Source organism: Scomber scombrus, chromosome 21 (assembly GCF_963691925.1).
Source record: "Scomber scombrus chromosome 21, fScoSco1.1, whole genome shotgun sequence".
NCBI lineage: Eukaryota > Metazoa > Chordata > Actinopteri > Scombriformes > Scombridae > Scomber > Scomber scombrus.
In genome coordinates, this window is record NC_084990.1 from 11129052 (window position 1) to 11386318 (window position 257267).

Below are 257267 nucleotides of genomic sequence, written 5' to 3' on the forward strand. Positions count from 1 at the left end.
CACAGGCGCTCTTCTGCGCACAACTGAAAACATGTTGAGGCAAAAGAGGAATCATGTTTTCTGCCAGGTGGAACTATGAAACATAGGAAAACACCATTGTTTGTTTACTTTCTTGTTCCTGGAAGTCAGCCCCTGGCACCTCCAATGACATCACACAAGTCGTACAAGACAGCAAGCTATAATTGATATATAAGAATAGCTTAATTTGACATAATGACATCTTGTTAAACAAAAATATTGTGTAGTTTAAACCTGGTATAACTTTATGTAGAGATGGCCCATAATATGTGCAAAGAACAAAAGCAAATAACCAAAACTGCAGCATATTCCATATTCTTCTTGACTATTTTCTCTCTTCTTCCCATTGACACTTGCCCCTAATACAGTACCTAAACCACAGTGCCCCTAATCAAGACCTTTTCATCTCCATCTTTTTCTCTCTGTGTTTCTCTTCTGCATCTCCATTGTGAAGTATCCAATAAAGGCAAACATTTCTAAAAAGAGATAAGGTGCAATACAAATAAAAAATATATATATGTTAATCAAACCTCAAACTGGAATTCTGCAAAAGAAATTATAATAATAGTTTAAAAAAAAAAAAAAACAGTTCTTTGAATTCTATCTAGTCTTGTAACTTTAAATTGTGATGGATGGTGGCTGACCTTGGGAAAAACTTTGGACAGGCAACTGTCTGCCTGTCTGCTGCTGGATAGCCAGGTCAGTGAGTCGCTAGACCCTGAGGGAGCCATAAATACTGTGTGTGATTTCACTTCCTGTATGCCCTGCCCTGGGCACAGCTGTCCATCTCTGGACAATTTCTCTGCCTTAAGGGAGGACTGACTGGCTCCGCGGACCTTGTACACACGCTGTCCCATCTGTTTGGGACTGTCTTTCATTCACCCACTGGAAAAGAAAACCAGGCGACTTGGCTTATTTTGAGTTTAAAATATAAACTGAGTCACAGGGTTTTATTTAACTGGACATGGTCAATTCTGTTTTAGTTATACTTAAATCAGTCAAAAATATTCAATAGGTTAAGAGGACATGTTACAAAGTACCAGTGCTAATACCAACACTGAGTTTTAGTATCGATACCAAATAAAAAGCCTTGGAAGGACTTGCTTTCATGATCAAAAAATGCAAAAATCCTTCGTACCGGATGGACTCAAAATAAAACACAAAATATATTGCATGTTCTCCATCATCCATCTACTGTATATAACAGTTCCAAATCATGGGATGTGAGAGGAGAGATTCTGGAAGCGGCAGTGAGAATACACGAGGCTGACAGCCAGTGAGAAGGAAACAAGACTTCCCCCTAGCTATGGCTTCCTGACTTGTTTATTTGCTAACTGGGTGGGGGTGGGGGGGTGGTGTTGAGTAGGGGGGAGAGGGTGAACATATGGTTTGCTAAAACATGAACTTGTAGTTGGGAGGCCAAGGCACCCTAAGGGATGGAGCTGACGGGCTTTGGTCCCTGTCTCCCTCAATTCCTCCCGCTTGGACAGCCAGAGCTGAACAGCCGTCCTCCAGGAGCAGCTCAGTGCAGCCTCTCGCTCCGCTCTCTCTCCCTGCTGCCTACCCACGTCCATCCTCAGTCAAACCCAGAGATGGCGGCGGAGGGGGAGGTGAGGGGCCGCTGGCTTTGGGGTGTATGCGGGGTGGGGTCGGGGGGCTTGGTTGCAGCTGGGAAACTGACTGACACCATGCTCTTGTGCTTGGTCCCCAGAGTGCGGTGCTGCGTTAAGCCCTGTTGCTGAGGGAATAAAAGCCCTGGTCCCAGCAAGAGGGCATGCTGGTACCGTGGTCCCAACGCATAAGGACATTTGCTGTGCTTTAGCGTTCAGATTTTGTACACATTTGTTGGGTAACGGATCTTCTGCGCTCTGGGAATTCGTCAGAACTCGATGGGAAATTGCTGAGTGAGATCAGGAGCTTTTATTTTAAGAGTTTAGGGTTGTCAGTGACCTACCAGCTACAACAGCTATCTTACACAGATCACTGCACTGAGATAGACAGTTATACACACACACACACACTCATACACACACCCTCAAGGTCTATGTGTTTACGGACACACTCACTCCCTGGGATCAAGGCACTAATGTACACACATGGTCTCACACACCCTGCGTTGATGAACAAACATATGCACACACTCACATACACTCCCTGTGGGTCAGTGACTTAATATGCACATACTTACACACACACACTGGGTCAGTTGTTGATAGACGTATACATGCACACACACACACACACCCTGAAGGTCAGCGTCGTGATGGACAGCAGTCCTGATGTGCTCTGACAGAATCGGCTGCTTCCTTTCATTTCCACTTGCTTTTCCCCCATCAGGTGACACCCACAGGTGCCTTGGCAAAAAAGACCCCACCTCCTGCGGGTGTGTTTGCGGGCAGCTGGTGAAAACGGGAGATGGAGACAGAGACTGTGACGATGAGCGAAAGCAGGCAACTGAAGCACCAGCTGCTTCCTGTCAATGACCCACAGCACAGGCGTTGGTGTGAGCTCCACCTCTCTTCATACACACACACAAACAGATATTTGAATGATAAACAGTGAACGTTAGGCATCAGTTGCTTTTCATTCCAAATAAATGCCTCTGACGGACTGATAGTAACAAGCCCCTCTCCCCTACTGATTCAATGCCACAAACTTGCATCAATATCTGGTTGAGACTCACAGAAGGGCGTAGATATTTGCAGAGAAAAATGTAACTAGTCATAGTTCCAGTCATGACTGAACTTTGACATCTGCCCTTTTCAGATATCAACCCAGCTCACTTTGAAGGCTGTATTTTCACCTTGGAATATGGCCAGTGTTCATCTATCCCCCATCTGTATAATTGTGTGTGTTCATTTATGTGTGAAGCAGAAAATGTCTCACTGTGTGCTCCCAGCACTGTTCCCTGTCTGACATACTCTGGGGGCAGTTCACCTCAGAAAAGGACACTTGTCTATCTTGTCAAGACGTTTGGATGTGTGTCTGACATCTTAAAAGACATTAATAACCTTTCAAAGGAATAGTTTGACATTTTAGGGAAATACGCTTAATCCATTTCTTGCAGAGATGAGAAGATTGATACCACTCTCATGTTTGTCGATTAAGCATGAAGGTGCAGCAGGTCATTAGCTTAACTTAGCATAAGCACTGGAAACAGGGAGAAACAGCTTGTCTGCCTCTTACCAAAGGTAACAAAATCTGCCTACCAGCACCTTTAACACGCACTGATTTAAGTTGCGGACACATGGGCTTCTTTACATACTACAGTTGGGGGTACACAGATTCATTCCATGTGTGCACTAACAAGATATTGACCTCATGACAAGAGGAAAAGTTTGTTTGTTTGATGTATCTGATAGAGAAAGAAAATAGTGTGTGTGTGTGACCGCTTAATGAGAGAACCAAGAATAGGGAATACAGTACATATACATATATATACAAAACAAGTGGTCAGTTCTCTTTTCTGACACATACACAGTGGGTGCTCTTTAGTCAAAAGTAATGTTTAAGTCATGAAATGGAAGAAAAAAAGATCAGAAATGGGAATTATCAGGAATTCTCCTTTTCATTCCAGAGGCTGGAGGGGTGTGTCGGTGTCTGTGTTTGATTGTGTTTGATTGCATGCAGAGAGGGGGAGAGGGGAGAGACTGGAGAAAAGGGGAGGCCAAAAGGTTAGAGAAAGGTTAAAGAATTAATGTGGTAGTTTTCGTGTGGAATCCCGAAGTTTCACAGCAAACATTGCTTAGATTGCCAGCTAGATAATCTGCAAGAGGACATGTTTATGAGTAAAGGAGAACTTTTACTTTTAAGTTTGCAGTTCTGAAGCTGCTCGTTAATCAAGTAAGGGTCGAATTAGTGATGTAAATGGATTGTAGACCACTGCTTGCCAACCCAGCTCAACACAGTAACTTTATCTGGACTGCTTCCCACCTGGAAATAAGAGGCAGAAACCAGATAGTGCTCTAGGCTACCCGGGAATGCTCAGACTTCCTCTGGCATCACTGGATAGTCACCAAACTCCATGAATATAACCCAGGTGCTACAATCCTACTCATAGACTATGGGCTGGTAGCCTATTCCGGAGGACCACATTACTCTATTAGACCTGCAACAATTTTTATTTTTGTCATATCCTTTTGCTGGATTACTGTGGAGTGATTACTGCTGTTTGGACACTAATTGAGGGAAAAGATACAGGCAAGCAATTTATTTTGTTTAAAGCTAGAAATGAAAAAAAGGAAAATCTACTGTATGGTTTGAAAAGAACATTTTTAAGAAAGAAACACTGGCAGACACTTGTGAGGAACGAAAGTAGAGAATACACTTAAGGTTTAAGTTAATACTTTATTTTTTTTTTATTATTTTTGCCTTACAATTGAAGTAATAAATTACTTAGAATTTTAATACAGTTTCTGGGTATGTTTATTATTTCAGAGGTTAAAATACATATAGCCTACATACATTATACTGTGTTAAAGGGTTAATATACACAATTCTTTGCTTTATGGCGATCTCATAATATTCAGTTATATCTGGGAGGTATTAGGTTTCTAGAACAACCCAAGATAAATAGCATTAAGTTAATCATACCATACCAAAGTTAATTGGGATAAAGAACTCAGGGCCACATCTACATATATAGAGGGTAGATGGAATTAAGAAGAACCAAACCGAGACAAGACCATTGTCATTCAATTAGCAAAGAGGCCAATCAAGTGTGAGAGAATGTGATGAGCAATCAGCCATTAGTTTCAAGCCTCTGTTTCAAGCATGTGTCAAGCAAACACTGAAGCTCTGCTTGATTTAAACTGGTGTCTAACTGGTGAAAAATTTGCTCAAGTATACATCAGCATAAGTGTATATAAATTATATTATTACAATAATGATGTAAGAACGTTATTAGCATGCTAAAGAATACGATTAAGATTATAATGATAATTTGAGGTCATAAAACACACTAGGTGCTAAAGAAAACTGAAGGAAATCACCAAAGGCAGGAGGTTGTTTTGTCACTGTGGCTGTGTGTTAGTAAAGCTGGCAATGGCTGCTGGAGTTGTTCTCTTTTGAAAACGAGGGGAAAGACGTAAAGACGGGAGGGGGTGGTGAATAATTGATAGTGGCTGAGAGCGATATGAGTTTAGTTAATGTGCCCAGCAGCGCAGGCGAAGAGAAGAGCTGTTAGCTATTCGACCTCAGGCCTAAAACTGAAATGACTAAAACCCTGGGTTAGTGGTTGCTATTTAGTGATCCATCTTTCTATCTGTATATCTCTTCACACCAAAAAATACATCTTGTTGGATAGTGCACATTCTGAAAATATATTTTAATTGTTTGGTTGCATGGGTTTGGTTGTGTGTGTGTGTGTGTGTGTGTGTGTGTGTGTGTGTTGTGTGTGTGTGTGTGTGTGTGTGTGTGTGTGTGTGTGTGTGTGTGTGTGTGTGTGTGTGTGTGTGTGTGTGTGTGTGTGTGTGTGTTTGTGTGTGTGTGTGTGTGTTTGGAGGCATCTGCACAGCTGGATCTCCCTGGTAGCGGTGTTGTTCTCCCCTTCAGGTTCCTTTCTCTGAGTGGTAATAGAGTGCTCCTGTCAGCCTCCCCAGATGCCGCTCCATAAGGACCCACAACTCTCTCGACTCGCCAGGAGAGTTCTGTGTTCACACTGCAAGTCTCAGCATCCTCAAATTCATACTTTTCCTACTGAAAAACTTTCTGGAAGAGTGTGATTGCTGTCTGTTAAATGAAAAACAATAGGGTTGCAACAAATAATTATTTACATCATGGATTAATCTGTCGATTATTTTCTGTATTAATTGATTTAGTTGTTTGGCCTATAAAATGCCAGAAAATGGTGAAAAATGTCAGTCACAATTTCACAAAGTTTAAGATGCAGCCTAAAGTGTTTTTTTTTTGGTCCCGACCAACAGTCCACAATCCAAAGATATTGAGTTTACTACAATAAAGGGCAAAGGAAATCAGAAAATATTCACATTTAAAAAGCTAAGACCAGAATTTCTTCATAGTTTTTCTTAATAAATGACAATTCAGTAATAATCAAAATAGTTATTGATTGACTTTCTGTTGATCTTCTAATCTATTAATCAACTAAACATTTCAGCTCTAAAAAAATATTACCAGCAAGGTTATTAGTAGAAAAAAAACAAATACAAACAAAAGAAATAAAAAAAGACATTAAAAAAAAAAAAAAAGGAAATAGGCACGGCTGAATCAAGCTCCTGCATAATATCCTCTTTCATACACTACTACTCAGTGAGAACATAAGTATTTGTCACAGATTTGCAGTTATTTCATTCTTAAGGGACCATGTACAATATTAAACAAATATTAACATTTGATGTATTATAGCAGTTATCTTACAGCTAATTTTCATCTGTAGTCCCTTGGCAGTGCAGGCTGTGTAATCAATAGTCCAGTATATTGTGCTTTCCAAATAAATCAGATATATGTCAGAAATAATGATGCTATGTGTCTGAGTTAGTTGATTGTTTGTAACAAAGTCTAGACGGACACTTCCACAAAGTGCTAAGCTAAACTAAAGCTAAAGTCATCTTATAAAAAAAAACATCAAACAGATTCAAATGAAATGGTCCAGCGCCCACTGAACGGTGGAAGAGAGAGAGGGAAGTCTTTTCTCATGGAACGGATATACTTCCATTTTATTCAGTGTATCAATCCACACTGAATCCGAACTAGTCTCATGGAGACTCCCACATTTTTTTACGTTTGGAGTCTGTTTCTGTTGCTCTTAGTGAAGTGTAGTCTGAGAAGGCAGCTGTTTAAATCATATATATCCTGTTGTATGTGTTTTCAACTTCTATCAATCAATACAAATTGATGGATTTTTTGTTGATTTTTTCCTGTGTAGTTGACCAGTACTATATTGGTTCAGTAAATGTCTGCAGTCAGTCAGCCTGGTGAAGGCAGTTCGTCCTCCCAGGCTGCTGTCCTCTGAACTCCGGGGCAGCTGCAGCTTTCAGGCGGCTGCTTCTGTGGACAGAGACGCTGAATACGAATCGAGTGAGAAGTGTGGAGGCCGCAGAGAAGCTGAGGGTGTGGACAGACTGTTGCGCTTACATGATGCGATTTTTTCCCCCACTCATGATCAAGTGTGAGAGGAACAGAAGTGACGAAAGGATGGGTCATTTCTTTGGGTGTTTATTTAAAATATTAACAATCTTTCTCCAGAATGACACTCTCTTTAATTTGATTCAAAGGCAAAATATCACATTTTACTCAATTTGGCTCCTTAAACCTGAATATTCCCTCTTCCTCCAACTAACTAGCTTTTATGTTCAAACATATTTCCCAATGTTGTACAGTACCACACATAGTATGCACTTACTCATTTCAGTGCTCCACCAAAGCCTCTGTCTATCACATGAAATATTTAATCACAATTTTATGTCAGCACAATTCAATCATAAACACAACATTTGATTTATCTGGAAACCTTTCAATAAAAAGTTGAACAAAAATTCAGTCTCTACTTTTTAATGTGCATTTATCATGTGGACCCAAAGGTGAGTGGAAGGAGGCTAAATGGCTAAATTATTGTAAGAATACCAGACATTGTTCCCTCATCTCTCATACCAGCATTTTCTCTCAAAACCACAACAGACTTGTGGATCTGACAATTAAGAGGCTGAGGGAAGTGGCAGCACTGATGGAGTCAGTCCTCACTTAGCACACTTACACGTAAAAGGAGAAATTGACACCTTCTCCCAAGTGTCTCTGTAGTTGCAGAGAAACAGTCTCTTTCTCTCAAGGAAAAAAACCTGACATCATCTCCCATGTGTCCCATGTACGCTTTAAGAAGAGGAGGATCTTTCTCTTTCGCTAGCCCCTCTTCTTTCTCTTCTCCCTCCTCCATGTCACAGTGAACTCCTGTCATTCCTCCTGATTTACCAGACATCCTCTTTCCCCTGCTGTCACATTTGGTACAGATGGTTAAGCTCTATGGAGTGGCCTGTCAGTCTCCATTTGGCCGCCTCGATGTGACAGCGGGACTGATGGCTCGTGAAGGGGCCCCGACTTTCCCAGCACACGGACACTGACATTTCTCAAGGGGGCCTAGCATGCGCGCTTCCCACCCAGCCAGAGAAGGGAAATGAAGAACCTGGAGTTGACCCAAAGCCCTCCATAGGTTAAGAGAGAAAGGGATGAAGAGAGGAGGGAGAAAGAAGGATTGAGAGGAGATTGAGAGGGATGTAAGTGAGAGGATGGGATTCAATGGTAGCATAAGAGGACATAAAGAGGAAGGAGAAAGAGATAGAGAGTGTGTGGGAGACAAAGGGATAAAGGACAGGTAGAGTGGGAGAGTTAAAGAGGAAACTAAAGTGTCAGAGGAGACATATGTCAGTCATTGCCTGTGGATGTGATCTTACAGCTCATGTCAGTAACCTATCCAGTACGCTACCAGTGCACTAAACACCTCCTTCTAAAGAAAGGTCGCTTCAAATGCCAACAAAACCAGGCTGTTGTTTGCGATGCAGGTGAAGTGAAGTGGAAGAAAGAGGAAAGAACCCCCCCCCCCCACCTCCACCCACACCAAAGACAGACTTCTACCTGAATAACCTGGCTGACGTTAACACTCACATGTGCTGTATTAGGGCTCATGCAGGTGCAAAGAACAAAGAGGTGCACACACATGATCACACAAATTCACAGGTCCAACACTGATCGTCGCACACATAAAGACCGACATGCTCCCATACTTCCTATAAGGTTAGGACACATTTTCCGTAAATGTAACGCACTGTAAATCACAAAGACAAATGTAGAGGGCAAAAAATGGTCTGTTAGTAACTGCATGTTTCAGAACAGCAAAAGAGAGAATAAGAGGCTTGCTTGTGTGAAATATGTCATATAAACGGTTTCTCTGCAGCATATAGTTTAAGTGTTTCTCTTATGTTTTGAATTCGTCACTTAACCTGCATCAAAATTAAAGGTCTATACTGTATTATTAATAGAGAAGATACAGAAATGTAAACCTCACCAAAAGTCAGCTCTCACGTTAGTTATCTCTGCTACGAATCAAATTCTTATCAGCAGTTTCTTTAACCGCAGTTATAAAATATTTTTCTCCAATTGAAGAATTACATTTGCATAATCAAATATAAATTGATCAAATATAATTAGGTTTTCAAATATAACAGTACTTTCAGTTCCAGTTTGGTTAGGGTTTTTTTTTTTTTTTGCAGGGCGGATATTAGAGGAAAAGCCTTATGCCTCTCCTGGATAACCAAAAAACTAAACAAAACAATGCTTCATTTAAACAGGATCAAAAAACAAATATAGTCTTCAACAATCAGCAACAGAATATTGTTGAGTTTGCAGAACTTCAGCCAGTTATAAACTCAGAAAATGTATCAAATGGAAACAATTGTTCACTTTTCAATGCAAGATTTAGATTTGAAAGCAATATAAAACAAACACGGAGCTATTTTTGAAAAGGCTTTCATCATACAGAAATTAACCCAAACAAATGTCATCTCCACCCTCCGTTATAACAAGAAGCCATCACTAACCTAACCTTTTCCAATACTGTGTAGGTTGTTATATTGCATCCTGGCTGCAAGGTAGAGACCACATTTGACAATCCAGAGGGAGGGAGGGAGGAGGGGGAAGGGGGAGTGGGGGCTGCTGTATTGTAGTGCCTCCGGGCAATGCTCCCAGTCAATATATATCTCCACACTCGCTCCTGCGCTCCCATTTGAGCGGGACGCGCTGCCCTCTCAGTGCCGCTGCAGAGGGGTGACAGCCAGCCACACCGGGACGCTCTCTAGGTATGGATGAATACATTTCTTCTCCTCTTTTAATTAAGTAGCTCATAGCATGCAAGTAGATTAGTTTATTAAGTTATAGATAGCAATATTCTAACAGGAGATTAAAATAAGGCCTGATGTGCATGGTGCTTTTTCTTGCATTGAGATCATTGCATTTTGAAACTGCTCATTTGCAGTTTTTGTAACATAAAAGGTTTCAATGTGAACTTTAATTGTAGTTTTGTTGTAAATTATTTCATTTTGAGATCAAATTTGGACACGATTATAGTTATGAAGCAATTTTTTTTTTAAATTCTAAGCTGCTTTGTGACTAATTGAAGACATTTGTAGCATTAAAAATGCAATTCAATTGCACATTCCATTTACTCAAATGAAGAATTGTGGAACATTGTAATCATTTATCATCAGATTCAGATGTTGATTTGCTGACAAACTTGCATGCCAGGCAGACAGTAAATCATTTTATGGCATGTTTTAATAATAATATATTATTATTATATGTTATAATATATTTAATAATATTTTTGGCAAAAATGATTTGATTGCACTATTAAATTAGGGCTAATTATACTGAAAAAGAACCATGAGGAAGTAATGACCAGGTGATGATAACTGACAATAAAACTGTTATTCTGTAATTGTCTTTTTTTCTTTTCCAGGACTTTTTTCTTCTCAGAGAGAATCAAGCAACTAATCATCCATAAAACCATCTAAGGTAAAGATTTTAACATAAAGTATATAGTATTATATATATGTATATATATATATATATATATATATATATATATATATATATATATATATATATATATATATATATATATATATATATATATATATATATATATATATATATGCACATATTAAAACCTATGCACTTTAAAACTGTTTACTTTTCAGCACTTATGTGCATTTACTGACTGTATAAATAGCCCATCCCAGGCTGTCAGTGATGTGGTTGTTGTTGCGTGTAACTTGTCAAAGCTTTTAGTGTGGTGAACCTCCTTAATTTCAGCAATAGATGTTCAAGCGGTTAGGCTTGTTTGATCATCAGCCCTAAAAGCTTAAAACAAGACCGCAGGGTTTGGATATGGGGCAGAGGGGGGGCCACAGTGCACAGTCAGTGCAGAGGCAGGCAGATAGCAGTTGCCAGAAGAGGAAAAAAAATCCACTGTAAAAATGATTTTTATTGATTGGCTTGTAGCAGCAGCTGTTAGGCTCCATTATGAGCTCAAAGCCCAGGTCAGAGCCCCAGGGCGGACAAGTGAGCCAATCAAATGGTCAGGCACTAACGGGCCAATTCTGAGGGTCCAATTGGGAGAGCAGTTGGCAACAGCCTGCCATCTTGTGTTAGCCTCACCATGTCTTTCATCATCATTCTTCCTGCTGTGGGTTTCACAGATGAGGTTGTCCGCTGTCTCTTAACATAACAGGCCATCCATCACCTGTTTTTGCCTCACTGGCCTTTATTTCAAAACTTTGTCATGAGCAGTCTGGGTTATACACAGAAAATTAGTTGGTGAAGTTTATTTTCCCTCAGCATCACGCAGACTTTTATCTTTGAATGACCTGAGGAAAAAGACAAAATAAAAAGCCTCAAAGCAGAGTGTTTTAAATTGAGGAGCACACTCCTTCATCTTCATCTTCATGCACCGCAGGGTTCACCCAACGGCTTGGCTTAAAGTGCAATAAGGATAAAAAGTTTTTGTGATTCAACCAAAGAAGAAAAGCATTTACTGTTGGAAATTTTTATTTTATTTAAGGGATTAGCAGGGATGGATATTAATTAAACATATGGCATGGAAGTCTTGTAATTTTAGAAGATGAAGAGGAATAGAAATAAAAAGACAGAACACAAGGTGCTGCTTGTAAAGTGATGAGGGAGAAGATTTTAGGACAGTGAATCATTGTGAGCAAATCCAAAGGTATTGTAGTGTAAAAACTATTTGCATTACATTTTATATATTGGAGAAATGTGGTTAGAAAAAGAAAAATAGCATCAATTATATGATGGATAAAAACTCAAAAGATTAATTTGTGCTGAGAGGTTTTTTGGTCTCACTTGCAAGACATTCAATTACAATATCAGTCACCCTTTTGTCATTCAGCATTTAAAATCTAACCTCTCATAATCCATGCTTTCAACCTTTGTGAAGTTATGAGCCAACTCCAAACACAGAGGTAGTAAGACTACATGAGACGAGTACAGGAAAGCAGTTGAACTTATGCACCATGTCCTGACCCAGATCCCAGTCCTGGCACTAATGACGCCCTATAGGCATGAGGCCAGGCTCTCATTAGGAACCAGGCCTCAAACCCCCAACTCCTCTCCCTTCCATACCCGCTGTACGCAACCTTCAGCCTGGTCGTGATGTGCCTTTAGCCGGCCTCCGAGGGTCTGGCCCCAAACTCAAGCAGCAGGCCTTTGAGTGTTGTGAGGCGTCCTGCACAGGTGCAGAGTCCCCTGTGATGGCCGGTTTGCCCCCCAGCCCTGGGCCCTACTAGCGCTTGGTACTGCACTGGAACTAATGAGTAGTGGCAGGTACAGTGAGAACAGGGCAACGTGGGCCTCCCTGCAGTTAGTTTAGTGGCAACCCTACACACATGTGCATAATGATATATACCACCCTTCAGTGCACACACAACTTCAATCAGATATTTGGACTTTCTACAGAGCTGTTTCTGCAAACTTTCTTTGTTTTTCATGACGAACGAATTCTGAGGTGAAAATGATGAATATTGGTGAAATATTGAATCTCTTATCTGTTGTTCCTGAGTTGATTTTTTCAAGAATATCTCCTTCATTCATACAAAATTGTCTTGTGTGTTCACAGGTTCTACCCCACTTTTATCAAGAGAATGCTCTTTTTCATCCCTATTTACCTGCAAAGCTGAAGAAAAGCTCAGAGCGAATGAAATGAACCCTGGCACAAAAGATAGAAAATCTAAAAATCTACCTTGAATTGTTGTAATTTAAATACAATCACAAAATCTTTATACATATAAAGAGATATACTTTATAACTCCATCATGTCCAAGGACGACGCTTGTAAAGTGACTTCTGCCAGCAAGCACAAGGAGCGCAAGCCCAAGAAGCCTCACTATATTCCACGGCCATGGGGCAAACCCTACAACTACAAGTGCTTCCAGTGCCCCTTTACCTGCATGGAGAAGTCCCACCTGTACAACCATATGAAGTACAGCCTGTGCAAGAACTCCCTGTCTCTGCTCATAGAATCAGACTGGCCCTATAAAAAGGGCAACATCCTGCATCCAGACCAGCTCCGACCCTTTCAGCAGGGACACGGCATCCACGCTGCTGGCAAAGATGAGCTGGAGCAGGTAACACGGACTGAGGAGAGACAGATGCAGCAAAGGAGTGTCGAGGAGGAAGGTGATGACAGGGAAAGCCAGGGCCCGGAAGACGAGGAGGAGGGAGGACGAGGGGAGCGAGCGGAGGTTGCAGGGCTGACGAAAGAGAGCACCAGAGGAGATACTGCAGAGTGCGCCACCAAGAAAACCAAAGCACCAGAATCAGAGCTTCTGATGGCCGACATGCTCTCCCTTGAAGACCAGCTTTTACGAGCACGCTCAGTGGAGGTAGAGGCCCAGCTGAAGCATTATAAACTATCCAAGACATGTCTAACAGCTCCTGAGCTGCTGTCAGAGCAGTGGCGGCTTCTAGCGTCCAGCCATACTAAGGCTAAAGCAGAAAGTGCTCAATCCAGAGTGAGTAGTTCAATCCCCTGTTACCCTCCTCCGCCAAACCTGGTGGATTACCAGGATCCCACTGGACTCAACCTGTCATTACTTGGGGTAGGCTATCCCATCAGCCCCAGCCTCTTCTCCTACATGAACTCAGCTATTCCCTCCACTGCCACAGGTCTCACAGCTCAGACCCATGCACAGCTCGCCCAGTTGCCCTTCCTCGCATCTGCCGCTCAGCTGATGCACCCAGCTTCCAGCACCCATGCAGACAGAACTCTCATCCCCTCTCGGCTCTACTACCCCTTTCTGTGCGAGCACACGTTTGGACCGACTTCCAGTCAGAATGATGCCAGCAAAGCGCTCAAGACATCCCCAAACAGTTTAGAAAACAACCCCTTGACAAGCTTCCAGTCCAAAGTCAATCTGTGGAAAGTGCCTGCTTTGCGGCCAGGGACCACTGCTGTCTTCCCTGCTGGTTGGGTGTCACCTCAGAGAGAATCTCCAGACCAGGCCTACAGGCAGGGGGATAAACTGCAAGCTACAGCTAAGGAAGGTAAAGTGAGCTGGGGCCTCAAGAGGACAGGAGCCCCACTGGGGAACCATGAGACACCTGTGGAGAAGAAGCCAGCTATGGTCTTCACTTCGGACCTTCTGAAGAATATTCAGAGTGCATCTACTCTTAATATGGCATCAGATAAACTTCTCTACCATGGCAGGTAAGATTTTCCTCATTTTGTCATTTCCTTCTTTTTAATGTAATTTGCATTATTGGTGGTAAAATGAGTTAAAGGAGGGGCGGTGGAGGTATTAAAATACATGTTCACCTGTTAAAGGTATTTCTTTTCTTTTTTTTTGGAGTTTGAAAATCCCTAAATTCCTCCTATCTTTAGTTCACAGGATGTTCAGCTTCAGACCCGGCCGTCTGAATTGTGGTACAACGATCCTCTCACTAGTCCGAACAGTGAAACATCCTCTCTTTCTACTTCTGCGGGACCCAATAGCCAGGACATGCCAATTGCCCGCACAATAGGGGAGGGAGCTTCAGAGTCAGTGGCTGCTCTCCTTGGTGACCTCTCCAAGGCCTTGCAGGAGTATCAGGAGGCTGAGCGCAAAATCTCCCACCTGGAGAAGGAGGACATTCCCGCCCAGCGCCAACTCTGGGAACACCTGAGCAAAATCCGAAGCGAGCTCTCCCACATCCACCAGGCGCTGGAGCGGACGGCTCGCCAAAGCGACGGGCCACTTGACCTTTCAGTCAAAAGAGACTCAACAGATTCAGTCGGTGATCAAGGCCTGAGAGAGGATGGCAGTCTCAAAGGCAACACGACAGAGACAGAGGAGGAGGACGAGGAGCTAGAGGAGAGGAGAGAGGACGAGGAGGATGAGAGCGAGAGGAAGGTGATGAAGGCTTCCCTGGAGAGTCGAAAGCAGTCACTGGACATGCTGATCAGGATGAATCAGGCAGGTGCGTCTGTGGTGAACGCAGAGATTCTCTCTCCAGGTGGTCTTGGCATGAGGCCCAGTCCGGCTGAGGCCTTATGGCCGAGCAGAACCACTAAGTGTGAGGCAGACTCCAGCGTCCTGCTCTGCCCTGACGGCCGATCAGTGGTATTCACCGAAATCCCCTCCTCTGCCAAAACTCCCAAAAGACCCCCATCCATACAGCGGCTGGAAGCACAGTGCCCTCCAAGTCCTTTGACAGTGACAGACAACTAAACCTCTGTTCCTCTGACTGTAACATAACTGAGTCTACATGACTGATCAAATGCAGTTGTCTATAAAATTACTGGCATGCCTTTGATTTTCACTGGCTGAAACAGGACTGCCACTGTAATTCTCAGTTTAACTTCACAAAAACCTCAAATATTTTGCACCTTATAGAACAAACAGAGAATGAATAACAAAATATTGAGAGAAAAGTCTCACAAATGCACTATGGACACTGATTGTTACAACAAGACCCTCCCAAAAATATCTTTAAATGTAACATCAACACTTATTTCTATTACAAATAATTAGACCAATTAAGTCCTTTAAAATCATGTTGAGAGACAATCTTTTGAATGGGTGTGTAAATAATGTAATTTTTGAAATAAATGTAAGTAAAATGTTTTAAAGGGTAAATGGTTTTATATGGATGTCATGTCGGGCTTGATTTCACTTGATGAAAATAAAATGTATAATACACACTGTATCTCTTGGAATAAATTGAGTAAAAAACAAAGTGTTTCTTTCTTTTTATTCAAGTGGGACAATAAGGGGGAGAACGAGAGGAGTAAACATCCATATATCAGAGGAATACAAAACACACATGATAAGAAAACATTTGATTGGAGAGGGTGTGAGAGTAAATTCTATCATCACTATCATTATAATTTAAAGTTTAAAATGAGAGACAAACAGATTCATAGTGGCTGTACTAAAGGTGAAGCAGCTCCTTAAGCTAAATGGCGATCAGTGGGATCACCTGTGTCTGGCTCCTTAATCCAGGAATCCCCAACAAAGGTCAGGGCCCCAGGGCCGAGCTCCACATTGACTTAACAGAGGAGTACCTGTCTGCCCCCAAGGAGGACATCCAACGCAGGGCTGCCCCGCATCCTGTGGCCCCTTCACCACCCTCACACTCCAGACACGGCAGCAAAGGTCAGCTGCCAAAACTAGAAGAGCCTCAGTGGATGTTCAGTCTGAAGAGGTAAAAATGCCTGTCTTTTTTTAAAACTTTTTTCAATTAATATTTGATACTGGCTAAATTGAGTTATTACTGAAATAACATTTGCAATTTTCTGAACTACACTTATATCATTCTCTATGAAGATTAAGCTGTTTTCTAAACCATTATTTGCAATTTTTATTCAATTTATAAAGACTTCATGCATTAATATATAATATCAATAAATGTTAAACATATCAAATTGAATATATATATATATATATATATATATATATATATATATATATATATATATATATATATATATATGTATATATATATATATATATACATATATATATATTAAATTTGAATGTATATATATATATATATATATACATACATATATATATATACATACATATATATATATATATATATATACATACATATATATATACATACATATATATATATATATATATATATATATATATATATATATATATATATATACAAGTTAAACACAGTTTTTCAGTTTTCTAACTGAAAAACGCTGTAAAAATGCCACTGGCTATCAATGACATAGATTGCTCAGTTTCATGGTAGTAATGAGTTAAGTCATGGACCCCAGTTTTGGAGTTCCTCTGAAAAGCTAAAATAAGTGTTCGCTCAAAATCTTTTATTGGCTTAGGGTTTTCTGATACATGCCAATCTGAATGCTCTGGACAATGAAAAAATTCTCTCTCTGCTGTAGTTTTATGAGTTCAAGACCCAAGCTGATAGCTCCCTCATGTGGTTAAAAGATTTAAAGCCACAGTATGGCACAAGTGCTCTAATGCACTACTAGAGTGACAGACAAAAAAATCATGTAAAATGAAACTGGTAGTTACAGAAGCGCATTGCATTCACTTGAATTTTTTTTTTTTTAAAGCTTTGTTTTTCTGAGATTTTTTTTCTTTTTCTGTTTTTCTGAGGGGTTTTTTCTGTTATTAGTATAGTTAGTAATATTTTTCCACTGTTTCTTGTAGTGATTTTTTCTGTTTTTCTGAGTAATTATGTACATTTAAAAAAATTACTCAGAGTGAATGCAATACGCTTCTGTAGGTAGTGATGACCTTTGAGTTTCAGACTGAACTATTTTCAGCAGTGTGACTACAATGAGCACATACAGCTGAACATCCTTCCTCAAAAAGACACAATCCTGTATATAGACAAACTCTGAGAACTTGATGATAGCTAAATAGGAAGTAAATAGTGCAGTAGCATAAATTGATGCAGTGTAAGAGGAACATAAAGGGGTAAGTTCCCATATTTTCTAATATGTATGTGCTTCATGATCAAAAAATACTTAAGTTAATTTAAATATTTGGATCAAATAATGTTACACAGTTAGGTCGGAACAAAGTATTGTAGTTTCTTTTAAATCAAATAAAACTCATTTCTACAGACTAGCTTTTATGTGATGTCGTTTGTTTGTTTGTCTGGTTGTTTATTGCTGCTGTCTTTTATTTCATTTTATTTACTGTACTGCTTTTGCTTTGTCTGTCAAAGCACTTTGTAAACTTTGTTTTTTAAGGTGCTATATAAATACAGTTATTATTATTATTATTATTATTATTATTATTATTATTATTATTATTATTATTATTATTATTATTATTATTATTATTATTATTATTATTATTGTTCTTGATATTAAAATTTCTCATTTCAAAAACTACTCAAGAAAGGATGCAATTACGAGAAGAAGTCACTTATTTATCAAAACAAAAATAGTTAGAATTGATTCCTTCCAATCTTTTCCCTGTCTACTTACATTTACATTGTTACATTCATTACATCAAAGATATCAAAAGTATTGTGTTTTTCAATAATTAAAGCCTTTAACATAGTTTTCCGCCTACAAGTAAAAATTCAGAACAGCTTTGTCAACTTCCCAATAATGCACAGCCTTTTCTATGTTAGCATATTTTCAGATTCCTTTGCCAGACTTCAGTGCAGTGAGTGTGTGCAAAGCAGCTGTCAAGCAAAGATGGTGCGAGCAGTCTTGTTCCTGCTTCTGCTCAACACCTCAGCCTGCTGTGGTTTTGGCTTTAAAGGCTGCTCTCAGAACTTCCCCAATACTGAGACCCTGTGGTGCTTCGACCACAACATCGTCAACCTCTCTGATGTTATTAGCATGATCCCAGATAATATCACAACGATCAACCTGTCCAAGAACAACATCGCCGTAATCCCACCTGGATCATTTAGTCACCTGCTCGGGGTCAAACAACTGGACCTGAGTCAGAACAAACTGGTCTCTCTAAAAGGAGGAGAATTCAGAGGTCTGGACGTCCTGCACTTTCTCAATCTCACCTGCAACAACATCTCACACATCCACTCTCATGCATTTGATGGACTTGCTAGGCTACAATCCCTCCTCTTGACCCATAACCTACTTGTAACAATCCCTCAGGGTATCTTTAATTTCCTTCCCCTGATTCAAAAAATCGGCCTTTCTCTGAACACGCTCAAGACTTTCAGCTGTGAAGAGTCTGGCGGCTCCTTCACTCTAAGGTGGCTCGATCTTTTAGCAAACAACATCCAGAAGGTAAACGTGAGCTGTTTCCCTGCCCTTGAGTACATCAGGTTGTCCAACAACACCGAGCTGGAGCTTCAGGCAGACGTTTTTGCCTTCAACCCAAAACTGAGGAGTCTGCTTCTCCAGGGAGTTAAAGCAGATGTGCTAGGGGAACTTTCTGAGGAGACAAAAAAGAATCTCTCTTGGGTGTCATTTTCATTGTTTGTGGAGAGATCTCCATTTACCATCTGTGGATTGATGAAAGGAATGGATCAGCTGACGAGACTAGAGGTACAAGATCTTTTTGTAATGCAGCATTTCTTTCTTTAAGCAGCAGTTGCTTTATTTTGTGATGTTTTCAATATGTTTTAAATTTCATGTGAATTTAAATTGATGTAGGTTGACTTGAAAGGATCCAAGTTACTTCATCCTAACTCCAGCCTCCTGGACTGTGCCACTCCACAAGTTATGTTCATTTTGCATGCAAAACTTGGGAATGTTGCCCAGGTGCCGTTGGGTAAGGGGAACACAAGCAGACTCTATCTCACCAATTGCGGTCTGAAGGAAATATCTCGCACTACATTTGAGGGTTACAAACGACTGAAAACACTGCAGATAAATCAAAACAAGGTCATCATTCACAAGGATACTTTTCAAGGCATGTCCCACCTCACCTTTGTGAGCTTTGACAGGTGCAAAATACGGGACATCGACCCCAACTGGTTCCTACCTCTGAAGACTCTGACTCGCCTGTCTCTCCTGAAAAATGAAATCACTGAGTTGACCCCAATGGTATTCAGTGTCCTCACCAAACTTGAGCAGCTCTACCTGCAGTTCAATCTGCTAAAATATATCACCAAGAAGCCTTTCAGTAAGCTGCGGAGGCTGGATAAGCTCAACCTCAGTTTGAACATAATTGATTTCATTGAAGAAGGCTCCTTCCAAGATCTAACGAGGCTCAGGTACTGAGAATCCTCTCCTTTTCTGGTTATCTTTTCTCAACTTTTCTCTGTGTTCATTTATTAACACATCTGTCTGTCCATTAGATACCTGGACTTAAGTGGGAACCGCATCAAGAGGCTTACACCATCCATTCTGTCTGGCTTGATGAATTTGAGGAAATTTGTTCTGTACAACAACCGCCTCCATTTTAAATCATATGAATCTCCTTTCATCAACCTTAATTCTCTGGAGGTATATTACCTTTGTTCAATCAGTTATTAATACTTCTTGAACAATAGGAAAAGGCAGACTTTTTAAAAATGTTTTAATCAGTCTTCTATGTTCATTTTGTAGTATGTGGAGTTGAACTACCAGGGACCTGGAGGACGAGGCATTGGTAGTATTGGACCACATTTCTTTAAAGGTCAGCGTAATCTTACTTCACTGGCCATCGGACACAGCATCATGGTTGACTTCCATCGTGACACCTTTGCTCCTCTGGTCAATTTGAAGTACCTGTACATAGCAGGGGTGCTAATGAAAACAACCAACCTGAGCACAGTGCTCTCCCCTTTGAAAAAGCTGTGGAAGCTGACTCTTTACAGGGCAGACCTGGATACTCTGCCTGTTGACCTGCTGCCTCCAGATAATTCACTGGAGGTCCTCAAAGTCCAGTCAAACCACCTCCGCACTGTGGACAAAATGATGCTGGATGCTCTGCCAAGGTAGGGAAGTTACTGAAATATCTAGCAAGCAGGTCTTAAATGATAGGTTGACTAATTTTCATCATGTATGACTGTCTAATGTAACTTCTCTGTTAGCTTTAGTTTTGAGAAGCTTCACATTTTACTACAGGTTATCATGGAGCACAGACCAAAAATCATGAAACTTCCTCTTTATATTATTTCATTCAAGTCAGACTGTATTGTTAGTTTCCCATTATTGAAAACAATGGTCATTATTGTTTCTGAAGGAAAAAATGTTTTTCTTCTTAATATGAGCAATATGGTCCCAAAAGCACACATTTTCTGCCAAGTTAAAACAGTTTTGGTTATTTCAAGAGATTTTCTGTAATTCTGTTTTCCGTCTGTGATTCAAACTGGAATAAGGTGCTCTTCATTTTTTTAGCACTGCCAATCATTTAGTGAAATAAAGTGAGTAAACTATTATCTTAGTTCTTACTCCTTTTTCTTCTTAAATTTTGACTGTTGCTTATTTATTTCACAAGTGTTAATACATAGCCAGGTTTTAAGGGCTTTTGTTATTTCCCTGTTAGACTGTAGTGAGAAGCTGCAGCACAGGGGTCATTTTCTCTTAATTACACGTGTTAGTGAATTTGTGGTATTAACAATCATAAATGATGAGGTAAAAAATTATAATAATAGGTCCAGCTAATTAGGTCCAGGTTGAAAAACAGTGAACATATCCTTAAATCTCTTCCCAGAGATATGGTTTCTAGGGGCCCACAGTATTACCAGTGATAGATGTTGATATAGAGAGTGATATCTGAAAAACTTTGATTATACATGTGACTCGGTGTGTTTCCAGATTGCGTGTTTTGGACATTACAGAAAATCCACTTACCTGTACCTGTGACAATGCCTGGTTCAAGACCTGGGCTGTCAAAAATGTTCATACACAGGTAGGACAAGCTGCAAACACTGTGGCATGTATTCACTGTTATTATTAGAGTAAAACACCTGTAACTTCCATATATTTAATAGTTCAAATGGTTCAGTTGTCTTGTTCTTCATGTGTTACAGGTGTCCTACCTGTATGACCTCCAATGTGACAATGACAGGAGATCTTCCTATCTGTGGCAGTTCGATGATAAAGCGTGCTCCTACGAAAACATTTCCTTCAATCTCTTTGTCACCTTCTCTGTAATGGATGTGTTATTTGTGTTTGTATGTCTGACTTGGCACATACAAGGTCCTGCCCTCCGCTACCTGCTGCTCATCCTCAGGGCAAAGGTGCGTGGGCGTAAGGGGGCAGCAGGGGCCAAATTCCAGTATGATGCATTTATTTCTTATAGCTCCAATGATGAAGCCTGGGTGATAAGGCAACTGGTGCCAAATCTAGAGAAGCCAGCCTCTGGTGCACCAGGGCTCAGGCTGTGTCTCCATCACAGAGACTTCCGCCCGGGTACTTCTATCCTGGAGAACATCGAAGCTGCCATCTACAACTCTCGCCACACCATTTGTGTAGTGACACGTCATTTCCTGCGAAGTGAGTGGTGCAATGTGGAGTTTCAGCTGGCCAGCCTGAGGCTTCTGTGTGATGGCAGTGATGTCCTGCTGCTGGTGTTCTTAGAGGAGATACCTGAACACTGTCTGTCTCCTTACACACGCCTACGCAAGATCGTACGCAAGAAAACCTACCTGCTGTGGCCTGAGAAACCACAAGAACAGGATGCCTTCTGGGTTAGACTGATAGATGCCTTGAAAGACAATGAGGATGAGAATGAGGAAGGAAGAGGAGGAGAGGGTGAGTTAGCACAGCTAATCGGCTAGATCAAATGCTAACTATTTGAAAATACTCCCATATTTAACTTTTTATGGCCTGTTAAGTGCTGTGTGTTCCATTTCAGTGACCTTAATTTACAGGATGTTAAATAAATGACAAGAAATTACTAAAAAAATAACTAAGGTAAAAGGAAACTGTTGTAGTGGAATAACTTGTTAATAACAAGAAAATCAACCAATAGCCAAATAAAACTGTCATCTCAATTTGTTGTAATTGGGTAACACATTCAAGCAACTGTTTCCAAATAAAAAGTCACTGTGCCCGAGTAAATTTCCACATCCTGTAAAATTTAATAGGAATTGCTTGTGGTATATGTGATTGGTTTCCACATTAAAATGAGTATTATTAATTAGTAATATTTGAAGACAGACTAAATATCAAATGTGATGTCCTTACCCCCCTATGGCCTGTGTAGTTAGCATGGTTTCTTTCCAGTCCGTTTTTATGTAAATACAGACACAATAAATACCAAGAACATATCTTCCAACTTTAAATGCTTTAACTTCTTGCCTGTGAGTCTCACCTAATTCTTTGCATTAACATATCTGTTATGAGACTGCTATTAAATTATTGTATTAAGTTCAGTTTTCATTTAGTGATCATTTTAGGAAATGCTGTCTACGCTATGATAAAATACAGTACAGTGAGCAATAAGAACTTGATGTCAATGCTCATTTGTTCTGTTCCTTATGGCAGATAGTGTAATAATTACTACATGTACTGTCTACAATCATCAACTGGCACAGAGACCTAAACTCTTACTTCCATGTACAGAGAAATGCTGTTACCTAATCCAGTTTTTTTCACACCACTGGCTGTAGTGATGACATAATATATAATAAACTTCACTTGAGTATGTTTTGTTTCTGTCTAGTTTTTGCTGCTACACTTACTGATGGAACAAAGTCAGGAATGCCCCTATATACTTGCTGATACTGGTGTCCATTATCACCATAGATATTTACTGCAATTTTGCAAGGACACCGCAGTTTGCTGACACTGATTTTTGAAGAAAAAAAAAAGAGCTACTGCTACAAGATTTCCAAACACTTCATTTATTTGACGTTATACATTCAAATGAAAATAAAAAATATTCATATATATTTTATATAGAGCTAGTGAGCAAGGTACAAGTTTAAAACAAAAACACAGAAGTCTTCCGTGTGGCATACGTATATACAAGGCGTGGTTTGAATACTATACAGTGTGTTTCCATAGCTGCACAGGTTTCATGGATGTTTATATTCTTCACTCAGTTGAGGCACGACTAGATTTCAGTGAGAGGTCGAGGGATTGGGCCAAGTGCTTCAAGACTGCCGCTTACAGTAAAACATTTCAATCTCAACACCTAAACAGTAGGACTTGCAAAGCAAAGCTTATTAGTGTTAAGAGTTTCACACTAAGCATAAAGTAGGAAAATGAGGCAACATGATCATTCTGCAATTCAAATTATACTGTACAGTCATGCAAAGTCCTAAATAGTTTTTTTGAGATGATACTCTCACACATCAAGTCAAAACTGAGCAAACACAAATCCAGGTTTTAAGAAACTTAAAAATAATAATCCAGTAATCACTAACAAGTCACGGCTGTTCACTAAGTTTGACAGAAGTCATGATGTTTGGTTGCACTGCAATAATTGACTTGAAGTCACTACACCAATTTGAGACAAAAAAAAAAAAAGAAGCTTCCTCAAGTAGTCAAGTGATAAGTGCAATCCCACCCTGCTTTTCCCCCTTCACACACAGACACTCCACTTTATAAAACTCTCATACATAAGCAAGTTAAGCATCACATTGTTTTCCACTATCAATCAAACCCTAGTTATAGTACAGCAGATGCCCCACACAATCAATAGCAAACCATACTCTTACATATATCCAGTAGTTATGTACAACAGAACAGGTGCACCATTAAACACATTAAAAACTATTAGATATAGAAATTGTAACAATAATAAAATACAGCAGATACTTAATCCATATTGGGAAATATATATTATTCATACTGTGTATTGCTGTCTGTTTTGGCGTTTTGGAGGATCAATAAAAAACAAAATGCTGCCATGTATCCCTCTCACAGCTTATTTGACACATCTCCACCTTAGACAGATTATATACCTGTGTTTTTAAAGAAACTTAGACAAGATTCATTCAGTAAAACTTTTTTTCCATGAAATAAAAAGAATATCAAATAAAAATATGACAACTTATCAGAGGCATGAAAGCAGCAGGTCCAGTTTTAGAATTGACCTTTTTTTCCCCCATTTCCTAAGAGAGTCATCAGCTGCTGCTGGCACAGCCATGGCAATCAGGTCAAAAACCAAGGCCAGGAATAACAAAAGAAACATAAGATTCTTGAGATTTAAATCTTTTTGGAATCTTTCGCCTCAAAAAGCTTCATGCACTCCTGCACAGTTAGTCCCTCTTTCAGGCTCTGTTAAAGGAAAGAAAACAGATGATACGGGCAACATGTGGGTAGAGAGGAGCTTTAAAAACATCAACAAAAAACACAAACAACCCACCACAAACTTGACAGTATTGATCTGTTATGGTTTTACACTAAGCAGCTGTCCATCACAGACATATTCCTGCTCTTGACAACATACAGTACTTTAATTCAGGTCAAATTATAAGACGTACAGGAAGAAGTGGTTAGGCTGGAATATCATGCAACTTGGCCACACCAGCATGACTGCTGAGTGTGAACAATAATGAATGATCAAACAACAAATAAACATGTGAAGACTCACAAACAGAAAAAGACAACAATTATAGAATAGGTTTTTTACACTGACAGAACAAAACGATGTAGGAACACATGAGATTGAATATATGAGTTGCATAAGAAAAGTTAGCTCTCATTCTTTTATGTCACCATCTGAGTTCAACATTGATATTTAAACTCCTACTGCAGACCCAAACAAGATATAGGCTAAGATGTGCCTGTCAGCTGGTGGCCAGGGTCTGCCCAAATACCAACACTTGTTGTTCTGAGCACTGAAGTGTGTTCACATGCTGCCAGGTATTACCTACATATGAAAAGTGCCAACATGATGCACACTTCTTCTTATAATGCTTTGAAGCAGTACTCAGAGCTAAGTTTATCCTGCAATCCAGGCTGGTTTACTACTGAAGAGCATTAGGGACACGTGAAAAATGCATTTGAGTTCTGACTTCAACTCAGGATTCTGAGGCTGTGTCCAAAATCCCTACCTTATTCACTCATTCACTAATGCCTTTATGGTAAACACTAAATAGTTTACCGTTAGTTTTTGGACACTACCTAACCATCGTCATTTTGTGTCATCACCATCAGCTGTCAAGTTGCACCACAATAGTTTTCGCATCTTTAAAATGTGGAACATTGCATTGTGGGATTATTAGCAGAAAGTAGTGTGCATGCTAAATCTGGAGCAAAGTGTGTGTGACAGTAAATATGAATGGGCCCACTGCTCAACTAGGTCTATTTTGAGAGAACAGTTTCATTAGATGCTGCCAACATTTTTCAGCTTACAGTTTGGGTGAGGCATGTAATGAGTAGGGTTTTTGCAAGATGTAGTAATTCTAAGCTACTGTTTGCAAACCATCTCCTAAGAACTGTTAATGCTAACAACCACCTGAAATATTTAACAGAGCTCTTAGAGGTGCAGGTTGGGGCAAAAGGAAAGGTTGTGAGGAGAGGGGAGGGGACATCATGCAAGGACGAGCATGCTTTGCTCTACAAAATGCTATACCTACAGCACATCTTGGGGTGGGGTTTGGGGGGGGGGAGAGTCACCCCACATTGGGAGTGTCAGCTATCCCATGAGACCTGTTCAATGACAGACTGATGGACAAAACAGACAGTTGACAAACTTACAGGACAAGAGGACTTTCAATAAATCTTACTGACCAACCAACTTGACACATTTCTATGTGGTGGCTGAATTACAACAATGATAAAATCAGCACTACAAAAGCTGGAAACGTCACATCCCACAACAAACTAAAATTCCGTATGTATTTTTGAATTTGAGACTAAATGTCTATAATTAAAGAGAAAAAACAATGAATGACATTTACCTTTGACCTTAGTCCTCTTGATAGCCTGGATTGTTCTTTTTTCAGGAAATCTGGATTACTTTTTGATTTCATGATGTCTAAAAACGCACAACAAAGGTATGTCATTATTATCATTGACCTTAATTAGCACACTAGCAACACAAGTAGAAATTTAAAGCCCTTGAACAGATACATATCCAAACTAAATGCTACACTGATTACACTTAAAAGATGTTAAAGTGAAATATACTTGCAACACAACAGTCCATTATGGCTCTGTATTTTTAACATTTCTTCGAACAAATGTCAAAAATTCAATTGTTATAACTTTTATAATCCAATAAGCAATAGATTCTGTATTTGTGTGGCATTTCCCCTGTACTGAAGCTACAAACACACAAAAAAGTTAATCCTGAATGGCTGCATTACTGACAAAACTATTCGGAAATCTAAACATCATTTGGGTAATTAGTGGATCTATGATAAGAAAACGTTTTCTACTAACCGTATCCAGATGTAACTGTTCCATCAACAGACCTCTCGCCTAATGCTTCTGTGGCGATAAGCAGCTTCTCCTTCAGTTTGCTGATGTCGCAGTCAGCCTTTGCTTTCACAATGCTGAGCTCTGTATAGATATCTTTGTATTTGTCTGTGGCATATTTCTTGTCCTGTTGAAATGAAAAATGATACGATACTGTTTTTAGAATTTAACTAAGAAAAATAAATGGAATTATTGGCAGCTTCTTATTATTGGCTCGGCTTACCCTCAAAGCAGATTGCAGTTCGTCTTTCAAAGAGTGGATTTCCTGTTTAAGATACTGGATCTCCGACTCCTTAATTCGAAGCAGCACCTACAAGATGAAGAGAAATATTTAATAGCAAGTCCTTAGTGTGTGTGTGTGTGTGTGTGTGTGTGTGTGTGTGTGTGTGTGTGTGTGTGTGTGTGTGTGTGTGTGTGTGTGTGTGTGTGTCTATGCGCCCTCCTGTTTACACATACCTCCAGTTCATAAACATCTTTGCCGTGGGTAAGTGGTGACAATGCAGTTTCACCACTGAAACAAGAGCGCATCCGAGTGATCTCTGTAGTCAGCCTGTTATTTAATTCCTGTTGGGAATAATGAAGTTGTTTATGCACCTATGGACAGAAAAGTGTTTTTACGTGCATGTGTTTGTATGTGGATTCTGACCTGGTTGTGAGCGTTCAGCTCCTGATTCTCTCTCTGACACTGTCTGAGGGCCTGCCTCTCTGCCTCCAGTGCCTGGGCCAGGTGAGCGTTCTCCAGACATTTCTGAGAGTACTGCTCTGACAACACCTCCAGTTCCCTGTGGATGGACTGAAGCTCCTCCCTAAACAATCAGATCATTACAACATTAACTTGAATTCTCATCTATCAATGCATTGCAGTTTTTAACCTTAGAAAAGAGTGGACTGATGCATCATGTGATGGAGACCTTCCCACGTTTAAAAAAAAAGGTTCCTCCAGTTTATGAGCCACGTAAAAGCTTTTTGGTGGGCTTCTTTTTTACAACACAGAGCTACCAACTGCATAGACAATTTGGGCATTCATCTAAGCCAAAAATATTAACTTTTACCATAAATATGTCCTCAGCATCAGGGCTCATGGTTAAACCTTAATAGTGTTTTAGGTTTAACAGTAAAGCTTCACACTTCTACATGCTATAATCTTTTACTTTTTTTTTAGATCAAGGATAAGTCGAATGAACATATTCACTCCATGCCAGGAAATTCTGTGCTTCTCATTCTCAAAGTTAAACAGTCTTGGTGTTCTTGTTTTAAAAAAAACATACTCATATTGTAATCGAAGTTCATCAATATCAGAGTTCAGTCCACTCAGCTGGGAGCGCTGGGTCTTCTCCAGCTCCTCCTTGTGTGCATTCTTCATCGCTTCAATAGCTGGATCAAAGATAGATCATATTAAGGTAAACTGGTTGTGCTTAAACTAGAGAAATTATGGGGTGTAATACAAACAGTTTCTTTACCAGCAATTGTAGCAGCAGTCTCCTCAGCCAATAGCCTCTCTCGCTCTTCCATAAGTTTGGAAATCTCCCTCTGATGCTGCCTCTGGAGGTCTTCAATCAGCTTCTGGTGTGTTTCTTCCATTGCTGTAAAGCCACGTTCACACGTGGCCTAGAGGAAGACGTCACAAAATAAATTCAGCACCTTTTTACCTAGATTTTTTACCTTCTATCTTGTGACTCTAAATTCAGTACAATATCTACCATTATCAGACTACACTAAATCGTGTCATGCAAAATCATTGATAGAAGCCATGCCAGCTTTTCATGATATGAAGCCCAGCTATGTTAGTAAGAGAGCAAGATAAAGCAGTGAAATTCTATTACAGCAAGGCAGCACTATTGTCAGTAATAAACTGTACATCATCCTGTTACTGAATCTGGGAAATGGTTTATCTACTGATGCCCATATGAAAAGGCAATGTTGGAGATACAGTGACACATTGTAGTTGTGTACAGTTATAATTTTACACGTTATTTGAATGTACTTAATTGACAACACCCTACTACAGATTGCTTTGCTTCATTGTGTAAAAAGCTTCTAGGATGTCCCAAACCGATCCAAAGGTTCAGCATTTTTTATGGGTCGGTATCATCTATATAAATCCTGATTCCTTTTCAAGCTTGTGTTTGCTCTGTACACCCAATCAGTCATAAATACCATATTGAGCTCAGTTTAAACACCTAAACATCTGCTAACCCAGTGTTGTGAGTCAGTCAACAACAGAGCACACAGCAAGCAGCAGTTTGAATTAATGATCTGTCAGTGTGTGTCAGTAGGCAATACAGTAAACTCATCAGGTGCACAATGTTTCTGAAATGCTGTTGTTGGTTGAAAATTGCAATTGAACTGCAGTATTCTGGAAAGATTAACAACTCTGTGACTGCCTACACAAACTTCCTGCCACAACAAATCCACATTGGCCCATCATTCCATGGATAATACACAAACATTATTCAAAATATCATACACAAAACTCAAACAGACACAGCCTAGATGTTGTTAATGTAGAGGTTATCAGATATGAAACATGTTTAAATTGCTTTTATAATTTTTTATCTAGGATTATTGTGGATTAAGTGTGCACTGTGCCACACTCTGTGGGGCTGTGCTTATGCACAGTGGCTGTTTGAGCTACATGTTCACAATAAAAATGCTAACAGGCTGCAATTTAGAACCTTTTCCAGATATTCGATCTGAGACACTGGACAACTTGAATTTGTAGCTCGCTGATGATTCTAGATGAAAAGCCATCCATGTAGTCACCAAGGTTATTAAAATTAATTATTAGTTACTGTACCAACGGTCATGGAAATCCATCCAATAGTTGAGAGATTTCACTCAAAACCACAAGTGTGAACATCATAGTGGCACTAGAGGGAACCAACACAGTAATTAGGATTCAGTCTGAAAGCTACGAATGTCTACCAAATTTTGTGCCAATACCTCTCGCAGATGTAGATACAGTGCAGTTCACAGAACAATTGATCAATTTGACCTGCTGGTGGCACCAAGAGAAATGTCAGGATCAAGAAAGTCAGTAGTCTTCATTGTCTGGGAACCAGGAGTCATAATCACATATAATATCAAAATCCAATAGTTGAGATATTAGTCTGGACCAAAGTCATGTCTGTTGCTATCCGTAAAGCTACATTGCTAGAATGGCTAACCATAAATGTTGGGCTTGGCATAGGCAAAATTGGGACATCTCTCAAAGCTACATTTACATTCACAATTTGCACGCAATCTGATTATCCAGTAAAGTTGTTGATTTAATGTGCAAATAAGCTCAAATCACACCATTTCCCAATTCCAAGTCCTCTGTGTATATTAGTAGGTGGGACAACAATCAACTACTTATTCAGCTATTTCACTATTCATCTACTACTCTCACAAAGATATTCACTAAGACAAAATTAAAGAGCAAAAACCTTAAGACTTTCAAAGTCTCTCTGGTATTTCTCTCTCAGGCTGGTCACATCTCCTTCTAGGTGCTTGTTCTCCAGTTCGTCCCTCATGGTGTTCATCTGAGTTTCCAGCTCCTGGATCCTGTCCTTCAGAACCACCATGGAGTCTACCTCTGACATGTTCTGTGCATCTTCCCCCTTCCCCTGCTCCTCCTCTTCCATCGGTGTTGTGGCCTCATCACAGGGAGGCAAGTGGGAAACCTCAGTGCCATTTTTGTAATGTTGGTGCTCTTGGATACATTGAATGTTTTCCATATACTGGGAATGCAACTTTTCAATCTCCTCTTGGTGGACATACTGAAGCTCACAGACCCTCTGTTCAAACTGCTCCTCTAGTTTTCTCACATGGCTATTGTGTCGCTCCTCCATGGTGTCCATGTCCACCAGCAGGACCTCTAGCTTTCGTTGGCTATCAGCTGTGGTCTCCATGAGGGCCAACTCTGTTGAGGCACGCCCCTGCTCTGCCTGGCTTAACTCTTGCTTGTGCCGCTGCTTCAGCTCTTCCTTCTCCTTCTGGAAATGTTCCTCCAGGAGGGTCAGCTGCTCCTGTTGCTGGGAGAGCTGGTTTACACGTTTGCTGATTTCACTCTTAAGTGTTTGGTTCTCATTCTGGAGAGTGGTCACTGTTTGTGTGAAGTTCTTGCGCTCCTCCTGTAATGATGCTTTGTATTTGTCTTGGATTGCACTGACGCTGTGGGCATGCTGCTGGACAAGGGCATCCATGTTCTGACCTGCCTGTTTACACCAGCCCAAGTCTTGTTCATGAATGGTGCGTAACCTGCATGCCACATAAGCTACTTGAGCCTGGATGAGGGCTTCACGCATACAAAGAGAGGTACTTGTGAAGGCATGTGAAGTTTGGTGCCCTAAAAGAGCATGGATCATTTTAGCCAATTCAGGATGGTTAACACCACTTTCTATCTCTTGAGAATACTTATGGAGGATTGCTGCCTGTCTTTGAAGTTCACCAGCCAGACTGTCATGTGCATTTTGAAGCGACTCAATGGAGTCAACAGCACAATAGGGCATTTCTTCAGCCAAGTGTCTGTCTATGATTTCCTCAGCCAGGTCCTTAGCATCTTCCATTTCAATCTGCTCCATGTAAGGAGCAAGTTCAGGGGGATGAATATCAGCTAACTTTTGTTTACTAAAGCCAAAGTTATTTTTAACTTCTTTTATTACATTTTTCAAATCTGGCCTTTTGGAAGCTTCAATAATCGCTTTCAAAACCATTTCCCTTTGATACACATTGTTGCGGGCTTCAGCCAACTCCCTTTTTAGTAGCCTGAATTTCTCTTCATAGGAAACTTTAAGGTTTTGAACAGAATAAGCTAGTTCGGCTTTAATGAAGGTATTCAAGATAACTGTGGCATCAACATCTGCATCTGCTGGAACACTGCCCTCTTTTGATTTAGCAACATCTGAGTGTTCACACTGTGTCCCAGCTTTCTCCAGGTCTTTCCAAAATGCACTCTCTAACATCAACTTCCTGGTCAAGACGTCAGCATAGGCTATGGACAAGCAATCTTTGTCACTTCTTTTAATGTTGTCTATGTCTCCCCGTATTTCAGAGAGAGATTGCAGGAGGTCAGAATTTGAAGTCTGTATTAACAAAGCCATTTTGTTCAAAATGACTGCCTCAAAAGACAGAGTTTTGGCAAAGAGATGCATTGCCTCTTTATCTAGCATCTCTTGGTTTTGATTTGGAGGGACAACTGGTAATTGCTCTTCCAAAGTCTTTTGTCCTTGACGGATATACAGTGATGCATTGAACAACTCATTTTCTATCTCTGACAATGAATGAAGCTGTGAATCGGTGGTATCATGAGAGCCACCAAGAATAGCCCTGACTTTCACTCGACTATTTTCCACGCACACCAGGGCCCTGGCATAATGCTTATTGGCATCACTAATCTCAACCCCACTTTCACAACTTAACTCTTTCTCTGAGCAGGGCTCTTTTTCCGTTGTCTTCCTGCCATCAATCTTGGACATATCTTCAGTTTGGGTGGATTGTTGCTCTTCTAGATTCTGTGTGAGGTTTCTTAGCTTTTCCTCAGTGGCTAGCAGTTTGGTTTCTAGGGCATGTATAATGGAGATAAACTTCTCTGGGTCATTAGTATGTGGGAATGCAATATCAGAAGATATATTTTGTTCAGTTACAAGGATGTCTTCAATTACATCCTGGTTAACTTTTTGTCTTGTGTCTACATAGGTAATGCTGACATTGCTAACATCAGGGTCTTCTACGCTGTTGTATTTTTGGCACTGAATGCTGGAAAAACGTATCCTTGGTCTCTTAGCTTGAGACTCTTTATCATCTAGGGAGTTGTCTGTCTTAGATGTATTGTCAAAGGCAAGTATGTTTGCTGACAGGGAGGCTGATGTTTTAACCCTTCCCTTCTTGCTTTGTCCTGGCATTTGCTGCCTTTCCATGCGTAGATCAGCATAGCCCAGCTGCAGAGCATTGAGGTGTTGCTCTAGCTCTGCAATGCGGTCCTCTGCTACCACAAGCTTGGCTTGTAGATCCTTTTCAGCACTACAGGGCTCAGCAATATCTAAAAGATTTTGACTCATTTGACAAAGAAGTTCCTCTTTAGCTTGCAATTTCTGTTCTGTTTCCTCCAAGCTGTTTCCAAGTGCAGTCATTTTAACAAGTGCCTCTTTCAAGTCCTCTTCCTTGCGTTCCACCAGCCTCTCATACATCTCCTTAGTCTGCCGGATCTCTTCCTCTTTCTCTCTAAGGAAATGGCTCATTTTCTGAAACTCTTGGGTAGCCCTCTCGTATGAGTGTTCCAGGGTGTAGTAATCAGCTTCTTCTGTTTCCAGACGTCTGTGGAGCTTGTTCACCTCGCGGTCTGCCTCTGAAATCTGGTTTAGAAGCTCCTGACAGCGGCAAGTGAGGTGTCCTTTCTCTTCTTCTAGCCTACGCACACTCTCCCTTAGTGTCTCAACCATGTCAGTCTTCTGACTCAGCTCCCCTTGCAACTTGATTATTTCTTCTCTGTATTCTTTTCCTCCTGATGCCTGCTTTCCTCTTAACAGGGCCTCCACCTGCTTCTCAGCCTCCAACAGTCTGTCTTCCATCTCTTTTCGTGCAGCTTCAGCATCAGCAAGTCTTTTGCACAGATTTAGTCTTTCTCTCTCATGACTCTCTTGCATGCTATGCTGCTCCTTCCTCAGGCGCTCCTCCTTCAGTGCTTGGCCTTCTTCTGTAGCACTTAGTCGAGCAGTCACCTCTTGCAACCTTTCCTGCAGCCTCTGTATTTCTCTCATGTGGTCTCTTTGCAGGGCCTGCTGGCGCTCCAGGTGCCTAAGGGCCTGGTTCCTTTCCAGAAGGCTAGCCTCTACTTCACGGAGTCTATCTTCACTGTCCTTTAGCTGGGCTCGTAGGGTGGCCTCACTGCGTCCATATTCATCTTCTTGTTCTTTTGAACGTTCTTGCTCCAGCTTGAGCTCATTGCGCATACGGGCCACCGCCTGTTCACTAGCTAAGATTTCAGCCATTGCACAAGCCAATTTAGCTTGCAGTGCCTGAATATCAGTCTCGTGACGGTCTACAGCATCCTGGGCTTCAGTGTAACTTCTTTTTAGCGTCCGAATCTGCTGGTGAGTAACATCCTGCTTGCGCTTTTGGGACTCCAGTTCGACCTGCAAATCTTGGTTCAGCTTGTGCAAACGTTGCCATGGCATTCTGTGCGGTGAGGAAGGGGGGGATGTTGCACTCTTGAAAAAGATTGATGAGACAGTTTCATTAATGACATCACCTTACCTTCCCTCCCATATACAGAGAACCACATCTCCGGAGATACCAGGAAAATAAGTTTCTCCTTTCTTGATATCAATCTCTCTTTTGTTAAGAATTTTTCTTTCCCAAGCTTCCACTGTGCTTTTTCAGGTGATCAATGAAACGTATAAATGAATATACACCCTACAACGAACAAAAAAACTTAATTGGGTGATCAATATAGTGATTTAAAAAAAAAAAATCAAGTAAATGTCAAATAAAATTGATGTTAAACAATAAAATAACTATTCTGGTGTTGTGATAATTTTACTCTGTAACTTAAAAGTGCACAATGTAAAAAAGCAATTAGTTCAAGTATGCAATTCTGAAACACCAAAAAGCATGCAGAACTCAAGCTTGGAAAGGACATACAAACACACAGATGAACAGGGAGAAAAAGCACAGCACAAGGCTTCTTGATCAAGTTTCTTACCTTGAGTATAACTGTTAAAAACAATTATTTTCCCAGGAGATGTGAAATTCCATGACAAAAGTTAGTGAAAACTCATGCTAAGACCACCACAACCATGCATATCAGTTTCAGAAAATAACGCACCCACACCTGTTAGTAGATTTCATTACGGTAGCCACACATAAATCTGACAATCAAGAGGCAGTAGACTGTATAATAAAAATACAATCTACATTGCTCTGTGGGGTAGGGCTTTTGGAACAAATTTTGTGAGAACAGTAAAAAAAATTAAAACTAATCGAACATTGAAATTACTATTCAAATTTGTATTTTAATTTATTTTTATTTTTTATAAATGTGTAGGCTAATATAATCATAACGAAATTCTTTTGTCATGTCTGATAAACAATAAAGTTTTCTGAGTCTGACTGAATCGCAATCCCACATTCAATGTGTGTTAACATTAACCTCTAACTTTGAATATCAAAAATGCCAGAAAGCAATGCACCAGCAGAGATCACCATTGCTGAACATTTTAGAAGTGACGTTTGGAAATTTTGGGGATTTCTGTCAACAAATGGAAAAAATTTAACTAAAACGAGATAGCCTGCAGTAATGGGTTTGGACACAGGGTTCCTACTCATGCTATCATTTGGGTTTATAGTGCATCCCGACCAGGATAACACGTACACATATTGATGTAAACAAGCGCATACTGATGTGGATTTATTTATATTTCAGTTAAATTTGTAGTTTAATTACTATGACCCTGTATGATGAAAGCATAATTATTATTTATATTTTAGTAATTGTTTTTCATTTCGCTTAATTATAACTTAGCAAGAAAGCGATCACCTACCAATTGGTAATGGTGGAATGCCCTCTAGTGGACAGAATATACAACAACCACATGCTAATAGTGGCAATGGCAATGCATAAGGCTGCTTATACAGTCTATAGGTACATGGTAAATATTGATAATAGGCTAAAATTGAGCATTCAAATATAATCGAATTTAAAAAATAATAAGGAACACAGTTCAAAAGGGATTATAGAGGAAGACTGACAGTACTACTGTGGGGTACAGTTAAAAGAAATAGTGCAGCATGCGTTTGACCAGTATATTTATACTATCTTGCTGAATACAATTTTGAAATTCTCAAGATCAGTGTAATTTTAAAACATGAATCCTGAAAGATGGATGGTGAGTATGGTACCTGCAATACATAGCCCTCTCTGGCACTTTGTTCTCTCCCGAGAGCATCTTCTAGCTGCTCTTTTAAACAGTTGTTCTGTTTCTGAAGTCGGTCCAGCTCCTTCTGCTTTTGTCCCAACTAAACAGAAAGGAAAGGGAAAAAAAGGATAAATGGCAGACGATGCTCTGCTACCATAAATATGATGTGATCACATTGAGAAAACACACCTCTTTGTCTAGTAGCGCTGCAAGCTCATGTGCAGGCAATCGGTCAGAGTTACCAGAGTTTCCTACAGCTGTGGTGATGGGCACTTGCTTCTCCTCTCTTAACGGTGTTGTCTCCACCTGATGCCATCGCTGCTCAATCTCTTCCTGGACAGCTGGGGTTCTCTTGTCCTTCTTGTCTTTACTAGCAGTATGCACAGCTTCAGGGTGGTCTACCTCCATCTTTCCCTGCTCTTGGCATTTAGGTATTGATGGCTGTACTGGTGATGTAGTGTTTAATGTGGACGTCAAGGTAACAGTAACCGTATTTGGCATGTGGGTTGCACTGGTTGGGCTGTGTGGAAGGATAACTCTCCTTATATTCTCCTTTTCTGTTTCTTCTGTCATAGAAGGTGGGTGAGCACTTGATAAAGAGGATGTTTGGAGGGAGGAGGTAGAGACAGGAGAGGACGCTAATGAGGAAGGGGAAGAGGAGGGTGAGCAGTAGGAGGAGGTTGTGGAGAACGATGAGCTGAGGTCAACTGTGTCTGCCCGTTCTTTCACAGGCTTTTCTGTCTGTTCCATTTTGAACTCAGTCCAGTCAAAGGTCTTTGAGCGGCCCTCTCGTCTACGCTCGCGAACTCTGCTTTTTCGTTGCTCAGAGGGAGGGGTGGAAGCATTGTTGCCAGCTGGCTGTCTGTTGACATCAATCTTGGGTGATTCAGGACTGGGGCTTGACTCAGGGGTGGCCTGTAGACACGGCTCTAGCGTGACTTGAGCTTTTATCTTCTCCTCTGGGAGGGATCTGAAGAAGATGTGAACAAAAAACACAATTAAAATTAAACGGGGTGTCTACAAATTTACATTTCCAGGCGCTCAAGCTACAATACATAAAGCTTTGCAGGACAAAGAATGAACACATTGTGGCAGTGCTGCATCATTTAACTGTGCATTTAAAAGCATGATCAAATTCAACAGAGTGCATGAAAATCAAAACATTAACATCAAAACATTTAAAAAAGGCACACTACACATTAAGCTGGATAGTAGCTTTGGTGTTCACACTCATGATCTAACATAAGCCTTATGGCAGATGCCTGCCTTTAGCTGCTATGTTAATGCCATTTATACAGTGGCTTAATGTGAAGAATGTTTGCAGTAAACTGCAGAGCATTTTTTAAAAATGACCTAGACTGGCAAATCTATTTTCATCACGTTGTGTTGAGGTGTCAGGAAGTGTGAGTAAGGGGAAAATGAGAAGGGACAGAGCTCAAGAATGAGAAAGAGGTGTCTGTGAGGCGTCTATGCACAAATGCCAAAAATATCACACATTCTCCCATTGGAGAGAGCTGCCTAAGAGACACACCGGCAGAGTAAAGTGTGTCACTCAGTATCACATGTGATGGGCCATCTGAAAGGAAATACTCAACTAAAAAAACACTAAAATTAATGCTTAGGAATAATAATAATAATAAAAAAATCTTAGGTTAGGACAGGTTGGGACAGGTAGATTAATCTAGTTTGTTGATGTGATTGCAGTGTGTGTCTCTACAGTGGCACAACTGACAAGGAGACATTACTCAACAATCACATGACATAGGGCAGGACGACAAACACGCTGGGGCTGACATTGCTGAGCAATTACATCACTGTTCGAGGAGGGAGAGATATTCAACACACAAGCTTTCCAACCTGGGCTTCAGAACGGATAGTTTCAGAGAGATGTTTTTCCTGGAAGCAGGGTGAAAATACCGGTCAAGCGAGGAAGAGAAAGAGGAAAGAGAGGATGAGGAGGAGGAGGAGGAGGAGAGAGGGATTAAGATTAAATAAGTGAGAAAAGCAGGTATTATATCTGCTAGTGGTCAAGTGGTGATTACATTACCGGGTGACATCAGGGGCAATGATGGGTCGCACATTCTTCATGATGGCCTGAATCCAGTTACGACGGATTCCAGAGGTCATGGCTGACAGGGTGCATGCTCCATCTTTATACTGCAAACACACAAGCACGATAAAATACCCTTTTATTAAAAAAAAAAAAGAATGAAAATCTAAGCACAGGTTTCTGTCTGTTGTCAGGTAGCTATTCACTATGTTGTTTTACCAGCAGTGGAGTAATGGTTGAATGAACAGTGAAGAGAGGCAACACATGCTTTGCCTTACTTCTCCTTTGCTGTCGAGCTACACAGAGTTGAGGTTTTGAATGCATGTTTGAGGGCAGGACATTAAAACGGCCAACTAACACTGAGCTAATGGGAAGCAAAAGAATGTTTTTTTAGGCTGTTTTCACACCCACAATTTTAAAACCAAATAGGCTAGTAACATAAGTAACAGAGGGTTTCTTGTTTTAGGCATTAAACATTACAATACATTCAATGTACTGTACAATCAAATCTACATATCACTCTCATTGCTGCCATTGTAGCTGGATTTAAATATGAATTGAAGGTGGAAGTAACACATATTACAAATGCAATATTGTACATAATTACACAATATTACATTTAGTTGGCATTGCCTTCTTCTATCCCTAGATTGTGAAAAATATCAACTTTTAGAAAAATGGTTTTATAACTCAGCTTTGTGTGAGCAATAAATTTAACTTAAACCTCACAGTGACCTCTAGTGGCACTTAAGTGATTTCTAAGATGCCACAGATCTGCATTAAAGCCTCTGAAGACAAAGTAATGGCTTTCAAGGGACCAGGTACTTCATTCCTGACGTCAGGATTTCAACTGGCGTTCAACTCTACACTGCAGCTATGCTAATGACAGAACAACAGCCCCTTCCTGTCTGACCACGGAGCAGAGAGAGTAGATATAAATACTGGAGTTATTAATTTCTCGACACCAAACCCATGTTGTTCTCAGCCAAAGAGATAATGATCCCCTCTACAACTCTATTTCTGACATCCTCAACAAAATAGCCGGGGAAGCTGCCTCAGGCAAATGTAAACCAAAGTAATGACATTGTAGCCACTGTTCTCCTCATTTACACTGGATCTGTATTGTACGTTTATGCAATACAGTTTGTGTGGCAGGAGCAGTGCTGAAAAGGTTTAATAGTAAAATACTTTTATTATCAATTAATATATTGTTTTCTCAATTAATCGATTCACAGTTTGGTGTATAAAGTGTCCGGAAATGGTGAGAAATATGGCTGTCTCCCAAAGCTCAAGATGCAACCTCAAAATCTGTCCCTACCAACAGACCACAACCCAGTCAGTTAACTATCGTAGAAACCAAAAGAAACCTGAAGATAATCACACTCTAGAGACTGAAACAAGAACATTTTAGTATTTTGTCTTTCAGAATGACTCAAAATGAATAATCAATTATCAAAACAGTTGGCAATTAATTTCCTATTGTTCGACTGATCACTGCAGCTCTATGTTTATGTATTTAAAAACAGGAGTGTTATTGAACAATTATGGACAAGGTCAAGCCTTTCGAATGCAAGAGGTTAGGTAAACATATTGTGCTTTGTGGGATGAAGGGCGCATGGGTTCAGAGAGACAAGCGAGGCTGGTAACAGCTGTAGCAGATTTAGACCACTATGAGGTCAGCCTTTCACAGAGAGATGACAAGTCAAGTGACATCCTTCATGACAGACAAAGAATCAGTTCAAAAAGAGAAATGGCAAAACATGATACCTAAAGCATCACCACATGGTGTCTAAAGCTGTTTATAGACTGGCGGGAGACAACCGAGCTACACTGGGTAGACAATGAGGTTCATCCTTACTGGTGATTAATGATGCAGGAGGATCAATCATGTGACAGTGACAGCACTTTATGCTTTATTCATCTCAGACCTTTTATTTATAAACAGGACTATCAGTTAATATCTCCACTTGTCCATCCTTTAGTCTTTCTGCTTATTCATCGTAGCTGCTGTGTTTATGTACCTGTAGTCATCTGTAATGAAATGTATTTGACTGCTATGACAATAAAGTCTACCAACCAACCATCCATCATGAAGAATCAACACTCACCAGGATTTGAAAGCCATAATTCCTCTGGACTGGGAACTCTTTGACATCATAACATGTGGAAAGGTCAATCTCACCATCCAGTTCTGAAGCCTGAAGAAAAAAAAAGGAACAACAAAACAAAAACAAATATAAGAAGAAAAAAAAATCTTTGTTACTAGCCCATTCATTAATATCTAAAATCCTTTCAATCCCTTTAAAGACAAATCTTACCTCTTCAGCTATTGAATCCTTGTAGTACTTTAGACTTTGATCTGTGAGGACAAACCAGTGTTTCTTCCACTAAGATGAAAAAAGAAAATTGGATTTCACCAGTCTATACATAAAATATGATGTTACTTCAGTAAACAAAACAGGGAGATGGTCTACTGTTAAAAACAAATTACCACTGCATCTTGATACAGCTTGGTCATCCATCCTTTTTTGAAGTTCAGCAGATCTGGCTGCAGGGAAGAGAAATCAGAGTGATATGATGCAACTGTATCAACTGATTACAAATCAATTAGAAGTGACTTTCAATTTGAAATTAAGCACATGAATAAAAAAAGGGGCAAAAACACAAGAAATCAGAATAGCAGCAAACATTTGTACTAATTTGTCACCATAATACAAGTCCTCATCACTTATGAATGATGTAATCAGAATATAAAATTGACTTCTCCCTATACACAGTTACATTTATGTTCATTTGTTTACATTTACAGTAGGTCACCACCTTGGCTCAAGAAGTATAACTGCTGATACACAACTCCAGCTAAAGAGACGGAGTGGCGGGAGCTGGATCTTCCCTGTGAAACACAAACTGCTGTACATTGAAACCAAGCTCTGGGGCTGTTTATAGAGTTAAGTAAATCATTTGTCCAAAAACCTGGTTTCTGCTCACTCAACAATACCTTGTTTTTGATGAGCTTCATCCGATATGGAGTCATCGTCTGGCAGAGGGTCATTCTGATGGCTAACTGCCTTCCCTTTATATGTTGACAATATCTGACAAGTTTCTTTCCGTCTGCCCCAGGGACATACACACAACTGCGACTGGCTTCTGGGCTGGCTATTTATAATATCAGTAGCAGTGACAGCAGTGGTGTGTCCCTATGTGTGTGTGTTTGAGTGGGTGGGGGTTCTGGCAGCTGCAGCTCAGCCAGAGAAAACAACCACACACTGACTGGATCACCCCTACAGCGCCCTCTGAACAGAACCCAGATCAGTAGCAGACCGGAGGATACCTGTGCAATTTTAATCATTTTGAGGGCTGCTTTTTTACTTTTGTAAATTATTGTCACAGTAGAATAAGAACATGAGTGCAGTAATGTGTAAGTGTGGAGTGAACTGAAATTATGTATACCAATTTGAAAAACTTCACCTTTCATGAAATCTGATTTTTTTTTTTTTTTTTTTCATTTGGGTTATTTATGTCTTGGCCAGTGCATAGTGTTGTTCTCCTGAGCAGTGGACATAATGCAAAGTATGTGCATATTATTTTTGTTATCTCTCATGTTATATTTTTATCTTGCATACAGCAAATGTTGTCAACATCCTTACATCATTGCTGAAGGACATATCAATCATTTCAGATACTGCGTCACAAAAACGGTCTGGGATCATCCACACGAAATGTCTTGTCCTTGACCATACACTCTCCCTGATATGGAAAACACACCTGCCAAGTCATTTAAATGTCCCATGAAACTATGGAATGAAAAATGCCTTTTACATTTTATATTGTGTACCTAAATGTAGTTTTTTTAATCACAGTCTGTTGTATGTAAACGCACTTTTGAACCCTTGTGTCAGAGTTATACCCCTTTTTGGCACATGGGTGGTGCGGATAGGGTGTAAAAAAAGAAAAAAAGAAAAGAGAAGACGCTAACCCGCATTCTTGGGTTCAGTCCACTACAGCTCTGCTTCTGCATTGGCCTGATGCTATATCGAACACAATTTTCACAGTTGGGAAGGTGGGGAGCGATCACATAGTTGTTGCTGCACTAGCAGTACTTAGGGGTTATTTGGGTGGTAATGCTAAACTTAAATCAATGTGAATCTCAAACGTTATTTTTATGGGACCTTGAAATTATTTTTTTAAACACTGCTTATGACCCTGTACTGTACAGTACTCACAGTCATTGAGGACTCAGTGACTCTGCGGTCCAGTGACTTAGCTCTTCTTAAATTGGCAAAATTGGAGCTGGACACATCAGGGACTGAACGGTCCTTTCCTGCATCCAGTGACAACTCCTATGAACAAAAAGTATAAGGAATTATTCCCTGTTATCAGTGGGGTAAAGCTGTCCAACTCTCATTATGTAGTAAATACACACATCAGATCAGATAAGATTAAACAAAAAGAACAGCATACATGTTTGTTAGAAAGATAGCGTCTCTCGCTGCGGCCTTGTCTCTGGATTAGCGTGATGTTGGAGGTCAGCTCATTGGAGCTGCTGGTGTCCATACGCTCCACAGGTTGACCCTCCTCAAATCGGCCGATGACTTGAGAACGCCTAAGAAACACAAACAAACCATTCTTTTCAAAGACGTACTCAATACGCAGTACATATTTCACTCAACATAAATTCTTGGGACAGTTTGCAGCATACCAAAAACATAGTAGTAAAATAACTTGGTTGTTCTTTAAAAAACAAACAAAAACACAATAATGCAGCGTATCATCCTCCAATGGTGGCAAAATAATTTAGCATAAAAACAGGATCATAGCATGATATGAAAGCAAATTTGAGCCAAAATCAATGTCCAGAAGTAGTTTCAGTTATTGTTTGCACAGTGCATGCTGCCATTATTGCACAGCAATCACATACACTATGTAGTTTGACTGTGGACATCATTCTAGACTCAAAGCTCCTTTCATAGATAAAGATATGCAGTTTAAGGTAGAATCCCCATAGAGGTCAATTCAGAGTTACACCAGAGAATAAAAGAGTAGTGTTATATGAGATTAAACTAGAAGAAAAGGAAAATGACTAGGATGGTGGATTAAACAAATTGCAAGAAATAGCAGCAATGGCAACACGGGTGGCGTTACCTTAAGGCACTGCTCTTATTGTTAATGTGCGTTTATGTGCATGTGTGTGTGTGTTGTATGAGAGAGGAGGAGAAACTAAACGGCACCTACAACCACAACAACCAGTATGTATGCACAGTAAACCAAGTGTGTGTCTATTGAACAGTGTGTCAGTGTGCTCCCAGGCAGTGCAGAGATGAAATGATAGAAAGCAGGAATCAGCGGTGACCAGCAGGGAACAGCATTGGGACAGGGGTGGAGGGGTTGGTTGAGCATTAGATCTGAGAAGCTCTGTTCAGAAGCCCCTGGAAAAGATCACAACAACAAAACCAACTAGCAAAGGTAGCAAGAGCACGAGGTAGAGACCAATAGAAAAGAAAGTAACACATGCACTTCAATCCCCACAAAACCACTGGTAACTGATAAGCTGCTGTAGGCAACAATGGCAAAAGATGCTCAAGAGACATGAGTGCCTTAAGGACTGCAGCCACAGGGTGGTGCTAAGAAAATAATGCTGAATGTTTTAAGCAATGCATGACTTTCCCTTAATACAGTATTTAGCATGCTATCTCTACATTTCAAGACTATAACAAGTGCTACAACCAGTGGTTCATTATTGATTATTAATCATGTTTCCCTGTCATCATTATCACAAGTGAATCAGATTTATGTTTCTGCTATGTGATTCATTTTCAGCATTGATATGATCAATCAAGAAGCAGTTACAAGAAACATAAAAAGTCTCTTTACAGTATTTTTGCTGTGTCCTATGCATGACTATTATCCCTGTCCTCTTACCTGCGCTCCTCCCCAAACAGCCGAGCCACCTCCTCTCTGCCAGGACTGCGTGTGCGTGCCCTCAGCTCTTGATGCTTTTTGTCTGAACGGAAAGCTTCGCGGTAGCTCAGCTTGCGAGCCCGTGGCACGTCAGACAGCGCTGCGTATTCCCTGCCAGACCGGCCCGGTCTGCCTCCTCCTCCACTGACACTACTGGTACTACCTCCACCACCGCCGCGGCCCTCCCAGGCTGGTGTACTACTGCTGGGTTCAGAGTCCAGCGAGCTCTGGGAGGAGCTGATGGTGGAGTAGCTGGGGGAAATTAGGGCACCTGGAGAGGGGAGAGGATCTTGGGAGGATTGATAAGGGGAAGTTTGGGGTTCTGACTCAGAGTTGTACCTGGGACTGGGAGCTCCTAATGAGGAGGAAGATAATGAAGAGGACAGGGGTAGATGCTGAGGCGGCTGGGAATGCTGTGCAGGCTGTGGAGAGGGCTCCGACTTGGTCTTCTCCAGGGAAAAGTAACCGCTCTCCACTCGTACCTTGCGTCCAGTGCTCATGGTGCCACCATCTGGATTCCAAAAAAAAAAAAAATCAACAATAAACAATAAACTCATAGCTAGTTGCAATTTACATTAGAGTGAGTAAGATAATAGTGGACATGTCATGTGACAAGGCCTCTAACCATTTTTCTAAATGACCTAATTTTCCTAATTTCACAGTGAAACAACAACATTCAGTATGTACAAGATGTTGAAGAACTTGCATGTACTCTAATATTTACCATCTTGAGTAGTGATACTGGAGTCTGGTTGGCTCTGGCTCAGCTGGCTGAGACAGGAGGCACTGCGGCTGCAGGGGATGGTGGCCCTGCTCCAGCGGCTCTCCTCCTGCCACAGAGTGGCGCGGCTCATCGGGACACGCTCAGCACTGGCGATGCTGCTGGGCAGGCACGGGATGCTGCCTCCGCTGCTGCTGCTGGTCACTGTCACCTTGGCGGGGCCAGGCTCCTGGGTAGGGGTTCGGATTGGAAGGAGTGGATGGGAAGAGGAAAGTACATGATTGGGGGTAAGGTCACACAGAGACTACAAAAAGGAATCCAAAAAGGAAAGAGATTAAAATAATAATTAAACATTGAAGAGTAATACTTTCTTTTCCTTCCAAAATCCATCACTTCTTGGTGTACATGTGCTGCATTGTGTGCAATGGTGTCCATTCATGTTTTCTTTTTCATTTTTATGTGTTTGTGTAAATTCTATATTTAGGTGCCAAAGCAAAAGAAAATTGTTTTCATCATTGGTAAAATGATTGGTAAAATAAAATGAGAAAAGAGGAGAATGAGGAGGATGAGATTGGATGTGATGAAAATCATATTGAAATCATATTGATAAAGATCATCTTCATCTGATTAATGAACACAAAGTACAGATTTTTTTTAAATGGAATACTCATTGTTGTTGCATTTAAGTTTGATGTCACCAGTAAATCATACTGGAAGCCCCCTCATAATTAGCAGACCCAGAAGGTCATGAGAAGATAAGGAAGATTTTAAAAGCGAAGCAGCCCTCAAACATCAACTCAGCCAACCAACTTCAATCACCACAAACATGCAGCTGTGTTAAGATTCACTCTCTCAGTGTCACAGAGAGCAAAAAGCAGGTCATTTTTATTAACCCATCACCTGGATTGATTGGTGTTGAAATACATATAATTTATTAGGGCAGGGGTTTCTAAGCCTGAGATTTTTAAAAGGTGAAGCAGGACAAAACGTTTGGCCAAGCTGAACTCACTGGGTGTCCAATCATGTCTTCAGTGGAAAAACACTGGCTTGGAGTGACTCCACCCTGCCAATCACAAAAAGCCTTTAATGTTAATATATGCTATGTAGTGCTCATTATAATTGATACAGGTAGACCTCAGCCTCATAATGATTATATGAGTAGTTTCTGTATTATTTTAACTGTGTTTCATTCTCATTTAATCTAAAAGCATGCAGAATTATGTAAAGGGTGCTACTATTAGATGTAAAACTTAGATAAGAGACAACACAAGAATCTAAAAGTACGAATTTCTTTCAGATTCCATTCAGTTTTAATATAAGACACAGCACTTATCACTGATTCTTATTACAGTACATCTTTTTCCTTTTGTTCTTAAGGTCAGGTATTTTAATTTAGGAGCACTACCCAGAAGGGAAACATATGTTACTGTGCCCAGGTATTTACAAATGGTTTCCTTGAATATGTCACTTCAGTAAAAGTGGGAGGAAAGCCTTCAGATGGTGCTGACATAATTAAGTGTGAAAAAATGTGAGCCTTAACGCAGGCAATGACGATCTATATCTGAGCTTCATGCCACAACAACTGACCAGCCCATGAAACAATGAGAAAAACCAACATGAGAAAAGCAGTGAAAGGATTAACACTCTCACACGTTATCAACTCTAATTATATTACTTGGTCTATATGACTTGGTCTTGACTGTTATTTCAAGCTACCGCATGCCCATTCAACACACATGCAAGGAAAAGATGAATTCTTGCTTTACAGTAGCATCTAGGTTCTCTAATAGTATTGTTGTTAAAAGCACAAATCTGTAACCGACTGAGATGAAATGAAATCATTTGTATGACATTTACATGGTTGAATGTTGTTAGATATTTAGACCAGGAAGTGTTCAAATACAATGGCTGAACTTGCAGTCTTGCAGCCTTACTAAACAGTCTTCTGGAAAAAATCTCTGGGTGGCAGCTTAGTACTTCATTACTATTTTAATCACTATAACTAAGCATATTAGCTGCGATGCGATGAAAAGAAATAGATGAAAACCTGAAGTATAATTCAATGTGGGAGGAAAGTATTGTTGGTGAATGCAGAAAATCAGACAACAATGACGGAGGTCCCATGAGACACAAGTGTCATCACTGTGTCACCATTGTCCCTCTGCAAATTACTCTGCTTGTATAAGCTCAGCAAGGTCAGTCTGATTCAGGGCGCCGTCATTAGAGGAAGCAGACAATGAACTTCAGAGAATTTCGTGCGCAACCACCATAAATTTGGCCTCACAATATAAATGAGGTAGGAAAGGGGGGAACCTGTATACAATAATGCCTATTATTATTGTTATTATCATAATTATTATTATTATCATTGTTATTAAAGTGACTTACCTTTACACAGTCATGTTACTTTACTACTATCTACCAGGGAGAAATCTGACTACAGCACACATAAAGCTTAGACTGACATGAAAACTGCATTTTGATTCCCTGCAGGCATTTTATGTCTAATGGATGTCACCTGGATGGCTTGAAAGATTCTTCTCACTTTGCTCTTAGACTATTGAATGCTACCATGTTTTGGTTCTCTAGTTGCTACAATTTGTGTAGATATACTTGATATCTTTTTATCCATCTGCCTCATTCTCTCTAGGGGAAATTCTCTGTCTGATCTTTCAGAATCTGTGATATTTCAGTTTTTAGTTTAGGGCAGGGATTTAGACTCAGCCAGTGTTTTGGTCAAGGACACTTTGACAGATACTTACCGGGCGCTTTAGCTGGAACTCAGCCAAACAAAAAAAATTTGGACCAAGCCCACAAGGTAAATGACCGAACAGGCAGGACTCGAGGCAAAAGCCTGGAGTAGGTGAGACAGCAACTGCTGGACTTGACAATGAAACAGAGTGCACCAGCAGTTTCAGCGAGGATCAGGGTCACATTGCTGAAAAATACTGCTGAATGTTATTTCAGCGAGCAGTTGTCTTCACTGTTTGCTCCGGAATATTTTGATTGCAAACAAATGTCTGCCGCCTGCTGACCAGGTGACACATATATTACAGTAGTCAGTCTGTAACAGCGCATCTATAAAAACCGAAGTACATTCTTACAAGCAAAATTCTGCCGATATAAATGCCTGACTGACAAGGCCATGAGGTGTTATCACTGTAATTCTTTTGTTTCTGCATATCAATGAGCAAAACAATAAAAGACAAATATGTGGCATGCAAACTATTTTACTATGCAATTTAGCGAGACTGCCACATCATGTGAGGCAGGAATGCAAATATATGAGATAGCATGACTACCATATTTGAGCATAAACTGTTGTGCACGCTGCTGCCAGAGAAACAATGCATCTCTCTCGCTTCGTGTGAGGAGAAAACAGCTGGTGTAGTTTGAGTGGAATGAGAATCTTCCGTACTGCATTGTTCCATCTCATTTAATCACCTCAACCAAATAATCTCAAAACGCTGCACTTGAAGGATCATCCTGTCCTTGTTCCCTCCTATACGCACAGGCAATCAGTTACACTCATCACACAAAAGAAAAAAAAGACATCGTAGAAAAAACATCACCCTTAAAAAAGAGAAAAAGACCTTTCTGTGAATTGTGTTGCTTTCTACTCTTCACTTCATTTTGCAAGCAAGGTAAAAGCACTTAATGGTGAGCGAGAATAGGTACATTACCTGTTGAGTGGGTGGATCAACCTTGCGTTTTTTCTTCTGGTTCTGCTTGTTGGTTCTGGGATACACCGTCAGAGCCTCCTGCCATCTAGAAATAGTGAAACAATCTAAGTGTTTTTTCACCTTTTTTAACATTAAATGCAGTCTGTAAAAACCCTGCACCAATTGTGGATCAATATATCACTAGGATAAAAGGTCTCTGCAGCAAAAAAAAAACACCCAAATACTTGCCAGGACAAACATTACCTTAAACAATCTGAACAGTGAGACAAAGCGGTGACAGAAGAGACTCTTTGGTCATTGTCTCATTGGATTATCTCTGACAATTTATTTTTGCCTACTGAAAGATTAACATGTTTACATGAAACATGTTTAATGAGGACACTTATCCCATCAGCAACTACATTAGAGCAGATTTAGTTAAGCACCATGTTTGAAAAGCAGTAATACATAATTCACTACACAGCTCATTCACAGACCTTTAAAAACAAACAAAAAAAACCCCACACAAAACAATACTGCCAGATCCACTTACAAACCAGGGTGATATCCTCATGTAACTGTATCATGTGATATGAAACTTCATGCAACATCGAAACCGCTTCTGTTACTATTCAAATCATCAAGTCATTTGCCAAGGTACATTATAACCAAACACTTCTCTACTCCACAACTTTCTAAAGAGTGAAAAGCTTTGGTGTGAAGAGTCATACTATAAAAACTCCACAATTACAAATATGTGAACTATTTATACATGAATGAATACACACAGCACTGTTTTCATAATGTTCCATAATGAGACAAAGGGTACAGTATAAACACATTTACAACTGCTATGTAAACAATAATTAATGCTGGTAAAGCCCTTGTGAAACACCGACAACCTTGCCTGGGTTAATGTGTCTGTGATGGCTCAGAACTAACACATGGAAGCCAGATGATAGGAGAGAGGAGGAGTATAGTGATAGAAGCAGGTAGCATAACGGAGAGTGGGTTGCTGTGAGTCATAGTTCCCTAAGAATAGCCATAAAATGTATGCTACAGCCAGGGAGGGGAGGGCAGTGCAGAAACACACTTTTAATGTGCAGCAGTGCAGGAGAGGCGCAGGAGAATAAAACTGAATTATGAAGCTTAGAGCCTGTGCATTGTGTATCTGTGTCCAGGCATAGGGGGGGTTTGTGAATACACACAAAAGGGGCAGGGAGTCAGGAGGGGGACAGTTCAAGAATGTGCACCGTCACTGCAGTGTGGATTACAACTCTGTGATAAGCAGAACCCAAAAGAGACAGCAGAGGGCAGAGCAGTTGCACAGAAATCCTAACCATTGTCCAAGTCTCTGTCATCCCTAACCCCTCAACCCAAAAGACACAGCAACAAAAAAAACCCACCTGAAGCCACAGTGTAGACATGAAGGCAAGTTGTCGGTGTGCAATTCCTACGTTAAAAGTCTGTCCTAAAACAATAGCCAGGTGCCCAAATAAACACTGACATGTTTTACTTGCTGTGATAATTCCTCCTGCTCACACTGACCATTTGAAGATCCCTTCATAATGCTCTTTTGAATGGTAGTGATGGGAAAAAATATCTTCACAGTCCTCCTTGACTGGCGCCTGACTGTTGTTTTAAGACAGAATTGAAAAATAGTGGACTTATCCTTTAACTGATCCCTTATTATTTCTTACCCGTTTATGATTTCTTTACACTCAGCCCGGATGAAGTGCTCTTTGTCAGGGGTCAGGATACACAGCGAGTTCTTCTGACCAGTCCTGGACTCTCCATCGATGACATCGGAGCACTGATTCATATTGATTGTACCCTGGGGCAGAGTGCTGGGCTGCAGGACCCAACAGAGGGACACAGAAAAGGTGTTAAGTGGGGTACTGAGCAGATGTGATCACATATCCCTCCACATGGTCTTTCTGTCTTTTCACACAGCCACCACCCCCTCTCCCCCGGCATCAATTTTCATGCCAAGATTGGCACACCACACACTGATATGACAATCTGTGCACAGGAAAATGTTCTGTTGGAGCTCACTGTGATATTTTTGTTTCTTGTGATAAACACTGCCATATTTAAAATAACAGTCTCATAACTACGTCACATATGCAGGTTTTACTTCAATAGCTCTATTTTTATAAGAAAGTATCACTCTAGCAATGATTAGGTCATTTTAGATGGGAAAATTGAGCAGTTGTTCACAACTCTAGTGGACTCAGCATGAGATTATTGTATTTAGTTAATACTTGCCACCCAATCCAGAAAAGTCCATAATCAACACATTATTAATAAAGTACTTTTAGTAGCTTTAGCATTGAGTTCATTTTTGATAATAAAAATTGTGGTGTCAAGAAAGGATTCAGTTGCATACAAGACCAGTGACAATTAAGACATTAAGATCATACAAAATCACACTGTTTATCATATAAACTAGACATTTTGGCCTTGCAGGACCTGCGAAAAGGACTACCCGTTCCATTTATAAACAGTGCGAGTTCATGAGTTCATTGGAGCAGGCTTGAGTTTAATCTGTCTGATGCCTAGCTGCGAGGTGTAAACCCAAGTATGCATGCTGACATGGATGCCATCTGTCTGCCATAAATAACGTGACCACAGGACTTTCAGAATAATACTACTTTGCGTACAAAGACTTAAAGTTTCGCATGCAGGTTTATGTAAGCAAACACAATGGCTTTGTGTGTAAGGCATGGCTCATTTACGATAAATAGCGACATGCTAGTTCAACTTGCAAGAGATAAGACAATCTATTAATAGTACACTTCACTGCATCTTAGAACAATAGAAGAATTTTCGCACACATATATTATGTTAATTAAATATTACTAGTTAAAAAAACTGACTTTTGCATAGTCTGACCTCCAAATGACTTACTTGAGCAATGGGAGAAGCCTTGATAATCTTATGTTGACTGAGGGATTTATATTTGCTCAATGGAGTAATGAGTACTGCATAACTAAGCACACTGGGCACGGGATGCTGTTTGAACAGCTTTTGGGTCCTACCTTCATAGCACTAAACATACAGGCAGAATTATAGACACTGTCACAAGTGGTTGCAAGCTAAAAGTACCAGGTAGCCACAGATGATAAATTACAGCCCTACGCAAATCAGAATATTTATTAGGAAATAGAGCTGGAAACTAAATTAAAAGGTATCATGTTGAAGTTAGCTAGTGACAAAATAAATAAGGGCCCGAATTGTGCAGCGTAACTATAGCCTGTCAGTGACAGAGCAATTTAATACTATGGATGGCCTCTGATGTGGACAGAGAAGTCAATAGTCAACAGTGTGTGGTAATCCCACCCTTGGGGTGGTTAAGAGGCCCTGTTTACTCCGTCACTGTTAAACGTCACTTTCATTCTGAACTCTTTCACCATTGCCTATATTGTAAAAGATAGCAGTGTCAACATTTAGCACAGTGAATTGGAACAAAGAGAATAACAGGCAGATGTATCAGGCTAAAAACCAGAGACCTGGACATCTAGACAGCATGGTATGACACGTAGAATGACCCTTGCAACTTCTCTTCTACCATGGTAAAAAGTGAGTTGGTTATGTTTTGGTTCTACTTATTATGCCAGTGGCTTTAAAAATTGTCCATCACCAAAGGGCTCTTGACACCAAGGTGAGAGGCCAGGGCAACAGCCGGGCTTGACAGACAGACGGACAAATAGACCTTGGGACAGCTGGGCGAGGGCCCAGGCCTGCTTCAGACTAGAAGGAGAGGGTGGCGTCAGCTTGACCTGAGAGCCCTGTCATTCTCAGACTTGAGGAGAGGAATGAGGTTTGGAGACGGAGAGTAGGAACAGTGGAGGGTGAGAGAAGGGAGATTAAGTCTCAAGCTGGTGGTCAAGGGGAACAGCAGTGCAGCAGCGAGAGAGAGAGCGAGAGAGAAAAAAAACAGGGTTTTGTGGACTATGACTTTTGACTGCTTGGCCATCTGTCTGTATAAACAAATCTAGGGTGCACCACACATGTGGGCATGTCCTTGAGCAAGAGTCAGAAGAGGATAAAGAGCAAAATATTTCAAATTCTGAGAACAGTTTACTAGCAGCTTAAGCACCCAGTTTTATAATCACAGCATCAGATTCTCTAGTACACAGAAAATAAATCAGACTGACAACAGCTCTGATTAAAAACCTATTTTCATAATGCTGCTCCACCTCTGACAGAGATTGGAGTGCTTTTATGAAGTAGGTTGTGCTCATGTGGGAGTACAGTATATGATTTGCAGAGGGGTTGTGTGGCAGGCAGCACGGGACTCCTCTCACACGTGTGCACCCTCCCCAACCCCGGCACTGTGTCAGCTGAGCACCGATACACGCCCCTTACTTTGGGCCAGCCACTGCAGCTCTCGCCCCCAGACCCAGGCCCCCCGAACCCACACCTCGCTGTCACCTAGCCTAGACCCAGTCCCCTCTCCCTTGGCCACTGCTCTCCACAATGGAGCCTTTGTGAAGCAGCACCAGTTCACACAATGTGGGATTGTCAGCCGCCACAGTCCACAGAGCCACTCCTCCCCTTAACCCTCAACAAGGAAATGACTGAGAGACAAGAGGCCCAAACAAGTGTCCTTTTGTGATCAGTGCATGGAAATTATGAAGCCAGCATAAACTTATTCTTGTCTCTGAAGTTGTTCAGACAATAGTATGAATGCTGTCTCGATGGGAGTCATTGAGCAGTCTCAAGGGGAGACGGGGGACAAATCAGAAAAAGATTTGATTTCTCTAGGACAGTCTGTGATGACTGCAGGTGGGCATTTAGTATCAACATCGATATTTGAAATATATTTGTGATAAGATTATAAAAAGGTAGCAGCCAGATGTACCATATTAGCTTTCTTATAGTCTTAACAGAAATATTGTGCTACTATAGCAAACAGTTAACTAAAATATTGAACACTGGTGTCCCATTTTATTATACTGTATTAGTCAGCATGTGGTACAAGTGTTGTACAAATGGAAAACCTAAAAGATAAACAGCTGCTTTACATAAAGACAGTTCTATGGAGCAGCTTTATAAGTTTGTCAGTTTACCGACTCAGTCAATCAATCTTTATTTATATAGTGCCAAATCACAACAAAAGGCACTATCGCAAGGCACTAGTCACATAGAGCAGGTTTAGACTGTACTCTTTAATTTAACAACTCAACTCAGTGAGAACAGAAACTACAGCTGATAAAGATAATCAATAACATCATGGAAAGGATAGTCTATGAATTATCAGGAAACAGTGACGACTGCTTGTTATAATTTTACACCACTCAAGGAGATGCTTAAGGGGATGTGTGAAAATTTCTTTACCAAACATTTTGCTTAAAAAATGACTGATTTTCTAAATAGTTTTGTCAATCAACCAACTGATTAATCAACTTATCGTTGCAGATCTATATATATCATGAAAAGTTCTTTTCAAGTTCAACATTGCATTAAAATGCATTTCGACAACATAGTTTAGACTTATCTCTCATATCTTCTCCATGTCTTGTGATCTCTGTCCAGATGTTGTGTAGCCTTAGAACAGTGTTCATTAGGAATTAACTCCTGCTAATTGCTAATTAGTATGCTCCACGCAAGCATGCCTTTCCACCCCTGGCGTCTTTCGCTCTTGGCCATTCCGCGGCTTAACAAAACATCCCCATTCTCCCTTATGACACAGCGGGAGAAATATTTGCTTCTCTTGGCAGCTGGCTGATGGTCCACTTTCATTTTTGGTTGTGAAGCACATTCTCTTCCTCTGCCATCAACATTTTGGGTTTGACAGACTCATTTCTAGTCATGGTAAGCAAGAGTGCAGTTCAACTGACTCAGCTAAGAGGAATACTGAAGAATGAAATGGCATTCAACTGTCTGATTGAGTCACACGTTGCAAACATCTTTTTCAGTACATTCACCTAATTTTGCATGCTTTTCTTATGAGTATGAAGATGCCAGACATGTTGCTCATTGACTATTTAGTCATGAACACCTGTAACTTGATTATAAACATCTGTTATTAGATAATGGGTGCCAGTTTGTCTGGTGACAAATCCAAATGTTACTTCACTCATTCAGGTACGTCTTTTGCTAGGCATGTAACAGCAGGATCCTCAAGCACCGTTTCCAAGTTCTTTACCCTGAAACTAAATCCGTTTGACTTTGTTAATAAAAAGACGTGGCAGCCCAAGAAGAGCTGATGAACTGGCACTGCACCATCCTGACTCACAAACCTGGGCCTAGAATCAGGTCTCTTCAGGGTCCAACATCCCGTGTTCATTACTGATAACAGCAATTATGTAATAAATCTTTCCTTAGCAACTTAGGACAACAGGGGTAAACACACATTTTTTGTGCCAACAACTGGCTGGGGGGGGGGGGTGTCCTCAGGTGCCAGACGGATGGAGTCACCACTCTTACTATAGAGGACTATCAAACACACCATCTCTCTGTCTCTCTCTCCCACTTAAATCCACAATAATCACATAGCCACACACAGATATACATAGCAATCAGGCCATGAACTTAAGCTGACAGATCGGTCATGAACAAGATTACAATAATCACTGTCCCAGAGTCCTTGTGGTCCTACAGTTTTACTGTGATATCGCAACAACTTTAAACTAGTGCAATCGCATGATATTTACCTCAGCTATAATACAGACCCTAACCCCTGCTTTTAAATAAACATATAACCCTATAAAAATCTGACTAAACCATATGGTGGATATCTGACATCTCTGTTGCAGGGCCAAGTACAATCTTACAGACATTCTCAAATACACCTCACTGTACTGGTATGCAATCAAGACAGTCAGACAAATACAGGAGTATAGGCATTTGCTCTGCTTGGTTACGCAGCAACAGCACTACAGTGAAGGCTAACTGCAAGAACATAACGTTCAGAGAAAAATGAATAATCACACACACACACACACAAAACACATCACACATACAGTATTTCTACCAGGTATTTTCAGAGAGGACTGTGGGTGGTCGCAGTATTGCTCCTCTTATGGAGAATGGTGAGAAGATGTGGGTGGTTTAATGCCGCGTTAGAAAGCCAGCAGTCGACAGAGCTCAGGAGGCGGAGGAGGAGGAGGAAGAAGAGGAGAGAGAGTTGGAGGATGAAGAGCATTTTCTGAGCTAGTATAGCAGGATTGTTCTCAAACGGTAGCTAAGATTGTGCTGCCAATCAGATGGACGAGAGCTACATAAACCATATCCTTTGCCGCCCACTGTGGCAGCTAAAATTATTGAGTGCATGTAGACAAATAATTTATCTATAAAGTGCTGGAATCTATGCTTTGACAATAGGGCTTATGCAATGTCTGTAATAATAATTACTGCATCATGAATTGAGTCAGAGTGTGAGAAATCTCTTGGTCTATGTCTGGGTGGTGACAGAAGAGATGGGCAGGCTGCACAAACAGGTGCTACAATCTAGTTGTGTCATGTTGTGTTGCCTGTTCAGACTCAGACTGTCTAAGCAGAATTATTATAAGTGTGTGTGTGTATGCTTCCCCAGACTGATAACTTTCTCCTTTGCTATGCAACTCCCTCATCTACTTCATTAAAGCTTGTTCTTCTTGTATGCATCCTTGTCAGTGCCTAACAATGTAAACAGTGTGTACTCTTCTTTCTTCAACTTGTTTTCTTTACTCCTTCCCATCTGTGACGAATGAAATCTACAGGGTGCCATGTCTGCTTGCTCTGCTTGTCAGTTCAGTCTGTATCTTTCACTCTAGATTTTACAGGCAGTGTTCATCTTTGTATGCACAATGAGTGGATTTATTGTTATCTGCTATGTAGCCAATCTCTTAATCAGTGACATGACAAACATAAAAAGGAATGAGCTCGAGAAAGTAAGATTTAAGTGTGTGCCGGTAAGCAGGGAGATGACATATGAAGATATTTTTTACACCGCTCTGTCAGGTTAGTTAACCATGGAGGTAGGAAAGTATTGTTTATTTAAATTCCTTGGTGGCTTAGCACTGAATGTACAAATGCATGTCACAGTGATGCCATAGGGGGCCTTAAAAAAACATAACAAAACAAAACATATCCATCCTAAGTATGCACCAGCAGAAACTCATTGAAACTACTGTTCTTCCAAGACCAATGATGATCGCAACTGCAAGTCCTGTCATTGGACTGGTTTTATTTTCCAACTTTAACCATTGTTGTTCTTGAAGTACCCTAATGCTCTCTCAAAAGCAGTGCCACTTACTGACTTGTAGAGTAGTAAATCCTAAAGTTGCAGTCCTAAGATCAGCGTTTTGTCTCCATTGCAGAAGAAAAACAAACCAGTTCCAAGATCACAAGCTGCTCCAAAACAGCAGTGTCTGGATTACTGCAGCGTCCCATACGTTGCTCTGACACAGCACTTTGGAAAGTAGGCCAAGGTGAATAGGAACCCATTATATGCTGTGGCTGCTGTTAAGTCATAAAGTTCTGTTTAAAGCCATTCTTGTCAAAAATATGTGTGTAAATATCATTCACTCCAGTAAAACCAATTATCAAGAAGCTAGTTTCTGCAACTGAGTCAACACTATGTGGAGAAATTATATAAAGACCTGTAGTCCACCTTCAAATAACTCTTTGATAATGCCTGCAAATCTGCCAAAGCCTTGCTAAGTCAACGCAAATTAGCCCATCAGGCAGAAGAGAAAGGAAAATGGGGGAGGGATAGGAAAATGTTGCTTTGGGAATTCAGCTAATACCTCAATTTTGGAGCTGGTGGTTTTTCCACAGGGCTGAAGAGCAGCTTCCTACAGGCTCAGGTTTGCTAGTTAGCAGTTAACCTGCTATTCTAAAGAGTGCTGACAAAAGGTAACTTTAGTGGCTAACAGACAACTCATTAGTATAAAACTTTTGGGGCATGAAATTATTTTCCGAAAATTAATTTCTAAATTTCGTTGTGTTCTAGGACTGGCTAACAAGCAAAATTGAACTTTTAAAAACTATTAACAATACAATATTCAAGTTTTTGTGCCAATAACCAAATAATGTTTCTTTCCATACCTAACTTTGCTAAGTATGAGTAGTTTTTCTAAAAAGGTTTTATCATTGCAAAAAATAAACCAAACATCTTGTATGCTTACGATGTCAATACAAAACAGCCAAACTAGAACTTTTCTCCACATTCTTAATAAGTCATTAAATATTGTTTTAACAAAATTATGGTTTAACCATATAGTATCTTATCAAACAATGATTTAAAGGAGACTAAAAAGTTGGGTTATGCTCCAGCAGAAATGAAAAATTACATATATTTCCAAACGCAGTCCTCCCTGAATCCAGCGTTGAAAAGATGTGGGACAAGGGGATTCTGAAGCTATTCTATCATCAAACAAGAACTTCTAAAAAAACATACTGACAGCTTGAGAATATTACCAAGGCTTGCTAAATGACTGTTTTTTATTGTTTTCAGTCATTTGTGCTACATAGAAATATAACGCCAGTACTCAAAAAGTATTGAATTAAGCTTCAAAACTGGTTCAGTGAAGTCTGTGGAAAAATGCAGTATACAAACAATCAGATGCAACTGAGAAGACCCACATACTCTTATTCAGATATGTTAATATTTTAGCATATCTCAGATCATCTGTTTGTCAAAGATGTGGAAGTATTAGCTGAACACAATATGTTGTCAAAATTGATGAAGACAGACTAGATGGCTTGGTTGTATTTCAGTTAGTTCTGATTCTTCTGTTGATATCTGCAGGAGTTGACAGCTATCTTGTGCTTTTCATAATTGCTTTGTTTTTCATTTCATTTAAAATTGTTTATAGCTTTTTTCATTTAATAGTTCATATGGCACAGGACTGCAGTTGATGTCATTAGAGGGGGCATTTTCTGGCGCTTTTGCATTAAAGCTAAGCACAGAGGGGAGAGCACTAAGCTGATTAGGTGCTGAGGTTGGAGATGTTCCAGTCCATGGCTGCTGGAAATGGGAAATTTGGTCCAGGTCCTGAAGAAGCTGGAGTGGGTTATTAAAGAGCGAGTGGCTCACCCAACAACAATTAGCTGCAAGCCAACATACTTAAGTTGCATGTTATGTGGATTTTACAAGCAAACCCTACCCATGAAATGAGGCCCATAAAGATGATTAAGTGTTTCTACAGGGCAATACATTTACTTGCATATCAATTATTTTATCTAAATATTTCTACCATAAAATAGCCTCACTATTGTACTCAAGTCAAACGTTACCAACTCCAAGACTGCACTTTCATTCTTTCTAATAATATCTGGCTTTAGACCCCTGACCTTAACAGGTGGTTGGATTGGCAGGTTGCCAAACTGAGGTAAAAGGTTAAAGGTCATCCAGTACACCTGCACCTGTTGCAACTCTGAAAGACATTCAGCTGCAGCTGTGACTACTGCAGGCCATCACAAGACGGCAGCCTAATTAATAGACACCCGCTCTCAGGCCAGGTTACAACTGGACTTGATCCAGCTGAGAAGTCTTACTACAGTGATGTAACTAATCAACTCTGCCAGCTGTCCCACAATCTAAAAACCAGGCAAAATCTAGTAAAGCCAAGTGGTAATGTGTGTTTTAAATAAATAATCAGAGCCATACTGAAATATAAATGACACGTATTTCCTGGATATGCTAGTTGGGTACAGTGGTGTACATGTGTACATAATTCTCCAGAGCTGCATTTCACTTTCCAAGTTGGAAATACCTCTCAGTGTCCCTACAGCCCAAACCATCACACATGCAGACACCTACCCCGCTGTTTTATTAGTGCCTGTCTCAGAGCTGGCTAACCCCTCACCCTGATGCTTTAAATGAAACCTTTGTCAGTGTCCTGGTCTAGTGTTTAGAACAAACTGAGCGAGCAGTCCGTCAGGCCATGTTTGGCTTTATAGACAAGGGAGGGCTTGGGGAGGGGGGGGGGGGGGGGGTTTACACAATACTACTGGCTGCTCTCTCCAACACAAATGATTTATTGGCCAGAGAGAACTGGAATGAAAGACAGAGATACGAGAGAGTGGCAGAATAAGAGAAAGTGAGGAGGTAAAAGGATGGGAAAGTGAATAAGGCTGAGTAATGGGAAAGTAAAAGTGAGGACCATGCAAGCTGGAGTGGACACTGGTATAGCCAAAGCCTCCTGGAGCCAGCCTTTCTCTGGATAATGAATGGCTGGAAATCATTAAAAAGAACAAGAAAATGAAGGAAGGCATAAAGAGAAGGGTGGTAAAAAGACATTGTGAAAAAAGAGCCTCAAAAGGACTCCTCACCATGGCGCAACAGTGGGCTGCCATCAAGAATTTAACTCATTGCCACATGGCAATCATATTCACCAAGAGAAATTTAAAAGAGGCCAAGTTCACCATTAGCTGGAATCCCACATCAATAGAAATGTGACGCCTTATTAGAAATCACTACCCCTTTGCTGTGAGCAGTATAGGACTATTTCACTCAAGGTGCTGATGGACTTTGTGTCCCGTGTTAAATGATCCTGTCCACTGGCAGTGAACAATATAATAACAGAGCAGAACAACAGAAGAACTGTTTCCAAGTGCTTGATGCCTACATTAGTGGAATCTTGATTTTATAGCCAATGACTATGTTGTAAAAGGTGTAAATGCATTTGTTTTCTTTTTGTCAACAAATCTCCAAACCATCAATGAACTCCCTACCTAGTAGTAGGCTATTGTACGTGTATCTAAAGTTTAATATAGCTTATTTCCCTGTGCCATAGACGTCCATTGTTGTCCTAAAACAATTAAAAACACATCAATAAGCCACAGTGCAGCATTTGCTGACATGTTCAGTCATCCGCGAAGACAGTGGCTACTGTAGCATGTTTAAAAATGGCTCCAAAGATCAAAATAGCAATAAGATTGTAACCGATAATGAATATGTATGGGAATACAGTTATGTTTACAGGGCTTCGCTGGCCTGTTGTGCTGCAAAACACAACCACTTGACTTTGTACTGAAGTTCCTTGAGAAATGTATAATGTAGTAGAGAGGTTTTGTCATGTACCACATTAAGCTAATGAAGCTCTGTAAAAGGATCTATGCTTCTTACATGCTCAGTGGTGTAGTATAAGGATCCCCTGTCCTGATAGCTACTATCTTATAGCTGTTGTTACTCTTTCAGTCAGAGTCATTTCTAAACAAGTTACTGTTGCCACTGTCTTCAAGTTAAGAGGGAATGTGTAACCCAGTGGAGAGGTGTGGCTCACTGAAGTGATTTTAGTCGGTTTTAGAAAACAATGGAGGTCTGTGGCACAGAGAAATATGACATATCAGAATATGGATACATGTGCAATACTTATAAGAAGGATGAATTTGTTTTTGGTTTGGTACTATACATTAGATTTGTTGACAATGAGAAAATCCTTTAAAGGACAGACAAGGGACTTGTTATTGGCTAACTGACATAGACAATTGTTTTGCTCAGTCAGTCACAGAGGGGCAGCTTAGTCATTTCTTCTATGAGTTTGAGTTAGCCTCCTGGAGAACAATGCTGTTTTATTGACTGTAATTTGAATTTAATAAGTATAATTTGAAAGCAATTATTTTGACTCATTAAGCCTTTTGGCTATGAAATACAGTCCAGAAATGTGCAATCGGGGAGGGGGACCAAAGGGCAAGGGGGTGAGAAAACATGAAAAATGTCCCCTGTCCTTCACATCTGATCTTTGAGAGATTAAAACAAGGACAAAAACCACGATTAAGTTTAGTTTCAAATCAACTGGATCATGTTTCTTCGCTGTTATCCATGTGTGTCTGAACACTAATGAAAACCACAGCTTTAAATTATACATTTAAACATAATAAAAGTTACCAAAGTGCCATGTAGGATAGTGGTTCATACCAAGGCCAAGCTCTGCCTGTATTGTAGATCAGCCTTAAGTGATTGAGTTTAATGTTAAGGCAGCAGACTTGGTCCTGAGCCAGACAGGGTTACCGTACATCTGACTAAAGGAATGGAAATACTCAAACAGTGAGCAAGTGGAGGAGATAAGATTTTTATCTTAGCCATATCCGGGATGATGTATTGACTAAAGCCACAGCAAAAACTAAAAAGAGCACAGCTAAAAAGGCAGGAAAGTCAAGCCAAGAGGCCAACAGAGCAGTAACCAGATTGGTCATTCATCAAGTAAAAATACAACCTAGCCCATCTTTCATCATGACAACTTTAATTGTATTCAACTTAATAATACTCTGCTGGTAATGATAAGCTCCTGCATACTCAATGCTCAGCACACATATTTGAGAGTGACATGCATGTTGGGTCACTTAGGAGACAGCAGGGACCGTGGTTAGCCATTAATGTTTATTGGTGAGAACCCGATGTACAAATCCCTTCAAGAATTACTCTGGCCTAATTAGTGTAGACATAATAGTTTGTGTTGTGTGACGTTAGTAATCATAGGGTCATACAGTGTTAGGTGGACTCCTTGACTGAAGTCTGACGGGGAGACTGGGACAATAACATGTGGTGGTTTATCAGATCAAGACCATGCCAAGTTTTTTTTTTTTTTCCTAAACAGAACTAAGGGTCCACAGCTACTGTGTCACACAGCTGCTGCTACTGTGTCGCACAGCAGCTGTGTGACTTTAGCACACAGACGCTAGGGCTACATGCTAATGTCAGCATGCTAACATGCTGATGTGGGAGTGGCCTGCTTGCATGTGTTTGGTCATTAATCAAAAATTTGACAAATCACCAAGTTATCACAATTTATCCTGAGGGTGGCATGTACATATATTTGAACCAAACTTCATGACAACTATTTCTGCAGTTGTGAAAACATTAACCAGAAATGTTAACTTGCAAGTGGTGTAGGAGAAATATCTGGGGAAGTTACTGGAATTCAATGTCTGTGACACATGTGACAATTTCATGGCAGACCAATTGGCCTTGCCATGCCTAGAACCGTGCTGCTAGCGTGGCTAAAAATCCACAAAAATTCAACATTTCTGTGCATGAAAACAGCTTTGGGGTGTGGGGCTGCCATTAGGTTGAGTGGCAGTTACAATGTTGTAGTAGACCCTGATGATTACAAGCTGTATGAATGGCTGTTCCCATGGTTTTGTGGCTTTGTGCAATGGGAACAGTGACCCCACTGTAATCCATGGCTGTTTACATTCCAACAGATCAGTTCCTACTGGATCCATGGGGAAGGGAGGGCATAGGTTAAGGAAGACTCTCACGCACCATATCTCTACAAAATCAACACATGCCTCACCTAGGACCCACACTTGGTAAACAAGCCCAAATGATAACAAGCCACATCCATCCAAAATGGAAGGTCACACTGTTTTCTCAAGAGATGTGACCAACATCAAATTTTATTCTTACCCTTTTTGCTCTCAATATATGTGCGTCTCGCCTGGACACACCTTTCAATCCTAAATCATCCATCTCTCCATCTTGTACTGTAACAGAATCTAGCAAGAACATCAGGCACCCTTTACTTTCTTCTCCTATATTTTTTCCATGGTTTCCTGCAAGTGCATGACTGGAGTTATCTCGCGAGGCAGCTGGACTCACAACATCACAAGAACACGCGATCATTTATTTTTTTCTTTTCCAAACAGTTTCCACGGACGATTTCTCCGATTGTTCTGCGTATGAAACCATCTGGGGCTTCAGGTTACGACTGGAGCTCCCCTATAAGTATCCCTAATTTAATGGGGTGGGGTGGTAAGCCTCCACTTATTCCCTCCATAGAGTGCCTGGGGGCAACAACACAACTTAGAAACCCTGCCTACTCATCCACCCCCTAGAAAGCTCTCCTCATCCCCAAACCAACACAAAAGCCCCTCAATATTGGTTAAAAATAGAACTCAATTTTACATTTCACAGAGTAGAGAAGGGAGAAGGTTCATGCATGTTTCAGCATGTCATGGGGGTCTTACGAATCTGAGCTGCTAACACTGGTTGAGGTGGTATATGCTCATGTCTGAAAGATTCAGGGAAGTGGCAGGAGAGTGGTGTGCCTCAAGTTAGAAGAATGCGTGTGGGAAATGGAGGGAAGTCTCTCAAAACTGAGTTCTTGGACAGCGCTAGAGGGCAGGGGTCCACTATTTGAATTCCAGTAAACACAGGAAATTAATTGAGCTAAGATGAAATGAGAATGACTTCAACAGTTGAAACGTCATGAGAACATCATGTTCCTGTTGGAATAACAAGGGATATGGCTTCGACACAGTCTAAAGGCAAGTGTCTCTGAATGGGCCTTTTGTGGACTGCAACTCAATAGGTAGCCTCCTTTTATTTGCAGGTATAGTGTGCTCTGATAATTTGGACTAAAATACATTAACTGACCAGCATGAGAATACTAAGTGCAACTCTTTCACAAGAACTTTCAAATAAAGTGAGAAATATTGTACACAATCCACCCTCAACAGTAATAAAAGGACATCAATGCCTCCTTAGTCTAAGGATGTAAAAAGTAAGGCTATGATTCAGTGTGAACTCAGAGACCAGAACAGACATTGAGATATTGCAAAGAAATTCAACCTAAGTCATATGATGAAGGGTGTGTACGCAACTGTCTGCATGTGTCAGTAAGAATAGGTTACAATTAGGTCAAAGCACGGTCAGTGGGAGCTAGGTGTTGCATGGAGTATTTGGAACAGCATAGCGAAGCAGTTATTAGAGTGTGGGTGTTGATCATTTTAACTCGCACTTGTGGAGCTGGAGAGTTCTTTACACCCACAGACCTGCCCTCACCACTAGATGATAATGGATTTTTTTTGTGTGTGGGTGTTTCTCACATAACTCAAACAGCTTGAATTGCTTAATCATACAGCTGGGCATATGTGACCTTTGTTCATTTGTCTGTTTTGACCCCTCCGTGATTGTACAACCACTTTCTCTCATCGGTGCTAAGTCAAGTCGAGACTACTAAAGCTGAAGTCAGTTTAAAACGGACGTTTCTCAAACCTTGCAACACCTGTTCCTGACATGGCTTCTGCAGTCAAGCACCCTCGGTCCCAGGTGCATTCTCACACACACACACACACACACACACACAGAAACATGTGCAACTCAGCAAAAACGATTACTCTGCCCAATCCTGCCTTGCACATTTGTTTCGATGCTGTGTCTGATGTTTTTTCAACAGCTACTGTAGAAAGGCTTGCTCGCCTGAGCCCAAAGACAATCTCAGCCCACACACTCGTGCTTTGCTTCCAGAGAGTTCTGTCCTGTGTCCATACAGTCAGGACAGAGACAGTGAGAGCTCTCCACAAAACAGAGAATAACTCTGTCCCATGTTACACATGCCATGGTCAACTGTTGCTGGACAAAGGGACAAAACATGTTGCCTTGGCAACACTCTGAAACCCTGAAATAACTGTGTTGGGTTGCTCTGGGGATGTCCAGCTTTTACGTTCAACTACAGGAGACATTTTTGAAAGGATTTGAAAGGTGTTTGTAAGTGAATGTTTATTGTCTCCATAATTCCAGGTTATATTCAGTGAACCACCTTAGATACAAAATATTACACAATTCCCTTTCTTTGGAGGCCTGTGCCAAAAACAATCCAGTAAAGCTGCAGTAACACATTAGCCTTGCATGGCATCACACGTTCTATGCAGGCCAACGTTTTCAGCTATTTACCCTCTCTATCCCTCCAGTCAGTGACAGAACACATTTCCTCTTTATCATGCTCTCACTTCAGCCAAACTTTTCTTTCTTTTTGCAACTTGTTCCTTGCACACAACAGCTCTTCAAAGCCACCGCTGCTCTTAGCATAAAATTCTGGCAGCGGTGTGTCGTGATGGGTGTTCACCGTAGGTGGGCAACCCCAAATCGATGGCTCACAGAACTGTGATATCCCGGGCCTTTGCTAACCCATTCCTTTCCCCCCAGAGCCATGCCACATCCTGCAGGTTGGGACCGCAGATCATCTGGGTTTCGTTACAGCCAAGACAAGAGCCATAAAACTAGGCCGAGAGGAAAACAGAGGGGCACCCCCTCATCTACAACCCCAACTAGCGCTCTCAAATTGGGGCTCTGATGTGGTCTGAAGCAACATTATACTGGCAAAAGCTGGCAGTCTTTAGATTTGGCCTGATGTCATTCACAATACAGTTTTTAAACAGACCTAATCTTAAACCGATCTTAGTGTCAATCTTTTTCATCTGAAATATTTTTGCACCTAACATTTTAACTCTATGCATAATATTTCATAAAATACATAGTAATGTATCCAATTCCAAAACTATACCCATCATCCAGTATGTCCGGTTCTCCTGCTGTATAACACTGGAGCAATAAAGTGTAGATTAAAAACTGCACCTCTTTACAAAAATGAACTGTTTCGACAAAACACTTGGCTTTAGTAACATACTCAAACTGCTCCTGTGTTAATGACATTTATTTTCGCGCAACACTGATGTTTGGGCCCTAAGTATTTTTTACATAATTTCTCATATGGTCTTTAAAAATGAAAAACACATCAGCTGCAATGTATGAAATCGTAATGCCACTTATAGATTCTACAAGTTGTTAACATAAAATAGCCCTATGTTAATGTGAACTCTTTGTCCACAAAAGACGAGTGGCAGCTATGTATGCCAATTAGCAAACTTAGTGCAGCTGTTTATTCAACACAAACCAATTATTCTAATGCGCATGGTGCGACAAGTGAGCTTCTATATTTAGTGTCACTTGATATTTCCAGCTACGGACCCTTACTACCCCCCTCTCCTTTTGATCCTTCATTCAGAAAGGAGATGAAAAGATGAAGAGTGACATCCAGAGAGAACGGTGAATGGAGGGAAGACATCCGCCTCGTTCCTTTGTCTCTTCCTGTAAACACATCACCCATCCTTCTTCTGGTGTCATCATCCTCCACCAGTGCCTCGCATAACACAATTTATTGGACTCCAGTTTGAACAAGACATACAAAATAAAATTGTGGCGAGGAAAAAAGATCTACCATGCTGTTGGATACACTATGCGAATGGTAAGCCACTCAACATGCAGCAGATTCCTCTAGGAAGAATGCAATCAACCTGAAAAGGTACGGACAAGAACAAAAATCCCCACTGCATCCTAGCTCCTGGTGCTTCTATAACGTAAAACTTCTCACCATATCTCTCCTCTATCAGAGAATACTAAATATAGAATGAATGGGTCAAAAGCACTAAAGCATGTGCTGCATCAACTACTGCTGCCTTTATCTCACTTCAAAGCACATCCCACGTTTTGAAAAAAAAAAGCTGTTGAGCAGAACTGGTTTGGGTCAATCAATGTTCAGTGCACATGCTACAGTGCATATGGTGCCAGCAAACTATATAACAATAAAACAAGTGACCTATAAAACCATGAGCTTGAGAGTCTACATATTCATGCTGTAATTATTGCATATTGTACCACTGGCACCAATAAACACCACTATAAAGACATCTTCATCTTCCTGGAATTGAGTAGTTTTTCCAGTTTTTCTTTTAGAACAGGAAGTTGCCATGGGGCTCTTGCACAATACGCATGTCAGCCACTTAAACAAACACACATAGCTCGGCACATGACTTTTAGTATCAACACCATGTGGTGTCACTTCATTCCTTTTAACACCACTGTGCTAGTTAGCTTGGTGCTTAGCACATTGACAAAATACCCTGGTGTATGCAGGAAAGCATTAGTGTTAACAGTGTGGTGACTGCCAGGCAGAGCGCCCATCTCACTCTGCAGGTTTGCCTTAGACAAATATGCTTGTAAGAAAATAACATTTGTTAACTCTAATGATTGAAGTCTGTAAATGAATAAATTAGTCCTTCTTCCTTGTTTTTATGTATCATTAAGAGCAAAGCTTTCATGATGAACAAGCATGAACCTGGCCTTACAGCTAGTGTAAAAATTAGCTAACACTTTACAGAAATGGGATGTACTATTAAACTGATCAACGGTGATCCCTGTTGAAAATAAAAGGGTTAACTTCCCCAGTTTTATATTTCATCATATTTCAATAAGAAGCTTCCCTGTTTAACTATCGGTTCCTGTTATTGTGCTAACTTTCTGTTGCTGTTATTTTGTGGTAATGCAAACTTTAAAATGTCATCAGTTTCAAATGAAAACTCTTCAAGTAGTTCAGGAGGTATGTTACTTCCCTTTCATTAATGCATAGTCGCATTAACAGTAGGTTATCACAGAGAAAGAAAAGCTTAGAAGAATAAATCATAACATGCTGAAATAATTAACAAATTATAATAATTTATAATAATACAGAAACTCAAGAGCAAGAGAGGGGTGAGTATAACAGGACTATGTTGTACCAATGATGCTGAATTTACCATGCAAGCCATTATAGTACAGGTGTACAGTTTATTTGCTTGGATAGACCACAACATGTAGTTTTGACACCAGGCCATTACCTGAAAATGAGCTATTTAAAACGTTTTATCATAAGAAGTGCAACAGGGAAAAAGCTTTAACTCACCATTTCGTCCAGAGCATAGCGAAGTAAGCCATGTTCGTAAAGAATGAAGAACCTCCTCTGCCATTTCTACATGAACAACAGAGACAACCTTGAGTTACTTACAGTATATGGTGGCAGGAATATCATGTAGGAGTTACAGCAACACATTACAACAGCTTTTTATAAAAAAGGATGAAGAAACATGAAAAAATGTGCAAAATTTAGCCAAACTTTGGAAGCATTTTAAGCATACATTTGCAAATTTTATATGCTACTACTCTTATACTATTCAGTGTAAAAAAGACCAGGCCCACACACTCTTGCACACAAACAGAGACAGTAAATACACAAGGGCAAGCAAGCCTTTGGGAAACAGTTGCCATGCAGTTGCAACAAGGTTCTTGGCATAATTTCATATGATGATATACCACATGACAGAGCTTTCAAGCAAGCTGACATCTGTTAATCCCGTGCTTTAGTTAGTCAATCAATCATCCAGTTTTCGAATTGTTTTCTTTATAAATGCATGAGGAAAAAAAGCCTAAAAAGACAGAAAAAATCTTGTTTATGTACCAACTGAATGTGGGTGCAGTGACAACAAAAGCTAAGTGAGTAAAACCTTTTCACAGCTGCATTCGAGATTGCACTTCTGATATCGTCATCCATGACCAGATCTCTTACAGGATATACATGTCAAAAGCACACAACTGTAAACTGATATCTGGCAGTATCATGTAAGTGCACAATGTTAATAGACCCCTGCCTACAGAGGACGATTAAGCTGTTGCTGAAACTACAAGGTCAGATTAAACATGCAAGGGAATCATTTTATCTCTTGGTTAGAATGATATTCCTGTCCTGACAAATTATATGGTGACATTCTCCATTGATTTCTTTCCTCAATGGTTCGATGAGCTCTCCACTGTTAAATTTCTGAGGCTCCGATTCCAACAGAGTCCAATCCATAAAATATTGAGAAGTGCTTTGTAACCTAAAAAGGCTTTGGAAGGTCTCAACAGGGGTGTTGATAACCCTCACTGGCCATGTTACAGCAGCACCACATTCACATCCAAAGATGACATTAAAAAGATATTTGGCTTACAAGGAGCTTTATAGTGTCCCAAGCCCAGGATTAATTCTGCAGTGCTGCTGAGTCACGGACACGTAACCTTTTTGACCAAAGTGGTCCAAAAAACACAACTCATCTAACAAGTAAGCTCTTTTTCTGTTATTTATTTGTTGGTCAGTCCAAACCTGCACATTACTGATGATGTCAAAGCAGCAGCAGTGTGTTGACAATAGCTGAGTTGAAGGATCCAGAGGTGCTTTTCCCCAAAAACCCATATGGAAGCCATCAGTGTAGCTGTGAGAACTCAGACTTTCCTTCTCCTCCCCCACAACCTCCTTACTCCTCTTTGAGATGCACCACCACAGCATAATCTAGGAGCTGATAAAACGGTGCAACAGAGCAGGCTCCCATTACATGATGCTAAGGGAGCAGGATTCATGAAATAAAGTCAATTTTAAGGCTCATTATTGCCTGAGAACCAGGCGTCTTCTGATAGATGGCCAAGACTCCCACAGGACGCTGCTGAAGCCATGAACAGGAGCCACAATAACCAGACCTCCTGTTTGTCAAATGTCATAAGTGAATGCATAACAAAATTAAAGGAAGGGCTATGCAAGCACACCACCATTGTCAACTTATCTGACACCCTCTGAGCTGCCTTGATATATTAAATTTACCCATCTTGTTCTCTATGCAGGTAATCCTAAGAAATACACTTCATTAACTCTTTAACTGAAGCTACAGTTGTGAATGTGATCAATTTCAAGTCAAGCAAGGGTACACACTTATGAAACCACTTACCCGGGATCTGTGTAAAGGATTGTCAAAATTTGTTCCCTCGGGTGCAAGCAGCAACCATCCTCCGTATATAGGTTTTGCCTGGTGAGGAAAAAACACAATTACAGTGTTGAAAGCAAATATTTAAACAGGGACATTAACACATCGATTAACAGTCCAATTATGCACTTATGTCTGCAGGCTAGTCCCTAGCTTAGTCTACAAACTGTGACCCAATATCAAAAGGGTACATTTTAGTTTAACTCCAGGGATGTGTATATTGGTTAAATTCACTAGCTGCCTTGAGTTGACTGCAGGCTACATTCTCCAGCTGGCTGTATTCCACAGCACCATGCTGTCCTGGAAAAAAAAAAAGGGAAAGGCTAACACACATGATTTTCCCTCTGATCCTCTAAGTGGGTGGACTGGTGGGTAAAGGGGGTAGGGGGGGGGGGCAGCAAGAAACAGAAGTTAGCAAGAAAAACAGTGGATGAAAACAGGAGAGAGAAGCAGTAAAGAGCCTGGGAGCTTTCGTGGCTACACATTTGCAATTCAAACTGAGACATGCAAGTTGGCCTGGCAGTCTTTCTTAAATAGTTCTAGTGCGTACTTGAACTCTAGCCACACTAGTAGTCAGCAATTATTTTGAGCCAAAAAAGCTCTGCATAACCGCTGCAGGGCTTTGTGTAAATAAATATGTTTAGACTCAGATCTTACCTACGCCTAAAAAGCCTAACAAATTAACTACCTTGTCTAATTCAGTTTTATAGACTCCCAAGTCTATGGAGCAGTAGCCTGTAAATCAAGTTGAAACATCCAACATTTACAGCTGCCTGTCACCTCCGTGTCCCTTTATCAGTGTTGTTGATTACAGTCATAACTTCATCCCATGTAAAGCCAAGTATAATCCACCGTAAAATCCTCCTTCACCTTGATTACAGGGGGTACAGCACATTTCTCAGGCGAGTGACACAAACAAAATGACATAACAGAAATATTCTGTCATACGTCCCAAACATAATCTTGGACAGTCAAAGAGTTTGTGAAGACTTGCAAGAAGGCAATGTAACCCTACTTCTAAAAAACTATTTGCCTAAGAAGGAAGAGCAATAAGCATTGAGAGGGATTCAAGAGTGATACTGGCTGCATCCATGCCTGTGGAAAATTTGTTTAAAGCCCAAGGAGAAACACTGAGACCAAGCATGGTTAAGAAAAAACGTCCCATCTCTCCTCACATGACCTGACAGCAGCCCGAACGGCAAGCCCTCCTGAGAGAGAGAAATAGACAGATGAATCTAGGTCATTTTTACCCTTCAATGGTTTCATGGTTAAACAGAGTCATTTGCGTACGTTCGTCCTGCAGAATCCCCCAACCTCTTACTGTATTCCCTCTCATCATAAATGACAAGGTGATACTGCACTGATGGTGGGACGAGGGGCTCCGAGTGGTGGGTTAGTAAGGGGGGAGAGCACAAGGACTGACAAAAGGTCTGGTTGGAAAAAAAATTTCAGGGAATGGGACTCAGGATGTTTTTGTAGTAGTCATTGAACACCATGACTGACCTGGTTTTAAACTGTCTCCAATAACAATGTATGATAACCTTTGACTAAGTGCAATCATGAAAGGATAAGGTTGAAAGCCAGTGGGTCAGAAATTCCACTGGGAAAGTTAAAAAAAAAACAACAACAAAAAACCCTCAAGGCTATTTTCCATCCCAACAGGGCAGCCTACTTAGTCATGATGGAGGATATCACAGGAAAACTTGTACAATTTAGCAAAGTCCTCGAGCATCATGACCCCCACTAACAATGTCATTGATATAACTGCCAATCTGGATACAGGCTGACTTTTAACTAGTGTTGTTAAACAGCTTCCCCATAAGGAATGATCACTGTATAGGCCAACTAAGTTCACTACTGCCACATTCACAACCCGCCAATATCAACAACACAGTCCGGCAGGAAGTATTATTGGAATATCTCCATTCGTGATGATTATATGGAGCACAACACTGTGATTTGGACATCCTCCAAGTCCCCCATCATTAGTGCATTTAGGAGTGAAATTGTGTTGGTTAGTTTGGGCATTTGGGAGACACTGCAGTGTGTCAAAATAAAAAGTATAAAAGGTAAAATGTCAAAGGGGAGGTAATTTTAGGAACTTTTGAAACGTGTCACATGAATAACTTGCAACCCAAATGATTCACCAGAAGCAGTAGAGGGCAGGCTACTGTGCTGGAAGGCATGGGCCTGGGTGGAGGCCTATATCTGCATGAATTAAGGTCAATATGCGCCCTTGGGCTAGAGACTAATTATGTCCAATTAACCCAACCTTTGCACTTCACGGTCTATTGACACACGACAACCCGTTTGAAATGTGCACATCAAACGAAAAGCTAGAAAACAGCATTTCCCTTCTCATGATTAGATTACACAGACAAAATCACGTGAAAACATTATCAATTCGATGTTTTAAAAAGTAGGTTTGTATTTTATGTATTGTCAATTGTTTACCTGATTTAAGTCTTCGTCGTTGAGCAAATGTGATTCCCGGGGCTTAAAGCAGTTCTGACATTTACTTTTGTTGAAAATGTTGGCTTGAAATTTCCGACAGGGGTTCTCTTTGAATGACATGGTTGATGTGGAAAACTTGATGAAATGTCCAGAAAGAAGTCCTTAATTGTTCGAGAGACACGACCGATCCGTTCTCGGAGCAAAACGAGGGGACAGTGAGTCAACTTAGTACAGGTGGCGAGATATGCCAACTTTATTGAACAAACCTGATGTCCAATAAACAGGCTGCAGCGTGTTGTTCACCTGTAATATCTTTACCTGAGGCGGTGAGTAACCCCTCTTTAAGTGATATCTATCATGGTCATCTTGCTCGAGGGGTTGCCTCTCGCAGCTTAACGTCGACCTGCGAACTTTTTGTTAATGAATTCGAGCTGAGAAGTTGTCCAATAAGTCGTCAAAAGCCAAGTGTCCTGCTTTAATGACGTTGTACAGCCAGGTGTGGACGTTTCACAGGTGACATTCCGGGCCTCCAGTTCTCTGCAAAGGTCCCGTCAGCCTCCATCGGGCGGAACGGCACAACCGACGGAGGGAGTCCACTTTGGCCCCTCTCGCTCTCTCTCGCTCTCTCTCTCCTCTTTCTCTCTCGTTTTCCTATCTAACAAGTAATACCGCACTCATTGCCGTTAAATGCATATCACGTTAATACTATCACGCTTCAAGGCAAAACATTATCCAACTTAAGCAACGCCATCGACTCAGCTGTCACGCCGTTGGGTCCATAGTGTCGGGTCCCGTCCGTCGTAGCACCCTTCCAGCTGGCACTGAAACGCAGTCTGCGGTTGATGTTTTCGTGAAAATCTTCGCCTGGGCCGGACATCCAGTCTGGAGGTGCTCAGGAGAGAGCGGAGCAGTGAGTGGCAGCGGCGTGGACCAATCAAGCGCAGCGACACGCCCACAGTGGGGGCTGTGTCTTTAACTGACCAATAGAAAGCCTTGAAAAATCTCCCGTACTTTAGATCAAGCTGGGTGGCCTTTAAAGAGCCCATGATAACAAATACAAACTTCCATGCAAAATCGTGATATTATATCAGTATTGGCCTGAGCTAATATTTTTCATTCCAAAATGAAAAGACAGACAGTGGGCTACATTTATTCAGCTTATTATGTTTATTAGTAGAGGTTATTTCTTTAGCTGAAACTTGTTTTTCTTACTGGTGTGCTAATCACCAAAGTCCACAACAACAGGACGAGGAACCAAAGGAAGAAAGGTAGCTGTCTATCGAAATATTTGTTATTCTTGGCAATTCAGCACATTTCTTTTCAGCATTTAAAAAAGGGTAGTTAAACTGCTGTTAACAAAACACATGCCATGACTTTCCAAATGGAAATGATTCAAGCCGGAGCTTCTATAAAGATGACATCATTCTAACACTTTGATTATGCTCCAAAAGTAAACAGACTTTACCACTGACCTACAATTGAAGGAAAGCATGAACGTAATATATTTCATGATGATTTCATTTGCTTTAATTATCCTACTCTTCTGGAACTGCAATGGATGTTATTTCTACTCCACTACTACTACTACTACTCAACAGCAATTTGAAATATACATGTAAATATAAAGATGCCTCAGATATACTGCCTTCATAAAGTCTGGCAGGTGTTAATTTTAAACATGGTGAGTGAATTGTTTCCAGGCTCAAGAGCACCATCTGTTGGTCTGACATCTTCAATGGGTGGGTCCAAGTCTTACATATACAGTCTATGGTCCAAGTTTAGATTTTATTTTATTTTTTTAAGTAAATTGTACAAATATGTCAGAGCCAAATAAGATTATTGGTTGATTTTACAAAATTATATCACGCTCAGCATTTTACTTGTCAGTCTTACTAAAACTAATCTCCTAGACTCACATAAGAAAATCAAATTACCATATTTGTTTCATTAGACTGGGTAGCATTATGACATTATACAAATAGAACTGACAGGGGAGTGTGGAAACACTGAAGGACTTTGGTTGTCCCTTTCTTTCATTCTTCCTTGAAGCTGAGCATCTAAAGCCTACTATCTCCTGAATTTGACAGGAGGACAGGAAAGTTGTATAATTACAGTTTCCGCTGCTTCATATTCACAATGTGATGTCTAACAGTAGTCATTCCTGATTGTGACTGAAATGTGTTAAAGAAATGCACCCAGAGAGAATAATAATCATGAAAGCATCTCTGCAGAGAACAGATAACCAGATCAAGAGTGTCTGTCAACATGCACAGGTTCTTTGAGGTCGACATGAAAATGAAAAATTAGATTTTTTCAATTCATCTTTCCTCCTGTAAGATTCTCATGGGAAATCGACTAAAATCTTCACATTATGCAGAGAAATATGTCCTCAAAACACATACCACAACACACATACACAATCTCATTCATACTGCCAATGAAAAGTCGCTAATTTACTCAAATTTTAAGAAGTGCAAGAGTTTATTTAGGGCGCTTGAGGTGTTGTGCTGGGACAGCGATGTCAGTGTAACATACAGTAAAGCTGAGCAAAGGTGATACATAAAACAAAATGAAGTGTGAAATCATCTTAATTATTCCTTTACAGTCCAATAAAGCACCTTGCAGTGAAAATGTATTTAGTGACATAAAAATCCAAATTCTCAAAGATGTCTCAGTTTTGTGCTTAAACATGTTTCTATAACAAGGAGGCAACCAAAGTAAGTATCAGCTAATTAAGAAAAGTATAGTATCATATAGTAACAATGACACACTCACTGCATCAATGACAGGTTATACACATTTCATGTACTCAATTGCTGCACTATGCATCAAGTATCATGGGAGTACATATATTCAAAAAAGGGTAACATTAATGGTCTATAAAGGCTTTTATGTCGAGCAATCTAACTTTGACCTGTTTCACACCCATTTTAGACATGAGTGTCACAGACATTTATAACTTGCAACACCCTAAATACTCTCAACCTGTGTATTAAAGTCTTTATTTTAAAGTAGGCATGCAGAAACGTACACCGATGCTTATTGAGGCTTATGGAAATCTTTATTTTATGATCCTTAAGTCTGATTTAACATTTTCTCATGTTGATAAATTACTATGATTTAGGTTTGAGATGCAAATGTTGTGGATGCTTAATCCAGACTATACCTTGCTCATCATCTTGTAGTTGCCAACCACAGATATTTAAGACATTGGTTGTCCTTAAAAGCTTTGCCACTGAATATAATCTAAGGTTTTGCACAATCATTCCTAAACAGTACAGTATAGGAGCATTTTGTTGATCCGGCGCCCCCATTAGTAGAATGAAAACATACCAGGAGTACAAAGATCACTTGGTTTAGGTTAGGTTAGGTTGAAGGAAGGTTAAAGACTTATACATGTCACAGAAGTCAACATAAACATGATGGTCTGAAACACAATGCAAAGCCTCAAAGAAGAAACATTACTTTTTGCCCTTTCTTCCATACTTTTCACTTCATGGTCAATAAATGCCACACTACATGTTGGATTTATGGTGAATGGGCGAATAAATTGAATACAGCTGAATCGTCCAATATGAACATAATTCCTGGGGAGACAGGGCTGACATAGGAAAGAAAAAATTATAATGCCTGCCTATTACCGAAGCCAAGACTAAAGCAAGACTAAGCCGACTGCTCGTTTTCATGTCTGCTTTTAGGTATTATAAATGCAATCATCATTCATAACAATAGTCTACCATGACTTATAGGGGAACATAGTGCTGAGTCCCTGTAAGAGCTAGTTTGTCCTGTTCTTAGGCAAACGATTTCTAATTTGTGTGTCAAATACAAAGAAATAAATATAAGGAGTCATCAGATTTTGACACATACTGCATTTTAACAATGAACAGAAACATGCATGAGGCAGCATTTAAAAGAGATTTGCTTTCTTCTTCATGTCATTACGTTTCCAAAGCGGAAGTCTGTCAAATTCTGGTATATCCATGCCAAAGATGTCGTAGAAGGAATCTGGGGACAGATGACACTACAGAGGAGAGCAGGAGAAAATGAAAGATTAAAGTTTCTGTGGAAAGTCTGCACAAAATCTCAATGATAGATACAGTGTTGGGTGGTTAGTAGCCCATTAGATAAAGACTGAGTTTATTCAACAAAGCGCACATTTTCTCCCCACCACCAGTATTCAAGCACAGACAAAAAAAGGGTTAATTTTTCATGTAACAAAAACAAAAACAAAAAAGAGAAGAAGATGAAATTGTGTCACATTGGAAGACTGCTTTTACTGTACCTCTAGTCTTGTTCTGTCAACTTCCTTGGGAAGCTTCACTCGTCCTCTGTTACTGATTGTCAGCATTTCATATGGGTAGACCTTGACACAACAAAGCCTGGTTGAGAATGCTTTATAAGTTGATGATTACAGATACTATACAACCTACACATGATTATTTGCTTATACTACATTTGTGCCTTACCAGATATTGCAATTATAGATGAAGTTACAATATATGCATCCCACAGTATTGTGTGAATTCAGCACTAAACTACACTGGGTTGAACTAAAGTATGCTTTTGTTAATCTTATGTGCATGAAGCCATTAAAGGTGATTATATGTGCCATCGACACAGCTGTGATTATATTCAGAACATGCCAAGTATTTGCACTGAAAACTCTCCTCTAGCACACATGCAGCTTTGCGTAGAATTAAACATAAATATACAAACTTGCTTTTGGCTCCAACAAATTAGGCATAGACACTCCTCTCTCCAGGCGTATTAATGGATGTTGACCATCATAGAAGAGCTACAGAATGAAGCAAACACATGCAATGGGAAAACGTCTCAGCAAGATGAATCACTTAGCAGCTAGAAGCCAGATAGTTCAAATACTGCAAGCAAATTTGTAAGATGTGTGGTTAAAGAGTCAGTTATGTCTTCTGTTATTACATACATTAATGAAGCAAAGGTGCAAATTTGGAATAAAACCGAGTCGATTGTATTCCTCTTAAAACATGCTGATGCATACAGTGAGCTTCAGAAACAGTCCTTCAGAAATGCAGCAAAACCAAATGGTAAAAAAAAGACATGAACAGGGATTCAAGATCACATAAAAACACAGCCAGTTCCTCTCACATACCTTATAATCTGAAAGGCAGGGGAAAAGGGAAAAGACAAGCAACACACAATTAGTTTTTCAAGTATTGGGATGATTGGGATGATTAATAGCATTTATGAAAGAATAGGAAGGGGAGTCTGAATACTTACCTCTGAATCTGTCACCATTGTACTGGGAGAAATCAGCTGACCTTTGCTTAATGAGAAGCAAACATATATGGCTTCAGTACCTAAAAGTCTAGACACAGCACTATAGTCTAGCTTTATTGATTTCTCTGGGGAAATGTTACCTGTGTTTATTCTAAATCTACTTAAATAGATTGGTAAAATAGATGGTTGCTAGATATGTGTACTTGGACTAAATTCAGTCCAATGAATCAATGAAATGGCCTTATACAATAATTCTAAAGAGAGACTTAGGTATCAGTTATGTTGCTCTTACCGGATTGAGGCCACTGCGGCCATATCCAGGCAAAGAGGATGTTTGGGATGTGGAGGAATTTGGATCATCTGTGTGAAAGTGAAACAGCAGAAAGAAGAGCTGATCATAGGAAGATTTACAGTCTGACTTGGCTCTTTGCCCAAATCAGATCAGACTTAATGAGTAAAAAATTACTTGCCAGGTGCTTTTTTTAGCCTTTCGCTAATTGTTCTGCAAAACTAAATTCTCAGTACTACTCTATTTTTATCTTTACACTTTTGATAAAGCTTTTTTTTTTTTTACATTTACATACTTAACAACAATTGATTGGGATAAACTAGGTTACCGTTCAGGGTGTTTACCTCTAGCTTATAGTAAATGCCTTATACAATATACTGGCTATACTGCATTGCTGCGTGACCTTACGTGACATTTATAGTGAGGCATTGGAGAGTCAAATCCAGCTCAAAGACACAAATAGTCTTTGGCTACAATAATTAAATCAAAGTTTAAAAAAATAAGCCATCTGACAACAAAAACACCAAGATGTACCAATGATAGCATCAATAATGTACAATTGGCTGGAACTGAGACACAACATAAAGTATCTTTTTTGCTCATAATTTTGCCTTTAGCTTAAAGTGAGTGCAGCATATTTATAATTATGTTTTACTGACTTTACCAAAAAAGTAATGTGCTACAAAACCTGACAATGAAACTAAATCAGTGTTGTAAGACTGCGCTACATTTCACATCCGTTGAAACAACACATCTGAGATAACAATCAATAACTTTAAAAAATAATATTTAACCTCAGAGCAGCTTTAATGGAAACTTTAGGTTATGTTTTTAAGGTTATGTGAAAGATGTATAAGTCATACTATACCTTGCTTTTTGTAAATCGGAGGCCTTCTGTACATGTTGAAACCCTGTTCTGCAGACATAAAAGAATGCAGGGTCAGCAGATATTTGAAATATTACACAGTAGCTGCACTTAAGATAAAAATGCCTTAGAATTAATGGACAAGGAGTACAAGGCAACATCACAGATGTTATTTTAGTAAGAGGACATGATTACTCAAATTTCTCTAAAAAAGACAAAGAATACAAGGCAATGCAGACTATAAAGTGGTGCCAGAATGAATTAATAGCATAATAAAGTGTCTATATACACATAATTTACTTACTCAAAAAAAAAATTGGATTTAGTGTCATGTTACTCTTTAGATTTACAGCAAGTGCAATAAGCTTTTCTTAAATATCCTATGTTTAATTTGATTTCATGTAATTGCTGCATCTCTTAAATCAACTGAGTTTCATCATTGTGATCATTTTAAGAATTTAATGCTTCAATTCAGTTGAAGAATAGCAACTAACTAAATAAATTTACGCACTGATCACTTCTGTATACAGAAATCAAGTCCCTGCAGGTTCTAAGTCTGTTGCGAGTGATCTTCAATTCCCACTCAAAACGCATGCCAGCTATTTGTGGTTCAAAGCCTGTCATATCTCATCCCTTACACATGATAAATCAGGCTTTAGAAAATCACAGAACCTTCATTCCTGCTATAAATAGACACAGCTTACAGGGATGTGTGAGTAAAGAAGAGGCAGAGAGGTATTTATTTATCTAATCCATCAAGTTATAAATACCTACTTAGATATAGAGTTACCACAGATTCTGAGGCTGTTAAAAGGTTTTACTTTTTTCCGTGAAAGGATTTGATTTAGTGAGCTGTGGGCAAGGTGAGGGAGAAAATGTGGTGAGGTAGAATATGCAAAATAGGAAAGAAAAAAGAATGGAAAAGAGCAGTGAAAAAACATTGAAGGAAGTAAACAAATATTTGTTGGTTTGATACATACAGTACAGTAAACTGTTGTTTTTTAAAGCTATAAAATGAACAGTCTCACTAAACTTTGACCACTAGATGGCTCAGTTTTTCCAAGAAAAAAAGAGAATGTATTCCTGTTTTAAGCCATCCAGCTCTGCTTGTGTCATTGACCTTTGAACTTTTTGTTGGTAGTACTTTAGAAAAACTAGAAATTCTAAAACCCCTTGCACAAAGGAAGTATTAAAGATAAGCAAGTGACAAAATGCCAGAAAGGGAGAAGAGGTGCTTACAAGGGTGGCAGAGGAGTGGGAGCTTACCTTTGGTGGGAGGGAGAAAGTGGTGACATAAGGGGGAAGTGGGGCAGGTGTCTTTGTTGCCAGAGAATAAAGGAGGGGAAAGCATCAAGCCTGCTCATTATTCCAGGGAAGAAGAGGTCAAATGGGAGGAGTGCAGGGACAGAGTTGTAGAGTCAAACGTGGTGAAACAGAGGAAAGGTCAGCAGAGGGGGATCAGTGTCATTACAATGGTGATAAGAAGATAGAGAGGATTTTACTCTTCTTACCTGGCCGATGGAAGTGTTGCGGTGATCTGGACGGAGTTGGAGTGTAACTATGACGATTGTACGGTGCATAACCTTCGCTTGTAGATTTTGGTATGCACTTTTGCAATTCAAAGCTCTCCTTGAAAGCAGTGACACACAAAAGACGTCATAAAAAAAGTGTTTGTGATGATTGTGCTAGAATTACATACATGTGATTTTACAAGGTCTGAGCACATCAACCTGTTCTAACACTGTGGACAACAGTTGACTTAAAAATACTTACCTCTGTGCTTTCAGATATGTTTCCAGGTGACTAAAAAAAACAAAAAAGCAATCAATACATTAACTGAATCATTCATTCTTGTTCATTTGAAAGAAAAACAACATATTGCGATTTTCAGGTGAAAACCTCCAATCTCATCAAATGTGAAGATAAACAACCATATTCCAACCACTGCGAATCTCCAGGTTTATTCAGAGAGATTTTTAAGATTTTTAAGATTTTATATAAAAAGAAGACATATAATATTCTTAATGCTACAATCCTTCATTTAAAACATGAAAAATCACACCTGGAGATATGAGGTTTTCACTTGAGGACAAACATGAAACAGGAACAAAGGGATTTAATTGTATAAACTTTTGGTTATAATCTCAAGGCTTAATTAATTAAGTAGTTTTAATGAATTAACTCCACATTAATACTTTATGGGAGCATCAGTAAAATTCTTAAACACGTTCAATGTAAGTAGGGAGTAGTATCCAATATATCTGCCATGACTTATTGTGGAAATTCAAACTTTAAACACTATTCGTCCAAAACATACTAAGAGACGCATTCATATGTTCAATTTTCGCAATGAATGTATTTTTGGCCAAACACAGTTAAATATCGAGGAAACAAAACAACACTTCACTTGCTTTAAATCAAGCCAAGAAAAAAAAATCCACCAAAATAATGGCACACAAAACATGTCACTGAATATAACGCAGAGCACTGAATGACTTTACCTCTGCAGAGCTCTGCCTGTCCTCTCTGTTGCCTTTGTTGTCCAAAGCAGAGGAGTTGTCGCTCTCAGTCTTATAGGATATCATATCAGGATGCTCTATTTCATATATAGCCTTGACTCTGGGAATTGCTGCTAAGTCTCGGTAATCAATGATCTCATTATCTACTTTTGCCTGGGACCAGCAGAGGGAGGAGAAGGGAGGATGGGGGAGGATGGGAGTGAGGTGGATGGAAACACAGAGGGAGCAGACAGCACGATTAAGTCAAGTGGAAGGTCAAAGGTCACTTATTACATCACTTCAGGGAGGAATGAAACTTTAATCCCACAACACCACATTAGGCTGAGTTTGGCACAAAAGATTGTATTAGCCTGTAAAATTATTATCTATGACATCATTCACTGTTTAAATAGCTTTGGTTTTTTGAGGTGTTATGATGGGGGTAAAGTATATTCTGTACCATAAACAAATAGGGTGATCATATATCCTAAAAGACTGGGCAGAGGATGCAAAACGACATTGACAGGAATGGGCTTTCAAAAAGATACCAATTCAAATTGCATTTTTAATGCATTCAAATTGAAGAAGCAAATAAATCTAAATTTCTATTCAATGTGTGGTTGATTTTTAGTATATTAATGATTGAGTGGATATATTTTAAATGGTATAGGCTCATCATTAGTCAACCACAATTGAAATAACATTGTTCTCTCACAAGAAAAATAAAACTAGTTCCGATCAGTCAAGGTAAAGTTGAAAAATGTCTTTACAGAGAAATGTAAGATTCTTTAAACGGGGTTTTTCCACATTAGCTATTCACCTAAATGTGTGTATTCAATTACTGTCAAAATAGAGAGACACTTTGCCGACGTGATTCCCCTGTATGAATAATGGATAGATGAAATGTAAATCAACCCACAGTGAATTGTGCACCAGGGAAGATGCTGAGCAAATGTTGTGATCACAACTTACACAGATAGCGCGACCGGGGCTTCCTGGAGTGCACGAGCCCGGTCGGGAAGAGGAGCTCTCAGATGAGGATCTAGTGGGCTAAGGAGGGAAAACTGTGTTAGTCAGATGTTTTCACTGAGAAACAGCAGTTTCTACTTCTGCAGGTGTTGGCAGACAGCTTTACTTTTTACTACAAACACAACATTTGCATCACATCTGGACCAGTTTACAGCAGTGTACAGGCCTGGCACTATGCAGTTTATACAACAGCAAAACTATTCTTATTTATTTTTTGTTTACTTTTTCATTGAATGCACCTAACAGTGATATGATATCAATCAAACAATTGTATGTACAGAACCACCCTACACTACACTGGTGTATATCATATTGTGCAGATACTAGTAGATGACACAGTCAAGCATGCAGCATTGTGCTATAGCTAATTTATTTTTTAAATGTGATAATCATTACATATGATATACACTGTGCGGGTGTTCTACTAATTAAAATCTCCTTTTATCCATGCTGTGATGAAAAAACTAAATTTCCTTGGAAGGAATCGTACTCGTGCTGTATCAACATGTGATTGTGTCCTCTTTTGGCCTCTTAGAAGTAGCACACATGATGTAATTGGCCAGCCTGGTGAGCAAAGTGTTGGTGTTGCATGTGAAAGAAGCGAGTGCAGTTAATCTCAAACCGTGAGATTACAGCCTGCTCATTCTAGAAAACCATCAAACTGCAGACCTGCTCACAATATTAACCTTTAGTTTTTGTTGGGGGTAAAAGTAATCAAGACAAGGCGTTTTGGGTCTGCCGACCTGGGAAGAAGGAGAGTGTGTAAAGAAATGACATTGCTCAGCTAACAGTCTTTATCGTGTAGGACAGCAATTTACACAAAGATCACAGTCACATCAGCTGAATATTTATATTATTTCCAAAAGTAAAACCATGTTGACATCGCCTTGATACAAATTTGAGTTTTTTTTAAATGTACAGGAAAGCTGCTTCTTACACATATTTAGACAAATAATACACTTAGAAACAAAGTTGAGCACTGAATTAAGGATTGTTTCTGTGTGGTCTTACCCTGTAACTGTCCTCAGTTCTGCTGCTGTCCCTGCATTCTGGGTGCCACACTGACGAACCTGTGAAAGCAGGAACAGTTACCTTCTGCAGCCTTTATGGTAAAATGTCAAAATGTAAACAGAAAACATTTACATCACTGAACATTTAGATATTTTCACATTAACAAAAACCCCAAATCCATAAGATGACTATGAGTAGATGATAGAGTGACACTGTCAAACTAACCTTGCAGATACATTTCTTCTCCCTCTGTGAATATTTTTTCACATCTGCTACATCTGGCACAGCCGGGGTGATAGTGTTTTTCCCCCGCCTGTAGCAGACATTGAGAAAAGCAAAAGCTTCAGATTGAAAGCATAAACATGTGAATTGCATACAATCTGCATATTTGAATTCATATCACAGTTTGTCAAGTTAGGCCTTATATCAGTACCAAGAGCATAATATTTACATATGATACTCAAAGCATAGAGAGTAACAAGATGCATGTGCATAGTTCATCAATGGCCCTCAGAGACTTTGATTAGATTTATCTGCACATTCACAAGACAGCATTAAACTTAATAAAGCAAACAAAAAGATGAGAATAGATTTAAATTGCTATAGGAAAATGAACTCTTTAGTTGCTGTGACAACATGTGCTGGGCAGTATAAGCATGATTCCTCTTACATTTGTTACATTTCAAACGAATTTAAAAGACAACTTTTGATAAAGACATATATATCCCTAAATACATACACAAAAACTCACAAAGACATTCCTCACCTCAAGGACTTTCCCTGTTATGAACTTCTGACATGCTTCACATTGTACACCGAAATGAATCTGGTAGTCCCTCTCACAGTATGGAACACCATCCCTGAAAAGGTCAAAACAAACAAAACATGAAGAGACACATATTCACATCTAGTATACTGTATGTAAGTTGTGACTGATAATCATTCAAACCTTTCTCATTAAGAATATATTAAAAATAATATAATGTGTGTTTGTCATCACTGAATCCCTGAAAAAGCAGTTGACATGTGTTCCTAATATCTTTAACTGGTTTAAAATAAGGGGAAGGTAAAGAAAGGATCACGACTGAGAAATCAGTATGAAAGAGGTATTTGTACTTACTTGCTGATGTATTCACCACTCAGCATTCTTCTGCAGGCTTTGCACTTGAAGCAGCCGAGGTGCCACTGGCTACCCAGGGCTAACAGAGCCTGGCCGTTCTTGATCTCTCTACCGCAGCCATTGCAGCCTGAATACACACACACACACACACACACACACGTGTCAAAGGTCATCACTGTACATTTGTAAAGCCTTCTAGTTAAAAAAAAGTTTTAAGCTGTACTTCTCAAAGAGTTACAACAGATCTGAGACTACAATAGATACAGTAACATGCATACAATCTGAATGTCACACAACAAATGTCATTCACTTCCTTTTTCTTAAGTTCATTTTTCCACCTAAGCATAAAAAGAGCTGCACAGAATTTAATTAGATGCACAAGCGTGTCTCTCTGTACATGTGCGAACATAGATTGTATCAAATGAAGGGCTCAAGTTAGAATACACTCGGGGGGAAAAAAACACTAAATTGTATCAATCTAGTTTCACATAGATGAAGCTACCTCATTTGTTCTTCCAAATTTGTTGTTTGTACATTTATATGAGTATTACAAGTGAAAAGCCTTCTGAAATCACAGAACTAGAGTCTTTTTGTAGCTGTGCTGTTTCTTCCAACTATAGACCTGTATAGAGGTCCTCTTAATCCTGAGACTTTGTGAGTCTGGATTTTCTGTTTATCCCTGTTGCATCTATAGTTGTGCAGTGGGAAAGGTCAACTTGAAGTTGAGAGTAGAGTGCTACTGTATCTCTTAGTCTGTACTGAGTCCTTGACCTGGCAGGATCCCAGGAGGATGACCGGATTTATAAGGTTATGTCAATTCACAGTATTCAGGGGGGAAACAATCCTGTGTGTGTGTGAAGGTTAGAATGCAGTTAGGGAACTTTTTTAGTCTACATTCAAGGTGACATCATGCACATGTTCAGGATGTGAAAACATCTCCTCAAAACACAAGACAGGAGATTTACAAGCATAAGGGCATAATCAGATGCCTAAAACACATTAAATAATCAATCTGAGAGTGTTTCTACAGGATCCACAGAGGCCCAACTTACTCTCTTGTTTGTGGGTTATTGTGTGTCATCTGCAGAAAACAGTGGATTTTTCATTTTCACATGATCGATATGCATTCATTGAAAGGAGGCTGACAAATGCGCTGACAACTTTGAATGATCCTACAGCACAGGAAAACACTAAATATACAGGCAGCTGGCACAGCTGGCCTGGGTTGAGAGCATAATCCTCTGATTACCTCTGGGTGGATTCCAGTTCTTTGATCTCATTAATCAATGTTTTTGATAAGAAGACTAAATCAAATTACTTTTAGTGTGAATGGGTTGCTGATGCTCCTGATCCCACTGATAATCTACAGCAAAAATCTGCAGTTTCGGTATCTGAAAAGTCTTTGCTGTTTTCTGCTTTGTGATGAATTTAAACACCACAGACCACCACACCAGGTGTCAGTACACAAAACTTTCATTTGTGATCTACCACTCATCTCAGACCTGCAAGCTCCCAGGACTACCAGCTCCAAGGCACAATCTGTAGAGAGAAAGCTATACAAAAATACACTTACAATTAGAACAGCTTATGTCGTTAGTTGGAGTCGGAGACAAGGGTCTAATACAGCGCTGACAGAGGCAGTCTTTACCACTGAAGGTAACGCAATCCCCAGCTGGAAAGGGTTGTCTGGGAAACATAAGAAGAGAGAAAATCATTTCAATTGATGTAAAAGTCGTAACCCTGCCATCAGGATATGTTGTCATACCTACGTCTACAGGTATGCGTACAGTGTCTGTGTGTACATATTTTTACAATTACTTGCAAATGGTGCACACAAAACAGGCCGGGTGGTAGGTCTTCCCCAAGACTGTGACCACTTCTCCCTCCACAAATTCCCCACAGTTGTTGCAGAGCGTGCCATGAAGCCTCTGGAAGTCCACCGGACAGAGGTAGTCGCCGTTCCTCATGAAGAAGCCCGACTGACCCAAGTCACAGCCACACACTGCACACAGACACGCAGGCAGAAAGAGACAAAGATGACAAGGTAATTGAACAAACGTGTGATAATTTACTAGACCATGCAGACTTCTCTTACACATTCTGATTACACAGTATCTTCTTTTTGGTGAACAAGACATTGATTGCACTTCCTCGCATATACGAGTTCACAATAGGTTTGAATTGTCTCCTTTTCACAGGCTGTTGTCAGAATAAACAGCAAACACATCAGTCATTTCAACAGGATGGAAATAAATGCCATATGGGCTGTCTGACCTGACTTTGCTACCAGGATTTCTGTATTTGTGTGCCTTTGACGTTGTGTGCGTGTCTGTCCACATGTTTGTGTTTGTGTGTGTGTGTGTGTGTGTGTGTGTGTGTGTGTGTGTGTGTGTGTGTGTGTGTGTGTGTGTGTGTGTGTGTGTGTGTGTATTCTGATCGGCCCAGTGACAACTTACTGACAGGGAGGTAGTGCTTTCTTTCAGCTTGTCATTTGATACCATTTCCGACACTGTACCTCTGAACCTGTCACTGTCATGCCACAACAGAATGCACCAAGATGCCAAGGACAGATTAATGCTGGTCTATTTCATCTCCTGTGAGTCACCCAAGATACGCATTATTTAAAAGAATGCTATTTTAAGTTTGAGTGAAGCACATGCAAACATGTTTTTACATTTTGTCTAAGTATAGACATGTTATGACCTACAAATGATATTGTTCATTTTTCCTTGACTTATTATTGTTACTATTGTTATCCTTGAGGCAATATTTATTCCCTTCCTTTCTGTATCATAAGGTTTTATTTACTCCGGTTGAAATTTCTTAGATCACTGAAACAAAAAGAGCAGTCACTACTTCTTTGCTAATCTTCCCTTTGGTGGCTTATTTTAATACTAATTTATTCACTTCAAAGTGAAACACTCTGTGGTCAATTCTGACTCGCTGAAGCAAACAGGCCCATTCGATTCTGTGGGTTTTCCCATTGTTAAAATGCTGCAAGCTTCTCTGCTCTGAAAGTGCCTTTGTTTTCTCTGTGCTGTAAACATGGTTGCAAAGCGATGAAAGGGCAACAACATGAGAAGCTTGTCAGAGTTGATTAGTGAGGACAATAGCCTGCTGGGGAAATATGTTTTCCACGAAGCAGAGTAACTGCAGTGGATGACAATCTGACAAACCAGGACGTTTTAACAACAGTCCATTGTAGATACAGGATATTTTGTAATACATTCTATTTGATTGCACCCTCAGTCTGACTAACCCAAATGAGTTATTCTGTTTATTGGATTGCTTTCAAATTTCTCACAACTAATACATCTCTGAGCTCAGTTGATAAAGTACAAAGTCTGTTCTGATTGAAGTGCGAATACAAGACACTCCACATATTTTTAATATCAACATATTAATGGTGCTCACCCTTGCAGGTAAAGCACTTAATGTGGAAGTGGCTGGTCTGGACTCGCAGCACCTCTCCTTTGCATGGTTCCCCACATCTGAAGCACTGGATGAGCCGCTTCCCTTCCGGTGGACACGGGTGGCATTCATCCTGAGTCTGTAGCACTACAGGACAGGGAGTAATAAAACAATCAGGTCAGTCTCGAATCATTTGTCAAACTAATATGCCATATAAAATGTGAGTTACAAGTGCCTGAAAAAAAATCACTTTAGTGGTTTGGTCTTTCAATTTGGTTATTTATGCATTTTTTAAAATAGAACTCTGGGGCAATAGTCATATGTAACCTCATGTAATTGTCTGATAGTAATTTGCTAATTCTGATTCTACACAGGAGTTTAAAAGTCTAGGTCCATGAAGCAAAGGCATGAAATGTTTGCATTTTTACTTGCTCATATCAACAGATATATGCTTTGCTGGTAGATTTACACACACACACACACTTTATTTTCCGATACATGAGGTTGGAAAACTTGAAACAGTAGCATAGTCTTCTCAGAGTAAACAACTCTCTCACTCTCTAATCCATCCAGTAGGTTTATCCTGCTTCTGCCAGAGCAGTTCATTACAATACAGTAGTCACTCAGAATGGTCCTTTCAGTCCTTACATAACAGAACGTAATGAGCAGACATGCTTTGGCTTTTGGCACAGAAACACACACACACATGTAAACACACACACACACACACACACACACACGCAGTTATAGTAATCTTTAAAGGTTTTGGTCTATTGGAAACTTTTAAAAAAACAGACACAGGTTGAACTCAGCAACTACAACACTATCAATAGGAATACTCTAAATAAACATTTGGCCCATGGGTACCAAACAGTGGGCCAGATGCAAGAACCACTCGTACGCACAGATTCGTTCTTAAACCATGCGTACGAGTGATTAACGAGGATTTGCCGCATTCACCAATTTTCTCGTATTTTGGATTTTCTCTTAGGTACGAACAAAATTTACGAGTGATGCAGACCTGTCGTGGGGGGGGGGGGGGGGGGGGGGGGTTGACATCATATACTATAAGCAAGATATGTTAATCACTTAATGAACACATAACACCTCCACACGGGTACCCTCATCTCCAACTTCTTCTGCCGGCTTGCTCTGCGTTGTCATCCCGGGTGTTAGCAGGTCTGTGCTGACAGCAGTCCGGCAGCAGGTGTAACATCAGCAGTTGAGCTTCAGAATCAACTGACTTGGATTTTCTTTTTAACATCACTGTATGCTGACTACCACTTAACAGAGAAATGAATAATGTCGATCCGCAGGCTGAGCGATTATTATATTGTCAGTATTTTAGAGACCCCTGAGTAATGGGTGTGAACTATAGGGGATGTAGAGAAGGGGGGGGGGGTTAAATAGTACATTACATAGTAATGTCAAAATCATGATGACATTACTATGTAAAATTATTAGGCTATTTAGTATAAAGAAGTAGGCTATTTAACAATTTAGGTAGATATATCAGTCATTTGAATTGACAATTGAAACTATGATATAATGCAAGCGTAGGCTACAATATAATATTAGCGGCCGAAACTACAAAGCGACTTGTCCACAGTTACTTTTCCACAGTTACTTTTCCACAGTTACTTTTCCACAATATAAACTGACTATTTATTAATAACTGTTATTCATTTAATTGAAATATTGCTTATAGAAGTAATAGTTTAACTCCCTGGCTGATGACATCCCCTGTCTTAATTCATGTTCAGTCACTTTTGTTTTTATTTCTGTGATGCTGCGCGCAACAGCTGAGACAGCGTTCACAGGACGGGTCATTTTCCTCATTCTTTGTCTTTCTCAGGACCTTTAATTCCACCGCTTACACACTAAATAATAATATGTGTTTCTGTTGATCTCTTTCTGAGAGCGGGACCTCAGTCTGAGAGCTCGTAAAATTCTTATTCTTAGTCTTTAGTGCCATTTTCATGAATGGAGCTTCTCCACAACCTGATAGATGTCTGACCTTATATGGTATTTTTGGGGGCGTCATTCATGTTAATTTACTATTCTCGGGAACGCGCGTTCATTTAGAACAGGTGGGATTAATCATGTTTACGAAGGTCATTTACGACTGTTTCCTGGTGATACGAGTGTTTGGTGAATCCGACGTGGCACACTCGTAAATTCCACCTCACGAGAAAAGTACGACAGATTTAAGAAGAAAAATACGAACATATTCTTGCATCTGGCCCAGTGTGTCATACTGTAGTATGTGGTTTGGGAGAAAAAATCTCAGCTTCATTCCTTCTCTCTCTATCTCATTCATGTTAAATGACAGGCAGGAGCAGTGGACGCCTGTGCAATCTAATCACAGCTCACTTGAAAAGTCCTGAATGTGATTAGCAGAGGAGAGAGAGGAAAGAATGTGGCACGTTGAGAGCACCCTGTCTCCCAGTGTACTGACACCCAGCATAGAAATAGGCGAACAGACACATGAGCTTTATCTTTTCTTTTTTCACATGCAGTCCAGCTCACACTAATCTTTCTTTTTATGTTACTCTCTCATGTTCAAACGCAGGTTATAATCAGCTGTGATCTTTTGGGAGTAAACACCTGTCATGCCTTTCAGAAAAAGCAAAATCCCAAATTCACGTATGAGTATTTTAAGAGCTACACTAGAAATATATTGTTCCTCAAATAGTTTCATCTGCTCTGACATGGATTAGTTGTGTGTGAACTTATTCAACCCAAACAGACAGATTTCCACACTCTCACAACTGAACATGGAGATATATTCTGAACTTGAAGCTTATTCCTGTTTAAAATCCCAGACTCAGCCTCGTGAATCCTTAGAAAATTGAGTCAAGTACCATTGGTATGTGGCCCCATGTCTGCCCCACAACAGGAGAGATTCATCACTATAGTAACAAACATGTAGTCAAACAAGATTACGAGACCATGCTTCCCAAAGGCCAACATAAATATCCCTGTAACTGATTAAACCCTTTTTGAGACAGTAGCTAAACCAGTGTGTGCATCATTTAAGTGTCTATTTGATGCTAAACTCAAACTATAGGCCAGCTGCAGAAATTCATACAGTAAGAGGGCGCAATTAAATAAAAAAAGAGTAGTAATCCTCCACCTTGATGAACTAGAATGCTCTAATAAAGTCTAATAGCAATATGTCTAAAAAAAAACATACAAACAGCTTTCAAACAGCTTTGTGATTTTTGCACTTTAATCCTAAAATAGCAGTAAAAACCTTTTAGATTTTTTAAAATCTCAAATAGATAAACAAGCAGTTGAGGTCATGTTGACTGACACATCAGTTGCATCATACTATGATGCATTAAATAAAAGTGTAATAAGTATTTTGGCTGGAGTTCATAAAAACAGCTGATGACATAGCAAGAGAGAGAATTATAATGCAGGCTTAGTTTTAATCATCACATAAAATCTGATCTGTGCAATCTGATCTAAGCATTACCTCTGACATACTTAACAAAATCCTGCACATGGGACGCCAACAGTTAGTGAAAAACTCAGCCAAACTGGCCTTTGTCCTAGAGCGCTTTGGATATTTGTTAATGACAAAGCTGTGATGCCAACACACATGCCTGCAACCCATTTGTCACGGGGACGTTCACACACACTGCTACAGTTTTGAAATGTTTGAAAATTAATCAACTGACTTATGTGTGTATGCAAAGTCTGTAACATTGCAACCAATATAAAGTATATTTTTACTTTTTTGCTCTTATGGGAATGGTAAAACTGATGTGTGCAGTCCTCAGACGGAAAGTCCACTTCCACTCTTTCTCGATCTCTCCCAGAATGTGAAGCTGATATGGTGTCAAGTATTAGCAAATGGTAGATTTAGAAAGACAGCAAATGGAGAGAAACTTGAGACCAACAGCTAATCACTCAACCCACTATCTCCAGCTATGAAAACCTGCGTCTGTGTGTACATGCATGTCTATGAGTGTGTAAGGGGGTGAGGGAGTATCTATTTTAAGGATCCATATATTTTTTAATGTACATGTTTAATAGATCCTACAATGATGAGATGCAGAAATGTAAGGTATGCTTCAATACCTTGCTAGATGTTATTGGGAAAGGGGAAAGATGACTAGCTTTGAGTTAGAATTACTAACGCTACTTTAAAAAAGAAAAAAAGCTCTGTAATTGTGAGATATGAGGTGGGGGTAAAAGCCCAAATAAAACTGCAACTCAGTAAGCCTTCTTTCATTATCAGTGCAGTTTCAGGAGTTTCTTGTGTTCATCAGACAGTATCAGAATGGCAAGAGGCAGGAGGCTTTTATCTCAACAGCCGCCAGTTTTGTGAAATGAGTGAGAGCATTTTTTCCACAACGTGATGTCACTTATTACTGCTGTGCAAGAGAAAATAACTTCACTCTGACTAAGAGTCACTCCAGCAGTTAAGTCACAATAGGACATCTATGTGTCCTTTGTTGCTGCAAAATAGAAGAATCGAGGCGAAAGAGGGTTTAAATCACATGTATTGCTAAAATCACATGTTGGTCTTACTCAACAACAATGCTCTACGATTAGCTGTAACAGCTGCCCTTGCACTTTTCCCCACTTGGCAACTACAGTTTTTATCTCCAAATTAGTTTTTTATATTTGGGAAAGTTGTAAGAATAAATACTCTCTGCCAATCTGTCCAAACGGATCAAAATTATAAAAAGTACAACCTAAAATAAAATCATTTTGTGTTCAGAATGCACACACCAGAGCGTTCACACGGCAAAATATCAACCAAGCCCATAAAATTAATAATAACACGTATAACACAAGAATATTACAATTATATTAGGAGCAGAAAATCATCAGCAATACTGACATTAAAAAAACTCAAATTAAAATTAAAAAAAAGAAAAATTAGAAATTCTATTTCCCCAATGAAGCTGTAAGACTGTCTGATTTGATGACAAAATGTAAACTTAACAAGTGCTAACAAATCACTAGTATGTGAAGAATATCGCAAAATGCACAAGCAGCCACACTTCTCTTCTATCTGCCCCTGTACCCCCCAAACACACACACACACACACACACACACAGAGAGAGATAAAGAGAGAGAGATAGAGCGAGAGAGAGAGAGAGAGAGAGAGAGAGAGAGAGAGAGAGAGAGAGAGAGAGAGAGAGAGAGAGAGAGAGAGCGAGAGAGAGAGAGAGACACGCATACACACGCACTTAAAAGTGTATACCTTTCTCTTTCATGACAGTTGGTATCTGCACTTCTGTGGGAGAGAGCTCACTGCAGCGGATCAGAGTGAGGAGAGGAACTAACTGGACTGCTGGTCCAAGAAAAAGGGGTGGTCCAAAAACAAAGGGCAGCAGTGTGTGTGTGTTTGTGTTCTCAAAGAGGACAGGAGGTGTAAGGGCTCTTGTGCTTCTGAACCATGAGCTCATCCATATACTATTAGGGAGAGTATCTGTTTTGTACTTTTTTGATTGCAGTGTACTTAAAACAGTTAAAAGTACAATTTGTACAATATTTAAACTTATCAGATATAGTAATGTTTGCATTGCTGTTTTAGAAAATTAAAGTGTTTTCTTCGTTTTTAGAGAAATCCAACTACTATAGCCAGTTTATTGACAATGCATTTAAAGGGCCAGTAATGACAATTCTGTCCTGTATTGTACACACAATGTTCATAAACCTTTATGTATTTGTTAAGGTTTGATGGGACTTCTGTTCAGCAACGCTGATTTAGAGATTACATCACATGCTACTGATATAACTGCTTTTGAACCTTCACTTCCTGGTATTTTGTGGCTAATCCTTCTTTTTTTGGAACTATCAAGCTGAATATATGCATAATGTCTCTGATGAAACATTGTTTTTTTATTCTGCATAGTATGCAGCATTTTCTGCATTTGACAGTTCAGTCATAAATGAGCTTTGATATCAGTTAAATGTAGAAACGAAGCAGCATATTGACAAAACTTTGCTGAAAACTGCCAGTATTCCAATTGGCTGCTGTAAACAGAGGTGTGTCAAGTCTGCCAGATACTTTTGAACTTTGTGTGGGGATTGCAGAGGCAATTGTAACTGTGTCAAAGGGTTAAATCAAGTCTGATGGTGACAGCAGAGTTGTGGATTACTCATGTCGGGGCATCAGTTGTGTCCATATTGCATTCTGTCTAACCAAATACTTCAAAATGTACTTTAACAAGGACATGAATTACTGTGCTGCGGTGAAATAACAATGCTAGGTGATTATTAGGATTGAAACATTTGGTATACATATGCACAAAGTTCTGCTTTAATAGCTTGAAGATTAGTGTAGTAGTAAGTTCTCATAACTACATGAAATAGGTTTAAAGCTTGGTAACAACAAAATAATGTTTAACAAACCTCAGTTTCTTCATCTTATACAGTATATATATATATATACAGGATGTTGCAGATTGTGAAATTTTGAATTGAATCAAATTACATTAATGGGTTTTTCCATCTAAAAAACACTTTTATTGGCCAAATTGTAGCACGGAATGACAGGTCAATGACAATATCACCCCTGGCTACCACATAAGAAATTAAACTGATCATTACATGACATACCTGCAGGTATGCCGGCCAACTTTTCACACAGGATGTATTCACTGGGGTCGAGGAAAGGAAGCTGCTCCATCATGGACTGTTTAGGAATAAGGTAGAGAACCTCTGCAACTTCTCCATCTTCAATTATTGACATGCGCCTGACAGAGTTCTTCCTCTTGACCCGGTCCAAAACGACCATTTCATTGTTGTGACTGGAGCCGCAGATCCTGCCGAGGCTGTTGAGGGTGAGAATGTTGGACATGGTCATGCTGCTGAGACTCTCACACGCCAAACAGTTCCGACTGCAGATTGACTCCAAGTGACAAAACCATGAAGGAAACGTCAGGATGTTTAAGCCCTCTGTTGAACGTCAGGTATTAAGTTGCTCTCTAAGACTTTGTGACTGACTCAGCGTGTGTGTGTGTGTGTGTGTGTGTGTGTGTGTGTGTGTGTGTGTGTGTGTGTGTGTGTGTGTGTTGTGTGTGTGTGTGTGTTGTCCATCAGGCAGTCAAAGACTAACTCCTACCACACGCCCTTAAGAAGATTAAGAGAGGTATATTTTTAGGGTTTATCTTCATGGTAAACAGAGGATCTGAGCTCTAGAAAGTCTTTATCAGGTAAACCTTGTTCCCTCCATTCCAGTGATTCCGACTTTACAAATCATCATTCATCACAAGAAATGCAGCCTTCTAGTAATCTAGTGATAGGGGGGCTTTTGCAGATTGTGTCCTGTACCCTTGTACTCTTTCATCCAGTTATATGTGCTTTTAAAATCATATTATTTAAACCTTTAGTACATGTCGAACATGTTTGTGCAAGTTGGGCATTTTCTTCCAGATCTTTTTCGTTGGATTATGACTGAATACAAGGAAAAACTGAACACAAAATAATTGCTTTTCAAAAAAGTATTGGATTGCATGCAACATAATACATGTGAATGATTGTTTTGGGATTTGTTTCTCAGTAATCTACTGCGTTATTTAGAATTGACCACTATTTTAAATGCTTAGCTTTAAGACAGGAGACCTTCCACATTTAACCTGGCACTCGGTCAGGGACAAAGGTTGGCACCCAGAACCTGGATCTTTAGGGTAATCGTTGTACAAAAGTATTTGTGGAGTGCAGGATAACATCAAGGGCTGATAAATCCATCTAGATCGATTCAGGTACTCTTTAATTTGCATTTCATTTCATTTCAATGCTAACATATATTCAGACGTTTATAGTATGTTTATTCAATGGGAAAATGGGTGGAAACTGATCTGATCTGTCTTATCATCACAATGTTAGCTGCGACCCTCTTGTTTTATTCTTCTTTCACAAATAAAAAAAACTTGTTTTCACCTGTGGGAACAAACAAATGAAAATTTAAGCTTGACTCACTAATGTTAAATCTTGCGCCCGTCTTATCACTATGATGTAAATCATCCCAGACTAGAAATAGTTCAAGAATAGTGACATTTTTAATTGAATATGTGCCTCTGCATTTGCTGATGTCTTTCATTGATATATATTAAAGAAGGAAGCAATTTTAAAAAACAAAACAGTACTGCTAATAAATGACTAAAATAACAAGATTCATTGGCTCAAATCATTATTAATGGCTTTTAGCAATGTGAAAACAAGTCATTATATTTCCATAGAAACAGACTTAAATTGTGTTTCACTTAATTGCAAAGCTGCCATATTTGCCTGTAGCTATTTAGCTGAAGGCTTCATTCTTGCAAATTGTATGGATGGTGTGAGAGATGTAATATGAAGTACAGATACCACGACAATTCCCTCTAAATGCCAACACTGACTTACAAAGGTGTTTCAGATATGTTAACATCCAGTTACTGAGAACTTATTTAACTAAAATAAATGGTTGAATATTTAAAGCCCAACTAAAAGCCATAGACGCACAATAATGGAGGCTTAACAATTCCACACTTGCTACATAAATTGTAGTCTATCCATTGCCAACAAATGTGTGAGAGGCTCCATCTGCTGGCTGGAATGTGCCTGACATGTGGTGAGTATTTAGTATGTAGTAAAATGTCCCTTTTATTGAATGTCAAATTTAAATTTCATCAGCTGATGTTTTATGCTTCTCAACCTTGAATGATATGCTACAATTTGTACTGTATTGATTTGACATGTTGAAAATAGAGAACATGATTAGTATCTAAAAGCATATCTCTTCCTTTTGTGTTTGATGTTGAAAATATTATTTCTCGGTGTTGTGGTTGGATATCTGATAGACAAATCACAAAGATGTCACAGCCAGAAACAGTTAGCAGCATTTTATTGCTCCAGTTTTGGCAATATAAAACAAATCAAATTCCCTTATTCAACCATATAATGAAATGTCTAGCCTCAAACATACAGATGTCAACTCTTCACTCTTTCATTAGAAAAATAAAATATAGAAAACAGACATTACATTTCTGTGGCATGCTATTAGGACATACCAATTATTCAGTAACGTCAGTAAGATCCTCACAGTCAGTTATGGCAGTACAGTTGATAGCTGAGTAAGTAATGTGTTTCAGCTCAACAAATGATGTGATGGTTAGACTTTGTGGAATCCTACTTACTGGCATCATTAGAAAATCCTGCAATATTCACATTTAATATAAAGTACAGATACTGTTTGGGTGTAAATACTGCTTAACGGATTCGTTTTGAATTATTTCCCTGCAGTAACCAAGACATGATATGGAAAAGTAGTGTGGTGTTAGTGCAGAGTACAATATGCTGAGTCCTGTCTAAAAACTGGTACATGTAACAAATATATAAAAAGGGGAAGAGAAAAAGAAATCTTCAAACTTGAAAAAAGTGTTAGAGGTCCAGTGTGAAGGATTCGGTGGCATCTAGTGGTGGGGGTGCAGATTGCAACCAAATGACCAACTGATTGGAATGCAATAAATCTAATTTACAGGTAATTATACATTATTAAAACATACTGCCAACATATCCCACTAAATCTTACACACTGGTCCTTTAACATGAAAAACTCATGAGTTGACTGAGTGAGATTGGACTGCGCCATCATCCTCATCCTCATTTTGCTCTTCCTCTCCCTGGTTGAGCGGCTCTCTGTCCTCATCTCTCTCTGCCTGCCCTGATTTTTTAGTTGTCCTGTTCAGAATCCCGCCCTGGAAAATAAACAACAAATATTTACTAAACACATTGTATGTGATGCTAAAGTGAGCAAACGGCACACATACATAATACTATACAGTGAATATTTAGGAGATATCTGACCTGTCTGTGGTCGACAATATTGAGTAGCACTGATGTGATGATACAGCTGATGGTGTTGGCCAACATGAAGATCATCATCCTCTGCCAACGCCACAGTGGAATCTTTTCACTGGCCAGGAAATGAAGAAAATAGGTAAGTAACGTTTATGGACTATCAGTGCACTGCAATAAGATCCTGATCTGAAGGATTTCCTACCTAGATTTGGTGCCCAAAATCTGCCCAACAACCAAATTGGACAGCCCAATCCCAACCATCTGTATGGAGGTAGCCAGACCCATGGCTGTTCCCAGAGTCGCCTGAGGTACCACAAGGGGAATAGACGGCCACATGCTTGCCTGCAATACAGCAAAGACAGCCGAAACTGAGACAAAACACATGCTGACAAAACTAAACAGGTCCTCCCTTTTTTTCTTTATTTTTTAGCAAGGAAACAACACACAATATAATGAATCCTCATCACTTTTACTTTTTATGTATTGTCTTTTAAAAAGGATTAGACCTGCTTCTGTTTTAAAATGTAATCTTAAACCAAAAAGTTGTTCCCAATCTCTATGAAAACGCTGATCACTACAGTTTACAGTAAGCAATTCCTTTCCAAAATGTTGACTACGCAGTAAGTATTCTATTGATTGAAATACATATTAATAAATTACAAATAATGTGCTATAGCCAAACTCACAGCAGCAAAGGAGTAGGTGACTCCCAGCCAAATGGTGGAAACCAGAGGAGGGACGAAGGTGAAGGCCAGGAGACCAAACACAGGCAGTGTGAGGACAGCGCAGCCCAATGCGAAGACCCCGCGCAGACCCACATAATCCTGAAAAACACACAAAAGAGAGTGTGCATGTTACAATAACTTAACTCAAATAATTTGTCCTCATATGATAAGACTTTTGAAGAGTTTGGGGTGCAGTACTTACTATGAGAATGCCGACGCTGGCTGAGAGGACTAGTGAGCTGTCATAAACCGCCCCGGCGATATAAGCTGCCTCCTTCTGACTGTAGCCATTGTACTTATCCTGAATGAACTTACTGGACATGAAAAACACAGTGTGTATATGTTAAAAATGAATGAGCGCTTTGTATGATGTAAACAGAAGCAAAAGGTATTAAATTGAGTGTCTGGCTAACTGTTAAAAAAAAGGTGTGTACAGTATGTGTTCTGTGTTGATTACCTGGCATCTGCAATGAAGGGGAAGATGCCATTATAAAAGAACATGATAGTTAGAACCAGCAACCAGTATCTTAGCGATAGGAGTTTCACATCCTGAATTCTCTGTACATACAAGAGCAACAAAAAAAAGAGTTCAGAAACTGTGTCTGCAGCATCCTTGCTCTATAAAGATGATGTTAGAAACATGTAAAGAATACTGTTCGTACCACTTTGCGAGACTGCTCCTGGATGGCACCATCAAGACCCAGCTGCCTCATTCCTACCTTGTCCAGGGTGCTGACGATGATGGCGGATGCAAAGCCCAGCACACACAATAATGCACCTTGAAAACAAAATACAATGAAATGACTTTTACTTTACTCTAGAAACCTTTTTAATAAAGCCTCTTGTTATTATTCAGTTGTACCAAAAGCCATGAGGTTTCTCTTTCCCGAAGGCTCTTTTTTAATAGGCGGACACAGTTTGGTATCTTATTTGTATCTTCATTCTTTACTTACCACCCCAGAGTGTCCACTGCATGCCATATTGTTCTTCAAATTTCTGAGTGAGAAAGAAGTTCAGGACTGACCCCAGGCGAGAGAAAGCCAAGGTCAGACCAAAGGCCAAAGCCAGCTCCTTCCCCTTGAACCAGAAGGCTGTGATGCGGTTCTGAACAACTAATGAGGAAGAGAAACAGAGCACTTGTGAATATAACTCTATATCAGTTTTAAAGTGTTGTATTGTTTTGTAAGCTGGGCTTACTGGTCAGAGATCCATTGCCTGATCCAAACAGCAGTCGGCCTGTTAGCATTAGCGGAAGCAGATACGGAGTTCCTCTGAAGTGGGAACCCAGTGCAAACAGGGATGAGCCCAACACACACAAGAAGGAGAACAGAAACACCCCAACTGCAGAGAGGAAAAACAAGAAGTCAGTTTGATCAGTTTGCTGCTGGTTATTTAAACAGATTTGCAGATAGGATTTACAAAGACTTACAGCGGTTTCCTAGTTTGTCAATCAGGAACCCAGCTAGGATCACTACTATTGCATTCCTGTTGAAAACAAAGAGATAAGCAGCTGTAGCTCTTCTTTGATAAACCAGGTTTACCTGTGCAGCAGAGTGCATAGGGTCAGTGCAGTGTGTATACTTACGTCCATGCATAGATAGCATAGAGAAGGTTGTACTGTTGAGGGGTCATCCCCAATCCTGCCACACAGTCCACTGTCCCATTGATCACTGTTGCATTGCATGTCAGGTTCTATCAGATAAGGGGTAGCCAATGGGATAAGTTATCATCCAAACCAAACTTTGACAGACTGGAATTTTGAGACCAAACTGAAATGGTCATATTGGGTTGGCGCACAAGTTCATGGGATCACATTTTCATCTTCAGGATTTTAAGCTTGTCTTTCCTGTTATAACTTGCTTACCCCTTGGAACTGATCCTGTAAAACACTGGGGATGTCAAAGCAGAAATAGGAGCCAAATGTCAACAGGCAGTTGAAGAACAGCACCATAAAGCGATAGTAAGCTGTAAAAATAAAAATAAAGAGAGGGATCATTGCTATATCTTGGCCATACAACTTATTCAGCAACAAACGTCAGTGAGAAAGTCTGTCTAAGCATTGAGAGACATCAACACTCCTGAACATACCAGCATGTTAGTTTATCATTTGTATTAAAAATCAGTGTCAGATATGGATGTTTAAAAAAACAAAACAACAACTTTACGTTCATTTAATTCATGTAAAGGTCAAACATTCAAGTGAAGTAACATATTATGAGAAACATATTTTAGATAGGAGAAGAATTTGTCAGCTGATGTTGCCCGCCCGGCTGTAGTTTCGTGCATTTCATTTTACTGGGTTTACTGGAAAAACACAATGCATGAGCGAACACAACGATGAACGACGAATTTACGTAAAATACATTCATACCAGTATTGCTAAACTGAAGGTTTTAACAACTTCCCATTTAGTCACATGAGCTCCTTTACACTTGGAGCATAAAATGCTGAGTTGGCCATTTAGTGGCCCACGTCTACAGGGAAGTATATACGAAACAGAGGTCTACTTACTTGGAAATATGCTAATTTAGTGACAGAAGCATTTTATTGTGGAAATAAACTATTGTCAGACGTACCTTTCTCCGCCGGCTGTGCCATGTTAAGGTGAGAGAACAACAGCTATAAGAGAAAACGTCCTATTCTCATCCTGCAGTGTTGTTTACATGAACAGACTGCAAGCTCTACTACACAACAACCAAGCAGCTGTAGCCGCCCTCACTTTTTTTCAGCTGGAAACTTTATTGACAAAATGTGGACAAGATTTACATTGTTCGGGGATTATTATAGAAAAGAAGTAAAATGATTTAAATCATGACAAATTATTTTATTTGATCACGAGTTTTTGTTAAATTTACAGTTTTTACTTAATTTTTAAGAAAAAGACCAAAAAAATGAGGTAATGTATAAATGTAAACATAATTGTCCTTTCAATAAATGGGCTACTGTCAAAAAGACAGTAGCCCATTAGTCTTAAAATGTGCTTCTAACCCCGTGTAGCGTGTTTTGATGATTTGTTCCTCAGCGGACACCGTAGATGGGATCCAAACAATGCTCTTATAGCCCTTATAGCCCTTAGCGGCTTTTCTTTTATAAATCATGACTTGTGGCGGTTCGGGGAGTTTTAACTATTAACAGGTGAGATGAATGTGTTGCGCAGAGCCAAGACATGGGAAGTATCTGAATCTGAGGACGATAGCGAGGCTGAGACAAAAGCTGATTTAAAGCTCCATGACAGCAGTAAAACAGTGGCTGTCAGCACAGACTCAGCAGAGGAGAAAAGTTCACAGTGCAAACACGAACAACTCAAACCGTCAGCAAAGAAAAGAGAGAAAACGTCTGCTTTGTCTCCCCCGCGGCCAGATGGACGTGGCACACCGAGTCCTGCGAGAAAACGCCGCTCCAAGGATGAAATGGAGGAGGACAGACAGAAAGCAAGGGAGAAGAAAGAGGACAGAGAGAGACAGAGAGCTGTAAGAGCCCAGGAGAAGGAGGAGATGAGACAGGAGCAGCAGAGAAGGAGAGAAGCTGCGGAGCACCTCAAGAGTCTGAGACCAGAGAACTGCCTCAAGTGTCTCACTGTCTGCGTTGATCCAGGTGTGCAGTGCTGCTGGGTATAAAGGGACAGTCTGGAAAAAGTTGGTGATAGAAAATACACATCACAACATAGTAGCAATATGTATATAAAACATAATTTTCAGGGTTTTGTGTTGGTATCCTAATAGATTATGATGATTTTGCTTAATAATAGGTTTACCTGACATTTGCAAATATTCCTCCGCCTAGTTTGTCATGTTTGGTACCAATGATGTAGTAAGCACAACAGTCTGAAGCTCCTAACAAGTCCATTTAAATATGTACAGCTTATTTTAACTGATAAATCACTTCAAACTTAAGGCACAAATTCAATTTGGGATTTTCCCACTCAATCAACACCAAACTGAACTGTCTCTATCTCATTCTCATTAACAAAAAGCACAGGTGCTTCACAATTTCTTAATTATATTCTACAGACTCCAAAGTCTTCTTAGGTGGACGAGGCCCAATTGATACATGTGCATAAGTTTGTCCATCTACAAGTCAATGTGTGCTTTTCTCCAGCTCTTTTGCAACAGGAGGGCTCAGATTTCCTGCTGGACACCCTGGCTAGCTTTGAATGGAGGTTCAGCGTTGAGAGCCAGCAGCTCCCTCACAGCATCACCTGGACCAGGGATTTACCTCAGGTTGGAACCTCTCACTTCTCATAACCAACAAGCCCTCTTCACAATGCTACAAATCATTGACTGATCATTTTGGTTGCAATACATTTCCATTTTCCTAGATTCTTACTCATATATTCTTTTTTTCTTTCAAATCTTTAGTGTGATCATTACAGTTTTGTCTCCATCAGGGAGAAGACAGCAGGGGAACAGTGGAGGAGGAGCAGGTGGTGCTGGTGCTCGGTCTGACCGATTTCTTGGACGTGGTGATCTCTGTGAAGAAAGTGAGCAACTTTGTCACTTGTGCTGAATTAACACTGAAGCTTACTCCGTCAGGTCTGCTGAGTCCTTGCATGTGTTTAATAGCAGTTGTGCTGCATCCAATGTCCTCATCCATACTGCTTTGTGTCACCACTACAGATGCTAGACAGTGAAGGGGACAAGACAGGGCCAGATTCTTTCCTAAGCCCTCTTCTGGAGTGTCTCAACCGTGATGACAAGAAGGTGGTCTCTCTCTTAGTGACAGACTGTCAGCCGGATTACAGGTTAGTGTGTAACAGTGATTGTGGCTTATAGATATAGAGATATAGGATACAAGAAGTAAATATTCTGACTGACTCATTGGTTTAATGACCAACAGGACCGGGACTTGTGGTGTGCATTTACTAGATTACACATTACAATCCAAATTGGGAATGAAGAATCTGGATATTGAGGAGGTCAGTTTTTTGTTTTTGTTTTACCATTCAGACAGTTTTACAGTTAAATTCTCTTTAGTTACAGCAGGCATTTACATGTTCCTTATGGTACATAATCTAAGCCACAAGGTATATCTGTTGAAATAATAAAAATAATCATTCTTAGACCTGCACTGTTAATGAATACCTTCAGGTTGGTGATATTTTGTTCTTTGCTGCTGTCTCTATTTTCCCACAGGTTCTTGTATACCTGCAGCTCTGCAAAAATGTCTCCCTGGTTTTCCTGGATGGCTGGGAGGAGGTGACTGACCATGTGTGTGCTGTCACAAAGGCCTTGTCAAAACGCCCTTTCAAGTACGTATCACTCCAGTTGTTGCACATAAACAAGAAAAGAAAGTTCAATTATTCCTTCAAGCCTTCACATTTGCTCAACTGGCAGTTGTGGAAATGTGGTGATACCCAAATTAGTATTCTTTTTCCTCAGTGATGACGCTTCCTTTCATGTCCTTGCAGGCTGCTGACAGAGCGGGCGGAGCTACCCTTTTGTGTGGACGGTTCGTGGGCAAGCGGAGTTCGGGTGGAGAGGGACGGCTCAGGCCTGAACCAGGTCTGGAGCAGGCAGATCCAACAACTGAACAGAGTCAGTCCCGTTGTAGCCTCCACTGTGACTGCAGCCTATCCGTCTCCTCAGCTGCTGCTGCAGGTACACCTGGGTGCACCTCAGTATGGTCCTGTAGAGCTGGTGCTGATCCCTAATTTTTTAATATTTTATTTTGCTGGTGAAATATCAAAAAATCATAATCTAAAAATGTCTTTTGCATATATTATATAATACAGTATTACTAAAATGTTATTCACAGGAGATTATTTACTATTGTGTGTACTGTGGGTATTATTTTTGTTTAATATTTGATTTTCCATGTTGTTTTCTAGGTATACCAGAGCTTGGGATCAGAGAAGGAGAGAAAGGATCTGCTGGCTGGTCTCTTAGTGAAGAGCGGAGGTAAAGAGAGACATATTGGACCAGAGATATCAGCCAGAGTCTACCGCTGCTTCACAGCCCAAAACCCCCAGCTGGTTCTCGACTAATTAATCCACTTGAGAAGGACACTGATGGATGTCAAAAAGGATACATCTGTTTCTAATGGCGACTCATTTCCACTTGGCTGCTAATATGTTAATGTTGATGTTTACAAGCTAAAAATATGCCTTAGATATCATGTTCACCTTCCAGGAAGGCAGTGTTTATACATATCTGAAGTTTGTCAGATTCAAAGAATAGAATATATTATTATATCTACCATCTCTTAATATGTGTAAATATTTAATTGTGTTTTTTGTTTATATAAAAATGAGCTGCAACAGATCTTTTCATTTTGATTTATTTTATAGAATTGCCTGAGTAAGAAAGTTCATAAACAAAGGGTAAATAGAAAAAACACAGATGAGAAGTAAATCCTGTGGTAAGCAAGAACAAAACTGTTATATTATTTGAGCCAAATGCAGATTACAAAACACATTTACAAAAATCCATTTCCACAGTATCAAAAAGCAACTCTTTCACCTCCCATGGATTCTATCCCTGAGAGTAACACCTGTACACTTTTATAATATTTCCAGTGTGTTTTTTTTCTTCTTCCAAAGACAGTGACATATTTTACAGTAGCATATGTTAATAATGAAACAAAAGAGCAATATATATAGACCCATGATAGACATTGGCTAAAATGAGAAAAAATATCTCAACTGCATTAAGTGTTTCTTAAGTGACTCTCTACATGCTCACTCCCCTCCTCCTGTTCTTTGACAAAATGATAGATAAAAAGGAGAAGCAACAATCCACTTGAGTTTTGATTAAAAATATTGGCTAAAAAATGATGAGTGAATGAAAAGTGATTGTGCTTTTCTCCATAATTTCTTACAGGAGATATTGATGGCAATGGTAGAATAGCTGCGTGTCAAACACATACTGATTTAATATGACTACAAAGTCATGTCCAGCGGCATCTCTTACATTGGTAATCTTCTGGCTCAGAGCAGCAGCTGTCATAGTCGCTGCTGGGAGGAGTTGGAGGGAAGTGGCAAGTGCACGGTTGAGTTTGAGGTGATGTTTGACAGGGGCATTGATGCTGGGCTGTGTCAGGGATTGGACTGGTGCAGGGGCTCGGGGAGGCGCAGGCACTCAGGGTGGATACCAGGCTTGGGATGGGGCTAGGGCTCGAAGGCAGGTTCATCTCCTCCTCGAAATCCTCAGGCGAGTCTCTCTGCTGCTCTGGGACTTCAGGGCTGCTCCTAAGGGTGAAAATCCACCCTAGCTGTGAGTGGAGGAGGGTGCGTAGGCCTGGGGGCAGCTCCAGAACACTGAGTACGTCCGGGCAGCAGGGCAACATTTGGCGGAGCTGGGCACAGCAAAGGTACTGCAGGGAGGTGGGTGTATAACAGGCACGGATCACCTTCATACTGCTCTTGGCAGCTGTGGAGCACACCATGGGGTAGAACTTCTTGTTCCGCAGCTTAGTGGCAGCAACACCTGTTGAGGCAGAGCAGAGGACACAATAAACACACCGCCTCATAACTAAAATGCTGTTTTGTGTGACATAGCTAACAAGGCGTGCTTGAAGTACTGAGAAACACGCACCTATGCAGTGCCGATTCTTATAGAAGGTCAGGGTACCGTGCCAGGTGTCCAAGTGCATTCCTATGATGGAGCCTTGACCAAACCGAGAGGAGAACTTCAATTTTTCCCCTTTGTTCTGGAGGAGACCTTTAAAAAGATATACATAAGAAACATGGTTTTTCTTATCTTAAATTACTGATTGACAGACTTGCTTTGAACCCTGTATTCTGACCTACTAACCTGTGTAGGAAAGCCCCCAGCTGTCTTCATCATGGCCCAGCAGGCTGCCAAAGCTGTACTTGAACTTCTCTAGGTTCATCTCTGAAGTTCCAATCCCCACCATCTACACAAATGAAAAAGTGTGAAACAGGTAAACATCAAAAGAGAACAATACTGTATTAGTTGCAGATCAGTGGATGATAATTTGAAATACCTCTCAAAATCCATCATTACTAACAGGTTGGTATATAATAGCTTCAACATTATTCAAGCAACTGCTACCCACCATGTCAGTTCCATAGACAGGAGAGGTCATCTTGACTTCCCAGAAGTGTTGGCCCTCCGCAAGCTCCTTGGTGCCGCGGATGGCAGCTGTGCCACAGCTGTAGTCTGAGTGGAAGCTCACCTTCCTGTTGTCACAACTGAGGAAAGCTCCAGAGGACTTGCCGTTCTCATCCCATACCCAGTCAAAACCTGAGAACACACCAAACAGGAACTTGACTCAGACTTGATTAGTTGTAATTATCTGTGTCAAGAAGGTCACATTTTTATCCTGTGTGTTTGTCTTTTACAATGACATTTTCATTTTATTTCAATTTGAACACAATCAGCATAGGTGAAATTAGTTTTTGGTCCAGCATGGCAACATGCCTAATTAACAATGACATCAAAATGAACTAGGATTTCATAATGTTTTTAAGATTAGAATTGAAGTTAGGTTTTTTTTTTCTTTGCCATATCTTTGAAACTTATAGTAAAAGCTGGGTAAAGAAACTAGTTTAAATTTGAAGTCACAAATTCTTAAGTCTTAAGTCTTAAGTATAAAAGTATAAAAATCTAAATATCTATTCTTCAGTGTGTTTTATGAGGTAATTTATGTGATATGACTCACTGAATATGAATGGGGACATAGTGTACCCTGCTGTGTTCATATTGTGTACTACAGTATTCATCAGCTTTTCCTCACCTTCGTCCTCCTCCCCACAGAGGCAGTCACTACTGACACAGAAGCCTGGGCTGAGCTCTTCCTGTCGGTCACACTGGCAGAAAGACTCCCCTCTAACCGGTTCTGTCTGGGGTAACGCCACCACCTCGTCAACAGTCTGAGAACTTGCCAGGTAATCCACGTCAGACTCCAAGTCACTTATCTGGGTGACACAAACAGCATCTTGTGAGTCCATAAATGTGGCCATGGTCCAAGCGATGTTGGCTTGGAAGCAGGAAAGGGAATTAGATCCAGTGTAGAGAAATCCTGAGGGCTGTATTTAACGTTGTCTCAGTTCCTTTGATGACAGCTATAATACTTTTATAGAGGCAAGAATGAGCAACAGTTTGCCAGAAAAATTACAATGTTGCACGCTGCAATCCCAAGATCCAAATGAGAGTATCATCTCCCATATGACATGTTTGAAAGACTCAAGGAGGATACCTTTTCCCTAAAAGCTGTTCATGCCTCCTATTGGTGGGAGAAGTCACGTGTGACAGTAAGTAAATTTAGACTCCTTCCAAAAATACTGGGCCTCGTTTCCTTTGCCTTTGGAGACCTGAGACATGTCTTACACATACATGACCATTTCAGACAAGGGGACAGTCCCAAGTGGAAAACTACTGGTACTCAGGTATAGATGTGATCTTTCAAAGGTGGTGAATTTCCCTGAATATCCACTATTATACTCCACACTTCACTGTGTTCCCTTTTGTTTTACCGCCACAAACCCAAATCTCACCTGTGTTGTTGTCTGGCTTTCCCATTCCTCCCTGTCCGATATCTGGATCACTGCCATGGCATCTGTCTCTTGCCTTGTTTCGCTCCAGGCCAAATGCCGAGCCCTGCTGTTCCGGCCTCTTCTCAGCATGGCAGTTCTGTAGACAGTAGACCCAACACCTTATGACCAGCTGGCATACGTACAGAAGGCCATGTACTTTTTATTCATGTTGAGTAAGGTCAGTGTTGAATTCCTGGTTCACAATTAAATAACTCTTTGATTTTTTTGTTGAAGTCAAACTAATTTATGACACATATCCGATTGCACATTTTCCAAACCTAGCACGCTGTATTCAAGGAAGACACAGAAGTGACCTCTTGTGTCAGATTGAAGAGGGCTGTCCTAGAATTAGCAGCAAAATGAATATGACTCCAAAATGAGGTCAGAAACAAATTAAACAAATATTCTATATGAATAGAATATTCATATACAAATAATGTATTGGAAAATGACATATGACATATATATATACATAGAGTTAACTAAGTTTTTTTTTTTTTAATTTAACTTCTGACATGTTATCCTGTGTTATTCAGCTGGTGGATTCTTTATTTGAATTAATTTCCTCGTATTTACAACTTGCTTTGCTTAGGAAATGTGACAGCTACCTCATATTTTCACCACATTTCTCACATCTCTTACAAATAAATGTTATAAAATGTGTGAACAGGAAACTTTAACTAAACAAAGCCACATTATTCTGTTCAAAAATGTGTTTGCTAACCATTCATTTCCTTATCAGCTGTTATGGTCAGTGTCAGTACCTTTCATGCTGAGCTTGTGTGCTAGCTTGCCTATTTCTATCTGTCCCATATCCCACAGTTGGCAGCAGGGAGTGTTTCCATGCACGTGTTGAACCTTTAAAGCCAACCCTCTGATTTGCCACTCTGGCATGATTTCTGTTAACCAGCTTCATCAGCAGATAGACACAGATAAATTCACCTAACCATAATGACTAAAGATGTGTGATTTGTAACACCTTTATTTTTACAGCTCGCCTAATACTTATTGTGGCACCCTCCAACACAAGTATGGGTTCCATTGTTATTCTGTATAACCTCAGCTACCTTTTTCAAAAGAATTTGGTGAGATTTAAGAACAAGACCAGCTGTTTGTCTCTCACACAGTGAGCAATTACAGTATAAAAGAATGAACACTGGAAACTGCATGCAGACTATCAAGATTGCCTTTAAAAGACAAGACAGTCAATGAAATAGATGCAGTCCCAATGACAAGAACATTGTTTCAACTTTGACCTTTATTCTGCTTTGTATGCATTTGTATGCACAAATAACACATTGATGTATTCTTGTTTTTCTGGTAACCCTCCCTTAAGGCTTTTTGCCATAAAAGACAGGTAATATATTCACTCAAAACACAACTGACTAATATATTTGCTTTAAAAAAAAAAAAGAAGATATCTGTCTTGAGTTGTTTACCTCTTGGACAGTCAATAATCATTGCAGTCAATTGCCTGGATTGCAGTGTTGTTTTTCAGTAAAGTGTCCCTGCTAACAATTAACCAATTTTAAACTTGTAGATGTAAACAAAACAGGTATTTTCTGGATACCAAAGTATTATCTTACTCTACATTGTAATTATTATAAATGTACTACATGATGAAATCACATTGTATGTCTGAAGCTCAAGCAGAGTCTTTATTTCCTCAACATTGTATTTCAACCTGATAGCATGTCTAGGTTAATGCCACCACTGAATGCAGCAGCTGGTGGGTGCTTTGTAAGCAGGTGCAGGAGATAACTGCCAATAATTTAGATTAGTTAGCCTGGAGCAAGTCTCACTTTAATTAGGCCTTACCCTAAATACTGCACATGCATCATCTGGACAACTCTATCAAGCAATATTGTCAGCCAATGTTCTCATGGATGTGGCTTAAATGCAATGGGACTGTGACGGGGAGATGAATAAAGTCTGTTTCAGATATTCAAATACTGAGAATTAAATCACTGTCAATGTCCAACCCAGAGTTCCTATTCATATACACCAGAATCTCATGCTCTTTTTTCTTTGCTGATCCACTTTACAAAACCTGTTGGTACCACACAACCTACCTTGTAAGTCGTTCTAGATACCTGCATCAGCTGAAGTTTAAATCTTAGCAGAAACTGTATGTATGTTAAACAAATGTTCCATTACAGCTGATGTGTTGCTCTTATTTCTCTATGTTGATAAATACCACAGAAACATGCCTATTTTAGAAGCAGTTATGGTCTTACCTTACAGTTGTCCTCTTATACATGGTCTTGCAGTGGCTCATTTGAATGTCAGTGTGTCTCTATGTCCAACTGTGTGACAGGTGCAGTTTGCACTCTGTCCCACTTCTCAGGAAGCTACAAGTAAACATTACTTCTCCACGCCCTCTGCTTGTGCTTATTGGATAAGACCTATGTGGAGGAGGAGTTTCTGCTAATTTACTTAGTTGCCAGCGGGGTAATAACCTATGGGATAAAAACTGTAGCCTTTGAGCAGGTGATGTGGAGACATATGTGTTGTCAGGGGACTTGATAAGACAAAGAGAAGAATAACCACCACATGCTCAAAAGCTTTTTTCAGTATTACTTTTGTACACACTGTACATTCACAGGCCAGTTCATTAGGTACACCTGTGCAATCTATTGCAATCCAATACAACAGACATGCCATAAATTCTTCATTAATAAAGCTTAAATATTTTCAGTCGTTGTTGACATTGTCAGAAAAGTAATAATTCTACTTTATCTTTATTATGGAGGTCGTAGTGGGTGGTAGTGGTGTTCTGGAGTGCATTATATTCAATGGTGCACCTAATAAATATTTATTTACTTTATGATTATTACTTTCTTATGCTGTTGCTCATTATTTTGTTGAAGCAACTCTAAAACAGTGAATTCATTTTGAGAGTATCACGATTTTGGGATAATTAGGCAAACAAGATTATGTTAAATATACACATATTTGCTCAGGTTGTTATCATCTTTATTTAACAGCCAAAAACATGTAAATATTTCACTTAAATCAACAGCTAAACCAGTAATCTTGCATCATTTTGAGATTGAATGCGCCATGGTGCGCTCTGCCAGACTATTGGTGACTTTGAGAGGAAGGCGGGACTTAGATGGACAATGTGGTATGTGATTGGCTAGGTGGAAGGAGACGCTTTGCGGAAGTATATGACTCCGGTGTTGCGTGCATGGATCATAATCTAAAGTATGGAGCAAAATAATGGTAGGTTACCGGTTAAATTACTAGTCAACCAAGTTAGTCTGGGGGTTTAGACTTACGGTGCTGGTTTATTCCTACACTTAAAAAACAGCAGTGTGTTTTATACTAGCCGTACAATGTATGAGTTAGCTAACTGGCTAGCAGTAGCTTATTGGAAATTCGCGTCAAGTTGTAAATATTGAACTCTGGAAGTTGCTAAAATGTCTAACATATTTTACAGCTCACTAAATGATTACAAGTAAAAAGCAGATGAGTCACTGCGTACATAAAACCCGCTATTACATTGTTACTAGTTTGAAACGTTATTCAAAATGAACAAAAGCCTGCTTTTGTTAAACTTGTGAACTCGGCAGATGAAATGTGACGCAATGTGACGCAATGTTGGCCCCCCACACCAGAGTGACCCTCGCTTCATACTACCTACTGTCGTGCCGGTTGTGTCATAATTTACTGCAATTTACGCCTTTACCCCCCTTTTTAAAACCTCTTTTTCATACTAGAAAGCAACCTGGCCCAGGTCCGGCATGTTGTGTTGGTGCTGTCAGGCAAAGGAGGAGTGGGCAAAAGCACCATCACCACAGAGCTAGCACTGGCTCTCAGGCATGCTGGGAAAAAGGTGAGCTCAAGAAAAGTGTAAATGCAAGAGAATACAGTCTGTATATGTTGACATAATGGCGATATCCCATTCAACACACACAGAGAGGCTATTGGAGAGATGGCATCTGGGTATGATGAATGCACAGTATTCACCCACACACAGTACCATAACAAAACTAACAATTCTCTTGTTTTCATCAGGTGGGTATCCTTGATGTCGACCTATGTGGGCCCAGTATCCCCCGCATGCTGAGCATGGGTCGTCCTGATGTGCACCAGTGCGACTCAGGCTGGGTGCCGGTCTACACCGACGCACAGAAGAGTCTCGCCCTCATGTCCATCGGCTTCCTACTAGAGGATCCAGATGAAGCAGTGGTGTGGAGGGGTCCCAAGAAAACAGGTATTCTATGCTCCAGTTTTACACCACTGGTCTGTGACTCCATTTAATAGACCAGGATCTGGGGTAATAAGATTATTGTTTTTTGAAGAAGTCACACTATATTAAAATTAAAATAATCATCATGATGCCTCAATATAGGATCTGAAGAAACGTAGGGAAATGTTTTTTTAAAAAGTGTATTTAATTAAATTAAATTATGTAGTCTACTTCAATTAAAATGTGATTTAAATTCACATGTTGGGTTGTACAGTGATAGTAATAATATTGTTGAGTTCTACAAAGCATCAGTTGTTACAATTGACATACACAATTTATGGACTTGTTACTATCAGTGCGCCTTGAAAGACTTACGATTGTCACACACAAACACCTGCACTGCATGTTTTTCACTTGACTTGACACATCTTCTTCCCATTGTCCTCTGTCCCTCTTGTGTGTTGTGTCCCACAGCTATGATTGGCCAGTTTGTGTCAGATGTAGCTTGGGGAGAGCTGGATGTGTTGCTTGTGGATACGCCACCCGGGACATCTGATGAGCATTTAGCTGTTCTGGAGAACCTCAAGAAACACAGAGTGGATGGAGCAATTTTGGTCACCACACCTCAGGTACACATTAGATTTATAGAGTCAAGTGTCTGGTATTTTAAAACTATATTAACCTCCTTACGCTGTATTATAGGCTGGACCCTACATGATATTCAGTGAAGGTTGTTCTTAATGGTCTTGTTTTGTCTTACAGGCAGTATCTACTGGGGATGTGAGAAGAGAGATCACCTTCTGTAAGAAGACAGGTGTACGCATCCTGGGCATTGTAGAAAACATGAGTGGCTTTGTCTGCCCACACTGCTCAGTGAGTAAACCTTCATGTTTAGACAGATCAAATGCAGAATTATTCACATCTTACAGTAATGTTTGTATGTTGTAAATAAAAAACTTCATTTTGTTACATTTTCTTAGTATCCATGTTTTAATTACTTCTCTTTCTTTCCAGGAATGCAGCAATATTTTCTCAAAAGGTGGTGGTGAAGAATTGGCTAAAATGACTGGATCAGTTTTCCTAGGTGCGAGATCAATGAGGTTGAATTACATGTGATGTTAACTTCCAGCCACAAGGTGTCACAACACACTGAGGAAGCGTATCACGTCACCCACCATTCATGAGTGAGGAGGCATTTTACATCACTGCCATGCTGTTAAAATGGTCGATCCACATATCAGTGTGGCAGAGGGTTTAAAATATCACTCACTAATCAATCATTCTGTGTCAAATGAACAGATTATTGATTGGTTTCCGTCAGTGGTTATCCACTTTATGTTAAGATCAATTACTTGAGTAATGATGTAGCTAATGCAGTTCATCCTGTGGCAGAGAGAAGCCAGCTGTATGTGAGTGCTGTATTCTCATCATTAATTATTTTCATTCTGAGAGTGCTTCTTTCAGGGTTATGGTAGCTGTTAACACTTTCAGTCTAACAACAAGTGCGCTTTTAATTGGTTCAGGTGTGGTAAGTAATCATTGTCCTCTGCATTTCAGGCTCTGTACCCTTGGATCCTCTCCTCAGCACCAGTATAGAGGACGGCAAAGACTTCATACAGTCATTCCCTGACAGTGCCACATTCAGTGCAATCAGCAGTATTTCTCAGACTCTACTTGACAGCCTCCAAACAGCCTGAGCCATATAATTCATTTGCAAAAAACTCTGAATAATGTTGACATTTCAGCACTGTGAAAAGCATATTATAATGCGGACATATTAGTCATTGTGCAGATGTGATTATATCTATGTTGCACTTCCTGTACAGTTTATCAAATAAAAGCTATTTACTATTATCTTGTTTTCTACACGTGATGTAAAATCAGTATCTGTCAATAGTACGGTGCATGAGGCTTTGTGTGCAGCAGTTCCTGAGGTCTTAACCACAGAGTGAAGATAACACGTTTTTAGTGCAGTATGAAATAACAGCTGAAATCTGTAACACAGAATAACTCTGGAAACTGAAGATGCCATTTTGTGATGAAAAATGCTGAGTTGTGCAAACTGTACAATACTGAAAAGGTGTCACAGTAAAATAAACAGTACTGAAAACACTACATTTGGTGTGTTTGTAAGCCAGTCACATCTAAGTTGGAATCTTCTTTAATTCGATTGTGAAAACATTCACGTCGACACATCAGGATTACTTCAATACCAGTGGTAATACAGGATTGTAGATTGGCTCTTTAGTAAATGCGTCAGCAGCAGTTCCATTTTCAGAAAACATACTCCAGATCAAATTGGTCCTTTTGAAAACTAGGCCAGACTTGGAACACTAATCTCACTGGATCCCTGCTGCTTGTTACAAACAATACCATCTTGCCTTCTAGTGTCATTTAAACTTGATTTTTGGAGGAATTACGCCACATGAAGCTTTTGATCTGGATTAAATCTTCTGAAACTAGCCTGCTCTTCAGCTTCATATCCAACAGCAACAAAACACTGAAATCCATGCAGGATTTTAATGGCTGGAATGTGGAAGAGATGACGTACAGCTACAGATGAGGGGGAGGGGAGTGTGAATAAGATGGAGAGGAGATGGAATTTGGAAATTACACTTGTGAGACCCAACACGGGGCACACACCTTTAATGCAAACAGCAGTACTACAGGAAAAACACTGAAGTTTGAGAATGTTTGCGTTATGATTAGAATACAGCTACACACAAAACTCCCACCCACCAGCAACATACTAAAGGCAATCTTAATTATTAAACCAAGAGTTACATCCAGAGGAATTCCAACCACTTATCACAATTAACCAACAGTGCATTAAATCTATCTATATAGATATTTATATGTCTGTATATATGTATAATATATCCTGGGGAATTAAAGACTTTTGCTGCATTTAAACAGTTCAATGAACAATTTCTTACAAATAAAATCAGTGGAAAAAAAAATCTTAAGTCCATACACATTTCTCTTTACAAATAGATCCTCAAGATTAATGCAGAAATTGTGTCAACTCCCAAATCGATATGGGAGGAGAAAAAGCTGCGTGGCCCTTTGGTCAGCTCTTTAAGACCAGAGGCCAAGCTGCCTCAGCTGGCCTCAAGGCCTGAAATAAGTGGAGGGAAAAAAAAGAATCTTCATCATACAACTGTTTTGAAACACACACGCACGCACACACAAGACGGACAAATCACTACATTGCGCATTTACAAGTTGACTATCAAATTGGGACGACTGTACACATTGTTGAGATAAGACCATATTTATGGAGCCATTTTAATTCATTTTTTCCCCCGCTTTCACTTCCTTCATCTTGTGTGGCAGAAATTTTTACAATTTTTTCCCATTTTACACTTTTTCTCCAGCAGCAACATAAAGGACAGATCTTGTAGTGGAGATGTTTTGGGTGTTTATTTCGTGGACAGAATGAGGGCGACAATGAGCCCATAGAGACCCAACACCTCAGCAAAAATCAAGATGAGAATCATGCCCACAAAAAGCCTTGGCTGTTGAGCTGTGCCTCTCACGCCTGCGTCGCCCACGATGCCAATTGCGAAGCCTGCCGCCAGCCCACTCAGGCCCACGCTCAGCCCAGCTCCCAGGTGGAGGAAAGCCCTGAACAAAAAGACACAAGTGTTAGTCAGTACATGAGGTATAAATTATCTCTCATGGATCTTTTAATCCTTGCTAGCATTTGAAGAATACAACTGGTGCAGTATTTTCAGTATTTGTGCAGCCATTATCAAAGACAGTGACGAAGGCATGCGCAAATTTTGGGGGTTAAAGTTTGTGCAAGTCACCTCCAGATTTTCATCTCAGTTGAGTATGGCTGCCACTTGTTTTTTTTGTTCCATATCTTGCAATGTTTTTAAACTTATTGGTCCAACTACAAACCCCTGGAAAATGTCAGGATGTGGGATTTTTCCTTTTTGCTCCAAAAATGAGCTGCAGTGAACAGCATGTGCATTTGACTCATGTTCTTCAGTTAAAATGCAGTAAAACTTAAAAGGATGTTATTATTCCTTTGTGCCATGAAACTGTTCTTTTCCATATACTACTTGAAATGTCATAGTATTTGGAAGATACGTCTTTGGAGATTTGCTGAAAAATGACTGAAAAGAAAACATTAACAACAATAGGGAGGTCTGTTGAACTCACCTGTAGAGGGGGATTGTCTGTGTAATTTGGTTGGCAATCAGCACTGCTACTACCAGGCCGTAGATGGCTATAATACCCGCCATGACAACGGGGATGATTGACTTCATGATGAGCTCCGGCCTCATCACAGACATGGCAGCAATACCTGTACCGCTCTTAGCTGTGCCATAGGCTGCTCCCAAGGCTGGAGGAGAAGACAAAGAGAGAGAAATAAATTAAGTTAATTAAACAAGAGCATATTAGAGTACACACACACTATTATTAAAAAGGAACAAAAGGCTAGCAGACAGAATACAGAAACCAGAGGGCACAGCTGAACAATGAAGCAGAAGTGAAATAAGAGATGGAGCAACAGTACAGTTCCTCTTCCTCTTTAAAAAAAACCAGCATGGCTCCACTTGGGGAATTCTGCTTCAAACTGAAATAACCAATCACGTTATCTTCTACTGACGCGGATGATATGCGACCAAAAATCTGCTTTGTCACAGTTTGTGTCTCTGAATGAAAAAACATTATTAGGGCACTTCCCCTTGTCGTCACAAGGAGAGGAGGATGCCACATCTCCAGAGACAGCGCCAGTACAGGGTTCAGCTACTAGTCTCTGGCTGGCATCACTAAAGCAGCGAGGGAGGAGGAGAGCAAAACGCTTCATCAGCATATAAGCTCCGCCAGACTGAGGCGCTGACCAAAGAGCATCGTGCCACCTACGTCACACACATACACCCAATTAAATCTGACTGCAGGAGGAGAGCTTAAGAGCAAATCAATGATCCTCTGCTCTAAAATCAGAAACAAATCAACTAAATATAGAACAGCACCCATTCGTAACAGCTGGTTAAAATTCTCCTCGACAACAAAGAACTGGATGGTTGCCGTGTACGATGAGCAAGGCGGTGAGTCATGAATCAGGGACGGGCTGGTTTGACAAGATTTTGTGCACATCAGAGGTGTGTGCATGTGTGTAAATGTGTACATTTCCTACTCAAGTCAACACAAACGTTACAACTGTGAGATAGCTTTGACGAGAGCAAATGTACTGGCCTGTACAAGCGCTGGGAATTAAAGGCTGTCCCATTCTTCTAGAGATAACAGAAATCGCATTAAACTACTACATTAATGTGTCATGGAATACATATAATTTTAGGTGTTCAAAATTTAAACATGTGGAGGTGTCACTTGCTATGTAAAGAGATAACTGTAGCCAATCAAAGTACATCTTTGACAGATATATGGAAGCAGTGTGACAACTGCATCGCCACTCTCCGCCTGGTTATTTTAGATAAGATGTATCATTATAGACGATACCAAGTCCTGCTGTGTGAAGAGTAGAATTAGCTAGTAGTTAAATGGGCTAAACAAGCCAGCAGTGTCGCTGAAAGAAGGAAAAAAAAGTTGTCCAACTATAAACCAACTGAGGCTGAGGATGGCCTACGATAAGCTGGGAAATTACACAGGAAACAGGCGTGCAAGGCTACGGATATATCAGACAAAAGTGAATGAGCAATTAACAAAAAACTAGAGTGACAGGCAGAAAAAGGAGAGACAGTCAGCCCAAGCAGCAGTAGCAGCTTCAGTTAGCAATGTGTAACTGACACCAGCAGGCATGTTTGATTTCAATAATGCAAGTGAATGGTCAGAGTAGATAAGACGTTGTGTGCGCTTCAGAAAAGCATCAAGCCTGGACAAACAGACAAACTCAGGTTAATGTGTTGATGTACACTCTAAAGGACGAAGCTGAGGACAGGTTGAATGTTTTACTGTTAAATGATTATAAAAGGGGGAAAAAAATATTTAGAAGATGTTAAACAGGCTTTTAGAAACAGTGTAAAGAAAAGGAACATTATTGTTGAGCTTGCACAGGTCAACGGCGTAATCAAGAGGCAGAACAAAGCGCTGAAGCGTTTATGACTGCCGTCACTAGCCTAGCTGACCATTGTGAAAAACTGTCTGAGTCACTGCACTTAAATCCTGACGTCACATTAGTCAAAACTACAGCCACAGCGTGCCACAGTGAGAAAATAAAGCAGAAGCAGCCAAACAATGGCAGCTTAACTGAGAGGTAGCCAGAAGATTTAAATGTAACGGATGCACGACAAAAGACAGAGTTGAAACAATTCAGGGCAGCTGCGGAACACCGAGGTAAAACGTTAATTTCAAGCCCTGACTCATACACACTTACTTCACTGGCAGTGCTTCCACCACCTAGCAGTATTTATCATTTAGTTGCTTGAATTTTATTGTTAAATGGTTAGAAGACATTTGATATTTCCACAAATGTACATCTGCTCTGTTTCAAATCTGTAGATTCTATATGACATTAACACCAAAAGGAAGCTCTTTTCTCATTTAAGTCCTGAATGTGAAATCTGGCTGTTACAAGAAAGAAATTTGTCGAGATGATCAAATCAATATATGTAACAGGGTGAAATACCCATCTCACAATCAACAAAATCAAAAAAAGAGCAAAGATGCATCATTGTATGTATGAGGACCTGGCTGTGTGTTTTTCCTTTTGTCTTCACTGCTGAATCACACTGATGATGATTAAATCTGAGACGTCCTCTTGGGAGACAGTCTTTTGCATACAGCCAAAGGCGCCCTGCCCTGTTTCCTCATTTCTTGGGGCAATGTGATGAGCTAGCATGGAGACCGAGCTGGTTAACTCTAAGATTGGCTGACGCTCTCTGGGCAAATGGATCTGGAGGCCGGCAGGCCAATCTTTAAATGAGAGCATGGCAGCCGGCCACATCCCGACTGCTTATATTGATTTATCACCAGACTGATGCCATCGATACAAGGTTAAATCACTACTGCCCATCACAGAGATGGGTCTGAGTATAAGTGGGCAGTGTTTTTGTAAGCTCTGACAAATGCACAAGTCTTACATTTTGTTATCACCGTTGCTGCACTTATCTCTTTAAATCCTACACAAACTATACAGTGTATCAAATCTAATAGACGTACACCTGCATAACGAAGTATACCTACTTCAACAGTACTTTACCTATAAAAAAAAAAAAACAGCTTTAATACGATATTCTGGAAACACCGAAACCTTTCTTTTAACCTTTTTTTTTACCAACTTCCTCTCACTACATTTTTCCTGGTAAGCTTCGCCTCCTTCCGGCATGACAGGTACGGGTCAATAGAAAAAACACTGCCTTTCGGTTCTGACGATTAAAGGTTTGATATGTGGCAGGACGGCTTCTGCAGTGGTGTGGAGGCACAACCTCTGGGTTTTAATCCTAATCCCTTCAGCTTAGGTAAAGAGCTTTTACCCCTATTCTTTTTTCTCCCTGCAGAATATTTGATGCATTGGATGCCCTTGTGACGTCTTGTGATGTCAGAGCAGGAGGTGCCTCCAGCCACGGATGATCGCGTCTGCAAAATGCCCACGCAACAGAAGATTGATTTGCTCAGTGTAGTGGGGTCTGGGGAAGCACTGCACTGGTTTTAAAAGAACAAATCACAGTAATAAGAAGGTTGTAGTTGTAAAAATGTGTTCCTATATTACAAAACTGTACAATGTGTAAAGATATGAGGCTACATGTGGAATTTATGAGACATGCTGAGGCATGTCTGGACCTTACGCTGCAGTCACAAAACACACTGCTCAGCTGACGAGCGTGTGATTGAGGAGAGAGCGAAAGACAATGCTAGAGAGTAAAAAGGTCAGTGATTGAAAGTAGAAAAAAAAACAGTGGTGACAAATTTACACACAAACCTATAATTGCACAGGAAACTGTAAAGGGAAGATAGCAGAGCACGAAATGCAGTTTTAAGCAGTAAAGCAAACATTTATCTTAGAGAAAATAGATAAAACGAACTGTTAGTTTAGACAGTGAAAGCTGTCATGGAGCGGAGATACTAGTCCCATTGATAATGGCCACTTGTGAGTGTCACCTGTTCTGAGCCAGGCATCACTAGAGGCAGTCCTCACAACAGGACACCGTCACTAGACTACTGACAATACATCATCATCACCTGACACCAGAAGATCACAGCAACTTGCAGGCTGTAACTGATAATTACTGTAAACTGAATACCTGTGGGGTTTTTGGTATGTAGAACAGAGTGATACATTTTACACCAACCATTTCAGCAAAAACTTTTACAGACTGAATGCTGGATCAAATAAGTGACGGTGGCAATAAGATGTTAATTGCAGCCATAGTCCTCAGCTTGTGTATACTACAGTGACTGATATCACACGCTCTCAAGCTGTAATTTCCTTCACGCCTTAAAGCTGAAGCCTGAATCATCAAGTATCCCTGTCTATCCCACCACTACCTCCCTTATTTTTGCCAGCAAGATTCCTCCCTACTGGCTAATTCCCCAGCTGTCACTGGTTCACCACCACAGACTAGCACGACTACTACCCATGGGCCAGAGCCACCACCAAGCTGCTCTCGTCTATCACTGCCCATTACAGCTGAGCTATGACAAGAACAGGTTTGGCTTTGGAATCCACTTTTGCTTTCATTTTTTACACTGTAATCATTCACTGGTAATGTCAATTAAAGAAAGACTACACACCACCTATAAACATACATGAGTCAGTTCTACCAAAAAGCCTCGAGCTACAGCAGGTTAATACCAACCCTCTGTAACATAGTCAAATACTAGCTTGATTTCCCACTTGAGCTGCACCCATTACACCAGTCAGTGTAGTAACATGTAAACCTCAGCATACTATTGCCACATCAAATAGCTCCTACCTTGGATTAAGGTAAGGCAAATAATAAACTAGGAAATTATCCATAAAACAAGAATGGATGAACGGGTCAATTTCAAAGTTCCCTCACTGTGCCACTTCACATTTAAAAAAAAAAAATCATAAATGCTGTGGTGCTAAATCAGTTTATCTTTTGTAAAAGAATGGCAAAAAATACAATTTAAAAAGGCCATACTTTCTTTTAACACATTTACATTTGTATCTTTATGTTAATATTTCACAGATCAGTAGCCAGATGGTATTTCCAAGTCAGATGTCTCATCATGTGATAATCATGTGACCTTGTGTCATTCCTTTCAGCAATAAGGAAGTTAACCGGCTGATCCTAGTTTCCAATGGTCTATTAGGTTTTAAGAAAAAAACGTTTTCAGCTAAAGATAACTTGCGTTAAATTAAGTGTCACACCAATGAAATAACAGCTGCCAAATTGTTGCAAACCAGCAAATATTCCATGCAGAACGGTTTCAATTCAATCGTGCCATGTCATTGGTCATCTCTACTGTCAAGCTACATTAGATAAATGTGTAACGTTATACAACGCATCACCTACTGCCAGCTGACAACACACTTAAACCCTGCAGGATGTAATGTAGAGCTAGCAGAAAGGGTTGAAATCAGCCTTCGGTATTCCTGCTAAATGCAGCAAGCTAGTCAGTAGCTAAATGAAATACAAATTGACACTGATTTACGCTGGCTTCAAACTTATCTTCACGACATCGCAACACAGTGTTATTATCCGTTAGCATATATTTCTTAATCTTCCTTTTCTATTGTAATAGGGCATTTACAGGTCCGGGCTAAGCTAACATTAACTAATGTATTCGTCATCAGCTAAGTTAGCCATCTAGTTTTGGCTGGTCTTTGATATCTGTTGCTGAAGCAGAAATATAATTTAACTAATTAACTAGTGTCAATTAGACATTGGCATGTTAGGAATAATACAGAGTCATTGTTTGTCCGGGCTAACGCTAAACATAACTAAATTACAGTTCAAGATTAGCATTGCAACTTTGACGTTAGCGGGGCTAGCGACTTGCATAGAAGTTAGCTTCCATGGTTGGCAATTCATAGCAGCCTGTTGAGAATTATACGACTGTAGAAAAAAATCGGTTAGCAGCAAATACACAATGCGACACTTAGTAACAAACAGACATCTCAAATGTGTTAAGTGACCGTGTGATAGTTACCGCTAAACACCATAGCCGCAGAGGCGCCCATCACTGCGAAGAACGGAGAGTATTCGGGGCTTGAGGCCGACATTTTTTCTCACACAGTATAAAAATAAACTAAATATACAAAATTAATTGTGGATATCTACTCCAAAATCGCACTTCGCGAAACCTGTCGAAGGCCACAAGCTTGAAAATGAGAAACCGAGTACACTAGGAACCGTCTGAGAACCTAACTAGCAGTGCAGACGGGATAGTCACGACTCTTCTGATAAATACCCGGCGCAGCAGCACAAAATGGCGAAGCGGAAAATATCACCTGACTGGCCGTACGGATCAAACCTATCATCGACTGGGTGTGGGGGGCGCACTAAACCGAAGTTCGTTAATGATATATTGTGCTACACAGCGCATGTATGAAACAAACAGTGCGACTTTGAAATGATACACGATTTATTCTGGGGAAAAGAAAGTGTTTTACATTTTTGTTTCTTTTTAATTTTTGTGAAGGTCACCCCTATCAAGCATCACTTTGGTGTGCTCCGCTGCAGGCTTTCCCTTTGATATCATTCGCCCTTCAGAAGCAGGAGGATGAAATGATGGGGATGAGCTAGAGATGGTGTGAAGACAGTGCAAATCTAAAGAAAAAAAATGTTTATTTTATCCTATCTACCAAGGAAAGAAAAAGAAAAGTTTCATCTAAATACATGAATGCATCACATTATTAACCAAACTATATCCATTATGAATGGGCATGCTCTAAGAGAACCTCATAATTAATCAATTGTGAGGCAATTGTAATTATCTTAATACCTTAATAGTCCTTATGTTAAATATGTCCAAACACATTTCTGCATTTTGCATCAGTACTCTACCATGCAGCGGAGGGTGCTTTACAGTCAGTTGTGATATGCAGCAATGTGAAGCGTGAGAGTGAGAGAATTTGAGTCTGAGTGTGTATGGTTGATTGTGTATGTGATGGGGGGAGGGCCACAGAGAATCCCTATTCCACTGTATAGCTCCCAGCAAGTGCAGGCTCAGAGCTCCAGAGAAAGGAGGGGTCGAGAGAGCAAGGAAACCATGGGAAAGATAGCATGTGAGGCGTGTGTGAGTCAGAGAGAGCTTGTGCAGTCCCCATGCCTCCTCCTCCTCTTCCTCCCTCTCCATCCATCCTTCCATCCTTCTCCATCTGCATTGCCTAGTCTAGTCAGCACTAGAGAAGGACCCCTCCCCCCTGCATCACTGTAAAGGCCCTTCACTCGTGATGCAATTTCTACACCAGCATCACAGGCCTCTTTCCTTTCAAACACTTTTCCTTGGCTAACATCTTTACTCCAGCTGCCAAATACAAGGTTGCATTATGCAACTAAAATTCATCATTTTGAGACTGGGATGACGTGTGTTCACTGGTGCATTGAAAATAAAAAAAGGTCACAGCTGATTGAGACTAGACTTTAACTTCATTTTTGTCTTTCTCTGAATACTTACTGATCCAGAAATGCCTCTTTTACATGGATAGGGATGTATCCTTCCTGCAAGGTTGGATTATGATGTCCCTATCTGGGATATACACTCAGCAGGCATTTGCAACCAGCTCATTCTACAACATGTGGTAATACGATAGCCTATATATGTTGATTTCCTGTTTGTTTTTTTGTGTGTACGACGACTATGATGTTCTTGTCTTTGAGTTGCACCAATCAATGGGTTGAAATAGGCCAGAGTAAGAACACATCACATTTTAATGGCTTGTCTGATGCTGTTTAAGGAAGGGAAACGGAACTGTGAGAAATTCTCACAAGGACATGATTCATTCAAGACAAAATTGGCATTTGCTGCCAATCTTTTATGTAAAGTAGGTATAATGGGACTTTAGACATATGTAGACTACACTGTTGATGTGATTCCTACAACTTTCAGTTATTCTGGTATTGATTAGGATTCAATTCAAGAACTCTACCTTGAGTAAGATTTTCCCAGAATCCAAATAAAGGAAGTCACTTAGCTGCTACTCTCCGGTTTGGTATTTGTTTCAATGAATGACCAAAAACACAACTACCCTTTTTCTCAGTGGGATGAAGAAATCATGAATTTTCTGAATTTTCAATATGCTAATGTGCCAACTGAAAAGATGAAAAGTGTAGAAACGGATTTCTACATGAAAAAGAAATATTTTTTTCTTAGATAATTTTAGGCTCTAAACAAGTATAACAATTCGTATAACTCTCTTAATATAGTTTTTGAAGGACAGATATGAGCCCAATTTGTGGCCTGTATTGAATATCATTGAGATCACATTACAGCAATTGATCTGATCTGTCTTTGAGCTCTTCTTTGCTTCCTAATCACCTGTTCACAGCCCCTTGTTATCTAAGGTGATGGGGGCTGGTCAAGGAGACCCATCTCAGTGTAGGGTTAAATACTTAAGCATCTTACTCCTTGAGGCTGGAAAGCGTGGTTTTCAGGAGATGCGCCAGACCAACACCCAAAGGAGCAGCTAAATATAGAAGTGCATGTGCGATTAGCAAGTGTGAGTCCTGAATGAACAGCAGAGTCTTGGCAAGACAGCGTCAACGCCACTAACTGCAAAGAAGGAATTACTCCACCACTTTGCTATATAAGATACATTTCTCCAGATGCATTAGGCTGTGCCGCACCCACTGCAAATGAACTGGCTATACATTTGAGTTGGCTATGATGTATTGACATTGATTGGAATGCTTTTATACTAACAGATTTCATGAAATGTTAATGGATAGTAGTTGCTGGTTGTGAGTTACTGAATCTATATTTTGTACTAATACCAGACAGATAGGGCTGGGCAATATATCAATATTATACCAATATTGTGATATGAGACTTAATATCGTCTTAGATATGGATATCGTAATATTGTGATGTGTAAGAAGTGATGTCTTTTCCTGATTTTAAAGGCTACATTGCATATCACATAAAGTGATGTAATTTATGAAGCAGACTGTTCTAGCTGTTCTATTACTCGCCTTTACCCACTTAGCTATTATATCCACATTACTGATGATTATTTATCAAAAATATTGTCGCAATATTGATATGGTGGCATCTGGTCAAAAATATTGAAATTATATGGGATTACATACTAGTATTTGGTGCTGTCCTTATTGTCCAGCCCTAGTATAAATATACAGTTATATACAATATAAAATATTATCTGTAAAATGGTACTTATTTTTCTGTTAGCTCTGATAGAAATCCAACAGTGATTTTAACAAACGGAATCCTTCAACATACCTTACAGTTAAATATAGCAGGCTTCTTGAGATATATTTTTAAGTATATCCGACTAATATCTGCCAAATATTTTCCAGTCATGCAGTTCAATGTCAAGCTTCCTCAAAGACATCCAAACAAAAAATAGACCTGCTGTTTCAAGCAGCATGTATGAGTAATTTAGTGGTCACACCAGTGTTTTAGATGCAGACTCACAGATATCAATTAGCTACATTGTCAGTTCCTGTATCTATCATAAACTATTGTACATTTGAAAATAGAAAAGAAGTTTCAGGAACTACAGTACTAGCTGTGACTACTAGGGGTAAAGAAAACACAAGAGTGGGATTAACGGGTGGTAGATTCATGGTCAGCTGACGTTAAAAGGCATCTGGCACACTTCTGTGACAATCTGAAGAAATGTAACCCTTTGTCTGCAGCGACAGAGATGATAAAAAAAAAGGCAGAGCCAGCAAGCAGCATTACAATGAAACAACAAAGAAGGAGTCAGTTGCTCTACTGGAAGCGTATTGCTGTATTTTCACATGTAGAATACATCTGTAGTTACTTAATTAATATTTCACCAGAGCACATATTTGCACATACAAATACAAATATTCAAGGTTGTATAACCCAGAGAACACTTTGCCAAACCGGCCACAATTTTGGACTTCTTTTGTTACTATCTTAAGACTGGAAAGGACGGAAGTAACAGGGAAATGGTAATTGGAAGAAAGGTTGAACAAACTGCATTTACCTTCATTACTTGTAAACCAAAAACACTTCGAGTTTTTTTTCTTTAGAAAATGTTTGCACTGATATTCACCTGAATATTCATACGAAGGAGCCACTCACTCAAATAAAAAGCTTTGACATACATATGGTGCAAAATGGCAACACTCAAAATCACAACTGATATTCACAAACATTTACCACATTAATTCATTTCACAAATCTCCCACATATGTACAATGAATCGAGAAGTTTGAGATACTGTGATAGATAAGACCTGACCAAAACTCCAGCTGATCTGGTGCAACTCCATTACGTCTTAATCTCTGTATTCCAACATTTAAAAAACACTTGTCACCGAATGAACACTTGACTTCACATATTTCATAGTAATCCTCAGTTTACAACATGGCCTGGTAAAGAATAATATTTTTTAAGGACTGCAGAGCTTGTTTTACTGTAAATTTGGCAGATTTAGCTAAACTACACGACATAGAAGACCAAATTTACATTCAGAAATTTAACAGTTTCAGCTCAGTATGCACATGTACACATCACAGCTGACATAAAAAACCCTTTAGATACAGAGCATGTCTAGTTTATCCTGAAAACTTCCTTGATATTAGCAGACAATTAACATAATTAGTGATACAACATGATACAAATTTGTAAAATACAAAAATAAACAGAAAACAAAAAATATCACAAATTTGTTCGTATGCTGAAATCTGGATGAACTGCATTAATAAATAAAAATACTTCTTAATCATATATGAATTTGCAGGACGGATATAGTTCTGATTGCATATCTGAGTTTTCAACCTCAAAAACCTTGCTGGACTTTTTATATCATAACTTTCTGCTTTGATGTCTTTAAGTGTTAAATTCTGTGTGCATTTCAGTGCACATATGTGTCCTTGTCTGTATGGTGTATTGATGAACATTTATGTTTGTGTGTAAAGCATTATGAAGCCATGGCATCCTGGAAGCCCCACACTTCTAGCAGAGCAACCTGGAAGCTCTCTGCACACAGGGGAGGGTTGTCAAAGGTGGCACACTTGCCAGTACGCCCATGGTTCAGCTCAGAGTCAATGTAGAGAGCGTTGCCTTCACCTCCCCCTGATCGAACAGCAGAGCAGAGATTGTTTCAGTACAATGGCTGTATTTCTACAAACAATTTGCAGTATAAAGTATATTTTTATATCAATGTTTTCAATGTGATGAAAGGCTTCCATTAAAAATCCCATAATTTTCCATGTTTTATATGCAGTGTGACAGAAAACCATCAACATTTGGACAGTTACCTAATGCTACCAAAAGGAAAACTACCATCCAAAAAGGGGAAACTAATGCATAGTACATACATATGTTTTTCCACTCACCCACTATGATGGAATCAAAGTTTCCAGCCATGAACATGGAAGTATTCTTAGAGTTAAGGTTAAAGTGGCGGGCGGAGAGGAAGGGCGACAGCTCTCCGGCAGGTTTGTCTGGCTGCTGCAAGCCATTGCCATCTGAGTTTTGGCCCTCAGAGGGTGCTGTGTCCTCCTGGCCCTGGGTCTTGATGGAGGAGGCTAGCTCAGGGTGGCGGATCACCACCCACTCATAGCGCTCCATTTCTGGCTTCATCTATCCAAGCAAACGAAGCGGTTAGGCTATTACTGTAAGGCATTCATCATCAATCACACATTTGAACGTCACGTATTAAATACAGTTATACAGTTCAACAGTAATACCTAACAGCTATCAACAATATTATTCTTAGGCAAATTATATATGCCATTAATTCCTTTGTCTTCCCTGCCTATCCTCTAATGCACATCTGACAGACATCAGTCCAGGCTGGTTCTCTCTTCCTCTGGTGTCAGGTGAGGATTGGGTCAGATACAACTGGATCAGGTTACAGGAGTTTCCGATCTGTGTGTGCTTAAGTATGAGTGCGTGAGGTGATGGTGTTTTCTTTTGTGCAGGTTCAGACAGCCTGCAGCTGTGTGCATGAACACAAATAGCCAAGTAAATAATTCATTCAGAAGGCATCAGAGACTGTTTTGCTATTTCTAGTCTAGGTGTTCTAAAGCTGAATTCTGCACCATCACAGGGAAGGAAGTATGATATGTATTTGTTTTTGCAGAGCAATATCAGTGTGGTTTGTGGTGTGACCTGCTAGACAGACTTGGGCTAGACGCTAATTTAGGCCAGTGACACTGAAATCAAGAATAAGTGGAAACAGAGTGGATAGTACCCTCTGGTGGCTGTAGTGTGGTACTGCTCAAAATGGGGGGAAAACCCCTTGTATTCATATGATATAAAGCTTACAGAATACATTTAACATATTTGTGTGCTGAAAGGAAGCTAGTAAATTAAGAGAGTGAAAATGAACTAACCCTGAAGACGAAGCACTCCCCTGTGCCAAAGAAGCTCAATTTGTTTCCTCCTCTCTTCCGCTCCTCCCAATCTGTGGTCAAGAACGCTCCACATACCTAAGGCAAAAAAAGACTTTTGTCAGGCTTGAATTCATCTCAGTGATTTGTTCATCTGCATTGACTTCATTCTATAAAATTCATCTAAATTCTTGCAAGTGGAGGACTGTTATCTGTTAGCTGACAGTGTTCGTGCTGGAATCCCTTTATACCACCATAATCCAATCAAACATGTGTAATCATGCCCTTCGACACCAATTCACAGAGGCCTGGACAAGAAGGCAACCTGAGACTATTTTGTAATGTACAAGGTGACTGTGGCTTGAAATTTAAAAAAACATCACCAGGTGCCACGTGTAGGTCAGAATACAATAGCGTGTAGTACAGACCAAATACAGTGATAAGCTTTGCTAAGGTGGATTTTGTTGGCCAACCATGAGTGCAGCTGCAGCCGGCAAGACACATTTACTATAATTAACACCATTTGACTGAAACTAAAAGAGTTCATCAGGAAGTGTCTGAGACTAGTTTATGAGCATGATACTAATACTGTTCTGTTTTGACTCCACTTTGCACCTTAAATATCACAGTATTTCTGTCCCACCTAAGGCTGAGGCCATACTATAAGATTTATGTATTATTTTACATTTCTGATCATCTGCTAGACCTCTCATGCCATCTGTCTGTTTTCTGTCCCAGAGTCAAAACTAAACATGGAGAGGCAACTCTTGTTCCGTCGCAGAACTGAAACACACTCCCACAAAACAGCAGGTCTGCCGCAACTCAAGGCTGAAGACTTAAATATGCTGCTGCCTTCTGTTAAATCAAATAACTATTCATTTCTTACACTACACTGTAACTTTTATCCTTATATTTTATACATTATTCTACTTTCTTATTCTCTTAATGTGCTAATTAATGACCATTTTTAATATTTTAAATGTATTTTTATGGTGTGTTTCTTTTATACACACACTTGATGCTCTTAATGTTTTATGTATAGCACTTTAAAATGTGCTGTATAAATAAATTTGTCTTGCCTTAACATTATATTTGGCTATCCATAACAATCAGGTGGAAAGATATGGATATTAAAATGGTTTACCAATCTGAGCTAAACAAAATATCTGATGTATCCAAAGTAATATCCTATTTTAAAAACAATGCACATCCTTGATTTGCTCAAGCAAAATCTTAAAGGGTTCAACAATTCTACACATCAGTTTGTTTACATGTAATGCAGAGAAGTACTGTATATGTAAAAAAAGGTTGTATAAAGTCTTTTGTGGCTCGAGAAGGAGCTGTGCAAAATCTGTCTGCCTCAAGTGATCACTGAAAAAGAGAAAAAATTCTGGGTGTGTGGACTTAAAGCAACTGAACTGACAGCGTTTGATTTGCATTGTGGGTTATAAAGTAAAATGCATGAAATGAAAACATGTGATATCTCTGGTTCAGAAATATCTGTTTTTTGTTTAAGAACTGCCTACTGTGAGTCCAACAATGTTACAGGACTGCAATGCTGAATTAGTGACACTCTTTTAAAATGTAAGCTTACATCGCTATCTGTGGTCCGGATGAGGAGCAGAGTAGGTTCGTAGCCTTCACAATGTGAGTAGAATCTGGAGGAAAATGTAAAAGTTTAATTCATTGCAACATACTTATTAAACACCCAATACTGAATCTAAGGATGAAGCATATTTAATGGATCATAATAGCAGTCATGTCACACCTTGGATTGCTTGATTTAATAAAGCAGATGCATGTATAGTGAAGGGAGGCACTGGTTAAATATAGCACAAAACTCTGAACCAACAGCTTCTTAATTACTTTATTAAAAGACTTAATTACTTCTGTTCCATTATAGAAATAGAATCAACAGGAAGGCTAAATAAGTGGTAAATGACAATATCTTTATATCCATAACAATGCATGACAGAATTTGTTCTGTGTACAGAACAGGTTTAACCAAAAGTCTGGAGTTTGAAATGTAGGTTAAAATTATGAGCATTGGTCAGTGTACCTGTTCAAGCTGCAACCATGGTTGGAAGTGGTGAAGAGGAGCTGTGGTTGGCACAGGGCAAAACGCTCAGGGATCCACGACCAAATGTCCCGCATCTCCTTGGCACTGACAATCTCTGAGGAAAAGGTGTCTGGGTTAAGTGCCAGCTGCACGTTCCGCCTGGAGATACATGAGAAATACGGGCACAGGAGGAGATGGAGAGAAATGAGACACAGATCACACAGCTGGTGATGCATAACTGTTAATCAGTAAAGCTTCAAAGCTGTTTGAAGCTTTTGAAAACTTGTAATTTCAACTTCATATTTATTCTGAGGATAACATTTGCAATAACTGACAAAACTTAAAAGGGATCTGGAGAGTAGCACAGAGAACAGAGAACGGAGAACAGAGAACCCACCTAGTACTGGAAAAAGAACCAATGTAGGAAACACAGGAGTGGAGTGGAGATGAGACAGAAGATGGTGGTTGGAAAAATGTGGCATAAACCAAACAAAAAGGAAAAAAAGGAAAGAATTTGAGACAAAGATACAAGAGCAACTAAAACCATTCGCAATATTGTGCCATACTAAATACTAAAACATTCTAGCCAAAGAAGCAAATTAAAGTGAATGTAATGAATGTAACGTAATCTATTATGTATTCTGACCACACAGGTCCTGTACTATTTTAACATTGCATTCCTCTCATTCTGTGCATACCACTGTGATTTAATTTATAGTCCAGGAACTGCATCTTATGTTTAATTATGTTCAACACTGTCCACTCTAACTGTAGTGACCACTATTTGGAAAGATAAAACTAATTTCATTTTGAATAATAAATCATTCTGTATTTGTCCTTGTTATCTCAAATCAGTGGATTTATGCGCTATATTCAAGAGCTTAATTTCCAAACATTGCATTCTGACAGTAAGTAGTGGCACCAAGACCGTGATTGGTCTCATTTTAAGAAATCCTAAGAATTCTGGGATTGCTCACTTTGTATTTTGAATAAAAAAACATCTCACAAAGTCTAAAGCCTTAATCTCTTCCTATCCTAATTCAACTGTATACATTTGCTAAATTCCTATCAGAGCTGAATAGTTGTCATATGCAACAACACTAAGATGTGTCTAGAAGAATGATGTCAATGTGATGGATTCAATGTCCTTACTGATGTCCGACATGTAATTGCTTTGCCATTTAAGCCCACAAGAAGTGTCCTAGTTATAAACTAAAAATTTAATTATTGACTATACCGCTTCTGCTTGACAGTGATTCCTTTCTGCTGCAGGGACTTTTCATTTGTGAGCTGCAGCAGGGTGATCTCCTTGCGGCTGAAAAGACGGATGGAAAAGGCCTTCTCTAGTAATTTGTCGGGTGTGACGGTGGAGGCAATGCCTTTGACGAATGACTGAATGTCTGCCCTGACTTTGCTTGAATCCTGCTGCTGCTGGTTCCCTTGCCCCCCCTGGGCTCCTGCCTTGTTCTTGCGATAGAACTTGAGCAAGGCTATAGCCACACGGTACAGAATCTTATAGCCCTCCACTAGGTAGACATCCAGCACCCTGACCACATGGCTAAAGGGCAGGTCACCGAGCACCCAGCGCTGCCAGTCTGAATAGACCTCTAACACATCCTGGGCTGTGGCCACGATCAGTTTGTGGGCGGCTGTGCAGTACTTGTTGGCCAGGTCACCGAAAGTCATGCTGCTGGACTCATAAGCTAGGAAGGTCTGGTCCAGAAGTCGTTTGCCTGGTTCATTGCAGGCAAGTATGCGGCTGACATGTTCAAAACACTGAGCTTCATCTACACTGAAGTGCAAGAGCAGTGAAGTAACAGCTGGAAGTGATGGGCAGTGGGAGATGTCTGGGAACTGTCCAGCTAGGCAGTTGATAACCTGATGGGCTGAGGCTACTGCCTCTGCCTTCAGGCAGTAGTGCGGCACAGGACTTCCATCCACAAAGTCCGGCAGTGGGATGTTGGAGGAGGGTTTCTTAGTCCCTGCATTTCCCATAATGTCACGATATACTTCTGCATCTGGGGTTACTGTACGACAGGGAATAGATTTGATGAGCTGCTGGTAGACTTGTGCTCGCAGTTTGTGGTTCTTGGTCCAGTAACCCTGCCGAGCCATCTGTTTAAACTCTTTCAAGTCCTTGCAGTCCACCTTGGTGGGTCCGCTGCTCTTGGCCAGATCCCCCATCTGGTTCCAGTCCACAAAGCTGCCATAGTCTTCTTCAGCCATGGTGCTGGAAACTTGTTGGACTGCCTGAGCGGGAATAGAGGAGGGCGCCCCAGGGGTATCACTAAACTTCAGTCCTCCACACAGCAGATAACTAGCCTACTTTTCTTAACTGCCCATGATGGTTACTGGAAAACACAAAGGAGAAAATGAAGAAATTAGTTCAGATCATCTTAAAAAAGCATCAATGATCACCACTGTGGCTTTTTGACAACAACAACAACAACAACAACAACAACAACAACAACAACAACAACAACAACACCACAAGGAAACACTTAATTACACTCAGTCAGGATCACTTGAGCATGATCAAACTTCAGTTTTCTACTGTGTGTTTCATACTGAGAAATATCAAACATGTTCTAAAATCTCCTATGGATGGGGGCACTGTCATCCTGGAAGAGACCACTCGCATCAGGAGAGACATGTTTAATCACAGGATAAAGGTAATCACTCAGAACAAATTTGTATTGATTTGCAGTGACCGTTCCCTCTAAGGGGCCAAGCTGACCCAAACCATGCCAGAAAAATGCCCCCTACAGCATAACAGGGCCAACAGACCCCCTTACTGTAGGGGTCGAGCATTCAAACTTGTACCAGTTTTTCCTTTAATTTGTCACCCGTCTGTGTATAAATTAGCTAAGGATAACACATAGACACATAGGGATGAGTTACTTACTGGTCACAGTCAATCTGTGCTGCAAAACAACATTAGCCAATTTCACTAACCCAATTCATGCTCTGGCAAAGATCTACAGATGCAAAATACTATGAACATCATGCATTTCTTACATCTGAGTGAAAGTAAATCTGTAGCTTGAAAGGAATGCAGTGTGAAGATATCTTAGTGATTCCATATGACGGGCAGAAAAACAACTTCAGATTAGCTTTGGTGCACAAAAATATCTAACTGGCGAAGTTTTATATTAAAGCAAAAAGCAACAGTTGGGAACCGTAGTGGTGAAGGAAATGAACAACTTTTAACACATGGTAAAAGTTCACTATCAATATACTTATATTACTATATTATATAACTGACTGTCATACAAGCATTTTACAGTGACACTTTCCCAGAGGACACATGGAGATCCATGTCCAAAGATTATTTGCAATACACAGTACACCGAGAATGGTTGACACACAATCATCAAATCTTTTCATCTTTTTCGCTGACTTTGAGGGAGTCACATGGAGATGCATGTCCAAAGATCACTTGCAATATACTGAAAATGGCAGCCATAAAAAAAATCATCTGATCGTTTAATGCTGCCCTCCAACAAGTCACATGAAGGTACGCACCAATGTGGTATTGCAAGAAAAACATTTATGATAAGTCTGTATAGTGATTGAAGGCAATACATAGATAGAAGGTATGTTTACCTAAATGTTCCCTTTTACACCAGATGTAATTATCAAAAGCAACCCAACAAGGATAGTTACCATGAGGTTTAATTGGTCAGCTTTTAAAGCTGACTGCTTATAATTAAATAACTGGGTCCATCTGTCTCATGATGTCAACTAAACATTGTATACTGTACAAATATTTTCAGCATGAATAACAACAGTCCAGAGGGGGTTGGAGACATGGATCCTCTGATATTATTGCTCATACAGTAGGTACTTGACCTCCTTACATGATGCATTAGTGTTGAGATCAAACGCACAGGCTGCTGTCTCTGCCATGGTCCACACTGGAACCAAGAGTTCTGGTTTTGGATGAGAACTAGAGGTACCTTGTTAAAGGTCAAGCCTGTAAGGTTATTAAAACTGTGCTTTGCATCCTCATCCACAGGAATCTTACACATTTCCCATTTCAAAATTCTGGCTGGTTTAAGGACGAGGATGGAGCCTAGCCCTAGACCAAGAAATATTAAGGGACATCTTTACTAAATCTTGTGTTCACCCTCAACATTGAATAAGCTTTTCAACAATTACTGAATTTAGTATGATATGACTGTCCATTTAACCACCTTGCTATATGCTCAAAGATATTTGAAACCTACAGATGCAGATTAGGAATAACGGTTGTAAACTACATCACATATATATTTATGACACTAAATTAGCAATAAATAGCTTTCACTGGTAAGTGTTCATGCATTTTGTTCCATTTCTTTACCAAACTTTAAAATCACAAATTAATGCAGTCAGTTACTGATCCATACGTGACTAATATATTGCAAATTGGGTTTTAATACCAAGATAATGAACGGTGAAGGAAACTGACTACTAGCCTTAAACGAAAGCTTACTGGAGCTGCCATATTTAACTTAACCTCTGTAAAACTGGACTGACAGGTACCATTACTGTGGATGAATCAATTACTGACATTTTTCCTTACAGGCTGAGCAAATGGAGATACATTGACATGAGCACGGAAATGGCTAACAGTGGTTACAGACTTTGACACCGTCTTTCCTCTTGGACTACAGCTGTGCCAACACTCACTCAGACAGACAGCTGCAAATGCATGCAAAGCTGTCTCACCGATGTTGACTACCGAATAAACTAGCTAGCTAGCTGAGGTGATAGTAGCTAACACTGCAGGAAGCCGGTGCACACGGGTCACAGGGTATACATTACCGCCCGAGTAAATCTCATACACCCTTTTCCATTCACACTTGCCAAGTTAGCATTGCTAGTGTTAGCTGGCCGCAAGCTGCTCCTGTCATCCTGTCAGTGCATTTCAGCAGCTAATGACACACTAACCAGACACACATACAACTAGCTGCCCGACAGCACAACAAGCAAGACAGACACGAAGCCATGCAAATATTCACCGACAACCAAAAAATAACCCAGTAAAATATGTAGGCTAACGCTGCAGCGCCAGCTAGCATCAATGTTACCAACCACAAATTAATTTGTCCACAGGCTGTTCTGGAGTTTGTTGATATGGAGAGATCTCAGCTCGAATTTGTGGAAACCCGACACATGCAAAACTGAACGCCGGTCACAGGAATAAACATTACCGTCACTGCACAAGACTGAAGACGGGTAAGCAACTCATACATAGCTGTCAACAAATAAACAGACCTTGCTCCTACCTGGATGTGTGAGATGTCTTGAGACGTGAAGCAGCATTCATATTAAGTTGTCTCGGGCATGCGCAGTTGTTCTGCGCCCGGTCACTATCAGCGTGATGCTGCTGAAACGGCAAAGAGGGGCTCAGGTGGGCTGGTTAAATATATACTGATTACAGCCACTTCTCTGTACGCTTTGGTTAATTCACAAAAAGAGGAAGATCTTCTTTTTTTTCTCAGGAAATTACGTCTGAGCCTTAGTGTCAGGATTCAAAGGCTCAGAATGAAGAAGATCAACTAGATAATAATATACATAATAGTCATGATGTGATTTACACATCAACTACTATTTCACATACACATATTTATGCACTTTCATTAAATATTATAGCTGACTGGAATATTGTAGGAAAACCACCAGATGTAAAAGCACCAAAAAAATCACAGAGACAATGTGCATCAAAGAAAACCCCCAAAACAAATATTTCAATTTGTGGTGGTGTTTCCTTTTGTAGAATTCAGGTTACACTGCTGTGACCATGTACAGGCTGCAGTATCTGATTTGCCTTGTTTACTTCCAGACTCGCTATGAGTGATGGCACTGGGACAGGACAGGAAGTACCCTAGCAAGGCCAACAAACCCTGCCTTTGTGCTGTACTCAAAGCAACCGCCAAAACACAACCGCCCAACACATGACAGTTATTACTGATAATTAAATTGTGGAAGCATCTTCCAGAACAACTCAGGGTAGAATGATGTCCAGCCTTGTCATGTCCCTCCACAAGACGACTGTTTTTTATGCCCTCATTTAAAACAACCTATTTTGTACTGATGCCACAGGAAGAAGAAAAGTGTGTGTGCCTGAGCTGCAAAATCTGTGCAAGTTGAACTGTTACTGTAATAATATCCTATTGTGCATAATACTTTATTCTTACATTTTTAATACACAGTGTATATTTATTGTTCAGCCTCATCTAAAGAAGCACTTGGCTGACGCGTTGCTACCCACTCAAATACTACTGTTGAAACCTAACCATATAACAGCATCAAATACAATTACATAGTGTTGTTGTCCTGCATGATATTGATTGTGATTTGTCTCACTTGGAGCACAGCCAAACTAGTGTGTACAACATGTAAGACAGTTTATGCTGATTTACGTTGCACAGAATTGGGCTAGAAAGAGGAGAGCGGCATGTCACATGAAATAGTCAGAGTATCCTTATTCACATGAACGCTATATTATTGGAATAATTTCACATTTCAATTGTGCACATTCTGAAACATCTGGGACCACAGCCAGACTGTGTGTGTGTGTGAGTGTGCGCGCGCGTATAGTTGTGTTGGTGTGTGTTCATGCATTTGTGTTGGTGTGTGTTCATGCATTTGTGTATGTGTGACTGTAAAAGAGGTGTGTTTGTGTGTGTGTGTGTGTGTGTGTGTGTGTGTGTGTGTGTGTGTGTGTGTGTGTGTGTGTGTGTGTGTGTGTGTGTGTGTGTGTGTGTGAGAGAGAGAGAGAGAGAGAGAGAGAGAGAGAGAGAGAGAGAGAGAGACAGATGGGTGTAAAGCCAGTAAGCCTTTAGGTCCTAGCTTATGGAGGTTTATGCTCATCAAATCCTTCCGCTCCCACGCGCTGCGTGACATCACTCCAATGACCAACCACACCCCATCCTCTATCTCCCTCCCACCCAACTCCATCTCATGTACACACACATGTGCACACTTGCACAGAAGCATACAGATATATAAAGATTTGTTTGTACATACAGGACATTCTGTACACATGTATTACACAAGACTAGCATTATTTTGTAGAAGGACCATCTGTACGGTCTGACCAATCATGTGAGATTACATTTAGAATTGACTTACAAAAGGTTGGACTGGCTAGAGCAGCGGTCCCCTGTCCACTATGTGCCATTAAGAGCAGGGTTTCATTCCAACAAAACAGATTTGTGAGATGATTAGACACACAAAGAAAGCTCAACAATTAAATACACCAAGTAAGACTCAATAATTGGATTAATGGCTAGAAAGAGACCTTGTGTACAGGCAAAGAGAATGTGCAATTGTATCTTTGAGGAAGGCCTTAAATGCAACTGTTCCAGACGTAGTTAATTTGTTGCACTGGGCAGCTGCACGATGGGAATGTATGAATAAATGATTATGGAATAGGGCAAGTACAGCAGGCATGATCAGATTAATAACATAAAAGTATCAAGAGATAATCAATTATACAATCTTTAGTTGCACCTCTAATAGTCAAAAGTCCCCCTCTATAAACAGTAGCTGATCTATAAAGTCTAATAGCAGCCAGAAAACAGATTCCCTGCAGCATTCCTTGTCAAATATGGTTTGATCAGTGTTTTGTGTAGGTTTGCTGCATGCATTTAATCTGGCAACCTCTCTGGAAAACCTCCCCTCACATACATACAGGTTTACCACTACTGACTTAAAAGGTCTGCTGCTATCAGCCAATCAGGGATCAATGTTGTGGCTACTTACATGTTGTGACGGAAAGGTGTGACGTATGGGCCTTTAAGTCAACTGCTAATTTACTCATGGCCTATTTCGTTAGAAATTGGCACACTCCCTGTTCAGAGTGACATACCATGTATGTCCCACGCCATCTCTCTGATCAAAAGGGATGTTCACATTGAGTTAAGTGGTGTGGAAGCATCTGGCATGCTTTATGGGACTTTGATCTGTCATCGCTCTAATTATTGTTGCATGTTGGTTCTCTGATCTTTACAGAAGCGTTCTTGAAATAGTTCACAATACCAATTTTGTGAAGTTTTTGTGAAGTTCCTCTGCTTTGAGTTATGTTGGAATTACTAAATGTGTCTGTCTCCTATGGAAGTCTTGACATAAATGTATACAGTTTTACTTCCATACATGTAGCACACAGTAGAGCATGTCACATCAGTGGAAACATAGCCTGCTGATTATTCAACTTTAAAAACCACAAGTGTTCAGCGTATGATTTTTCACATGATCTGAAAAATCATTTGAGGTTCAGCTATATCTTTCTCTCTTATACCCCTTTCACACCAAAGCAGTTCCAGTGCTGGTTTCGGGGCCATTGCTTTATTTGGAACCGGTTTTCCTGTTCACACAGACAAAGAACTGGGAGAGTTCAGTTTCTGAACTACAGGAACACCATGGCACTATGGCGCCCTCTTGAGGTATGTAGTGGATTCTGATCTGATTTGTGGTAAACCAGACTGGACCCTGTCATCATGCTCTGTATGTGAAGTCTTGTTTCCACCAAGTAAACCCATTCTTATGATGACATGTCAAACCCATCCATATCTTTGTGCAGCCTTGTTCTTTCAAGTAATATAACAGTGTAATATATGTAATAAAAACTGTTGATGCTCAGTGAAACATATTTGCTAATTAAACAGAGATACCTTGATTTATTTCTCCCTTATAATTTCCAATTATTGCATTTAAAACCAAAACAAAACCTCCAAGAAATCAGTGTATTTATTCCTTTGTTCATGTGATGTCCAGTTGAATTATTTGACATCTGTGTTACAACACAGTAAGTCAGAATAACAACCTTTTCTGTTAAGTATGCAGTTTCCACTGGGTATTTTATTGAATCGATTCTTCTTCTTCTTATTGTTGCTGTCATTAAATTTGTACTGTCTTTTGTCTGTATTGTGCCATTCAGATCCAAAAGTTTGCACCATTTGAGCTATTTAAATGAGCTCCCTGGTATCAATTCACAACCAAGGCTTAAGTCTGGCCAGTGAGACTGAAAGAAACTGTGTCACCCAATAGCGTGGGCTCCATTGTATCTGTGAAAGGCCTAAGCAGCACTCTGCATATTGTTTTCTTTAAAGGGGAGTCAGGTTACCTTGACAACCACAGGATGCCTACCCATAGGCCCTTAGACAGAGAAAAGGCACGGCCAGAGAAGGAGGGAAAAAGAGCGAAAAGAGACAAAAAAGGAGGCAAGATACTTTCCAGCCCCAACTTTGGGGCTTTTCTTTTAGTTAGTTTCTGTGTTTTCAAAACAGGCCCGATGGTTGCCAGTGGACCCAAGGAGGTGAGGATGTGTGTGTATGTGTGTGAGTGTGTGAGTGCTGGCTTGTTATACGCTGAACTGTTGACATCTCTGTATCAGTCTCACACTGACACACAACAACAGCTTGGTGACAGCAGTTTTTTTATGTATGGGTTCATTATTATATCTAATGAACATGTTCTGCACAAACACAGAAAGACCACAGGCTGAAGAGCATTTCATGGCTGGTCATGCTGGCAATAGCATTACTTTGAAATATATTAATGCCTACACACTTTATTGGTGCAGCTTAAGTGGAAAGTGTGACCTACCATTTACAATTTAAAGGGAAACTATAATGAATCTTTGGTCAAACCCAAATATACGAGTGAAAAAGGTAATTGAGTAAATATATTGCAATAATATTTTTTCCTGCCCAAAATATGACTGTATACTTATTACTAAGCATGTTGTACTTACATATTTGCAATGTTCTTGTTCTGGCAGTGAGATCCAACATCTGTAAACAGGGGGCCATGCGTGTTACACTGCGGCCACGCAGGTAAGGCTCAGCATCATTACATCAGTGGCTGGCTATCTTTGGAGTATGCACATTTTGACAGCTAATAGGTCAGAAAGGAACCTTCCCAGTGACTACTGGGTTTGCTGACAAACCATATCATAATGCATATTACATTCTTCAATGTAATGTTTAACAGAATCTCCTGAGCAAGTGTACAGTATGTGATATGGTAGATAACAGTCATCTGTTTTAACATGGTTTCTCCTGTGCTGTTAAAGCTTTTCCATATACCTTCAACCAAAGACATGTGATGAAGTGATGAGTGCTCTGACAACTATGATGAAATATGGACTAATAGATGTGAATGAAAATAATCAGTCTAAATCTGAATCTGGAGCTTTACACGCACTTTGAGAGCCCTGAAGCTGTTTTTTCATGTACTTGAGCTTGGTCATGTTTTTTTGGATAAGGGTTGGTTGATTTACTGGCCTGATGAAAGAGAGAGAGAGAAATGATTGTTCTCTCTGCCCCAGTTAAACTGACGCTGGGAGCCCAGAGAGCAGACATATGCTATACTGGCACATCACGCTTCAAATATTCTTTTTGACACACCAGGGTCCTCACTTGAAGTAATGGAACAATTTAGTTCTATATATTCTCTCAGCGTACTTGGTGAAAGGCAGGGTCAGGCTGTATGATTTTAATGACATCAGGTCTGCTTGTAAAAATCACATCTGTGAAGTTCAAAGGAGATTTTATTTTTTTATTTTTTATTAAGTGATTATGCTTATTAGTGCTTATTAAGAAATTAGATGCACAAGGGTGAAAGGCGTGATCTTCCATTTTCAGTGATCCCTGCAGAAAAGTTCCCCAAGGATTTTTCTGCAGTAGCTAGGGGGTATGGGGAAAGATTCTAGTTCAACTGATCTGAAAAATCTAAATTATGCTTTGATTAAAAATTATAACCCACATATTGAGTCAGCTGTAACACCTGGAATTGAATGCAAGAAAGCAGAAAGTCTAATCAGTTAGGTAAAAGTAATGGATAAACAGTTTGAACAGACAGCTAAAAGTAAAAGCTAAATGATTTAAATAAGTAGCTAAAACTAATGTCCCCCTCCTCTAAAAAAATATGTTTTTTATCGTGTTCCTACAGTTGGATGTTTGAGCTTCACTGTGCAGAATGATGTATGTGCAGACTTTGACACTGGAGGGCTATTTTCACATTCATCTGCTAAAAGTGGATATTTTCTCTGTGCTCATTGAAAGTTTTTAATGACGAGCAGCCATATACATTTTGAAATTAATTTAAATGAGCACATTTAGTCACTGGGTACTAGCTTCCATCTGACAGGGTTGTGTTGTAACTCACATGCTCCAGTATTTGAAGAAGAGGCATTTCTCTGTCTATTGTGTCCTCTAGTGGTTGCCTGGTGCTCTGTCTGTGCCTGTCTGTATTCACCCTGCTGCTACAGAGCCTATGGGTGCCGGTGGAGATGACCAGAGAAGAACCTGATGGGAGGTCACCTGAAGAACAGGGTAACTCACACACAAACACAGTTTACTTTAGAGGATGCATTTACCCTTTTTAAATATCAAAAAACATACACTGTTGGGTAACATTGATTATAAGTGAATCAAAGGAAAATATCCCAAATAAATGAAATTAGGGAACCAATTAATCTCACTTAGATGTAATGTCTCCACACTAAGTTTTGATTGAGGATATGTGGCAGCTATAAATCTATATTTTGCAGAATTGCATACAGTTTCCACCGTAAAAGACCTGGTCTTCCCAGTGTTAGATGAAACTTTGTACACAATTCGCGGTGGGTCTTCCCATGTTTCTGACAGTTGTGGGTTTGCGGCCAAGATATACCCCTGTTCAGTTCAATTGTCTGGCTACACTGTTTCCCCAAAGAGGGTATTTAAGGAGGCCGCAGACAAGATTGTTTGGGCAAAAGCTTTCTTCCTGGTATACAAGGAAGAGACAAATGTTGTCAACAGTCTCCTCCAGATCCTTTTTTTCTTTCTTTAAAATCTGCTGTCTTTTATGTGGAAGCTGATCGTGAACATTTTTGGAAAGAAACTCAACAGGCCCCCCTTGGTGTTTCCACTAATCCGATACAGAAGCTGATTCATCATACTGTACGTGAGACTTTTTAGGAATTCTCTTAATTCAAAGGAACTCGGTTCACCTCTGAACCAACTTATGCATAATATTCAATTCCACATTTAGTTAAGTTACAATCAGATACATAGGTTTAACTAAAGATAGAATGAAAAAAATATATGTTTGTGAAAGATTTGGACAACGTGGTGACCAATCAATCAGTTTCGCAATGTAATGAAAGAAGATGATTTTTTAAAAATCCAAACATCCCCATCCATTATTCCTCAAAGCCTAGAAAAACAGTTTGTAGCAGACATTGTAGTCCATTGGTGCATCACTGCCACATACCCACAGTTGCTCTGTACTTTGAGGGACCCACCACAAGTTGTGTACAAATAGCCACCCAACAATGGCTGTGTTGGAAAAATATACCACATGGGGGAAGCTGTTGGTCAGCGCACACAGTTAATCCATCTCAAATTTGTCACCAAAGGCTCCGTTTTCATTCAGGCTCAGTGAAAAGTGATCTGTCCTGGCAGTCATTTTGTTACATTTAATCTTAGGTTCCAGCCATTTCCCTTAACATTGAAAAGTTTTAAGAAAATGCTTCAACAGAACAAATAGCAACGACAGAAAACAGTGTATCATCATTCCACCGGCAGATTTTTCTCATGACAACATATTATTGTGTTATGAAAATACATAATAAGGAGCTATGTGCTCCATATTTTATGAACACTCACAATTTTCATGTGACTGTTATCATCTAGAAATGTGCAAAAACAGCATGACGTGACACGCACATGCTGCCGACCCACACCCATTACACACATACTTTAATAAGCTGCACACACTCATGCACACACTCACGCACTCACGCGCGCGCGCACACACACACACACACACACACACACACACACACACACACACACACACACACACACACACACACACACACACACACACACACACACACACACACACACACACACACTCCTTTACAAGCTTTGGAACGGTTTAGTCACACAGTCATCTCATACAACTGGCATAAAGCTGTTACAGGATTCCACCTCTTTTTTTCCCCCATTCATCTTTCATTGCTTATGAGCCCAGAGGACCTCAGGGCATACAAGTATTGATATACTGACAGCTGAGCAAACAGAGATGAGGTGACATCACCTGTCTGTGGGATTTTTTCTGTGTATTGCAGGTTTAAACTTAATCCCCAAGGAGATCCTTATTCTGACCTCAAATCAACCCCAGCTCCACCAGCATCTCCTCAAGTCACAAAGTTTCTGTCAAGGCATCCTTGATCTGCCATCTCAAATAGCTCCTTTTAGCAGGCATCTTAAAACTCACGCTCACTGTTTTTACAATCATTATGTGTCTGGCAGCTGTAGCTTGCTGGCTAACAGAGGGCTTAACTGTGAACACCACTACTTCAGGATAGCCACACTTTACACTTTATCTGAGCACACATAAGAGGTAGAGGTTTCACATTTTAACATGGTTTTTTTAGCCAACACTAATAAAATAAAATAAATGCAACCCACACTTTGTATACTGCTAGGAATATGTGCTGTATGTTTTTGACAGACCATCTTGTAAATGTTGGAGGTAATTTTCTGTTGTTTTATTTTTTCAGAACCCTCTGTAATTGTTGCTTTATTTCCCCTATATCCCTTTCAGGACTCTGAAAAGTCTAAAAATATGGGAACCATTGGGTTAAGTGATGCACAACAATGGCTGCAATCCCTATAAATGTGGGGTTTATGAATATCTTTACTACATGAATATGTGCGTATGTGTGTGTAGCCTTTCTGTAACCACATATCAACGTAAGGTTACTGCAAAGTTCCACAAATGTCATAAAATTGCCCTTTTAGAAAATGAATCTCTGTCTAAATGATTTGATGCCATTATCCCATACAATGAATATGGAAAATACACATAGTCATAATTGCTCATTCATTTGCTTTTTTTTTGCATTTTGCATTCATCAAGTTAAGAAAATAGCATTACATAACCCAGCTGACACATAAAGGAAGATTGTTTTTTTAAAATACAGGATTTGGCACTATTAAACAATTTTAAACATTATGAAAGCATTTGATACTGTACATGCATGACCTACTGTGTTGTGTATGATGCTTGTCTTATAGGGCAGCATGGTCTTGGCTTTCGTAGGCTGGCTCTTCGCTTGGATGCTTTGAGTACTCATGTGCAGAGGCTGAGCAAAGAGATAGATGCCACCAAGATGACCAAAGATGATCTCAGCCTGCTACTGCAGAGGTATTCAGCGGAACCCATTCACCACCTGCTGGATTGCAGTATAATAAAAAATACAGACGCAGTATGACACAGTTAGTGTTGCTCTGTATGCTTATATGGTATGCATGCAGTACAGTGGTCTCATATCGGCTTCTGTTTGTTTCCCAGCTTTAGAAAAGACCAGCAAGGTGTTGCCCGCTTGGTAGAGAGGGAGCTGAAGAGAGTGTCCCAGAGGCTGGACCAGCTCAGCCATCATCACCATCAGTCTAACACACCTTCACCACATGATAACCACAAACTACACACAGGTAATTGTTAATGACTTTGGCTTGATAGTGGTAATTTGTGTAGGGGGACTGGATACATCATATGAGAGTAAATAATAATAAGTATGTAATTGTTGTGTCCAATCTTGTAATAATGAACATTTTTAAGTTTTTATAGTTGTATTTGGATAGGTGTGCATGTTTCTGGATTATTAGTTCAGAAAAATCTCAATTTTAATACCCAGAATTGTCAGTACACTTAACTACCAGTCTTAATGCTGTGTGATATTAGGGATATTTAAAGAATGAGACAAACAAAAGATCTGTCAGTAAGCTCACTTTTATCTTGACTGAGTGTCCAGGACATAGTTTTGTATTTTTTAAGTTGAATTTGTAGTTTTCCTGTGGGTAGCATACAGTGCCACTGCTGGCCTTCCTCTGGCCCTGTAGAGGTGCGGTGCTCTCAGGTATGTGTATTCTGGATGTGGGCCAGTTCTGGTTTATCTGTTTTTTCTTGGTAGACATACAACATTGCTATGGCTTGCTTGTGGCCCAGATCTGGGAAACAGGAGTGGACCGCCCAAGTGCCATCATTCCAAGTGGTATGCGGGCCAGATGAAAGTGTGTCGAAAGTGTCGGGTGTGTGCCAGATCCGGGCCAATTTTACTATCTGGGACTGCATATTCCCAAAACCAGAATTTTAATTTGATTTGAGACAGGGAGGATCTACAGAGTTCAAATCAGTTTGATTAGGTTCCCATGATGAGATTGATTTACAAATCAGACAGGTGTGTTATGCTATTAAATAAAAATCTTGCTTAGTTAAGCTGTAATTTTAATGTGCACATTACTAAATCAACTCACCCTCCAACATAAATCAGAGATTTTAGGGTTTGTTCCAGTTATAACATGCTTGAATGTTCTGGATACACCAAATAAATACACTCTCCACTCCCTGCTTGTTGCCAGCTTCAATAATTGGCCAATTGCAAGCTTTTCTGTGGTTGCCTGCAGTGGTAGCGTGATACTCCGAGCCAAATGCACGGTTCATAGCCTCAGTAGAGGTTAACCACACAGTGAAATTAACAAGCTGTGATAATCGTGGGTGTGAATGGGGGGGTTAAAGGGCAGTGGGTGCAGGTGGTTATGGGGGATGAAGTCCTTGAATAGAAGTTTAACAAGTCTCACAGAGCCAGTGCTGATGTACTGGCCGCGGGGAGAAAAAAAGTTTACATCTACACAACGACCCTCCTGAGAGGTGTCAGGTGAGAGTCAGGTTACACAGCCTGGTGGTCACACAAGGGGTTTATGTGTGTGTGTGTGTGTGTGTGTGTGTGTGTGTGTGTGTGTGTGTGTGTGTGTGTGTGTGTGTGTGTGTGTGTGTGTATATGTGTATTGGAGGTGGGGATGAGTGAGTGCACCCTCACCTCCCTATTTGAACAAGTGAATTCATAAAACTTGGGCCACACAAACACCACACTGTGCATATGTGAGGATACACACTTGTCGACATGCACACACACACAAATGCCACCCGCACGCACACAAACACACATTTCCCCGACACCAGATTTCTAGCCCCTCACCCTGTTCCTCTCCCATTACCTCACACCCATAAAGTACAACTGAATTACCCAGGAGTCCTTTCACCAACTTGTCTACTCATACTCTTGTTTTTGCAGAGGGAGCACTTTTTTTGTTCAGCTGTGCTCTTATAGCGTATCACTGTTTTTAGGTTTTCACACCTCAGCTATGCCTACAAGTTTTCTTATCTTTTTTTCCCCTCTCTTTTCCTTTTTACTAGGCTGTTTTACACAGTTAAGGACTGTGTATTTTGGCAAGGGCTGGCATTGTAAAAGGGCCTGTTTGTTAGGAGGCAGGTGGGTCAGGTGTGCAAGCGTGTGTTCATTCCAGTTGATTGACATTGGCTAGAAATGGTGGGGGGGCTTACGGGAAAGGGCCTCTGAGAACACACTGCCTCTACTCTAATGCCACTTACACGCATGGCAGCACTGTACATGGTGCTGGTGGCTGCTGCTCATTATGTACATTTCAGTTGAGAGGCTGTATATCAAAGTTATTATCGACTGTTCTTCATTATCCACAGTGAGTTAACTCCACAATGTGCTTTTTGTTACCAAAGGTCTGCAGAATAATCATGTATTCAAAATGGCCACATTAAGAAACTCTATGTGACGGCTGATATCTTACCCATAGGGCCCAATGAGAAGTGTGAGGTACCAAAGGATCCTGCATATCCAGTGTGTGTGGAGAAAGTGGAGGTGAGAAAGTGGAAATATATTTGGTTTCTTGAACTTCATGGTTGTATTATAAAGTTAACTTACATTTTTAAGTAACATTTATGGGCCTAAATATTTGAGCACATGAGCTTGGAATGGAAATAACTTACAATAATATCAGTAAATATCCACTAGTGCATAACAACCCTGCTAGGCAAGGCACTGAACCACAAAAAGATCATCAGTATCTAGAGGTAGAGTACTAGTTGTGTTGTGTAGAGCTCATCTGCTTAAATGAATATTTCAACACTTATTTTCTTGCTCGCTGGAAGTTATAATATAATTTAAAAAAATGATGCCACTCTCACATCTGTACAGTAAATACTTACAACAGCTTTGGGAGGTGCATGGAATATTTGGGACAATTGTTTTCTTTTATCTAAACTATTAATTTATTACTTTAAAACATATAACTTATAAGGGAAAAGTTGAAACACCCCACTTCAGACCAAGGTCCATATAAGGCTTCCTATGTCATCGGTGCAGTGCCGTTCTCACTAAGAAAGATGGACACAACAAGCTGGTTGTCTTAGTGTAGCATAAAGACTGGAAACCAATGGGTAAGAATGACAAATGGCATTTTTGACCAGAAGGAGTTGTTAGGTAACCACGAGATACTACAGGATGTTACTGCTCCCAGCAAAGATATCCAGCACATACTGTAACCCCTTGAAAACAGCAAGTTGGTATATTGCTAGAGCTACTAGCAAAATAATTAACGTACAGACTTGACAGTGGTATAATACTGATCTTCTAAGCTAACTTGTTAATAAGCATAATCTCCAAACGTTTTCTTTAATTGTATTATTACATTAATTTGAAGGACCATGGATGTTCAGTAATGCTTTCCTTTGATAAATCAATATTGGTTTGAAAGAGCTGTGATATAAAATCTTGATTGTGTGTACATGAATGTAAAATAATGTCACATTAAAAAAAGTTTATTCACAATCAAGTTAAAATTTGAATATAGATTTACTATAAACTCTTTCCAGTTTTGGACCTGGGAACCATAGTTAATATTCTAAACTAGGCAGCCTAATCTGTATGATGAATTACTATACAATACTGTACAAGTGTGCACTCTTGTTTTGGCTTACCATTATATTTAACATGCATCTTTCTCTTACAGTTTCTGCGAGCCCACTGGCAGTCAGACCCTTGCTATGCCTTTTATGGAGTGGATGGCACCACCTGTTCCATATTAACTTACCTCAGCCAAATAGAAGACTTCTGTCCCCCTCCTCTTGGAAGGAACCACTCTGTACCGCCATGGCACCATAAACCTCAGATCTATACTGAGAAGGTATCTTTACAACATTTCCATATCTTTGTGTTGTATAATTAGTATAATTAAATTAACCATCTTGTGGAAAATAAGCTACTTTTTCACAACAATTAATACACAATCACACCTCTAGCAAAATTCAATTCTACACTATTTCTTCCAGGCTTTCATACTATCTCACTGTGTTTCATACTATTTTTTACACAGGCTGAGATACGTGCAACCCTGAGCCCACTGTATGAGGTCATCAGCAACAATAGCAGTCCTGCAATAAGATTCATCCATTCCAGAGTGGAAAGGATGTCCGAACAGTGGATACAGGCTGGTCTGAAGATGAGGCAGAGCAGCAACAAGACAGTTTCATCCCAAATGAGGGTATAACCAGCAGGTCATCTCTGCCAAGTGTCATTCAGTCTATTTTTCTGGATTTTAAAATAAATGGCTAAAATATTCACTAAAATGTATTTTCAGTTTTAAAAAGCACAACAACTGTGTACATTTTAGTATTAGAATGTTCAGAGTCTTTCCAGATGTATTTCTCACAACCTCAATGAATAAAGTTTATTATATTGTACTTTTTAGAACTTGCTATCTTGCTAATTTAAGAAAGCAAAGACAGTACAGAAATGGCAACTCGCTGCTGTATATACCTGCTGTGTTGATTTTTCGGACTTTTTAAAACCTCCTGACTAGGTGCTGCTTTATCCTGGTGCCCTGGCTGGGAGTGTGGGCCAGCGTTTTGAAGCCATGGTGGATAAAGGGGGTCCTCTGGGGGAACTGGTCCAGTGGGCTGACCTCAGTGCATGTCTAACCATCCTGGGCCAAAATCTGACCCTAAGCGCCTCGCAGCACCAACTCCACAGGTTGGCACCACTGTTGAATACCACTAGCTTATTTTATTGGCTTAAAAATGTATTTGTGTGTTTGGAAAGTGATTTTTTGTATTTGAGTATTTTAATAGTTAACATGATAATTTCAAGTGAGTAGATTCAGGTGTATCAACCCAACTGGTCTGTGATCACTTTGTAATAAAGGCACAATAAAGGCAAAGTAACAATGCTGAAAGATACTTAGTTATTGCTCGAGTCATGTGTTTGTTCCAGCTTGATAGGTGCTGCTCCAGGCCGAGGCAGCTGTCCAATTCAGAGGCCCCTGACCTTTGACATCGTCTATACTGACTACCATGGGCTTGCTCACCTTAAAGGAGCCATGGGGCTGGCTTTTCCACATTACCAGTTCGTGCACATATTTCTAAATACACATTTATTTTTTTCCATATAACATAACTTCTCCCATTCTAGTAAATTGACAAATTTCTAGTTAACAATCTATTTTAATTTAAGATGAGTTTTGATATAAACATTTTTTTAAATCATTCTAGGTGTCGCTTTAGAATCCTGGACTCATTTGGCACTGAACCAGCCTTTAATTTGGGGAGTTACGCACGCAGACATGGATATAAAACATTGTGGGGCAGTTGGGGTCTCCAGCCTCTGCAGTACATGACCATGTTCCGTAAGTCTGTGTGTGTGTGTGTGTGTGTGTGTGTGTGTATGTATTTGTGTATGTTTGTGCATACATTTCTACATCTTGCTTATATCTTGCAGTCGCATCACTGATCCTTCACATACGCTGCTCTAAGCATCCTCACAGTGAGAGGATTAATAGCTGAGGTTAAATAAACTTGGTGCCCAGACAGAAATTTCATCCCAACACCTCTCCCTGTCATCTTTCCCACCCTGCTGGGAGATGGAGACAAGCTGGACGCACTGGGCCGAGAGCCACTCTTCATCCCTCAGCCTGGAACATGTTTATTTGTCCTGCTGAGGAGGAGAGAGAGCGATAGCTGATGGTGGGGAATGGACAGAAAGTGGGAAAGAAAGTAAAACAGCAACAAGAAAGAAGACACAGGAAGAAGAAATACATTTTAAAAAGGAGATTGAGAAAAGTGCGGACAGGTGCTTCTGTTTTACAAAGAGGGAGAGGAAGATAGATGACTGAAGATTGTGCTAAAAAGGCAAAGAAACAAAGCAGAACTGCAAACAAGCAGTGAGAACAGTGAGAAAGAAAAAAAAGAAAATTCATTCCTTCACAGCTTTTCTTCAAACCCCCACACGCTGCATGGTGTTGATCATATCTGTGTGTTGTTGCGTATCTGCTAATCTGATGAGTGTGTTTGGCAGTGAACCGACACAGGTGTTTGAGACAAATGGGGACAAATGGAGCTGTAAAGGGGCCAGGAAGAAATTCAGGGAGACATAGTCTTTCAAAGACAGGCGAGAAAGACACACATACGTAAACAAATGTTGTAGAATTCAAATCGATGCTTTCACACACACATACCTTTGCTGGCACATTCCTGCATCTCTTAGGTAAATACTTATCCCTCGCACCTTCATCAATGTGTCAGAGGGCAGCAGGGTGGCAGCTGCCTATCCAAACAGCTGGAAGTGAACCTCTCATATATGTGGAGTTTTATTTCTTTTAACAGCTGATTTATACCGCACCACATGTTTTTACTCTCTCACAGAATTTTAATCTTTACTATTACTCACCTTCAGTCTGGTCCTGTGTTGTCAGCAATGCCTGTCTGTACAAAAGTCATTTTTTTGATCTTCTGCTCTCAGTGTTTTTCTTGCCTTGTCTTCAAGCATGTTTTGTTGAAATAAGTGGTGTTTTCAGACTACTTACTGTAAAAAGCAGCATACAGAGGTGAACACACTTTGAACACACATGAAGACACTTTAATTTAATCCCAAACTCTGAATAAAGCTTAAGTTTAAAAAAATAAATAAATTTAAAAAAAAATAAAATTTAAATAGGCTACTCACTGCTTCATATTTTCATTTCAGTTTCCTTGTAAAAATGGAAATTTCATGGTGGGGGATTTGAATATTGTACGCTGGTTTAACTTAGACTAAATCACTGTCATCCATAATTATGCTTTTAAAAAAGCGTGGTTAATGTAACTGCTCTGTGTTCTGCTGTTTCTAGCTCATACTCCTGATAACTCCTTCCTGGGCTTTGTAAGTGAGGAGGCAGCAAGGGCGGAGGTGATGGAGGAAGAGCTGGAGTCAGACACTTACGGGAAAGACAAGATTGCAGTTGTCTATGGTAAACAGGACTACATGTGGCAGGTAATGATCATGGCATCGTCTTGATTATAAAGTGAAGACCATTTGCTTCACTATCATTTCACAAGTTTGTTAAATAGATTGGTCTTGTCATGGTCTTGCTGTTAACCATTGCCCATTTATTGTTCTTTATCTTACCTTTCTTTTTTCTTTATGGGCTGTCTCCTCTATGTGTCTTTGTTTCTGTGTGTATGTACCAGGGTAAATCTGAGTATGTGAAGGTCATCAGTGAAGAACTGGAAACCCATGCCACAGTCTACCAGCCTGCAGGACATGCCTCTAATTTGCCCAGCTTCATCAGAAACCATGGCCTGCTGACTCAGGAACACTTCCTACAGCTTCTCCGCAGAGCCAAGGTCAGATAAGACCTGATCTCAGAAAAAAGCTACGAAACCAGAGAAGAAGAAGATTGGAAATTTTGGCTCCATGTGGATCACTATCATTATATTCTTATCCTGCCTTGTTTATAATTAATGATGGGTAGAAAATAATGCCTCCTCTGCCCCCCTCTCAGGTGTTTGTAGGTCTTGGTTTCCCCTATGAGGGTCCAGCTCCCATTGAGGCAATAGCTCTGGGCTGCATCTTCCTCCAGCCACGATTTGACCCACCACACTCCTCAGACAATAATGACTTCTACAAAGGCAAGCCCACCACAAGACAGGTAGGTAACCCCTCAAGTTGAAAAAATAGTGCACATCCATTTTTAGTTCTAAATACAGTAAACAAAAAAAAAAAACTTTGGATCACAGATTTCGTCCCAGCATCCATATGCTGAGGAATTCATCAGTAAACCCCATGTGTGGACTGTGGACATGACCAACAGGACAGATGTACGGGAAGCAGTCAAAGCTATTCTACGCACAGAGGTAGGTCCCAAAGTATGAACAGAGTTACTATTTAAACTTTATGTATTGATGTATTTAAACATATATGTAGACACACACCTTGTAATCCCTAAATAGTTGCAGTTGCACTTTGTGTATGTTTTCGTAGGTGAAGCCTTTCACTCCCAGAGAGTTCACATGTGAAGGAATGCTGGAGCGGGTCCATGGTTATATCACTCACCAGGTAACGCTGTTTTAGCCGTGAAATAGTTTTTGTGAGATGTGATAAACTAAATATTGTTTCTAAAGTTTTTATTCCTTTGCTGTAGGCTTAGTTCAAACGCCCATACAGTTCTCTTACTCTGAAATCTTAAATCCTTCTAGAATTTCTGCAGTAAGTCTGTCCCTACGTGGCCACCAGAAAGTGCTCTAAGGGCGCACCTGGGTCCCTTGGGTCAGTCGTGTGTGAGTGTGTGTCGACGCTCCTCCCTCGTGTGTGAGCCCGCTCTGTTTCACCACCTCAACAGCCCTGCTGTGTTCAATAGGTAAGACATAAGGAGATAGAAACTGCAGGAACACACTGTACAGATGACTGATGCACCATACTGTAAATACACTCCTCACTCTCTCCCATTTTGTAGGCTCGGGCTAGGTTGTTCCAGCATGGTGCAGGAAATCAACCACCTGTTTCCTTCCTACAGCCCTTGGGGTCGGCGCTGTGGCCTTCAGCAGGAGCCACTTCTGTTCAGTTGCGCTGGTTCTGACCCTTCTCACCGCAGACTGTGTCCCTGCAGAGCTCACCTACCTGGACAGGTGGCACTGTATCCTGACATCCTCTAACAGCACAGTAAAAAGACTCAGGAAAGAGTAATGGAGAAAAGCAGGGAGAAAAGAGGAAAAAGCTAATATGATGAAGACAGGACCAAAGAGCCATTTGCAATGCTTACTGTAGAGGTGAAGTGATCTCGACCAAAGAAAGCAAGCTGTCCTGCCGATGCTACTGAAAGATTTGTGGTCTCATACAGAGATTATGATGCACACATAAATCATTTTCAGTACCCCAGTAATCTGAAAAAAATATCTCAGCCAGCAACATTGGCATTTAGGTTTTAATAACAATTTTAGGGTTATGAATTTATTACAAACAGATCAGAAGTTATTGCAGAGAGAGGCTGTGCCAAATGGTTAAAGTTGTTCTATGAAATGTCTATTGCCTGATTTGTCTGACTCAATTGGTTGGCCAAGATTTTGTTGTGTTTTTATCTAATGACAGTCATTACTCAGGAAGAAAAATGAATGATTGTTATATCACGTACTTGAATATTGACAGATGATAAATTCAAGGCCTGGTGTGTCATGGTGTCTAACTAAATCCCTGTTGTTATTTTAGCTTTTCCTTGATCCCTTGAGCAAATTGTTTCTAAATGAAGGCAAAAACTCACTTAAGGGAGACTAGGTGTTTAGGTGCATTTGAATAAATATATTTCAGCTTCGGGAAGAGATACCAATGACTCTTAAGCCATGTTATTCTCAGTCTTAAACTTCTTTTCACTTACTCCAAATCCCACACAGTGCAGTGCACCCCAATATGTTTCACTTACATTAATGTATCACACTGGTCAGCGTTGCATGGGATTACTACCCATGTAACCCCTCAACGCATTGCTGGCTGCAAATATTAGCCTGGGCCTCGGAGGAGAGAGGCTGACAGCCTAAGTGATGAGGCTCATTATCTGAGTGAATCATGGATAACCTCTGGATGCCTTTGGGAGGTCACAGCTATAAGACCATGATTATACTGTCATATAAACCATTGGTTCCCAACCGTTCTTGGACTTACGAAACCCCCTCAGCTCTGTTTAAATCCATACCCCCCGCCTATAAAGGCAGGACCACATTGTTTGTCTTTCAAACACATATTTTGCGTCATTTAGACTGGGAAAAAGTCACTGAAGGCAGGATTAATTATGTTTTCTTGAGTTATTTTACAAGAAATTACACCTTAAAATGATTTTGATCATAACAGATGACTCATTTTGCCCAGAGTTCTTGCATTTGCGCCAAATTTTATGCTTTGACTGCCTCATGACCTACAGATCTGTAGAGCCCCCCACCCTAGGGTATTTTGCACCACAGGTTGATATGAACAAACATGGAAACTTTACGTACAGTATGTCCAGTGATTTGGCACGACACACTTATAATGAGAGAGTTATAGAGGCCCTAGGCTTGGACATTTCCATTTCAGAAGCCTTGAAAGGTCACACAGGCTTATCCCGTCATCCCTGCCTGCAAAACAGCTTGTGAAAGAAACAAATGATAACAACTAAGGACTAAACTACAGCCCATAATCAGTGTTAAGTGATGGGGTGCTGGACTTACATGGTGCAGCTGTTAGCAAAGATGGCTCCAACAATGGCAACAAGCTGCTATTTTGAACTGGATCGATGTGAGGGTTTTCTTGGAAATGACGCACTCATGAATGTTAATTGGCAGAAAAGGAGACCTTTTCCACCCTGATACACTCCATGTAACCAGAACATATTGTCACTCAGGGATCAGAGTATTCAGGGCTGTGACGACAGGATTGGTTGTCGATGTGATTGACTGGTGAATGGCTGTGAAACGGTCCATGAAAGCAACATTTGTGATGACTTTGGTAGATTCTGGTGAATTCATTTGGCCCTGTCAAATGTGGCTTTTGCTTAATTAGCTGAACGATGATGGAAATGAACTTGTGTTTATGTCAAGAGGCTGTTTGGAATAAATGAAAATAAAAGTTGCTTTTGACTCAGAGGGACGTCTCTGAAACAAAGTTTTAGAAAAGTGATGTCACATTTCTGGATGAGTCATGTTAATACATATCATTTACATGTGTTATGGCATATAAAAGCTGTCACTCACTTCCCAGGGGGCGGATAGCAGAGGGTTCAAACTAAGGCTTCAAAAACAGCTCAGGGTATATATGTTTCTATATAAAGTATAAATGTGGACAAAGGTTTTAGTGTTCCATATGAATGCCTGCTGACCTCATGCTGACTAGTTCTATGCAAAAATGTTGTTTTTTGAAACCCATTTGATGTGATATGCAGTTTAATATTCTTTGAGATCTGGATAATCTAATTTTAATCATCAATGTTGTACGGTAAATGAAAATGAAAATCAGTTTTATGCCTATAGAGAAACTTCAAGGCTCAAGATGAGTAGTTTAACTGCCATGATTCATTATTCTTCTCATTTTAATTCAAATACCACAAACTATGTTTAATGTAGTTAGACCTTGACTGTGTTTTTTACAGAGAGGATTTCTCTGCTCGAAATTCGTGAAAATGTGTGTATGCTGTGTTTAAAATTGAGCGGTTTATAATCGCAATTAAATGAAAATGTGTACAGTCATGCTAGCTGCTCCATGAGGCTGTACTTGGACAACTTGGACACTATTTTAGTTTAGCATGTTAGCATGCAAACATTTTCTCATGCAAAGAATTAGCCCTAAACACAAACTACAGCTTAGGCTCATGGCAATGTAATTAGTTGTGCAGGTATTTTGTCATAAACCAAAGTATTGAAGAAACACATTTTTTAACGAATGAAGATGTTCAAGAAGAAGTTATGAAGGAAAAGTTATGCCAAAGGTTATTACAAATTACATGATGATATAGTAGGTTTAACTCATAACCACAAATGTAAACCTCATGATGGCTCTGGAGGAAAAGTTAGTGGATCACCAGTCAGTAGGAGTCCTCTTCTGTGGACAATGAATGCCTGTGCATAATGTCATGCCAGTTAGTTGTTGAGATACTTCACTCTAGTCTGAACCAACCAACTGTGTACTGACCGACCAATCAACCTACATTATCATCCCCATGCAGCTATCATTGCCAAAAATACTGTCACAAGGGCAGTCGTATACTGTAAGTGCTTGACAATCTATTTGACTCTGCACTTTCATGTGCCTGCTGCATGCCCCCTCTGCACCCTGAAATAACAATTAGACGGTTAGAAAACAAGGAATGATTGATGGGGGAGGAAAAAATAAAGACCCGTAGAGAAACCCAGAGAAGAAACATGAACCTGTGTCAGGGTCAGCCAGACACCATGGAATGTTCATGCTCCAGTAAGGGTTCAATAATGTTTATCTGACTGCTTTTTAATTTTACATGAGAGACAGGAACTCTTTTAGCCACATAGGGACTCTTTCTCCTTTACCTTTTTAACAGTGGAATGTGGTGGCAAACTCAAACTCAACTCTTATAGAAGAACAACACAGCAAGCAACACAGGAGAGTCTAACTTAAATTCAAACTTTCAACCCATGCCATGTCAGTCTTTTTTAATGACAGATGGAGATTTATTTAGAGGAACTTTATAGAGAATTGAGATAGCTGGTAATTTTCAGATTTTCCTATCATGCCACATACATTACTAATTTATTAGATGGGGAAGACAAAGCAAACATTAGGAATAAGTTTACTTTCAGTCGAAAGACTGATTGCATTGCATATTGCAAGAGGGCTCAAGATCAACTTCAAGTTACATCATAAGAGGGATATTGCACACATCATTTTTCCATGTTTCCTTCTGATAGTTTCTGGAAAGTGTTGTAACCACTAAGATTTGTATTTGTATTTATATGACTGTGTACTATCAATCAAACACTGTTTATACTGGGTCAAATGTTTCCTAGTGTAATTGTGGTGTCCAACATACTCTTTCTTTCTGTCATGTTAAGTGGTCTACTTCTGCCCTCTTTTCTCATTACTCTTGTGTACCATTTTTTAATTGATCTTTATCCATGCTATATTGCCATGTGATAATCAACAGTGACATGATCCAGATATGATTAAGTTACCAATTTAAGAGTTCATTAAGTGCATTAAGTGCTACAGATAGGTGAGAAAATTGTGACTAACTGGCTACAAGTAAGGAATATTATAAGGAACCTGCTTGTTTAGTTCTTTGGATTACCACCAGTTTACAATTGAATTAGTCATTAAACTCAGCATACATTTCTATATATGACATATGCATTTGAAATGTGTTAATTTTATGGCCCATCTTTCCCCTTGTCTACAGAAACCTCTGCCTCTCTCAAGCTTGTTTGATTTGCAACAGCAGGTAGTAACCTAAAGGGGGCAGTGTGGTCAAGCTAAACCAGCCAGCATTGTATTAAGTCACAGCATACCAGTTAAAATCTGAGCATCCTGTTTAAACAGAATTTAAAACAGAGAAACAACATCAACAATAAAGTCTGCATGCTGGAAAACAGAGAGATAGAGGGGAAGAGAAAGAAATGCACTGTTGATGTGTTAGGACAAATGGAGACACTTCAAGTCTTCTCTACAGGTAGCTCTTTATCTATTCTACCCAACACACTTGCAAAAGCGGGGAGGGAAGAGAGAGGCTTAACTACCATAAGAAAGCAGCTGCTTTTATTGAAACCTGTTATTGGCGTGCCAAGATTACACTGAACAACAACAACCCTCCTCCCTGGAAGCCAATAAAATGCAGACAACAAACACTTGGCTTGCCTACAGCGCTGTTAGAAGCCACAGAGGTTGGCCTTAATGATACTTGGTAACTATTACAGACTATTAAACTGAATGAATAAAAGAGTAAAAAAAGAACGAGAGAGTGCGAGAGGGGGAGAGGAGCAAACAGTGATCCGTTTAGAAGTTGTTTCCAGACATATTGTAGGTAGCTGACTCATTGTTGGGCAACCTCAAAGAGATGCACTGCTTTGGCGTGTGTAGACTGTGGAAGTTGGTTCAGTCATTGAAATAAAAAACGTTGTTCTTTAAAGATAGATAAAATAGCTAAGGGTCCATCAGCAACACACACACACACACACACTACAGGACAAAGAGCTGTTGTAGCTATATGCTTCAATGGTTGAGGCATGGCACAGGACTTTCCATGATTTTCCCCAAACGTCTCATGTCAGTATTCCAGGGATCTCGTCACACCTGGGTAACTCGGAGGCAGACATGATCCGGTCCACATCTCTTGTGCCTCTGAGTGTGTATATGTTAATTCTATTGTCTCTATGTATGTATTCAACTGAAAGCATTTTGTGACCCCTGGGGGACAGAGGAGGACATCAGAGCAGACCAACAACAGTTGTGACAAGATAAAATGTATCTAAAGAAAAGTCCTAGAAAAAACATGATGCTTTTGGTCATCATATTTTTTTAAAGAAAAAAAAAATGATGCTGCAATTTCCATTTGTTGAAATTCTCTCATTTTGCAAAGCAATCTTGGACAAAACGGAATTCTTCATGTTTCATTTTGTGCTGAACTGAAGAGAAGCACAGCAACAGCAGCAACAACAACAACAACAACAACAACAACAACAACATTAGAAATATGCATAATAACAATAGCTGTAGCAGTGAAGTGACGTGAAGTAATAATAGTAGCAGTGGTAAACATAAAGCTGGTTGGTCCCCCGTGAGACAAAGCACGGGGAAGATGCCAAGTTAGTAACATGCACTGATAGATGGTACAGATGGAAAGGGATAAGATAAGAGAGGAGCTGAGTGCATCATGGAAAGTCCCCCGACAGTTTAGGTCTACAGCAGACTAACTAGGAGCTGGTCCAAGGCAAGTCTGGCTGGCCCTGACAATAGGGTTTATCAAAAAGTAAAGTTTTAAGCCTACTCTTAAACGTAGAGAGGGTGTCTGCCTCCAGGACCTAAACACAAAGATGGCTCCACAGGAGAGGAGCCTGATAGCTGAAGGCTCTGCCTCCCATTCTACTTTTGGAGACTCTGGGAACCACAAGTAAGCCTGCATTCTGTTAGTGCATTGATCTTGTGGAATAATAGGGTTCTATGAGCTCTTTAAGATATGATGTCACACATGCCTTTAAGGTTGGTGAGGAGAAGGATTTTAAATTATTTTCTGGACTTTACAAGGAGCCAATGCAGAGGAGCTAAAATGAGAGAAAAATAATGTCTTTTTGTAGTTTTTGTCAGTACACATGCAGCTGCATGCATTTGTGGGGGCAGGCTGATAATACGGAATTGCAATAATCCAGCCTAGAAGTAACACATGTGTGGACTCATTTTTCTGAATCAGATTTTTGGCAATGTTCTGTAGGTAAAAAAGGCAGTCCTTGAAATTTGAAATGTTTTATGTGGGAGTTAAAATACTTCAGTTAAAAAACTGATCAAAGATAACTTCCAGAGTCCTTGCGGTGGTGCTGGAGGCCAGGATAATGCCATTTAGAGTAGTTATGTCATTAGATAAAGTATGTCTGAGGTGGGCTAGGCACAATAAATCAGTTATATTTGACTTTTCTTGCAGAAAAGTGCAGGTCTTCCAGATCTTTATGTCCTGAAAGGCATGCTTGGAGTTAGATTGATTTCATCTGGCTTTATTCATGCAGCATGTCATCTGCACAACAATGGTAATTTATGGAGTGTTCTCTGAATAATATTACTTAAACGAAGTTATATAAAGTGAACAGTAATGGTTCAAGCACAGAACCTTGTGGATCACCATGCTGCATGAAGAGAGGATTCATTGTTAATGTGTACAAATGGAATTGATCTGATAAATATGACTTAAACCAGCTCAATGCAGTTCCTATAATGCCAACCAAATGATCCAGTCTCTGTAATATGATGTGAGATTTGGTCATTTGCTTTCTCAAGGATCTTGGAGAGAAAGGAAAGGTTTGATATAGGTCTATAGTTGGCTAAAACAACCGAATCAGAGCTTTAATTGGTTACTTGTTAATGGACTATGGTACATAACCTGTTACTAAAGACAGCTTGATCATATCTAGTAAAGAAGTACTGAGGGTAAGACTTCCTTAAGCAGTCTTGTTGGGTTGGGGGTACAACTTATAAGCTATAGAGGGGAAAGTTTTGAAGAAACACAGAGCTACTAGCTAACGCCTGCTAGCCCCAAGAAAACCCTTGTCATCTTTCATCCTACACCTCTGAACTGCCTTCATTTTCTAGGGGCCCATAAATTGGCTCTTATTGTCCCATAAATGGCTCCTTTTGGGGTGGGATTTATAGTGAGGGGTGGCAATGGGGTGTGCGGGGGGGGTATAAAACCAACCTTTTGATGTCCCCTCTGCTTAACAGGCAGTGCAGAGCGCCTGCCCATATGCTGCATGGTGCCTTTGCCACACACTGCTAGCGTGCAACTCTCTCACACACAAGCACATTAAAAGATATTAAACTTCAGCTTTTATTCACAGTCAAGGGATGTAACAGCCAAGCAGGGTGGTTCACGTTAAGCTGTGCAACTTCCTTAGCTGTAATTAAAGCCGCCCATGCAGGGGGTCTCTAAAAGTCTTGTGGTTCTACACCCTGATCCTGACCTTTTAAAAAGGAGAAGGCAAGGCTTTTTTTCCTTCTTTTTTTGTAACCTGTGGAATAGCTTGGAATAGTACAGGCTAGAGTTTATTTCTGTGTGGTGATGTGGTTTTTCTCTAGTTTTTAATGATACATCCTCCAAGCAATTAGCAGTTGGTGATCATGTCATACGCAAACAAGCATCATTTAAAACATTTAAAACAAGTAAGGAGGATATTTTGGTTTTGACTTTGCAAAATAATTACTTTGACGTTTACACTAGATGACAGATGTGGTAATGTGGTAATGAACGCTAGACTATGGAGGCAGAACAAGTCTTGTAAAAAAACTCCACATGGGTGACAAATTAAAGGAAATTCCAGATAAAACCACCACAAACTTCCAATACTACTGCAGTCAATATGGGTGTTTAAATTTCTTGGTTAACTTAATATCTGGGCAGTTGCACTCCAGGCAAGTAGAGGACAACAACATGATTGTAGTGGTGGTCCTGTGGCGGACCTGTGCACCTGTGGTCACATTACATTTCCATTTGATGAACTTTCCCTACACACAGCCATGTAAAAAAAAAACAGTTGTTGGCTGGAAGTGTTTAGTTGGTGTGTTTTGGAGTTGGAGTTCAAATGCAATTACACTTAATTTGACACATTTTGACGACTGCAGCCTTATATTAGTTTAATATAAATTTGATTTGTTAATAGTTCCCCTATTACCTACAGTACATACTAATGGTCAGTATGAACAAGAGGGATGAATATAGCAAGTAACCCCCCCATAAAAAATCGTTGCCAGTAGATCATATTCAATCACGGGAAATGTAACAATTATGAAATATGACACCTATGCCAAATATGACTCTATAGTGCATAGTGGTCAATCTGACCACCTACAGTATGGGCATTCTAGGTAAAAAGGTAAAAATACCTCCTTTGTGCTTTATCATTTTAATTCAATGCTAAAATATACACATATTCAGGAGAAGTCAGGGTACTACAGGTAAAGGGGTTTTATTTCAACAAAGTTATGACATTGCAAGATTCAAAAACGGTCAAAATAACCACCTTGGTGTTAAGTTGAACTTTATCCTTTGAAATAAAGAGCATATTTCCATTTACCACAGCACTCGTTGGCTAGCTTAGCTGCTAAACTATTGTAGTGTTTGTTTCCACTTGGGCAATACAAAAGCTAACAACTAAACTATGCATCAACATAGTTTCTCTGAGTCTCTGGAAGTCTACCATTGAGATTGAGCATAATTTGTTCAAAAGATATTCATACATGTGGTATTTTGATGATATGGTGGAGATCAATTTCAAGCCTTTGAGAATCTACAATACTTTAGTTGTTCAACAAGGTTTAGATCTGGTGACTGCAAAGGCCAGAGAAAGATTAAGACCAATTTCATACTCAATACTAATACTAATAATTCAGCACCCTTGCCCCTATTCTGTATGGAAGAATCTGAATGTATAATGTTCATGGATACATTCCTCTTAAGACCAAAGAGGCACTACATAATAACCACAAAGACAACATAGGCAACCTGGCAGAAAGTGTTTGATAGCTGTCCTTTAAATCGTGGCTGATGGAAAATGAAAAGCAGCTAGGTATGGGACAGGTGGTGAGAAGAGATGGAAAACTTAATAGTTGGCAACACTTTCCAATTAGGTTTTCATCTTGTTTTTAAGGTAATCCCTCACTCTGTTTGTCAATGTTTGTGTCCATAAGTTCTTTCTTTCTTTTTTCTCCCTTCCTTTCTCTTACTCTCAGCCACATTCTCTCTACTCTTGTTCTGCTGTTTCAATCTTTTTTTCCTTTTGCTGCATCTCTTCTTTTTCTGCACACTTCTCTCTCTCTCTTTGAGGGGCAGATGAGCCAGGTGATAGTGACACAGCCAGCTGTATGCCAGTTACCACAGCGATGACAGCTGCCAGCCCAGGTGCACAAGCAGCTGGAAAGGTAAGGAATGTGTTAGTGTGTGTATGTGTATGTGTTTATGTGTGCATGTGAGAGAGAGGGGGAAGGAGAGGGTGATGTCTGTGACACTGGCATCTGTGTGTATGCATGCTCCTGTGTGTGTGACAGAGATAGGGGGAAAGGGACCTGGGTGCTAGTAAGGACACAGGTGTGTTAGGGATGGAGGGAGCGTGGGAGAACCTTTGGGAGAGGAGAGGCGAGAGAGCAGCAGAGGTGGGTGGGGGGGGAAACTGACCTTTGACCCCTTGCAACATCCAGGCAGTTCCCAAGATCTATCTGCAGTGGCTTGCATGTGTCGCAATGTCTGCTCAATTGTCTTGACGTTTATCCGTCACTCAGTGCTTTGGACTGTCTCATTGAACATAATTGAGTCAAGACATGAAATCATAGCAGGAAACACGCAGCGAGTCTAGTTAGAGCTTGGATGACATCAGCTTGTTAAATTGGACCCTGTCAAATAAAAAAAGGTTATGAGATGAACTAGAAAGATAATGAGAGAAATCCTGACCATTCCCACACTGTTGGAAGTTTTTTCTTTGCTATTTCATTGATGATTCAAGCACTATTGAGTCATCACAGCAAAGCACATTCCTCCTGCGGTGCACCTGTGAGACATGTACAGATGATACAACTACCATCCTTTCAAACAACCTCTTTCTTTTTCTTTCCCTCTCTCACTCTCTGTCTCTTCTGGGAACATTCCAATCTACTCTTCTCCTGCACCTTCTCCTCTTCACCTCCTCCCCCTCCCCTCCTAACCCTGTTCCCTCTCTTGAGAGCGGGAGGCCGCGGCGCCGTCACTCACCACTTGGTGATAACTGGCACAAAGGGGGCCTTGGTGGCCCCGGCTGCGGCTGCGCAGCGTGCACCGCCACTGGGGAGAGAGAAGAGGAAAGTCCCCCATCTCTCCCGATTCCCTCCAGTCCTTCATCGTCCCCACCTCCCCTAGATGATGAAAACCCTGTCAGTGCGGATTAGGAAAGAGCGGTGTGCATCAGCGGAGGGAATAGCAGTGATAAAAGCTGTGCCGCCGCACCTCTGTATGTCCATCCCTCTTTCAACTTGCTCACTATTTCTCACTTTATAGTAATTTTGGGATTCCAAACCTTTTCATGCTGCTGTCATGCTGCCAAGCTATTAAACTACATTTTTTAAAGCTTTAATGTGCTCCTATTTAGCCTTGTTAGCGCATTTTGATGATTAGATACCTTTTCTTATGATAGTTTTACTGACAAGACAATGCCAAAGTAAACCTTTAAAAAGTTAGTTTTGGTTTTCAGATATTCTACAGATGAACTTGGTGGTAAAACTGCTGGCAAAAATGAACAGTTTAACTGATTCAGTGTGTGGTCTCAGCTGTCTGATGAGTTACATTTTCATGACATTAAATGAATAATTGGGTTTGTTAGATTTACAATGATGCCACCATATGACAAATTAAGACAAAAATTGGGATATACAGTGGAAAGATGAGGACTTTAGAGCCAGTTTGAACAATGGGTGATAGAGAGGAAGGATGATGACGGCGGGTGCTACGAGGGCACGGCACTGAAGGATTCTGGGATGGGGACTGGGGCATTAAGTTGGAGGTGGGGGGGCAGTTTAATTCTCAGGCTGGCACAGAAACGGTCTCGCTTCATGGTGAGAGAAAATGGGCGCCGAAGCAGGGTGGTGGGAGGGTGCAGGCTCCAAAATTGATTTCATGCCGGAGTCAGACACAGCCCCAAGGAAGGAATAATATGTGTGTGTGTGTTTGTCTGCGTGTGAGGACGAGAGAGAGAGAGAGAGAGAGTCCAGTGTGAATTCTGAGGGGCACACAATGGCAGAAGGAGAGAGACAGAGACCGAAAAAGAGAGGGGCCGACCTGCATCAAAGGGACTAGATCTGCATGAGAAAAAGCATTTTGCTATTTTGCTGCTGACATCGGCAGCAAACAGCACCACGAAAAGTGGGTGTTTGTTGTTTACCAATTCTTTGAGTTGCACAGATTCCCAACCTACACCTCCGCTGAACTACATTTTCAATGAGATTCCAACCATTATATTCACTCATTGTGTCAGCTTGCACCACGTAGATTTGTGGAGCAAGAAATGATATAAAATATGTAAAGCCTCAAATGAAACTTAATTTCCTCTACTAAAGATAATTTCATTAAAGAAAATTAACATATTTTGTCTACTACATGTACCACCAGTCCATAATATGGTCCCAGATAGGGACCTAAAAGGCAACTACAATATAGCACAAGAAAAAGTCTCATCCGTCTACATTTGCGTCCTTGTAAAATAGTGAAACCTTTAGGAATAGATTAGAAAAATGGGGATACGCCCCATTTAAGTCATTTGAAATTTCCTCCTCTTATTGTCTCTCCCAAACACACACTCATATGCTCAACTGAACACTTGCATGCCATCTTTTTTTAGTTTAGTTTATGCACACACACACACACATACTGTAAGTATACATGCACACATATACACTCACAAAGTGCATACCTTTGAAGGGTGTTTTCAATTAGTCTGCTCGACAGACCACAGACCTGCAATGATGCCTTTATTCGTACTCATTTCATTTATCATGAACTCAAACACTTGCTTCCGCTCCTCTCTTCTTCCTTGGAGTTTTGTCCTCTATTGCGTGCCCTCACTTTTTTTTGCCCTCTTACTTTTAGTCCATCATTCCCTTGATCTCTCCTTCCTTTCCTCCCTCAATCTCACTTCATTTTCCCTCTCTCTCTCTTCTGTACTTTCCCCCCTTCTTGGCATCGGCGGCAGCATCTCTTTTAAGGCGCATGTCAAGGGAACTGTCTGCTGCTTTCAAAGGCCTTTGTGTCCGGCCTTTCTTCCCCTTAATTTGGTTTCCCCAAAACACTTTCCCATAGCATGGCCGTCTCGCCCCCTTTTCTCCCAGCTACCCCTCTCCTCTCATCTCTCCCTCCCTCTCACTTTTCCAACTGTCCTAAATAAGTTTTTCTAAAGACGATATGTATAAAGTCAGGGTGTCTCAGGTTTTTCTGAGAATTATTAACATTTGTGTCAACATTTGTGTCAACATTTGTATCAACATTTGTGTCAACATTTGTTAATGCCACAACAGAATATGAGTTCTGCTTAATGCATTTAAATGCACAATCTAAACATTTCATAATTTAATTATTAATTCAATGAATTGTTTCTCAGAAGAACAAATGAATACATTTGTAAAAAAAAAAAAAAATCAAGAGCAAGCAAAAATCCAAAGCATGCTAGACATACCGGGTCCTCCGCTGGGTTCTGGGCATCCGGTTTCCCAACCGCCCTCTTCCCATGACTTCTCTGACCGCATAGGTTTATTCAGGGAGCTTCTTGTCATGGCAACGCTTACCAAAGTATTGTTCCGTTAGCAGACTGGGTAAGAGGGAAGATGACCTTGGAACAAAAGCGAGTATTTATTTATTTGTTTTGTGAGACAGATGAAAGATGTAGTGGAGATGACACGTTAAAAGTTTAGTGAGCAGCAGAAAGTTGGCAGGAGAAATACATTCTGAAAACAAGCGTGCGGCGCCCCTGGTGGGGGCAAGTGACAGCATACGTTCCTCGCATGTGTGTGTAGCATTGCGGCGTCCTCACCTCAGGCAGACACATGTGGTTTTAATCCACTGTATATGGACAGTCTTTCACTCTATCTGCTTAGATTTCTCCCCCCAAACCTTTCTTGTGTCTCTTCATCTATCCCATCAGTTCTGCCTTTGCTGCCATTTCTGCTTCTTTGACAGCAATCTTCCTCTCTTTCACAGTACATATTTCCTTTTCATATTTCTCATGTCCCTTGCCAACATCTTTTCTACATTGCTTCACCTTTTTTCTGAAGTCCTCTCTTCCTTTTCCCCTTTTGTTTCTCCTGAAAACATCAGCTATCCCTGTACTTGTCATCCACTCTACTCTGAAATCTTTGAAATATTTTCCTACAGGAGCATCACAACGGTGTCACAGCCGGATGTATTACGTACCTCTCACATCCCACTGCTTTGAGAGAATCATGCCAAAAACATTTCTCTTTTCTCCAGAGATGGAGATTGTGTGAGTCAATGGTTGGAGTTGTTTCCTAAACCATGAGGAGTCAGAGAAACATACCGTATGTTTTTATGATTGTCCAGGGACATAAAAAGTCCAAATCTGGAGTAGATCATCTTTTCTTTGTGGTGTGTGTGTTTGGGTGTGTGTATATGTGTGTGTGTGTGTGTGGGCGAGTGGGTACATAAACACCTTTCCAAGAGACTGTGAAGGAAACATGGCCTCTTGGCGCGTGAAGCATCAGGATGATAAAAATTGAAAGTCAGATGTCTTTATTGACCTGTCCACCTCATGGAACTTATTTCATCCCCAGCTTGATTCTTGGATAATAATAATGCTGTATGTATCCACAGGGAAAATATGAAAAGACCCAGTGTAAATCTGGACACTGTCTTGTCCGGCTTGGTGCCTCTTTGAAAGCTGAGGGGTGGGGGCTGCAGTTGGACTCACCGTATTTCAGAATCAACAATGGGATTGCATTACTGGGACTATGGTGACTTTGTTAAAGTAATGGGGCATTAGATGCTGTTTTAAGAAAGTTTACCCAATTTTATGGCTTTTTTCAGATGGATGATGGATATTGAGAGTGATATGGAGTGAGAGTGATACGGTCAGGGTCAGATCAAGTCCTCCGGCGCACAACAAAACATGAGAGAAGAGCGCTACAATGGAACGATCATGATGGAGGACATTTGCTTCTAATTGACCTCCACCCCTTCAACTGGGCCCCCCAGTCAGGCGTGGCTGGTTGCCCCAAGTAACCCCACGCAGCATCTCCGAGATCTCTGAGTGGTGAATAGGAGCGCTCTTGCTCTCCCACCTTCCGTTGACATGCACAGCCTTGTACCTTTGGCCTAAGAAGCAGGGAAGAGGTTGTTTTTGCTGTCTGAACTCAACCAACCATCAAACCGCTCACAGCTGGCACCCAGAACCATGACCTGGGACCAGGACTCTGAGGAGACTTCCTCCGATTCGCTTCCTCCAGAGCAACATCAGTTCTGTCAGTGGTGGTGGCGATAAATGTGATGTAGAACTACTTCAGTGGAGATAACTAAAATGTGTGAAGTTTCAGTACTTTGCTTTGTTTCAACAATAAAGTTTTACCAGTATAGACAGTTCAAATCACTACAAAGAGAGGCACTTGATATGATTATAGAATACTTTGGATTCTTGAAGTGACATAAAAACTTAAAATCATGGCTTTTTTCCACAATCAGTTAACCTAATGTCAAACAACTCTGTAAAATTGCCCATTTATTTGGTTTCCAAATGAGACAGCCCTCCACTTCAAAGAGATTGATTACTGCTGCCAAGCATGCATGAAATCACAAGACATATTTTCAGTTGCTCCTAAATTATTCTAAGTGCTGCATTTTGGAGGTTAGACCTTTCATGATAGCTGAAGAACAAGGCTGCGCACATGCCTCCAGACACAACAGTACTGGCAGCAACACACACACACACAAGCACGCACACACGCACGCATGCACGCACGCACGCACGCACGCACGCACACACACACACACACACACACTCACACACACACACAAACAATGTTTCCATCGCTTCAGAGGACATTACGTTGACTTACAGTAATTTCCTGGGGATTTATCCTAACCTCAACCATAACCACCACATGCCTAACCCTAAACCTTACCCAAACTTAATACAACCCTAAACTAACCTTAACTTTAAACAAAGTCTTCATCCCAAAATGAATGATTTACATTAAGGGGACTTGCTTTTTGTCCCCATAAGGGCGATGAGTCCCCACAACATAGCAGAAACAGCTTTACGTCCCCACAACATGAGGAATACCTGGACCACACACTCACACACGCACGCACACACACACACACACACACACACACACACACACACACACACACACACACACACACACACACACACACACACACACACACACTCACAGCTCAGACAGCCAGACTGCCCATACAACCCCCCCTTTTTTAGTCTGACTGTTTGTGTGTAAGACTCAAAGTGGAGGGAGAGAATGAAAGGACGTGTGTGTGTGTGTGTGTGTGTGTGTGTGTGTGTGTGTGTGTGTGTGTGTGTGTGTGTGTGCGTGTGCGCATGTGTGCGTGCATGTGTGTGTGATTGGGGGAGCAAGGAGAATAAGAGGAAGAGAGGAGAGCGTTGGTGATCTGACAGCGTTTTGATGGCCACAGGCTGGAAACAATTTTGGGGGTGGTGGGGGTGGGGGGTGGTGGGGGGGTTAATTTAATACAAATTCCTCCCAGTGCAGCCATGTGTCCCAGTCGACCTGAGCTGCCCCAGCACACCTCTCTAGAAACTCACACCCTCTGCCCGCTTCCCTCTTCACCCGCCTTTCCAGCATGCTTAGCTGTCACTCACGGCCGGCTGTCACATTCTCCTCACGGTTGATGTGTCCGTGTTTGTGTGCATAAGTAATGTGATGTTTGAAGGGAGAATCATTCGTGAAGTCAATCATCTCATGGCTTAGAGTGACAGTCGATGGCCCCTGCTGGAGGAATCCAGTTTCACAGTACCTGAAACTGTTTTTTCTCAGCAGATCTCACCACGTAGGTCTGAGAATGTAATCCTGTGGCGGCTCAGCTCCTGTCATGAGGTGCTGTGACTGATCAAATGATATATTGTCTTTAAACAGAGGTCTGCAGTATGGAGTTGGAAAATAGGGTAGAAATAAGACATTCTTCAAAAGGAATTATGCAAGTTGACATGCTGTAAGACAGCCTGAATGGGAAGCATGCTGTCTCAACCTGTCTGCCATTAGTGCATCATTTGTTCTCTTTTTGATCAAATAGGTCCTTTGCGGTGGGGATTAGACAAAGATTATACTTAGCAATCATTGTTCCGAAGCATAGCGGCTGCTCCAACTTAATCATCCACTCTTCTTGTAAAGGGATACCCTACTCTTTTCTGCACCATTGGCAAGCATGATTGACCAAAATTAGGCCAATTACAGCCAATTTTAATGACTGGGACAAATTGATGACAGAGTTTATGGAAGCAGCTGTCCTCATTTTCACCGTATTACTCTCATCAGCCTGGACATCAGTGAATGAACTGGAGAGGCAGTTGTAAAGGTGGGGGAAGTTGCAGAGTGGAATGTACTGTACGTGTGTGAAAGCGTAGGCAAGGGTTGGAGTGCTTTTTCTGTGTGAATGCAAGTGTCAGGGTGTGTGTGTGTGCGCCAATGTGTGTTCGGGTTGGTGTTGAGTCACGTCCAGCACTGATCTGTAGTCACCACTACACCAGAGCTGCAGGTGTCCCTGTGCCCCATCGATTGCGAGCTGCCTCTTTTTCCCAGGAAAATGCTTTCAACCAGAGTTGGGTTACTGCAAAGCAGCACAGACATCTGAGAGACGCCAGGAATGTCCCTCCCCATCAAAGGGCAGCATTTGGCCATTTTTATATCTGTAATTAAAAAGGGAACAATAAGGGGGAAGAGAGGGAGTGAATGCAAGTATAGACAGAGGAGAGAGTAAAGGAGAAGGCAACAGGGCAGGAATGAGGAGAAAAAGTGGAGAAGGAATGTCAGCACCTGCCATGGGTACACACACTGCCAAAGAAAAAATAGCTGCAAAAAAGAGTGATGGAGTATGATTCCCCTTCTCCCCCTTCTATTATTTTTAATAAACCCTCTAATATAAGGGAATGAGCCCTCTTGACCCCAACTTTGCATCTGGTTGTAATTGTTAGAGGGAAGCACTTCACCGAGTTCAATGCTACAACCATTCACTTTTTTTGAACATTGCAGTGCTGATTTGGAGAAAAGTTCTATATTTAGAGACACAAAAATATCAGAGACAAGAAATAATACAATTCATCAATTGACTATCCAAATTAGCTGCATTGCAGTAAAAACAATAGTTGTACATTGCATTGCAGATAAGGATTTCGCTTTCTGCTGCATTTCCTCAGACAAAGCAAAACCTTCCTCAAAATTCTTAAATCACAATTATGTACAGCTCTTCAAGTCTTCATATCATTCACCAGGAGTCAATTATTTCAGTTAAGAGTTAGTGAATACCAAAATAGAGCTAAAAGGAGTTTGGATATTCAACATAAATTCATCAGGTGGTGAAAAAACACAACTCAAACTGAATGCTAATGTTGCTCCATAACTGCTGAATGTGTCAATAGGCTGCTAATTGTTAGCTAACATGTTTACCATATCAGTGTAAAATGTGATAATATATTGGTGTTGTGTTCACTCAAGAGGCCAACAAAAAAACGGTTCTTTTTATTTAGAGAGGAAAGAAGACAAGCTCACACCTTGTTCTTTCTTTTGAATGTCAAAATGATCTGTTTTTTTAAATATGGGTTTCATTTAGAAGATTAATATAGTGCTCTTTAAAATCTGTGCTTCACATACTTTTCTTGAAATATGCCTGCTTTTATGGGCCAGCACAACAGTCCAAATACAACCCAGGGTGAGCACACAACATTCACCTTGGTTTTTGAGGCTTGTAAAAAATGAGTGTTCATTGCATTTTCTTTCCCTACACCACCTGTGCACACTGGCTTTGTTTTAATCTTTTGGTTTGTGAAATGTAAGCTGAACATTTTGACCAAAACAGAGCAGAGGTTTAGCAAAAAAAATGCTCTCTTGGATTTTCCCCAGTCATCCACTTTAATGGAGATTTCAAGTTTGATCCATGAAATTAATTTTTCACAGTTGGCAATGGACAAGTGGAACTTCATTGATCCTTTGAGTTGGGTGTGACCGTGTTTGGCAAAGCTAGACAAGTCACTTAATGGACTTTCTCTTTTTTTCATACACTCATGTCAAAGTCCTTCACATGCTCCTTCTGCTGCCCCCTCCTACTTTGGCTTCCTCTTTCTCTCTGTGACTTGGGGAGCTTTCAGTCGGCACATTGCGTGCGACAGCGGTGCTACAGAGTGTGGAGGCACAGTCAAGGAGCAATAATATTGTTGGTGCAATTTAGAAGTGTGTGTGTGTGTATTACTTAGACAGCGGATGCACATTTGGTAAGCTGGAGTGTTTTTAAATCTGACAGTCTATATACATATGTGTGCTTAAAAGACTTAACCATCTGGCAAATGCCACTATAGGTCCAGCAGCTCGCAGCTTTGCCTGTGACATGGACTTCCATCGCCAGCTCCAACAAGCAGCTGTGTTCTGGCGCCCCATAAACAGAATTCCTGCCTGATTTTACAGTTCTTTGCTTTTCCTTGTTCCCTTCAAAAAATGTGGATTATTAGGGGTGCATAGCCTATAGGGTTTAAATTGGAAAGCATCCCGAGAAATCCAGTGATTTGATTAGTGCCACAATACAAATATAAGGGGTTGACCTAAAGCCAAATTGTTCTAGTAACCTTGACAATCCAAAATGAGATGAAATATTCCAGGTGTGGGCACACTGCTAGTGAAAATATCCATATCGTGAGAGCAGGTCGTTGAAATACGCCAACTACTCCATTTACACTGACTGAACCACGATCTTGAAATACTGGTGTGAGTAATTTGACAGACACTACAGGTGAATGACTAGGTCTTATATTTTTAAACATATAAATGAGTCCATATGAACTGAATGGCCTTTTAAAATCCATTTGGTGGCCATGGGATACTGGGGAAGGACATTGATTGGCTGGTGCCCTGCTGTGATGCTACAGAGGTGGCTTTTTATTGGAGGGTTTTTTGGGGGGAAGCAGGAAGTCCCTTTGGACGCTATAAAGCTTGCTCATATAAAGGGGTAATCCCCAGATAATTACAGGTTGCTCTGTACACGGTCTCAGACTGAGGGGGAGGTACCACAGTCCAAGGTCAATCCCCCCACCCAAACTTCCCTACCTCGAAGCATGGATGATAAAACACTAATAGGCTAAGGCCAACACACACTATACCAAGCAGTTTATTTCCTTACCATGGTGGTAGAGACTGAACTATAACAGGTGGATTCAAAGTGTTTTCATGAACTGTTATGAATTAAACGTCATCCTAACAAAGCACAGATGAAGCACCAGCACCAGAACAGGCGATGCAGGTTGGACAAAACTCAACTTTTTTGATTTATTCAGCAGCATTCAGGGATTTGAAAAGGCTTCATCTGTCTGTTGGACATTGACTTGATGCTTGTGGTTTGACCCAGAGGCTGTAGATATAATTTCCACAGCTAGTGGTTTAACCTCTTCCACTAATGGTAGTGTTTCTCCCACACTCTCTCATTCCAGACATGTTGACATGGTCACGGCTAGAATTACAAACCATCCTGCATAAAACATCACAGTGATCTGATAATTAAAGGAAAAATGTTACATTACTTAGTAAATTAATACAGAATGTGGTTTATTTTGATCAAAATGAGAGAGAACCCAGTTTCATTGCGGATTTTCTCAAGCAGATCACTAAAGAAAATAACTCAAGTGAGTGGAAGACAGAGATTAAAAACAGACATGCTCTCCTGTTTGAACGCACATCCAGTATGCACATTGAGCACATATACAGTTTATGTGTAGAGTAGCCATGTTTTATGTAAGTGTGTCCCTCCAGTGCTGGCTGCAGAAAGAGACAAACAGCAAGTAAATGCTCTCTGCATATTCTTTACAGCTATTCCAGTGCCACTGTTTCGACAATTACTGAAGTAAAGAATCCTCACTGGTTAATAGGTTAAAGGCGAAGTGTATTATTGGCTTTGCAAAACTGGCTCACTGTGTATTATGTTTATTACATTATAGTCCCCAGAGATGACTTTCAAACATAACTGTACTGTTTTCATCTTTGAATATTTCTGATGTTTAAGATTCACTTCCTGTAGGTGGCGCTCTTTCCTGTAAGTAGGATATCGCTGGACAAGCTGACTACTGAGTTCTTCTGTTTATTCTGACGAAATCTTATTTGCAGCTGCCAAAACTATAGAAAACATCACTTTCTGGAAGAGGATTTTCCCTGGGAAAGACTTGCCCAACACTGTTGTTTTAGAATAAGAAACATTAAAGCTTTCCTTAAATGGCTACAGACAGTTCAGCTACAATGTCAGTACAGAGTGGCAAAAATGGCAAAAAAAAGTTTGTCATTTCAAACAGGTTTTATAGATTGTTACTCTAAAGGCTCCCACACAGGCCCAACATTGTGAAGTATTCTATAGTCATAGTAGTTGTTAACTTAAACAACTTAATACAACATAATCCTATAAACTGTTTTGGTGTAGGGAACTTCCCAACCACATACTGTACGGCAGGGCAGAAAACACCCTTAGCTTTGGCACTCTCTTGTTTTCCACTCTTTAAAATGCAACTATACTGTATAGCTATGATTTAAGTACACTGTAGATTGAACAGTTTGAATTAAACAAAAGTAACAGAGATATTACAGTTTGCTTTTGTACATTATGAGCTTATTGGGAAACATATCAGTGATAATCAAAGGAATCTCTATTGTTGCATGGAAGGGGTTATTGGAAATTATTATTTTGGGTGCAAATGCATGTGGCAGGAGCATTTCTTTATGTCTGAAACTTTCTTTCTATGTCACACTTTCTTTGGATATTTCTGAATATGTGAATCTGTTGATATGTTCATGTCAGTCGATCCTCAGGCAGATTTAAGGAAGAACTTGTGTATAACATTGCCAGTTTGAATGACGGTGCAAACAGGATTCTCTCTGTGTCTTCAAACTGATTTATAGATGACAGCAGTGTCTGTAACAACAACTGCAACGATTCCTCAAGACACTCTTGTATACACTAACACAGAATTTTAGACAAATATGTGGCTTTACTGCTCCCCTAAGTATGCAGGTTATGTTACATAAAACATTTCATATAGCAGTTGCTGTATTTGCTGCCAGGTGGAATGTCTGACTGTGTTATCAGACAACACCTGATTAATATTTCCAAGCAGGTTTTTGCTTATAATCTGATAAAGAAGTCTTTGACATGTACCTTTTGGCAAGTTCAGATGAAAACCAGCACGATGAGTCCAAACAGAGTAACTGAATGTTCAACTGACTGCACAACAACTGCTGCAATGAAACCTTTCAGAAAAGCCAAAAAATGCAATCAATCAACTTACTTTTGGAATAACAATATACAATATCAGGGGAGATATAATATTCAGTGAGTAGTATGTTCCATATGCAAAAAAAAAAAAAAAAAACTGATGGGGGAGGAAGGGGCAGTTGTGGGAGCATGGTATTCCCTAAAAACACTGGAGGCCAAGTGAAATTGAGCCTAATTCCCTGGAATGCCGCTTCCGTCTGGACATGTCGATAAAAATAAAGCTTATTGTGATAGTGGGGGTTCAGCCCCCAGGTAGAGTAATGAAAAGAAAACTGGCAGAGCTCCCAATGGGAAAAGCTCACCTTCCACCCTGCTGGCCATAAGATAGACATTCATATTGATGCATACCTACAAGAAGGAAGTGTGTGTGAGCCTTTTTGTGTACGTAAATGACTGCGGTAACAAATTGTGTGTTTGTATGCAAGTTTATGTGAGTGTAGGTTGTTCAGAATGTTAAGCTGTGCAGAAACATGCACTTATCCGGTGTCAGGGGAAGGCAGAGCTACAGAGGGAAAGTGAATGAGGGGTTTGGAACCACAACAGGTATTTAAGTGAGTGTGCAGGTGTGTGTGTATTGGTGAAAGGGTAAAGGAGCTGATTCACCAAAGGGAATTTCTAAAGCGAATGTACACAGGAAACTGACTCATCATGTCCCTTATAGAGAGTACATACTAACATCAGTTGAAGGGAAAACACTGCACAAGGCCACTACCAAAAAGCCAGCCGTGATAAGTTAGTTATGAAAGTGAGGGAGGTGTAACAGGCAGCGAACAGCCAGTCGGCAAGCAAGACAGGCAGACAGCTGCACAGGTCGCTCCGGCTGGAGGCTTTACGAGCCAGCTCAGGTGTGCTTCTCTGAAGGGCCTTTACAAGCCTGTGGATGCATTTAATGAGACTGGCTGGGTCTGACATATGCACATGCACACACGCATTTGAAAAAAAAATCATCACATTTTTTTTATTAGAGCTGTCAAATAATAGATATTTAAGTCACAGCTGATCACACAAACAAAAGTCCCAGTAACCACAATCACATTATTCCTCACATGTTGTGAGTGAAAACATATATTGTTACAGTTTGATTTTTAGGAAACGTTATTCATTAAATACTTAAATACAAACTCAACATCAGAATAAAAACAGTCTACCAAAGTTGGTATGATGCTTCTGACTGCTTCTTAACAAAAACATGGCTTTAAATACAGTGAAATCAGGATATGAATTTGAATAGCTGAAACTGATTATCACAAGTTAAAGCAGTGAGGAATGAGAACAATATTCTCAAAAGATAAATGACTAATTATTAAATTGACTTCAACACAATGGCCTATTTGTAGCGTTCCCTCATTCAAGGAATATAGGAGCATTTTAACACATGCAGCCACTGCAAAACATGGAAACTATGTAAGATAGGCTTGTGATTTCAATGTGTGAAAATACAAGATTGTTTGAACAAAAACACATTCTGGATACCAGTTTACTCAGTCACAAATCCAAGAAAAAGAGCGGTTATGATAGTGATATAAAATCCAACCCAATCCATCAACATTATGATTTGAATAATTTTGAAAGTATTACAAATCCCCAGCGTCCACATAACAAGTGGATAAGATCCTTCCCTGTTGATTGCAGTTTAGGCAAATGACGGATTCCATGGAGAGCTTTGTTTGTTAAATGGGTCCAACGTTCACTCAAGACTTAATTGAATGAAATTAAGTTTACAGTTTGAGCCAGAAAAAGCTCTGAGAAAAGCTGCAAGAAATGTTGTTACTGGTGGGAATATAGTTGCATGGCAATGAACTCCTTTGTCAGTTTGTGTTTTTAGAGAGAGAGAGGAGGTGTATGTGTATGTGTGGATTAAACTAGTCTTGTTAAAGCACAGCAATCAAAACCAACACCGAAACCTTTAACAAAACGTTAAAGCCAAAGTTACGAACACTTTATGAGTGCTGATCTGGAATCAGGTACTGTGGATGAGACTGAAAGTTCATTGTTGATGTTGGAACAGTGGCTGACAGAACAATGTCACCACAACGGCCATTTAGCAACAATTCAAGAGCTTTCAATCATATCACATGATCTACCTCACCAAATGAGTTAGCTCACACAAAAATTTGATAAAATATTTTTGCCATGGATGGGGTCGGGGGCGTTGCACAAGAATTCACTTGAGTGACTGACTCTCTGCTGACTGGTCTACACCTGTACTATCCTCTCACTTTCAACTTCATCTAACATTATGCTAACATCACCACAATATTATATTAGCAATTCAACTGTCGGCAGCTGATGCTAAGCAGACGGGCAGGCACATGGTTTGTATAGGAATGTGGACTTTCTGTGTGTTTGTACTACTGCAGCTGGGCTCGGCCACAGGTATGTATGGGGCTGTGAGGTGGAATACTCAGTATGGGTGGAGGTCCATACCATCTGCAGCCTGACTGTGCACTCTACTGTGGGAGAAAAACTGAAGGATAGACACAGCAGCTAGCGCGATGGTGAAAAGATGTCAAGACAAATAGACAGAGGGAGAGAATGAGGAGAATCCTCATGATGGACCAAGGATGGAAGGATGGAGGTGAGGAAGCAGCAGCCAATAGGAGAATAACATAAACTTGCTTCTCCATTTACACGATGAGCTGAGTTCTTGGTTCAACTTGATTGGCACAAAAGGGATTTCTGGATCCTGAGTTCAGTGATTCTTATTTAACAAAGTCACATGCCTCACATTAAGGATAAAAGATAGAATTTGCAAATAGTATTCTTCATTCATTTTGATAAATCCACATAAGTATGCATCAGTTTCAAATCTTACCTCAGCACTCAGGTGCAAACAGATAATACCAGTCCCAAAAGAAGCTCTCTTCCTCACTGTCTATCAGCCTTTATCCTTCTTAGAGAGAGCTCACCTCTCAGGTATAAAAGTGAGCACACACACGTGTAACTTTCCATCTTTTGAGGGGGTGGGGCGTGAAAAGAGGGTATCCAGATGGCCCCTTAATTAAAACCACATGGCGGCAGTTAAAAATAAAATGAGAAAAATGAGAGGATGCATATATTACACTGAGAAATATGAAGAGAGTCAGCTGGACAATGGCACATGACTATACTGTATATTTAGGTGATTATAATCTTTTGTTTTTGGGGAATCACAAGTGCACACCATTAAAAACGTGGAGAAGTCAATACAAAGAGCATGTTAAATAAAGGAGACCTTAGCTTTTTAGATAGGACGGGTCATTAGAAAAGAGAATAAGAAGAGCATGATAGCCATTTCAAGATTGGATTTAAGTTCTAGTATTCCACTATTTAACACCAAGGGTTCCTAATCTGAATTTTTCCGTAAAACAAAGATGAATATCAGATTGTCACTTTTTCAAATAAGTATAAACTTTCTCAACTTGTTTCAGTTAGACCTTACAGCAAAACAAACACCCCTGTCAAAAAGATTATTTTTTTGACACATGCCACAAATCTGTTTCAAATTATCTTGCTACAAATAACCATTTGGGTACATATATTTCTGAGGTAAAAAGCGAATTGCTACAAGTCAGCATTAATTCACTCCAACAAACTTGAGTCGATCAAACTCCACGGTAGGCTGTGCTAACCACCGCTGAAAAGTCATAACCACAGTGGTTATTGTAGGACTGGTGTTAGCCATATTGTAGCTCAACACCTTCTAATGACCGTCAGCCGATTGCAGCTCACTTTAGATGTGTAATGTGATACTGCTGTTCACACCACAAATCAACAGGTCTTTAGGGACTTTTGAAAAGGTGTCTTGTAATTCACTCCCACTGAATGTTGGCCTTAACTCACTGACTGATTTGTTGAAAGATAAATAAGAAGGAAAGAGGAGTTGCAGGTTGGAGAGTAAAGCAGGCAAGAACTGCCAGAGACCTATGGTGTTTTTGGCATAAAACAAACAATTTTTGCATTATGAAAGCAAGTTTGGCTTTTTGCTGTGTGCACTTAACTCTATTATGATTACAAGCTTGGCAATTTGTGAAGGTCAAGTATGCTATTTTAAACAGAGAGAACATAAACAAAATCCTTTTTTCGCTCTTTTGTGTTTCCATTCAATTCTCCCATTTTAAGTCCTAGTTTTTATTTTTATAATCGAATCGAGCTTCAGGAGTCTGTCACATTCCGGCAAGCTTACGAAGCGCTCTCACCTGGATGTTATTATGCATGCTTTTTGTGTGGTACGGCCACACTACTCCCTTTTCCCCAATAACCCTCTCCTCACCTCAGCCTTGAAATAATAAACATAACTTTGTCATAGCACCCTGGCACACATAGCCCCCTGCCTCGCCTTGGCCAAGAGGCCCCAGAGCTCGCACCCCTAAAGATAACTGTCATTTGTTGGTTTCTTGCACTGCAGCATAAAGGGATAAAGCTGGATTCAGGAGTTAAGTGCTTCTTCATGATGCTACATTCAGGTCTTCTGTGGTTTTGATTATGCGCAAAGCTGCTTTATCTCTCTGAGAAATAGCCTGCTTGTCTCAGTGGGCTATGTAAACACCTGAGCCTTCATATATGAACATCAGTGTTGACTTTTCAAAGCATAGGCATGAGAGCAAATATATATAGATACGCAAAGTCACGTGAGAGTGCATGCTGGTTCAAGGAAATAGGAGAATTACTGAGTACAGAAAGAAGCTTCATTTTATAACAGTAATGTGATGTGGAGAAAGATGTATACTGATGTCCAACAATCTTTTGCTAAATAAAGGTACTAGGAAGACCTCCAATCGCATTACACAAGAATCCAAAACACTAAGTAGCACATCTGTTGGTGTCTCAATCTGCCCTTCACCCCAATCTCGGGTTTCTGGAATAGCAGGGACAGGTGCACATTCAGGTGATCCTCTCTATTGCTTGTTTCGGAGGGTCTCATTTCTCAGATAGGAATATTATTGCTTTTGTATTGTGCTGTAAGATTTATACACCTGCATTCCATCTTTTTTTTCACCTAACTGTGAGGTGTAGGTGGTCCTCTGGCCAGTTACTTCAAAGCAAACATTTTTGTTTCAGATGTGTCACATTTCATAAAAAGCATGAGCGAGGCTTCATGTTCCAAGTTTAACTTCCCCAGGACAAAATTCATCAGAAGCACAGTTTGGTAAAATGATCAAATATTACATCTTTAAACAATGTAAACAAAAGTAAAGACTCACAAACCATATTCAGCACTAAACGCTTCAGTTCCTTTGTAATAAAGTGATTTAAACAGGTTCACTGAACACTATGATGGAAATAATTGGTGTAAGGCAGTGCAGTCAGGCATCCCGGATGTGAGGCTGAAGCCTCCCATATTTAAAAGAGGAAAGGTTTTAGGTGTCCTCATGCAGCCAGCAGTTATGAATGCTGGCCTATGGAGCTGGTATGGATCGTTTTTCCAGTCACTCATGTTTGCACGATGAGGTAGCCTACCTTTTCCTCCCCTGCAACGAGTGCTCGAAAATAACGATTTACCAACAGGCCGCACCATCAACATTTTGCCAAGCATGACGCTTTCATTATGTCTTACAGGGGGGGAAAAGGAAACAGCAGGGGATAATGCCAGGATGATTCTTGCCTGTGTCTGGAAAACCGTCTAGCATGTCATATGTGTTTTTGAGCAACTGGTCTCAGTCGGCATTGGTAATGCTGGCCTGAGGTAAGGGTGCCAAAGTAAATTGTGACGGCTCTCTTATTTGTGGCCTGGTGCTACCACATGCAGCCACTGGTTGTGTTGCCCTGGTCGTAGCTTGGCTTCAGCCTTTACTGCTCAAGAAACAGGAGTAGAGGGCAGGAAGTATGGTTTCCTCTGGCTTTACTGCACTGTGGCAGGCCTTGGGTCCTCCATGGCCCTGCTCGACACTGAACTGTGACATATACTTAGAGGAATGTGCTTTTATTAAAAATGACTGATTACAGCCTCAAGTATATATTGTATGACTGTTTTGGTGTTTTGAAACTGCTTATGTTGTTATTCCTGAGTAGTTATGTCACAAATGGCAATGCATGTGCTTCTACAGTCCAAAACACTTCATACCATTTAACAGTCAACTTTTTTTGCAAAAAGAATCTGAATACAGACACAATTTCACAAACAGACCCTCTATACCCGATCTAGTCCTTAGCCTGACCATCTCGCTAGTGAGGTGTTTTATTGGTCCGTGGGCGCGGCTGCCGAGTGGCATCTGTCATCAGAGCATGCCCTCGCTCTAAGCCAAGGTGAGTTTATTTGGTTTGATACGTGGTGTGCTGCCCATATTTTCACAGGTGCCTGTGTTGTTGAACCAAGAGCCTGATTCCTGCTTTCCCTGGCAAACACAAGGCCCTGGTTGTCCAGAACTTCCTCTGGTGTAGGTGGGGAGGAAAGGTGCCCCTTTGCTCCCTTAGGAAGCATTCCCCTTCAAAATGTCCTCTCTCAAAATCTTACCAGCCCACCTCCTCTAATTGATTATATGGACTTGAGTTTATGGAACGTGATTTGTGTTCAAGAAGATTGTTATTTGGGTTCAGTGATACCACCTCTACGGTGTTGTTCTGGTGTCACAGTGCTTTCATTCTGTCAGATACAGAAGTGCAGTGTGACACTGGTTTTTAATGGTTACAAAGTCTGTAAATGACTTTATTTGTCCTGTGAGTGATTGAATGTCTAGACTGTTAAAAAGAAATAGACCCTTTGCTCTCTGGCTATTTGTCATATTATATTAAACATCCATGGATAGGTTTTGACTGGGTGAGAATAATGGTCCAGCAGCCGTCATTAGTTGTGATGTGTCTCTGTATAAACAGTCATTATAGCAGAACCATTATCTTGGTGAACAGCCAACCCAGTACTTTGTGAAATAGACACGAATTAGAATCTATAGATTCATGGACAGGAATTTTCCTTTTTTTTCATGACACTCAGCACAACTTTCAAGCTGATGTATTTCAGTTGGAAGTATACACTACATATGACGCTGTGAGCATCAGTCCGGTGGGCGGACTGGAGAACCTGCTGCCAGGAAGTATTTTCCTTTCTGTCAGTTCCCGTTTTCAGGTTTTCTTTTAATGATATCTTCAAACATTTCTTAATTCCTTAATAACTCAGTGATATGATTTTAAGTTATCTCTCCTTCGGTTCTGAGATATAAAGCTTTTTTTTGGTCATTTTTGGATAGCAGAAGGCTACATTACCCATGATCCTCAGTCAGTGTTGCTACGGAGATGAAGACAGTCCAATCTGTTACCCATTACAAAACTTGTATTTACTATGATATCTACTAATTACTTTTAATTACTGAATTTATTCCACATAATTGGGTGTGTTCATGGAGTCCCCTCCCTTCATGCATGACAGAGATAGTGGAGTTAAGATTTGGCTTGCAACCAACCAGCAGCAATGTGAAATGGAATGAAGCCCACCCACAGCAGATGACCCAAAAAAGTAGTCAAACACACCAAGCTTCCCACAACACAATGCCTTTCCCTAACCCTAAACTGCCTTTGAACCAAATTGTATCAAATCTTGCACCATGGCCTTATAAATGGGATAAAGACGGCATTATCAAACTGGACTTAACATTTTACATTCTTCATTTAATCCCTGCACTTGTCATTTTCATATATTTCATCAAATTGGACTTTACATTGTGCATTGCATTCAACCTCCACTGTTACACAAATTAATTATTTATGCACGTCACATTTAATGTTTGCTCATTACCTTCATATATTTCATACACCTTATTCCCTTTTCTATAACTCGGTCCATATTTCCTTTCTACAGTAACGTTGGCTGAGGATCATGGGTAATGTAGCCTTATGCTATACAAAACTCACAACAAAAAAAACTATTTCTCAGAATCGTAGGAAATAGGGAAATAATTCAAATGGATGGCCTTAACATTAACCTATCACATTGTTGAGTTATCAAGGGCACTTTTATAGTTTTTTGTGTTGAGATATGTTGAGGATATTATTAAAAGCATCAGTTGGGTCCACCCTCTGGACTGATGCTCCAAGCGTCATATGAGGTGCAGGTATGAACGATATTTCCAATTGAAATATATTTGTTTGAAAGTCATGTTGAGTGTCATGAAAAAAAAATCCTTTCCAAGTACATAAATCTATAGATTCAATTTCATGACTCTATCACAAACTGGCGTGCTATTGGTTTGGAACAGCTCGGGCCAAGTCATGCCAGGTGTCCTGCTAAAGTTGGTCCGAGGCTTTACGGGGGGCTGCTTGAAGAGAGATAAAAGTCCATCATGTATGATTTGTTGCGTTTCTATGGAAAAAGGCTCTTCGTCTCACCTTCTAGCATGGTCATTTGGAACAAGTATAAAGACCTTTGCTAATAAATCTGGCTGGATGACACAGCACTTTTTTTTTTTTCAAACATACCTCCCTTGAAAATCAAAAGGTAGCGGTACAAGTTGAGGTGGTTGAAGCCAATATACTGTTCTTCTTTATAAATCAAAGTACAACTGCACAGCGCCGGTTCCCCACTTGTCCGACAGTCACAAACATAAAGACCACAATTCCCTCTGCCATGGAAAAACCTCAAGGTCTCTTCTTGAGAAGTGGACACAGAAAAAGAGACAAAAGTGGATTTAAAAACTCCAGCAAAACAGGACGTCTTTTTCACTAGGGGGTTGTCTTGGCCCTCAGACATTGAAGCGTGACTGGAAAGGTCCTGGGTGGGCAAGTGGAGCCAGATGACATCTCAGTCTGGACTCATCACTGTCTTAGTTATCCCTGGGGGGAAAGAGCCTTTCTTACCACCAAAACCACATAGGTCACTTTATTTTTTACTCATTTTATGAGCTGTCTTAACTGCTGCCCCTTTCTTACCATCTCGTCACCATGCTGTCATGCGGTCTCTATTCGTCATGTCATTCTCAAATCACTTTCTTTTCTCCTCTCAACCCTTTTTTTTCTCTTCTGACCCTGCTTGCCCTCGCTTGTGTTGACCTCTCCCCCTGCTCCGTCTCTCTGTGTCCGTCTTCACAGATAAGTAGACATCCCTCACCTTTCACATAACATCACATGGTAACAATCAGAGTGGGCTTTGGCAGACAAATTAGGGCAGTTAATGTAGACCGGAGATCAGTGCAGAGGCGGGGAAGCTGGTGCTAAATGCCAACAGATGGGGCCTGAAGTGGATCGGCCCAGCATAGCGCAGTATGGTACAGTATGGCCTGGGGTGTAGAGCTGAAAGAGGGCCTGAGCCCAGAGGAAAGAGGAACATTCCTACTTAAACCTCATTTTTTATTAGTGAGAAATGAGAGAAAACTGTAAATAGAAAAGTTGACAAATTCAGACCAAAATTAAGTGCAAAAGAGATGGAAAACTAGTTTATATTTGTTTGAAAGAAGAGATGCATGCATCAGATTAAACTCTGCACAGGATCCAATTTTATTTTAGCCATATCATCAACATCATTCCTCCCTGGCGCTATAGGAGTCAGAGGCTAAACATGTTCCTCTCTGTCCATTTAGACAGGATCTGTGTTTATTTATTCCAAAAACTGAGTCAGATTATTTTACACAGTTTACTTCACTGAATTATGCATATTTCATCAAATGTTTGGCAGAGACAACCGATGTAACTCAATGCCAATCCAGCACATTTTCACCAATCTGTCTGTCGTCACTTGTAAAATATGAATGAATAATGCTCTATGAAATCTATTAATTCTGAATACACTTCTCCTATGAAATGTGGGACCCATCACATGCTGATCTGTGAGTATTTTTCCATGATTATATCCAGTTAATCCAGCTTGATGAAGTGCATGTCCTGCATAGGTGATTATTTAACACTTTACACCGGATCTAACCAATGAGTATAATGTCTTCTCCTTCTGTCCTCCAGTTCAACTACTTTATCTTTTGAAAAGTGTGAGGAGAATAATCTTTTTACCTTTCGCCTCTCCCAGGGTCTTGGCAATATCAAGCCAAGACTCCCTCTGATTTCTGCATCCAATCATTATCCCAAACCAAAATGCCTGCCCCGGGCTTGATACTGATGTAGCCCACCACAATCCGATGCAACATTCTCAGCCAAACACAACACTGCAGCATATTGAAAGTGTTTTGATACATCATTAAAAGTGTATGTGAACACAATGAAGTGAAATTGTTCTATCCTGAAGGAAATACTTGAAGCATTTCTGTTAAAACGCATCGTAATAATAAGCGAGGTATCTGAAACAAGGTTTATGCAAAATTGATCTGTGTAAATTCTATTTGTCCATCTGCACACAATCCGCTTTTTGTGATCACCTTAATACACGGGCAGCACACACACACATGAACACACAAATTCCTCTTATGTTACAGGCTTTGAAGCGGCAGACTCATCCCCATTTTCAACAGTACCCAATCAAACACAAAGCTCAGGGGCGGATTAGGAGAAGGCTTGTGCTGCACAATGCTCCTATCAGGGACCACACTGGTTTTAAATTACCCCCAATTCCTCACTCATTTTCAATCACTCACTGGCCCAATAAACTTTGTTTCTCCAATAAAAAAGGGCAACAAAGGAACGCTGAATCACAGTTTTGTGCAACAGCAGTCCCACATAATTCCTGACACTGTGTGTTTGTGTCTGGAAAATTGTCCTTGAGTATCATCAATGTGACAATTTGTGAGGATAAAAGATTGGATGCATTGAAAGTGAGAAAAAGACATTTCCTTTTCGAGGGGTGAAATGTGGTTTTCTTTTGTTAAACGGAAAAACAGAAAGATGGAAAGATGGAGAGAATGAAGGATGGCAGATGTGCGAGTGGAGGTGTGGTCATTGTCACGCATGTTGTCAGTTCCAGATGGAGTGGTGTCTTCTCAGACGGCAGCTGGTTTCACTCAGAGAAAAGACATGCAGCAGAAAGAAAGAAAGAGATCAGACCTTCACCACTGAATATTTATGATCTTGGTCCATACAGATTTCTCGCCACATTTTTTGCGGTTTTCAGGGGAGTTAGTATGTGGTGACCCACACACTCACAGACAAGCATGAGTGTTCACAGATACATTTGAATGTTCACACATGCACCCACTGAAAAAAATAAATTAAAAAAGGAAAGAAGAAAAAAGAAAAAAAGGGACATCATTAGAATGGAAAGTTGTGAATGTGGAGAAAAGTAAAAGAAGAAGTACATTAGGTAAAAGAGAGGATTTAGGAAACAGACCTACACACACAGAGAGAGACCCCATGCTGGAAAATGCCGTTGTTGAGCTTTGAAGCACAGTGGTAATGAGGCTCCATTTAAAGCCAATGAAGCCGCTTTGGCAGCTTATGAAAGCACGATTGGTAAGCCCCCCTTGTCTGCCGCTGTGTGGTGTGTGTTTGTGTGGGTGTGTGCGTGTGTGTCAGTATGGGGGGGGGAGACAGTATTTGGCCGGATCTGCTTTGCTCTTTTCCAGCAGTCAAAGACGCAGCTTTCTCCCTGAACAGTCACTCTCTAGAGCTCAGATTTCTCTACAAACTTCTGAAGTGCTTTCCCGAACACATTTGAATAATTGTAATGTTACACAGTTGTAGCAAAGGGATACAAATGAATGTATCTCATATAGTATCTTGATTAATGTCATTATATTTGACAACGACCCAAGGAGACGCCCTCAACTCTACAGTAAATACACATTCATCAAGATGGAAAATGAAGAAGCAATTTTTTGCTGGCTGGAACAGAAAGAGATCAAAAGAACACAAGCAAATTAAATTATGAGAATGTTGGTGACGGTCATGACATGGGAAGGGACAATAAGGTTGGTCATTGTGATATACTGTTGCAGAAAAATCGTCCCAACCATAGATTTTATCCAAAGATGGATGTAATGAAGTGTGACGTCACCCTTTGGTTTACTTTGGAGTTGGTTTGAGGCCCAGAATTCAGGGTGTTGCCTTTCACACTGTGGAAACATTTGGGCTAAGATTTGCTACTTTAAATAAATTGTGCTAATCAGGTCATATAATCAAGTAATATTAAACCTACCCAAATATTGCAGCAATATTCTGACCCGTTGTGAATTTGGGGGAGGACAGCAGGTGACACAACTGTCAATCAACACCCACACAGTAGACATCAAATCCGCTCTAAATCTTCAAATCTTATTAAAAGAGCAATAATTTCCAAAGTGACCCCCAACATACTTATTAGAGGGCTCAACTTTAGCGAATGAGACCATAATGACTGGATGAAAAAAAAAGATGGTTTTAGTATTTCTAGAGGGAAGTTTGCTGTTTTTGAATGGGAGTCAATTGGAGCATGGGATTATTTGTAGCCAGTAGCAGGTGTTGTGGCATTGCACTTTAAGGTACTTCTGGATTGGTTTCAGTCTTAAATTGTTGTAGTTGTTGCTCTCTCTAATACATATGATAGAAGAAAACAATTGGTTTGAGAGGTTTTGAAGGAGGAAATAAAAATGTGCCTCAAGACTGTGCTGCAGAAGAGGACAGGTAAATGATGATGCTGACTTGTTATTTGTATTGTATCACCTACAAAACTATGGCTACACAGTCTTGATAAGAGAGGCAACTGGCTTTATGCTACTTAAAAAAGGCAAAGCTTCCAGTAAATCCTTGGTTACTTACCAATATCTTACTCATGTGACAAGCAGTAGCTTTGTCCTTAGGTAAGAGAGAAAGACAGATACACAGAGTAATGCAGTGAGTAGAGGGTCTCTTCTGGTGTATCAAAACTATCAAGGGAAGTGGAGTCTCAATTAAACTCAGCCCTAGGGTTGGCTCTGTTCCTGTAGCTCAATCTCTCGTAGGACTATAAATCTGGATTTCCACTGTCCGTTTGGTTGCAGGCCATTTAAACTGTTTTGGTGTAATGGGAACTGGATGGGAATGGCAAGTTGATGGGGGACAGGATGTCCAGGATGGATGTGCTTGATGCAGAGACATATGTCATGGTGTATGTGTGTGTATGTCTGTGTTCAGACAATCTCAGCAACCTTTATTCTCAAAGCCTTGATCGCCATGCCTGGGGAGAGTGATGATAAATGGTCGCTTTCCTGTAATTTACCTTTTGGAGGATGGATGGAGCTGGCCTGTTTGGTTAGAGGGTGGGGAGACGAGGAGAGAGGAGACTGTAGGTGCGAGAGAGGGGGGAGAGGGGAAAAGAGAAAGAGTGTAAGGAGTTTCCTGCTTTGGACCAGACTATGAGTCGGGAGTTGGGTTTCCCCAGAGGTGAGGTATGCATTTGTGTGTATGTGCCTCAGTGTTTATTGACAGAGCTTTGGGTCTTGCTCTATTCATAGAGGAGGGGAGCTGCTCTGCTCGGTACGCTCCCCTTTCAAGCCTCAACCTATCCCCTGTGAGTGGAAACACACCAGAGCACTGCCCACTGTATATGAGCATACTTTCCAATGGGAAACGGACACATATCAATTTGGTATAATTTCTGGAGCTTGGGCTAATTACTGCTATTAAAGAGACAGATGATCAACACAACACAGAGCTCATTAACTAATAATTTATTTTTTATCATTTAGATTAAAAAGTCAGTGGTTCATTGCCTCCAAAGAAAATGTACAAGGAAGACTTTGATATAACAGAAGTGAAAAGCAGGGCTGAACTGAGGGAAGAATCCCTTTGTTCCCAATGAAGGGTAGGTGGACAATTTTATTGTGAGTGAACCATTATTTCCAGGATGTTAATGTAACAGAAATTGGTGGTTGTTGTGTCAGTTCCCGTCTGTGCCTTTGTGGGAAAAGCAGAGGGTCCGATCAGCCCGTGTCACATTTTTACTCAATTCTCCTCAAAGTCATTAACAATTGAGCGCTTGTTGTCTGGAAACAACATAAAACCCGAAAGGAATACATTCTGAGTAATATCTGAACCACATCTTCTGGTCGTGATCACAAAAGCATATGTTTCTGGTTTCTACATCCATATAACATCATCTGGTTTGTACATCCATACACGTGAGTCATCCCAGGGCAAGTGACGCTTTACAAAAGACAACATAAATGGCAGTTCAGTACATATTTACAACATTAAAAACGTGTCTAACAAGGCAAACGTGTAGATGGAAGTGAAACAGAAATGAACAGGAATCAGACCAGGAAAATGTAAGTGATAATTCTTCATCATAGGCTGTTCAGACTCCTCTATGCAAACAATAAACAGTGGCAAAACTGAGAAGCTTTGTCCCCCCTCCTGAAAAGTCTGCCCTTCATATGAGAGCTCTCTTACCTCTCTGCACTTTCAGTTCATGTGCGTATCCCTTGTTTACTCGGGTAGATTAATTGAACACACACACACACACACACACACACACACACACACACACACACACACACACACACACACACACACACACACACACACACACACACACACACACACACCTGTGAATGCTATAAATGCTGCAAAAGGGGGAAACAAAGCAAAGCAGTTATGGCCTCAGTTCCACTGCCAAGCTGCTGGGCTTGTTAACGTAAAACAACAGGACGGCTCTCCCTATGAGGCTCACTAAATAGCTTTCACAAGAGACTAAGTTCCCAACATCTGGCACACTCTTATTTCTTATCTTTATTTTAACATTCAGGGTGGGCACTTAAGAAAAGGAAAATGGAGAGCCGATAGTAAGTTAAGAAGAGTTTTTATGCAATTCGATGTGAAATAAAAGTCCAGACTCAGACTGAACTGAGAAGGCGGCAGGGACACTGTTGCTCCTCCATGAGTGTGTTGGGCTCTTAAGGAGCTCAGCACCAGAGAGGCTCCACGGGCACGTAATTTGACCATCCATCATAATGTGTCACGCCATACTCACATACCAGGGCAAGGAGACTGGTGCTACTGTAACACCACCTGTCTGACACGCCACTGCAGCCAACAGCCATCACACAAATAATTGACTGTTTGGTTCTGCATTTTTGTGAAATTCCATCTGTAGGGATTGAGCACAGCATATAGTGCTGTAAAGATTTCAATGCTTTTTTTTATCTGTCCTTTGCCTTTTTTTGACGCACACCAGAAATCATGGTGGGTGATTGCTAATTTTGGTTATGGGTTGTTTTTGGATTGGACAATTAAAATCTCATTTTTACAGATGTCTGACCGTGAAGATCCACAATCATTTGAACATCTAACCCAGTTCAGAGTTTATAATAGTATTGACCGTCATGCCCTCCACATTCTTAAGCTTGGTGACATATAGTTTCATAAACACAATCAGACCATACACCTGTGTGAGTGTGTTCTTCACAGTTTGACATACATTCTTGGAAGAAGTGAAAACAAGATCTACAGTGCAGTACAGTACACCACTGAGGAGTTTTGGCAGCCTCGTTCTGTGCTGTCACTTATCTAAAGACACTGAATATACAACATGCAAAATGGGTTAAAAGGGAGTTTGGGCAGGGTGGTGGTTGACACACAGAAGAGAGCGGACACTTTTGGAGGAATGACAAACCAAACATACCGCCGCAGCCAGATGAGTGTAACCACTAGCTAGCATGACATGCCTGTCGGCACACTCACTGCTATGCTAACTTGATGTGCCCCTCAAAACTGTGTTTATCTTGTACTCTATTTAAATAAATTGTAATGTGCTTTACAAAATGAAATAACAGCAAATGGCAGATAAAAAGCTTGAGAGCAACCAGACAGGTCTCTCTGTGGTTTTCGTTGGTCCTGACTTCCATAGTCTCTTAATTGAATTTAAAAACTGACTATGCTTATTTGGCAAAGGATGACAGGGACTGCATTTGGGTAGGCAAGTAGGGGGAGATGACTTGGTAGGTTTTCCTTTGGATCTTGATGCTCATATTGGTTTAGTTCTTGCTCTGTTCACTGTAAGGTTTTGATGGACCAGCAAAAACCACAAACATGCAAACATAACAAAACACATGAGGAATGAAATATGATACGCTCATGTCATAATACAATCAGTGAGCACTAAAAACTTTCCAGCCTCATTCAGTTTGTCAAAATATGCTAGAGAAAAACACAACTATGTTGTTTATCCAACTTTGTTTTCTTTTTACTGCATGAAAAGGAACTCTCGTTTCAATCTCTTATTTCGGCAAACAAAAGCTTGCCAGTCAGTGGACACATCAGAAAAAAAGAGTTCAGATATTTAAAGACAGAGAAATGACATTGGCCACACAACATCTGGAAGGCCACTACCCAGCGGAAGACATTGTCCAAGTATCCTTGGAAATATTGGTATTGTCCTGAAATTCCAACCATTTGTCCACACTGCTTAATCTTTCTTCCAGAAAAAGTGACAAGCAATGAGTCATGATGGTGATTCATGACTTTATAAACCACTCAAGAGGGACTGGTGGTGAAGAGGCACAGCCCCGGAGGCCTGGAATGTGACTCACACGCCAACAGGGTTTGTTCTGCTTAAAATGAAACAAAATGAAAAAAAATAAAAATATATGTTTAGGATATGAATGGATGAGATAACACCCCGCTAAGAATATAAACTCTATTATGATCAGTGGCATCAAATACTTGTAGATTTAAGAGCCTACATGAGTAGTTTATTCCATGGGGGCTGTTTAGTGGCAGCAGCAGTGTTGGTGAGACTGAGGTTTGCTGTGGAAAATGTCCCAACACAGGGAGCCCTTGGTTCCTCACGGGACAAGAGTGTTTATAGTTACAACGGATTGTGATCCGTAGAAGTTACTGCAGAGACCTGGAGAAAGTAGGCCCATTTTTGTGAACATTTTAACAGCAAATGTTGAAAGGTTGTCAGGTGGTCCAGCTCGTGCTGATCCAAATTGAGTTTGTTTCGACAATGAAACATGAGGCTGATTGTTGCTGTTGAATAAAATCCTCAGAGAATAATGTGAAGTGGGAGCATTGGTAGTCTTATATGTGTGTACTGAAACAAAGTGGCAGAAGACAGTCAGTCTTGAAAGGAGGAGGAGGAGGTGGCTGGGGGTCATAGTTGTGGGGGAAAAGTGGACATTTCCGCTGTCGTTGTCGGGGGAGGGAATGGCGTCTGCTTTTGTCTACACTTCATACCCTTTTTAATGGTCCCTTTTTAAGGCAAACCAATTGGACAAAAAAGACAAGTGACATTACAAAGACACAACTTGAAAAATAAAAAGGAAAATAATTATACAATATACACAAAACGTGGTCCTTAAAACAGGTAGGGTACATGCAGTCTTTGTAATGTGCAGTGTTCCTGTGGTGGGGGGAGATAGAGGATTCAGGGAGAGGAGAGGGGGATCACCAGGTCAGGGTTCATGAAGGTGGGCCGTGGAGGGAGAGGTAGGGAATGGCGCTGCTTTACCATCACGCTTTGCTGCACTTCCCCTTTTTCTCTTTGCGTTGGAACTTCCTCAGGCGTCTCGTCCAAACGTCCCTCCACTGGATCACCAGGCTGTTCTTATCAGCCACCAGGCCCACGCGTTCTGCCCCTGGGTTGGTGGCTCCAGGCCCAGGTCCAACCCCCGGTCCTGTCGCTGTGCCTGTTCCCCCGTCACTGCCGCCCATTACCAGGAAGCGCTTGCTCATCTGAATCTTGGGACATTTGCAGGCTAGGTCCTTCATGTGTACCCACAGGATGTTGTCGCCACGCTTCAAGGGCTCGCCGCGGCTCTTGTACACAGACACCACACTAACCGAAAACTTGGCCCAGTCCCCCACCGTCTCCATGTCCAGCACGTTCACTTGGACCGCTGGAGACACATTCATAAAAAATACAATCAGGACAATACTTAAACCACCACACTTATTAATAACAGTAGATTTATATGTCTACTCTCTTACCATAATCCTTCTTGCAATATTTTTTCATGTTGATCTTCAGGTTGCCTTTCACTGGTTTGCAGTAGGACTCACAATCTACAAAATCAATGACAACCAACATTCAATGCTGTAATATAAACTGTAATTACACAGCACTCAAATTACACACATAATGGGACACTTACACACTTGAAATTTGAATTGTTACTATAAGGTTGCATTTTAGGATTATTTTCACACCATTTTATAGTGCATTGTATGGTGCTCTTGTAGCACTTAAATAGAGACTGGCACATCTGTAATGCAGAGTTAGTGGGACAAAGCATTGTAAACTGTTATGTACTGTGAAACCACCAATGAACACACCCGAAAGCATAAACACATGAATCACTATGTGCTTGTTCCTACACATGCACACGAGGCAAAGTTGTTATATAGTAACACATTGATATGCATCTATTGAGGCTATGTCTACCATTTTAAACTAGATTTGTAATTGTGTTGTTTCATAACTTTGTTGCAACTATATCCACACTCACCCTTTCCCACACAACAATATATATTCACTGACAATGGCAAAGACTCAAAGGGAAACTGGAGCAGGTTGGATAATGTTGGGCTTGGTTCGGCTTTTGTGTGTGAAAATACAACTTCTGAAAATTGCACATCAAACCCCTGCAAAAGCCGGTGCTGGGAGGCAAGTGAAACATACCAGAGGAGTAAAAGTGTTCAGTTTGACATGTTTTCTGGGTTCTTGAGAAAAGACAGAGCGTGGTGGAAGCAGGTCATGGTTGGATGGATGTGAGTAGGCCTTGGCTGCCAGCGTGACGACTGAGACCACACATTGGACAGATGACCTCTATTGACCATTCATAGGTGGAGCTACCAGTGATGAGGTGTCACAATTATGATTATGACAGTTAAAATGGACCTCTTGGCTGTGTAGCCAGCCTTGAATATTAAATCTGGGACTGTCTTGGTTTGGTTTAGTTGTCATGCTACATATCTATGACCATCTTTTTCAATCCTTTTTTCAATTCTGCCCTGCAAGTCTCTATCTACTGTAAGACTTGGAACCTTCAGTAAGATGTATAATGCCATTTAGTTATAATGTGACTGTAAAATGGAACTGTATGACACTTATTATGGATTAAGAAAGTTGATGATTGAAATTAATTTAGATACAGAGGCATTTGAATGCACGGGCACACATGCATGTCATTATTTCTCATGGTTTGTTTTCATCTGATCATGAAATATTAAAAGCAGACGGAATTGGGAGCAAAGAAGATAAGCAAAATTACATGAACTATTAAAAACAGCTGAAAGTCCTCATGGCAAAGATTCTTGATAAAATGCAAAGCATGTTTTTAAATCATGTCCATGGTAACTGGCGCTGTGACAAGGAAAGAAAGAGACACTGTAGATCATTAGCAAGGCTCTACTGTACTTGACTGGATGCCACTGGATTTTATGAACTGTAGAATTTTGGATCCACTTATTTCAATTATGTAACTTTAGAAAAGGACACATAGTTAACAAAAATATAGGATAACGATGGACTGAAAAACAGAGAATGTCATAATAGCCAATTTTAAACATGGTCAGGCATCTTGAGGGGACATGAAAACCTGACCATGCTGCCCGCTTGGAATGTCAGTGCATGAAACTAAAAAAACACATGCTAACTGGACCGGTATCCGCGGTCAGGCCTCTCATTGCCTTCAAAAGGAAAACCATTCACTCACATTGCCTTCAAAAGCAAACCAAATAGAATTACTGGACATGAAATCTCCCAATTAGAAAAAAAATGGTCGTGAGAGGGAGAAATTACGCTTTCTGGGTTGCATGAGAGTTGGGGTGTTGCATCGTTCATTTTTGGGGGTAGAACGGATGGAGCAATGGAAGGAGTGCAGGAGGAGGAAGAAACAGGGGGCCAAGGAGCCCATAAAAATGTCCAGGAGGCTTGGCTGTATATCAGAGTGCTGGAGATTTTATTAGCCAGAGAGAGGAGAGAAAAAAGAGAGAAAGAGAGAGTAGACAGCAGCTTCCAATAACCTTGAGACAAGATGACGTTAAAAAAATGATGAACGTAAGTGTAGATTTGGATGGGTGTGTGTGTGTGGATGGATTTGTGTATTGCACATTATCCACAGGCCTTAAATGAATGAAAATCATAGCTTGCTAAAAGTCTTTTTCATTATAAGCAAGCGTGCGGTTTCATGTGCAGATCATTATCATGTAAGTGTGCATGCAACTGTGACAGGCATGCATTTGTATGACATGTGCATGTATTTCATTAGATCGCTGGAATTGTGTGTGTGTGTGTGTTTGTGTGTGTGTGTGTGTGTGTGTGTGTGTGTGTGTGTGTGTGTGTGTGTGTGTGTGTGTGTGTGTGTGTGTGTGTGTGTCTGTGCTTCTGTGTTCGGTATACAGTGGCTGGCCTGGAGGTATCAGTGGTGAAACCCTGGCTGGGGGACCCTGTGTGTTTTCCCATGAAGAGACACTTTCTTCTGGCTGTTCACCTGGAAAAGCTCTCTGTAAATCGCCCACTGACCCAGAAGACCGGCCCACTGAAAACCCACACAATTGGCTCCGGGGCTCTCGATGCCCTCATTCCCTTGAGCCCCTTTCACTGTGCCATGACAAGGACAAATTGCATCCACCGCCCCTTACACAAAAACATTTTGGGACTTTAAGTTTCTGATGGTGACGCTTGTTCTATGGTAGTTTAGGAAGGAGAAAGATAGAGGAAAGACTAGTGTATTTCGTAGGGCCTGTGGTGAATTGGCAATTAACAACTCTTGTGTTAGGCACCGTAACATTTTCCCAGGGAAGAAGTAAACACAAAAAATAGGGTTGGACTTTGCTTTTTCTTCAAAAGTGCTCAAAGGCCCAAGCAATGGGAATTTCAGGGAGGAAACAGAATAAGAGGAACAAATGAGAAAAGAACCTGAAAATGTGGGGAAATTACAATCAATATGCATTTACCTTTAAAGCAATAGTCTGAGAGTGATGAGAGTAATGGCATGAGAAGATAATTATCTTGTCTGTAAGGTAAATATGAAGCTGGAGCCAGCAGCCAGTTAGCTTATCTTAGCACAAAGACTGGAAATCAGCTTGCCTGGCTCCATCCAAAAGGTAACAAAATCCATCTACCAGCAACTCTGAAACTCACCAACACATGCTGTATCTCCTTTGTTTAATCAATACAAAGCACAAAGTGTAAGAATTACAATTCGCCATGGGTTATGTGAAAGAATACTTCTTGCTTATTTCTGATTCCAGTATTTGTGCCAACAATATATTATATATAGCCATGAAACTGGTGTTGATCTTCTCCTCAAACCCACAAAATGTTAAACTAGTCCTTTGACGAAATCTTTAAAAAATATAATTTTATACCTATTAGATTTAATAGAGTGCTTTTTCAAATATAGTTATACAACGCATATTGACTGTGTGACCTAGTTTGACCTTAAACTTGACTATTTCTGTGAAATCAGTCATTACCTCAAACTTTTAAAACTTTGAAATAGTCAAAAAGTGTGATTTGGAGTGAGTTTTCAGACAAAATATTTCATTTTAATAGAAAAAAGAAAATAGTGCAGTATCTGTGCCAAAGGAGGGGATGGGGTGGGGTGGGGGGTATGATCTGCAGCCTGAGTGATGATACTGTTTAATAGTATAAACCCCCTAATGAATCAACATTTCCAAATCAATACCACTATTCAAATCAAACAGCTGCAGAATAAAAAATAAGGAGTAGGGTAATTGACCGGAGCCTAAATTGGAGGGTTAGAGGGAGAGACTGAACAAATTTCCCCCCAGTCAGTTGCCAAACACTCTTTTCACGCCTCAAAACTCTCCCTTCCACTACATCTCCCAGCTAAACTGTAACTAATCACCTCTGCTGCCTATCGGCTAGCCTTGGGGTTTAAGCTGTATTTTGAGCACAGCGAGACTCCGCTAACTTGAGGCTAGTGGTTGGGGAAACCATGCCAAGGACACAGGTTTTTAAGACAATGGAAAAATTGTGCTGGCCTCGTTCTCTTTGCAGAACTTCAAAAGAGGAGACCCACCCTCCATTAATATTTATTCCACACCTTAAAGCTTAAGCCAAGAAATATGAAAAATGTTTTGTTCTCATAAAGCAGTGGTTCTTAAGGGCGAGGTGCAGAGAGTGTACACTAACCTGCTGGTTCCTCTGTGCTGCTCACCACAGCTGTGGGATTGACCACTGGGATTTCTAAAAGACACAAAAAATACAGTCACTTCAAATGGTTAAATGTAAATCCTTACCTTTCAAGTATGGTGTAAGTGATTTGGCTGTGTGCCTGTTAATGCACATGTGTGGTCAAAGAAAAGAAGCATGTCTGAATTCATTTAAATTTTAGTGCGTGTGGGAAGGTTCTGAATACAAATTGAATATATTAATATACCCACAACAGAGCCTAATATGAAGGAGATGGGGGAACCTCCCTGTTCACCAACAGCAAGATTTGTCAATGAGAAAAAATACCAGTGTTGTCATAAAGTAGGTTTGGATTGTGACATATCTCAGCTTTGCACATGAAAACACATGTGGCAATGCAGACAGACACGCTAGATAAACACTGACAGACTGACAGGGATACTTATTGGTGGTGAGAGGGAAGACAGGCTCAAATAAACCGTGCATTCCACGGACTAATATGGTGGTTTTTCATGTTATGGAGTATAACAGACAGTATAAGTGGAAGAAGTTGTTAAGTTCAGAAGACAAAATGTAAAGCCTCTAAAAACTTGGATTAAAATCTCAACTTTTTATTGATAACATTAAAAATGAATATCTAAACAAGCAATAATAATATTTGGACAAAACATCCTGTTATTTATTGAGGGTTTAACCCTCAAAAACTGAGTTTCATCCAAATATCAATGTATTTAGATTGGTGGCCCAAAGCATGCAAAATCACCTTTTTTCAACCGAGCCCTACAGACAAAAATAAATAAATAAAGTTCGGGGCCTTTGGGGTTTGAGTCAAACTCAGTAGATGTGCCACAAATTCACACAGTAATCCACTTTGGAGAAGTCAGAAGTGCATTCAGAAGTCGGCACACTTGATACATCTGAGACCAAAGTTAATTCTTTGTGGCACACTGATTAAAATGGAAAGGTGGCTACACTAGATTAGTGTTGTCCTCCCCTAACAGATGCAGGGTTAACACTGCTGTGTAATCTCCATGCAAGCATGTATAGACAGATGGACAGATGGCAAGGGGGCAATTTTGGTTGGATCGTCTTGAGACAGATGCAACCCTCCCTCACTGTGCCCGCTGGCTACACTAAAAAGTGCCTCATGGAATTCCTCCAGGACTTCTCATCTAATCATATGCAACTTTCCAATACAAATGCTAATGCTAACAACAGGCCCTCTGCTTTTACCGTAAACACAGTTACTGGAACACCGGCTTAGCATCCACCCAGAGGATCTGCTTTTGATTGGATTTGGAGGTTGAGGGTTTGAACCAAGTGAGTGGGAGTGTGTTGGCGGGGGATAGTGGGAGTTCTTGGAAAGCTGTTTTGAGGCAAAAGCAGCAGTTGTCTCTCTGAAATTATGGACACCCCGCCAACAAAAACAAACAAGGGCATTGAGCTTTGTCAAGGCAGGCGCAGCTGCTAGAAGCTACTTTGAGTCTGTGTGGCCTCATGGCCACATCTTGTGAAGACAGACAGATGATGAAAGGATCATTCAGATGAGGGTTGCTGCCATCATACTAATTGGCTGCTTAATGGTCTTGTCTTCTGTCTTGGGGTCTAGGAGCCTCAAAAGAGGTAAGATGCCCACCGTGACGCCATATCGACACACACACACACACGCACGCGCACACACACACACACACACACACACACACACACACACACACACACACACACACACACACACACACACACACACACACACACACACACACACACACACACACACACACACACACACACACACACAGTCATTCTCACTCTAATCGTAATGGATCCAAATGTGCCTATTGCCTAAACACAGGCACACACACAATTCCTCTTCTTCTCAATGGATGGTTCAGTGGCACTCAAATGAGTTGGGTCTGCCATCCATGACCACAGTTGTTTTCTCCTCCTCTCCCATTCGCCATCTGCTCTGAAGCTCCATGTGAGAGAAACAACACAGCACCATGTGGCACAGTGTGGCAGACTCAGTACGGCACTGGGCAGCACGGCACGGTTTGCTTTGGTGAGGGTTGTCTTGGCGAGTGTGTGCACGTACAGCCTGGTACACAGTATGGTGGAAAGCTGCCCTCTACTACACATGCCTACATGTGCTGGGCCACTGGCAAATTTCATAACCCACACACACGCCCGCTTGTCACAAGAAATAAAAAAACTAGATGTAGTCAACATGCATACTACAGCAACTACAACACACATACTCACACTATACATGGCTGACAGCAAGTGGAACAACAATAACCAAGCCTTTCACCCTCACACTATCAGCCCTCCACTGACTTGTACCAAAAGTCAACACCATTGTCACTGTGAAAAATGTTTCCACCTTACTCTTTAACTCTTCTACGTCCGTCCAACAGAGATCACATTTAAGTTTAACTTGACTTCACATCTGGGCCCATGTTTGCACACATGTTTTGGGCTGTTCTCTATGAAATTATCATTGCATTTTCAGTGGCCATGCAAAACCCACAGAACACATGTACTGTATACACGCACAGCAGAGATCGGGTTGGGTATGCCTGTCAAAAGGCCAGAATTGCTTAAGGCTTTGGAGAAGTGTGCTTTCAATTATGTTCACTAATCTCCATGGTTAGAGTATGTGCTGCTTTTACTGTAGGTCACTACTATATTGTAACTATGTATTATGCATTTTGTCACATTCAGTTCTTCACAATGGAGTTGTTTAGTTTTTGCAGTTTTATACACTGACTCACTGGAAAGCTGCTAAAATTACCAAGCTGAAGACAGTGTATGTGTTATAGCTGTGGTATACAGTTACTTTGGGTGTGGGTGTGTGCGTGTCTGTTTGAGTCACTCACTGATGCAGGGGGCCACGGGTGAGCGGCTCTGCTGGTAGCCCTTGGCGCAACGGTTGCAGGTGATGCCGGTGACACCGTCCTTGCAGGGGCACTGGCCTGTGGTCTGGTTGCACGTCTTGCCTGCTGCGCCCACAGGGTGGCAGTCACAGGCTGAGGTGGGGGTCAGGGACAGGTGTGAAGGGGGGAGTGAGGGTTGTTGTATGAGATGAAAGAGAGTACATTCGTTAAATGTTGATTCATTACATTTGTTGCCAAGATAGTACAAGATACCAACTAAGTCCTTTTTACAGTGTCTAGACAGGGCACTGGGTTAAATCTTGTAATTTTCTGTCTTTGCCAGCAAACAACAGATATGCAGTAGTTGGAGTGTTCAACTCAGGATGGCAGGGAATGGCAGAGCTTTTCCTATCCGCCTCTGTGCTTGCGATTCCCTAATTACAGCAAGGTTGATAAGCATGTCCTCCAAAAGCTGTATGTGTGTATCTTTTTGTGTTAGAGAGAGACATAATTTGTGTGTGAAGGTAGAAAACAGCAGGCAATAGGTGAAACAATGGATGACATGATTGTATGTAATGCATCACTGTCAGGAGAAATGCACACTGTGCCCTCCTCTGCACTCTGCTGTGTGAAGTCTAGTGCCTGCTTGGTGACACACGCACAGCTGTTTCATCACTTCCAGAAAGTTCAGTCAATGCCCAGCAAATGCCAACAGCAACTAGCATTGCTCCAGTCACCTCACTTGAACAAGACTTTTATGAGTTTTGCTGGTTCTAGGCAATTTATTCGAGCCACCTAAAGCAACATGAGGCTTTTGTTGTTTTGGTTTTAAGAGCTGTTAAATACAGTACAATAGTTGGTGTGTCAGTCCGAATCACCCCGAGAGAGCCTTACAAGATGTTAGTGGATCAGAAGGAGTTGGGGGAGACAACACACTAGAGAATAAGAAAGAGAGGATGGGAGTGAAAGAGGAGGAGTATGAGAGACACAGCGCTTCAGTATAGTCCAAACAGAGACTCTGGTGTGTTCAACAGCATAAACATCAGTGAATCTAACCAAACTGTGGTCACTTTGGCTTTGCTAAAAAAAACAGACATTTGTTCTTTAAGTAATAAACACATACTTAACATTTCACGGCAATCCAGTCAGACAAACACATCATTCACATATAAAAACAAACATCTGCAGTGTTCAAGGGTGTGATTGATTGGTTTTGCTTCAAATTTTACAATCTCTGTCCATAAAAAGTACAGGGAAAAATAACACGTTCCTATTTTATCTACTGATACATTGCCAAAAATACAACAAACAGTATGGTAAAATGTAAAATGTAAGGTAAACATTCTGCCTTTTCCACCTGATTTTCATTATGATTCTTTGGAAAACAGGCGCAGGCTAGTGCAAAATTATTAAAGCAAACTTAGAATGACTTGACTGTAACGCGATAGCTGTAATTGTCCAAGCTTATCAAGAAAAGAAAAGAAAGGCCAAAATTACACTTTGGGGGAAAACCCTGTAACCCAACAGTTTGTTATACTGCTTGCCAGAAAAAGGCAGCTGCTAACATGCCACGGTTTCTTTCCATCACTTGACAGAACTGTGAACGTGTTTATTTGCGCCGGACATTTTTTAGCTGCTACAACAGAAGAGAGACTGAGGGCCCACCTGTTGACTGGGGCGAAGGGAGGGTTTAAATGGCTGAAACTGACCCAAGAGTGATCATGTGTGTTTGGCAGCAGGGTGGGGAGGGATTAACTGCAGGCTCAGATCTTCAGAAACGTGTTTGCCTTTTCCGGCAAGGCCAACCGGTCCACAGGTGTCAAAGTGGCCGCGCTCTGTTTGAAGCTGTGCACAGAGATGTAAATCTGATGCTTCAGCGTCCGTGCAAAATCCCCACCATTTAGGTCATGCAGGCTCATAAGGGAAACTCAAGCTTTGATGGCAATGAGTAAGAGTTTGTGAGTAACCTAGGGGGGGGGGATTACATCAGTATATGGTGGGGCATGGCACAGGACTAAGCTGGATGTCAGAGGTCAGAGTCAGTGACGGTTTCTGGACTGTCTGTCTGTCACTCTGTGCCAACCGTATCCTCACATCCATACCCTTACCCTCATTCATCAGCCAGAGCCAGAGCTTATGCCACCAATGCCAGGTGCCGCAGTGTCCACACACCATTTGGGAATTTCTGGCATTACTGCTCTAGTTAATGTTAATGAGATCCAGCTGATTAGTGCACTACCGCAACAGCATGGATCTAGATCAATAAAAGATAGAAAAAAATAATCAATGCCTGTGATGTTATGTCAGTCTAGCTCTCCATATATCTCTCCATATTGCAAAGAATATAATTTGAAAACCTAAACTGATAATCACCTAGTAAACAAATGGGTCATAAATCCTAAACTGATTTGATTTGAGTTGTTTTTTTGTTTTGTTTTTTAAATCTGTCCAATGTCAAGTCACACGTGGCATAAACCCCCTGCTATCTGATCTGTCTGACACAAATCTGGTGTTAGTCTGTCGTGCCTGCCCGGACATGTGTCACAGCGGAGGGAACGAGGAGCCGTTGTTTCCTGGCTGATCACTGAACGGCAAAAGCTAGTAACTCATCACTTTGTCGGGTCAGGTCGGCATGAGCAAGAATGTGAGTCACGTTAGATGTTCTCACTTCCTTTCTAAACAATCATGGGCTGTTAAGATGTTAAGATGTCAGAGTTTATTGCAGAGGTTGTTGTTGTTCAATAAACAACCAGTAACATCCAGATCTGAATGGGCTATAAGGGGTAGGATGGTGATGGGGGAGTGTTGTCAATCCACCCCCTCACCCCAGCTCTCCTCCTCTGTTTTTCTGAAGTTTTATGTGCATGGGCTCAGGCCAGTTAAGAAGCAGTAAAACGTCCTCAGATGTTGATGACTTTTCAAGCCTGTGCGACTACAGACGTGACAGGCACAGAGCTGGGATTTGTAGTCCTTTGACAGGCGTTTGCTTAGTTTAACTGATTAGTGTTGCTCTTTGCAAGTGTGTGTGTGTGTGTGTGTGTGTGTGTGTGTGTGTGTGTGTGTGTGTGTGTGTGTGTGTGTGTGTGTGTGTGTGTGTGTGTGTGTGTCAGTGCATAGGTATTTGCTTGGTACCGTTCTTTCTGCTGTTATTGGCAGTTGGCACATTTGGAAAAGGTGGTGTTATTTGCCCCATTAGTTATGTTCAGTAGGCTTTTTAATGATGAACATGTTAAAATGTTAAAATACATGCATTTCAAAAGGTAAGGTTGATTGCTTTTCAAAAGATATTCACATTATTTTGGTGTTTGAAGAGATACTGATTTATTGACAGACTAATTAGCAGAATGTCAATTGAACAGCTCCATCCTGCACATCTCAGTGTTACTTGGCTCATGCGCAAAGGTACTGATTAAAGTTCACTTTTCCACAAAAGAAACAAGAACTATGTTATTTATCTAATATGATGAATAAGATTGCATAACACTCATTTCAATACTCTTTTCTGACAGCAAATATCTTCATGCGCTGTGTCAGTCATTATGATATTTGAGATAAAAGGCCAATGCGGTTTATATTGGCCGGCGTTGCTTCAAATGCAGCATGGCCTCATTTTTAATGCCTTTTATCAACGTTCCTTGCGGTCAACGGACACCAGCTGTACGGCAAACGCTTGGATTCACATAAAAACCTTGCATTTTGAAGACCTCGTATACTGCAGCCAGGCCATGTGGTGACTGCCATGTTTCTTTCATTTTGCTGGCTGTTTTAATACTTGTGACACTGTTAAAGGGCTTGTGGAGAAGCTGTTGCCTAGCATGCAAACGAGAGAGAGAGGTGGAGTCCAGCAGAGTTCACTTTGAATTGAGGGTTTGGTGCTAAACAAGGAAGACCGTGTGTGTGTATTATGTACGTGGGAGGTAAGTGGTTGTGATGGAGGCAGGAGTGGGATGGTTGGGAGGTTAATACTCCTCCTCATACCCTCCTCAGATTGTGTACAGACACCCAGTTACTGAGCAGGTCTGATTAGAAACAGATACAGCCTATTTGTCCTCTTGGAGCCTGCACTGCCCCCAACCCTCCCCGCTCCTGTCTCCCCTTTAGAAAACACCTGTATTTTATTGCCGTAACTCCATTTCAGACGTGACACTCGCCCCCCACCCCCCCCTTCAGCCATACAGCACCTCTAACCTCTATCTTGACCCAGACACATGGAGATAAAGCATGGAGGTGAGCTGAAATTAAAATCAGGGAAGCCACAGTAATAGGAAAAGAGAAAGACGGAGGTTTTAAAAAGCCTGTAGTGACTCATGGTGATTGAAGTCAGAAGTTGGGGAAACGCAGGAGATGGTAGTTATAAACAATCATGGGAGAAGGAGAAGACCGAGATGAAAAAAAATGAGCAAGGGCTCGAGCAAAGGAAAATGACAGCCCCTAGAAAGCTGCGGAATTGCTCTGATCAATCATGGAGTCAGCCGTTCAGTAGAGGCTTTTTGGATGTTAACTTTAATTTCCGTTCCATCTGGGGCCTGTTTGAGAGAGGGTGATAAACTATTTACCATCTGATTACTATGCTCTGATACGGGCAAACTGCAGTGTCAGGGGGCGTCTTGTGCGTGTGTGTGTGTGTGTGTCACTTAAAGACAGGTATTGCAGGAAATGAAAGATGAGGGAACAATTTGCACAGAGGGACACATCTCAGAGCTGATCTCCTGTCAGGAATGAGGCAGATCTCTTTCTGTCAGTGTTTCGGTGCAGTAACAGGTCAAATGACTTAAGTTTCAAGATATGTGACCAAGTCGCTGTGGAATTTTTTGTCATTATTTGATGAATGGCCCTACATCTCGGCGAAGCTAACATGGGCAACTGCGGCATGATATCACGCCATTTCAAACCTCCCAGTGTTCGGTTACAGCTTTGGTCAGCTGCAGAAGGAAAACTGAGCGGAAGCCAGTGAGAGATTCTCACCACAAAATCTTAACCAAAAGATCTTCATGACTATGAGCCTTGGCAGCACTTATCAATGATGTTTTTTGGGAATGTTTTCTGGAAGTTATCCCTTGCCTTCATCAGAATGTTATTTTTGCAAAGCGTCCAGCATAATATCAGGCTGAAAAATATTCACTGCAAATGTGAAATAATAAAGGGTTTAAAATACATTCTTCCATGAAAAATGCCTTGGTCAAGTGATAATATTTCGTGGTGTGTGGTGGGGAAAAATTTGGCTGGATGGCCAGAAAAGCTTCAAGCATAGTATTAATTCATTTCTCTGAGACTGCTCTCATGTATGGCAAGTCAGACATGCTGATATTTCTTATTCAAAGTCACCATGACCGTGTATATTTCCAATCAATATTACTCCTTACGCATTTTCTCAGAAATGACATGATTGTCAAGTATTAGTAGGGTTAGTAGGGTTAGAACATCTGAATCAGATTTTGTTTGAAAAGTTTGTAAACATTTAATGCAGCATATTCCAAATGAAGTCAAAGTTTAAACTAATAATCCCTGACATTTTCACTCATATAAATATTAATTTTGCTACTCTAGTACTGATTGATTAGCTGTTGTAAGCAGAGTTGTCAGTATTTCTCATCACCACAGATGAATAGACAAAGAACTTTGACGTTAACTCCATTAACATAAAACCCACGGAAAATAGATTAAGAGGCTCTTCTTTGAAAAATTAACAGCATAAAGTATTACTACACTTAGCTATGTGACTTCTTGTGGGATTCATACCTTTGCAGGCTCGTCGGTGAGTGATCGGTCTGGCCATGTCCCTGTAAAAGCCTTCCTTGCAGTAGTGGCAGTGGCGGCCTGCGGTGTTGTGGCGACAGTTCATGCAGACCCCTCCGCTTTTCCTCCCCGACAGCTTGTACAACTCCATGTTGAATCGACAGCGGCGGGCATGTAGGTTGCAGTTACATGCTACAGAGGGAAGAGAAGTTAGGATAGTTAGATTGCTGCTGGTTGTGTGATTGCATCAGCATAGATGAAAAAGATTCAAATGCATAATCTTCATAGTATTGCTCTGCTAGAGTCTAAATGTAAGCAAACCTACCTGACATGAAGTATGCGCTGCAGTAGAACATAATGCTTACTCCCATGTACTGTATATCACAAGAGAGCTGGGAGAGATTTTCCAGTGAGGGGGTGTAATACTGAGTGGTTTATAATCCACACTGTGTGCTTGGCTGCTATTCCAGAGCTTATCAATCAAAGTGATATTTGCAGAGCTCATTTTCTCCATTTCATAATTAATGAATTTAGCTTCTTTCAGCCCATTAGTTATTAATCGCTGGAAAGAGACACATTAATTTCATGAATCACTGATGAATAAAGACGCCTAAAATCTATTAAAAGAGAGAATGATTCAGATAAAGGAATGGGCTCAAGTTAGCTGTCTTCTAAATAGGTGAGCCAGAATATACGGGACGTTCGAAGTAAGGCTTTATCTCTAGACAGTCTTTCCCAGTTCTACTTAAAATCCTGGTTCTTGGATGGATCCTTGGCTCACAAGTCTTTCCATTGCTTCCTGCATACCAGACCACATTCACCAGCTCTGACATTTATTGATAAACTCCATGTTCATTCTCTACATGTGGGGCTCGCATTTGAGGAGTCTAATTAAAAACCTGCCCCTCTTATTTGTGTAGCAGAGTTTGATCCAGATCCTCTGCTGGCTAAATCAGAGTCAGACCTGAGACCTGAAGACTTGGCCATGGCTTCAAAGACAACAAAGTTGCCTAGCTTATTTCAAGTTCAAAGGTTACCACAGATACATTAGCGAGAGTAAACAACAGCTAAGCTGTTTGACCAAAAATATCAACAGTTATGGCAAAGTAGGATTATTAGCAGATCACAACAGAAGGTAATATGAATTAACTTTAATCCGATGGGAGTGTGTTAGAGAAAAATAGAGTTCACCAACAATAGATGTTTAGAGTAGAACAAGACCCAACATTGAGGAATAAGTAAAGACAGACTGGCTGAGGGACTGGGAGGTTTTATGTGTGTAGTTTTGTGTGCAATATAGAAAAGTTGACTTAGATAATGTTGATAAGAAAGATATTAAAACTACATTTTGAACATTGTTTCAATCAGATTAAGCCTCATCCATGTCCGTGTATGTTTGTTCTGTAACATGCTCTGTACATTACTTAAATCACTGTGTAGTGTTAACGAGTAATTCAGTGAATTTGTGTTGTATTTTGCTACATATATATATACATACATTATTACATTATTCAAAAATACAATTGTATTCAGATCTTTGGGATATTTGTAGAAGTATAAGAAAAACTAAAGTTACTCTGAAGTTTTTAACCACTACTGTAGTGGCTTTGGAGCATGTTCAGGGCAGTAACATGCAAAATAAAAAAAGTGAGTAAGTCAGCAAGTGAGTAGAGACTGCAACCAAGTCAAGATGAATGTAAACAATATAAGACTTTTTTTTTTTCAAAAATTGGCTTTGCAAGTCTTTTATAAAGAAGGAAATACAGTGCTCTCATTTCTCTGCCACAGCCAAGGTCAGCTCTGCACTTACATGAAGCTCAATGATCTGTGCAATGTTCAATATGGGATTTTTCCAATTGATCAAAAAGAAAAAGAACGAAAAAAAGACTGTTGATGGCACCCTAATGGCTCATTCACAAGATGAGAATCACTTGAATATAAATGTCAGGTAATACAGAGAGCAGTGAATGATATGCACTGCCATCCACACTGAAAAGGAAGCCTGGCACCAGGTTGGAAAAGAGGCCCGCTTTTCCCTGGTTGCAGACCCTGGAAAAAAAAAAAAAAAAAGGGGGAGCACATTCCCAGACTGTTTCCCAACTCCATCTGGTTATTATGCAGCCCAATTTGTACAGAATTCTGCAGTTAATGAAACACTGTTTCATGTACAAATCAATATTGAGCAGCACTGTTTGTGTGGAGATGCTGGATTTCTTGGACGAGATGACAATTGACCTTTGATCCTATGGAATTGTCCAAAGGAGATATGTAGTTACTGTAGTGTATAGCTGGCATGGCGATGCGGGACACTGAACGTTTGCAAAGCTTTTTATCTTTAGTGTGGTCTTAGTGGTAGTAATAAGGTTTATCCATGCTTTAACTGAAGAAAAAAAAATGCATGCACCAAATTGGTGACATATTGAGTGCGTAATTGGTTCATTCTCTGTGCATGTGTGTTTCTGTGTGTGTATCTAGTGTGTGTGCATGAGAACAGCCAAACAGCCTGTCCAACTTCTTCTAAGGGGAATGTGACAAAGAACACACCCTCTCCGGTGAGTGGCCGGGGCTGCTGGGTCAGAATGAGGTGGGGGACTGTGATTATGATCAAGCGTCTCAAACACACACACAGCTGTGAGCACTTGTGTCCATTAACACCTTGTAGCAGAACATGAAAGCGATGGATCACATTTTCTCTGCAGCTAAAGTACCAACGGACCTCTTATGGCATCTTCTCGATTTACTGCTGTGCAACAAGATCAGCCAACAAAGTCTGAAGTAAGAGAGGATATGTTCAAGTGTGGAAAATGTAAAGAAAGCTCCAGAATTTAACCTTTAAATGATTTAACATGTGTAGCAGTAATGGCCGGGAATGGCTTTAACAACAGCCAGACTTTTCGTGACAGACAGAGAATGAGAGAATTAGTGTTTGGCAGAAATAGGAGTTTAATATCAGATCAAACTTGAATGAATATGATTGCAGGAGAGCGGAGAGTGGGAGAAAAAAAAAATGTGTAAGCTAAAATTGAGTTGGTAAAAAGTACCACTGGACTGTAGAAGGTGTTCACATGTGTACCTGTATGTGTTTTCTGTTGTGTGCAGTTAACATCAGCTCAGAGCTGCAGCTGCCCAAGGATCCTGGAATGTTTATGGGATTGTTTTGAAGTGCTTGTGCGCACACACACTGACACCCCAACGCCCCCCAACCTGCCAACCCTTCTCCCCCTAACCCAAATTAGGCTCAGCGGGGATAACTGAACACTGTTGAAGGCCATTTTTCAATTCATTAACACATCAAAGCCTCACTAGTGCTCCACAAAAAACACTCACTAATTCTTATCTGTTAGAAGAAAAACAGACATTTCGGCACGGAGAGAAGTTCTGTGGGTGGTGGAAAAAATCAGATCCTCGAGTTAATGCTGGGTTTTATTTGTTAGTATCCAGTTCAAGGATGCGTAAATCTGGTGCCTCATGTTGTCGTGGAAATCAAACAACAAACAAAAGCTGCAGGCTTGGCAAACTGAAGGATGCTCACACAAAAATAAAACAGGAGATGGAGGGAGAGGAAGAAGAAAAATGCGCCTAGGAAAATATTAGAATAGAAAATAGTTGCACAACTTTGTCATGAAAATGAACAGCATCAAATTTTGGTGGAATAACTGCTTTAGTAAATGTTTTGCTGTTATCCTCCTCTATTACATCTGCACACATCTTCTGGTGCTTACTTTTTTAGAATAGAGAATATTTCAGGTAACATACATCAACTGAAGAACACCACACTGTTCTACTTTAGCTGTCATAACAGGTACCTCAACAAGTAAATGTGCTCTGAACAAGCTCACAGACTGGTCTGTCAAGCGTGCTATGACAAATTGGCCCGTAAAGACTGCTCTCAACAAATAAAATGTGAGTGTGTTTGTGGAGCGCACTGCCTCTCTGTTCTCCTCCATATGTCAGGGATAAATCTAACCTCATTTTTCCTTCAGCTCCACCAAAGCCAAGCCGGTAAGCACAGCCAATTGATTTTGGATGCCTGTGCAAAACCCAAATCCCATGGCTAAAATTGGTCCTTGAAAATTGGAGAGCCGCTCTCCCACTACCACCTTTCCCCTCTTGGCCCAGGCTGTGGTCCAGACCTGCTGCAGCCCCCCTTGGGTGCCCTCTCTTCCTGGCCAAACAGGCTCTGCTATATGGGTTCCTGCCATCTGTGTGTGTGTGTGTGTGTGTGTGTGTGTGTGTGTGTGTGTGTGTGTGTGTGTGTGTGTGTGTGTGTGTGTGTGTGTGTGTGTGTGTGTGTGTGTGTGTGTGTGTCTGTGTATGTGTGTTTGGGCTGAGTTCCGCCTGGCTGCTCCAGCCACCTGCTCAGGGCACCAGGGGGAACACCCGGTTAATTAGCTCCTCATTAGAGCCAAGACAGTGTACAGTGTGGACAAACACACACATGGAGTTTTGCACACACATACGCACACACACCACAGATGACTGCCTTTAGAAGTGGTAACCACTCAGAAAACTTCAAGGATCAAGTGACAAAGGATACAAAAAAAAGTCAAACAGAAGTGAGACTTAAACAGATGTAAACACTGCTGGGTCTGTATACTCTAATGAGCTGTGGACAACAAGCTGAGACAAAGATTTAAGAACTCTGAGCAGAGTACTAACATGAAACTACAGCTCCTGTTGCCCCGCTGTGTGCATTATATGGCCAATTCCAAAATGTACTGTACACATCCCAGGAGCTTCTACCTCGTTGTAAGAAACCACTTTAGCCCCATTTGCTCTTTCTTTCTCTTCCACACAGACATATCTTTCACTTTTAGCTTTGACACCATGTCTCAACCCTCCCCTCCCTCCACTGGTTTCTGCGGTTAGCCTCACGCCGTGGGCTTAAGAGCAGGCTCTTGGGAGCCCTTTTGAACTGAGAGTCCCCTTAATTCCTCTCCCACCCCTTCCCTAAGCCTCCTTCTCTCCCTCCCTATTACTTTCATGAGACCCCATCTCAAATATTCTCACTGGTTGCCTTTCCCTCTTCATACTTGTTTCCTTCCCTTGTCCTCTTTCCTGTCCATCCTTTCCTCCCACTCCCCTTTCTCTCTCTGGATGGCATCAGGCAGGGAAAGATTTTAACGAGATTAGGCTGGAGGGTTGCCAGGTTGGGGGGCCTGGTGTCAGTGGAGAGTTGAGTCCTTAGCTCTGTTCCCTCTCTCTGGTCCACTTCACTTCCCCACATCTAAACATTGTTATCTCTGTCCCGCCTTTGCCTTCACTTTCTGTCTGTCTCGATTACTGTTTTTTTTCCACAGACAATAACCTGGAGTCTTGAGCACAGCGGCACAGGCAGACAACTGTTGTGCAATCAAATTATCATGGCGAATGAGTTATAAACCAAGGGAAAAAAGAAAAAGATTTACTTTTGCCATGACACTTGGCATACACAACCATGAGGTCCTCTGTAGGGGATGCAAGTGATGCCTGCACTGGTTTAGAAATAGAAAGTGACAGATGGAACATACTGAGTAGATTCACCACTGTGGCCAGAGATGACAGCAGAAATCATGAATGGATATCAAATGTTTTGTTGTTTTATGATTAGGTTATGGTTTGCAAAAGAGTCTTGGTTTAATAAAGGGTGACCCAAAGTTGAGAAATAAAATTATACATTTTATGCTGAGGAACAAAATAAGACAAGAAGGTAGGGGTGGTTAAACATTGACAGAAATCCACTTCAGCAGTTTAAAGTGGACATATTATGCACATTTATAGATTTATATGTTGATTCTGTGGCTCAATTGGTATATGTTTGCATGATTTACAATTCAACAAACTCATTTATCATTATCAAACTTATATACTGCTCCTTTATACAGTCCCTCAGTGTTAGCCTCTGTCTGAAACAGGCCGTTTTAGCTCCTGTCTCTTTAAGCTCCCCACTCAAGGAGCCCACTCTGTTCTGATAGGCCAGCTCTCGGAAGCTGCCCGTCGCCAGACATCTGCAGGCTAAAGAGGCTACATCAACAAACTATGAAACAGACTATAGTAGTAGGATTTCCCTTTTTCTCTTTGTTTACTCAAAATGTTGACTTCTCAAATACATCCCTGCATATTCAAGCCAGAATCTGACCCAAAATATGAGAGTGGACCATGCACACATGGAAAAACCATGGCAACCATGGCTACAGAACGGATGGCCATTCATGGACAACGTTCAACTCATCAGCATGAGGGGGAAAAAGTTGCAAACTAAGTTTTCAAAGCAGGTTCAAGCCTGAGCAGTATTTCTACATGCATTAACCTGCAATTTTTGGAACTTTGACCCTATTTAGATATGGTCGTGTTTAGGTATCTAACATCATAACAGTCTTTAAATAACCGAGTCAAAAAAAGCATAAAATGTCCTCTTTAAAAACTACATTTCAATTTGAAATGAGATCAAGGCTTAATTTTCAATTCTCAGGAGGAAATTTGCTCCCAATCATTTTATTTGGACTCATTCTGCCATTGATGACTGATCACAATCAGAACTTAATTCCTACAAAATCTCTATAATGGCCCTAAACTTTACAATCAAGACTATTCTTGTGCCTCTAACACGATTAAAATCTGAACCTCTTCGGCTGCTTTGGAGTTGTAAAGGTAATGTTAAACCTGTGGATTTAAAATCAGAATTGGGTTGGGTGCTCCCTGTGGACCTGCTCCATAAGAAGATGATAATGGAATGAAGGACAGACTGCTCCACATTTGTACATTTGTTTATACTACAGACATGAGACCTGTCTGCGAGCAGACGGTAACGCACAAAATCCAGACGCACAAATGTATGCAGAAACGTGAATTCAGGCAAAGTGACAGTAAGAGATCAGATAGATAGACAGACAAAACCACAGCTTCACCAGTTCAAAGGAGAAGGGAGCAGCGTGATAGTCATGCACTCATCATCAACAGACAGACATATTTTCTTTTAACAGCCTCTGAATCTTGCTGCCACCAACAATACCGGCTGACAGCCAAACACCACATAGTTTCTCAGGCAATAGAGCACAGAGGCCTGCAACAACATTCAAAAGAGAAAACTGAATTCAATGACAGGAGAAAAGGGCTGATATCAGCAAAAAGAGAAAAATATGAAGAAAAAAAAGAGGAGGTAGCAGACGAAGAAGAAAAACTTCCCGGCAGTGAGTTAATCTTTGACAAGAGTCGGTTACACAAGGAGGAAGAGAGCGCAGGCAGTGACAAGCACCTCGGGAGGTGATTGCTACCATCTGTGGGGGAGAGTTGATGAGGGCCTGGGAGAGCAGGGTGGGCACACTGCAGCACCGCCAGTTTGCTTTGGCACCGGGATGAAGCGCTACATCGCACTACTAGATTACATGGGCCTCACACACATGCACAAATGCAAGGAGATGCATATGCACACACACACTTGGCCTCAGGCAGTAACAAAGCCTTTCCCAGGGATCAAGCATTTTAACCCAGCTGACATTAACACTGGAATTTGACACTTTGCTGTCCTTAACATTGTTTCACCATGTTTCCCGCTTGCCAAAGAGCCGTTATGGGTGGCTTCGAAGAATGACAAATGCATCAAATTCTTTGCGGGCTGGCCATGGACCAACGCAGCAATCCTGACACACAGAGTAAAAGCAAAGAGCAAATCTACAGTACAAACCAATCAAACTGAACAAATCCTGTTGTCTCAGCCAGATAAGGGAAGTTAGTCTTGCCTAAAATATTTGAAACACACAAACACAACCAAAACAAAAAAGAGAAGAAAAACCCTCATGTTTGTTGGCCTCATTGTGCCATAGCCTTGCGTCTCACGCTAAATAGCCAAGCCCAGAGGCATCATTTCATAGGGCTGGTGATTTTAGAAACAACATTCCTCTGCTGTGTAATTATTCGAAAGCACAGGAGGTTTCTCTAAATTCACTTTCTTTCACTCAGCAACCCCCCCCCCCACACACACACACACAAACACAACTTCTGCTCATTTGACTGTCGCGCTGTAAGTAATTGAAGTGTCGGGACCCTGTTAGCCTCCAGCAACAGGCAGCAGAGGTGGGAGGGTTGGGATGGTCTTTAAGTCAATTAGCGAAAGTAGGAACATGGCACATACATGCAGTAATATCAAGGCAGTTCTGGCTTTTATTCATCCTTACCTGTCCATATTTGGAAACTCACTGAGCTTCAAATCATGTTGCCCTCTAGAGACAGACAGCATAATTTCAACTGACTGTGACGGACAATTTTAGGTTGCTGAGTAGTTCAAAACTGGATTCACCAGAACCCAGAACAATCTGATGAGGTTAACTTTGTTCTACCCATGACCAAACCTCATTGTGTTGCAACAGCAAAAGCACACAGATCCAGCTTCTCTGCATGATATGATTGAGAAACTATAAAAAATGCAATTTTGTTCATGTTCTCCAAATCGTACAACTTCACAAATTGGGCTGTGGTTTCATGTGTGCAATGAGGTCATTTCTCAATCACGAGGCCGAATAAGTGTCTTGATGAATCTCCTCTACACGTGGAACATGGGCCTGACCTCTGCTTGCCCTTACTAGGAGATGTGGAGCGAAAAGAAATACTGTGAAAGGAGGGAGGCCTATTTTGAAATTCTAATCAGCATCAAATAACCATCTGCCCCTTGTCAGAGGGGGAAATGAAGAGAGAGAGAAAAGAAAAATGAAGTTTTTGCTTCTGTGGTCTTCAGAGTTTCCACAGCTCTGCACAGATCTGAGAGCTTATTCTGAGCCTTGTTCCTGAGCATGTGTTCCTGGCTGGCCTCTTACTCTCACACATACACACACCTTTACTGGATCACACTGCTCTGCCTAAGAAACCCATCTGTCAATGTCTCCCTAATTCCAGCTAATAGTTTCCAAAAAACAGAGGCTGAACCCACCAAAAACCACAAGCCCCCACAAAAGATTTGAACGGGTTGCAACAAGGCTTGCAACTCAGTCTGTTTTTGCTTCTTGTTCTTCCGCTGTAAAAGTCACATATTTGCAAGCATTGCTTCATTAGTGCGGCAGACATGATCTAATAACATCTATTATATAACAGGTAATAACTTTTTTAGAGGTAAAAACTAATTTGAGAGAATTTCCTTCAGGTGATGACATGTACTAATAAATAATGTGTGTCTCAAGTGAATAGTTATTTAGTTGATTGATTTAATTTCAAAGGAAACTCCCCTTCTCGTGCAAAAACAGAGTACCATATCACTCATTCCCCACTGGACTCAATATGTCAAATTTACTACTGAAAATATTCACCACCACACCCAAACGCTGCACCATAACAGGAACACCCAGCTCTGCTACCAACCGCAGCTCACCTGCAAGCTTGAAATCAGCCCAAATGGCCATTCAAACAGCCTTCACATGACCTCTGTACTTAATACTATGAATGCATACCGGTGTGCCTGGTGCAATACTGGGAGGAGACCTGGCTTGGCGGGTCCATTAGCAATGGATGATGTCTGGCTCTGAGCTTGTAGCGTCCCAGAGCAGCACTCTGGACTTCCTGCAGCTCCAATGAGGGAGAGGAAGGACTGAAGAATAGAACAGCTTGGTGCCGCAGCCAAACAGGGCCAGGATGGTTGCAGACACAGCCAAGAGTAGAGAGCTACTACACCACCATAAATTATCATCTACTCATGTTGTCACATTGTCGTTGACTCCACAAGAGGCCTCTTCGTCTTATACAGTGATTTTGGCAGGTTCTATTGTAGCATGATATACTGTCTCACATTTTAAAGTCAACATACAATATTTACATTGTAGCATCGACTATGCCAGCAGAAAAGCCAATACTCAATCACAACAGTAACCAAATAGATCTTATCCATCTGTTTCCTTATTCTGTCCTGTGGCTCAAACTCCGGGTAGATAAATCAAAGCTTTTTCCATCATGTCTCCCTCAATACAAACAGACACACTCCTTTACGAGGTCGCCCTCTCTGACTACTAGAGCGGGGATTTGTAAACCAATGTCTTCAGGCAGGATTCATAGTGAGAGAGGCGGCAGATGGGCGTGTGTGTGCATGGCTTGTGTCTGGAGACAGTGTGTGAGCTTGCCAAGAGCGCAGACAGTAATCTTGGTGCGGTGCATGTCAAACATTTAGCAAGACCCACGAACAATCAAACCAGCTTGCAGGAGACAGTGTTCTTGTTATGCAGGGTGAAAGGCTAAAACTGCTAAAAGTGAGAGCAGATTATTTTCAATCATCTGAACTTTAGTGTTTAAAGTAGTGAATTCTGGCTACCAGGCGCATAATTTCTCAGGGCTTGAGACAGGGTGTGAAACAACTGTTGATTTGGCTCTAAATCTGCCTACTGCTACGAGTTCCTCATTATCCACAAACCATCTCCCCGTCAACTTAACCTTGTCACCACCCCGCAAAGGATCATGACCTCAGCCCAGCCCCCTCAAACCCTCCCTCCAACCCAGACACCCCCAGGGCCTAGTAAAGGCTCTGGTGACACCTAAGGGACTCCTCGACTCTGTAACTTGCCAGTCTTTACACACTTGCCCTGTCTTAATACGTACACTTTGCTGCCACAGTGGCATGCCTCAGGGCTTACAGTGCAGCCCGCTGCCATTTGTGAACTGTCTCAGAAAGGAAAGTTAGCAAGGAAATCAACATGGGGCGGGTGCATTTTAAAATTTTAAGAATGGGCTTTAATATACACTGGAGAGGCTTTTTAAAGGCTCTGCTGCTACTTTGCGGATATTTTGGAACCAGTTCTACTGGAATAAGCTGTAAAGAGGCCTTGGAACTTGAAATTGGCGACATCTGGGACTGACTTTTTGGCGTGTCCGGATGTGTGATCAGGTATAACGTGCGACATGCAATAGGTTTTAACTGCCCTGTATCAACACTGGGATTAGGTCATCATAGTTGGCCAGTGAAGCCGGACTGTTTAGTCCAGAAATCGTGGAGGGAAGTGACATATCAATCCCACAGAGAGATCTACGGGAAGCGGGTGTAACATTTCGGAAACAGCTATGGGACATCTGAAAGAGGGTGTGTGCAAAAGTACGAGGGAGAAAACATTGAGGGATTTACAGGATATTGTTGTAGAAGGGAATAGGTGCATATGTGCATGATTGTCTGCCTGTATCTGTGTTGAGTAAGTGAGGGTGTCAAGGATACATCGAAGAAGCCAAAGTAAGTTAGTGCTGGCATGGGAGGTTTCAAAGTACAGAGTGAAGGAAGGCTGGGTTTGCTGGCTGGTCTAATGCTAAAATGGCTTTGTTCCTCTGGCTCTGTCACACTCTGTCCCCCTTAAACAGATCTGGCACTGTTCAATGCTAAATATGATCTCAGGCCAGCTCACTGGGCAATTACAACATGTAAGAAAAATATAGACTGTTTTTCAATGTTCTGCTCCTGTTTTTTTCTCTCTGGCTGTAATTTTATTTCATTATGAGGAAAGGTTAAAATGGGGACAGTGGTTACTAATACGGTTTTACTTTCCTATGTTACAAATTTTTATGACAAGCAAAATTGACCTGAATTAAGTTCCACCTATGTCTATTTATACTAACAGTGAAATGCTGTAAAATTCACCACCAAAGTAACTTCCACATATTAAAGAGCGAATTTATGTTAAAAACACATGACTTAGCGTGTTTCTAAAAACTTTTGGAGCCACGAAATTGATACATGGGCTAAATATCACATCAAAAACCTGTTATCAAGAAAGGACTAATCCAATACCAAGGTAATCCATTTACATTAACAAAAAATGCCTCAGAAATTACTATAATTTTACTTGGCAAGCTTTCATAGCATGTCTGAATGTCTTTTACTGAGCATGTCTTGAGGTAAAGGCAAACACTGCCAAATAACATTCTTGGATGACTTAGCTGTAGTGGTGTGCCAATGAATCGAGCTGTTGTCATCCACTGTTTAGCTTGTGAAAAAGAGATTTTTCATAGAAAAGTCCAAAAAACATGATTTTGTTGACAGTCGTGGGCCTGTTTCCGTGTAGAGGAACAGTAAATACAAGAGGCTGATGGGAAATGCAAGAGAAGGATGGGCCTGTGTTTTGAGAGATGTTGCCAAGTTTGCCAGCTCAACCAGCTGCTACCAGAACTCCTCACCTGTATAAACACAAACTCATCCGGCATGTTCTGGCAACACTATTAATTACAGTACCATTTTAACAGTCATACAAAGGTCATGGTAGTCAATTCTCTCCTTCTCTACGTCCCTCTCTCTTTTCCTGTGTAAATTCAATTTGATGGCCTGACTTAACGTTGCTGTCCAACACATTCCAAGGTCATGACTCTCTCCAACAAAGCAATCCATCCATCACTATTTGTACTGAAATAGTTTTCATCTCCTTGAACTTAGAAGGGTGAATTTGTATCAGGTAGATTGCAGTTTTATAGTTTAATTGGGCTCAATCCTCTGTCCCAATCTTATTCCCTGATTAGGATACTGAGAGAAGAACCAAGCAAGGAAGAGCTAAGGAGGAAGAGTGTGGTTTAAAAACTGGAGTTTCCACAAATTACTTTTGCATGTTCCTTTTGGTGGCCAATGAATTAATGTGATGATAGTTGAAAGATTAAAAAAAAAAAAGAACAGATTGTGATCTGCAAAAATGAGCTGCATCCATTATCTTGTTTTTCCAGAGATCACCACATGTAAGGTCCCTTTTTTTGTGCTAAATATAATTTCTCAGAAATATAAGTTGCAGCCTGTGATATATGGAGTACAGGATGGATATATACAGTATTTTCCACAACAAACTATTTGAAACATGTTTAAAAGCACATAGAAAAGAGAAAGAGACTTACGCAAACACTCATTGGCTTCTCGTGCGCTGGCCCTCTGCCACGGTCGGTCATAGTGAAAAGGCTTGCAACGGTCACATTCAGGCCCCTCTGTGTTGTGCTTGCAGTCACAAACCAGTTTGCCTTCCTTGTCTTTCAGACAGCGTGAGGCATGTCCATTGCATTTGCACCTCCCGCCCACCTGGAAGTCTCCCACTGCATAGAAATAAGTTGGCAGTGTTGATGTCACTGCCATCGGGTCATCGTCCCTCCCTCCACTGTTGCTTCCAGCCCCCAGCTCCCGGGGTATCTGGGGTCGGCTAAAGACTACACGGATATCGGTGACTGTCACCCAGTCCTGAAGGACCGGGCTGTTGTCAAAGTCTTTGCCAGAGGGCCGTCCATCCAGAGTGCTGAAAGCAATGAGTCCTCCGGAGAGTGGATAGAGGTCAGTATGGCCATCTGTACATAGAGCCTCCTGTTCATTCTGCTTTGTTATCGTTGCTTTGTTGGGCCGATTGTACATACGCCGGCACTGTGAGGAGTAGAATTGGTAGGGCATCCATGTCTTGCCGTAGTCCATGCTCTTGTATATGGCCAGCGACTCGGGTCGTGGTGAACAGAACTGCAAGCTGACGTAGGTGATCTCAAACTTTTTACCCAGTGAGAGTGTTAGAGTCACGTTGTATGGCGAGATGTTCAGATTCTCCGACTGCCAGCAGGTGAGGTTGTGAGCTGAGTTGAGGTCGGTGAGGTAGGAAGCAGGGTGGGAGCGCCGAGTATCCGCAGCATCACAGATTTGGCACGTACGCACAGAAGGCCGATCATCACCTCGCTCCACCACACTGCAGGAACGGGAGGGAGGCCGGCCGCAGACACTGGACACCATCACTTCCTTGCCAAAGGCAGCATTGATAAACTCTGGGATACAGCGGCGAGCTGCACCTGTGTCGTCATAGCAAGGGTCCGGAGGGGTCTGCTGCCCTGCAAAGGGATTGGCGGCGCTGTGGGTGGAGGCTGAGCATGCCAGGAGGCACAAGCACAGCAGGCACCTCCAGGGTTCCCTCATCCTGCTTAAAGAGCCTGTGAGTGAATGTGTGTGTGTGTGTTCGTGCACAGACGAATCTTTGTGTGTCTCTACCAAAGAGTCTGTGTGTATAAATGAGAGAGAGAGAGAGTGAGAGTGTGTATGTGGGAGTATGTGTGTGTGCAGAAGTGTCTGTATGTCAGTATTACTTTCTTTATGTGCTTAGTTGTGAGTCAGTGGAAGGAGAGTGTCTGAGCTCAGTGACCCTTCACTTCAGGCTGACCAGAGCCCTTCCTGCAAGTTAGAGAAATAAACAGAGAGGTCAATGTCGCAGACATATTTTTACCATAATAGGATATAAAATAGAAAGTAATGTTGATTGAATTTTACTGTATAAAAAACAACTCTGTACATCTTAAAACCTAAATTATATTTTGCCTTATAAAGGAAATAAAATTTGTTGGCAGACCCTTTGTACAGTGTAATTACAAGTGAATGTTTTCATTGACTAAAAGCCTGTCAAGCATAAAACAGACGGGAGGCCCAAGAGAGAGGATGTGACCATTTAAAGAGAGACATTAGTGGCTGCAAGTGACTGCATCCTGAATTTTAATGCTGGTCCCTTATTCAGTACTTCCATTCAGGTCAAAACTGGCCAAGCCTTCTGGTCATGCTTGAGCAGCATGGCAGAAGTCGCCCTATAATCCCTGGTGATGCTGCAAAGCAGTGGACCGCATGTGGCTCAGCCAAACCTCTGTTTTAAGAGGCGAAACAACTGTGGTTCTGAAAAACGGACACTATTTTATATATGAGGACCTGCCTCAACTTTTGAGCTATGATTTCTTCTTGCTACTGATTTTCGCAGGAGTTTGACAGGGAATCAGCAGTTGGAATACCATTGTTACATTATGATGACCATGGAGAGGGCAGCATTGTGTTCATTCATTGAATCAGAAAATTCACCAAAAGTAATAGCTATTTGGGGATTATACTCCACATTGTAAGAACTGAGGCAATGAGACTCCATTCAAGCCTTCCTAAATCTCTGGGTCAAGATATGTACCTGGATGACATCATTCATACTCTCACAGCTAGACGAGGGGCCTCTCGGTCTCAAAGAGAGAAAGATTGAGCACAGGGAGAGAAAGCTGTGAGGCAAAGAAAGAGACAGAGAAAGAGATGTATATGGCCTGAGGCTTTTCCTTCCTAATCCCCTTTTACTACCCCGGGTGTCAAACCTAGAAGAGCCCCATTTCAAATCAGACAGCTGAGGGGGTTGAGAAGGCACCCCAGTCCTCTTTGCAAGGTATTTATTGAATTAAAATGAATCACACCCACCACCTCCTGCCCTCACTCTCCCTCTTACCACAGCATCCCTCTTCATCTTAGTAGAACAAAAGGCCGTCTCTGTATCCACTTCAGTCAAGCGGGGAGGGCAGACGGACGGATTTAAGGGGAGTCGGAAGAACAAAAGTTTTGTTCTTTTCTTGTGTGAGGGGTCCAAAGCTAGCAACCCTCAAAAAAGAGCCCAGTGGCCTGGTAAATAGGACCACTCATCTGCGCTCAAGTGCTAAGACCCGTCAATTTGGCCTCTCCTCAAGCGGAGATTGGGTGTTAAAGGAAAGGAAAAGAGTGTGTAGGAATTACACAGAGCAGAGAGACAGTGCAGAAGAAAATGTGGAAGTACAGCTGTTTCTTATGTCAATCATACAAATTGGTAGGTAACTACACTTCTTAACTGCTTCATTTCAAACTATAGACTTGGTTTATGATAAATGGTAATTTGGTAAGTGATAAATGTCTCTGCCAAGCTTTAAAGTAGCCACCCAAAATGCAAATACAAGCTTCTTAAAGACATCTAAAGACCTGAGCATGAAAACATTACATGCACAAAAAATGACCCCTGCTATTGCAATATTCAACATATGAAAAATGGATTGCAGGGAATGGGGCTGCTCATAAATGATTATAGTATGAGTGGGCCTTGCCAGGACGCATAAGGACATTGATCAATGACATGTGTCTGAGGACGAGAAGGTTAAAGTGGGCACGCAGGCAGGAGATCATCAGCCAAGGCACTCCATCAAAAGGCTGGCCATGGTAAGGCTGGCGGGCCCGACACCCACTGGGGAGGGCATGGAGAGGCGGCTGATAGAATTAGCAACTCATTACCATCCAGGCCCTGCTTCCATCAGCAGCATGTTCATCCAAGAAAAGAGGCAGCGGGGAGGCTCTGAGGGAGAAAAAGGGGGCTAGGAAGGAGAAAGAAGATGGGGTGGAAATTATGACAGGTGAGGGAAGAAAGCAGAAGATGGAGAGGGGGAATTATTCAGACTTAAGATTTGATGGCCAAGTTGTTGAGGGACTGCGAAGAAGCTAGACAAGTTTTAAAAGCAAAAACCAGGCAGGAAAAGACTTGGTAGACACAAGAGATTAGAAAAGAGGACAAACAGGCACAAGGAAGGAAAAAAGAGTGAGTTGCAGTAGTTAAGAGTAAAAAGAGGGACAAACCGTATGAGGGGGAGAGAAACGGTCGAGGGGCACGACAGTGATAAAGCAGAAATGGCTCGAGGGAGGGTGAGCGAGGACAGAGATGAAGTAGCAGTAGGAGAGAGAGGGAAAGTGACAGAAATGGAGGGAGGGAGTGGAGGGAAGGACATAAAAAATGAGAAAGGGAGAGATGGAGGGAGAAACAGAGGGGAGACAGATTAAGGTGGAGGACTGCATTGGTCTGTGTCTGGACTTGGAATGACTAAATATGGTGCCGTCCGTGTGCTGCTGGGCCTGCTAGGAGATACTTCCAGGGTCTGGTGCTGTCAGGCGTGTCTGGGAGATGAGCGTGTAGGTTAAACAGAGAGAGAACAGTGACAAGGCTGTTTAATTCTACTCTGTACCCCCTCTGAAATAGATGCTAGTCTTGCAGTAAGTGTTAACAGTTCTCCAAGACAGTTCAACAACACTACACTGGTGAAAATCTGGCCTTTATTAAAAACTTATGACTTATTCTATATCACTATAAAAACTGCAAAATGTGAGCCAGCACCACAAAATCTTTCTGGATTTGTAAGCTTTGCCAGGATGTCAGCACAGTGGTGTAGCTGGCTGACTTTTGAAATACTAAGAATCTGTTTCAGCAAGAAAATTCTCTGCTTTCAGCATTGACAGTGTGTTTAACAAGCCACAAGTTTGCCTCAGTGGGGGGAGACATTGTCTTTCATTAAATGTGGTTGAAGTAGCAGCAGCTGTGGGCCCATATCTCTTGTCTTTCTGAAGAATACAATGAATACCACACACGAAAAACATTTTCAGGAAACGAAAAGAAGAGGTTCAAGTGTTAGGGTAGGGTGTCCATGTCTTGCTGTAGTCCATGCTCCTGTATAGTCCATGCTCTTTTATATCTTATCCATGCTATCTATAACACATTTATTTACATAGGTGATGTGAACAAATAGTGTTATGAAAGTTTCACTTTCGCCTACTTGCTTTCTTGACAAAAGTTAAATAAATGTGAAGCACCAGCAGCTGGTTAGCTTAGCATAGCACTTTTTCTTCACTTTGGATGAAGCAGGCTAGCCGTTTCCCCCCATTTCAGGTATGGCTAAGCTAAGCTAAGTTGCTGGTGGCTGCAGCTTGATATTGGGAATCAATCTTTTAAACCCCTTGCATTAAAGTGAACAAGTTTTAACGCAAGGCTAGCATTCATGCATTAAATGATATGTTAATAAATCTACAGTAACAGCAGCTTCACATCTGAATTGGGATTTTTTTGGTATATTGGCTACCATTTTGCTTACATTTGGATAACAGATTGTGCCTTTAAAGTTTGATGTGACCCTCCGGCACACAAACCTACCACCATCTGGTATGTTAAAAGACAAACGGTTCCTGTGGCAGCTAAGCCATTTCCAAGTGAATTGCTGCTTGGAGTGCGGTGACAAATACAAAATACATGGCCAATTCATCACTGCAACATTCCTCTATGGATTAATGGCAAGGAAAATGTTCTTGTGCCAGCGTGCTACAATCCCCGATGGGTAAGCGAGTGCAGTGTTAAATAATTTGCCCATTAGTATTACAGGCACAATATGTGAATGGATGAAAATATATGGGACTTTTTAAGTGGAAGCACCCTGCATAAGAAGGTGTGTTTTGCCACAAAGACCACTCAGGCCATTTAGCAATTGGAACAGATTCAATGGTTTTAATCAACCAGTGACAGCCCAATTAGAGAATGTCGATGATGGAGGGCAAAAGGAGCGGAAATTAGATTAAAAAGATGTGGGTGAGTAATAGAGGGAGGAAGCAAAAGAGAGAGGCAGAAAAACAGGCAGAAAGAGAAAGACAGGAACAGGAAGATGGCAGGGTGGTCTGGAGGTTTCAGCAGAGACATTCCGAGAAACGTTTTTTCAGCTTCTCCCTGTCACCGGGAGATCATCCCATGTTGAGTTGTCTCTCTTTCAAGCGTGGGCGCCTCTGTCAGAGTTCACAGATTAGGAAAACAGAAGTCGCTGAGAGGCTTTATTTGGCTTGGGTGTAGGGGAGGGCGCCGGGGGAGGTGAGGATAGGATGGGGACAGCTGAGCCACTTTGTATCCCAAGTGGGAGCCTTTCACGCTGCTCTAGAGAGTTGGCGTGGCGGCACCACTCATACTGGGAGTGAATGGAGGTCTTCTGGGTTGCTTCTCACAGATGACAGCAAGCTGAGGCCCAAACTGGTGCCCTGCTGTCCCTCCAGCCTGCTGTACAGTAATCCCTGGTGGGGTTATTAGTGGCTGCCCAGAACCATGGAGGACTTTTTAATAGGCTAACAACAGGGCCACCTCCATTCTCATTATCACTATAAAAAGATGCATTGTAGGAAAATAAAAGAACAGAGAGAGCACTAACATTAGAAATTCCCCTCTATAAAGATTGCACATGGTTTGAAGTTGTTTTTGAAGCTATCAACCCCCTCTGCATTTTATTCTGGTTTCACATGTGGAATGCAAACCCAGATGTACTCCAACAAATATATAATTTTTTTTCATTCACATTGTACTTATATTGGAAAATGTTGCTTGGCAAATGATTATTTGTCAACTAATCAATTAATGAATAATCAGTTCAGCACTAACACCACACACACACACACACACACACACACACACACACACACACACACACACACACACACACACACACACACACACACACACACACACACACACACACACACACAGGATAGATAAATAAACCTGTCCACATGAATCAACATGACTGACAGGCCTCAGTTAACAGGGGTCAGATATTAGTGACTTCATGATGGCCGTCTCTGCAGTGGTGACGACGATGCCTCTGTTAGTGTGCATATGTGTGTGTGTGGGTTGTGGGTGTGGGGGTGGAGGGTACTCAGAGTTCCTCACTGGCATTCATTAGGGATTGAGGAGGAGGAGGGGAGGAGCAGGGAGGACTGAGGGCAGGAGGGGGTCAACTCTCACAGCTGAGGGCGTCATTAGCAGAGAGATCACTGACAAATTTTGAAAGCCTGCTTATGTCTGCTGTGTGCGTGTGTATGTGTCTGGCAGGAAATTTGCCACTTTTTTTCGGGGGGGGGGGGGTGTGACTAATTTCAACTTTTAAAATTGTTTGCCATCACCTCAATAACAATCAAAAGCAAACAGCACCTAAATTTGTGACCACACCTCAATGAGTTGCAATCTGTTAAAAATCTGATAATAGACCTCGAGTTCTCATGTGCTGTGAAGCTGAAGACAAGGCAGGAATATCCAAAGACTATCAGTTAAATCATTCCTCCTGTCTATTCCTTTCCACCTCTGCATCTGACAGAAAGAGACACTGCAGGGAAAAAGACAGAACGCCCAGCAGAGGAATGCGGCAGCTTCTGTGGCCTGGCCCACACGGCTGGCCCACAGTCCGACAGCAGCTCTTAAAATCAATAGAACCTGATCCAGAACTGAACAGGAGGAGAGAAGACAGACAGTGCAAGTTGAAATATGAGGTCAGGCTGGTTCTCACAGACTCTGACAGGAAGTTGTGCTAAGCTACCGCTTTCTGTATTTATGCACCTACAGTATACACTTCAGTACAAAAGCAGGCAAGAAATGCTGATAGGACAAGTTGTGGTGTATTTTTCTGTCAATGAAGTGTACTGTGAGGTCAGTTATTTTTGTGAGAAAACGGGAGGCGTAGGGCGGGTAAAGGACATGAGCAGACAAAACGTTTAATGCAGCTGTGACTCACTAGACTCAGGGCTAAACAGAATTAATTTGTAAGATACAGATCAGGCAGTGTAGATCACTTATTTTCACATAACTACTGTTTTGTTTTATGCTGCAATAAGAAAGTGTAACTTGAGTATAGCTCTGAAAGGGGTTCCAGTAATAAAAAAATGAACAGAAAAATTGAGGGAAAGAGCAAATATGATGCTGAGAAAATGCCAAAGTTCCACATAAAAAACAACAACAAATGGTTAATCTATGAAGGTGTTTGGACTGCAATGATAAGTTTAGAAATCAGATTTTTATATTTGAGTTTTTTTTTTCAGTTTTAGCTCATTTTAATATGAAAAAACTTGATAAAATCCCATGTATTTTCTAATAAAGAGCAAAGATAATGAACGGCCAAATCATTAGCAAATGTGGATGTTAAACTTAAATAACACCACAAAGAAGAGAACAAGGTTTTGCAGCTGTATAATGGTGCATTTGTAAAACACAAACCAGAACACAATATGCACCCGAGAATCCATTTGATTTGAATAACATCTGAGGATTAATAAATTATATTGGGTTGTTGTGGTACAATACTCTGGCAGCTTCTTCTAAAATCAAAGAAGGGATTTGGAACAACTGAGGAGGTCCCACAAGGTTTAAGTCCCGACTAACTGTTTCACAAGCTGAAAATATACCTGTGATCTTGTAAGTGAGGGAGGAAAAACATGTTCTTTTTCTTGGATTTTTAACTGATAGAGTGATGGACTAACAGATGAGGGACTGAATGGACAAGAGTTCAAACATTTATAGCCTCTTATATCAAGCTATGATCTGCTTTCAAATACAAGAAATATTTCCTCTACATGTGTTCTCAAGATGCGTCTGAGAGAGGGATGACACCCACAGCCCTGCGATTCCTTCCCAAAGTTTGTCACTGGATATAAGCTGTGCACCAGGGTTACAGAGATGATAAAATCAAGAAATACAAGGACGTTGAAGTTCTTAAAGTGTTCTAGTGTTCTTGGACTAAGGGCTCCCTGATTGAACATTTCCCATGGACTTGTGCATAACCCCGACCGCAGCTCTGGAGCAGTGTGGTTGGACGGTGGTGGTCGGGGAAGGGCAGGTGAGGTGTTCCTAAATATGAGAGGAAGTAACTCATTTAGAGGGATGGAAGGGTTTAAGGAGTGGAGAGGTGAGCGCTCTTTCAAAGGCTTTTGAAGGCTGGCTGCGGTAGGCAGAGCCGCGGTTTTCCCAAAAAGCCCCCCTAACAGGAAAACAGTCTCTTTTTTTCCATTGCACAAGAGCAACCTCTACCCCACAGCCAAAAGCAAGGACCTGCTTTGAACTCACAGGGGGAAAAAGAAACCACAAATCATTTTATTAAGTGCTTGGAATACTCGCACAGTTGCGTACATTACACTTAAACACACATATTGTTGACAGACTAACACATGCTCTGTTGTCGTATTCACAATGTGTGCCTTCACTCGCACATGAGGACACATCGTAAAAAGGATGCCAAAGCTCATGACTCAGACACCACCATTTCCCTCATCTCTTACCCCTCTCCTTGCTATCTCCACCTCCGCTCATTCTCCCACAACAATGTTACAGCACTCTGGGTGATCTTTGCATAAAGGTCAGAGGTCAGCAGCCTCCCGGTTAACATGGGAAAGAACTTAAATGTCTTTCTTTTGGCTTGACTGACGTTATCACGCAAGCCAAGAGCTTATTCAACGTTATGTCAATGAGATGAGCAGAAGTGAGCCAGCAGCCAGCATACACCCAGTCCACTGTCAAAGTGCAAACAAGTGGAAATAAATGAAGTTCCTTTGGAGAAATCTGCTTTCAGCCCATCACACAGAGTCTGATACTGATAGGTACTAGGTGGGCATGCAGACCACACACACACACACACACACACACACACACACACACACACACACACACACACACACACACACACACACACACACACACACACACACACACACACACACACACACACACACACACACACACATATATATCCCCCTGCATCTGGAGGAAATGTGTGTCTGACACATGCAGGCTTAGCAGGGAGCAGGGAGTGGCAGGATGAAGTATGTGAATCTTTGCCCTTAGATCCTCTTCCCACAGTGAGAGACATCTTGGGTGTCATGCTGACGAATGACAGGTATTTCAACAAGAAAGTTAAGCGCACACGCGCACACACACACACACATATACTTTGTCACTCAAAGAGAAAACACACAGCCACTTAGGTCAGTAGTAAGACTGCATTTTGACTTCATTCTCACATCTTAAGAGGAGAGAATCGATGTTTGACTAAGTGACTGAGAGTAATGCGGGTAGTCGACCATCTACTGGTCTAAATATAAATTAATTCAACTGATCCAAGAAGGAAACATGGAATTTTCTCCATGTGAAATTCAACTTGGAGTAAAATCACACTTTTAATCTGCCATCCAAGGAAGCTTAGACTGTTACATTCGCTATCAGTAATCAGGCACTGGAGATAAAAACAGGAGTACAAACAGCTGTAAAATAAAAGGTGATCTTCAAAATTAACCAGCATGGTCAGGATTGACCAGCTCTAATTTTAAAATTGGCTCCTGTTGTTTCGGTAAAAATGACAAAAGCTTTACTCAAGAAGGGAACGGGTGGTTACACCCAGAACAAACAGAAACGGAGGGACTGACAGAAAGAGAGATCTAGCGTTACTTTGCCATGTCAAACTGTTAAAGCCATAAAAGAAAAATATATTGGATGTGTTGACTTTACTCGCTCAGGTGGAGGGAGCCAAGAGTCCTGAAGAATCCCACTTTTCAAAGCAAAAGAAAATGATATGCTTATGTTACTGCAGCTTTCTCCATCTCAATCCAACTGCCTTTCTCTGGGGTTCATAAATACCCCATACAAGCTCACACACACACACACACACACACACACACACACACACACACACACACACACACACACACACACACACACACACACACACACACACACACACACACACACACACACACACACACACACACACCAGTGAATAAAATCTGCACTATGTTGCTTTGGATTAGCTTCCACATCATGTGCCTTCAGCTGCTCCTGGCTCTACCTCCCCTCTGCTCTGTTATTGATGGAAGCATGGTGTGATGCAATTAAATAATGATGATTAATTTGCAAAAACACGGAAGTAATGGCCGTTCTCCAGATGAGCAGCACCTCGCTTCAACTCAAACATTCCCCAGATTTACACTTGATGTCTCACATTCTTTCTGACATCAGTGAGCAGTGAGGATCCAGAGGCCTTCTTAACTGACTGATCTCAGTCATTTGCAGTGAGAGTGAGAAGTAGGTCAAGTGGCTGACACTGTTTCAGTCTGCAATAGGGGCATACTTTAAGTCTATTGAAGCAGATAAGATAAGCAATCTGTATGGGATTCTCACTGTCAGTTCCAGGCTTGTTGCTGCTTGAGAGCAGACTAGGTGAGCTTGGGGAGGGTGGAGCTCATCATCATTGTGCAGGCTATTGTTTCCTGTCACACCTTGCCCACAATTGGCTTCCGTATCAAATCAAACTTCTCCTCACTTTATTCCTCCGAAAAACACAGAAAAGATATCACTCGATGCTGCATGACTTGACTTTTTTTTCTTTCAAGCAGATCTGCTTTTCACAATTCTGTAGGATCTTAACCTTTAATAACAAAGAATCGGATTTTTTTCTGGATTTGGCTTGGTGCTGTGTTCTAAAGTTATTGTGGCCCATTAATGGCAGACAAAAATATGCCATCCTGATTTTTTTTGCTCACAAAGGTTTTTCAATATGCATGCGTCGGCGTCAAAGCGAGCAGGGAAAATATTAGAAGTGACAAACGCATTGGGAGACTTGGCGAGGGCAGTGCCGAGGAAGACGGGAACCGAGAAGCGCGCTGCTTGCTTTGGCATCCGCTCTTGGCTCTGAGTCCAACTCGCTATTAAAGCTCACTGACTCCGTATAGCGCACCTCTTGTACCTCGTATTAAATCCTCTGCGCTGGCTGTTTTTCCTCACTTTTTTGCAGCGACCCACGGGCCAGTTGTAAACCGAGGAGGCTGACACCTGTCTGTGGCTTCCATCGCTCTGATCCAGCGCGCCCCAGCGATTCAGCGACCCAAACACCCACTTATAGTCACACGAGCTCAGCCTATAATAAAGTAATGACAGTCATTGCTTTCATTTAAAACAAATGACAGGTAATAGGCACCCCGTCACTGCGAGCCCCGTGAGTCACTCGCTTCTTTAAGAAAATAAGTGGTGCGTAAAACTGAAATGTGCTCTCCACATAAACACGAACACGCTGGTTGGAAATGAACAGGCACAGTGACAAGACACATAATACACTTACCCCGCAGTGTCAAGTCGTGACTGCCGCTGTTTTTAAATTTAAAAAGACGTCCACTGAGAGAGATCCACACAAATTAGCTTCTAGGTTCTCTTCCGTCAGAAAATGGTCCTCTCCGAACGCAAAAATGTCTTCTTTCTCACACTCGCCTCTTTAAAATATTAACAGGACAAGAGAAACGCATGCAACAAACTCAAAAGAGAGGAGGTGGACCCACTGCACTCATACGCGCCCGGAGCTCAAACCAACTGAAAACCGTCCAGTACATCCATAGGTTGTAAAGCGAGCCCAGGGTAGGCTACTCCCCATTAAAATCAAACCCAGATTTTCCCAACCATGTGTGCGCGAGAGAGAGAGAGAGAGAGAGAGAGAGAGAGAGAGAGAGAGAGAGAGAGAGAGAGAGAGAGAGAGAGAGAGAGAGAGATTCCAATAGCACACTGTGTTTTGTTAAGTTAGGTTTTATTTTACCTGTAATTTGGTGATGCGTATAATTTAGTTGCGTAGCCAAAATAACGCGCAAAAGAAAATAAACATTTAACCAAACTACCACTTGCCTCAAGATTTTTTTCCCCCTCAAACAACACAACTGGTCTCACTTTTACAGCAAATACCTCCGCCGCTTTACGGACTGATTGTTACTGTGCTGCTCGCTCTAAATGCCCCATGGCTCGCTGTATTCACAGGCAGCCATATGGAGGTCGTAATGAGAACACAACGTTGAACCTGTTGAAACAGAGTGGCGGGGCTCCGGGGCCCACAGAAACAAGAATCAGATGCAGAATGTTATAACTTATTAATCCTTATAATAGTGCAACACATGTTGGATTTATTACCGAAAGCCAGCGCTTCAAGGCACCAAAATGTTGACATTGTGAGGGTTTTATTCATATATTGTAACAAAAGTAGCATTACATTAAATGTATTACTGCATTGCGTCATGAGGATTGTCGTGTGTGTGTGTGTGTGTGTGTGTGTGTGTGTGTGTGTGTGTGTGTGTGTGTGTGTGTGTGTGTGTGTGTGTGTGTGTGTGTGTGCGAGAGAGAGGGAAAGAGAGAGTGGCTCGTTTTGGCACAGAAAATGTGGCCCTTCGCCCTCGGCCATGACAGAACGTTAACTAATTAACTGCATTCATATGGCGTATTCCTCTCTTTCAGTGCTTTAAGCGGAACAGCTAATTAATATAGTTTTCATGATCAGTTTGATGAGCACACTTGTATAGCCGACCGAGAGTGTGCGTAAAAGCGCACAGGAGAGATCACTGGTTCACTTTGACTTTGGAATTTTAGCTGTTCAAATTGTAGACAGTAGTCGCCCAATTGTATTAATACTGACATCTATCCCAATCACAAAGTGGTTAAAGAACAGAAGTGATGATTTATGTTTGGAGGCACTGATGTGTTATTGAGAGAGCAATTTGGTTTGGCTGTTACAAACTTTCAAATGGTCTCAGCCAATCACCCCCGAGCACCAGTACTATTATTTTTTAATGTGCATAGAGAAACACATGTTACATTTGTTAAATCATCCCAGCAGAACCGCAACCGACGTCCACAATAAAATTCCAGTTAATTTATAGGCGACAGCAGCACGCATGTTGCTCTGTGTGTTATTGCAGGTGCAGCCTGCCTATCGGCGGCTCAGTATTCGAGCATCACGGCCGATCAAATCCCGAGCACCTCCTGGCTCCGCTGTAAGCTGATCAACATTCCTCCTGTATTTACTGTACCATCCTCTGGGGGGAACAGCCCGGCCCGGCTCGGCCCGGCTCGGGACCGAGCTGCGCTTTAGTGCCTTTATTCCAACTATTCATCTAAAACAAAGAGCATTTAAACGTGTTCAAAACCGCGAATAATTAACGGCAACCCTATGTGTGTGCGTGCTCGAGTGTACAGATTACACCAGAATACACCTGCAGCCAATAGCCTGCTAATTAATGAGGGAAATGACACTTAATGGGTTCAAACACAAAAGATCACGTTCATTAAAAAATTGTCCAAAAACCAATTAATTTGAATCAAACTCGAGGCAGGATAAATGATAGAGCAAGTGCACGCCTACATGGGCACTATGTCGTATGCAAGGAATTAAATTGTTACATATATTTTTGTATTTATTTATTTATTCATTTATTTATGAAAACTTAGGCCTACGTGTTTTGCCCATAAACTTCCCCTCATAAGGTATCTAACATCAGCTTTTATTTATTGTTATTATTCCCTTTGCTCCTCTGGCCTCATGTCCAATTACTTTATTCTCCTTTATTGTTTTCTCCTCCCGTTCTTGATGAATTTATCACGTGAGTCAAACTGTAAGATAACATTTTCATCTGCTTAACAGGAGTATTAATCAGTTGTATAATGAATCTTCTGATGTCTTTATTTTTTTTTTCAGTGTTCCTTGATCTTTATTTCTAAAATCCCTCTGAGTGTGGGCATGACGACATATTTGTATTACTAACTTTCCTGCAGCTTTCAATTTCACATTTTTTTCTCATTTGTTTTCAGAAAATAGGCCAGTAAGCACAGCAATTGAAACATGCAGCACATTTTAAACAAAATTTAGTCCAACGTAGTGTTTTGGAATTTTAAAAAAACTACAGTAAATCTTTTGTTCAGGGACAGGACAACACACTGAAATATTGAACTATATCATCCACACTGTATGTGTCTAGCCTTGACACACTTTATCTATTTACAATAAAGTTCATGTTCATAGATTGTCCTACACAGGGCCAATTTTGACGCATTTCTGTGAAATAAAGGAGCTCCGCTGGACAGGCACTAATCTAGGTAGATTATCTCTCCAATTACAAGTGGGAGAGATTAGACTGCGTTAAAGACAGAATGAAAGAAAGCAAGACTAACAACAGGCAACACACTTACTCGCTGTCAGATGGGATTCAAGCGAGGAGCTCCTCGATTCCTTAGAGTTGTTGCACTTGGATCAGTCTTCTGATTTTGTCTGCACAACAAGCCTCAGTGGTCTGCCTGTTCAAAGCCTGGGGCTCTCAGCGCTGGGTTCCCTGCGGCGGACACCCTGGAGAAAATGTCAGCCTACGGCTTTGTCCTCGCTTCATTTTTTGGCACCCCTGCTGTTGGGCGCAAGGGGAGATGCTTACCTTGTTCAGAGGGAAACCCCCTACCTTGTTTTCAGTGGGAGAAGGACGCCCTCTCGTGGCGAAGTATTTGTATACCTCAGTCAGACTACTGACCTTGGACCCACCCACACGCTTTTGTAGAAATATTATACTTGACGGTCCAAATATCTTGACGTTGTCATTAAAAATAACGAGAAACAATCAGGCAAACTTATTTTAAAACGTTTTTAGACCATAAACTTTTCTCAAAGGAAACATTTTGGCTTGAGATTGCAGGAAAATCACAGGTGTAATTAATAACATTTATTATGTTCTATATACTTGCTCTAATAATAAATGGCATCCAATTAGCACGCACAATACCAGAGCTCCAGCACTAAAACACCTAAATGGAATGCAGCCACAATTGATGTGATTAGTTACACCTGTGCTTGATGAGTCGATGATCAAGCTGTGAGCTTTTTCTGACCCAAAAGTGCAAATCTTCCTCATGAGAATATGAGTATGTAACGGACTGGTGTTAACTGAAGAGATCACACACCCCCACTGTATCACTGTTTTGATGTCAAAGTTCACTTTAACCTCTTTCCTCTTGTGTCTCCTTTAATAGCTTCAAAAACATTAAAACAACTATGAAAACATTTCCACACTGTCAGTGCACCCTCTTGATCCAATGCTTCATTGAAACTTTTTTTTCTTATAATGAGTGAAATATTAGACCCCAAGATGACATATTTTATGGCTGAAGTATGAGATCAAATGGATCATTTTATATACATTTCCCGCACATTTAACTTAACATATTGGTATCTTTGGAAACTTTAGGGGCTTAACTGAAAAGCTAGCTGTGTGGTTTTTAACCGGCACACCATGCAGTGGAAATCTGTGCACTGTCATGCTGTTAAACCAGCTTGTTACACCTCATATGTTAGAACTAAATATCTGGTCCATATGGAGACAAATTGATCAGAACCTTAAACACACCATGCATTTCTCTGTGTGTTCAGGAAATTGTATTATTCAAAATGATGGAATAATGATTATTTGGCATTGAAATGGTATTCATCAATGACACTTGCTAATGCTTTCCATTTGATCTAAACTGTTTTTGTTAATTTAGCAAGTCAGTCAGTGCATGATCACATCTTGAGCTGACCCTCATTTATAATCCATTGTATACATATTTAAACAAAAATGTATGGAAAAGTTTATCTGAAGATAACATGAGACTTCAGCCATCAGAGTAAGTCATACAAAGTTAATATCTTCCACAGTTACAGTCTTACACAGTACAACAGTTACACAATAAAAAAAAGTTCATTTATGTGTCTCAGCGGACAATGTTTTCCTGTTCAGCTGCAGTGGAAGGATTGTAACAAAAAGATGGAATTTGGCACTAAGAAGACAGTAATTTTGAATGACATTGACTTGATTTTACTAATTTGGACAGTTGAAGCCTCATAATATATTATAGCTTCAAATAAACTTTTCAATACTTTTTACAAGGAAGGGCGGCTGTGGATTTTGTCCCCCAATCACTCACAATGAAAGTGCAATATGAAGGGATCTCTTATGGTCAGTAACAGGGGAAATAAATATAGTAAGAAAAACATGTGTCAACTTTCATTTGGGCACCTTACTATTGTTTGAAGACATAAGAAGATATGAAAAATTGTGAACATATCCTTTAATAACAGTCCATACAGCCATTGGTTGTGAACATGAATACATTGTTATTATATGTGCATGGTGATCCACACACTCCAGCAATCCTACAGCTATTTTTATTAATGGTTAATAACTGATAGTAAATAATTGCATTTATTAATAATTTACTAGGCTGTTAGTTACTACTTATAAATGCCTTTTAAGAAGTGCCTTATTAGCATATCTTATGAACAAGCACAAAATTCAAGCTCACACTAAAACTAATAATTTGATACATTTATGTAAAATATTATTATTCATACACAACTCAGCCGATGGGACAAGTGATATAATTCCTTCCCAGGCATTCAACCATACACCTGACATTTCTTCCACAGTGACAGTACATTCACTAGATTGCAGCCTCCTGCTGATGCCCTTCAAGTTCACCACTGAAACTCTGTGTGACTGTACAGAAACACGCTTCACATCCAAATGCCTTTACAGTTAGTGATAGAGTAAGTGGGCCAAACACGGGGGCATGGTGGAACCCAACCGACTGATAATTAGCTGCTGCTGGCAAGAACCCCAGAGAGGATGGGTGGGTGGTTGTAGGGTTGGGGTTATACGGGGGAAGGTGATGGCAGGGTTAGGTGAGAAAATGGAAAAGGAGGTCAAGTTAGAGAGAGAAAAAGGGAGAGAGCAGTGAGGGCACTTCAAACGACACTGAGGTCCCATGTAAAAATAAACTGCCTGAGCACATCCCCTGTTTATAATGACAGCCGCTTGGGGAACCCCGCCTGTTTACCTTCTCTCTGCCGACTCATCTGTGAGTCAAGACGGCATGTTGGCGTTATTGTATACATCTTCTCACACACTCACTTGCTCAGGGCTCAGCTGCCACGCCACCTCAAAGACCCGGGGCCTGCGTGGGAACGGAAGAGATATTAATGGGTGTAATACCAGAATGTCCTTGTGCCGTGCATGTGTGTGTGTGCAGGCCTACAGTCTCTCTATACTTCTCTCACTGTCACACACACACTTTCATTGCTTGGGGTGTAGTATCAACATGTCAACATTAAGGAAAGAGAGCTATCAATAGGTCTTCTGCCGGTATTATTGTCTCATCCATCATTTTGACATCGCACCACTGAAGGTGGTCTCTTCCAAGCTCGCACTGATGACTCAACCACAGAGAGTTTTTAAATGAGGATACCTCGAGGCCGCAGCTAGGAATCTGCAGTAACCCAATCTCCACTCCTGAAGACTCAGAGGATGTGTGCCGGCCTCAGTGTGTGTGTGTGTGTGTGTGTGTGTGTGTGTGTGTGTGTGTGTGTGTGTGTGTGTGTGTGTGTGTGTGTTTTGGTGGGTGGGGGTGTGGTGGTGGGGGTGGGGGGGGCAGTTCTGTTGACTTGCTGTGGGATTATTTTTGAGTTGGCTGCTTACATTTGACAGCAGTGACTGTCCAGGATGATGGTGGGAAATTGGCTTACCCAATTTTTTTTGTATTAGTGCATGCATGATTAACCCACTGAGAGAAAAAAAAATACATTGCTTGAGTCTGAGTGTGTGTTTTTAAATACATGTATGTGAATTGAGGAGGGTCTTCAGGTACCTCTCTGGTGGTATTTAGACCCTTCATTTGTGTGGAATCCAGCATCATTATCCCAAAGTGTTGCCAGCTGGAAGCGCTTGGGAGTTCCCATTTGAACTCTATGTGTGTTCTGAAGATGGAGCGAGAGCGAGAGAGCTGAAGCCCTCTAATGAAAGTTCTGGTTCTCATTCTGCCTTCATATTCATGAGCGGCAGAATCTGGCACTGTCTTGCCGATTAGCTAATAAATTGTGCAGCCACAACAATGCCACCCAAGGCTACAGAGCCGCTCCGTGAATTAGTTGTAATCCAGTGAGTTGGAAGTGAATGCTAGTGAAGGTTCAGTTCAAGCTCACTGATAGTAATGGCCAAATGAATCTGTAATGAATTAGAGGAAAATATATTCCACTATTGTCTGTCTAACTTCATCAACATCAAAAATGGTAATTATATTGTTGGATGATCATTCAGTTGATTCCACAATGATACACATATGTCACAGCTGTACTTTTTTGTCATCTCTCTTCTGTTGGCTACTTTTATTAAATAATGGGTGACAATAGAGAGATGACAGAATGAGGGAAGAGAGATGGGAAGTGACAATCAACAACATGAATTTCCTGGCTACCATTGCACTCCAGTGCTTCTGTTTTAATTGATCACGTATCAGAGCAGATTCATAATGGCCTTGAAGGTCTTTTCAAGGCTATCCAAAATTGAATGGTGCACTGCTGCAGACCTAAACTGAGGAAGGGTTAATTGACATATTTGGAAACGGGTAAAATAAGAGTCAGCTTATGTGATTATAAAGCGCCATGTGGTCTCTGTCAGATTAATTATGCACAAGTTAACAATCCTTTGAACTGGTGTATTCCAAAAACAAACAACCATGTCTACAATACACCCCCTAAGCCTGTAATACCTCAAAAGATCATCCTCTGGGATCACAGATAACCAAAGTGTAGCATACCCACATCTTTTCACCACTAGATGGCAGTATTGGTTTAGTTTGGTATGGTGCTCCACCTGTTACATGATTTGCTAAGCAGGTTAAATTGGGAGTGCTGAGGAGTGAACACATTCAGAAAGTAAGAAATTACCGAAATTGACCAAAGACAAGTACATAGGAGCTGTAAAAGTGATTACAGGCCTCCCTTAGCTGCTGCATTGAACAGCACTACACTGTGCTTTAAGGCGCCTTTTATTATTATTTTTCTTTGGTTCAACCAGAAAAAAAACCCAAATTAAATTTGTGTTAATGAAAAGTAATGGTATTCCATTAGAACTGTGTCAGATACACCTCGAATATAGTCTTCAATCAATGTGGTGTTGATGTTTTCTGTAAGGCTTAAGTCTCAAGTATCTATGGAGAAAAAGTATTCTTTGTCAGGCCCAGTGGTCAGCTTTCCGTAGTCATTTCCGTTCACAAAAGGGGTATTTACCTTCAATATGGTTTGCATAAGCTGTAAGGAGCTCAGGGTGGGTCAGTAATTACAATGCAACTCAAAACCAGCCCTCCCATTACTAAAAGGATGTTTCTTCGGACCAATTGAATAATATTAAATGGGCATAATGGGTGGTGTGACTCATGCCTTTTCTGAGAAAATTACAAATGTTCTATTACGAGAAAGGCAAATTGGCTTTTAATGTTCATGCAATATCTTTGCTGATGTTTAAAGTGACATAATAAATCAATTCATTTCAATTTTGCTCAATGGGAGAGTATGACCCATTTCTTAAGTACATGCAAAGGTTTGGGAAATTCACTTGACAATTGTCCAGCCAATTACCAGAGTATTACATTGTCTTGCTCATTGTGGTCTCTTTCAGGGTAACATGAACCATTCCCAAATGAGACTAAATGCCCTCTGATTCAAACAAGTTCATAGCAATGTTCCCATGGGCTCAACCCTTGTGCACTTTGAGCTGAAAAGCATCCCATTTGGTTCTCTCTTTACATTCAGATCCTATTGACAAGTGCATGCAGGCAGGCTTGCAACAACACACACACATGCACACACAGAAACCTGCCTCCTTTGAGTCTAAACCTCTATAGCCGTATATGTCCATTCCCTAATTGGTGGTTCTTCTTTCAAAGGAGTTATTATGTGTGTATGTGTTTAGAGGCGTCCTCTCTGTGCAAGGCGTCTCGATTCAGTCCATCTCCAACGCCAGAGGGGACAAAAGAGGCACCCGTTCCTCCTCTCGGGGCGAGGGGCCGTTGACACCAATAAATCCCCCCTTCCACTTCCTCCCCGGTGTGTTGGGGTTATGTCAGGAATGTCCTCGGTCCCATTGTCCCCTGGTGCTCTGTTTTTGGTAACCCATCACCAAGCATTCTCTGCTGCTCACAGTGCCTCCTCCCTCCCCCCTATGCACCAACACACTCATACATCAACACATACACACACACACACACACACATGTCCACACCCCCTGGGCTGTGTGTCCCCTGGTCCCTCACTCTGAATAGACCACCTCGGCTGAATACGACAGACAGGCAGGCGTCAGGACATCAGGTTCAGCAGCCCAAGTCTTGCATGGCAGCCCAGGGGGAAAATACAGCCAGTTATTTTCACCTGTTTGGTTCCCTCGGGCTCTTTGTTTGATGGGAGAAAGAAAATAAAACAATGGCCCAAGTGTCTTCGACTCCACTCTTAATGCCTATTCTGTCCTTTCAGTGGGATCGAGTACACTGTCCCCTTCATCGCTTTTACAGTGATCATTTTATACTCCTACACTGTTATATATCACCAATCTCTCTCTCTCTCTCTCTCTCTCTCTCCCCTCTCTCTCTCTCTCTCTCTCTGTGTGTGTGTGTGTGTGTGTGTGTGTGTGTGTGTGTGTGTGTGTGTGTGTGTGTGTGTGTGTGTGTGTGTGTGTGTGTGTGTGTTTGTGTGATGATTTCTATTGTACCCAATCTGTTTCATGTAATGAGTGGTAGAAATAATCTAAGTAACCTAAACTATTACACTTTACTAAAGTATCTCCATTTGATGCTAGTTAATTCTTCCACGCCACTACTTCTCAGAGGGAAATATTGTACCTTCTTCTCCACTACATTTATGTGACAGCTTTAGTTACTTTTCAGATGCAGACACAATGGATGATATAACAAGCTTTTAAAATACAACACATTGTTAAGGATAAAAAACAGTGGTTTCCAACCTTTTTGTCTTTGGGCGTCTTACAAAAAGAAGTGTGTAATTAGGGTCACATTTCAGATGTCTATGAGTTGTTAACAGCTCCAACAAATACTGTTTTCCTCTCTCAACTTCTCAAAGGGTTGATCCAATATTTCACTGAAAATCAAACATTGGAAAACATTTCCAAAAACTGAATGCAGATTTGTGTATCAGAACCTTTTTTTTCCTGTCCTTTCCCATTAATCATCTCATGTCCCCTCAGATTTATCCCCTTTCGAGGGGCTCCGCATTTAGATTGGGAACCATTGGACAAAACTATCTCACTGTATATAAAGTAGCTGAAACAAGCTCCACCTCCAGCAGCTACAACAGTAACATGCTGCTTACACACTGATGCTTTAGTATCAATAATGTAATGATGTAATTTATATTAATATATCAGTCAGAGGGACCAAACCATTACTTCTACTGCGCTACATAACTCAGTTTTTTTTTGCTTAAACGTATGTACTTAATAGAGTATTTTTACATTGCTGTATTGGTATTAAGTAAAGGTTCTGAGTACTTCTTCCACCACTGCATGTCCTTATTCCTATGCTAGTGAATTCCTACAATTCCCATAATGCCTGTCAGCAGAGAAAGGAGCTGAAACTATTGTATTCCTCTGTGGATTATACTGTATGTGTAGATATGCAGATAGCATAAAGAGCAAGATTTTAAAGCAGTTTAAAGCAAAGACACTACGAGTCAAATTTGAACCTACAAAGAATCTGACCATAAGACATTGAGTTTATTGTGCTGAAAGCAATACATAGCTACACACATTTTCACCAGCACTGGTCTAAAAAAGAGTTCATCACTGCAGAGTATTTTGAAAGACCCTATAACACCACCAGAATCTTACAGAGTGACTTTAAAGTTGCACCCATTATTAAACACATAACGATGCACTGGCTGCACTGTGCACTGTGTTCTGATCTATTAAATTGAACAATGAAGATATGTTACCGAAACCCCTGCACTGAACTGAAAACATGACAACATATGGGTTTTGTTTAGCAAGTTATCAGCAGAAGCAGAAAAGTTACAGCACCGAACAACAAAATAGAAGAGTACAGAACTGTTTATGATTAACTTTTTCCTCTGAGACGATATGTACAAAATGCTAGCATGCTTCCTGTGCGTACTTACTTTTTTGCATGTTAATGTCACTTTTCTCTTATTTACCTCATCTCACCAAGATATTATGCAATATCAAGGTGAACTTTAAAGTCCCCCTGCATTCATTTTCTTGTTCATTCAGTTAGATATTTAAGCTTCACTGTGCAGAATGATGTATGTGAATGATGAATTTAATAGTAGACATTCATCTGCTGAAAGTGGAAAGGTTCTCATCACTCACAGTTTAAGGCGTGAACCTATCTGAATGATTTGTGATATCACAGCAATTTTTGGTCCAATCCTGGTCCAAAGTGCATTGTACAAGAGTATCTTTATGTCTTCAAACATGTCTGCAGGGGATCAGACAGAAACAAGATAAAGAAAATGCACAAATACATAATAAGGTTGTAAGCAGACATACACAAGCAAAGATTTTGAAAATATTACAATAGAATTGTTTAACATCCAGTTAAAATGTACTATATGTAGCTCTTTGGCAGCAGGCATTTCATCCATTGTTCAAGCACATTGTTCATTAAATAATGTTGTACCTCAGGAAACAAAAGATTTAATAAATGCACACGATTTTAATTGCAGTGTCCTGCCATTGTATTCAGAATGCTGATTTGAAATCTGTTATGAAGGGACTTTTTAACACTGAAGGAAGTAGCCTACTCAGATCCTTTAGGTGGATGTGCCAATACATCAATGTTAAATTACTCCATTACAAGTAAAATTCCTGCATGAAAAATCCTTCTTAAGTAAAAGTATATAAATATAAGCAGCAAAGTAGTGTTAAAGTATTAAAGTAAAAGTGGTTTGATCCCTCTGACTGATGTATTAATCTGACATCATTAGATTACTGATACTAAAGCATCAGTGTTAGGGCAGCATGTTACTGTTGTAGCTGCTGGATTTGGACTAAACAACATAGTTTAGTCCAATGGTTCCCAGGGTCACCAGATAAATTTGAGGGGTCGTGAGATGATTATTGGGAGAGGAAAAAACAAAGCTCTGATATACAAATTTGTTTTCCGTTTTTGGAAATATTTTCTAATGTTTGATTTTTGGTGAAATATTGGATCATTTATTGAAGTGAAACCATGTGAGAAGTTTAGAGGGTAAAATATATTTATTTAGAGCTGTTAACAACTCATATACATCTGAAATGTGACCCCAACTACGCACTGCTTTTTGTAAGATGTCAAATGCCAAGAAGATTGGAAACCACTGGTTTCATCTTTAACAATGTGTTGTATTTTAAAATCTTGTTATCCATTGGGTCAAATTTCATCTGAAAAATAACTAAAGCTGTCACATAAATGTAGCAGAGTAGAAAGTACAGTATTTCCCTCTGAAATGTAGTGGAGTGGAAGCATAAAGTAGCATCAAATGGAAATACTTTGGTAAAGTATAATTACATCAAAATTGTACTTAAGTACAGTACTTAAGTGAATTTACTTACTTTTGAATACTGCTTTCAATATCAATGTCTTTACAGAGGTCAGCAACTCAAATTTAATAATGATCCATGACCCTGATTTCAGTCCCTGTAATACACCGCAGTTATTTTTTGTGTTTACACAATCCAGAGAATAAACCAAAAGACAGGATTCTCTGTGAATGGAAAAGTCAAAGTCAAGAAAGAAAAAAAAATGTCAGCTTTAATGTGTATAGAATTAATTATAAGTTCCTTCGATTTACTTTTAGAACCCTTGCAGCAATTGTTAAAGTGATCTTTCTTGCAAATGTGAGCAGGAAGGAGGAGTTATCTGCCTTTAGGAATCCCACCTGAGTCGTATTATCTGTCTAAGCTGTTCAATCCAAATACAAGATCTCATTCTTTTCCTTACTCTCTTTCACATTAACAAATCTCTGGGTGCCTTATGTCTCACACGGCCATTCAAGACATCAGGCGGCATCCATTCATTGCAAGCCCTTCATGCATTCATTCACCATGTCTTGTACACACACACTCTCCTCTCAGGCCTTAACAGTATTTATAGCCGGATCTGATCCATTCACTCCAATCACAGAGGAGTTAACATCTCATTCTGATGTTGCTGCTTCCTTGTGTCACCTGGCTGCATCAGAGCTCTCACTAGTGCCAAACCCCAAATACCAGAGGTTTGATTTGTTGTTTGGTGGGGGCAATGTATGTTTTCTGTGTGTGTGTGTGTGTGTGTGTGTGTGTGTGTGTGTGTGTGTGTGTGTGTGTGTGTGTGTGTGTGTGTGTGTGTGTGTGCGTGCGTGAGTGCGTGCGTGCGTGCGTGCGTGCGTGTGTATGTGTGTGTGTGTGTGTGTGTGTGTAAAGGAGTTAGAGGGGGAGTAGGTGGGTTGTACACATGTTACGAAGCAAGGCGCCATTGCGGCCTAAAAAACTATTAGGCTCTGTAAATACACACTGTGGCGAAAGTAAACATTCTCAGCATGCCATCTAGGCGCACAGAGGGGTACTGGGAGACAGCCGCCGGACAGGATGTGAGGGGGAGGTGTATATATGAGTGTGAGTGTGTGTGAGAGTGTGTGTGTGTGTGTGTGTGTGTGTATGAGAAGTACAGCAGCAATGAGCTGGAGTGAGAGGAGATTAATATGGAAAATATAGATTTTAATTGGAGGAAAACTCAAGTGTGTGTATATAATCAAGCCGATGCAATCATGATCAAGTTGAGTAATCGAGTAAACACCTTAAAGACAGTTTACCTGCATGTTTACCTGCATGTGTCATTATGATGACCAGTCCAATTATGTATCAGGAGTACTCTGGGTACACCTAGTGTTTGTGTGAGCTGGTGATGAGTGCTGACCAATGCTAATATCTATGATGTGTGTGTGTGTGTGTGTGTGTGTGTGTGTGTGTGTGTGTGTGTGTGTGTGTGTGTGTGTGTGCACGCGCATGATCAGAGTTTGTTCCATGATGTGCTCACTTTGCAGGCTCTTTTTAAAACAGTGTCAATTTTGTGTCTAGTTTGACAGACATACAAGGTTTCTGATTTTAGCTTGATGAGGTAAAAATGGAGAGATCAGTAGTGGTTAGTGGGGTATTTGTGTCCATACATTTTTAGTCCTGGTCCTAACACTTTCACAATTCGAAGTCTGTGACAGTGGCATGTACCAAACATGGGCTACATACTTTAACGCACGTTTCCTGATTGGGGAGGAAAAACAGGAAGAAGAAAAAAAGTAAAATTAGGCTCTTCTTAAAGGAATAAAAAAACACAGCCATTGATGCGAAGGGGACTGTTTTGTGAATTTGAGACCCATGCTGGCAAAGGGAGAAAGCATGAGTAACCATGGAAACAGAGCTCAGAATATGCACTATTCCCAGCCCTACGAGTGCCACGCCACCCACAGCTCTATTTTTAGGCCTTACTTTGGGCTTACAATATCTGTTACATCTAACAAGAGTTAAACTGAGTAATCAGCAAGCGTGACTACAGAAATGTGACTCTGACACTATGTGTCTGATTAAAAGGGTAGCACATAAGAGCATACAGGGTAACCAGGTTCTAACTGCAGACTTTTGACTGCTGTTGATTTAAAGGGCGCTCTCGCAACATAAACAGTATTAAATTGTGATGATAACCTTATTTTGCTGATTATCACTTTTCAAGTCACACCTATGAAGTGATTAAAAGAATAAAATAGTAGGCAAGTGAGATTAATAGGAGTTAAATTGTTAAATTGAGTTCAAACATATAAAAACAAGAAATGTTGTGCATGGAAAATGTGTGCAACTTTGGCTTGGAATCACAAGCTGCTCTTCACACTCTTCAGACGCTAGCACACTGAAGTTACCAGCCAGACTTTTCCACATGTGATAAATAATCACTAAAACTAACTGGCAATCACTGCTGAGAAACTAAAAATGGACGTAATGCAGTCCTGTGAATGATGCATCTACTCATGACTCTTTGTAGCATTACATGCATTTTCTACCAGTCTGCCTAATTGTCATAAGCGCTGCTCATTGGCGATGACTGGAGTTTGATTACAATCACCTGTTATTTGACTACAGTCACCTGTTGTTTGCAGGCCAAGATGGCTGCTGTGTTGATGTAACGGCATGTTATGAATTCTGTGCCCACTGCGGCTGATTCAAGTTAGGTTTGTAAGCCCTTGAAGTGATGGATGGTTGAGTTTATGATGGGCGCCTGATCTTGGATCTCTCTCAAAGCAATGGGGAGCGTGGTGAGAGGCATATGTGAACTCCTTGCAGAAGATGTCCCATCTTAAACATTCACAAGCATTTCAGGCATAACCTTGGTGAGAGGGGACTATAATTAACCAATCTGGGCCCTTCTGTGGTTTAAAGAGTGACCAATCAACTGAAGACCACCAGGAAGACTGTAATGGATCTGTAAAAACACACTACACTATCATAGCACACATACTGTAGATCCACAGCTTCTGTCTCCCACACACACTAAGATGTGGATGCACACAGGCACACTCACTTACACACATCTCTCATGCTTCTTATACAACATGAACAAACGCTTGACGCCCATAAACACACACACACACACACACACACACACACACACACACACACACACACACACACACACACACACACACACACACACACACACACACACACACACACACACACACACACACACACACACACACACACACACACACACAAGCCTCCAGACACCACAAGCTGGGGTTGGTGGTCTGACGGAATGCTGGGTATCATCTGTGGTGACTCCATTTATGTGTGTGTGTGTGTGTATGTGCCCTTCCTCCCTCCCCTCAGTGCTCCATCTAATACCCTGTCATCATCAATAACCTCAGCAGTGCTGACTCACTGGCTTTTACAACCATGGGGTTTGGGCCTTAGTTACAGCCACAGACCCTTGTCTCCGTCTCTGTCTGTCTGTCAGCCTGCTGCACACACGCCAGAGATGTGTGTGTTTTTGTGTGTTTGTGTATGTGTGTGTGTGTGTGTGTGTGTGTGTGTGTGTGTGTGTGTGTGTGTGTGTGTGTGTGTGTGTGTGTGTGTGTGTGTGTGCGTGAGTGTTTGCCTGTGGCTGATTGTGTGCATGCAAGCAATCAGAATGCACACTTACTTACACACTTCGGCATGTATGTGCCCTCGCAGGTATGAATCTGCGCCTTTCGCATATTTGCCCAAATGAAAGTCGCCGCAGACCTTTTACCACCCACCCTCTGACACACCCCAATCATTCCCAATCGGACCACAATCCATCATAATAATTGACTCTCATCAGGAGACAGAGCCTCATCATCACCACTACGCATGTCACCCCCCCCCCCAACACCACCACCACCCCCCCTCACCCTCCCACCACCACAACACCACCACCACCACCCCAAAACATGCCATCCTAATTGTCTCCAGGCCTTTTTTTAAATCCTCTATACAGGCAGCAAATGTGTGCTTTATTTTATACTCCCAAAGGGGTTTAAATAAATATGAGAATACATATGAGAAACCATATGTATTATTGTGGGGTCCCTGTAGCTCACTTTGTCACAGGTTTATGTTCATGCAGGCTGTCTTAGACAATAACAATGCTCAGGCTCTGACAGGGTAAAGGCCACTGCTGTCATGACATTTTTTATGGACAGTATATGAATGCAGGCTGCTATGATGTGTCAACACTTCACATGTGGCGCTCTGATGGTTTTGATGGGGAGGCTTTTTCTAATTTTTCCCAGCATAACATGTCAATCAGCGGTCTGTCTGTAGCCATAAGAATTATACATTTACATTAAGTGAATTTCATGGTGATTTTTTTTTTTTTTTTTTGCAATATGTTGACAAATTAATGTGTATCTTTCATGAATGGTGTGAAGTAGTGAAATAAGCAACATAGCAGGTTTCTGTGAAGTGAAGACAGGACTCTCTGACAGTTACTCATTTGAGGATTGGAATATTTCCCTGGGTGTGAGAAATAAACCACATGGTCCATATTTAACCTACAAGCATGTCAGACACTTCTATATTAACTCTTTATTTAAAAGGTTTCTATTTCTAGAAAAGGATTCATTTAGTGGATGTACCGTGGATTTGGAGCTGGACTGCAACTCCTTCCTTATCTCATCAAATGACTCATTCATGATAATGATGGGTTGTAAAATAATACCTGCAGGATCATTTAAATGAATGTGTCTTTATATGTATTTAATATTTCCATTCCAGGTTTAATTAATCACAAAGACCCTGGACTGAGCAGCTCCACCTGGCAAGCTTAGTAGAGACAGTAAGAGTTAAATCATTATCAGACTCTGTCACTGATAAAATAATATGATAGCAGTGATACATAACCAAAGTAATTAGTCATATATCCTGTCAAAATGGGGTGATTTCTACTGAATAAAGTATTTCACTCAAATTGAATTATTCATCATTTTTGCTGAGGACCCCCTGGAATCCCATCAAGGACCACCTGGAGGACCCCGGAACCCACTTTGAGAACCACTGATCTGACTGGCTGGCAGGGTCTGTTTCTAAAAGGTGCGCACCTAACTGGCTGGAGCCAGGGCGGCGTATTGCCTTTCACACGCTTCTAAAATACTCTCCGGGCAGAGCCTGAAAGGGTTACTGTTTCCCAAAGTGCCTCATTCTGCGCAGTCGAGAGGGGGCGGCTGAGTGGCGCCGTCGAGTCAGAGACGCAGTTTCTAAAAACCCCGAGACATCATCAAGAAAGAAGCTGACAGTAAGGAAAGCAGCCCCCCCCCCCCCCCCCCCCCTCCTGCTCCTTCTCCTCCGTCTCCTCCCCCGTTGGCATGCTGCCGTTCTTCTCCTCTGCTTACCAAATCCCCTCAGTGGTTCTGTCACAATAACCGGGCGGCAAGTGTCAAATCCAACTCTGCCCGCAGAAAACACAAATCACTTTAACGCACACAAGATGCGCTCAGTGGAAATACTACACACGCTGCTTTTAGCCTTCAGACATTTAGTCATGGCTCTGTTTAAGTCGTTGATTGTATTTAAAGAATGATATAAACACCATAAAACCCCCCTACTTACAGAAAATGACTCCTCGCTTTGATTTCATACGACTTAATTTCCCTGTGCGTCTCCAGCGTGTTTAATTGGCCATATCTCTTTAACTTGCAGACAGCGTACCCTTGCTTTCCAATTAATAGTCTGCTAACGTCAAAAACAGTTGACCATTGTTTTATGGGCTTTGTTTTTTTTTCTCTCCAGGGCGGTCAGACTTGAATAGGCGCCGGTCTGCTCCAGTCCACCTCTATACAAATACCTCAGTGGAACTTGTGTGGAGCTTCCAAAGTAAAAAGCACAGACCCCAGACGCCCCTGGCTTGCTCGCCATTTTTATCATCTGACACTGTTTGAAATGTCTGAATCATATTTTACCCATTATGTTAACACCTCGGAGCCTTGAAACGAGCGTGTGCGTAGATGGGGGTTAGGATGAATGTGCGTGGCCTCTCTTCTCCTCTGGCTGAGACAAATGAATGCCAGTTCTGTGGAGGCGCTTGAGGTATGTGTTGCGCATTACACAGCGTAGTAAATCAGCCCTTTCTAAAATCACTGTGACGGCGTGGAGCGTCAGGCAGTCCACACAGAGTCACTGAAGCTTGCACTTACTGTGCAGTTAGTAACTCCACTCCACTCCGGAGTCCGGCCGTCTACACTGCAAAAAATATCAGTCTAACATCCTCTTTAACATTTTCATAAAACGTGGTTCAATTTCACTTGCTTCCAATTCAGGAGAACATTTTTTTTTAAATGCTTGGACATTGTTTTGGAGGTTATTTATAGAAAACTCTCCAAATCTACTGGAATTAAGTGAAATAATCTCAGCTATCAGCAGACTTCTCTTGCAAGGACAGATTTTAGGACTGAATGAGACAACATGTTCAGATGATATTTTTACAGTGTACACGCCCCCCTGGATATAGACACTCGTTGTAAGCAACATGGCTTGACACTAATACATGTTGAAAAGATAGACTTTATTGCTAAAACGTGTAACCATAACATGTACACTGATATGTTTTACTTTTTTATTTATTTTTTTGTCATTTTTAGAAATATTCAAGTAGACATCTCCCATATTTTTTTCTGGTATACTCTGCTATTCTCTTTCCTTATGCTCTATACTCACAATCGTTAAAATAATAAATAAAACGTACAGATTTGTTTATTTCTACAATACTATGTATTCCAAAAAAGCTGAGTTCACGCCTTTATATATATCTTTAACCTCAACTTTTTTTTTTTTTTTTTTTTTTTTTTTTTTTTACAATTTAATTAATATTGATATTAATATTATACAAAAACTCTAGGCAGCATTGCAGTGAAATAACAGTCAGCATCAATGTTCAGTTGAAGAAAAAAGTTCACCTCTTGGAGAAGTGTAGCATATTCATTCCATCTTCAATGTCTCATAAAAATATCAAAAAAAAGAAGCTCTTCCTTATGAAGTGCTCGTGTTTCCCCAAAAGCAACGTTTCAGGGTTGAGAATAAAATATGGTCCTCCTGGTTCAATTAGAAAAAATAGCTGCATTTTTCTTAAATATGTACAATGTTGGTATTTCACTTAAAATGCTATATAAAAAAATAGATTTGCTATGGTGCCCACCTCTGTAGAGAGTTAACAGTGCAATAGAAACCGTATTTCCAGTCCACTCCCCCCCGCCCCCCTCCCCTTGACCTTCCACTACTTCCTTAGAGAAATCAGCACGAACACTTGCACTCTGAGATGATTGGGTATTGCACCTGTATCCATGTACAGTATTTCTGTCTTAGAAACCCTTGACAATACCACCGGAGGAAAATCTTGTTGATTGACTTGACGGGCTTGCAAGACATCCCCTCAGGGAAGGAGCAAGAGCGCTCAGAGAAACAGTTTCCCTCCTTGATGTAACGTGGCCAGAACCTCACGCCCAAATCCTTCCAGGTGTACACAACTGGACAGTGCGTATAGGTCCACAGCCACTGCAGAAATTTCCTGCGGGCTTTCTTGCCCACTTTTACCCGCTTCCCATAGGGGGTCTCTGTGAGGTCCAGCTTTTTAATCTCGTTAGGCATGGGCCCCTGCAGCTTCACCTGGTTTTCTGGCGCGGAGAGGTTCACCAGCATGGGCGAGCTGATGGACATGAAGTTGGGGTCAAAGTTGCTGCCGAGCTTTTTCCTCAGAGTCCTCTCGGCCAAGTCCTGCTCCCTGGGGTCGTACTCCGGGTCGGGGTCTTCCTTCAGATCGGGCACAGGGAGGTGATCACTGGGCGATGGACGGAGTCGAAGGTAATGCTGGGAAACTCCAAGGTGAACGCACACCAGCACGTAAATGAGTAGCGTTTGAGAGAGGCCCATTATTCCTCGTGTTTTACGCACCGGCTCTTCTCGCGTAAATAATATTCAGTTCTTTTCCCGGTTACTGTGATCTCTGCAATGACTAGCCTGGGGCTTCATAAATAGTAGAAGTTCAGCCACCAGCAAGGCGATACTTTTAATAGACCACGTCGGGTTTGAATGACATGGAGCGGAGTGCTTTGCTTTTTAGGGCTCCTTCAACTTTGCAATTTGCCCGCTGATGCAACTCTGCAGCGCGAAACGGTGCCCCTGCTTTGCAAAAAAGTGTTTAGTCTAAACAAAAAAAAGCACAAAACAAAATGGGGAAAACTCTTTTCACGCTCTCTCCGGCCTCACCCCGCTCCCTTGGATTCACTTTGGGTTTCTTTCGGTTGTCATGGTTACCCCGGGGACTGGAAGCCACGACGAACACTGGATGACAGCGGCCGACGCGAGAGCTGCATGGAATGAAGTGTTTTCTAAAGAGACAGAATAGATCCGGAGCGTCCCGCGAGAGAAGGGCGCAGAAAAGAGTACTTCACCAAGTTTTAAATGTCACGCGCCCGGCAATGAGGGCTGCTTTGGCCAATGTTATTTTTACGCACGGCTTTTATAAACGTGGCTTCTCTTAACGTCGCCTGACGCTCTCAGGTTTGACAAGGTCCCAGGGCGCACAATCCATGGACTGCGGAAAATGTCTCTGCAGTCTGTGCCTTGTAGTATTCCAGCCGTCGATATGTGCACCTCACTGAGAATGTCCAAAAAACTTAGAGAAAATGCGCTGCAGTGGGATGCAACCTCAACTTATGAAATAACAGCCATTTATCTTTCCAGAGGATGTTCCAAAACGCAGATCAGTTTTTTTTTTTTTACATAAAAATCGGAGGCTGTAACATGCCCACAAAACACACGACTGTGCGTGCAAGAAAAAAACGTTGAAAAATGGCTTTACGGCAAATTGCAGGCTCAGTGCATATCAAATGCAAACTGCAGCAAGCCAGTGAACGTTGTTAGTTCAGAGTTCCTTTCACTGTGGCATTTCTGAATCCTCTCAGAAAAGCTCCAGATCCCACTGTCGCTGCATGACGAGACAGTCCCAAATCTGGAGCCTTTTTGCCTGGTCGGTGCAATCGGTCAATTCCTGAGGGAGCGTCTCTACTCCTTTGATAACTGGTACAGAAGCTCCTACTGAGTCGCTCCTACTTCAGGAGTCTGAGAGACTTGGCGCTGGAGCGTTTCTTTGCTTAGGCACACTGTGTGTGAGTGTGTCTGTAGCGAGTGGTGCTCAGTCCCAAGTTAAATATCCCCCTCCGACGGTACAAAGTGTCAGAGGGGCCTGCCCACCCCGGCCACTTTCACTATGATTGACAGCCCCCCCCTCCGGGCCACCCCCCCCCCCCCCCCCCCCCCCCTCACAACGTGGAAAATATCAGCCACAATCACAAGGATCAACTGGGTCCTAAAGCACCGGTTTTATACCGTATTATACTGTGATATTCCAACAACATGAACAGTGTTATGCATATTACAGACATTCTGACATCTCACACATATTTCATGCGCATTGGCAGCTGCTCTCTCCAGCTTTTTTCATTGGCATCGTGTCTGCGATCCACTAATAGGTTCAATACGCTGTCAATATTGAGCTGAAGCGTTTAGAAGTTTCCTTGGCTTGAACTTTCCCATGAAATTGATGGGAAACGTTTAGTAGCATTTCTACGGAAAAGGGGCATCACATTCCACCTTTGTTCATCAGGATTTGGGTCTACACAGGAATTGGCCCGTTGAACTCAGGGGTCACAAAATAGGCACGCAATTAAGGGCTATAAATGGCCATGGATAACTCAGCGGTACCTTTCCCATGCTAAAGCAGTCATTATAGACCATGCTGGACTTCTTACTTTTACTAGAACTGTGCTGGTTATCCTGCAATACTATCGCCACGATATGGTTCAGGCAAGTTTAGTATATTGACTATCAAGTTAATGTATTTATATATTTACCCTTAATGACCCATCATTTATTCAGGTGACATCTTTTTTTTATTACATTTTTAACATATGGTGGTAAAGTTTACCCCCTGCCAGATCAAACAACAATCAAGTTAATTAAAGTATTTAAACAAACTTTTTTTTTCATGATTACATATAAACAAACAACGTTATACTCACTATGTCAGCCACAAAAGATGGTACTTTTATTTTTAAAGTTCACCCCTGAATTTCATCTAATGCCCAGTCCTTATCAATCCTGCGCACTCTGTTAAAGCTGGCCTGGGTTATTGGTTATCTCGCCTCGACATTGTGCTTGTCTTTTGTAGTGGTCACTAGAGGGCGTCGATCCAGCACGGTGTGGACGTGCAGACAGGGGCTCCCCAGCTTTCTCCCTGACAGTTGGACTACTCATGTTTGAGTGCATGGGGAAGGAATGTGTGCTCATAGTTATGGTGCAGCTCAAGTTAAATTGCTCACCAGCTTTGTGATCAAAGATCTAAAACACAATGTTGAAGCCATTCTGCCAAAAATGATTACCTGAATCATCTTAAAAGTAATCATAAAAACAAACTCCTGTTAAAGGCTGGAAGAACTTATCCAAAGAAATGCTCTAATTTTAGTATAAGATACTTAATTAACCAAATTAACTGCATACATCACATGGGAAGAGTTTCCGGCAGTCCTCTGCATCCTATGAGTAAATTCCTGCATGCTCCAACATGCAGACACACAAAGTCATAATCTGGTTAATGATTAGGGTGCCAGTTTAGACAGAGCTCAGTGGGCAGCGGGGACAGTAAGGCTGAGCTGGCTACAGTAGAACTGGCCATCTCCATTGTCTTCCTCCACAGGTCTTAGGGTGGCGGAGTGAGGGAGAAAACCTCATGCAGGGTGAGGCACTTCCCTTCCTCCTAGTCTCAAGCACTAATACTGTTGGACAACCCAGCAATGAGTCCACCCCCGTCCCCTGGCTAATTACTGGAGATAAAGACAGGGAGAGGAGAGAGGAGGGGACCGGGCAGCACAGTGGGGAGGAGGGTGGTGGTGATGATGTTGAGTAAGTGGAGGTAAAGGGAGAGGAGGTGGTGATGAAGGTGGTGGTGGTTTCAGCAAAGAGAGGAGGATGAGGGGTGGAGGGTGGTGGTGGTGGTGGTGCCGGATGGCAGTTTACTGTGGAATGGCTAATTAAATAACACCATAAAAGGACCCCAGCTCGCTTTAACGAAGCCCGTCAACCTCTGACGAGTGGAGCTGGGGTGCTGGGGTACTGGGATGGGGGTGGAACACACCATGGAGGAGAGAGGTGGGGCTGGTGCTGAAAATTGGGCTTGTATAACAAGGGGACTTAGCTCTTTGGTTTTGCAGTGATTGTTCACGCTCCCTTAGGTCTCAATAGGGCGCATGGTGAGGGTGCGTTGGGGGGCAGCCCTTAGGCACAGATAGGACCCCCTTCTCCCCTTCTGCTGTGAATGCTATACACACATACACACCCCCACATAACACATACACAAACACATACACACACTAACACCCCCACGGCTCAATACAATGGCTTCTACCCAAGGTCCAGGCAGGAGCTTATCCAGCGCAGGGGCACAGCAAGGGGCAGGTCTGGCCAGACTGGCTGACTGTGCCCACTGGGGACTGGTAGAATGGCACGGGGGGGTGGATGGAGACGGACAGCTTGGAGAGGAGAGAGGGGAGTAAACAGGAGAGACTTGGAGACCAAGACAAAAATCATTGCTATATGTTGCTGGACTCAAAATCTTTATTTTTGAATTTCATATCTTTTTCTTGCTCCATTAAATGAGCTAATGTCAGAAGATAAGAAAAGTGAAAGAATTTGGCAAGAGGCTGTGGCCGTTTGGAAATAGTCTTGAGTGGCAGAGACAGTGCAACACTGAAATCCCCAAGCCCCCTCTCCCTTCAAATCAACAGATATGCCTGGAGCACATCTCTTAATTAGTTTTGTTTTGTGGCGTCTCCAGAAGAACACTCTGCTGGATTTTTGGCAGGCTGTCAGATTTCAGAACCAACCAGAGCCTTAACAGGTTTTTGGGCCTGTCAAAACTGCAATATTTTAGAAGTATTTTTAACTAAATAATTCCAAGAACCCTGAGATTAGAACCACAACATAGCTGTTTTTTTGTAAAATTATGATTGCCCACTTAAATTTTTTTTGTTGCAATAGCTGTAGGACCAACTTATTGTTGTATTGGCAAGATCCATATCTTATTTCTTCCATACACTTTCACCTCATACCACATCAATTCAAAACAGAAAGGTTTGCAATGCAAATAAATAGCTATCCACCATTGCCTGTCAATATTGCATTCCCTTTATTCCCCGCTGCCCTCGCCATCTTCTCCAGTCCTACTCCCCTCTTCTCTCTCCCCCATATTCAACTCTGTCTCCGAGCTTTAACCCAAAGCAGATGGCTCGGGAAGCATGTCAAAAATCTGTCTCCCGTTAACGCTACTTTTGAAGCCCCCTCTGCATTTTTTTTCTCTCCCCTAAAATTCATCATAAAGTTATTTTTGCAAAATACCCTGTAAACAGCATCAAAGTGATATTTTTCCCTCTCCTCTGATGACAAGGAGAAGAAAAGAACACGGCACTAAGTGTATAGCTTGTCCGTGTTATTGAAAGTAAGCAGCTCCATTCTGATGTGCAATCTGAAGTCAATCTGAGCATGGTCCCGCATCCTTTGTTTCTACTACGACATTCCAGTCGTGATGGAGAAAACGCTGCTCGATGCTTGATCACAAGCTGTGATTAATGGTGATCATATCGTAGACGGCTCAGTGGCTTTCTGATGTGATGGCGGGGCCCACTTTGAACTGAAAGACTGATGAAGTCAAGCAGAGCCAGAAAAACATCACTGTGGTGCACACACCTCCTCTCTAAATATAAAAGTTTTGCTTTAGATTTCATACGTGTTCAGTCACTCATTACTGGAGTTGGTCAATACTTGAGCTAGCCTCATATGATTTTCCAGTATGGTAGAGCATATGCAAAGACCAGGGGTGGAACATTTCTTAGAGTAGCCTATTCTAGAAAAAAGGGAGGTGCTGCAACTTGATGAGGATAAGCCTTTTTTGTGTCATTTTGGCAACTATTCCTGTAGGTATTGAAAACACTGTACTCACCAAGTTAATTACTGAGATCTGGAATTTCATTGACCTCAGGTTGACCTGACCTCAGGTCAGCTAAATTGTTTGGAAGAGAATCAAAGGGCCAAATATTGCCTTAACTGTCCACAGTTTAAAGACTTCTTACAGTCTTAAACTTTTTTTCAAATTGTATGATTGTCTGACTTTTTGCTTTTCTTGATCCATTGGACTTTGTTGTTACAATGTAACCAGATCTTGACTTCTACTTTGGTGAGTACAATTATATTGTAACCGATCAAAATGAGACTATGTAAATTATACCCAAGTTATCAAGTACCAGAATTATACTTTAAAGTTACTAAAATCAATATTTTTATGTTAACCTAACTTTCTTAACAAACCACAGATTTCCACCCTATAAGTCTAAGTGTTTCAGTTTGGTTTGTTTCAGCAAGACAGACAAAGTTTGCAACTAGCTGGTGAACATAGTGAAGCATTTAGCAGTTAAAAAGCCAGATATTTCTAAATGGTGGAGACCAAAAACAGAGCTAAAAGGAGAGTGCCTATTGGACTTAAATTCACAAGGTGGCCAGACACACTCAAAATTAAAGCTAATGTTACTTTGTATCTGCCAGATGTGTACATAATCAAGTGATTGCTAACAAGTTTACCATATATTGGAGCGCTTCGGTTGTCAGGTGGTTAAAGCGCGTGCCACATAAAGGCAGCATTCCTGGTTTGAATCCGACCAGGGACCTATGCTGCAGGTCATTCCCCTCTCTCTCCCTGTTTCCTTTCGGCCTCTCTGCCAACTACTGTACTTAAAATAAAGGCAAAAGCCCCAAAATAAATCTTTAAAAAAACAAATTCACCATATATTTTTAGAAGGTGATAATATGTCCATGACATTACAGCTTGTTTCTGCTGCCACTCACAGCAAAAAGCTGTTAATGCAGGTTTAAATTTTGGTAAAAAGGAAAGTTACCTTTGTTTAAAACTGCCTCAGTAAAAATGCAAAAGTACCTCGGTTTGACAACAATGTAGTTATACTTAGTCATTGTGAAAGGTGTGAATGTAGCAAATGTGTGTGTACTTTTGGAGCCATTTGATTTGTGCCAGTGGGGTTATTTGGAGTTAAGGCCTGTTAGTTTCCGTAATCCACTCCTCCCTTTTACTTGATGAATCGCTGCTATTCTTCTGTAATGATACCCAGCAACTTTTAATTGGGGAGGTTGGTGTGATCTCATGGCATTCCAGGGTGATTACCATTACTCACATCTTACAAAATTAAAATAAAAAAGGATCTCAGCAGTTTGGACCATCTTGTTCTCTTCCTTTCGTTTTATTAGTTGCATCCCATTTTGGAATTGCAAGAGAGCGCCCCATCCTTTTTCTCTTCCCGGCTTCTGTTCTCCCTCTTGCCCTCCCTCCTTTCCTTCTCCCCCTGCCCTGGAGCAGGGAGTGATGAGGGTGGAATTAAATTGATCACCGCCTTCCGGAAAACAACAGGAAAAAATAGTGCATTCCGAACGCCAGGAGGGCGTTCCCCCTGGTCTTCCCTATGGCAGGATGACATCATTGGCCTGCTGCCCAATTCCCACCGTTCACAATAGGGTCACTGTTGCCTTCTCCACGGTGGCACAACAGCCAAGAGGGGGAAGAGAGACAGAGAAAGCAAGACAGAGAGAGAGAGAGAGATAGAGAAAGAAAGGGGAAAAGAAGAAGGATGCCAGTAATGTTAAGACCTAAGGGCCTACGCTTTTACACACTAGAACACAAACACACAAACGTCTTCAGACAGCCGCGCTGACCAGCTCTCCACATTCCTGTGAACAGACTTGGCCAGTTGAAGACGTCAAGCGGTGTTTGAACGGATGCCATGGCTGTGATATGAGAGCTGTGATAGTGGAACATACAGTATATCACAGTTTATTTGGACAGTTAAGTCATGTGTTTTCACTACTCACAAGTCTTCAACATTGAGTCTGTAATTCTAATCTACTTTCTCATCAGTGAAATCATCGTTGGTACGCTATATCGATCACACTCTGTGTGCTTGTTGTTAGGAAATAACTTACTGTGCTCTTGGTTTACACAAGATGATGAATGGAAAAGTAACTTCAATGGAATAAAGACTTCAGACAAAAAAAACAATTAGGAAAAACTAGGTTGCTCCTTCCTCTACAGTTCCACTTGAAAAATCAAAATTTGAAACACAATTGTGTCAAGACAATTTCATTACCCTCTTTTATATATCTAACTAAAGGGTAATTTGATGTAAAACGTGACCACATGTCTTTCAGAAGCTCTGTCCAGCTTAGGTAAACCCTGACCACAAGTACTGGCAATTCGGTCATTCTCCCAACCACTAAGTCATTGTGTTGCCACAAGCCATCTTGTCGAAATGAAACAGTTTGCCCACAGCCACTGACCACAACAGATGTTCCCTTGCCTGACACTCTCCTCAGCATGTGTGTTCTGTTGAGTCTAGAGCCAAGATACTTTCATAGACTGGCACTGTGTAACAAAAACAAAGAGAGGGAAATTCTACTATGGCGTCTTCATTGGTCTGTGACAGGATTCAGATCGAGGTAGCCCTGTTTAAGCCTGGCAGCCTGTTAAACCGCATTAAAAACATCAGTGTCCTGGATGGAATGCAGTCAAATAATCACCACAGGTTGCACAGACATGCTGGACCGCATCAGTGTCGCGACCTGAACGAGTCCCGCCGCCCCCAACCCCAATCAAGCATGTCGACAAACGGGCAGTGCTGGCCCCCAGTGCCCTTTGGCCCTCTGGTATGTTTGTGGAACACGCAGGAGGGTAAGAAGGTGACGGCCTGCCGAGAT

The 257267-nt window shown here is 40.9% G+C and overlaps 13 protein-coding genes across 21 annotated transcripts; 5 read left to right on the forward strand and 8 right to left on the reverse strand.

Annotated features, from left to right (window-relative positions):
• Positions 1-12851: 12851 nt before the first annotated feature.
• prr35 (proline rich 35) lies at positions 12852-15245 on the forward strand. Its single transcript, XM_062443137.1, has 2 exons — positions 12852-14245; positions 14420-15245. Exons 1-2 carry the CDS (start codon positions 12852-12854, stop codon positions 15243-15245), a joined length of 2220 nt encoding a protein of 739 aa, XP_062299121.1.
• Positions 15246-18214: 2969 nt separating this feature from the next.
• Positions 18215-22200, forward strand: LOC134003537 (toll-like receptor 13). Its single transcript, XM_062442773.1, has 6 exons — positions 18215-19036; positions 19145-19707; positions 19792-19939; positions 20042-20412; positions 21236-21329; positions 21451-22200. Exons 1-6 carry the CDS (start codon positions 18215-18217, stop codon positions 22198-22200), a joined length of 2748 nt encoding a protein of 915 aa, XP_062298757.1.
• Positions 22201-23252: 1052 nt separating this feature from the next.
• Positions 23253-72695, reverse strand: si:ch73-103b11.2 (myosin phosphatase Rho-interacting protein). Of its 5 annotated transcripts, none has more exons than XR_009927640.1 (25): positions 71864-72695; positions 69374-69451; positions 67525-67590; positions 49786-49937; positions 48107-48191; positions 45433-45486; positions 44427-44652; positions 44042-44213; positions 42206-42347; positions 41968-42084; positions 40236-40292; positions 40063-40131; positions 39853-39942; positions 37742-37851; positions 35884-36664; positions 35678-35794; positions 28258-28405; positions 28066-28171; positions 27444-27603; positions 27254-27361; positions 27021-27107; positions 26762-26924; positions 26278-26354; positions 25954-26041; positions 23253-24649 (listed from the first exon to the last, which is right to left on the reverse strand). XR_009927640.1 is itself a non-coding variant. In XM_062442710.1 (24 exons), the coding sequence occupies exons 1-24, from the start codon at positions 71981-71983 to the stop codon at positions 26009-26011; spliced, it is 3696 nt and encodes a 1231-aa protein (XP_062298694.1). In that variant the 5' UTR covers positions 71984-72695; the 3' UTR covers positions 23253-26008. The 5 variants fall into 5 exon arrangements, 1 of the variants encoding a protein (XP_062298694.1); XR_009927637.1 differs by having other exon boundaries at positions 43664-44213; XR_009927638.1 differs by having other exon boundaries at positions 25950-26041; positions 43664-44213.
• Positions 72696-74325: 1630 nt separating this feature from the next.
• Positions 74326-92679, reverse strand: LOC134003490 (actin-binding LIM protein 1-like). Of its 4 annotated transcripts, XM_062442711.1 has the most exons (20): positions 92571-92679; positions 87349-87492; positions 85753-85936; positions 85508-85620; positions 83935-84061; positions 83581-83674; positions 83040-83127; positions 82815-82873; positions 81747-81824; positions 80778-80948; positions 80050-80079; positions 79788-79905; positions 79543-79632; positions 78280-78327; positions 77415-77482; positions 77123-77168; positions 76995-77002; positions 76587-76661; positions 76149-76229; positions 74326-75887 (listed from the first exon to the last, which is right to left on the reverse strand). In XM_062442711.1, exons 1-20 carry the CDS (start codon positions 92581-92583, stop codon positions 75774-75776), a joined length of 1749 nt encoding a protein of 582 aa, XP_062298695.1. In that variant the 5' UTR covers positions 92584-92679; the 3' UTR covers positions 74326-75773. The 4 variants fall into 4 exon arrangements, 1 of the variants encoding a protein (XP_062298695.1); XR_009927641.1 differs by having other exon boundaries at positions 75834-75887; positions 76583-77002; XR_009927642.1 differs by lacking the exon at positions 76995-77002 and having other exon boundaries at positions 75822-75887; positions 76149-76661.
• Positions 92680-96180: 3501 nt separating this feature from the next.
• mfsd1l (major facilitator superfamily domain containing 1-like) lies at positions 96181-100590 on the reverse strand. The gene is made up of 13 exons (XM_062442680.1): positions 100455-100590; positions 99743-99843; positions 99464-99570; positions 99308-99363; positions 99076-99219; positions 98832-98990; positions 98541-98656; positions 98336-98436; positions 98081-98192; positions 97840-97977; positions 97356-97495; positions 97160-97268; positions 96181-97050 (listed from the first exon to the last, which is right to left on the reverse strand). The coding sequence occupies exons 1-13, from the start codon at positions 100474-100476 to the stop codon at positions 96910-96912; spliced, it is 1446 nt and encodes a 481-aa protein (XP_062298664.1). The 5' UTR covers positions 100477-100590; the 3' UTR covers positions 96181-96909.
• Positions 100591-101018: 428 nt separating this feature from the next.
• Positions 101019-103999, forward strand: LOC134003653 (probable crossover junction endonuclease EME2). The gene is made up of 8 exons (XM_062442913.1): positions 101019-101472; positions 101977-102098; positions 102266-102358; positions 102495-102619; positions 102715-102793; positions 103011-103126; positions 103286-103475; positions 103706-103999. The coding sequence occupies exons 1-8, from the start codon at positions 101019-101021 to the stop codon at positions 103859-103861; spliced, it is 1335 nt and encodes a 444-aa protein (XP_062298897.1). The 3' UTR covers positions 103862-103999.
• A 764-nt stretch (positions 104000-104763) lies between these two features.
• spsb3b (splA/ryanodine receptor domain and SOCS box containing 3b) lies at positions 104764-109693 on the reverse strand. The gene is made up of 7 exons (XM_062442911.1): positions 109612-109693; positions 107336-107471; positions 106576-106756; positions 105895-106082; positions 105630-105732; positions 105411-105536; positions 104764-105302 (listed from the first exon to the last, which is right to left on the reverse strand). Exons 1-7 carry the CDS (start codon positions 109650-109652, stop codon positions 104764-104766), a joined length of 1314 nt encoding a protein of 437 aa, XP_062298895.1. The 5' UTR covers positions 109653-109693.
• Positions 109694-110545: 852 nt separating this feature from the next.
• nubp2 (nucleotide binding protein 2 (MinD homolog, E. coli)) lies at positions 110546-113423 on the forward strand. Of its 2 annotated transcripts, none has more exons than XR_009927630.1 (7): positions 110546-110599; positions 111097-111212; positions 111395-111593; positions 112044-112198; positions 112332-112442; positions 112584-112753; positions 113127-113258. XR_009927630.1 is itself a non-coding variant. In XM_062442428.1 (7 exons), the coding sequence occupies exons 1-7, from the start codon at positions 110584-110586 to the stop codon at positions 113264-113266; spliced, it is 807 nt and encodes a 268-aa protein (XP_062298412.1). In that variant the 5' UTR covers positions 110546-110583; the 3' UTR covers positions 113267-113423. The 2 variants fall into 2 exon arrangements, 1 of the variants encoding a protein (XP_062298412.1); XM_062442428.1 differs by having other exon boundaries at positions 112584-112653; positions 113127-113423.
• A 263-nt stretch (positions 113424-113686) lies between these two features.
• Positions 113687-121936, reverse strand: atp6v0cb (ATPase H+ transporting V0 subunit cb). Its single transcript, XM_062442429.1, has 3 exons — positions 121662-121936; positions 115740-115923; positions 113687-115196 (listed from the first exon to the last, which is right to left on the reverse strand). Exons 1-3 carry the CDS (start codon positions 121732-121734, stop codon positions 114992-114994), a joined length of 462 nt encoding a protein of 153 aa, XP_062298413.1. The 5' UTR covers positions 121735-121936; the 3' UTR covers positions 113687-114991.
• Positions 121937-125407: 3471 nt separating this feature from the next.
• tbc1d24 (TBC1 domain family, member 24) lies at positions 125408-135477 on the reverse strand. The gene is made up of 7 exons (XM_062442728.1): positions 135338-135477; positions 131302-132415; positions 130065-130223; positions 129600-129663; positions 128009-128104; positions 127007-127253; positions 125408-126743 (listed from the first exon to the last, which is right to left on the reverse strand). The coding sequence occupies exons 2-7, from the start codon at positions 132288-132290 to the stop codon at positions 126589-126591; spliced, it is 1710 nt and encodes a 569-aa protein (XP_062298712.1). The 5' UTR covers positions 132291-132415; positions 135338-135477; the 3' UTR covers positions 125408-126588.
• A 4388-nt stretch (positions 135478-139865) lies between these two features.
• On the forward strand, positions 139866-152888 carry LOC134003620 (alpha-1,6-mannosylglycoprotein 6-beta-N-acetylglucosaminyltransferase B-like). The gene is made up of 17 exons (XM_062442872.1): positions 139866-139891; positions 141276-141391; positions 144128-144257; positions 144405-144544; positions 146720-146784; positions 147935-148108; positions 148298-148465; positions 148784-148953; positions 149194-149325; positions 149472-149605; positions 151085-151227; positions 151425-151580; positions 151739-151885; positions 151974-152090; positions 152218-152292; positions 152433-152593; positions 152690-152888. The coding sequence occupies exons 1-17, from the start codon at positions 139866-139868 to the stop codon at positions 152886-152888; spliced, it is 2253 nt and encodes a 750-aa protein (XP_062298856.1).
• A 38807-nt stretch (positions 152889-191695) lies between these two features.
• On the reverse strand, positions 191696-218825 carry ntn2 (netrin 2). Its single transcript, XM_062442811.1, has 6 exons — positions 217766-218825; positions 204959-205147; positions 199223-199372; positions 196347-196400; positions 192173-192247; positions 191696-192081 (listed from the first exon to the last, which is right to left on the reverse strand). Exons 1-6 carry the CDS (start codon positions 218808-218810, stop codon positions 191696-191698), a joined length of 1899 nt encoding a protein of 632 aa, XP_062298795.1. The 5' UTR covers positions 218811-218825.
• A 29871-nt stretch (positions 218826-248696) lies between these two features.
• Positions 248697-249570, reverse strand: nog2 (noggin 2). Its single transcript, XM_062442920.1, has one exon. It carries the CDS (start codon positions 249330-249332, stop codon positions 248697-248699), a length of 636 nt encoding a protein of 211 aa, XP_062298904.1. The 5' UTR covers positions 249333-249570.
• Positions 249571-257267: the final 7697 nt, after the last annotated feature.

Bases quoted from the DNA above. Each gene is read 5' to 3' on its own strand.
- atp6v0cb (XM_062442429.1), bottom strand. From the start codon at position 121,734: ATGTCGGCCTCAAGCCCCGAATACTCTCCGTTCTTCGCAGTGATGGGC. The intron at 115,924-121,661 runs GTAACTATCACA...CTTCTCCTCCAG, and splicing joins TGCGGCTATGGTGTTTAGCG to CCTTGGGAGCAGCCTATGGC. The intron at 115,197-115,739 runs GTGAGTTCAACA...CTTTTTGTTCAG, and splicing joins CAGACAATCCCCCTCTACAG to GGCTTTCCTCCACCTGGGAG.
- nog2 (XM_062442920.1), bottom strand. From the start codon at position 249,332: ATGGGCCTCTCTCAAACGCTACTCATTTACGTGCTGGTGTGCGTTCAC.
- prr35 (XM_062443137.1), top strand. From the start codon at position 12,852: ATGTCCAAGGACGACGCTTGTAAAGTGACTTCTGCCAGCAAGCACAAG. The intron at 14,246-14,419 runs GTAAGATTTTCC...TCCTATCTTTAG, and splicing joins AAACTTCTCTACCATGGCAG to TTCACAGGATGTTCAGCTTC.
- si:ch73-103b11.2 (XM_062442710.1), bottom strand. From the start codon at position 71,983: ATGTCATTCAAAGAGAACCCCTGTCGGAAATTTCAAGCCAACATTTTC. The intron at 42,348-43,663 runs GTAAGAGGACAG...TGTGTTTCTTAG, and splicing joins CTGTTTGGGGAGGAGCGCAG to GCGTTCTCAAGTCATCGGCC. The intron at 40,132-40,235 runs GTAATTTGTTTT...TTTTCATCTTAG, and splicing joins AGCTGTATCAAGATGCAGTG to TGGAAGAAACACTGGTTTGT.
- spsb3b (XM_062442911.1), bottom strand. From the start codon at position 109,652: ATGAGCCACTGCAAGACCATGTATAAGAGGACAACTGTAAG. The intron at 107,472-109,611 runs GTAAGACCATAA...TACTGTCTACAG, and splicing joins TATAAGAGGACAACTGTAAG to AACTGCCATGCTGAGAAGAG. The intron at 105,733-105,894 runs GTGGGTAGCAGT...TCATTTGTGTAG, and splicing joins CTGTCTATGGAACTGACATG to ATGGTGGGGATTGGAACTTC.
- LOC134003620 (XM_062442872.1), top strand. From the start codon at position 139,866: ATGCGTGTTACACTGCGGCCACGCAG. The intron at 148,954-149,193 runs GTTGGCACCACT...TGTTTGTTCCAG, and splicing joins TCGCAGCACCAACTCCACAG to CTTGATAGGTGCTGCTCCAG. The intron at 151,886-151,973 runs GTAGGTAACCCC...TTTGGATCACAG, and splicing joins GCAAGCCCACCACAAGACAG to ATTTCGTCCCAGCATCCATA.
- nubp2 (XM_062442428.1), top strand. The intron at 111,213-111,394 runs GTGAGCTCAAGA...TGTTTTCATCAG, and splicing joins TCAGGCATGCTGGGAAAAAG to GTGGGTATCCTTGATGTCGA. The intron at 111,594-112,043 runs GTATTCTATGCT...TGTGTCCCACAG, and splicing joins GAGGGGTCCCAAGAAAACAG to CTATGATTGGCCAGTTTGTG.
- tbc1d24 (XM_062442728.1), bottom strand. From the start codon at position 132,290: ATGGCTGAAGAAGACTATGGCAGCTTTGTGGACTGGAACCAGATGGGG. The intron at 128,105-129,599 runs GTAAGCTTACAT...TTTTTGCCTTAG, and splicing joins TCCGGACCACAGATAGCGAT to GTATGTGGAGCGTTCTTGAC. The intron at 127,254-128,008 runs GTTAGTTCATTT...TTGCTTGGATAG, and splicing joins GGGAGTGCTTCGTCTTCAGG to ATGAAGCCAGAAATGGAGCG.
- ntn2 (XM_062442811.1), bottom strand. From the start codon at position 218,810: ATGAGGGAACCCTGGAGGTGCCTGCTGTGCTTGTGCCTCCTGGCATGC. The intron at 199,373-204,958 runs GTATGAATCCCA...CCCCCACCTCAG, and splicing joins TCACCGACGAGCCTGCAAAG to CCTGTGACTGCCACCCTGTG. The intron at 196,401-199,222 runs GTGAGTGACTCA...TGTGTCTTTTAG, and splicing joins ACCCGTGGCCCCCTGCATCA to AAATCCCAGTGGTCAATCCC.
- LOC134003537 (XM_062442773.1), top strand. From the start codon at position 18,215: ATGGTGCGAGCAGTCTTGTTCCTGCTTCTGCTCAACACCTCAGCCTGC. The intron at 19,037-19,144 runs GTACAAGATCTT...AAATTGATGTAG, and splicing joins ATCAGCTGACGAGACTAGAG to GTTGACTTGAAAGGATCCAA. The intron at 20,413-21,235 runs GTAGGGAAGTTA...GTGTGTTTCCAG, and splicing joins ATGCTGGATGCTCTGCCAAG to ATTGCGTGTTTTGGACATTA.
- LOC134003490 (XM_062442711.1), bottom strand. The intron at 81,825-82,814 runs GTAAGACCACAC...TTCCCTCCTTAG, and splicing joins GAACTGAGGACAGTTACAGG to CCCACTAGATCCTCATCTGA. The intron at 79,633-79,787 runs GTAAGAAGAGTA...AATAATGAGCAG, and splicing joins GCAACACTTCCATCGGCCAG to GCTTGATGCTTTCCCCTCCT.
- mfsd1l (XM_062442680.1), bottom strand. From the start codon at position 100,476: ATGGCACAGCCGGCGGAGAAAG. The intron at 98,991-99,075 runs GTAAGCCCAGCT...CTTCCTCATTAG, and splicing joins AGGCAATGGATCTCTGACCA to TTGTTCAGAACCGCATCACA. The intron at 97,496-97,839 runs GTGAGTTTGGCT...GCTGTATTGCAG, and splicing joins TCACCTACTCCTTTGCTGCT to GCAAGCATGTGGCCGTCTAT.
- LOC134003653 (XM_062442913.1), top strand. From the start codon at position 101,019: ATGAATGTGTTGCGCAGAGCCAAGACATGGGAAGTATCTGAATCTGAG. The intron at 101,473-101,976 runs GTGTGCAGTGCT...GCTTTTCTCCAG, and splicing joins CACTGTCTGCGTTGATCCAG to CTCTTTTGCAACAGGAGGGC. The intron at 103,127-103,285 runs GTACGTATCACT...ATGTCCTTGCAG, and splicing joins TTGTCAAAACGCCCTTTCAA to GCTGCTGACAGAGCGGGCGG.